Below are 288,358 nucleotides of genomic sequence, written 5' to 3'. Positions count from 1 at the left end.
AGTCTATGTATCTAAATCATGTGGTAAAAAAATAGATTAAGTCAGCTGAACTTAACGATAACCTTCTGTAATGTATTTTAGGTTTCACTATTGATCAGTTAGCATTTCTACTTGTATCTTGTATGATTATAATAATAACGTATTGTATACAGCAGTATACAGTTCTACTGTCTAATATTCCATGCGTATTCATGTATCCATCATGGAGCTGAGGAAGAGTAAAATGAACAATGGTGGTTTGCTTGGTAATTTGCAGCCTTTAAAACATTTTAAGGAAGGACAATTTAGACCACCTACTGCAGATGTTCTTCAGAAATACATATATCATCTTCAATTAAATCCTCGTAACCACCAGAGTGGGAAACTCACAGCTTGGGACACAGCAGTATGTCTAGCAAAAGTATGGCAGCCTGCTTGCATTCCACTGATGACAAAACAAAATATTCAAAACAAAACTATTCGTTTGGTTGATGAATACAAGAAATACAAACATGCCAAAAAGGAATCTGCTGCCTTAATTAAATTTCGAGAAACTCTGACTCATTTGGTAGCAACTAAAACGTTGCTACCAAAAGATAAGGCAGAAGGTATGCAGATTCTTAAATTACTTGAAACAAACCAACCAGAATCTCTTGGACCCCTTGATAAAAAGAGGTTGAAATGCTTCACGAATTATGCATTGAAGAATCGAATAAAGGTAATAAAGTGTGATGTATGTTTGTTCCCAGTATGCTTAACAGCCCAATGATTTTTAAAGTAACATATCTATTAATTTTTGATACGGATGCATAAACAAGACGTTTTTTACAGATAAATGCAGATTCTCAGCCATCTACCTCAGGACTTAATTTACTCTCCTCGTCATCTTCCCAATAAATTAAGTCAAATCTGCACTGAGGAACAAACATACATCATAATTTATTACCTTTATTCGATTCTTCAATGCATAATTCTTGAAGCATTTCAACCTCTTTTTACCAAGGGGTCCAAGAGATGCTGGTTGGTTTGTTTCAAGTAATTTAAGAAACTGTATACCTTCTGCCTTATCTTTTGGTAGCAACGATTTGTTTTTGTTAATAAGATTTTCGGCATTCTTAGCAGATATCATAAATAGTGTTGTCAGTGTTTCTCGAAATTTAATTAAGGCAGCAGATTCCTTTTTGGCATGTTTGTATTTCTTGTATTCATCAACCAAATGAATAATTTTGTTTTGGATATTTTGTTTTGTCATCAGTGGAATGCAAGCAGGCTGCCATACTTTTGCTAGACATACTGCTGTATCCCAAGCTGTGAGTTTCCCACTCTGGTGGTTGCGAGGATTTAATTGAAGATGATATATGTATTTCTGAAGAACATCTCCAGTAGGTGGTCTAAATTGTCCTTCCTTAAAATGTTTTAAAGGCTGCAAATTACCAAGCAAACCACCATTGTTCATTTTACTCTTCCTCAGCTCCATGATGGATAAATGAATACACATGGAATATTAGACAGAAGTGTATACAATACGTTATATAATCATACAAGATACAAGTAGTAAATGCTAACTGATCAATAGTGAAACCTAAAATTCATTACAGAAGGTTATCGTTAAGTTCAGCTGACTTAATCTATTTTTTGCCACATGATTTAGATACATAGACTACATTATGCTGGGTGAGAGATGCTATTGAAATTGTGGCGGACTGTGACCATCTTACACTTGATCAGAGCTCTTTTCGAGCAATGAAGCGTGTACTCTAACATCTAGTGCAATGGGTACCCAGATGTTAGCTACATTGAGATGATCGGTTCCACGTTATACTGTTTATGACTCAAGGCATTTAACGTTTGTGGTGCCTAAGGAATACATCTCGTTGTAGGAATGAAGCGACTGCGACAAAATCATTCATGCGTGACTGTTCGTATCAATTTATTAATAACTTTTTTTCTGTTGCTCTGAGACACTTTTTAATAAACTTTTTGAACTCCTTACCCCCAAAAACCCCTTGACAGCAACTTTCACCATTTTTCTAGTATCATTTGGCAATAAATTAACAAAAATCAGTCATGCGTGACTGCGTAATCTGGGTACTTAAACGATCATAACTCTGGTACCAATTGCTCAATTTTAATAATTTTTTTTTTTAATCCTTTAGCAGAAGAAATGCTTTCAGATAATCTAGATATCAGTATACTAGGTTAAAAGTAAAGGGGTTTTAAAGAGGATTTTTGTACTTTTTATGAAAAGTTGTTGCCAAGAAACAGCGAATAACTTCCCAGATGTTGATCGAAAAAAATTTTTATGCATATTTTTGAAATCAGCATTGAAAACCCATGCAAAAAAGTCACAATATAGATGAAAACAAAAGAAAGTCTGGGGATTGGGGAGGTCTACATTGAATAGTTTACCTGTCTACGGCTGTTCTGAGATGGACCAGGCTGGCTGCTTGTAGCACTGAAGAGTAACGCGTTTCTACGGTGGATACAGCGCTTGGTCTTACATTTAAATAAAAAAAGGTTCGTTGTGTCTTGGTTGAGTGTTTGCACCTTCGTTTAAACTTCTCTACCCACATTTTTTATGATTTAATACAGTGGGTTACGCAAGGGACGTTGCACCTACTTGTAAGCAGCCCTTAAATTTTAGACCTGAATTCACAAATTTATTTGACGTCCGAGATAGGTCAACAATTTCTATATGAATCAAAGAGCCATGGGCTGACTCGTAAAAAGATCTGCGACATATGAATTGAGATCGAATCTGGCTTGATTTCCGACTTCGAGGCTTAAGGTCATGTAGGCTCCCCTATTTCTTTCAGTTTGTCGTAAAATTGTTGAATATTTTTGGACAGCCACTATCCATAGATAAATTATATTTGTTGTTCAGAGCTTGATCATTTAAAGACAATTTTTAAAGGAGGTTTCATGACACACTCTCCTCTTCAGAAAACCACACCAATATTGACGGTTCCATTCAGGGCCGTGCAAATTGTTCCCCAACCGGGGTGCCTTCGGTTGTTTAGGGGGCGACTCGTTTCAGTCTGTTTAATGTTTTTGACTGTTGTAAAAACACATCTATTGCACGAGCTCGATGAATAATAGCTTAAATCATGCAAGGTGGTATTTACTGCATCCCAAACCACGGCTGGGGACCCACCTCTGTCTGCGAGTTCAAGCATCTATTTAGTCCGTGGAGCGTTTCCGGCTTGTCATTTTACATGTAGCCTAACACTTACTGTAGAATGTTAGTTTTTTTTTCCATTTTTGCAATATTTGGCATGTAGAATCTTAGAAGTATATTAAGAGAGTAAAAATTTGTTTGTGTCTCACAAAAAATTAACAAAATAGGCTAATGTGAGTTAATAGACCACTCCAAACTAAGCCCTGCTCACTCAAATAGTTATGAGCTAATTAACAATTAATTGATAAATTTCTGTGTTAATGGAGATAGGTTACAAAGTGAAATGTGCCGTGAAAATACTATAGCTGAAACTGAAACCAAGATCAGCACACAGATAGATTTTCAAAGTTCTAGCCTGCAGAAAGGCTACACCATGAGTACACAACACCAGGCTATACAAATTTTCAAGAAATAGCCTAAAATTATTGAAATCCCTCTGTGATCGTGAATGAATTTGTTTTTAAATGGTAAGCTAATTAAATTTTAAACCAAACCTTCAACACACATCCACTTTTAATTTGGTTACACAGGCCTACATAGTGTCATATAAGCTAGTTACCTACAAAGTGTGTAGGCCTGTCTTCATAAAAAATTGTATTGGGCCGAAAATGCTTAAAAAATGACCAAAACAAGATCATATTTGTCAAATTTTCTCCTACATTAAAAAAGTTTACGACTAACCTAACGCTTTATTTCCTATTTTTAAAAGCTAACTTATTACAAACATAGGGGCCCACTAGTGGGTTTCGAGGGGGGCAAGATGGTCCTCACACGCCATGGCTTCATTATCTTCTTGGAATATAGGCTGACTTGGCAGAGCCGTTGAGAAGATGATTTGGGACCAGTACCATTGAGATCCTCGGGCAACAAATCAAGGCACTTCTGACAGAAAAACGCACTAGTCTATATCCAAAGAATGTGCGGTGCTTTTTCAAGCTCCGGTGGCCAAAAGTAACTGCTGGACTCCCCCTGTCAACGTTATTGCCTACTTGCATTGCTGCAGTCAGGATCTTTGAAATAAGGAGGAATGTAACCGTTTGAATTTAAGAACTCCACATCTAAGCGAATGCTTTCGGAAAGCATTGTTTTAGTTAAAATCAAAGCTGTATGCTATGTAGCTTCAGGGCCTACGAGAGGGGGATACGGAGGGTACGGCGTACCCTTGAGGGCCCAGGCCTGTGATTGTTGGGGGGCCCGAAATTTTAATTTTATAGTTTACGCGCAAAAATGTTTGGTTAAAACCATCCTAAACGACTAAACAAGTCAAAAGCTTTCGATATCTTGGAACAACAATAAACTGGGACGCCAAAGATGATAAAGAGTTCAATATACGTATTGCTCAAGCAAAAGCCTCTTTCCAGCAAATGAAAACAATATTATGCAACAAGAACATATCTTTCGCAACCAGATTCAGAGTATTGAAGTGCTACATTTATCCAATTTTTAAATATAATTCAGAAACCTGGACAATTACCAAATCAATTAATAAAAGAATAAATGGGTTTGAAATGTGGGCATTCCGAAAAATGCAGAGGATTTCCTGGACTGACAGAAAAAGCAACCAAACTGTTTTAAATCAAGTCAAACAAACAAACAATCTTCTAAAAAATATCAAAGAAAAACAACTTCAATTTTTAGGACACGTACTGCGAAAAGGAAAGTTAGAACATCTCTCTCTCACAGGCAAAATTGAAGGGAAGCGTGCCCAAGGCAGACAAAGATTAACATACTTAAACCAACAAACCGACAAAACTAACACCAACATACACCTAATACACAAAGCAAACAACAGAGAATCCTGGAAACTTTTCATACACGAGGCAGTCAATGCTTGGAATCAAGTGCGACAATAAAAGAAGAAGAAACGACTAAATTCAAGCATAAATGTTGTTATTCGTTAGACCTTGGGGTCCGTAATGTAGCAAAATAGCCCGAAAAGAAATTAGGTGTCTAAAGTGGTGACTTAATGCCTTACGTGCAAACATGTTCTGTTAAAAGCACCCTAAATTAAATCACAAAAGTTGGTTATTCTCCTGTCCTGGGGGGAGGGGCATAGTGTAGCAAAACCAGGTTGAAAAAAAACCGGGATTTTTTTTTTAATCCCAAACCGCTCGTTTTTTTTAATGCTCGGGTGTTTTTGGGCTTTCTTGTGCTTTTTAAAACTGTTTGAAAAAGGGGGCAAACTTGGTTTTGAATCTTTATCCTCGGACTGACAAAGCCTTGATAGGCTATTCCTGGTTGTATTGCAACTTTATATGCAGGTTTTATTGCAGCTTGATACTATTATTGCGCACAAATGTCCAATTCTGCAGTAAAATGTTGTAGGCTATGATGACGGTTTGCAATACGTCTAAGCAAACATCACACGTTTTGCCCAAGACAAAGGGGGCCCGGAGTGAGGGGGGCCCGGAATGACTCTTCGTACCCCTAGTGAAAATTTATCTCAGCGGCCCTGTATAGCTTGCAAAGGGATTGTAATGGAAAAAATATCATAGGCTATGACAATTGACAAGGTGTGGTTCTTGATTTCATGTACTCCTGGTGAAATAATTTTGGTGAAGCTGAGAATGTGTCATTTAGGATGTTACATGTCAATTCAATGGTTTTCGATCAGTTTTATTTCAAACCAACAGTCCAGTTGCGCAGTTGTGATTGCGAAGATACAATGGAAAGCACATTTCAAGCAATGACATAAATAAGCAGGCGGTTCTTGCAAACAAAAGCCGCAATAAAAACGAAGTTAAAATATATTATTTTTATAGCGTCGCGATTTAAGAGCTATGCCATCGGGAACAAAAGTTCACAAAAATCAAAATTAAAATTGGCGTCTTTTATAGCCTATCTAGGCCAACGTCGTTTCCAATCACCAAATTGTTAACATCGGTTAACATTCGCATATTATTTGAATATATTTGCGGGAGGTTGACTGAATAGATGTAGAGAAAGCGGGACTGTAACGTGAAGTTGATGAAGGCGTCGCATTAGTATTTTCATTTACTTCACAACAAAACGGTGTTGCAACAGAACCGCGACCAATAACATAGTCTGTGCTTGTTTTCACAAGATTGGTTGTTCACTCAATAAGCAGTGACTGAGATATCCGCTTGATGGGGGTAAATAGCGATTTATGACGTCAAGTCGTTGAAAACGTCGTAAAACTGGTCGAGCGATTCGTCAAAAGAAGCGACTGCATTGCTTTCCGATTTAATATCTTCTACGGACCTTCTAATGTTTTTCATTTCCGTTTGATCCGATTGAACGGACGACCAGGTATCCTTGATAAGTTTTTCCGATTTTTTGTTTCTGGTTACCAAAGTTTCCCGTTCCGGTTCCTGCAAACAGAAATGTTTCATTTGAAAATATAACAATGCGATTGGATTACACGCATGTACAATGAAATTTAGGTCAGGTGGTTTTTAACACTGACCATCCATATCAGGAATATAATTTGGTTAGTAAAATAAAACAAACATGCGCTATTTTTCCAAGACGTTTTTATATGACGTATACTTGGTTTCAACATGGTCTTAACATTACGCTTAATAAGTTAACTGTTATTTTTAATAAAATATAAGCCTTGATTTATGCGTTATCTGATTCAGTTTGATAATATTCTGTAAAAACCACAGACAAATCATTGGAGTCTAGATTCTCGAACAGATGACAATGTATAAATAATAAAATGCTCAACTGCAGTTGAAACAGTGCGGCCTACACTTACGCTTCACAAATATGCGGAGTATTCTGATCATGGAATGACGTCAAAGAAAATACATTGAGTGGTTGAAATGCGTGGTTGCAAGTTTGAATGCGTTTACAACGCAACCGCGGTTGCTTTTCTTCATGCAACTTTCACTGCTTTCTTTTTAACGACATATTATTGCACACAGGGGCTGCTGTCAGAAAAACTACTTTTTGAAATTTCAGTTTAAAATACGAACAATTTCAAATTTGGAAGCACTTAGGCTACTGGTGGTCTACCGGAGCGATATACATATCCCCTACTATCGCTGGTGAATGTTTAAATTCTCTTACTTCTTGGCGCGTTCTTTCAATGATGGTGATCACTGGTCCATTCCGCTTGACTGGAGTTATTCTTTGCTGGTTTTGTGACATTTCAATTCTCCTTGTTTCTTCTTCAAACACAGTCAATTCGTTCTCCACATCAAGTGCTCCTTTGAACAAGTCCATAACTTGTCGGGCGACCTGGTTAGGTTGGTGAATCAAGTGATTAGAGTTAGACGCTACACTCGTCATTGCGCAAAGTACCAGCAGCTGATAAAAAACTTCTAAGTTACACAATAGCTAAGAATCTGTTAAAAAAACATGTTTCGTGATGCAATAATTTCGTTAAAATGATGCATTTACAGGTTATCTTTACAGTAATTTTAAGCAATAATCATATCTTTTGATTAATGTGCTTATTCTGTTCATTGATCTCTTTTAAATAACGACAAGCGAATCAAAACTTGGCAAAATTAGGCCAAGGAATAGCTCTTGTTCAATATCCCGTGAATGTTTTTGGTTTCAAGGTTTAGGCCGCACTACGCGTCAAAATCAATTTGTCCTGAAAAGCCGATTAAATTTCTTGCTTTATTTGACAAGAACGTTAACGTGGATATTTAAATAGTATTTTAGTCAGCCTCCTCTCACTGACATGCAAAAATACTGTAATGCCAACTGTCTCATCATCAAACAATCATGACCTGTGTGGCTCCATTCGAGCGCTCACTACCTCAATAGCAGCAATTAAAGAATGGTTGAGATATCTATGGACGATGCCTTTATATCTGCTCAACTCGAACGTTTTTCTTCAAAAAGGAAACAAAAAAGAAAGTTACTATCAATTAGGCTACTTTACAAATTAAATCAACTCCTTATGTTTGGGTACCACCGCAATTTCTTTCGAGATGTATTCAATATGAGCCTATTACAATTAAACGCACAGTTTTAGAAGTTTCCACGAAAAGTGAGATCTGTTGCTCTCATGTTTCCTACATAATTTAGCAACATTATCTCTGTGCAAACCAGGTTTAAACAAGCTTTAAAATCAATTGCAGCGCTTTTAACTGATGCGGAAGCGTTAGCAGGAGCATCTATTTTTATAAAACTAAAAGCGAGGCAGGGTTAACCACGGACAGCTCTAAACCCAGCAAACCGCAAGTCTAAGCACGGACAATATTTTGATGTGACAACAAATTGATTGGGTGCTACAAAAAAATTTTTTTTTCTACTGTTTATCAATCTTGGTTCTCACATAGTCATTGCATGTTCAGCCTTGTGAACCCAAAGTGACCAGCATTGTTTGACATTCGCTTGTTTATTGGCGTTTTTTATATCGAACTACTGCAAACAAGTTTCAGATAATGTAAAATTATTGCGTGCTATGACGCCATTAGCTTGAAATATCAAATTATACGCTTGGATTTTTATGCGGTAAAGCAGTACGCCTAATACCTGTTATTTTAGCTTTACATCATCACCTTGTTTTCTATTATCTTGAGAAAATGACATAAGTCGTATTTTTATCAAGTAAACAATGCGGCAACAAACAGGAAGGTAAACTTTTCAAGCAACTGGGTCTAATTGGAGCAAACCAGTGACTCCAAAACGATACGCTGGCAACTGTTTTTGAGATGAAGCTTACAGTATCTTGCACAACAAGTGATTAACATTTAAGAGCAAGCTTGAATTGAACACCCATCGTTCCATACCACTGAAGATGTTTATAAGATATCATAGAACGATTGGTGTCCGACAAATTGTTCGTAAGCAATTGTTCGTAAAACAATTGTTCGTAACATTAATTCTTCGTAAAACAATTCTTCCTAAAGCATTTTTTCGTGCATGCAGTTAAAATTTAATGTATACGAAGAAATGCTTTACGGATTTCATTTTACGAAAAACAGTTTAAGAACAATTGTTTTACGAACAATTTGTCTATAACCGAACGATTTGTTTTTTAAAGTGCTCACCATGCACATATTCCCAGTTTAATGATTTTACAATTTTTCTTGAATGGGTGTTAACTTCAAGAAAAACACTTTAGCTTTTATTTATAGAATTACATTTTATTAGCCTCAGTTTTGTGGCAAACCTAAATAACCACAAGCTTTTGTTGTAAGTGTTCCACCTCTCAAAATGGAAACAAACTTTCAAAACGATTCTAATGCAATTCTTGCACACCGACTGCTTTCGAAATCAGACATAATTGAGGCGAACTCTGTATCAATAGTGGAGTGGCCTACTCGTCAACTGGACATTCCTACGCTTGTGATCGCGTTTTGTTTTAGCCAGTTAGCAGTTTTGCGTTTTTCTAACCTTTTATAACGGGAAAAACATTCCAGCTGTCCCACCTCCCACGTTGGAAATTTTTTCTAACTTCTTCAGTTTCCACGCAAAAACGTTAAAGCCTCTCTCGCAAATTCTATTCAATAAATTTAAAAAATGCTAAAAGCTAGCAAATGTTAATAAGACTTGACGACCAAACACCTCTTCCAGGACAGGAAAGGGTTTCAGTGACCCTCAATGTGAGTTTGCTTGCTGCTTTTGTTACTTTATCTGACCTTGATCGTTTAAGCAGTTAAGTTTGTCATTTTAAACTTCTTGTGTTGTGTTAGATACTTCTCACATTCACTTGACTTTGTTTGAGGTTAAACAACTTTGACTGAAATCGATGCGTGCCTAATTGGCGCGATAACGGAGCTGGTAAAACAATAATTCAGAAATGGAATATTAACAGGAGAGAAATGATTAGCGTGGGTTCATTTTTTTCTTCGGTTTACTAAAAACAGTTTTTAAGTCACGTGACACTATCCTCTGTCGTATCACCTTCCCACGCAAAGCTTTTGCTTTTGTGAAGATTATCATCCTTTAAAATTTAAAGCTATTAAAAAGAAGCTACTTGTTGTCACAGCCCGGTTTGAAGTAAATCTTTTACGTTGATGCAAACAATGCATTCAGACAAAAAACAACAGAACGATAATTTCTTGAAAACGAATTTAGATAGGCCTAAGTTATAGATGAAGTTAAAGGATAAATTTCATACCTTTTCAGCCAATACTTTATCTTTACGCCAAAAACAAGACATAAAAAATATTTTTGAAGTTGACCTTTACCGCTGACTTTGCTTTTGTTCTACTTCTGCACGACCTTAAAAGATCTCATTTTTGAAAATATTGTGAGTTTATATCAGTGATCACTGTGCATTACAGTGAGTATTAAAACTGCACAGCTTCCTTGCTTACTGATATGTGAAAGCAATATTAGATACAATCCAATACAAAGTGCTTATACAAGGGTGACATTCAAACATAGGTCGTCATCATAAAGCGTCACTGATCTTACGTCATCTATTCCACTTCAATGACCAACAATCACGTATTTCCTACGTTTTTATTGAAGTCAACTTGCCATACAGTTAGAGAACAAGAGCACTAAACTGAAACGTTTTCTTAGATGACGCAAACTGCTTGAAATGAATAACTACAAATCTTAAGCCTTGCACCCAGACAACAAAATCAGTCCTTTTTTATATTGGTTCAACGTCCGCAGACGTTGAACCAATATAAAAACTGATTTGCTAGCTAGCCTGTTTTTTTTTTCAATTTTTGATTGGTAGGTTACATTTTCAATATGGTTGCATTAGTCTACGCACATTTTAGTGACATTCACATAGGTTTTAACTACAACCTCGAAATAAAACTGCATCCCTGGTACAGCCGATCCTTGAAACTTTCGTAAATTTACCTTATAAGTTCACTAAATGTAGGCTAGGCTAATTTTCTTTGAAACATGATTCTTCTGAAGGAATTGATCTCGGCTATTGGTATCTCTAGTTCAGTGTTTCTCAACCTTTTTGGTCCAACACCCCCTTTATAAACTGGCGAAATTTTACCGCCCCCCAACAAAAACGATTAATTACGAAAAGCTAATATATATTTGCGAGCATGAAAACAGTATACTGGTAGTAGTGGTTACGTCATAATGGAACTCACTAGATTTTGTGATATACTGAACAGTTACTGAAATTAAATTTTAAATTGATAGCGTTTGTAAACAAAACGGTTGATCAATCAAATACGACGATGGTGTAAGAGAAATTGTTGGCTATCGTGCGAGCATGTAGGCCTATAGATTATCCAGACAATGATGCGACAAAATCGTTACGCTGGTCGGTAAATTAGAATGCCCCCTAACATGGCCACCTGGAGATGCGCCTGATTTGTCACATTTTGCAGATTTTAAATACCGCTAATGCTAGTGTTTGACTGACATTTTTTGAAATGCAAATGAGAAAAAATAAATTGATAAACGCTCAATCAGACTGTTATTGAAAAATTAACAGTCTGACTAAAATCTTCTAAATCAAATTGTCTTTGTTTTTCAACATCTGGTGATGTTAAAACCTATTGTGTCATCTGGGGAAAACAGTAAAGAAGGAGAAAAAATACCATTTAAAAGAAACTTCATTTCAGCAGTCGTCCAAAGTTGACCAAATCTGGAAATTTCTTCAAAATGTGACAAATCTGGCCGTATCTTTAGGCAGCCATGCCCCTAATAATCAAAACGCCCCCCCTTAAGCCGAGGTAATCATACCGCCCCCCTGCAAAATCAAAACGCCCCCGTTGAGAACCACTGCTCTAATTGATAAAACAGCTACGTAAAAGCGTCTTTGTTGTCAATTCACTGACGCATCAATCCACTGACGCATTCATAACTGCATACTACGCTAACCTATTGGGTCGTTCTGTTATGCTGTTTGTTTGTATACTGTACTGTAACAAGTTTCCATAAACTGTCTTTGATTGACACAAGTGCCATTTTTTCAGTTTTTTTCTGGCTGTTTTGGAGATGTTGTGCAATTTTTCTCCACTTTCCACCTTTTTTGCATTCTGAACAACATTCTGAATGTATTCAAAGGTTAAATTACTTGGAATTTCGGGTCAAAGAAAGCGGATTTATTCAAGGAAGCAAAGATGTGAGAAAAGACTCTTGTGAAGTCATCACTGTCAAATTCTTTTTGACACACGTGGCATGCCACAACCCGCAAATTTGCAACCAAACAGCACAAAACAACTTAAAATGAATTTTTATCAAAGCACTAATTATAATAGAATTCTTTTTATCAGCTTTAAAACTTTTCAGCTGTGGCATATTAGAAATTTCACATTTCCAGTTAAATATACTCATTTAAATAGAAAATCATTCTATTGGAGTAAACCATCTTGTTGAATACAGTACAGTAAGGTCAACACACAATTCATTATGTCATATCTACATTAAAACAAGAAATCAAATCTTTCTTATATCTCTTGATAGTTTTTTTTATGATTGGATATCGGTCTATCACAAATATCACGATATTCCACGCCGTAGACTGAATGAATGTCGTTTCGATTGATGACGTATCCAACTATTTACCAGGATGTCACACACTATGATTTCACCTTTGTTTGTGACAAAAATGTAATACCGCTTTTCGAATATCGTGTTACAGAAGAAGCAGAAAACAAATGAATTCATGGGATGGCACTTTTTAGTTTTACTAATATGACGTCACAGTCGTAGCGTCACGCAACCATATGATTTGACTAGTTTTCTATAAAGAAAAGGAAATATTTGTCGTTATTGAGATATTTTTCATCACCAGGAGATAAAAGAACGCATAACAAATTCTAGCACACGGCACATCATGAACTCAGAGTGTTGTGGAGTTCAAGTGAGTCTCGTCGTATTTGAAAAACATGTTATTTGTGTTGTCATCCCTCATGTCTGCAAACTTTATATGGCGCCTTTGGTAACCCTGTTTATTTTTTTGCATTTTTTAACATTGAAGACTTGAATTTAAAATTATGGATGTCACAAATAAGAGTATTTGAGACAAAAGAGGTAAAAGTTTAGAAAAGTATCATGAACCATATATTAAAAAATATGGTTTGGATTAGTTTGACAAAATTAATTATTTTGCAAATTGACTTTTATATGAAATGATGCTTTTATCATCATACTGCACAATTTTAGCATTTACTCAAAGTCTCCAAAAATTGAGTTAAATAGGTTGACTAGTTATCAAACTTAGGCTTTCAATTCAACATGATATCTCATGTCACGACCATAATTGATCCATTTGATAGTCAAAGCCGCCCAAAGTAAAATGTAGTCTGCCATACGTCTACTATACACAAACGTTTCCGACTGCTCATAGGCTACAGTTGAAATTAATGTATTTCTTTACATGTATTTCGATTCTTCAAGCAAACCGTGTAAAACTTCAACGTGTTATTCAATGTCCCGCTTAGACACTAGACATGACCGCGGCTTTTGAACGTTGGTACGGCCGTGTGCGTCAGACTTTCAGCCCTGGGCTAGCAAGCAAATGTACATTAGAAGCAGAAGTAGTCGTAATTACCACGGTCTTTGATTCTTTGGTGTCTTCTATTGGCAGATCGTAGTCTGTGAAACTGCGTCTGGTCTGAAAAATAAATTATAGGTGTCAAAAAATGCTGTTCAGGTTAATGATGTGATCCAGTGCTTCTCTGATTCAAGTCTTTAGACAAATTATAGCATAGCTTAACTCATATTTTCATGCAACACAGATTCTTCCGCGTGACCAAAAAAGCTGTTTTTAGTAGTGTATGACGTCAGAAGTACTACATTTGACCACTTTCCATCTAATTGAGGAGTAAAATGAGACACAGTTCACAAGAAGCCATAGAATTCTTTGTGAAATATTGTTTAAACGTATAGTCTTAATATCACATCGTTAAATGTTAATGAGAACGAAACATCAGAATCCCAGGATTGAGATCCCAAGAAAAACCTTCATCTTGTCACGTGAAAGATGACGTCACAAAGTCTAATATCCTGGCCGTTTTCCAGGCGGCGGAGTGTTTTGTTTATTGTCTAATGTTTCACTATAGAAAGTTGTAAACAGATCTCTTTGATTTCTTAAACTGAGATAAACAATTAAATATAAGATATCACGATTTGAAAGGAGTGGAAATGAAGAAAATGCTTGATTACTTTCCAGCATGCACGTAGGTTGTGGGAACGACAAAACAAAAAGCAAACACATTTCTTATTGATTATTCCAAGATAAAACTTATGCTGATTAGTCTTAAATCAACGTAATATCTAAATCAAACTTGTAACAAGTCTGGCTAACTTATAAAACACCAATTATGCACTATATTCTATATGCATTGCATAAACCAATGTAAAGCAGTTCTTTCAATTGTCAAATCCTTTGCAAAATTTACCCAATTTATTACGACTACTTAGTACTTAGCACCCTATCGCATTTATTATATCGCACTACTTAGCACCCATTTATTAAAGGGTTGGTTGGTTTTGAATCTTTATCCTCGGACTGACAAAGCCTTGATAGGTTATTCCTGGTAGTTTCGCATACTTGTAAAGGCTTTTGACGCAGGGCCGGTTACCGAGATTGGCAGAGTGGAGTTTTCCGATTGTTGAAGTGTTGTTGCCGGGGAATTATTCCATCCATTAGATGCCGCTGAATGGAGAGCAATCCTGAAATACGTTGCTCAAGCGCACACCCCAAGAGTCGAACTTGCGCCGCGTGATATTGAGCCGGGGCGTAACCACTGAGCTAACGGGGCGGACAAGGGTAAATTATTTTTCATGACATTGTAGCTAGTACAATATTTTTGAATGTTTTATTATTTAATTTATGACAGAACAAATTGAAAAGAATGAATTGAGTGAAAATAAGACAGATGGGATGAAAATAAAGTTTTCAAAAGGTTTTCGTTAAACTGCTTTTTCAATAAAGGAAGCTGTTAGACAAATAGCACACCTACAAATATAAGGATTTCCTTCTATCAACCAAATAACCTTGGTCAACCGCAAATATCAAAAACAAAACATCTTTAGTAAGTAACAAAATTAAAGATATCAAGCATGCTTGGCATTCCACTTAGTGGTTTTGCTATCAAGCCAGCAATGTTAACTTTAGGAAGTAGGCCTACAAATTTGGCGAGACCTCAAAGAAATGGGAAATTGTGTCAAAGCGTTTCACGTAATGATAAAAATAACTTGCAATTTACACCGCTCAACACAAACACAACGATCACTTCAACAGAGTGTTAACGACTTTTCTCAAAATCTAAAATGATATTGTGAAAGTGATATTTTGGGATAATAAAATAACTATGTGCCTTATTGGCAAAGCAACATTTTATACAAGCTTTAAATCTCACAAGATTTTGCCACTTTTTCCATTCTGGGCTCAAGTATAAAATTGCTCCTGGACTTCCCTGTCAGCGCTACTGGGAAGATGATTCGATTGATAGTTCTGCAGCTTACAATAAAATTTCAACTGGTTACGTAACATCTTTGTGACGTCACTCACCCCATCCTCGCTTCCCTTCCTTGAAGTGTTGCCAGATGAGCTTATGCTTCTTGGCTTGGCGTAATTCTCGTAATCTCTTCCTTTGTATTTAGCTCGTATCTCTTTTACCTGAAAGTCATATTCTTGCAGTAAAAACTCAAAAAAATATAAAAGTGGAAAAACACCATCTCGGATTCGAGGTTTATTTTTAAGATACAGTGTAGGTCACACGGCGATTATTTAATCATAATTAATTTTGTGACTTAAAAATTATCTTGAAAATGAAAACTCGAATCTGAAATTATTTATGATAAAGGGATTGTTTGATCATAATTAATCGATTGATTAAAAAAGACATAAAAAGGAATGAAAACAGTTCTCGTTGACGAGTCAAGCTGTAGTCTAACCTCGTCTCGTCATCAAATGTCTCGTTTGACAACTCAACTCTAAACATTCATCAAAAACTAAAATAAATATCACGAATTATATACCAGAAGCTAAGCAGAAAATGGCAGGCTACGACGCGATATTGATGAGTCCAGCCTTGTGGGAAAAACCAGTCTCTATTTTGCTGTCAATTCTTGCTACACTCTGCTGCCGAGACACAGCCATAATAAAGTAAAGCAAAAATAGTTTTTGATGAACATATAAGTGACTAAAATAGATCTGATTAGTAAAATTAATGTGGTGTTGATGCTTGATTTTTAACTGGTATAGTAATTCTTTGATTTTATGAAACCAATCCACTGCATGCAAATACAGAATATTGCTTATCAAAGATCTCAACCGTCTGCGTGCTCGTTAGCGTAGCCTAGCGGATACAACTCGTTTCCATTCATAAACATCTTGATACCGAAGGAAACACGACAAAAGGTCTTAAAAATACTTGAAGTGATTTTCTCTCATTAAGCGTTGGCATGCTTACACTTAGATTGATTGAATACATCTGACATCATAACAAATCGTTGCGTTGCCACAATAGCTTACAGTAGGCCAGAAGGTGTTCAACTTGTTGCTCTGTTTGCAAACGCTTCTAGTTCCAAAAGAGAGCAAACTATTTTGTGCTTGGACACCGTGCTATAGTTATCAAAACTAGTGGATGATTTTTTGGAACAGTTTTGTTAATAACTATTTAAGCTGAAAATAGCAATTTTGTGACATCTTGTGATAAAGATTGTATCTATGGCAAAACTATTTTTTATCTTTTCTCTGTTTGTCTAACCTTTCGATTCATTGAAGATGCAAAAATGCTACACAAGACGAAAAAACTCGATATTCAAATAGACGTCGGAGGAAAAATGCTTAAAATTTTAAATTTTTACGACGTTATACCTTACTCAACAACAATGGCAGAAAATATGTTGGTCACAAATTTGCATTCGAGTTAGGTCTTTATTTTTAAATCTATGATCAAATTCTCACCTTCATCATCGGTTCATCCACAACTCCGCTGAAGTCCTCCTCATCTTTCAACGTATGTGGAGGAGCCTCTCTCAAACAATCTACATGGCTTGCCCTTCTATCATCTCGAACGTCTATCAACATAAGCGGCTTCATCATGCAAAACTAATCTTAAACGTTCAACTGTGCAAATCTAAATATTCAATCCAAGTTATAATCATTTTTTACATCTAGCAAACTTTCGAAGGCGAATAAACTTATGGAAAGCAAAAAACTAGATTAATACACCTCAAGCAAATATAAATTGATTAAAGTGTAGCATAAGTAAAGAATAAATCAAAATTATCATTTCCTACTTTCTGGGGTAATAAATTAAGAGCCATTACAATAGACCTCTTGGGTTTAAGCGATTGTTAAATACACAAGACCAGCATCGGTACGTGCCTGACCTAAATGCACACTGAGCATAGAGTATCGAAGAACTCTTTCAACTACAGTAGGCTATCGAGAAATGACTCCATGCTCATTGCAGTATTTTAGTTTTTACGAAAAAATTGTTTGTGGTACTGTACCAAAAAAACTCAGCATACAATATAGAACACCAGATTTTCGATTTAGAGCTTTACTGCTGTACTATACTGTGTACACTGCTCTCGCTTGTATTGTCATGGGCTCATGTCTCAACGACACGGCTCACTTTAACCTGACCAAAACAAAAACAGCACTGATACTGTAAGAAAAAAAGCAACTTTGTTGTCCAATTAGAATGCCCTGTTTCTCCACACATCAATTCCATTAATTATCGTGTTGGAAAAACATTTAAAACTAATGAAAACATTACCGCCAGTTTAATTTATACTTCTGTCGCTTTGTGAAATTAACTTTTATAGTTTTAGAAACCATGCAAATCTGAACTGAATTAGATTCTGAAGTTTTCCGAGAGACTTGTTTGCAAAAACAAGTACACTTTCTTACATCAACCTAAAGTCAGGCGAGATTGTGCTCTATAAGAGAAAACCCTTGCTGTTGTAGTCTTTTACGCTTTACACCATTTTTTTGATGAAAACGCTGTTGGTAGGGCGATTAATAGCTTGAAGTGATTCTGGCTAAGCAAAGCTGTTGACATCTGCATGCAACGGAAGTAAGCTTTTCCTGAAAATTACTCGCTTCTGCCACCGCAGCTACCAAAGTATGTCACCAACCGTTGTTTCAGCGTCTCATAACGTTAGCGACAACCGCGCGGATTATGAAATATTTGCTGAAAACGACATTGTTTAGTGACAGGTCTTCGGCTCAATGTTGCCAGACTAAAATATACGATACTTTGTCCAGATGAAATTTTTCTACTACGAAGTAGAGAGAAAGGAAAAGCAAACCTGTCAACAGAAATTAATTTACTTTGCATGACATCGTGCTTTACTTTAAAATATTGCCAGTTTTCAAACCGTGCCTGAAACCAATCAGTGTTTATCTGATCCTAATTCCACTTCAAATGAGACAAAGCTTGGCACTGCTGCATTATGTTTGAATACTACTTTTCATCAACACAGATTCATGGAAAGTAGCCAGCTTTCAAACAGGCAGAAAAACTACTTCCAGATGCTTTTAATACATATCGAACAAATGAAGGAGTCGCTACTGCCTGAATGGCAAAGCACGAACCCAGCTTATGGAAACACCAATAAAACATGACATAAACAAACACGTTCTCCAAGGTGAAGTTTTGAGAACGGCTTGGAAGGAGAAGCAAACTGGGTATGACTGCATGATAGCCATAAATGTAAAACATCAAGTTACAAAATTAATCTCTGCATTTGGCAACGATCACTTTTGGTATTATTTCTTCGTCGGACAGGAAATGTACTTTTCTAGTAATGCTGCAGTTAGCTAACGTGGAATAAAGTTTTATATTCTACTCAAGGCCATGGTGACAAAATTAATTTTAGCCTGTGCAAAGCCAGGCTAACTGCGCTTGGAATTCACGCGTCCTTCATGAGGTTAAATCACTTTGTAGGCCATAATAAAGTGATGGTTAACCCGTCGTCATGTTTAGAGATACTTTGCTACAAATATGCCACTTTTGCATCGTATCAATGTTATCTGTTGTCAAACCAATAAAAACAATTCATCAAAAGTATATCGAGTGTTGACGCAGCTGACGTTAACTTGCAGCAACTGACGTTAACTTGACGCAACTGACGTTAACTTGCAGCAACTGACGTTATTTCAACAGGCTCCTAATCATTTGCAACTACAGTTACAAGTTACCAAAGGAAATACCGAATTCTGTTCTTTTTTTCAGTTTTTTAGAAGTAAAAGAGATCATGTTCAACAATAAAGTAATTCTGCTCATAATACTTGAAATGTCATATCGGATTCACCATCAACGAACCTTTCCATTAAAAAGCTTGACATTCCGAACTCCGTGACAATCCCATGCAAATCTTGTGAAAACAGTTATTGCGAATACTAGATGCAATAATAAATACTTGTGGACAGATCAATGACTTAAAAATCTTGCAGTTACGATGCAAAAAGTCGTTGGTTATTTGCCCGGGAGTGCTTTTTACGTGAATTGAGAATAACCGAAAAGTTGGTAATGTTTCAACAGAGTTGGCAAAGGTAGAAGCGAGTTGACTGCAATGTTATAATATTGTATGATAAGAAACAGCTTTTTAACTTGGGAAAGTTAACATTCATCGCATTTCAAGAAACTTAAAAACATCAAAAGATGAACAAAAATTCCCCAAATATGTCAATATTATTCTGGACTATCTATGAAACAATCATACATACTGTAGACTACACTGTATGTCCATAGCTTAAAAAAACATTCCTGCAAACATCGACAAAATATTTTTATAAAGACAAAAGATATCAACCTCAAGTCTAAAAAGTTTTGAGTGACTTTCTGTAAAAAAGCAATTGTACCTTTATTGAGCCATTGTCAAAAACGTTACAACAAAAACGTGAAATTGGTCAACAAAACATTCCTGGATGTAACAATATATGAGAACAATCTGAACAAATTATAAATACCTCGATTAATGCAAAGTGAAAATAAATGCAATGCAATACAAATGATCAGACCGAATCTTATTTGAGCAAAACAAAATTATAAACAAAAACTTAGTAAGAAACAAAATCAATACAAAGATGTACGTCAGAACAAAATTTTGTTTCGAAGAATTTTCGAAAGGTTTTTTGTTTCATCAACATTTTCATAAATGATTTTCTGGGAAAGTTGAAGTCCGAGAAGACTGTCGACAGAAATGTTTATGTTATTTCTCGGTAGTATAGATGTATAGGAAATTGTGGTCCTTATAAGTCAAACTATATTGATACTAGCTACCCAATTGTCTGCTGCAAAACTTCCAGAAACAACAAAACGATTTTATAATTTAACATTTTGAAGTCACCGTCAGTTATTGGAATTTAAAAACATAAACTGGGACCAAAAATGATGCTTGGCACAAATCCTGTGTGAAAGGCACTGAAATTTACTTCATTACAATTTACTCGAGCTATTGTCTAACTGCCATTATTTTATGCAATACCGCTATCCTCTCGCCTTTCAAAACACACACTAAAATATTATTGACCAATACAAACTTTTTTTTTCTTTTAAAAGCAGTACTCTGTCAAATATTTATTAGAGTTAAAAGATATTTCACTGAACATCTCTTCTGCGTCTGGTCATAAATAACCATAAATATTCAAGTGGCACAAACATGCCACATCAGCACGCATTAGCGACTGCACAAACTGACAGCAGCTGCTCTCATCAGGCCTAAGCACCTTACCAGCTTTCAAACTTGCAAGTGCGAGTCAATGCATGAGCTTCAAGAGCATCACGTGTCCATATCACTTTGATGTCGATTTGACGTCGTTAGAGATCTATTTGATGTAAGTAAAATCAACCTGACTGCAACAGCAAGTTGATTTTGCAACAAATAGCTTAGAAATGGCTTCATACTCGTTGGCGTTTTTTAGTTTTTATAAAAATGTGGAAGCGTTTGCAGTGCAAACAAAGATGTTCACAAAATACAAAATTTATTATATAAGTTACAAAGATTCAAAGAAGCAATACAAAGGACTTCAAACATTAAAGTAAAGTTTATCAGGCAACATTAATAACATTGTTTGCGAAACGTTTGCTTCACCATGAGTTCAGTTTCTGCATTTTGTTCTCTACTTGTTTCACTCTATCGAACCGACGAAATGTCTAATTTAGTCGGTTTTTCATGAACAGATTTTTTCATGTAGGTTATCACTTATCACACGATAAAGTAGTGTAATGTTAGCTTGATCTTGTTATGCGGTCAGCCCTACATGAGAGCCATGCATTTTCTTGGAATCTCTCCCACTGCATTTCGCTTTAAACTGTTTCGAAACAATGTACGCTCTCTTGCGGTACGTGTATACCGATGTGTGGAAGTGTTCTGTTGAAAAATTTACATGTTATGATTTTAACTCGTCAAACTGAGTTAAGTCACTAACGGCAACCGTGACGAGAATATACAGAAGTCGTTTGTTTTTGCTACCGTTACTCAAAAACGGAGAGCTCTTAAGTCTTGTTAATGTTTTCAATGCAATTGCACTCTTATACATCAAATGTATTCAATTTAATGTATTTGCATCAGCGCTTCTTCCTTATTTCCAAATTAAATTTACCAAAGTTGTCACATTTACATCACTTCATGTTATAGTAACGTTGAAACGATATAAAAACGGCAACTATTGTTTGCTGACTGTAGATGCAATGACACAATAATGTAGAAATAGTCAGCATCTATTAATAAACCAATTTCCTTCGAAAACAAAGGTTCCATGAATTGTGTTTACACCTCAGATATTTGCTACGTGAATTCGTGGCAAAAGAGATCGTGATACCGGTATCTTACCGAGGAAAGCATCACCTTTTACGTTACGATAACGTATTTTGACGCCTAAACTTTGGCATTTTATAACTGTAAATTTCTAAAACTACATTCGCTTTCTACAACTGACAAGAAGCAAATATCATTGATTCAATGAATTCAATTTAACCAACTTATTATTTTACTGAGAATTTATTCTTTTTGCTGCTGATCTTTTACGCGGAGACAGATAAGAATACTATACCCCTGGGTTAAAAGTTAGAAATATAAATAATTATTCGCATTTTTGAAAGACAAAATGCTGTCTCGTTGGTTCCACATCCATCTCTCCTCAAACAAACACAAACTAATTATAGATAGATAACTATAGAGTGCAAATTTGGCGTAGTAGGTGGTAGGGCTCGGATGAACAATGTTACGCCGAGCTATTAAACTACTTTATTAAATGTTGTATTCTCAAACTCGCACGCTGTAGAATTTTTTTTTTTTTACGTATTATTTCTATATTCCGTCGCATAGCGCTTGAGCGGTTAGAACATAGATTTCAATCGGAAACGTGTAAAACTACTACACATTTTGTGACTGGAGTTTTTAATTAGGTCGAGACAGTCATCATAACTATCGCGTCACGAACTTTTGACCCAGCGACGGCTATTTAGCTTGATTCTTTCAGACTAAAAAAACTGTGAACCCTGAGGTTTGGCTTGACTAAAATACACCAGATCGGCAACTGACTAGACCTTCATTGCTCATGCATTTAAAATTCAAGCACTGAGCGAGACATTGCCATTTCCATAAAACTTAAAACGCGATAAGTTTTCTTCAAAAATACATAAAGGATGAAACTGGTCTTTGCTTTTCACTCCGTTAAAACATGTTTAAGTTTTATAACAGACAAATAACTAATTTACTATACGACTTTCAGAAGTCGCGTCAAATTATATTCATCCGCTCTGGAACTTACCAATGGTCCTCACAAAGTAGCAGCCACAACACACAGCGAGGATGTCATGATAAAGCAATTTATGCGCAAAACAAATCCGCTTAAACGACAAATTGTTATCAAAGAAGTTGCGAAAAGACGACTCTTTTGTTGATTGTGTTGCACACAATAGACCTAACCTTGCTTCCCCCAAAATGTTGATTTTGGCCTTGTAGAGGAAGTAGAAGCTTTTGATTTAAAATTAGAGGATAAGTTGAGAAATCCGATATTGCTAATAAACGAAATGTGCTATAAAATATTGTGTCAACCATCAAAAAAAATTTTGAAGGATTGATCAAGCGATTAAATCAATTAGGCCTATTAGGCCTACCAATAAGTTAAAAGTCGGGCGGGATGAAAGATTTACGAATTAAACGTGATGCGTTGGCTTGCCTTTGTAACACGGCGTATTCGAAAGAAAGTAAATGGATATGACGTTCTTTTGATGACATCTATTTTCAAGCGATTAACGACTTTAAAGCAATCGGCAAGCCAGCTAGGCTAAATTGGGAAGCAGTGAACAAATCTTAAAAAACATTAGAATAATAATGATGCTGCTAAATCTGTCAAAATTACAGTGCTCTGCAGTTAACTTCAGCCACCAACTTGAGCTCGTCGAAACGAAGTAGATATTTTATTATTAAAAATGCATGGAGAATCAGCAGAGCCCTATTTATGGCATATGCATTTCGCTCTACAATTATTTAAATAAGGCACTAATGATGCTTTACAGTTGTAAAGCGAAATGCATATGCCATAAATAGGGCTCTGCTGATTCTCCATGCATTTTTAATAATAAAATACTGAATTGATATTTGATGGAGAATCGCCTGCTGCTTCTTAGTCAGAAGATTCCCTATCCTTAATACTCAAGAACTCAATAAATACAAAAAGTGGATATTGTGCTTAAAACTATGGTCGCATCACTGCAAGGTGTACAATACTATCAATCCACATAACCTGTTATAAACTAATAGATTGATTGTTGAATGTTTTTGTTAACCCAGGGATACCGAGCCCTGCCCTCTTGGTTTTACCTTCAGTTGCGATTTGGGTGGAGCCTTATTTAGAACTAGAAGCAATTAGAAAACTATAGCAACGCAACACAAGAATCTAGCAGACACTTCCTTGCCCCTTGCGACATATAAACAACGCACCGAGGTACAGTGACGCCCCATTCAAAAGCTACTTGCTATATCAAAGTCATTTAGTCACCGCTAATAAAAAAATGCGTTCATTTTGAATTTCAACATAGCAACACAACACTACTTCTATTTAGCTGGTAGGAAGAACTAACGGAAAAGTTTTGTTTTCAAAATTCTTGTGTTTTAATAGTATGATAAAGTACTACATAAGACGTTGAAGTTCGAAAAGCAATAGAATGTAAAGGGTATACAAAAGCAAAAGCCTCACTTGTGCTAGTTGTATGGAAGCAAATAAGGATACTGCGTTTGTGAGCGCTTACCTTCTTTTCCGTATGTCGGGGAATAAACTATTCTCGTACCATCATCACATATTCCAATTTCATAATCTTCGTTAATTTGATTGTAAGTACTGCTCGGTGATCCTCGTCTTTGCATTACGATTCTGTTTGTTTGGCAAGTTGGTGAAGCCGCCAGTGGGCGTGCTGGTGTGCTGTTCGCTTTGTGTCCAGTTGGTGGCAAACGCAGTGTTGATGTTTCGACGCCGCAAGGATTCGGGCTTGTTGCTCTTGATGGGTCAACCGATAACGACCAGTTGTGAACGCGTTTGGGATATTCCCTCCGGTTTTTGTCGCCGACTACTCCACACACGTTTTGCGCTGGTCCGTGTTGAACATCCGATGACGTCACTATGACATCAGCTGCCGATCGCGGAAACTTGTCTTTCGAAATTTTTCGAACCGGTTGGAGAGACAGTGAAACATGTGATGAGTAGACAGTTTTGTTTGGTGGCTCTAAAAATAAATATGTGACATTGGGCTAACATATCGCTCACATAATGGAAGAATGATAAACTTTCAGATGTTTGTTACATTAGGAAACATTTGTGCCGCTTTATTCTCCCACATTTGTCTTTGAATAAGCTATGTGGAAGCCCACAACATTGGCTACAAGGCTAGTGGCTACACAATGGCTGTCATCTTCAAGTGGCTAGCTGGTAATTACACAACTTTATAAAATTAAACCGACGTCAACATGGCAATCTCAGAGCTTATAATGAACATACATCGAAGCGTTACAAATCCTGGCTACAATATAAGTCCAGTACTGCCAGTTAGATCACTTTTAAGGCATCTTGGTGGACTCAGGTTACAACAAGACAAAAGGTTTCACAAGAAAATAAGAATAATGAGAGAGCGGTTTCATGGAAGATTAACTGCCACAGCGCGGCCAAATTATGGTTATGGAGCAGTGGTTCTCAACCTTTTTGTGTTGGCGAACCCCTTTTGGTGCCTCGAAGCAGTCACAAACCTTAAAAAAATTGTATCTGAAATTTTGGTAAATCTCGTCTTCTAATGAAATCAAATATTGCATAAGTTTCGAAACGACACACTTAGAAGAATTTGCTGAACTCGCGACGCACTTATGTCAATTGATGACATTGACGAAATTGTTATGAGCTAGCCCAGTGGTTCCCAACTTTTTTTATCCGGTGGACCCTTTTAGTCAATATTTAAATCCAAATTCCCCCCCTATAAATTTAGTTTGTTAAAAACTCGTTTACATTAATATTTTAATCTAAGTCTTGTAAGATAAACTAAACTTTCGCTGGTAATAAGCTTTTAAGCCTGTAATATTCCTTTTTATACTAAAATAATTTAATTAATGAAGAACGTTGCTGAAAAGCATTTTATTAAAAAAAAAAAAGAGATACAAAGACCAGCTGAAAGTCTCCCTCAACCATGCAAACATTGATCTGGATTCATGGGAACAACTTGCTAGTGACAGATCACTCTGGAGAAAAAGAACTAGCGAAGGCACGAAAATTTTCGAAACAAAACAGGATGCAAAAAGCCCATGAAAAACGAAACAGAAAAGAAAATCTAAAACTACCACATCCCCCACCATCTGTACAATGTGATTTTTTTCCCACGTCCTTCCCATCATAAACTGGGCCTCCAAAGCCACATATGACATCACCATCCAAAGCCAAATTCGATCGGACACCAGGTGGAACCAACGACATTCAGTCTGTGTGAAGCTTGTGATTTTTCTGTTTCGACAACTCATGAATGTGGTGGAAGAGCATAACAAATATCATTCGCCACAAATATCATCTGCAAGAGTTGAAAAACCTGATTTTCATAGATAAGTGGAAGCAAACGGAAGGATAGGCTACTTTGAATAGCTTTCTCTGCCACTTTGGGATAGGAATAACACGTTCATGGCCAAAATCCAGTGATTGATTTTTTTCTCTGAATAAGTCTCTTGTGCAAGCATCCGTTTTGAGTTCTAAAAATTCATTCTGCAATTTATCGGGAAGTTTTTTCCTTCAACAATGTAAATGAATTTCGTATTAAATCAAACTTCGTCATAACTATCGAATGAATTCTAGTTCTAATGCTGTGAGATGTTGCAAAATCAATTCTTTTTCCAACTCTGGAAGAACTTGTTCTTTGCCGTCAACAACCAGCACCGATGATAATTCTTTAAATATGGTGACATGTTTAATTGTTCATTCTAACTTTTCTCTTTCAATCATCAAGCTTGCTAGTGAAAGCTTCCAAAGCATCTTTAAATGCTGGGCGGTACTGGCATCTGCTCCTGGAAGGGTCACCCAAGCCAGACTGTTCGAAAGGTAAAGGCCAGACAAAACGTAGTCCCACCGCGATCAGGAAAGCAGAGCCTTCTAGTAGGCTACCTTAAGACAATCTCCTAATGACAGTGACATAAATCAATCACTCTCTTCCAACCTGCCTTGAGCCAGCATAAAAGCAATACAGTTTGTAAATTCACATGGTATCAATATGTCAGTGGCGCATGGATACAGATAACTCTTGTTGGTGCGCAATCTGTTTCAAACGGAGATGGCGATTGAATATATACCGTAACGGCGTAGCCTATATTAGTGCTTTTCCCTTGCATTTTCAGATTCAGTTTATTCCATGGACCAAACATATCAACCAAATAAGCAAGGAATCTAATCCATCTGTAATCATTCAGCAACGAAACAAATTCCAATTTTAATTCAAAGTCAAAAAATAAATAAAGCTCCTCTCTGAGCTCAAACACTCGCTTGGTTACGTTTCCTCTTGAAAGCCATCAAGTATTTGCATGAAAAAAGAAGTAAGCCTACGTGATGGTTTGCATCCATGTCAGTGCACAGTTGCTTAAATAATCGGGAGTTAAAGGCTCCTCCTTAACACTTTAAAGCTCTGGTCTAGGCCAACTTAATAGACTTAAAAAGCTTTACAATCCTAAAACCAAATTCCCCCCTGAAAATTGCAAAATTCCCCCCTAGTGGGGAATTCCCCCCCGGTTGGGAACCACTGAGCTAGCCTATATGTTGGCACACATGATCAAAAATCAGTAATCTATAAAAAAAATCTATATGCTGATTTAATCTTTTTCTAAACATTTTATCAAAAATTAATAGAATTTTTGCGACCGTTACAAATAATTTTTCCCTTTTTTCATTTGTAATCTCTATTTTGTTGTCATCACTATCATGGCTAAACTGTGAGCGCTGATAGACTGCTGACTAACGTTTGCATTACTAAGTTAAGCATTGATTGACAATTCGCTGTCTCAAAAGAATAAAGTAGAACATAGCCAACATAACCTTGGTAAAAGATTTAAGTCATTTATTTGATTTCTTTGGTCAGGAAATCAAACCCTTGTGCGAGGTACTTTGAAATTTCAAACGACGCACCAGTGAGTTGCGACGCATAGTTTGAAAATCACAGTAATAGGCTATACAAATAATGCACAATCAATTTTTAAATATTTGCAACTTATCAATCATGCAGCAAACTCAAAAACTTTCACAGACCCCCTGAAATCGCTTCACGGACTCCTTGGAGTCTGCGGACCCCCGGTTGAGAACCACTTTATAATATAAAGGGTTGTGAGTGTTCAAAACATTCTTGTTTTAAAATTAAACCTTCAAAGAAGTTACATAGAACACAGATCAGGTGTGTTATGTAGCCTATACGCGCAGTAACCACTATTGTAAACCTACTTACGCAGTAACTACTGAAATAAAGTCTTGCATTTTCCACGGTGAATTGCTTTTATCAAGGTGCAATATCATCGCGTTATGTTGAAAATGCCACAAGTAGGCTGCACAAGTGCACAACGTGCCTTTTCAAGCACGTTTTTTATACGATCCATGTGCGGCTGTAAACCTAGGACACTAACATATAAAACTTGGTAAATCTTATCTCAAGACTAAAGCTGGAAAACTACAAGAGAATGACAAAAATAGTGACGAGTGCCATCGATCATCATTCTGGTTAAAAGAGCTTACCTTGCTTTTGTTGTGGAATTATAGCTTGATCATTCTGTGAGGGGTACTTCATTGCCTTGTTGGAGTGGTCAGAACTGTTTTGATTGGTGGTGTTTTGACAACCAATTCTGCTGCCGTTTTTGCTTTTTGTGGAAATAAAAACTTCAGAATTTTTGCAGGTCTGAGTTGTGCAGTTCATTTTCGTCATCTGCGGTTCTGTAACAACGCTTTCGTTGAGTAATGGTGAGCTATTTTGGCAAGTTTCTTTTCTGATTTGCTTTTCTTTACTGAGTTTTTGTGCACGCTTGTCTTTCACCCGATCTGATTCAATTGATTGTTGCCTCACAACGACTTGTGAGTGACCCTGCAGCGAAGGCCCTGACTTTATTAGCTTCACCAACGTTGAAGAGGGTGGTGAAGAGTTTTCGAGCTTCGCTAACGATCTGTTTTGGCTTAACAGGCCTTGAGATAGATAAGCCATGTTGCCTGTTCCAAACCTTTTATCAATTACTACTGAATCAGTACTGTGGTTCGCAGTTGGTGCTTTTGTTTGTTGGTTTGTTATCATAGAGTCTTTATGTAGCGGTACTGCCATACAAAGTTGGGCGTTATCTTTTCGAACAGCCTCTTCGAGTAGTGGTGCCTTATCATCGTTATTTCTGCTATTGAAGTGCGCACTGGAAGTGTTGCTATCCGTGCTTATCTGTTTGAGGGCAATGTGTGAGCCATTGAAGACGTTTACCCGAGGGTTAGGGTTAACAATTATTATTTTGCTTTTGAATTCCTGTTGGAAATTATCCTTACCAAACTCTCCATATTCACCAGTGATTGATTTTGCAATCACTGTTGCTTCCTCAACTGAGCTCACAGTTCTGTTACTCGATGGTTCTCTATTCAATTCATCGACTAACGAGTTCGCCATCGTACTTGAACTGAACAGCTTGTTATGAGGCAGCCTGTTGTTCACTGTTTTGTTTTCCGATGTGTTCGAGCAACTATAACTCGTGTTTCCATTGTTTGGTGGTTGTTTTAGTGATGGAAGTGTAATTCTACACTTTTCCTTAGAGCGGGTTGCAGTAGTTGTAACTTCAGGTTCTACAATTACTTTGACTTGGTTTTGAGAAGATTTAGGGAGGTTTTTATTTGGTGAAATGTGATTTTGTTTTGTTGCAAATTTATCACTAGTTAATGTAGCAGTTTTGTCCACTGATCTTGCAGCAGATGGAGGTGGTTTAGATTCTTGGGCGATCTGAGAAACTGCTTTGCCACTTTCTGTTAAATTGTTTAGATCGTCAACTTTTGACCTCGAGGACACTACAACATACTTGTCTATCCTTGAATAGTCACCCACATTACAAATCCTATCTTTACTTTCTCTGCGACAGCTTTTAGACGGGTTTCGGCGTTTTGACGAGCAACAACAAAGCATCATCTTATTTTTACACTTGGTACAAATCCGGTTTTTATTTTTCAAACGAAGTATTGGTGTAGCCACTGTACTATCTTTTTCGTCTTGAAACACTGCTTGAGAGATTATCAACCCTGATGGGGATTTCCTGTCGTCTTTTTTGTGTAAAATTGGACTGTGAGAAGTGTATTGACAAATGACTTTCCTCGATGGACTCACGGATCTTGGTCTTCGAAGTTCTAAAGAAGAATAGCAACGTCGCGTACACTCCCTTAACTTGTTCTGAGACTCCACGCTACCAAATGGCTTTCTGATGGAGTCTGGCTCCACCTCGCCTTTCGATCTAGCTGTAAGTTGCAGTACTTTGTGTTTATTAAGTTTAGTTGAGCAATTGCTATTAATATATCTTTGATGCTGATTGGTTACGTCTTCCGTGCTCGTGACAACAGAGAATGAGGTCGAGAACTTTGTTAAATCATTGTTTGAATGCCGTCTCTCTCTCCGTTCGATAAATGAAGAATTCTTAATTGGAAAACTCCCTTGACACTTTGAGTTATGCTCTTGCAAATCTGACGTCAGACTAAAACATGAAGCAGCGCTCGTTTTACCAGAAGCATACGACGACAGTTGGATGGATGCAGACGACATGGAATCCAAAGAAGACAACGATACTAGAGATGATGACGATAGAGACCGGGCGGCGGCCAAAGACAGATCATATCCTTCAAAACCACGTGTTTCTGAATGAACGACTTCAATTTCAGCAAAATTAGGCTCCTGTGATGCCTCAGTTGAACTCTGGTTTTTGCTGGTTGCTTCAATTTCCAAAACCTTTTTGTCTGCTTTTGTGCAATGAGACAAATCTTTCTTTGCAAAATCAAAATCTTTTATATTTTCTGTGGGACTACCTTCAACATTATCGCTGTTATCTGTTGTGTTATGATGCTGTTGGCTAAGAAATGAAACTTTTGAACTTGCGTCATCCGGTTTTAAACTGTTGCTGACACAGAAAATCTTTGGCTGTTCATCACCATCGTTCAATGCTGAATTATTATTAATTGCTACCTTTAATGTCTTCTTACGTTCAGTCAGTGGCTTATGTCCACTCCTACAGCTGATGGTGGTGGACAGCAATGGTTCATTATATTTGTTATCGATTTCTTTATAGGTGTTATCCGCGTTGTCACATACAGGTTGCATGGCTTTGATTTGTTGAGCGTTTAATGACACGTCGACCTCAGGTGACATTGAGATGCATGAAGGTTTCTGCGGATGATTTAAATTGTTCGGATCATCATAGTTTATATCAGATGGAGCGGTCAAGTTCGGTTCATGATATTCCACTGAAGGTAAGTCATGTGTGGCTTCGGTTTTGATAGCCTTCTCCATGAAACATTCTTTGTTTCTTTCAAAGTCTTTGCAACAAGCTAAGCAATCAATATGACCTGGCCTCAACTTATTGATTTTTTCAGTACTGCTTTTATCAGCACCAGTGCTCTGGGGCGTCGATTCTATTTCTAGATTTTCTTTTGCTTCCTTTGTAATTAATCTTTCAAATTTGCTTTCAAAATTTTGACCTTTGGGAGAACTTGATTGAGAAGTAATTTTGTTTAGAGCCTTATCAATTTTTGTAGACTTTTTCTTGTTTTCTGTGGTTACGTTCTCAGCTAACGCATCTAATGAAACGTCAAGATGAACGTCAAGATCGTCATATGATATCACGTGATCAGACGAGCCAACTAAATCCGCTGCTGTGAGGCTTTCTAAAAAAGCGACATCTTCTTTCTCGAGCTTGGTTTCCCATGAAGGAATTTTTGGCGATGGAGTGTTGGGAGCAGACGTCCGATGGATCACGAAATCTGCGTTTACTAAACTGGGTTTCAGATGAGATGCGGTACTGGGAGTATTTTTTCCTGATAAGAGGTCTGCTTCAGGAACAACCCACATATTAATCAAGTTAGACTCTTCTGTAGCGTCACTTCCAATGTCACTACAGTCGCTGTTCTGAGATTTTAATCTTCCTTCACGAAACAATCTAGACGCTTTCCCCCTGTTGGAAACGCAGAGTTCCATTGCTAAAGTCATCATAGTAGAAGGTGGTATAGTCATGTGTGAACATCTATCTTCATTTCTCGTGTCCATTTTTATCACTCCCTTTCGACCCCAAAAATCATTCGGTTGCACCTCATTAGAGTGCTCATCGTTATGCTGTGGAATCGGTAACGTTGTGCAATGATGTATGAATGGCGTAATAATAAACTCCTTCTTTTTAACACGACTATGTGAAGCATCAGCGACGCTATCATGTGCCAGTTCTTTTGAAAAGTTCTTCTTTCTTTGTACAAAAGCTGGAGGCCCCCTAGATGCAGATATAGTATACATGACAAAAGGCCAACTCTCTCTAATCACGTACTTAAGATCAATTCTCAAACCTTCAAAGTCGCTGTTAGCTGCAAAAAAATAATCTAAACAGCATTAATATGATAATTTTTTTGATTTTACGTTATTTTACCATTTGTATTCTTTGAAAAGGTCAGTTGGTGCTTAAAGGTATTGGGCGAGCCAGAATTCGAAACATAATCATGTTGATTGTAAGCCAGATAAATATAACTCTTTTCTCCTACCCAGGCCGAAACATCATGCGCTCCAAATAAAAACACATTTTGTAGCATAAACGTCATATAGCCAGAACCTACAACAAAACTGGTATAAAGAATTACGGTTAATAAATATGTATATGATAAACTCAGACGTTTCCTGAATTTAAATTTTGTTTTGGGTTATAGCATTGTGCGCTATACCTGTCACTATGCAATGAAGCAGAGGCCGACAATCGGGCAAGGTCTACAAGCAAGGTGTGCTCACAAGATGGAACAAGTTAATCGGTGCATCAATAACATTATGCTAATATTTCTGTTCCTTGGATGAATCAACTTTACAATTTTCTTACTGAAAGTTTTCAAATGGCCCATGTTTGCTGAAGTTTAATTTACTCTAATCTTGAACGAGGACTAAACCAAAGCAAACCGAAACTAATATATTGCCAGGTTAAAAATGTGTTGACAAAGAACAATTTGATTATGTGTTAGCAACGTCAAGAAAATCTAGCATATTAAGGAAGACTATTTGTATAGTGACAACAAACAACCTTTCGTAGCCTACTTTCATTATCTGCACATTTCCGCGCATCCACCTATCACTCATATGCAAACAAAATTGGACGACAAAAGAGAAAATAATATTCCTCCTGTCGCTGTACTGTCAGTTTACGAAGCTTGTATGCTTACTTATATCTTTCCAATACCCATTGGAACACTAGGTGACTGGGTCTACCGACTACAAAAATGATAGCAATTTATCCTAGTTCTATGACTACTCTATGTGGTTGCAAGGCGGGCATGATGCAATCAGCGCTTTGGTATCGGGTGAAGTGCAGAGATAAATGTTTTAAACCAACGTTTCATACTTCTGTTGCTTCACTGTATATGAACGTTATATCAACGAAACATTGTTGCACACAAAGCCTCTGCGTGTAGCCAGAGATCAACGAGACGCCATGTTAAGCTATGGACAATTTCAAAGGTAGGCTATCTCTGGCGGCAAAAACATGGAGTGGGCGGACCGCAATAGGGAATGGACAATATAAATGTTAGTTTCTAAACAGGTAACTAAAAATTGAGTTGCCAAAACAGGAAAACCTGCCTTCCATAAAATTTTGAATGTTTATCTTGTCATAGTCGCATTTTGCGTATCCGTTCTAATGTTGCTTCTTACTTAAAACGAATACTTTTTATTTTGTTTTTGTATCCCCGTATTAAATCAAAGCAAAATATTTTGCAGAATTTATAAATTTATAAAAAATTAACTGTTTAAAATTTGAATTCACGTTTACAACTGTGATTCTGGAAAGTTCAATTCCTGGACCGGTCATAATCTACGAAGAGCAATAAGCTACCAATTTTGTTCTTTCTGAACAACTTCTTCGTGATGTTTCTTCTATGTTCTTACATGCGATTAATCGGGAAGATAAGTCATTAGAGTTAGACCAAGGTTCACCAAACTGTTCTGGCAAAAGGTTAATTGACTATGGGAAAAGGTGTTCTCTAAATAGACCTGCACTCTGCAACCTGTGGTCATTTAAAAGAATGCTTATTAAATATTCAGTTGTAAAGAATGGTATTTAACACGTTGGAAAAAATAAAAATAAAGTGAGTTGGAAAAAGCATATTTTTGTCACGAACGTCTAAACTAAAGTCACATGCACTGAATGTTTCGAAGCAAAATAATTTTTCACGAATTAAAGAATAAGGACTTGCAATGAAGAAATAGCAAATCAAATATGAATTGAAAAGCATCAATTCAAGTTTTATATTTTTCAACTTTTCAACAGAGGGGTCAGTGGAACAAATAGTGGGGTTCCGTGAGTTTAAATGGGTCCGTGAAGGTTTCTCGTTCTGTAGGGAAATTGTTTTCTTGCTTCTGTATATTATACGTCATTTTAAATTGTTAAATTACCGTCCCGCATTTACACTCCAAATAGTCAATTAGTTAATCAAGAAGTTAAGGGTAGTCAATAGCCAAAGAAGAAACGTTGATAGTTGTTGCGCCACTTGTTCATAGTTGTGTTAATAACAAGAACATTAAAAACAGAGAGAGACTGTTCACCAGGCATTTTATAATAAAAGTAATTTGCGTTCTTCTGGTGACTATTTACTAGGTTACCTCCTGATGTTAAAGATGATAACTAGCTTTTGTATTTCCGACGTTTCGTCAGTCAGCACGACTGACTTTATCAAGGTGGCTAAAACAGGTTAACACAACCTGTTCAGCAACGATGGCACAACACAAAAACGTACTGATAAAATGAATAAAGTAAGCAGCAAGAATCAGAATTAATTCTGATTCTTGCTGCTTACTTTATTCATTTTATCAGTACGTTTTTGTGTTGTGCCATCGTTGCTGAACAGGTTGTGTTAACCTGTTTTAGCCACCTTGATAAAGTCAGTCGTGCTGACTGACGAAACGTCGGAAATACAAAAGCTAGTTATCATCTTTAACATCAGGAGGTAACCTAGTAAATAGTCACCAGAAGAACGCAAATTACTTTTATAACAAGAACATTATTGGTTTAATCTAATTTAGGTGGTGGGGGTTCTGTGCCAAACGCGAAAGTATATCAGGGTTTCCTCGAGAACAAACGGTTGAAGAGTGTTGGTTTAGGTCAGCTTATGATAAATTACTTTCTAAAAATTTCCACCAAAACAGAGAAAAAATTGTCAAAATTTAACTCTGTCGCATGAATGCAGAAACAAAAAGCTACTTTCCAGGCAGAAAATCAATCAGTCTGCTTACGTTGAATCATTGTAAAAAATGGCTCATTTTCTGCATGGGTAATTAAAAATTATCAAAACAATAAATACAACATCCATAAATATGGACCTATTCATCTGATGCAAGTAAATAATAATTAAAAATGGCAGATAGCTTCTCAAACTGACTGTTTTTCATCACTGTCACTTACTTTCGATTCTAAAAGTTCATATCTCTGTTTCACCATATCACTTTTGTTGATGCTTTAGTAGACTTTCATTCACACTCGTGGACAACAAATCAAGTCAAAACACTCATATCTTAATTACTTTCAAATGTTCGATGGATTGTCTAGTCTCATTTTTTCTAGTTGTTTTTATGTCTACTTACGTTGCATTGCATCATAGAGAGCGCAATGTTTACAACCGGAGACAGCTGCTGGCAAGACCAGGCGCCTGAAACAGTTGATTGTTTCAAGTTAATGCAGCAAACAATTAGATAGAATGACGTCACAATTTTGACTACATGTTCACCGTAGTTAAAAAAGAGCAATCTGTATATCATTATCATTGAAGAGAGGAATCTTTAATAATTTTGAAGATGAATAGAATTTCATTTAACCTTTAAGGTCACAAACTTAAAGGTTTTATTAGAAATATGTAGCCACCTTTCTTTTAAACAGAAAGTTTCAGATTTTTATTGAAGACATTTTTAAAATCCTTCAACAACACGGTGCGGTCGCTACTTTTGTCGGTGGCAACGGGTTTAAGTAAATATCCCCCTCTCTCCAACCCGAAAAATATAAAGGAAAAATTTACCCAGGTAAATTTACTTTCTTGGTACAATTTCTTCGAATGGAAATTACCAAAGTGGATTTTTGATTTGGACGCTTGCAGAGGCTTTGAACTAGTGTGCTAAGACAAGCCCGTTCATTAAGATCGAAAAAGTTAATTTTCCGATTGTTGGGTATAAATTATTGCATCCACTAGATGCAGTTGAATGGAAAGCAGTCCTTGAAATGGGTTGCTCAAGCGTACACCCCAAAAATTGAACCAGCGCCACTTGATGAAGTCGGTCGTTCAACAAACTGAACTATCGGGATGGACGAGAAAGTATGTTTACAAATGTCATTGCAAAATGAGTTGCTTATGGAATGGTTGATAATTTCAAATTTGAGCAAGTTTTAAACAGAACTGCTACTGACCACTATTAAAATAACAGGTCTGTTTGAAATTTAAAAAACATCTGGTAACACTTTTTATTCACTTGCCAAAAATTTATTTTCACACGAGTCAGTTTAATCATATATATATAGATAAAAATCGATTTTGATCAGCTAGAAGCTAGATCATCTTCAGCCAGTTTCGTTTTATTTCGCCAATTGTTAGTTTTTCCATCAATTTTTTGACGTAGCTGGAATAAAACGTTTTTTCATTCCTTCGCACTTTCATCATTTGATTTTGTGGTGTTTGCTTCCAGCTTAACTGAAGATGATCTAGCTTCTACCTGATCGAAATCGATTTTTAGCTATATATGATTGAACTGACTCGTGTGAAAATAAATTTCTTTGCATTACAAGACATGTAACCGAGTCGTTCATATCAAGCATTGTTTGGGTTTGACACCTGTCAGAAGATACTTCATTTTCTTGATTTTTATCCACTTACTTTCATCGGCAGGTGACGCAGCCGAGTTAAAAATCTCGTTCATTTAAATTTTTGTTTTGTTGTTCAGAATTTCACTTTTCAGCAATATGTACTGGCGTCAGGCAAATGCCAAAGAACTCCAAATAAAATTTCGTCTAGCTTTTCCCAAACCTAATTCCATCACTATCGATGTCTTGAACCTCTCAAAGTTTATTCGAACCTCTCCAGAGATAGTAGGACAACAAACCAAGTCAAAATACTCATATCTTAATTACTTTCAAATGCGCGATGCATTGTCAAGTCTGGACATGTTCTTAACCACTCGGCCACATGTCAAAACAAAAAATATTTTGGGGACTGCAGTCTTATTATATCGTATTCGTATCGATTCAAGCATTTTCGTTTAATCGGGGCCTTACTAACTTTAATATTCCCCACATCTACATAATTCAAAAGTAAAAATTGGGGCCCAGTAATAGATATTTGTACTGAGGCCCGAATTGACAAAGTTACGGCCCTGGCCTGAAAAGGCATGTTTCTGAAGAGATGAAATTCAAGACCAACTTTTTGCTGCAGTGTGAACATTGCAAAGTTTAATCTTTACTACATCCAAACGTGGCAAAACGCATAAAGTGGCTGATATTTTTAAACCTTCTTTAAATCAATAAAACATTATAAAGATAAGCGAACATAACTTATGTAATAGGCTACCTACCAAAAGTTGCAAAGAATATCCTAATGATATAGAGAAGATTAAGTTTGATTTTATCATATTGAATCTGATTTGTATATTTGCATTGTAACCTGCTTCATCATTCCAAACTTTTGCGTTCGTAATTTGAGAAAATTTTACCTTTCGTAAGTCAACATTTTGTGGAAACAACAAAGAAAATACAAAAGTCTGCAACGATTAATGTCCTCAGTTGAAATAACCAGAAATTGATCCGTAGGCTACTTTTAATTTTGAATCAAGGTGTTTAATCATTGGATTCTGCAATCCAATTTTTTTGCGTTTAAAACGCCTAAAATGTTGATTTTTTTCTTTCTGAGATTATAACTCATGAGACATGACTGTGAACAATGAGTATCCCCAAAATTTGCTACTGATCTTAAAATTCATCAATTTCGTTATTTTTCAAACTACATTTTTTTTGGTACAATTGATATACAGTAGATTTAAACAAGTTTGAACAAATGCAGCAGTATGCTGTACAAGATGCAAGCTTTATATTTTATGTTTTGTATCATGAAAAAAGTTTAAATGACATTTTGCAGTAGTTTTTTTAAATAGGCAACTTATAAATAGCTTTATCTTACAATTTTTATCCATGTTCATCATATCATTGATTAATTATTTATAATTTGCTTTTGTTAGTCAATAACAAATATTGAAAAGGGCTGAAAAAAAGCAAACCAAATCTAGTGCAATTGTCTCATTGAATACCTGAACCTCCCGCCAGATCTTATTGGAGTTCCTCTCTACTGAAATACATCGTTGGCACATTTTCTGCAAAGATTGTGCTGACATGGAAGAAGGAGTAGCCTACAGGTTTCGAAAAGATTTCCAAACAAATAGAACAATATAAAAGCCGATCTATTTCTTCGTAGTTTCTAGTCGGTGTTCCAGTCATCAAACGCAGAGCTTCCATATTGTTTGTATTTCTCAGCAAGTTTAGTTTCACTTCCTGCAAACTTGCAGACGACACTTATTAAAAATCAACCTAAATCTGAATGATTATTTTGCAAACCAGTTGTCTAAGAAAATAAATAAATTGTAGATCAGTGAGATCCACATTAATTTTGTGTATAGTTATTAATTAGTTTATTTGTGATTGATTCGTTTCCAAAGACGATGCTGGTTCAGATTACTGAAGCTTCATTTGTAATTGTTGAAAAAAATATCTTATAACACTAGTTAACAACGTGATATGAACGGTCGAAACGATGTATCAACAAGGGTGTAAGACTGTAAGATATTTTCAAAAGGTAATATCACCATTGAACTACTTTGTTCTACCGCAGAGCAAAAGTAAATCGACCACTCCAACAAGAGTTGTGATATAATTTTATTCTAATACCCAAGAAAATTCTTTTTGTATGCTACTCTGCAGGAAAACCAACCAAATAGGCTACCGAGAACAAAAAGTTTACAAATATCTTACACAAAAAACGTAACTTCGGATAGATTCACAGCACAATCTAACAGCTGTAATCATGAATACAATTACAAGTCTACCTTCTTAACCTTTCATAAGCCCAACTTTGTTTCTGCTGCGAAGTAACAGATGGTTACCAACCATGGTTTCTGCTCTGCGCATCATTGAAAATTCCTGTGTATTGTGCTGTGCGCTACTAATTTAAAATGTATTTTTTCCAAGCTCTATGGCAGGGGTAGGGAACCTGCCGCCCGCGAGCCGAATGCGGCCCGCGTGACTGTTCCATGTGGCCCGTGTCAAAATTTCTTTACCCAAAATATATTGAAACAGCTCAAAAAAGAGTAGGCTCTGCCTTCTCGGTATATTGTGAATGGCCTTCTATGACTAGTTAATCCATCATAGAAGGCCATTTGTAACAACAGTGTGTAGCTTTTGTCACAATGTGTACGTCACAATGTGTACGTCACAATGTGACTAGTTATTGTTAATCGTTAATATTATTTATTATTAATGTTATTGTTAATAATTAATAGTTAATATTAGTTAATGCATTTTTTATCTGTAAATAAAATTTCGAAATTTTTAGTGGCCCGCCTGTGTTATTTCTCATTTTATGTGGCCCGCAATACTAAAAAGGTTCCCCACCCCTGGTCTATGGCATAGCCTGCAGTGGTGCCACTCTTAGTGTTTTTCCACTAGATCTAGTGTTTTTGGATTGCATCTAGTGTTCTAGTGTTTTTTTGCTATCTAGTGTTTTTTTAGCGATTTGCCACTATGTTGGTGTGCATAAGTTTGGACAGTGTTCAAAGTAGCCCCACCAATTTTTTGTTTGGCTGCATCAATGTGTTTGTAGTGCTTTTCAAAGTGGACAGCGAGTTTTTTGTCTGGTTACACCCAATGATGACCAAATTTGAGATATATTTAGCATAATTACTTTGAAAAATACACACAAATGACTGTGAAATGTGTTCAAAGTAGACTAACGTAGGTAGCGTAGCCTACCAATACCATATGGTAGGCTAGGCTTACATTTCGTCGGCTTACAGTTGATGAGTGTGGAGTTCTTAGACTACACTACCTCAGAGATTGTGAGTACAGTAATATTGCGTTTTTGACAATATATTTGCAAAGGCCAAATTTGAGGAAAATTTTGTTCGCCCCCCCAAAATGTTTTACTCTCCTACGGCTATGACTTCAGGACTCTTTCAAGGATATTCAGTTCTATTTTGATTTAAGGACTTTTAACACTCACTAACGCCATTGGCTGTCATTTTTGTACATTGTGCACGTAAATGATCGTGTATTTATGATACTAGTGTTTTTTTTTGTGAATCTAGTGTTTTTTCAGTCAAATCTAGTAGCCTACTTTTCCATGACAAGAGAGTGGCAACATTGATAGCCTACATAAGCCTACTGGCGAGTAGAATGCTCAGTTAGTTACTCCAACTTCGTCACTATATTGTGCAGCAGGAACAGTAGCTTAATTTCAATTCACCTTTCAAACCGTTTGTCGAATTCACGAAAATCAAGAAACCCTGGCGGAACTTCGCATATGTCTTCATTTTTGTCTGTTTTGATTTTTTTCGTATTGTGCGTATCTTAATATTATTATTAAATGCTGCAGATTAAATTAGAAACAATAAAATGGCGAGGGTTTATTACAAAGGTGTTTACTGAACATTGGGTAAATTTGAAATGTTATAGAATATAGACCAAAAATTGCTTGTGGTTAAGTTTTCATGTCAAGTTGAATATTTATGCTTCTAGACAGTGGTGCCGAAGTTAGTTTAGGATTGGGGGGGATAATTCAACAATTTATCAAATTTTAGACGATTTTTGAACATTGGGGGGGATGCAAATTTTTGTACACAATTTTAGTGGTACAGGTATTAAATTTATTAAACAATCACCGGACCTGGGTAAATTAGCTGCTAACAGCATAATATACGGTACAGATAAGAAATCATGGAGATAAAAGTGCTACCAGTGCGCTTGTGAATGCTTGTTTCTTATTCTTGCAGCAGTTAAAGAAAAATTGGTAACTCCAGCAGGATTCGAACTTATGACCTTCCAATGAATACTTAGTTTTTCAAAAAAACACAGAAGTTATACTTTTCTTCTTGTCCTCTCCTTCACTAGAATCACTACACTTAGTGCACTATAAGACAAAGTCACTAGTCAGGACACTGAAAACAATCGAAACTACAGAAGAACATCTGCAAATTTATGACAAAAATAATAACTTTCAAACACTTAACAAGAACTTGTTACAACCGAACATGTTGTGTCTTACGGTAGTGCACATTGAAAACTCATTAGAAATGTCATTTATGCTGATGTCATTAAGAATATTTTGGTGAATGCTGCAAATAATATTAGCATTCAACCTCTCTTGTCCCAAAGTATTTCTCAGAAAGGTTTTCAATCTATGCAGATTGGAAAATGACCTCTTGCAGCAGCAGAGCTTACCAGGCAAACTAAGAGGATCTTAATCAGCTGAAGTATTTGAAAATGGAGAGGTTTTTCCAACTCGGACAATGCCTGCTAAGCTCTTTTAGATTAGAACAGCAGACACTATAGTTAGGAGCTACGATTAAACGCAGGAGATTAATCCATTGCATACCAACGACACAAGGATGCACAGGATATTAAAACAATGAGTCTCCTCATAAGCATTACTGCAGTGCCGTGGCCGGTGGCCTGGTCCAACTCGTCCTTAATACCTTCAATGAAGGTCCTTCATTAGCTAGCGTCAAATCTAAGACAATTTAGACCTGTGATCAAACATCAATAAAAGAAAAACAACAACAATGCAAGATGATTGCACACAACTAAATCGAAGTAGGCTACAACTTTATAGCAAATATTTTTTTCTTAATTATTGGGGGGGATGCTGCCAAAATATTGGGGGGGATATATCCCCCCCATCCCCCCCTACTTCGGCACCACTGCTTCTAGAGCCCCACCCAGGGCAGACCACCAAGAATTTGGACTAATGATATTGAAGACTGGTCAGGACTTAGTTACAAAACTGCAGACGAAAAATCTCACGACAGAGAACTTTGGCGCCTCATTGCCCCCAACCCTTGACGAGAGGAAGGAACCTAATGATGATGATGATGATGAGAACTCCCCCCCCCCCCAACAAAATGAGTGACGCTACGCCACTGAACTGCGCCTTCGCAGATCCTTAAAAACCACACAGTTGAGAACAGGACACTATGCCACAATGGTTTGTTTTTACAACGTCTCAAATATTTTCTTGCCCGTATTAGGCTACATGAATCTGTATTACCTAATTTCCTGCTTCTATCATAAAAGTCGAGCACGTTAGTTGGTAATTCTCTATCTACAGAGGGAAATCCAAAGAAATTACCTAAATATTAATCAATGTAAAATGCGTCATTACACCTGAACGTGACTGCGCACTTCAAAGCAGTGAAAAGTTCTTGAAGTTCTTTGGCTTTGAAAACTTTAGTTTAATAAAAACTTTGTATATTCTTTTTACTTTATCTTGTATGAAAACAGTTTGTCATCATTTTAACCGTTTAACATGTTGCATGAATGTTAAAAGTGCTTACGCGTTTCGTTGAATGCTTTATGGCTTTTAAGCATTGTGAGAATGAGAGGAAGTTACGGTGGAGATATCACATGTCATATCCTGTTCTATGAAAAGGTTCTCTTTCACATTGAGCTATTACTGAACAGTGTTAGAACAAGCCCGCATGCTCCATATGTCAAAAGCAGAGGCAGCAGCAGCAAGCAAGAGAAATTGTCATCTGTAATCATGGAAGAACTTGTGGAAAAGAAAATGTGTCCTAGGCTAATGTTTCAATCCAGGTAAAATCTTAGTCTTCAGCTCTTTAGTTTCCACTAACGCAAACTTGGTAAGTTACAAAAGTTTTATAAAGCTATACAGTGGTCACAACGCAAGTAGGTCACTTTCATAAATTTCGTTTCGAAGATAATTTTCTTGCTCTTTAAACTCTTTGAGTGTGGCTGACGCTCCATTCATGGGCACATGCACTTATCATACGACTTGTCAGCTCAACGATTGGGTTGCTTTCGCATGTCTGTGCACTACAATTTAAAGAACATTTTAATATTTCAAAAAGGTTTGTTTCGTTATTTTTTATTTTTTTTGTAATGAGTTTATTCCGGGTTTACTTTCAAACTTAGTTAAGTAACAATTTACTTTTTTGTTGTACCGTATTTTGCCACCTTCTTGCACATGTGGCAGTGACTAAGCTGGATCGAGTAGTTTTAATGATGTTAGGTTACTGTTTGGCTAGGCTCCTTCGATTGATGATCATAAGATCACGACGGGTCTGCAAAATATATGAATGTGTGGTCGTAGCCTATGCCCATTGGCCAGCAACGGATCGAGAAAAAAATGGAGGGTCTACCACAGTTTTAACAAGCATAGTTTGTAAGATAAACTAGATCATGAAATAGTCGAAGCCCGAAAAAGAAAATAATATAGTAGGGGTCAGGAGGGGTTGCTTTTCAGAACATTTTAACAGTTTTGACATTGTTGAAATTGAAATCTTTAAAGCAGCGATAGAAAGCCTAGTCGTGTAGCAGGTATCGAGCCTTGTTTTGAATTTGACAAATTGGAAAGATTTTGTTTTTCTCGTTGTTTTGTACGTTCCTGTTGTTGTTTGACTTTATGTGTAGAATGTTAACATACCTTAGTTTGTGGTGAAAATCATCATCATCACGTGCCGTCTCCGATCCGAAGGTTGGCTGTCATTTGCTTCCACATGTCACGTTCTTCCGCTACTCGTTTTGCTTCTCCGATGCTTGACAAGTCAGCCCACTGTGTTACATCAACTCCCCAAGTTTACCTTCTTCACTTTGGTGAAAATCATGTTTAGGTTAAAAACTTTATTGAGATTGGTTTCATGGATGGAATGAGTTCTCATCGCGACTTTAGTTTTTCAAGTTAATCACACCAGTAGCGGACCCAAGTGGGCACTTGGTCACGTATCTTCAAATGTACTGTTCATTTTTTAATACAATTGCTTGCTTTGTCGGAACTTTGGCGGCCCCAAAAATACTTTCCTATATCTGCTACTGGATCAAACAATGCAGAATCTGACTACAGTCCATTAAACCCAAAGCTTTTCTTTAATTAAAACTTAAAGAAAATTACGCATGCTTGGTCTTGCTCATACCCATCGCAGACCTAGACGTATATTTATTGATGTAGCCTATCGGAGCATAGTAGCCTATTTATGTAGCCTGCATTACAATTGAAAAGTTAGTTTAGTTTTGATGTTTGAAAGTCTTACCGGTGTTTTTTCCTTCAAACAGAGAAATTTTTATGCGCTAAGAGTTAAGAAATTTGTAGAAATTTTTGTTTTGCTAAATTAAAAAAATTTAGTCTTGCTTCTCCATTCTATACAACAAGCAAGGGAATAATGATCTGCAAAGCGAGTGCTGCACTCATTTTCATGGTAGGTTGGATGTCTTGTTTGTGGTTGATAGTCTAAAAAATAAACAAATATACTTCCGCTGTCTGGTATACAATACAGCAAACACAATATCATCAGGTCATGCTGCAGGAGGAGGTAAACTGCTACTGACCAGTCACATGAGTTGGTAAGTAGGCTGCTGTTAGGGCAGCGGGGTTCACGGAAACAATATCACGGCTAGCTAGGGTTACTGTGGATTTTCATGAAACTGAAAGTTTTACTAGATTTTACCGATTCCAAAAAGTTAAATTAGGTCTAGAGTTATTTTTGATGAATGGTGAAATAGTTTGCCATGTTGTAAATAAATAACAAAAGAGTGTGAGGATGGGCGAAGAGGAAATGATGTTTGAAGCAAACTTATGCGAAAAGAATTTCTTTACCCTTTAAACGTCCTTTGCCTTGATTTTACATCGTTTGCACTGAAAAAAATTCTTATTTTGCTACGCGTTTCGCATCACCAGTATTAAGTTACAACATATTTAAAATAAATCATTTACAACCTTGATGTATTTTAGCTGGTCATTGTATCGCCAGTTTGCACAAGCGAAAATTACGAAGGTGATTACAGCTCCAGCTCAGATTCGGATCATGAAAGTGGTTACAGCTATGAAACCAATACCCCCACTGATCCAGGTAATTGAAATTAACAAAAGGTTTCAAAATTTTGCGCCAAAGTTACTGAATGGATAGGACGTTTTGTTTGGAATCAAGCGTCTGTGGCTCGATACCGAGGCTTAGTAACTTAGTTATGCCGGGTCTTGTGTTACGCTAATCCAAGTTCCCGATCGATACCAAACTAAATCTGCAGTACATTTTTTGAAAAAGTGAAATCAGGCCATTACTCTATTCCATGATAGACAAACTGGTTGAGAAGAAAAAGATTTTACCAGACAACACATGGTTGATGCGAAATAACGTGGTTACGATGATGGGTGACTGGCAATTTAATAATTCTTCGTAAATAATAATACGTCATCACGGCTGATTGTTTTATGTAGAAATGCACACGAGTGATATGCTGCGCTCCAGACTGATAGAAACCATTGAGGGCAATCGTGAGGCGTTGGTGACTTTGTTCGGCTCTGAAGAAGAAGTAGATCAAGTGCTCATGCCTTTGTCTGAACTAGTTCAAAATTACTGGCGGATGGATGAAGCCCGTGTTACCATCAAAGAAAAATACGATATATACGGTAAGATAGCAATATCTAAAGCTGCAGCTGTCACTCACCCGATGCAGTAGTGTGATGAACATCATCAACTTGGAATTGACCTTTGACCTCTAAGCGCAAAAGAAGAAAAATCCAAAATATATTAGTGCTGTTGCAAACAACTAAATTTTGGATACAAATTAATAAAAGGTATTAGCGACAAAATTAAATAGTTAGGCCACGTATATCTATTTCAAAATGAATTCGAAATGTTATACAGTTTATACACCTAGGCCACGGCCTAACAGGACACGGCCGGATTTGTTGCTCTTTGGGAAAATTTTTAACAGTCTTAATCGTTACAATCATAACCATGACAAACTTGTCTTTTTCTCATTTCTAGAGGCCTACGTGAAGAAGCAGTATTTGCACCTGAACATATTTTTAGCGTGTTTAACCGGAGATGAGGTATAGGCTATGTAGCCTGTGTTGAGCACAATTTACACAATAATAATGAAGATGTAAGACTTTCCAACTGCACTCTGGAGGTATAGTCTCAACTGATGTGAAAATTTAGATTTTAGTTTGTTTTCTTTTTATCTAAATGTGAAGTTGCATGTAGGCTAAAATATGGCTATAGGCGAAAGATCCTGCAATGCAAAAACCTCACAACTACATGATGAGACTACCTCTAGAATGCATTTGAAAAGTTTTTCATACTTTGCATTACTATTGCGTAAATTGTGTTCAACGTACTTACCTAATCTCTGGCTTAGCAAGTCAAAACATGTCTAGGTGCAAATATTGCTTATTTTACATACCGTACGGCAGGCTACTGGAAATCGGAGAATCCCAGGCAGGGCCTTTGAGAAGGTGATTTGGGCCCGGTACCAATGAGATTTACGATTTCCTAATCTAATCAAACATATCTGAAACAATTTAACGATAATGACAGAAACAATCATCCATGCAACATATAATAGGAATAGTTGGTCTAATTATTCATCTGAGGCCGTCGATGCCTGGTTCAGGCAATTGAAGAAGAAGAATCAAGACATTTCTGAAAAAAAATTCACTATATCCAAAGAATACACAAGAGCTTCTTCAAGTTCCCGGGTCCCTTGGAAAGATTACCGGCCCTTAAAGTCATCCCAGGCCCGGCACCAAAAGTCTTCCCTGGGGACCCCCTTGTCAACGCGACTAGCTATGATTGTAACGATTAAGACTCTTAGAATTTTTCACAAATAGCAACATCTTTGGTCGTGTTTTAATCGGCGTGCCTAGGTTTTTATGCTTAATTCTTCAAAGGACAAAAGAAAATACCACATTCTAAACTCTTTATGTGCTTTCTACTTTCCAAATTTTTTGAGCGTTTTGTTTTTCTTTCCAATTAACAAAACAAAAGTATTTTGCTTCCAAATAAAACGAAATGAAGCCAAGACAAACACCAAAAAACTCATTTCAAGAGATCGGAACATTTTTGAAATGCTTTTGTTTCGAATATCTCCGTTGCAGGATATGATGATAATGTTTCCAAGGTAACCATGGCTCACAAAAGTCTTGTACTTTCTTGTAATATTTTTGAACTAATTTTGTTTGACTTATCCGCGCAAGGAAAAATGAAGATATGTTTCGAAATTTTTGCAATTTCATTGTATTAACGCAAGCTTGATTAACCGTTTTGAATTTTGACTCCTTTGCAGTTGAGAGTGATTACGATTATTTCGTTGTAACAAGCGTTGATACGGTCATTGGTGTACTTGAAAAGGAGATGATGCATTTTCCAGAACACGAATACATCCAGCGCACCCTGTTCGGCGTGTTGAATAATTCCAAGTAATGTGCAGTGTTTGATAATAATAAGTTATATTCTTCCATATTTTCAAAGTTGAGTTGATCAGAAATTTAGATAAATTTCAACAAAATAACCAGTCCATTTAAACAAAGCATATTTTGAGATAGCTACATGTGTGCTGCAAGCCTATAGTCTTGTTATGTCAGTTTTTTTTCTCACGTTTGATTGATTTAAGTCACTGGCGTGGAGTGACGCTCGTCTACTGCACTCTGTCTAAGGAATTATTCTCTCTCAATTTCATCTTCAAATCCCTCTTTTATGCAGTCTTCTCAACTTTGCTTAGGTCTTTCTCTTCCGATTTCTAACTGATATAACTTTTCCAACGCAATACTACTCTTTTTAGACGTACCGGTAATCTTACCTCTTCAACTTTTCTTTTTGCCTGGATAACTTGTGTTGGCTTTTGATAGTCTGGTATTTTTCTCTGCTTGGCCTTGTCAACTCCAAAGAACAAGATCATGGCAGATATTTATTTCTGTTTTGATGCAAAATTCCTTTGGCTTGACGTCGTTTTGATTTTTTTTTTGTTTTTGTTAAGAAGTTTGTTTCGTAGCATCTCAAGCCAAAAACATGCCTTAAGCACTGTTTGCTTTGCAAAGCACTCAGAGCAACGCATATTTGCAATGGGTAGAACACCATATTAAATCAAACGCATTATTACTATACAAACCTATACTTGTTAGGCTACATAACTGCTTTAAACGTTTCTCAACATTCTTTAAAAAAAAACTGAGGCATGGTAAAAAGGATATATAGCCGATACATAGCACTATAGCCGATATTGGTGCAAATTATATGCAAAATTTGTTTCCATTTAGGTTGGTTGATTAGTTGGTTTTGAACCTTTATCCTCGGACTGACAAAGCCTTGATAGGTTATTCCTGGTAGTTTCGCATACTTGTAGAGGCTCTTGACGCAGGGCCGGTTACCGAGATTGGCAGAGTGAAGTTTTCCGATTGTTGAAGTGTTGTTGCCGGGATTGTTTAATTTTAAGTCATGTTTTTCTATTTCATTACAGGTCTGTAATTGATTGTGCGTTAAATCGAACATTCCGAAACATGCACTTCGAAGAAATAGAAAAGTCCTATCCTATTTCTGATTGGGATTGTACATCGGAAATACCCAGCTTATGGTGGCACTTAGTTCAAGCCAATTACGAAGAAAAACAGTGCGACTTAAAGCAAGCTTTAAAAACCGTCATTAATATCATTCAGGTTTGCTTGGCTTGTTAATGTTTATTTTTGGTTTTACCTAAGTTCAGAAATGATGACTGTAACAATTAACATGCATAGTCCCTTGGCAGGCTACGTTATTGTCCTAGAATAGGCATATTTCATTGCTTAATTCTGTTGGGGTGTTTTGTCAATTACTGACCTATAGTAACCTTTAATTGCGCAATCTTTTATTGTAAAACCTACTACTATAGAAAATTCTGTATTATGTGCGATTCAGGAAGGTCTGTAACGTTTGAGGATGTCCACTGTTGCGACAATGGTCAGGTTGGTTGAAGAGATGAGGCTTCTGCTACAACGACGACTTTGACTTGTTGACCAGAAGAATGAATTCTTGTGATGTAATATTACCCTATTCTGTGGAAGCTTCTGGTCAAAGCAAACCTGCTATAAATAGCCGCGTGAATGTAAAGTTGTGGTTAGAGTTGTGGTTAGAGTTGTGTATTATGGGGATAGAAGTTGTAACGAAAAGTATACTGAAGAAGATTATAGAGTTCTAGCCGATACTGAATAGATTGTGAAAGTGTAAGGTATTGCCAATTGTAAAGTAGCTGTTGCATATCTATTTTGAAAGCGTTTGCTGTTCAGCATTTGATTTCGTTAGGTGTTGGAAGTGGTGAACCATTCGTCAGTTCAAGTATTTCATCTATCATCTAACAAGTAGAACAATTCGACAATTTATTTGACTGTTTAACGTTTGATATTCCAATAAACTACATCATCAAGCTTTCCAAAGTCTCTTAAAGGCATACTAAGTGAAATTTTCAAACGGGAATTAAGCATTAAAATGCGTAAACTGAACATTCAAGAATACATTTAAAAAAAATTACCGAAAAAAATTTGTTTTTAATGGCGCTGGCAAGGCCCAAAGTCCAATGTTTCATTTATTTTCTTTTTTTTTTTCAAAATGACCAAAAATTGCAAACACAGCTCGAGAATACGTCACAAAAGACAGCAACAACAAAAGCCACGTTACAACATCTGATGTTTTAACATCAGATCTGAGGTTTTGACCAAACTGTCTGATGTTTTGACGTTGAAATCTGATGTTTTGATGTACATAAGCCTACAATTAAATCGCCGGCAGTAACAACTGTTGCGTGATTAGCTGATTGCTCGTCTTTTATTACGTAGACTGTACAGTCGCACGCTTCGCTGCTCAGGCCCATTCTGGTTTTGAAAGCTCTGACAAAAGTACGCGCGCAATGGTGGTCATACCGCAATGGGGCAAAATTTTATTGAAAATCGTTTTATGGTAGCATGTTAAACACAAAGAACGTGGAAAATCGCCAAGTCGGGTTTTTCCTTTAGTACCCCTTTAACGCATAAGAGACATAAATAACAGTGACTGCCACATTCTTTAGAAACACATTGTTTGTCGATTGTTTATTTTAAAAAATGACGATGCATTTGAAAAGAATAAATTGCAGATTCCTTTCGGTTGCTTGAATGCACAGCTAACGTGTTATTTTATGCTAATGAAACGAGATTTCATAGCATTGAAATTTGTTTTGTTGGTATCTTATAGGAGACAGAGCCTATTGGTGACATTGAATTTATCCAATGCTTTGTTTTCTAATAGCAAAACATGAATATACCTACAATTAGAAAGAAATAAGCAGCCTCACACTTAGTGCTGTAACCAAGTATAATAAATTTCTATAAAAACTTTTACTTTTTTTATTAGGAATTTAAAGGAGAAAAAGCCGAACCCTCAATTGTAGAACTTAAGCTCGACTATGTTTGGGTCTTGTCTCAACCTAAACATGTTGACTTCTTGGAACCATTCTTTATGAATTGTGATCAAATCAGTCCCGAGCATTGCCAAGTTTATCAAGATATGCTTTGTAATTCTTTGGGGTAAGTTTTTAAGCTGTATTTAAGATTAAATTTCGTTCAAAGATGTAAAACGAAAACCGGTCATACAGACAAAGTTCTAATCAAAGCTATTTCTTTACGTTTTTTACTGGTGACAATTACAAAAGCTCTTTGCATATAATTGTGAAATGTACTTCTACTAACTGCAAAGCTAAATGATATGAGACCAATTTTGGCTTTATAAACAGGAGATAAGCAAGCTTATTTGCTCATAGGTATCCCAAAACTTCGTACATCGACAAAGGTTTTGCTTCATTTTTGAAGTTACATCGAAAATATGGAAAATTATATACATCTAGCAACCTATTTATTCAAAGCTTCCTACATTGAGCGAGTAGTTTCATATCCCTGGAGTCCAGAAATGCCTAGCTAACTAAAAAATAAGGTGTTAATTAAATTTAAAGATAACGAAACTTGGCCTTTACACCAGGGCCTCCTTTTTGTCGAAAAGCTGCAGTCTATGTCAACTTACTGACCAAACAATTTGATCATAATGAAGCATTTTCTGATATATTTTTTTGTGAAACTACCACAAAACTTTAAGGCAAGTCAAGAAACATTAAAATTTTAATTTATTGTTTAGATACAACCAGGTAGTGGAGGTAACGGATCAAATTAACACTGGATCAAGTAGAGATATACAAACAAATCCGGAAGACATGTTCATTCTTCTCAACGTGCAGCAAAGTTTGGGAGAAATAGCAAATAAGTTAACGACGATATCTAGTGTGCGCAACTCCATCCAGGCCCAAGAACCTCAAAAGCTCTTGGAATCCTATTTGGGAATAATCGATACAGCAATTGGGCACAAAAACATTGAAGCATGGAAAAAGGTAAAATACACCACTTACAGTATCTGCCTGTTTTCACCTCGGCGAAAAATCAGAAAGAACTTATATGTTAAAGTATCGCAAGCAGTGCCGTGTCAAGCGGGGGTGGTGGCAAGGGGGCCCACAGATAATTTGCAACTTTTAATAGACTGGTGAATTCTGAGCAAAGGTGTAACTATAACTTAATAGATCTGTATTTTCTATTACTTACGTTGTGCTGTATTCTAAACTGGTCTGCAAAAATCTGCTGAAACGACACTTTTCCATATTATCGCTGCAGAGAAAATACGATATTATCACAGGTTTACTTACCAATATGGACCCCTATTCTGGCCCCAGAGCCCAAAAACGGCTTAACACAGCCCTGACGCAAGTTGACTACAATGCTCATAGTCACATTTAAAACTAACGTATATGCAAAACATAAGCTAAGACAAACGCAGCGTAGTCTAACTGTTAGTGGTGAGTTACCAAATAAATACTGCATTTTGTTTTAAAAGTATTTACTAAGATATAAGTTACTGTAAAGTAGTCTATGTCCTTTTAGACGAAGGACAGCGATACACTTATTCAATTCAAGAAAGTCCTTCTCAACACGGAAGAGTTCATTGGCCATGCTGCAGATACGGTTCTAAAGTCAAGCACCAAGAATGTGACCGTTGTGAAAGACACTCTAAGCGTTTCAATGCAAAAAGTGGTCAAAGGTAAGTTATGAATGCGCATTGGAGGTGTCGACAATTAAAGTGCTCATTTACGGTTCTCAAAGCGCAAATGTATTTTTGTGCAGTGACGTAGCTAATGTCGTTGCTGCCATTGCTCATTGACACTTTATGCATCCTCTTATATTTTTTGAGCCATAATGCATAATGCTTTAACTGAAACTTGGCGCTTCTTACATTCTCATTTAAACACATACCGTTTATTTTTCAATTTTTATTTGGCTGTATTCTGCACAAAGACTTGATTCTATTTTTTTACGTCTTTATAAAGGCAACGGCAGCTAGTTAGAGTTTCAGTCAATGGTCGTTTTTCATGATTCTTTTTTGTTCATTAACGTCATTTTACATCTCACAAAATGTGTCGTATTCGCATTGAATTAGAACTTATTTTAATGTTAAAAGTGTAGGTTTTTTTGCGAGTAAATCTCTGTGCAGCTTACAGAAACTATTTGCTCACTTGTGAATGTACGACTGATATGGCCTATTGTAGTTGTACTGTAAAGGGTGCAGACTGAGCAGAAAACTGAGGTGGCCAAGTAAGAAAAGCAGTGGTATTTCAAAGCAATAAAATCAAAACCGGCAAAAAGAAAACATTCATGAATTGCGTAGGCCTTCCAGGTTCTGGTTCTGAAATCCATTTAAAAATCTAAGAAAAATAAGACTAATATTAAATTACCTGTAAGATGCCATTTAGTGCCGTTGCATTTGCCTTCTTCCGATTTATCAACCGTGTAGAAAGTTTTTAGGTGACCAATCTGCACATGTACGATTCTGCTCAGTCACAGCAAAATGCTATTAAATCAATTATGGAAATGTGTTTGATCTTCTTCTTGCGTTTGAGGCCACCACAGATCACGTTGTTACATCCAGGCGCAGCAGCCAATGGATTGTGTATTCATCGAGCGTTGTTAGGTCCACATGTCTATCTTGTGGTCGGTATACAGGACATTGATAGATAATGTGGTGTGCAGTTTGAAAATCTGAGCCACACGCACAAGATAGTGAATCGGCGAGGCCCCACTGGAACATGTTGCTTCTGTGTTTGATAAAAGCGAAAGAAGCATGCTTGTATTACCGTATCAGAGAAATCTGAGCCACACGCACAAGATGGTGAATCGGCGAGGCCCCACTGGAACATGTTGCTTCTGTGTTTGATAAACGCGAAAGAAGCATGCTTGTATTACCATATCAGAGAAATGACCGCGGCAGAGACAGGAAAAAATAAAATGATGTGCTTTTATTAAAATAAAGTGTTTAAACAGCGCATATTGCTTGATGGGCGGATATTGAAACTTATAAACCTTTAAATTTTCCTACATGTATTGTATAGGGCCTATAGGTTTTATATTTTGGCTTATAATCTTAATTACAGTATATTGTACTGCGGCCCTCGAATAAATTCAGATTCTAAATGCCCTCGAGATAAAAAGTTTCCCCACCCCTGGAATAGGCTAGGGACAACTTTTCGTGGTTTTGATTTTTTACTTTGGAAAATTTCCAACGACTTTTACAATTTTCCGAAATCTAAGTATAACTTATAGTCTTCTATTTAATTTAAAAGTGATTCCGGATATTTGCGATGGTCCTAAATGAAAACTTTTGTGTTTAGATTCCACTGTGGAATTTAGCTTTCCAAATGCTCAGATATGGACTAACATAACGGCTGGCAGCAAAACCGGATCCGATTCCAAAGGTATCTGACTTTATCAAAGACTACCTGAAATGATAACTAAATTAATCACTTAAGTCATTTACATATTGCAGGTTGTTTTGTATCCAGGCTCAGGCTTCGTGAATATGAAATTGCTAGTTTACGTGTCCACTTTTGAGAATGTTGTTATCGTAGCCATGCGAGATTGAAATATTTTGGGAAGAGCCAGAACAAAAATCTGTCCAAATCGGTGTGATTTTGTTGAAATTGCGTAAATGTACATATCGAAATATCTATCTGCATTGTTTGCCCAAATCTTTGTTCATTTTTGCCTGCAAAGCAAATGAAATGTCTTATACAAAAATGAAAACAGAAAAATACTCGCTTATTCGTAGAACCTGTAGTCAAACATCATTGTTTTGTTGCTTTTAGTTTATGCTCTCTTCTATAACTCTTGGCATGAAATTCTGACTCAAATCCTCGGCTCCGAAAGTTTGGAACCAAACCTCAATGGCAGCATAGCAAAGTCCCCAGGACACAACAACATGACAAACTTTATTGGCCGTGGTGGAATAGTATCTCTGAGCACACAAACGGACAAGCAAAAGAAATCCGTTCCTGTAACTTTCAAGTATGAGCTTTTACTAGATGTTAAATTGGAAACACTATAATATCCTGGAACTTAATATTTACTACTGTAGGCTATATATATTTTAATATTTACTACTAAATAAAAACTATAAGCTATGCTAAATTTACATATGGAAGAAGTTTACTTCACTAAATACTTGATTGTCACATTGTAGAATGTACTTCGAACAAGAAAAAAGTTTTTTTAATAAAACTGGACTCGGTTTTATCACCCATTGTCTCTCCTGTGGATTCCTCGATGTATCCTCGAAGATGTGGAGGACTGATGGTTGCGTTGCAAAAGAAGTGGATGAAGTCGGTGTGACGTGTCATTGCAATCACACAACTAACTTTGCAGCTTTCATGACGCCATTTGAAGTTGCTTTTGAAGCTTCTGAAAGCGAAAAACTGGTAAGTATCGAACAGTCGTTAAGAATAGTTACGAATACCAGTGACGTAGGAAGGATAATGTGAGTCTTGTACCAATAAGAGGTCGGGCCTTCTAAACAAGACACATTTTTTAAAAACCAACAATCAAACACTGTAGACATGTTTCTTGATACAAATCGAAAGAGTTTGATGCTGAGCGGAAATCAAGCTATTCAAAAACTATACGTCCGCTATGCTTTCTGGTTGAAAGCTACTTTACTTAGCTTGACTTTGAAATTGTTTCTTCAGACAACGCTACATTGGCCCCAATGATTTTAAAGTTTTTTTAAACTAAGATTTAACCTTTAGTATAGCTTGGCCAAGTGTTTTATGGAAAATAACTCTAGTGTTCTTGTACCTATAAGCTGTGCTATTGTAGTCTTTTGGTTAGACTTTGCTTATGTGGCTTAATCTTTTAAACTTAAAATTAAGACACAGCTTTATTATTTCAGTGGTTAAATCTATTGGAGTACATTGGATCTATAACTTCTGTGATTGGCCTCATCCTTTCTTGCGTATCCTTCTACACCGTGAGAAACACAGTCAGGAACGATCGCCTGAGAGCTCATATGAACTTGTCATTGGCTTTTTTGTTTGTCCATCTCATTCAGGTTTGTCTGGCTGCTTAAAGTACTCAGTTGCACTTACAGATTAAAGCACTCGTATCGGGGACATAGTGAGTAAGCTCACTATATCCCCGATTCGTATGAAGAACCACAAGATGTTTTATAGTCTACTTATTATACAGTATTGAGAACAAATTGCAAATGTTTATGATGTTCCATGGTAAGTAGGATAGAGACCTGTAAACTATAGCATATGATGCTCCATGGTTGGTAAGACGTGTTTCACTCCACCTCACCAGACGGTAGATCATTTGATTAGGAAGTTGATAAAATTACTTTTGTGCATTCCCTTCAAAATTTGTTTAGTTTATTAGACTTGTTGATTTTGCTTTATTCATCAAGCATAATTTTGAGCTCATTTGGCAAAGTTTTGCATGAGTCGTTTCAGCATAATTGTTTTGGTAAGTTATATTTCTCAAACTTTATCAATGAAAAACTCTACATTGTGGTTAAGAATCTAACTATCAGAAAATGAAATAGTGAAGCTGTTGAAATGTTATTTGCTGTTCACGAATTGCAGCTGGGCGCAGATTCTGCTGTAGAAAACAACACAGCCTGCGTGCTTGTTACCGTAGCAAGTCACTACTTTCTCCTCTCTGCATTCATGTGGATGTTTGTTGAAGGAATATTCCTTTATTTCTACGTTGTTCAGGTGAGGTTCGGGAAAGTTGTGCAAAGGATGCAGATTGTTTTTGTTGAAAAATGACTTTTAATAATAACTCTTTTTTTCTCTTTAAACTTTGCATTCGGAAATAAAAAGACAAGACTCTCCGCGAGGTAGCGTACTCATATTCACCTTTGACCCTGAGGGTAATGTAGCCTAGGTCGATTCACGATAAGGTAAACTTTCTTGTTAGGTAATTTCAGAAAACTGACGAATCCCAAATTTGCTAACAACGAGTAAACGAACGATTTGTGATCCATGCTACTGTAATAAAAATAAGTTACTTTCTTTAACTATGGCCAACCATTGAGAAGCCTTTTTCCCCAATAAAAGTCTTGTCTTTCCGGAACGGCCCGTTTCGGTGAGTCCGATTCGGTGAGTCCGATCCCTATTCGGTGATTTTTTCAAATTTTTTTTTTAAATTATTGGGTACCGTAGCCTAATTATCATTGCCGTTTTAGGGTTAGGGGTTAGAGGTTAGGAACTCACCGAATTGGACTCACCGAATCGGACTCACCGAATAGTAGCAGACCCTGTCTTTCAGCATACAGTTTCAAAAGAAAAACTTCTATGCTTTTCTTTCTGAAATTTTAAAACACTGTTGTTTTTGCTACCTATGTAGTTAAAAGAACATTTTTAGAAACTTGAGTAAAAAATCAACATACAATAGTTTCGATGTGCTCATGGTATGGTGACCAAAATGCTGTTTTAAGTGAAGCCAACAGCATTTTAGAAAAATCGCACTTGCTGTTAAATAGAATGCAGGAATACTAACGCAATTTGATTCATGCGCAATTCAATGACAACATACATTGCCATCACTCAATAGCCAGCTATGGTTTTGACGTCACGACAGCGGCTGAGAATGTCTTCCGGCAAGCTACCTTGTATTATAATATTAATGCATCAGCATTGCACTATTTTTCAAAGCATTTGCTATTCTATTTAGCCAGAAAATCATTTTTTTTGCATTCATTCATCGTTAACAAACGAGAATTCAATGCAAAAAATTAACTGAATTGCTAGCTGGGTCAGCAGATTTGAGTGCGGAAGATTGTTTTTTCGATCCTTCCACGAATTACGTCACGCATGTGGTCATATGAGTGCTACTGTTATGTATTATCTCAATCGTGCTATTCTTGAATGGCAAATTCCATTGTATATAGATCGAAAAACTATCCTTTCCGTGAACGCTATTTAATAACGTGCAACTTATAAGCGGGCCACAATGAAGTTTTGAAAATACTTTTTCAATGAGCTTACTTTTTGCTGACTTTGATAGTTCCTGTCGGCTAAGTTTAAATGTTTCAAAAGTTTGAGAAGAAGAATTTATGTTTAATTCTTAATAAATTGCATTCTTAGACGTTACTAGCACGATACATTCTTTTAATGGGCGGCAAGGAAAGCAATTATCTTTCCTAACATCCAAAATCTAATCGATTGGACATTTATGAAACCATAACTCTGAAAGCTTTTGTTTATGTGAAAGGATAATTTGCATTCACTGAGAATTCTTTAAATATTCAATGGATGCACGCTATTGTGATGCTTATGATTGTGAACTATCTTCAACTTTAGTTTACTATCAGCTTATAAAGTAAATGACATTGACAATGATGGATTTTAGGTATTTATGCTTTCACGCATTAAAAATAAGAGATGGATGTACGTCATTGGCTGGGGAATACCCGTGATTTTTGTGACGATTTCGGCCGGTTACGGCTTGCCCAATGACATCTACGTGCAAGCAGTAAAACAGTCGGCCTCTCCTTGTGAAGAGGGACAGATACAATTCCCACCTCAATCAGGTAGGAATGCAAACTACATTCTTTTAAAGAAAATTAAAGAAACAGCTTACCGACCGTTTGCTGTTTGAAGCCTTACTCCAATGAACTTAGCTTTCCTTTTTGAAGTTTATCTTTTAGTAAATTAAGTAATCAGTATCAGCAATTTGTTTTCCTATTTTCTTTCGCGTTTTTTGTGACCACTTACCAATGTAAATGTGACGTCGCTTTTTACCAATAACAGAGCGAGCTCAAGAGGAAGGATTAGTTCCAAAGACTAAAATCATTACATTTTTTAAAAATATATTTCAAAATTAAAAATATTACAGCCACTATCTTTCAATAAACTTTTGTTGTTTTATATTGGTTTTAGAATTAAAGTACGCTTACTGCTGGCTGAGCACATCGTCTTACATGATATGGTCTTTTGTTGGTCCTGCCATGTGCGTCATTGTATTCAACATTATCATCCTTCTCAAAGTGATTCTAGTAAGTGCATAAAAGGGTCAAATGATAAGCTAACGGCTGTTGAACAAAACTTGCAGTCAATGTTTTTTAACAAAGCATAATCATATCAATCGAAAGCGAACTTTTTAATTACCCTCATTCCTTCAAGTGACCTCACTGAACAACATCTGGTAATTTACTGAAAAAAAGCACAATGAATTCTAAGCGATTTTGCAAGCGCACAAAGCACTACAGCAGTTGAAGACAATGGCATGTAGCGTTTAAACATAGCGTACTACATGTTATTTGCTTTGAGGATGCAAACTAACTTTGTATTCGCGAAAAGCAAGCTACTGTATTTACACAAGACTTTCTGCGCTTGCAAAAAGTCTTGTCTACGTGCGAACTTATATTGATGACTAAAAGGCAATGTAATTTCGATTTTGAACGCAAGCTATCTAAATGTGCTTTATATGTATTTGAAACAATAGCTTTGAGAATTCAGATTGCCAAATTGGGATCACTAAATCTCAAACCACTGCAAAACTCCTAGTTTCACAATATAAAAATTGTATTTTTTTCCTGTTACCAATGTTGCCAGATGCTCTTCCAGGCTCCAGCACAAAGCCAGAAATCGACGAGGTTACCAAATAAATAAGCAAAAGTAGATTCGTTTTAGACAGACTGATACTTTAGTTTTTCTATTCAAATTAATGAATGTTAAGAGATTTCACAGAAATATCGGGTTTTGAGTTTTTAATGGAAACGATTTTGTGTTTTGTTATCATGTTAAGGGTTGGACAATCAGTTATAGGGTTTATACATTTTCGAGCTGTAACCAATGCCCTAAAAGGGTGAACTTTTTTCGAATACTCTGGACCTGGATAATTAATAATGATGATACGTGTATTACTGGATAATATAAAAAAAGAAATAATTGGCCCAACATTAACTCTTTTCGCACATTTACAAAGGTATATTCTTTTCGAAATCCAATTCAAAAACAAAAGAGACACGTTGTGTATTTAAGCCACACTTGCAGTAGCTTATGTGTGATATTACAGAGTAGACAGTAAAAACTTGCAATTCAAAAACTTCCGCTGCGACGATTCGTGCGCACGGGAAACTATGAGCTGCTGATGTCATCTTCCTCTTCTTTAATGGAGTCAATATGTTTTTGCTTCGATACAAGTGACAGTTTACACGAAAGCCTTGTTGTGGCTCTCTGTCGCTCACGGTTACTGTGAAAGCGAAATCTTTTGACGAAATAAAAATCTGTGTTATGGCTATGATAGAAAAAACATTTTATTGTTACTAAGTTTACTAGGTGGCATTCTAAATATTGAAAACAATTTCCCCGTCAAAAATCAGAGTCATTTACTCATTTATAAACCTGTCCACTTAAATTTGTCTTTCAAAACAATTATAAATGTAGGCTAACACTGTAATAAAAAATTTCATAATAATGTGATGTTTGTGTTTTATCTAACGCTGCAACAATTGCACATATGCGGCATGGTCACGGCGCTTTACAAAGCAGACAGTGTCAGCCCAGTCGCACAGAGGCGCAGCCTGGTACAAATAGATGCAAGTAAAAACAAAGTATTGATCAATACTTTGGTAAATACAATAGTTCTAAAAATACACTTTGTTTTGCAAAGGTGTTGGTGAAGTTGTCCGGCCGAAGCAATGGAATGCGAAACTACCAGGTATCAAATCATGCTAACTCCAACTATGGATATCAAGGAAAATCGCGACCCTCGGTCCAAGTAAGTTTGCAAATCAACGACAGCACTATTGTCGAAGTCATCTGCTCTGGTTGCTGATGTCATAAAACAATGTTGAGATAAACATTGTTTTCCACCGCGCAGCGACCTCAATAGTTAGGCTACGTCAAAGCTGTTGACGGTCTTCCTACGAAAATGACGCAACAGGTTTATTGATCAACAACAATTGGAGGATGAACACAAACTTAGTTGCCTCAGCTACGTGTTCTGATCGCGTTGAAGAGGATCATTTGTCATTTGCACTCCGTACAACCAACACAAAAAGGTTTACTGAAGCTGCTAAACTTGCTGAACAAACGAAATAATTAGTGCACAACTGCTGAAACTTGAAAAACTCCGACGAAAATTACGTAAAACACAAAAATGAGGTCTGTTTGAAGTCTTGACAAACTATCTGCACTAGTGGTAATGTGGTATTCTTTAAAGTTGGGGCTTTTGATGAAACTGAATAGCTTATGCTTAACGGTATTCAGTCTACTTGTCATGATGCAACATCAGCGTTAAACTTTGCTCTTTGGACAGCAATTGTGTTGTCTATTGTAATTTCAGTACAATGGAAGAAAGAACAGAGTGTAAAAACGCTAATTTCGCAAAATAACTAATACAAAGAGTTAAGTAATGGCACGCAACCATTTATAGATCTCTAGTAAATGCTTGTCTTCTATAAGGACTTAAACTTTTAAGTATAAGAAAGTATAAATTTAATTTTAAACGCAAGTTTACAAAATTATCTGAATTTCTGCCAATGTTTACCCTACCAAAAATTTTAAAAAAACGTTAAATAGTCCCATACTCAATTTTAAGATTAAGAAGATAAGGTTCTCATCACACTGGGCCTTCGCTACTTATGAGAGTGAGGTGGCCTCTTCAGCAACTGTTCCACCCAAGTTACTGCACTCCATGCGCTGATGTTAGCGGTGTTTTTCAACTACCAGTTTAGCCGGGTGTCCAACCAGGTTCGCATAATTGCAAAACCAACGCCTTATTCGTTGCGCCATCCCACCGCCACCTATACTTTGTTTGTTCACAATCCTTGTAGGCTACCTATGCTTGTTTAAAAAACCTCGTATTGTGCGTGTTGGTTGCTTCGAGGATGCAAATTGATGTTGTACTCAAAACATCACAAAAGGATCGATATATATTTTATATATTTGCTTTAACTTGAGCAATGCTAAGAACGTACATGTGGACCAAATTTATAGATCACACCCAGATTCAACTTTAACCCATTGTTTATTTTCAGGGATATGCTACAAGCACAAAGTCTGTGTCTCATGAGATGACTGTCAGCGAGCAGACTGAAAAATCTGTTTTCAACAACGAGCCTCTGCATGGAAACGTAGTCACTCATGCCGGAGGGTAAGTTGAAGCAATTTGTGCTGACGTCACATTTCGAAAATGCGAAAAGGAGATTTATTGTATTTACAATACCTGTTTGCTGCAAGTCATCAATTGTACTGATACTATCAACTCCGAAATCTGGAACATCTACAAGAAAATGGCTGGAAAGATTAGTGACTTTTAAATGTGGTGCTTCTGAAAAATGCAGCATATTTCATGGCTGGAAAGGAATACAAATAAAGAAGTTTTCCACCACACAAATCCAACCAGATCTCTATTGAAAAATATCTAAACTAGACAATACTGTATTAATATCTCGGCTATGACACAGAAAGCAAAAACTGGAATATCTCTCTTTGACTGGTAAAACTGTAGGAAAGTGGGCACCAGGCAAACAAACCTAAAGTAATTAATTGAAAAAGCAGAAACAATTATTCATCGATCATAAAAAATGACTTGAACTAAATATTCATCTGAAGCCGTCAATGCTTGCTTGAGGCCAGGCAATTAAAGAAGAAAATTAAAATATTTTACATGTTAATGTTGTTGAGAAAAACGATAAGCTTGTAGTTTCCGTGTGGAAACAGTCACAATGCACTAGGCTAAACCTTGTGGCAGACAAAACTTTGTTAAATTAGGCTTTACTTGGTGAATGCGTAGATGAAGTAAACAGTTACGAAAAAAAATAGAAAGAAGTTTGTTCTTTTTCAGGAACATCCCGCACTCTCGTTCCAACTCTCATTCTCATCAATATGCGCTGGTGCGCCCACGTCCGTCCGTTAATCCATCTACCAATGACAACAACTTTTTAAGTGACGTAAAAACTGCTGTGAAAGGTAATTCATTAACTGGTGGCCAAGTGTTGCCATGTAAAGCTGACACCTCATGAGCTTAGAGTTCAAATCTTTTAAACTGTGATTTCTTGATATTGTGTTAAGAAACACAAATGTCGTTGTTGATGAAAAATGTGCAATTGATATATTTATCATATAATCCAGTGCTTTACCTTTAAAACAACGGTAGGCTACTCACTTTTTTAGTTCGCAAAAATTTTTCCCGCACAAACTAAAAATAGTTGGTTTGCAACAATTTGTTTTCCCTGTTTGTGGAATAACAATACAAAGGTGTATTCAATAAAATCGTGCAACTAAGCTGATTCTTAAGTCGACAGCTTAAGTTGTAATGGATTGATCTGAAGTCAACTCTGATTTACTTCACTGCTTTCAGTAAGTAGACCTTACAATTTAAGAAACATGAAAGAAATTTTATTCTAGTAACCGGCACAATAGGCTAGGGATTCAAGTGTTCACGCAAATATTCGAGCACACATCTAAATTATTAAACCGCAACCAAAAAGCAAAACTGACCCAAAAACTTGCGGTTGCTGAATTTTTTGAGTTGTTTGAATGAAGCACATTAAAGAGTAAAAACTGAATAGGCATGAGGGAATCAGACACATGGCTGTTGCTATCATACGGCTTGTTTGAATTATTGCAAAAAAAGAAAAGTAAAAATCATGGAAGATTTTCGTCCGCCTCATCCGCAACTCGTTTGTCATCCGCATTACAATGTTTTTCATCCCCACAACTGTGCGTAGGCTACCAGCCCACGGGTTGAAAAGTACTGACTTAATCAATATTAAATGAAACAAAATCTATTAAATCCATTAAGGAAAATAAAATACATACAATATATTAGAAATCAGATAAAAAAAAAAGGACAAACATAGATAAGTTTTCTTAAAAAAAAAAAAAAAAATTAACAAAACTCAAGCTGCATAGCCGATGTGCCGAGTGATTGTCGGCTGCAGATTGATTGTCGGCTGCATAGCCGAGTGGTGAGAGCTCTGAAACGGCAATCGAAAGGGCTCCGGTTCGACACCGCTCAAGAGCATGACTCTGGCAAGACACTTAAAAGCATGCCTGAAGGTGGTCACGAAGATTGGCTTCCTTGCCTTCCCGGCCACTTAATCTAAATCTTCAACCACTGGGTGTAAGCCTGGATACGACGAACAACAACAAACAAACAACATTAAAAACATAAAAAACTAAACAACTCTCAGTTAAATCTAAAGACAAAAACCCCGACAGCGGAAGTGATTTCACCAATGTAGGTTTATTGTATGATTCCAAAACAAAACTTCGTTGCTAAACTATTCATCAAACATTCCTATGATTCAACTGATCTTCTTCTTCTCTCGTATTGTCGCTATATGTCAGGGCATCCGTTGGTTAGCCACTGCCTTGTGTCGTCATCGATGAAAATTAGGCCTTCCATACCATGGGGTGGTCTATATAGCCGGCAATCCTTGATAATGTGGGCTGCCGTCTGCATTTTGCCACACTCACAAGCAGCACTCTCTGCCAAGCCCCAGCGCAACATGTCTGCACCATAGCGTCCAACACCAGTGAGCAAACGGTTACGCCTTGATGAGGCAAGTCTAGAGAGGCCATGTCCCAGCTGGTTTTCGGACGGGGATCTGAATACTTGGCGAAGTGGGGACGTGCTGCTTAACCATTGTTCACACCACGCCGCGTGGCACCACTGTTTGCTAGGGCTTCCACCAGAGGCTGCCAGAAGGTCTTGTGCAGCGCGTACAAATGGCTTTCTTGATTTTAGCCGCTGCTTTGGTGGATATCTCAGCGTGGTTGTGTGTAGCGGATGGCCAGGGTTTAGGGCTTTACGGCTCAGGGAAAGAACAGCACGTTGGCGCCGTAGTGCAGCTGGCTCAATGTTTGCAAGGACAGGCAAACAGTCAGTTGGAGTTGGGCGGAGGCAACCTGTGACAGTTCGCAGGCAGCTGTTGATTGGTACATCGACAAGGTCAGTATGGGCACTTCTGCACCAAGTAGCAGCACAGTATTCAGCAGGGGCGTAGACTAAGGCTAAGCCACTTGTTCTCAGCACTGAGGGGCTAGCACCCCACCTTGTACCAGCAAGACGTTTCATGAGAGCAGTACGAGCTGTCACTTTTCCGCGTAAGTGTTCTAGGTGTTTGTGGTATGTAAGGGACCGATCAAGTCGAACTCCAAGGTATGTGGGTGTAGCTTCGAAAGGAAGTGTTCGGCCGTTATTTTGGATGTTAATTTTCCTGTTTGAGTCTATATTACATAGGTGGAAGACAGAAGTCACGGTCTTCGCTTCACTCAACTTGAGACGCCATTGGTGCAGATAGGAAGATAGAATGTCCATATCCTTAGTCAAGGTGTTCTGCACTGTTTCCCATTTGCAGTGAGAATAAAGAATAGCCAGGTCATCTGCGTATGCGTATTTATTCAACTGATGATCCAATAGGATGCGCAGTGTGACAAAACATTTGATACAAAGTAGACAGTATCACACCAAATCAGAAAAATCAATTTATTAATAGATAGAGCTTTCGTCACACAAGTGTGGCTTCTTATTGCATGATATTTGAAACAAAGATGTTTCAAATGTAAATTTTTGAATAGTTTCTCAGTCGAAAAATAAACAAGCAAATAGACTCATAGTGATCCCATGTTGATCGTTATCTTAGTTAAATCAAATCAACTGTTTCGTGATGGCTTCATCAAATTTTAATAACACGTTAATGCAAAATTGTACGTCCACTTTTGTTTTGCTTAGGAGCGGCAGTCCTGCTTCCATTGCTGGGAATATCTTGGGTGATCGGAATGTTCAGCCACATCAGCTATGCCTTGTCTGTCATGTTTGTACTTTTGAATTCTACTCAAGGCGTGGCAATCTTTTTTGTCTATGTTGTCTTTAATGGAGAGGTAAGAAGAATTTGACAGCACTACTTCACTTGATTCTTGCTTACCGTTTATAACACCAGAACATTACACCACCACCCGTTCAGTATTACTTTTAAACTTTAGCTAGTCCGAGTTGAAGGTTCGAAGATAAAGAAAATAACTTTTTAATTGATTGATTGATTGAATCTTTATCTTCGGATTGGGAAAGTTTTTTGCAGAGCTTAATCCTGGCAGTTTCGCATACTTGTAAAGACTTTGAATCCCTGACGCAGGCCCGGTCACCGAGATTGACAGAGTGAAGTTTCCGATTGTTGAAGTGTTGTTGCCGGGGAATTATTCCATCCATTGGATGCCGCTGAATGGAGAGCAGTCGTTGCTCAAGCGCACACCCCGAGAGTCGAACCAGCGCTGCTTGATCTTGAAGCTTCTTCGTTTCAGAAGTCACGCGCTAACCAATTGAGCTATCGGGGCGGATAAAATAATTATTTTCAAACGTAATAGTTTAAGTTTAAAAATATTAACATCAAACTGATGACATGAACTATAACGTGACAAAGTATAAACTGGTTACAAAACCGGAAAATTATAAAATTTGTTTCAGCAAAGACTACAAAGTACTTTTCTAAAAATTTTGTGACTTTTTCAGGTTAGGCGTGCTCTTCAGCGCCGTCTAGAGCTGTATAAACTGGATAGAAACAACAGGAATAGAGGGCGCACTAACAGCACGAGCAGTTTAAAATCTGCCTTCAACAAAGGTCTGTTAAGGAACTGGAAAAGACGCAGCACTGCTATATCTACCCTATCCTCCACTACACAAACGGCGTGATTAAGAAACTCATGTCGATTAATGAATAACGTACGCTTTCGATATCAAGAGAATCTTAGTTTGATAGTGAGGTGAGCCAGGCGAAAACTCCTTCACCATGTCTGATCCGAACTTTACATTTGTTTAAATTATTTGGTTGCGTTTATGAAACATAAAGGCTTTTTATTGCAGTAGCCTACAGTGTGACGTTTAAGTAAACCGTTTTCGTTAATGAGTTTAAATAGACACTACGCCATCTTTGATTAGGCTACTCCTTGTATTGTATCGGTTAGCCTTTAACTTGGTTTTCTGTCGGTTATCAGTGAAAAACAGAGTTTTCACCATAATACACATTACGTATAATTAAGGAGGTGGTAAAGTAGTCAACTTTGAACAAACCTGGCATAAATTTTCAAATGATGTCGCTAAAATTGTTGTAACCCACTGATGCTGTGTTGCAATTTTTTGTAAATTAGCCCATGATTGAGGTAAGCGTATTTTTGCAGACGATTATAGCTTTGTTCGTGGATATTCTGCATTTCTATTTGTTTGTGGTTAAGCAGAGTTGTGGAGTCGTTAAAAAAAAGATCAACTCCGGCTTTGCACAGAACGATAAACAATAAAATTTTTATTTGTAATCTGTTTTCAAAATGTTATTTTTTGTTTTCCGTATCGCGCTCTAAATCTTTGCCAAAAAATAAAGGTGGTTGTTCATGCCAGATTTTGTGAGTCGCAGTTTCAATTTCGATCACAACTAAAGTGGAAAAGAGCAAAAATTTAAAAAAAAATCTGGCAACACTGAAGTCGGAATCGGCCAGTTACAACTTACAAACCGAGGAATCAATTCAATTCAATTTATTTTTCTTTGTCGGAAAACAACAGCAATGATAAAGTTACAAATAGTGAACGGGAACAAAACCAACAAAAGGAAAAGGTGGCAAAACTACAAAACTTTAAAACGTGCATGCGATGCAAATTTAAAGGTTACGTACTCGAAAGTAAATTAAGCACGGCCACCAAACCTAACAGTTTAAAGTAGATGAATTAGTTGGAAGAACCAGTTGGCTCCACATACCTAAAGCAACTGGAGGTGTGCCGGCTGATGAAACCATGCGGGGACGACAGAACCTTACAACCAATATAAAAAATAAAAATCAACAACACGAGAATCGGAGTCGTAGCCTATATTTTTTTTCGTTTCCACAGTCCTGTAGTTAAGTCCTTTAGAAAGTAAGATCAAATCAAGATTTTAAAATAGCTAGCTTTACAGTAAGTTCTTCTTTATCGTGTGTCACACGGCCGTAGCCCCGAGCATCAAGTTAGCTTTAGTTTAGGTTATAAGCAATACACAGGTACCGTAACGATAAATGCATGTTAAAGATTTTTGTACTAAAGTGTGCCCCGCCGCCCCAGTTTCACTGTGTACTTAATAATTGCCAGTTGTTGCCAATCTGTTTTATTGCGCAAGCTGTATTGCTGTTATCCCACATATGGCCAGTCACATCGCAATAACATAAAATATTTTAATTGTACCAAAAAACATGAGATGGCTTTTAATAATAATAACAGCTACAGCGAGAAATGTATTTAATACTTGTAAACATTTGACTATGCTCTTAGACATGTGACTCAAAACTCTGCAGTAGGCTAAGCTACCCAACGCTAGCTCGCAATCTTTCGCGACGACACAAAAGCGTTGTGATACCCTAGGGTGGCTCGTTTTTGAACTTTTTTTTATATTCTCTCGGGGTAGTGGGGAATTCTCTCAGCTTCCTCACAGCTTCTGAAAATTTCCATTTTGCTGAAAATTTCGCATTTTTGTGGGTGGTTACATGATACATAATTGCGTTAGACATTTTGCCAGCTATAAAACGTCATTGTATTTCTCTTTATAGACCTGCCCTGAGCTGTTGCGTCATTTTTTAATGAAATTGGGTTAATTTGGTAGGAAAAAGTGACGTCTTTTATTTGAATTTATGTCACTGACGAAGTTTGTAGTTATTCAACTACAAACAAAACTGCGAAATTTTCAGCACAATGAAAATTTTCAGAAGCTATGAGGAGCTGAAGGAATAGTTCAAATGACTTCAATTTTTTTTTAGGTTATTCAGATATATGTAAACAATATTGTATCTACCCAAACTAAAAATATTTTTGAACAAAATTGCGTTTTTGACCCCATTTTTCGATTTTTAGACCCCATGAGGAGGCTGAAGACAATTTTTTACGAATCTCAAATTTTGTCATGATTGTTTTCTCACTCATTGGCACCATTTCCCCACTACCCCGAGAGAATTTTAAAAAAAAGTTCAAAAACGAGCCACTCCGGGACATGCAGGTTGTACACGTTGTGAGCAGCAAGCGATTTTGTTGAGATTTCGTATGGCCTTCTCAAAAATTTATTTTTGTTGCTCTCGATAAATCTTATTATTGCGGTTGATATATTAACGTGCAATGTAAGATGCTTCGAAAAGCTTTTTTTTGAGGAGAGAGGTAAGATAGATTTTTGTACATTAGCCTGCGTAAGCCATCATATTCTGTGGTTATGGGTAGATTATAGGCTACTCCGAAGGGCAGGCGCGGATCTAGGAGTTTTTTTTGGCGGGGGGGGCCAGAAAATTTGAAAATGAATTAAAAAGTAAAAAAAAGAAAAAACAGATATGAACAACCAGTGGCGTAGCCAGGAATTTGGGGGGTTTGATGGCCGGCGGGCGAAGCCCGACGGCGTGTTCGCCAAAGGCGACACCCAGCGGCGGGGGTCTGGGGGACCTCCCCCAGAAAAATTTGAAAAATTACTTTGAATTTGGTGCATTCTGAGAGCATTTTCAACAAAAATATGGGTATAAATATTCCTGTGAAATAGTGCTGTCCGGTGGCATAGCAAAAGGATAAGATCATGTTTTCTTCGGCAGTTTTTCGGTAATAAAGCTAAGTCTCTATGTTTTCTTGTTGCTAATTCCTGGCTGAGATGTTTGAATGTGGTTTGGTATTGGCAAAACTCGCTATTTTAATGCAGTTTCGCTTAAAATTAAGCAAGCTTTGTTTTAGAGACATGGAGACTGAAAGCATCATTCTCAATATCGTGACGTCACACGCGTGCCAAAGGGGGGTTGTAAGTCCGCTGTGGGACTAATATCAGCTGTTTAGAAGCATATCAAACCATTCAACAATTTCTCACAAAATTTCGGGGGGTCCCGGGCCCCTTGGGCCCCCCCATAAATCCGCGCCTGCCGAAGGGTAATCACTCAACTTGTTTTTTTTTACTGAAGACTTATGAATTATTTTATCTCGACTCTGATGCAAAATAAAGACGGGGGTCTAAATTGTGCAAAAACTTTGAACATTCCGGACTATTTTGTCATTTGAGATAAGCTTTTGTAAAATTCTTACACCAAAAAGGTTGCCGTGATTATTTTTCTTTAACTCAAGTCAAAAGGTAGTTAAAAATTAGAATACGAAACTTCAATCTGTATTTCCAGTTCACCTCTGTCGTTTCCTCAGATTTAGTTCTTTTTTGTTGGTTAGGAATTTGTGAATAAAAGGCTTGTGATTGCTTGAACTGTGATGCATTCCCAAAGATCACACACCGACAAACAATTTTGTGAACGACAAATCGGAATCGGAAATCTTGGTCATAGTAAGAGTGCCTTGTCAAACTGCAAAACTGCCATCGTGATTTTTGAAAGGTTAAATCAAACATTTTTTGTTAATTTTACGTCTTTAAAGCGTCATACAAACGTTAAAATCACCTATGGATCTTGTTCATTTAAAAAAAGAAGCTGTATCCCCTCAGGGAATAAATCAGCTGTTGAAGTAAAGTATGGAGTGACTTTGCAGTTGACAACTGAAGAGCCATCGCAAAGCAGCTTATATATTCTGTTGATATATATTTGGTGTTGATGAGATTAGCAAACATTGTGTCTCATCAAAGGTTGCTGGTTGTTTTTAGATCTGTTGGCGTGAGCTAAGACGATGCAAAAACAACTTCAAAGAGCTTAGTTTTGGTTCAGTATAAAGAGCAGTACAAGTTTCTGCTGTTATTCTATACATTTGTGTATTTTACAGTTGACGATATTATTGCCATAGAAAAGTCGATGCATTAAAAATATCATTGAAACATTAAGGCCAAGTCGTGAAAAATACCAGCATTTATATTTGACGAAAATTGTTGATTTTAAAACGGCAGGACCACCAGTCAGTCATTTGTTACTGAGATATTAGTTTAAGCAGTTAGCGTAGCCCACAGTTGCTAAATGAAAACCTATTTTTGCGCATGTGCGTAGTCATACGCATAAATTAAAACGATCACTTTCTCGTGCATTACGACAAAACTAAGACCAGAAAAACTGTTTGCGGCAGTCTCGCAACATTATTAACGTGTTTTAGTACAGTAGTAAATAATATTTGAACTTCAAATGTCATAAATAAATAATGACGTCAATGCAATACAAGGTAATTTTACGCAAAAAGCAATTTTCAAGATAAGGGGGGGGGGGGGGTTGGACAAAAATTTAAAAAAAAATTTCTAGACGTCTTATAGAATGTACTGTTGTATCCTAAAATAAAGACTAAAGTTGACATTGAAGTTAACCTCCCACTCTTCTATTGTAAGCTTACAAAGAGCCATGGATTGAATTTTTAGTCAATAGATGATGTAGCTTTGACAACCCGCATCGCCTACTCGAGTGACATTAAAAGAGTAAGTGAAAGTGAATTGGATAAAGAAGTAGCCTATACGTTGTTGTCAAAGATTTGGAAATACAATAAAATGGTTGTTTTTGACACAAAACTTAATGGGTACTCTAGCTTAGTGACCATATTTAGGCTACGTAATTTGCGTGTAGATATTGGTTTACTTTTGCAATGTTTGTCTAGCTTTTCACAAACTACCTTCTGTTAGGTTTCAACTAAGTCAATGTAAACTTTTCCTGGTTCAAACGTATGATCAGTGAGACAAGGTATTCATTTTTAATCTGCTTGTAGAGGATTGTTGTTGTTTGCACAGGAAAACTCTCTTCTGAGTTGTTGAAACTATGCGTTGAACTAACGTTCCAGAACGTTTAATCGTATTATAATAATAATGGCAAGCTAAATAAAATAACTGTAATTCTCTGTTGCCCCAGGGTAAAATATTTTCAAATCAGATTAAGGCCAACGGAAGGTTAAACAGCATTTAGAACTCGTGTAGGCCTACGGTATGCTGCAGATTTTTTTATCAGTTTCTGTTCTGTCTGTAAAATTGATGCTTGAACCAAATTGAAGCAAGTGCACACACATTTCATGCAAAATGTAAATAGTTTAGGTTCAGTGTTTTAGTGACTTGATTAAAGAAATTATGTAGCGGAGAAAATTATAACAAGATAGAGATGTGAAGATGTAGACAAAATATAGCGGGTGTTATTTTTTTGCCATATTTGATTGACTCAACGTAATTCATGCCATTGTTTGCTAACAGGGGAGTAACCTAGAGCTACGGAGAAGAAAGCTGGGAGGGCAATTACCTTCCAAAAACTTGATCTCCCTGAAAGAATATTGGTTTTAACATGAAACAAAAGTTGTTTTAACAAGTTTTAATTAATAGCCTACAAGTTTTTTGAAAATAATCAAGCACATTGCTTGAATCAACATGCATATCAATAAGTTTGAATTTGCCATCCAATGTGATAACTTTTGGTAGCCTAACCCAATGATTTTCAATCTTGATTTGGTGTTCCGTGAAAGGTCGTCGGGTGTTCTGCAAGAAACTGATTAGTTTTACTAGTGTTGACAAAAAAAAAACGAAATAGACGAGTCAATATAAGGTTGAACCCCAAAAAAATTGATACAAAAGGTTTTTCAACGGATTCTGTTACCTATGGGCCTACTAAATAACATACTAAAAGTCTACCAAAATCAGACCTCCAGAAAGGGGTCATTTTCAAGATGGCGTCCAAGATGGCCGCCGGGATGTTATATTGCCTATATCTCAATTGCTATTCAAGCTAGAAAGGCGGTTTAGGTGTCTATTCCTAGGTTTTCGGGGTCACTGAATCGAATTAGATAGGTTAAATTACGATAGGCTGATTATCTACTGAGATACGTATGATTTGTATATAATATACGACCTGGGGGAGCCCGGGGACATTTCGGACGCAGCGATAGGCCAACATCGGACAGAGCAGAGCACGATATTAGCAAATTCACTTTAGGCTTGAGATAAACCGCAAACAAAATCATCTTGACTTCCATTATGTAACACGAGCTCGAGAAAAGTGGTTTTCCAACATTTCAGTTTCTATACTTTTGGCAGCTTGATAAGCCGAATAGTGGTAAAATTTTCAGAGACAACTCCTCACTTTTCATCTGAATAAATTCCATATGTATTGGTGCAAAACGGTTTCCAGTACACTTTGAAATAAAACATTTTTTCGAAAACAAAACACTCGAAAATCCGTCCGTAGTATCCCCAATCTCCCCTAATAAGATGGAATTATCATAACAGCATATTACATGCGGCATAACAGGTACTATCAATACAGGCATCTAAGAAAAACTGCAACCAACAGGAGGCTCATACTTGGCCTCCTACAGTAGATGAATACAGGAGATTATTCTGTTCTAAAGAATGGCGTACCATTAAAGTCTGGACACAGACACATTCAGAAAATCATTGGAATTACAACAGTAGGCTACAAAGGTAAATCGTAAACCAGGGTGATCAGCCCGTTTGTTGTCTTATTGCTTCGGGCTGTCTCTATTCATCATCTTCCGACTCGTCTAGAAGAAACTTGTTATGTGGATTGTCACATTCTTGCAGTTGGCATGGTCCACATGCAGCGGTACATGGTAGTCCGTATCCTCTACAAGAGCAGCGGAGTGTCTTACAGGCAGTGGAGCAGTTGCAATGAATGACCTGAGACTGTCTGGAGTAGCCTTCATTTTTGACATAAGTGGGATGAGCCGATTCTTTTGCAGGTTCCACCCCCAATTCATGACATCCATACTCTCTGCTTTTCCCATCCAGACCATTATCTGGTAGTAAACTCGACGACAGTGAAATTGGGTAGCAGATTCAGTTGGTGGCAGACGCTCGGGCGTTACAAATGATGAAGCAGAGACAACTTTCTTGCTGAAGGTGTTGTATCGCATTGTCGCAAGAGAATCTGTGCTCTGGCCATCAAAGAAGACAGCCATTACTTGGCACCCAAGGTCATCGATTATCTCTGTGGTCTGGTTTGGGGCAGTGAATGCTTTAGCACAAGACCGAAGAACAGGATCTCTATGCACAAGTTTCCGAAAAGCAGTCTTCTTGCCAACACCGAATATCCGAGACCTAGTGTCACAACCAGTCATGGCATGGATAAATATCAACTCAGAACACATGTCATGTCCAAAGATTTTTTTCAAACGGTTGATGTTGTATACTTTGGTACTGCCATCAGCTTTGGACTTGTCTGACCTGAAATAAAGGCCTTTACTATTTTCTTGTGCATAGTAAACAATTAACACAAGGAGATCGGTATCTTTTCCAACCAGAGTTGTTATTGTCTGGAGAAGAGATGTCTCCACTGTGGCCTTCACAATTTCTACATCAGCATCCCCAGATGCATTTACCACGGTGCAATTTTGTTCCCGAAGTTTACCACTTATCATCCAAATCAAATTTTGTTTATTGGCATCTTGTGAAAGGAACTCCTCCTTCTTGCCTGTGAACATAGTCTCAGCTGTAAAGTTGACAACGGGATGAAGATTACGTCCTCTTCTTTGATGCATGTTGTCTTTAATGGTCGGCCCTTCTTCATAGCCGTCAAACACAATGGTCGTACCGGATTCTATCCACCCAGTTCTATCCTCCTTTTCTCCAGCTGTTCATTTATCTTACTGAGGGTCGTTGATATGAATACAGTTTCTAATGCCATCTCACCGTTTGATAGTGCAATATACATCCTTTCAGACTCTTGAACCATCGCTGCAAATTCGGAACTAACATCTTCCATCTCTGATACCATCATTCGGCTAAGACATTTGTTTACAAGAAGATGACCACGGAATGCTCTCTGAACTGCTTTGCCTGTTAGCATATGGGCTACAGAATTTTCACCGTAAACTACCCCTAGAATGTCCTGAAGTCCTGTGCCGTCCATCAGTGTTCCAATCGCTCCTAGCAAATTCATAAATGTGTGGAAACCACCAAGTAGCAGGACAATGGATTTAAGGTGGCTTTCCGGTGGAGAATCTAGGATTATCTCTGATGCCTTCCAATATAATGGTTGGTCGAATGTAACTACCGGTGTAAGGTTGTGCTTGGACGAAAGACCACAAAGGAAGTCCAATGTTGACAGAATGCACGTCTTGTCCCAGGAGTACACGTCTATCATTGGTAGATACCTTACTAAAGACTGGCCTGGGTGTTCCTTTCCCTGATAAATAGTGTGCATCATCCCCTGCCAGCCTGGCGTGGCCTGCTTGAAGTTGAATAACAACTCCCAAAGCAGATCAACCATGTTGGCACATGCAGTGAGAATGGGAAGTTCTCTGAATGTGATGTCTTGTCGAATATGTTTCGCAAAACGATGCTCAACTATCGCAACCTTGGACGTCTCTGCAATGTTCAGTTTTATCGTTTCGTGCCTTGGGATAATCTGGCCTGTTTCCTGTCCTGGTGTATTGTGATGCGACTATACACGCATTCATGTGATTATGATGTCACAAACACAAAAACAATAACAACTTGAATACCACCATCTACCCAATACGCAAAATTATTTAGAAATATGCCGTACATTTCCTTGAAAATGACCCCTTTCTGGAGATCCGATTTTGGTAGACTTTTAGTATGTTATTTAGTATGCCCATTGGTAACAGAATCCGTTGAAAAACCTTTTGTATCAATTTTTTTGGGGTTAGATGCCTTTTTCCGTATATTGACTCGTCTAAAAGGCGTTGAATATATTGCAACAATCAACAGAAAGTATTCTGCTATTTAAACATACAAAATCAGTAGGCTATCCCAGCTAGCAAAAGTGGTAGGCTACTTTTTACAATGGTTCTACAGACGTTAAATCAACGTAAAAACGACCGATTTTGCAAGCGAGATTATGATTAACTAATCTTACTGCTATCACATTGAAGTTTTTACATGAAATAGCTTAGCAGTAGAATGTTAATTTAGCAAAATAAAGCAATGTTTAGGGAATTTTTGTTACCCAGAAATTTAATTTCACCAATGCACAAAATAAATATTCTACTTATTTACTCATGTCACAGCTGCTTCAATCTGACAGCACATTTGTTTCCATACTTTTGATTTGCTGTTCCAATTTTCCCTATTATAAATTATTAAGCTAAAAATTACTATTTGTTGCATTGTCTGAAACGCTGATGGTGTTTTCAAACAAACTTGAGTGTGCATCTTAATGCGAAATATGGCCTACCACGCTCAAGATGTGTGGTGAAATTCTTTCATGAAGTTAATGGTATGTTACTTTTAGTTATCACCAATGTTCCTTGAAAGATATCGACCCTTAACAACGTGTGATTAAGAACTGATTTTAAATTTTCTGCTTAGAACACTGGAAGACTAGGACTGCTTACAACCAATAAGCTACAGTAGGTTACTTCACTTGTAAAAGTGTCTTGGTATAGAGTAAGGATTTTTAACATAAAAATTTAAATTCCTAAACGTTTAAATCATGATGCAGTAGGCTAACAGGCTGAAAGATATTGTCAAGCAGAATGGAAGACGGTACTGAAAAAGCTACTAAAACTGATGCATCAGAAAAGCAAACAAACGAAGCTGCATTCCAGCAAGTGAGAAACCACTCAACAGATGTTGAAACAAGTGAAATAACTGAATCACTAAATCAAGATCCTGTTGCACTAAATACTTCACACGAGATGGATTCTTCAGTTTATCAAAGCATTGACGAAAACCCAGCAACTTTACCAATAGACTCGTCTGGCAATGCGCTGGATAACACTGTTGCTGTGAAACGAACCGATTCACTCGATTCAAAGAACAACACTTCTTACATACAAAATAGACCTGTCGAACCGTTGTCGAAAGTAACACACAATGATACTGAAGTAGCCTACCTATCCACGTAATAGCGCCTTGTGAAACAACCAGTTGTGGATTCAACAAAGACATTAAAGTTCCTATTAGCAATTCGCCTCCAATAGTTCATTACATCAATCAAGCTTCAAGAACTCAAAATTCGAAAAAGAATAGAAAAGTGAATTTAGAATTAATGAAGACCTTTGAAGGAGTATTGTTTGTTGGTGAAATTCTTTCTTCATCTTTGAGTTGGATTTTATTAGTCGCATGGGCGAATGCAGGTTTGGAGTTTCGTATGCCATGCCCTCTTGGATACTCGTTATTTGCATTTATAACATCGTCCGTGACCACTGTGTAAGTACAAATTTCTACACCAGTAGTTTTCTAATTTGTCATAACTTGCCTAAGTTTCAATGTACAATAGGACAGCGACATTAAGTGAAAGAGAAAGAGGGACCCCTTTCATTTTGTTTGTTGCGAAAAATAGTATACAGTACAAATATAAACCGGTACAAATATATTTAAAAAGTGACGAAAGATATGCGGTCCTATGAATGCATGTAGGCTTAAGCAACTGTGATCAGTAAGAGTAATATAAATAAAAAGTCAGAGCCTAAGTCAGAGTTGCTGATCCGCAGGTATCAGCTACCAGGTTCTAATAATCTTTAGGTTGTTGTAGTTTACAACTGAGAGAGCTGAGTAAAAGCAAAAGTACTTCGCGCCGAAATATGAATGTCATGTCATACAGTATAAAATGTTGGTTCAGTGGGTCATGGGTTTAAAACCCCCACAAGTATGCGAAACTGCCAACAGAATTAAGTTCTCAACGAAGCTTTCTCACTCCGAGCATAAAAATTCTCACAATTAATCAATTAAATAAAGCAATGAACTAGACTAGAGCAAGTTTAAAGCTTTTTTGAATTTTCTCACAGGTCAATTTCATTGCAGTAGTTGCGTAGGCTATTAGGCTATATTGGAACAAAAGGCATTAATCAAGCAGTACAAAACACAATCAATAAATTATAATGTAAATATTAATCAATTGTGATTATAAGCTACTTTGCTATACTTGCCTGAGATGTCAACTTTTGTGAGAGAAAATTATTAAAAAAAAATAATAATAAAGACCATATTAACATCCATTTCACCAAGTAGCCTAAGTCTACGTTTAATATTCTTTACAAATTTTTAATAATTCTTCTATCTGTAAGAAATTCTGTGAACGAAATCTGATGTAGGCTACAGGTAGAAACAACTTTTTGAAGTCGGTTTTGTGTTAGTGGTACGTAACCTACGTATTTCTTTTAAATTTGTTTCAATTCTTAGTCGACCGAGCTTAACAACTTTTCAATTTACTTTAGAAATGTTGTTTCAGAATCTGGTTTATTATTCTTCTAACTGGAATGGATGAAAAGTTTTCTTTTATGGTTTTCTTCCGTGAACCTTTGTTTGGAATGTGTTACAACACAATTTGGGCATTGGGTTATCTTATAGCTGGAGGAATTGCTGCGTCGTATGCAGTGACTGATATGACACAGTAAGGCGTGTAATATTTATTAGCAGTCTAATCGGTAAATATAGACTTAACCAGTGACGATCGGTGAAGGAAAGCAAGGAAAGCAGTGCTTACCTTAGCAAAAACTATGCAAAATATAATGACTGAATCAGTGCCGGTCTTAGGGTATTGATGGCCCTGTGCGGAATATGTTTTGCGGGCCCCAAGGACAATGATCCAATTCAGTAACGTATTTAGAAACGGGAGGGGGGTGTTGACGGCCGGCAGGCGAAGCCTGAGGGCGTGCTCGCCGAAGGCGACACTCAGCGGCGGGGAGGTCTGGGGGGCCTCCCCCAGAAAATTTTAAAAAATTACTTTGAATTTGGTGCATTCTGAGAGCATGTACAACAAAAATTTTGATATGAATATTACTGTAAAGTGGTGCTGTCCGGTGGCATAGCAAAAGGATAAGATCATGTTTTCTTGGGCATTTTTCAGAAATGTTTTCTTGTTGCTAATTCCTGGCTGAGATATTTGAATGTTTGGTAACTAGCTCTTTTAATGTAGTTTCATTTAAAATTAGGCAAATTTTGTTTTAGAGACATAGGTTGATCGCTGTTTTGCCAGATTATTACAGTTTTAATATTGATTAATTTTGTCCTTGGTTGATCAAAAAACAATCTTATTCCGGTAAGCCACTAAGTTTTATGCTTTAAAGTTAACCCAAAGTTTAGAAAATGTAAACAGACGCCATACATCTCGATGAGTATCAGACAAAAGGTTTTAAGACAGTGAACTTACTTCATTTCTGATATATTCAACTTTTGTATAACGAACCACTGTAATCAGCTATATATAAAAGATCAGTGCAATTTTTCACAGCTGTGGATATTGCAGTGTTTCCATGGACTGTACGAGTTAGCTGCAGACTACTATGGATACTAAACAGCTGTAGAGCATTAAGATCCTATACCATACTAATTTAGTGTTGATTAGAAAGCACAAAAGACTGAAAGCATAATTTTCAATATCGTGACATCACACGCGTTCCAAGGAGGGGAGGGGAGGTGTAACTCCCAAACTCTCACTTGGCTACGCTACTGATCCAATTTGATGAAAATCGGTTTACTTTTACTTGGTTGCATAAATATGCATAGGCTACAAAGCATGAATGAAAATACATCAAAAACACAATGCTCAACTTTCATGAAATGTGTGCATATTGTTTTATGGGAATATTTAAGCATGAAATACAACAATGCAAAAGAAACAAACCCAACCAAATGTACCTGTGCAGCAACCAGCAAGGACTCCTTATTATGCTTAAATTGGTCGGAATCCATCTGAACTCAGAAGTAGGTACCTAGATTGAAGTTGTTTGAAATGCTTGCAAAATGTCCAGCAGGTTCACTTCAGAAAAAGTTTTTACTAAAACTGCTGGCTGCCAAACTCAAAGTAACCCTGCAACTGAAGATGGGCAATATTCTCTGTCAGAGTCAGTTTCTATACAGTGGCAGAACAGCATTTGATTAAATTGTTTGCCTCATTCCTGCAAATGCAAGTTAAAACATAATCAAGCAGGCTAGAAATGGATTCGTACATGAAACTAAGCCACAACAGGCAAGACAACAAGGGGAAATTTTGAAGACGAGTGAAGGTGTTATTATTGAAGACATCATGCATCAAGTACGTAAACCATGCAATCATGCATCTTAATACTTTGCGGTGAAATACCTCAGTCATGTTATACAAACATATTGAAAAATAAATACAGCTACTCAATCCAAGGAAAAAGGCACATTGAGATGTATATCTCAATAAGTTAAATATGAAGTATCATATATAACATAATAAAAAAATGAAAACCACTGCACTTGCTATTTGCATGCCACATCTAGTAGCTCAGAGTAAAGACATGTTGTAAAACAATTTTAAGGTTATGGTATAGCGCACACTAAGCATGCCATGTAGTTCATTAGGGCTATATAGTGAATGATGTAAAATACATGCAAAAATGCTATGGCCAGGGCCGTTTGAGAAAATATTTATCTGGGATTTCTTATCATCAACACCAAATTTAACTGAATAGACATTTTGTACGCACACTAGCTCTTCGAGCAAAGACTTGGCGTTTAGGTCATTTGGGTAAAAATTAGCCAGCACATCACATTTAGAGGACATCGAGCATTTCTGCTATTGATCTAACATCATTGCAAGCAGCTGGAGTTTGAATAAGGCAAAGCTGACCTCAGAATTTAGTGGAATTAATCTGTTACCACCAGTAGTGACATCATTTAAGATGTTGTCAAAGAAGTAGATTTACTGGTGTCATTACTGCATTTAGGGGAAGAGAAGGTAATTTGATACACTTTTAACATTTTTGCCTGTTAACTGAAAATTATCTGACACAAACTATTGATTTTAAGCTGAAATGAAAGTCTGATCCCTTACACACTTTTTAAAAACATTTTCACTTTTTTACTTTTGTTACTTTTTTTTTAATTGAAATTTTAAGAACGTCACTCAAATGTATCAAATTACCTTCCACGGAAGGTAAATTGATACACCCGGAAGGTAATTTGATACAGTAAAACTAATACAGAAATCCCCTTTGACAGCAAAGCAATAAATGAAAATGTAATATGTGGTTGGCGTGCTTGGGTGCAAAGATGACTGTTGAGGCCCATGTGCGCGGCGAAGCTTCTGCAGCGGGATGGTCATGGGAAGGATCATTGGCTGGAGTTCTTATTCAAGGGGGGTGCTTTGCACTTTTCTCATTTTTTGACAGCAGATAGCATGTAGGCCTACGAAAGCCTATATAATAGTTGTTTCACAAAGTAGCAGGTCTTGTTAATAAAGAATAACTTATTTAAATCAAGTAGATCAATGTCAACATTTATTACAGTCACAAAAAAGAATTTAATATACTGTAGGCCTATCAATTTACCTTCTCCACATGTATCAATTTACCTTTTCCAAAAAAAGTTATAAAATACTGATTTTTGTATGCTTGGATGCACATTGCAGAAAAAACGTGACATGCCCTTGAAGCCTTATCAATGAACTGTCAAATGAGTTTGGTTTCATCTTTCAGGAACTTATCTTTAATTTTCCAGACGAAAATAATCATGAGTTAAAATTTTTACGAAAATACTCAAAAAACACACTTTCACAATTTTATGCCATAAAAGCACAAGTTAGCTGCATGGTGCAATTTTTGTAGGCATTATTTTCACAGATCTTCCACCTAATGAAAATATTTTTGACCAATATTTTTTGTACATTTCTGTAGGGGGAGTGTATCAAATTACCTTCCGTATCAAATTACCTTCCCTTCCCCTACTGCAACTAGTATATTTTAAAAACTTAGAAATTGAAGAATGCTTTGTATAATTGCTCAACAACTCTTTTTTTAAATCCTTTTTTTCTTTGCTCCACTTTTACAATGATTAGGTATAGCTAATGGATAAATCACTAATGGTACTCTATTATTGAGTTAAACAACCTTTGCTGGTACAAAAATAACATTGGTATATCATCAATCTTCTTCTTGCTTATGAGGCAGCAATTCAGGTAACATCTCCCAATTGTTGCAACTAGAGCAGTGTCTTCATATATCATCAATCAATCACAGTCCTGATTATATTACTATTCAGTGAAAAAAATCCAAACAATGAATAAGTGTACATTGTAGCGTACTGCACATACTGTACATATCTAAATACAATAACAAGTAGTCTATATTAAGATTTAAAAATTGTTTAGGTTGGGTACTACAGAGTAATCAACTTGAAACAATTTGAAAAGATCCGGGCCCCTTAAATGTTATTTTTCAACCCATGGAATAACAATGACATTTTAGTACCGTACTGGAAGTAACATGTATCTAAACACAGTTGCCACAAGGTTGAAAATTTTGGTTTCTGTTGTCACTGAGCAATGTTAAACATTTGGTAGCCTACATGGCGTTTTGAAAAAACCTGGGCCCCTCAATATTAGATTTTAAAAATTACATGCATAGGGCATAATAATGATAGTTTAACACTGGAAGTAACATGCATTTAAATTTTCACAAGAGTGAAGTTTCCTGAATTCATAGAATATTAAGTGATTTGATACATGGCGTTTTAAAAATCCGGGCCCTTTAAATGATTAGTTTTAAAACTACACATCATATATATGGCATAATAACAATGGTTATTGTATAGAAACTAACATGTATTCTATTTAAATGCAATTGTCACAAAACGAAATTCTGTTGTCACACTGCCATGTTAACTATTTGGCACATGGTGAAATGTCATGGGGGGCCTAAAAGCATGTAAAGGTGGCCCGACGCGACAATTTCAGCACTTGCCTCACCCTAAAGCCGCAACTGACTTCAAGGATACCGGTACTTGCTTGGGAATCGAATTGAATTTTTTCCATTAGACATGACAAAAATTACTGCATTTTCTGAGTAAATTGCGGGCCCCCTAATTTGCGGGCCCCGTGCGATCGCACGGTTCGCACACCCCAAAGACCGGCACTGGACTGAATTCTAGGTTTAACTTCTTATTATTTTTATCACGTCTATTTTAACTTGAAAATTACTGTATTTGTGACTAGAATTACTCGTAACGCTTGTGAGTAGTCTAAGTCCTCACCAAACCGCATGTCTTGCCTATAAATGCCAATTGACGCAAACACTTCTGTCAGAAACAATCACTGAGGCTTCAAGTAAGCAACTATCAAACTTGCTTTCCCAGATTCAAAAATGTCAAAAAACGCCTTCGTTTTAACCAATCCTCACCCGTTTTGCAAAACTTCACCAGCTGCTTAGCCAATCAGATGTGTTATGGTTATGGTAGGTTAGTTGTGCTTTCCCAGTGACGTCAATGCGTACATTCGCTAGACTCTAGAGCAGTGGTTCTCAAACTTTTTCAGCTTGTGGCACATTAAAAAAAATATAAAACGCACGCGGCACACTTACAAAAGAAGAAAAGTTGCTTTAAAAAAAAATTCTTTTCAGGTGTCAATGCGATGGATGTGCTTGTTTATACCAATATAAGCTTCGACTGAAACCAGGTTGCATTGTTGACAAACATATAGCCTACGCGAATTTAATCTTCAATTTCAAGCAGTCTCTCTCGTTTACAGCTTTTAATTTCAGTCAAAACAGAAAAGCAATGTTCCCATAGCCATGAAAATGCAAATGGCAATATAATCTTGATTGCTTTTGCACGGATCGTGAAATAGAATTTGGAAGCAGACAGCCAAAACGCATCCAAGTTTTTTTGTGGAAACAGCGTTTGAAAAAATGGGTCGCTTTGTAAATCAATCTGTTCTTCTTCTGAAGAAGGATTGCTTGATTCATTGCTTCCAAATGGTGGGAAGTAATGTTAGCAATAGCTAACATAGCAGCCCAATAGTGACGTGGCAATTACCCTGCTGTATCGGCAATGCCATAATTGGTTTTATCGTCACATGTGCTTATTTATCATCTATTGAAGGAGTTAAAGCGCTTTTAAGTCGCATGCTTGTCTGAATGGCTTATTTTAAATATTTATACAGTTCTTTTCCAAAATTTCAAAAAGATTCGCGGCACACTTGAGAATCTGTGGCGGCACACTAGTGTGCCGCGGCACACAGTTTGAGAATCACTGCTCTAGAGCGACTAGACGGTTACGCCCTTCGTGCCTACTACCTTGCTGCAGCATATTTCCAAGTTGCTTTCCCAACGGTGTAAGCCACCGAACGTCACTGGACTTAACCCTCAGAGATATGAACAAAGAGAAGTGATTTAAAATTGAACGTTTGATATTTTGGAAACAACAGTAGACCTAAGCAAAAGCAACACAATCTTCTTTTATTGCTCGCAGCCTACCGTACTTAATTCCAAGCATTGTCTGCCTTTTGTGTAAAAAGTTTCCCAGATTCTCGGTCTGTTTGATTGTGTATGTATTAGATCTGTGCTGGTGTTGTTTTTGTTGGTTTAAGTAGGTTAATATTAGTCTGCATTAGCAGTGCTGTATTCGAGGGTATACGGCAGTATACGCACTACGCAGTATACCCTCTGGTTTTTCGAGCAATCATAGTATACCCTCTGGTTTTCCAAAGAGAGTGCCTGTAGAGTGCATATATTATATATGCTATCCTTACTGATTCTTGACAACTACGGCAACTTACTAATTAACTACTTAACCCTTTGAGGACTATTGATATAATGTGAGTTGTTTGATGTTTATTAATTGCAATGGACCACCTGTGGCTCAATTTACCGCTATAAAATACACTGGTCAACAAAAAAAAAAAAATTTTCTTGTTGCAAGAGATTTTTTGATCGATTCTGAATGAGTTTTAGCCACTGATTCCAAATCTGCAATCAGATTTTTTCTGCAAGCTCTAGTTTTTATGCAATACACCAGTGGATATTTTGAGGCTTGCAGCATTTGGTCTGAAATTTACAACAAAATTTCAACTATTTAGTTCTGGTTACCACGGCAGTCAAACTCGATTTACAGCGATACGATGATTGGATTTACAAATGCCAAATAAAAAGTTGATTCTTTTTGTTATATTTGTGGCATATAGGCCTACTCATTCCCTCGTCAGAGACGAAATATAACGCCATTCGTGAAGCGGGCCTACAAAGCTTATTTTCAAGTTCCTCTGGGAGATCAAGAGAAGAAATGGGCTCCACATATTGTCTGCCATAATTGCGAAGAAATGCTTAGTTAGAGATTGGACAAAGAAAAAACGTAACGGACTTCCTTTTGGTGTCCCCATGGTCTGGCGTGAACCGAAGGACCACTGCACTGATTGTTACTTATGTTTGTTTTTCCTGCCAATGCCCTTGGTGTTAATCAGACAAAATATTTCTTATCCAAATATTCCTTCCGCTATTCGACCTGCCCTTCACTCTGAAACGTTTCCGCCTCCAGTATTTAATGGTTTTGCATCCTGCGATGATGAAGAAACAGACTCTGAGATTTACCACGGTAGTATGGAATGCGAGTATCCTAAGGAAGCAGATGCAGACTCAGAAGGCTCTAATTTTGAAACCATTCAGAAATTTAACCAGTCAGAACTAAATGACTTGGTACGAGACTTATCCAAGCAAGCTGCTGAGCTTTTAGCATCAAGGCTCAGTGAAAAACACGTATTGGACCGTTCCACAAAGGTTTCGTTTTTCAGGAAACGAGATGAAATGTTTATGTTTTTTTTTTCAGAGGAAAAGCTGTTAATTTACTTCAATGATATTCCAGGCCTTCTCGTCCAACTAGGAGTTTCTTCATATGATTCAAGGGAATGGCGCTTATTTATAGACAGCTCCAGGCGAAGCTGTGACAGCTTTTGAAGTGTGTTCTTTTGCACAATGGTAATGCACATGGAGGAGTTCCAGTTGGTCATTCAACTGTCTTAAAAGAATCATATGATGATATTAAGCTAGTCATTGACTTGCTGAAATATCATCAGCACAACTGGATATTATGTGTTGACCTGAAAATGGTTGGTTTCTTACTTGGTCAGCAAAAAGGATACGGTACACAAAGTTTCCATGTTATCTTTGCATGTGGGACAGCAGAGCTAATGACAAGCATTGGACCCAAAAGGATTGGCCCATATGTGAAACACTTGAAGCCGGCATGCCAAACATGTTAAACAATCCGATTGTAAGTAGATACAAAATTGTTTTCCCCCCTCTTCACATCAAGTTGGGTTGATGAAATAGTTTGTGAAAGCTTGAAGCCCTGATAGCGACTGCTTCCAATATATTGCTCACACATTTCCCTCCATTTCATACGAAAAGATTAAAGCTGGTGTCTTCAATGGACCACAAATTCGTAGCCTTGTGCGAGACCAACAGTTCACCGATAAGATGAAAACCAAAGAAAGAGCAGCATGGTTATCCTTTGTGGATGTCACTAAAAACTTTCTTGGAAACAAAAAGGCTAACAATTACGAGGTTCTTGTGAGCAAAATGCTCTTTGCTTTCCGCGACTTAGGATGCAGAATGACCATCAAAGTTCATTTCTTATTCAGTCATCTGGACAAATTTCCAGAAAACCTCGGAGCTGTCAGTGACGAACAAGGAGAGCGGTTTCACCAGGATCTTATAAAAGTAGAAAAACGTTACCAAGGCCGATGGAATCGACACATGATGGCAGATTACTGCTGGAAGCATTAAACGAGACTGCCCCCAAAAAGCTTACAAACGCAAGAGCCTCAAACGCCAATTTTTGCCCAGCATGTAACGTGGATTTCGCTTTCTATTTTCAGACAGTGAACTTTTCTCACAACATCAAACTTTTAAAGAAGCTTATTTATGCTTGTGATTGCAATAGGTCTGCATGGAGTGCTACGGTTACTACTGTAGTTGTGAAAATGATTCGTTTGTTATGTATAGGCCTATAGTCTATATAGTTTTTGAAATTTTGTTTACGACGCTTTTCGAATGATTTTGTAATGGTTTTTTCAAATATTTTGGTGCATTTCTATCAGTAAGTATAGATCTAAGCTATAGATGAAACGGTTAAGCAGTATTTCAGTGGTAAAAGATGTTTTTTTTCCCATTCATCAAAATATAATTTTTTTGAAAAATATTCAGTTTTTACTCAAAAAAAGGAAAAAAATCAAAATTTGCAAAAAATCTAGAGCTTCTAGACCAAAAATAGCATCATATTCGGATTCAGCACCCCAAAATTACCCAAGACCAAGTGAATTTGGAAATGCAACAAATTTTTTGTTGACCAGTGATATGTAAGATCCTGGCTGCTAAACCACCGGTCAGCTAAGGATACTAGATCCCAAATTTGTAAAGAGGTTAAAGCTATAGATTCTTCTCGGCAGGCTTTTTGAAATGTATTCATAGAAAAATAAAAAAAATTTGCAAGTTGTGTATTATTTATCATTTTGGCAAATCTGACAGCATACCCTGTGCTATTTTTACGAATACAGCACTGTGTGCATTAGCCACACTTCCCTTCAATTTTGCCTGTGAAAGAGAGATGTCCCAATTTTCCCTTCCGAAACACGTGTTTTTGTTCATGTATACTTTTCATATATGGTGAAGTTATTTTTCACTTCAACTAAAAAATTTGAATAATCCCAAACTATAAATTGCTATCCTTGCACGCAAAACTCAATTTTATATTTTGTAGGTTATAGGCAGGGATACTATCGATTTGCACTTTAAAATAAGAATAAGATAAAAAAAAACAATTTTCGGTTTAAACGTTAGTACATGTGCTAAGTCATATTTTGCCTGAAGCAATATTTTCTAGCATTTTATGTTATTAGAGATTTCTCTGTTCATCCCAAATCGGCTGCAGTCTATGTTTACTTTTTTGCAACAGAACTGTCTTTGCCTAAAGGCTATTTCTTCCATAGCCTAGCCTACTATGAGTTGACAATAAATGACTTTAACAAATGAGACTGTGCTTCAAGTCAGTCACCGATGTAATAACATCAAAAAGGTATTTAGGCCTAAGCCTTATTCGAAAAGATATTACCTGCAATACTGACGTTACTGCTAAAATTAAGATAATATACGAACATCAGTTAAAAAAAAGATATTTCTTAGAAATTAGGACAGTAGCCTAACATTTTCCAAGATGTAGTTCTTCATATTAAGGACAAATCATAGAAATAATAATGTTATGGTAGCCCTGGATTATGTTGCTTTACGTAGATCGTTTAGACCTGGGCTGAGTGATCTTTCGCTGCTTCCAATTGCCTGTTGCATTTGTAATTTATTGCATTTGTTGCGCATGATTGTCACTATGGAGCCAAACACATTAAATTTTATTTTTATGTTTAATAAGCTTATCTTTTCTGGTGTTTTTTCAGGGTTCTTGGAGCTTGTACAGCATTCGCATTCATCGTGTTCCTCTTGGAGATATCGCATGCTCTTGTGTATTTCCATCGAAGATACGGGCTATGTCCATGGCAGTTTTTGAAAGGCTGCAACAAAGAATGCTCGACAGCAACAATATGATTTACAAAAAATATGGAAGATTTGAAGTGTTTTCTTTCAAACTTCAGAATACGGATTCTCCTGAGTGTGGTCTCAATTTACTCTCAGGGACTTAGCAACCATTGGCTACTGTAGCAACCATTCATTAGTGTCCAACTCGACAAAAAAGGAAAACTAATCAGGCGGTGACACAAAATATAATGAAATGACAAAGAGTTAAATTGTTACCGTTTCACGTTTGGCTGCAAGCAAATTGTGATGGAAACAGCTTGTTTAGATTGTATTAACCATTCATTTGAGATATATCGTAACCAGGGCCTCCGAGAGAAATCAGGACTGGTCGGGAAACAATCCGTAAAATGGGCCCCAATTTTTTTTTTTTTCAGCAAAAATAAAAGCAACGAATTTGTATCATGCGTTGCATTATAGCCTATGTTTTAAGCTGAACTTGATCTACTTTCCTCAGCGTGAAATTGAATTCCTTTTAAGTTCAGATTTTAACAACCTATCAATATGAAAAAAAACTTCTTTCAATATGAAAATCAACAAAAATCACTCTACACTTGCAGAAAAATTGCTGAGGTTGTTCACTATTTTATGTAGAAAAATTGTAGAGTTGCATGGTTTGCACATCTCACACGCGTGCCTTTGGCACTTCAACCAGTTCTTAAAAATGTAGTCACATAAATACATATATTACTGTGATCGAAAAATACTTGGAACTGCCTATTTCATTCAAAAATTTGTTTATTTTTTAAGTTGGTACACTATTATTTTAGTAGCAAAAATGGGCCTCCTCAAACGTGAAAAAACGAAAAACTACTCATTTTTCCTTCACAATGTTTTACTAGGGGGGAAAGTTGCCCGACTTCCTCCCCTCTCGGAGCCCCGGATCGTAACGACCTTGCAACAAACACTAATGCAATATAGAGAGTGAAAAATGGCTACTTCTATCTCTACATCTAAGCTCCAAACAAGACTGAATAATTCGACTTTTGATTGGTTTTACCAAATGTCCATCATCGTCACTGTTTTCAACTTGGTAGCCTATAACTGAATTTTCACTAGCGGATTATAAAATCTCTTTTACAGATGTTAAAGATTATTTGAGTCGTAATAACATTGGTCTCCACTGCTGTTGGCGTTCTGTTCTGTGGTTGTTGTATTCTGTGGTTCAACAGATGTTCTGTTGGTCTCCACTGCTTCAAATTTATGTGTAATGTTTGAAGTTTTTACGTAATTTAACGTGGAAAGTAACCGCTCACACGTCTTTGCCCAATCTTATAATATGTGTTTCGTTTTTTCTTGCCTTCAACCGCAATATATAACTGTGTAAATTTTATTTTGTATGTTATTCGCTCTGATGATGCACATTGTCATGGTGCGCGAAACGTCAGTGAAGCAATAAACCATCTTGTTTGTTGTTAATTTTACTTTCAATTTCATCAGATGAACGTTGCAACTAGTGCTAGAAACGATAATTGTCCTGATGATCACTCAAACTTTTCAGTATTCTGTTGAAGTGTTGTTGCCGGAGAATTATTCCATTCATTACGTGCCGCTGAATTGAGAGCAGCCCTAAACGTGCGTTACTCAAGCTCACACCCCGAAAGTCGAACCAGTGCCGCTTGATCTTGAAGCTTTTCGTTTCACAAGTAACGCGTTAACCAACTGAGCTATCGGGGCAAAAATTCTACTTTGAAGATATATTTCTTTGTTTTTATAAGTGAAATAGTTGTAGCCTATTCAAAAGCATCTTTAGTGTTGTCCCTTCGTAGGATGCCAAGCTCAAATGCAAAAAAGGTCAGCTAATTTGTCAAGACTGCTTCACTGACAACAACGTTTTGTCCTGAAAACTGCCAAACATGTAGATTATGCTACCATGCTTTTTCATCCTGTTTCATTAAGCATGTCAAAAAATAACTTCACTATAATCGCTCAACTTTTTTTACTTTGAGTACCAAAAAACACACTTTCCTTCACAAATCAGCCATGCGTGTAAATTACATAATCTAAAGTCCAGTCTTCATCGTGTGTCACAGTAGCCCAGAGCATCACGCAACCTCTTGTTCTATCGTTGAAATCGGCTAAATCCTGTGCAGAGCATCTTGCTCCCGCTATGGACTACATGGCGAACAAAATACGTCATCTGTGTTGTGCTCGCTTGATCAATCAAGCGTACAAGACCAAGTCTTCCATTGTAAGATCTTCACAATTATAGAAGTTCTACCACAACCTATTCGCACAAAAATAATAGGCTATAAGCCGACGGAAATATTCATGCACTATAGGAAACAGCAAAAAGCCTGCGAAAGTTTCGAAATGGATTTTCAGTGGATATGGTTATACTTATTGTATTTGTTAATTTGGCCAGTTCAATACAAAATTCGAAAATGAGACTTTTGAATGGAATTTTTCAATCTTCTTTTGAGTTTACCAGTGATCCAAATGGATGGATGCGCACTGCGATCAATACCAATCAAAGAAGTAGAAAGTATGCTACGGCAATGATAAGTGTAGGCTACTTAAGAAGGCATACTTGGGTGGCAAAAGCTGTATAATATCTTTGCATCAATTTAATGTGGTAGCCTATTCTCTATTTCTTTAATACAGAATATCTGTATTTTCGGTACGTTTTTGCGCATGCGCGTAGTCATGCACAAAAATCAAAACGATCACTTTCTCGTGTATTACGACGAACGAAGACCAGAAAAACTGTTTGCGGCAGTCTTGCAACATTATTAACGTCTTTCAGTACAGTAGTAAATGATATTGAACTTTAAATGTCATAAACAAAAAATGACGTCAATGCAATACAAGGTAATTTTATGCGAAAAGTAATTTTCAAGGTAGGGGGTTTGGACGGAAATTTCAAATTTTTTTCCAGAAGTCTTATAGAATATACTGTTGTATCCTAAAATCAGGGCTAAAGTTGACATTGAAGTTAACCCTCCACTTTCCTATTGTAAGCTTACAAAGAGCCATTGATTGAATTTTCAGTCAACAGGTGATGTAGCTTTGACAACCCACATCGCCGACTCGAGTGACATAAAAAAGGAAGTGAATTGGATAAAGAAATAGCCTATACGTTGTTGTCAGTGAATGGAATGGAAGACAGATTTTGGGATGGAAGATGGAAAATGTCAAGGATGGAAAGGAATGGAAGATCTTGATGATGGGATGGAAGACAATCTTTCATCATTCCATCCCAATTTCATCATTAACTTTCTAACGCTTTATCAAGACATGCAAAATATTACGTTGCTTGCTGAAATAATTCGATTTTCGATTCGTATTGAACCAACGGGACTGTTGCCTGATGCGCATTTGACAAACCTACTGTCGTTAGGCAGAATTGACCAATTAGAAAGCAATAAACGATTTAAACTTCTCCCAAGAGGAGGAAACTTCTTGACGTTTGACAGCATTCCATCCAGGCCCGGATTAAAGCGGAGCAGAGGGTGCAGGCGCCCCGGGCACCCCATTTGAAAGCCCCCCCACGTAGAAAAAAATGTGATTTTGTGTTATTATTATTTTTTCTTTCAGCCTTTGAAGTTTCTGCAAAATGCAGTGTTGGATTAATGCTACTGTAGACGTAGAGGTGGTTTTTTGCACGGGGCTCCCTCGATCTAAAAGTGCCCCGGGCCCTCCTTCAGCTAAATCTGGCCCTGATTCCATCATACGACACTTATGCTCTATGTGTGGAGATTCTCGTGGGGTTTGTTTCGAGAAGGCAGTTAAGCGAAATAGATTTTTGTACATTTCGTAACGAAAAACCTACAAAGGCAAAGTTGATACAAAACAGAAGGAAACAAAACAAAAATGTCTCAAAAGTAAACGTTTGAAAGTATTTGCAACCTGAACAAAAGTAATGTTGCTTCTAAAGTATTTTCATTACTTTTTTATCTTCTCCAACGTAGACTACTACTACAGTTTCTTTAACTTTGCTACGTGTTGTTTCTTTCTGTATTTATACAGTCAATCTACTCTTCTAGTTCTAACACCAAACGGTACGCCGTAATCCTTAGAAAAATACTGCTGTTAAATTTGTAGTTTAAATTTACCCTATGGTTTTTAGATTTATTTGTGGCATATTGAACGCGGAAATCACAAAATGTGAAGATGGAATGGAAGATAGAAGAGATTTCTGAGACGGAATGGAGATGGAATGGAAGATGGAAAAAACGTCTTCCATCCCATACCCTGGTTGTTGTCAAAGATTTGGAAATACAATAAAATGGTTGTTTTTGACACAAAACTTAATGAGTACTCTAGCTTAGTAACTATATTTACGTGCTTTGCGTTTAGATATTGGTTTACTTTTGTAATGTTTGTTTAGCTTTTTACAAACTACCTTCTGTTAGGTTTGAACTAAGCCATTTAAACTTTTCCTGGTCCAAACATATGATCAGTGAGACAAGGCATTCATTCTTATTCTGCTTGTAGAGGATTGTTGTTGTTTGCACAGGAAATCTCTCTTCTGAGTTGTTGAAACTATGCGTTGAACTAATGTTTCGGAATGTTTAATCTTACTATAATACATATATTAGTTTCCATTAGGGGATCTCCTGACTAAGAAGCAGCAGGCCAGCGATTCTCCATCAAGTATCAATTAATCATTCTTTATTACAAAAATACATGGAAAATCAGCAGAGCCCTATTGGCGTATGCATTTCGCTCTACTATTGTAGAGCATCATTAGTGCCTTATTCAAATAGAATCAATTCTATTTGAATAAGGCACTAATGATGCTCTTATTATAATAATAATGGCAAGCTAAATAAAATAACTGTAATTCTCTGTTGCCCCAGGGTTAAAATATTTTCAAATCAGATTAAGGCCAATGAAAGGTTAAACAGCATTTAGAACTCGTGTAGGCCTACGGTATGCTGCAGATTTTTTTATCAGTTCCTGTTCTGTCTGTAAAATTGATGCTTGAACCAAATTGAAGTAAGCGCAAACACATTTCATGCAATATTTAAATAGTTTAGGTTCAGTGTTTTAGTGACTTGATTAAGAAATTATGTAGCGGAGAAAATTATAACAAGATAGAGATGTGAAGATGTAGACAAAATATAGCGGGTGTTATTTTTTTGCCATATTTGATTGACTCAACGTAATTCATGCCATTGTTTGCTAACAGGGGTGTAACCTATAGCTACGGAGAAGAAAGCTGGGAGGGCAATTACCTTCCGAAAACTTGATCTTCTCCCTGAAAGAATATTGGTTTTAACATGAAACAAAAGTTGTTTTAACAAGTTTTAATACAAGTTTTTTGAAAATAATCAAGCACATTGCTTGAATCGACTGATCGACATGCACATCAATAAGTTTGAATTTTTTATCCAATGTGATCACTTCTGGTAGTCTACTGGTTAGAAACACCACTGATTTTCAACTGTGATTTGGTGTTCCGTGAAAGGTCGTCGGGTGTTCTGCAAGAAACTGATTAGTTTGACTAGTGTTGACAAAAAAAACAAAAGGCGTTGAATATATTGCAACAATCAACAGAGAGTAATTCTGCTATAGCATACAAAATCAGTAGGCTATCCCAGCTAGCAAAAGTGGTAGGCTACTTTTTACAATGGTTCTACAGACGTTAAATCAACGTAAAAACGACCGATTTTGCAAGCGAGATTATGATTAACTAATCTTACTGCGGTCACAGAATTCTTGGAGTTTTCACAATCATAAAATAGTTAAGCAGCAGAATGTTAATTTAGCAAAGTAAAGCAATCTTTAGGGAATTTTTGTCACCCAGAGATTTAATTTCACCAATGCACACAATAAATATCCTATACTTATTTATTCATGTCACTGCTGCTTCAATCTGACAGCACATTTGTTTCCATACTTTTGATTTCTGTTCCAATTTTCCCTATTATAAATTATAAGCTAAAAATTATTATTTGTTGCACTGTCTGAAACGCTGATGGTCTTCGTCGATGGTCGAACAGACTTGAATATGCATCTTAATGCAAAATATGGCCTACCACGCTAAAGAAATGTTGTGAAAAATTTTCATAAACACAAATGATCCTTGAAGGATATCGATCGTGAACAGCGCGTGATTAGGAACTAATTGTAAATTTTCTGCTTAGAACACTGGAAGACTAAGACCGCTTACAACTTTAAATAGGCTACAGTAGGTTACTAGTAACAGTGTTCCTGTGTAGAGTAAGGATTTTTAATATAAAAATTTAAATTCTTAAACGTTTAAATCAGCTGGCTAACAGGCTGAAAGATATTGTCAAGCATTGACGATATTGAAGACGATATGGAAGACGATATAGAATGCGATATTGAAGACGATGTGAAAGACGATATAGAATGGGATATTGAAGAAGCACTTAGCACTTCGCCTCCAATAGTTCATTACATCAATCAAGCTTCAAGAACTCAAAATTCGAAAAAGAATAGAAAAGTGAATTTAGAATTAATGAAGACCTTTGAAGGAGTATTGTTTGTTGGTGAAATTCTTTCTTCATCTTTGAGTTGGATTTTATTAGTCGCATGGGCCAATGCAGGTTTGGAGTTTCGTATGCCATGCCCTCTTGGATACTCGTTGTTTGCATTTATAGCATCGTCTGTGACCACTGCGTAAGTACAAATTTCTACACCAGTAGTTTTCTAATTTGTCTTATTAATTTTCTTTTAACTTAATCAAGTTTCAATGTACAATAGGACAGCGACATTGAGTGAAAGCGAAAGAGAGAGACATTTTATTTTGTCTGTTGCGAAAAATAGTATACGGTACAAATATATTCAACATGTGACGAAAGCGATGAGGTCCTTTGAATACGTATAAGCTTGAGCAACTGTGATCAGTATAGTAATATAAATAAGTTAGAGTTGCTGATATGCAGGTGTAAGCTACCAGCAGGTTCAAACAATCTTTAGGTATGTTGTAGTTTACAACTGAAAGAGCTGAATAAAAGCGAAAGTACTTCGCGCCGAAATATGAATGTCATGTCATGCAGTATAAAATATTGGTTCAGTAGGTCATAGGTTCAAAACCTTTACATACATGTGAAACTGTTTGAATTAAGCTCTCAAAAAAGTGTTCTCAGTCCGAGGATAAAAAAATACCACAATTAATCAATTTATGAAACAAAGCAATAAACTAGAGCAAGTTTAAAGCTTTCTTGAACTTTCTCACAAGTCAGTTTCATTGCAGTAGTTGCGTATTAGGCTATATTGGAACAAAAGGCATTAAGGCATAATCAAGCAGTACAGCAGTGGCCGAGTGGTTAGCGCGTTGGGCTCGCAGTCGAGAGCCTGCATGTTCGACTCTAGCCACCCGCACTTGCTGTTGTTTCTCTGGGCAAGAAACTTTACGATAATTGCCTCTACCCAGTGACCGATTTCGAGTAATGGGTAGTTTTAAGTCATAAGTAGAGTAGACAATCGGAAACAGACATTGCAGTCGGCTGCAGCGTGGGTCAGGTGTACGTCGGAAGGCGTACACCGATGCGTAGCGCTCAAGTCTGCTTTCCTGCAATGCAGGATAAAGATAATGAAACAAAACAAAACAAAATATAATCAATAAATTATAATGTCAACATTAATCAATTGTTATTATGAGCTACTTTGCTATACCTGTCTGAAATGGCAACTTTTGTGAGAGAAAATTATTTAAAAATAAATAAATCGTCCGCCCCGTTAGCTCAGTGGTTACGCGCCCGGCTCAAGATCATGCGGCGTAAGTTCGACTCTCGGGGTATGCGCTTGAGTAATGCATTTCAGAACTGCTCTCCATTCCGCAGTACCTAGTGAATGGAATAATTCCCCGGCAACTACACTTCAACAATCAAAAAACTTCTCTCTGTCAATATCGGTAACCGGCCCTGTGTCAAAAGCCTCTACAACTTGGGTTTTGTGGCCGTGCTAACTACTGCTATATAACCTACTACTTAATTTTTCATTCAGGCACGTTTTAAACCTTTCAAGGTTTTGCCACCTTTTCCCGTTCATTAACGTGCTGGCAGGTTTATATCGATTTTTGTAGTTAGTATCTTTTTCGTCCCGGACGCGTTAATGACGAAAAATAAAATGATTGAATGATTGATTGAACTATGCGAAACTACCAGGAATAACCAATCAAGGCTTTGTCAGTTCGAGGATAAAGATTCAAAAACCAACCAAATAAAGACCATATTACTATCCGTTTCACCAAGTAGCCTAACCTAGCCTATAGTAGGTCCAGGGTTGGGACTATCGATTACGAATCGATAGTCGATAGCGTTATTCTTTACTTTGTCACTATCGAATCCGTGTTTTCTTTTCTTTTTCAAATAAGTATCGATTAGCTGCTGTTCTTTACTTTTTTGTGCGTTGAATCCGATATTCGATATTCAGTACTTTTCTGTAAAGTTTACAAATAAACAACGTAAAATATTAACCGAATTCCACAATTTTATTAGGCAAACTTTGAAATTCTATTGAAAGGAGGAGCGAATTTGTGTTTGTGATTCTTCTCAGAAGGATTATTATTGCATGACTGCATTTAAAACTATGTTTTGTTACTCCTAGTCTTTTGAGTGGGAAGTATTTTTCACTTCTTTGAATTTCTTTCAATTCGTTACTGCCTTGAGCAATGAGCATTCAGAAAGAGTGGTGGAATAAATTTTTTTTTTCAATATCGATTACACTACTACATTCTTTACTTTTTTTTCCAGTATCGAAATCGGTTAATTCTTTACTTTTTTTGGCACTATCGAATATCGGAATATTCTTTACTTTTTCACTATCGACTTCCATGCCTGAGTAGGTCTACGTTTAATATTTTTTGCAAAATTTTAAAAATTCTTTGTTCTGTAAGTATTTCTGTAAACAAAAATTGATGTAAGCTACAGGCAGAAACAACCTATTGAAATCAGTTTTGTGTTAGTGGTAGGCTACGTATAGCCTACCACTAATTTCTTTTAAAAAGCTTTGTTTTAATTTTTAGTCGACCCAGCTTAATGACTTTTCAATTTACTTTTGAAATGTTGTTTCAGAATCTGGTTTATTATTCTTCTAACTGGAATAGATGAAAGGTGTTCTTTTACGGTTTTCTTCCGTGAACCCACGTTTGGAATGTGGTACAACACAGTTTGGGCGTTGGGTTATCTTATAGCTGGAGGAATTTCTGCATCGTATGCAGTGACTGATATGACACAGTAAGGCGTGAAATATTTATTAGTAGTCTAATCGGTAAATATAGATTTAACCCTCAGAGATATAAATAAAGAGAAGTGATAAAGAATTGAATGTTTTGTCGTCGTTGTTCGTATGAAGCAGAACGTTTGTGGTCAGCCGAAAGGAAGGACTTGGACCCAACTTTTCGTCAGATCGTCAAGTGTGCGGATGCCTGTTCTTCCGTTAGGAGGGGAATAGATGGGACACCCAAAGATGATGTGGTTGGCTGTTTGCTCCGTCGCACTGCACTGACACGCAGCAGAGTCCCTTATGCCCCAGCGTGTCAAGCAAGCATTGAAGCGGCCAACTCCCGTTCTTAATCGGTTCAGTGTCACCCACTCCCGTCTCTGAAGCTCAGAACTAAGTGGGAGTGAGGAGGCAGGAAGAGACATCGAATTGAACGTTTGATGTTTTGTAAACAATAGGCCCAAGCAAAAGCAACACAATCTTCTTTCATTCCTCGTAGTTAATTCCAAGCATTGTCTGCCTCTTGTGTAAAAAGTTTCCAAGATCCTCGGTCTTTTTCTGTGTGTATTAAATCTGTGCTGGTGTTGTTTTTGTTTGTTTAAGTAGGTTAATATTTGTCTGCATTAGGCACGCTTCCCTTCAATTTTGCCTGTGTGAGAGAGATGTCCCAATTTTCCCTTCCGAAGCACGTGGGTTTGTTCATGTATACTTTTCATATGTTGAAGTTATTTTTCACTTCAACTAAAAAAATTGAATAATTCCAAACTTTATAAATTGCTATCCTTGCCAGCAAAAGTCCATCTTGTATTTTGGAGGTCGTAGGCAGGGCTACTATCGATTTGCACTTTAAAATAAGAACAAGAAAAAAAAATTTTTTTTTGGTTTAAACGTTAATACATGTGCCAAGTCATATTTTTGCCTGAAGCAATATTTTCTGGCATTTTATGTTATTAGAGATTTTTCTGTTCATCCCAAATCGGCTGCAGACTAAGTTTACTTTTTTGCAACAGAGATTTAACTGTCTTTTCCTAAAGGCTATTTCTTCCATAGCCTACTATGAGTTGACAATAAAATGACATTAACAAATGAGATTACTGTACTTCAAGTCAGTCACCGATGTAATAATATCAAAAAGGCATTTAGGCCTAAGCATTATTGGAAAAGGTATTATTTGCAATACTGACGTCATTGCTGAAAATAAGATAATATACGAATATAAGTTGAAAATAAAGATATTTCTTAGAAATTAGGACAGTAGCCTAACATTTTATAAGATGTAGTTCTTCATATTAAGATCAAATCATAGAAATAAGCATGGTCTCTGGTATGGTATAGCCCTGGTTTATGTTGCATTACGTAGGCTAGATCGTTTAGACCTGGCTGGGGGATCTTTCGCTGCTTCCAATTGCCTGTTGCATCTGTAATTTGTTGCATTTCCAGCGTATGATTGTCATTGTGGAGCAAAATAAAATAAATTTTATGGTTATGTTCAATAAGCTTATCTTTTCTGGTGCTTTTGTTTCAGGGTTCTTGGAGCTTGTACTGCATTCGCGTTCATCGTGTTCCTCTTGGAGATATCGCATGCTCTTGTGTATTTCCATCGAAGATACGGGTTATGTCCATGGCAGTTTTTGAAAGGCTGCAACAAAGAATGTTCGACATCTACAATATGATTTACAAAAAATATGGAAGATTTAAAGTGTTTTCTTTCAAACTTCAGAATACGGATTCTCCTGAGTGTGGTCTCAATTCACTCTCAGGGACTTAGTAGCCATTAGCTACCGTAGCAACCATTCATTAGTGTCCAACTTTTGTAAAAACATTCTTTCCTGGTGGCACAAAAACACTTGACAAAAAAGGAAAACTTCTCAGGCGATGACACAAAACATAATGAAATGGCAAAGAGTTATAGCTACCGTTTCACGTTTAGCTGCAAGCAAATTTTGATGGAAACAGCCTGTTTAGATTGTATTAAGCATTTATTTGAGATATAACGTAACCACCTTGCAACAGACACTAATGTAATATAGAGAGTGAAAAATGGCCACATCCATCACTCCAGTGCAGCGGTTCTTAACCTTTTGCCTTGTCGGCACCACCTTGAAATTACCAACCAGTTCTGGTACCCCCTCCTAGGATTGGCTGAAAAGTAATAGTCGCCTACAGTTCGAAATCTTTATTGAAACCTCGTAAAACAACTTTGCTTCTTACGTCATATTATAACAAACCTTGATAATTCAGCATCCCCGTACCGCCTAGGCACAGGTCTCGCACCCCTTAGTGGTGCGTGCACCCCTGGTTAAGAACCCCTGCTCTAGCGGCATGTCTTTCCTCCTCGTCGTGGTTCGTATGAAGGACGACGACGACGACAACGAAGAGGAGGAAAGACATGCCACTATCCACTGACTAAAGCACAGAGAAGTAACTTTATTTATGACGTATTTGCAATGTTGATTAATGCAGACCTACAGATCGTTGTGCTTTGTTTAAATCGCCCCCCTCCCCTCAAGGTTACTTGCTTAATCAGCCAATGCTCCCAGTAGCGATCAAAACAACATTTGAAGCAAAAACTGCAAAACACGTCATAATTTGTTGCAATTTTAGTAAACTATAGAAAAAACATGAGCTAAAAAAAATTGACTGTGATAAATTTTAAATAGGGTCTTTACTGTAAGATTTTGAAACCTCTTATCATATCAGACTAAAATTTAGTTCATGGACGTTTTAGCTTGTAAAGCTCCAAACAAGGCTGAATAATTCGACTTTTGATTGGTCTTACCAAATGTCCATCATCGTCACTGTTTTCAACTTGGTAGCCTAGCTGAATTTTCACTAGCGGATTATAAAATCTCTAACAGATGTTAAAGATTATTTTGAGTCATAATAACTTTGGTCTCCAGTGATGTTGGCGTTCTGTTCTGTGGTTGTTGTATTCTGTGGTTCAATAGATGTTCTGTTGGTCTCCACTGCTTCGAATTTATGTGTAATGTTTGATGTTTTTATGTAATTTAACGTGGAAAGTAACCGCTAACCAGTGCCGGTCTTTGGGGTGTGCAAACCGTGCGATCGCACAGGGCCCGCAAATTAAGGGGCCCGCAATTTACTCCGAAAATGCAGTGAGTTTGTCATTTTCAATGGATAAATTCAACAAGTGAATTTAACAAAGGAATTAGCAACAAGAAAACATAGAGACTCAAAGGGTGCAACCTATTTCGTACCCTGAAAAGATCGAGAAAAAAAACAGAGCCGAAGTCGCTGATCGGAGTTGCCGCAAACATTCCGAAAGTTCTCTTGATCTTTTCAGGGGACGAAATAGGTCAAAATTTGATTTTGTTACTCCGATTTCAGGGTACGAAATCGGGGTACGAAATAGGTTGCATCCAGACTCAACATAGAGACAAATGTACGACTAGTCCAATTGATGTCAAGTTATCTTGTTGTGTATCGCGATTTCGAATAATAAATTCTCTTCAGCACAACTTTATAACAGGCATAGTAAAATCTTCAGCATCCTATGGATCCGTAATTGGGCCTCTCTCTTGCATCAGCTTGCTGGGCGTGCAGTTGTTCTCTTGCGTTATATTGCCTTTTTCATTATTTCAACATAGAGACATGGCTTTATTTCCGAAAAATGCCAAAGAAAGCATGATCTTATCCTTTTGCTATGCCACCGGACAGCACCATTTTACAATAATATTCATACCCAATTTTTTTTTGAGAACATGCTCTCAGAATGCCTCAAATTCAAAGTAATTTTTCAAAATGTTTTGGGGGAGGCCCCCGTGACCCCCGCCGTTATGTGTCGCCTTCGGCGATCACGCCGTCAGGCTTCACCCGCCGACCGTCAAACTACCCCCCTCCCCTTTCAAAATATCTAGCTACGCTACTGAATTGGATCATTGTCATTGGGGCCCGCAAAGCATATTTCGCACTGGGCCCGAAATACCCTAAGACCGGCACTGCGCTAACACATCTTTGGCCAATTTAATAAAGTGTTTCATTTTTTTTCTTGCCTTCAATCGCAATATATAACTTTGTAAATTTTATTTTGTATGTTATTCGCTGTGAAGATGCAGATTGTCATGGTGCGCGAAACATTAGTGGAGCAATAAACCAACTTGTTTTTTGTTGCCTCATGGCCACCTAAAGATATGGCCTGATTTGTCACATTTTGCAGAAATTTCGAGGTTTTTCTAACTTTGGGCGAACGTTTGAATAAATTTTTCTAATAATTAGATTTTTACGCTTTCTTTATTCTTTTCCCCACATGACACAATAGGTTTTAACATCCTCACATGTTGAAAAACAAAGAAAATTTGATTTCGAAGATTTTAGTCAGAGTGTTAATTTTCAATAACAGTTTGATTTTGCGTTTTTCAACTTTCTTTTTCTCATTTGCTACTGCTTCCCCAAGGCAACAAAAAAGTTTTATGTCATTAGGAAACCACAAAAAGTAAAAACATCTAAAAAATGTCAGTCAAGCACTAGCAGTAGCTGTAATCAAAATCTGCAAAATGTGACAAATCAGGCCGCATCTCCAGATGGCATGGTTGCCTTTACTTTCATTTTCATCAGATGAACGTTGCAACTAGTGCTAGAAACGATTATTGTCCTGATGAACACACAAACTTATCAGTATTCTGTTGAAGTGTTGTTGCCGGAAAATTATTCCATCCATTATAATGATGAAATAAATCTCCGGCAACATCACTTCAACTATAGGTGCCACTGAATGGAGAGCAGTTCTTAACGTGCGTTACTCAAGTGCATACCCCGAGAGTCGAACCAGCGCCGCTTGATGATGATGCTTCTTTGTTTCAGAAGTCACGCGCTAACTAACTGAGCTATCGGGGCGAAAATTCTACTTTGAAAATACATTTCTTTGTTTTTATAAGTGAAATACTGTAGTTGTAAGTTATTCAAGAGCATCTTTATTTTCCAATGGAAGTTGAACTTTTTTCACTGTGGTAAGCGTGCATACGATGTCATCAAATTCAACTATAACAGCAGTTTCTTCTATTTCAGGCAGGGAAAGAGCTAAAAGTAAAAGCGTTCAGTCAGTTTGACGATGTTACACTGCTCGAAAGTTAGTCACCTTAAACGGATAGGCTACAGCTTACGTTAGAAAGTATTTGACCAAGTCGTGAAAATGTAATTGCCAAGGAAAGAGGGTACGGTACCTTCAGAAAATGTGCCACAGACATTTTTCAAATTTCAAACAGAAACGCCTTTTAAAAATGGTCTGTGAATAAGAAAAGGTTGAGAGTCACTGAACTATAAATGCATAAAAAACCTTTGATAAAATAATAGCATGAGGTTATAGAGAAGCAAAATGCATCTCTTCACCAATGATTAACCTCCAAAGAGCATTACGGATCCTGCAGAAGATAAAGTAAACTTACTTTTTTTTTTAATTTTTATGTTTGAATTTATTACGTTGACGACATTTACTAACCTACTGAGAACACTTGCTTATCAGGTGGCAGCAATCAACCTTCAGAACGGCCATCTTAACTCAATGGCGGACCCAGAAAGAGGCGATCGTGAATTGTATCATCTACGGTACTGTAGATGTTCTCTTTTTCTTCTTGTTTCTGCCAGTCCAATTATTTTCCACTAGCCTATGATTGTAGAAACAAGTTTGTCAGTCGTTCACAACAACCAAAATAGTTTAAGACTTTTGCACCGTTGTCAATGAGTACTTCATAAATAGCTACCTTTTGCAAGCGTTGACCACCTAAAGGGCTATAGCCTAAGGTTTACCCAGCAATTGCAACCAGAAGGATGATTCATTGATTATTATTATCACTCTAAATTGGAAAATTCAACTTTATATCGAGCCTTCGCCACACAAGTGTAGAAGTGTAGCTTCGTCAGAATGCATTCTAATTCATATAAAATAATTGTAATTCAAGCATATAGGTCTTTGTAGCGGATAGTAGGCTATAGGCTATAATTTAGCTTATCCGCCCCTACCTAGCTGTGGAAGCTTAAGCTACAGCAACATTCCGAGCGCAGTGATCGCAGGGAATGATCGAGAACAACGTCTAGACTTCTTAGTTATAAGTATGCTTTTATTGTAGAAAGGAACTTCACGTCACCATGTAACTTAAGAGGTTGCAACCATCTTGGTTATAATCGAACACAATTCAAATCACCACAACCATACTGGGCCATGGCTTAGATCCCAGCAAAAAGAACTTGATTACAAATTGAACATACTAGAAATTATATCACTACTGTACTGGACCAAACCTGGTCTTCCAATCTCACCAGAATAACATCTCTACTGCACCAAAAATTATACTGTTACTCAACCAAGCTTGGTCTTCCAATCGCACCAAAAATTATGCTATTACTGTCTGTTGAATTGAAAGCCAGAACGCGATATAGGGCCTACATAGATTACATAGTCGCTGAGGAATCAAGCATCTGTAGGCTATAACGTTGAAGAGACGAAAAACTACGCATATGTGACTAAAACTGCCAGTTGCAAGAATGCTTTTAGCTTATTGGTAGGCCTATGCGATTTCTTGAGAGGCACGCAAATTCCTAATCACGCTTCAAAATCCCGAAGCACAACTGCAAAATTACTTGAATTACTGGGTAACGTTACATATATGCAAAAAACGACAATTTCTCAACGATAACAATCGGCCTAAGGTAAAACGCAAGGCGCTACAGAGTTCACAGGCCTTGACAACGTGCACACTGGACGCCTGATTGAAAGCTGATGTAATTTCAATTTTGAAATCTAAGCTAAATTTACTTTATATCTCTTTGACATGATAGTTTTAAGAATTAAAATTGCCAAAGTGTGATCACTGATCAGTGACGATCGGTGAGGGAAAGCAAGGAAAGCAGTGCTTACCTAAGCGAAGACTATGCAAAATATAATGACTGAATTCTAGGTTTAACTTCTTATTATTTTTATCACGTCTATTTTAACTTGAAAATTACTGTGTTCTTGACTAGAATTACTCGTAACGCTTGTGAGTAGTCTAAGTCCTCACCAAACCGCATGTCTTGTCTATAAATGCCAATTAACGCAAACGCTCCTGTCAGAAACAATCACTTAAGCTCCAGGGAAATCAACTATCAAAGTTGCTTTCCCCACGTTCAAAAGCGTCAAAAAACGCCTTCGTTTTATCGAATCCTCACTCGTTTTGCAAAACGTCACCAGCTGCTTAGCCAATCAGATGTGTTATGGTTAGAGTTGCTTTCCCAGTGACGTCAATGCGTACAAATGGTACAATCGCTAGACTATCTCGTCATACGCACAGAATGGTCTCTCGTCGACACAGTACACAGCACAGCATCATAATGCCGAAAATATTGTTGCTGTTTTTTGATGTCTCCTCGCCATGTACTTTAGCCTACTAGCTTTCATAGTCATGCCTTTGCCCTTTTTACAGCGTTGATATAACGTTACTTCGCCAATGAACGTTCAGGTGCGGATGCAATATTTAGTTCGTTAAGCTTTTATACGCAGGAGGCAAACTTGTCCAGCTTTTTGTACAAATTGCTTGCGGTTGTAATGTTTAGGCCTAAGTGTTAGTTTTTGTAGTGTAGGCCTAACTGAATATCTGAGAATGAACATTCATGACGAATTAAATATTTAGACAACTATTCTAAAACTGGATTTTGGTGCTGCAACGTTAAAATTAAGATTGTTCATGACTTCTAAACATTAAGTGGATGTATGATCACGACATAGGCGAAGCACAATTTGACAGACTTTTATTTTTAATTTGTTTTGGAAAGGCTCTCAGAGCGCACCAAATTGGAAGTGTTTTTCAAAAATTTCTGGGGGAGGCCCCCCAGACCCCCCGTTAGAAGTGTTGCCTTCGGCAACACGCCTTCGGGCTTCGCCAGACAGTTACGCCCTTCGTGCCTACTACCTTGCTGCAGCATATTTCCAAGTTGCTTTCCCAACGGTTTAAGCCACCGAACGTCACTGTCACTGATTCTCAATCACTGCAAAACTCCTAATTTTACGTTAAAAATGAATCCAATTCTCAGTGCTGCCAGACGCTTTTTGTATTTTCAGCACAAGTGCCAAAATCTAGTTCGTTATTTAAATGGTAACAGTAACGCAAAACTAACTCAAAATATACGTACACAAAGACCATATTTATTAATTGTGAAATCGCTTTTGCTAAAACGTCCATAATGTAATACGAAGGACACGTGTTCTTTGTATGTATGGTGACGTGATAAGAAACTATAGTAATTTATAATGATGATGATAATGATAGATCATGAATCAAAAAGAAGGAGAAGACGTCCGCCCGTTATCTCAGTCGTTACGCGCCCGGCTCACAATCAAGCAGAGCTGGTTCGACTCTAGAGGTGTGCGTTTGAGCAACGCATTTCAGGACTGCTCTCCATTCCGCGGCACCTAGTGAATGGAATGATTCCCCGCCAGGCGCCAGCAACACTTCAAACAACCGGAAAACTTCACTCTGTTAATCTCGGTAACCGGCCCTGCGTCAAGAACCTCTACAAATATGCGAAACTACCAGGAATTAACCTATCAAGGCTTTGTCAGTCTATCAAGGCTTTGTCAGTCCGAGGATAAAGATTCAAAACCAACCAACCAATCGATCATTATGGTCTTTATGGATGTCATAAAGATCAGTGGCGGATCGCGCCATGGGGCTGCAGGGCTGCAGCCCCCCTGAAAAACGGAAAAGAGAAAAAATATGTTTTCTTCTGTGTTTTTCTGACCCGATTATTTTTTTAACTTATAGATTGTGGATCGAGAATTAAAATATTTAAAGTTTCGTTTAGAAACATGGTTTTGGAACAAACTTCTCTGCATGCGCCATGCTGCAGCCATGACTGCAGCCCCAGATTTAGGATCTCAAGCGCTCTGATTGGCTAAATTTATCCTTGAAGCTCCACCTCTTGGTATTTTACAGAATACAGAGCAGGAATTTTTGAGGCTGCATGGAAAACAGTCCCCCCTAACCGAACAACTTTGCAGACTTTTTAAACTTAAAGTTAGGTTTTGTTTTGCAGAGTACCGGTAGCGATGAGCCATGAATGTAGAAGTAATAGCTGTATGGTTAGGGTATTCAACAGGTTATATATAGGATGTGCTAGGCATCTCAAAATCACTTTCAAGAGCGTTGTATGCAATGCAATGGCTAGGCTAGTCAAGACTAAGCTCAATACTAGTCAAGTTTGTTTCCTAAGCAATAGTTGTTTTTATATATAACTTACTTAAACTTAGGCTAACAACATTAGGTAGTGGCAGCAGGATTTGGCTACTAGCACCTTGCATGTGACTACATGTTGCCTTGGGCCAACGTTGGTACAGTATGACATTGATAGTTGGTACCGTATATATACAGTATTTCCTAGGGCAAGGAACGATAATTGTCTCCACTCAGTGATCCGGCAGGAGTGATGGATAGTTCAAAATTAGGTGCTTTTCTAGTGTCTGCCCTCTAGGTCTACAGTGGTAGGCTATACTGCAGAAGTACCGTAGCCTACATATAGCCTACTCTGAATCTACCTTCATTTAAGAAATGTGACTATGACTTCATTTGTCTTAACAAGTTTATGCTAAAATAATTCACACTTTAATTGGAACGTTTTGCAGTTTATATACAATGGATAATTCTGTAATGTCATTGAAAGAGATTAGGTTTTCCCAGTTGTCTCTGCGAAAAAACTTAGTATCAAAGCACAATGAAGACCCACTCCAAACCTTGACATTTCCCAATCATTCACTAGTAGAGGTAACCCTTATGCAAGGAAGTTTAACAGAAATGTGTATGATGGTCATGACTGGCTGTGTGCTGCAACAGTGAAAATACTTTCTTTTGCTTTCACTGTTTACTGTTTGGTGGAGATCAAGAATATTCCTGGACCAAAATAGCTGTGAAAGACCTTTCAGTGCTTGGCAGAGTTAATATTGCTACACTCATAGATTCTGAATACCTGCTCTCCATTACTAAACATAATGAAGAAGTAGTGAAGAACAACAGTAATTGTCAAAGATCATAGATTGTATAAAATTTTGCGGCAAATTGGAATAGCCATTAAAGGGACATGATGAAAGTCAAGGCTCAAAAATCCTGGTGTGTTAATTGGGTTGCTTTGGACCAAGTTGCTTGAAGGCGTATTCCTCGTCCATCAGCAACACAATGGAATTTTAAAAGCAGGACAGTGCATGCTGTATCTGAGGTAAAAGACGCACTTATAGAATGCTGCTCAACTTTGGAACAGCTGTGTAAGCTACTGAGAAGATACATGACAGACATCTTAGTCAATGACTATAGCCTTAGATGATGACTACTGACTAGATCTCTATGGCATGAATTAGTGGTTTTCACTAGTGGTTTAGTGGTTTTCAATTTTCACTATAGCCTAGTGAGATACTGCTGTACTTTCCGAGAAACATTTGTTAATTGGATAAGTCTCCATGGCTATTTTGGAAGTAACATTGGCATGGATAGCAATACACAATGGTCGCTGTTTTGACGTGAATATGAATGTATGATACTCAACCTTGTGTATTATGTCTGTCAGGTAGATTGCTCCCACTTGATATCTTAGCATAAAAAAGCTTCCAACAACATTTTCTAACTATGACATTTTTTTTTTATTGACTAGCTTCCAATAACATTTGACTGTTCTTTAAGGTGCATTTGGTATTTTTTGTAATTCCAGTCTGGCAGCTGACACAGTTGCCTTATTGTTGTTTTTATTGTCTGTATATATAAAAAATCAAGTTTCAGTCTTCGAAATTTGCATATTTTTACTTCGGCAAAAACGTTGCCGAGGCCAAACGGCAAAAGGTGAAATTGCCTCGGCAATTGCTGTGAACGTTTATTACAAAATAATTGTACCAAAATATGTAAAACGAGAATCGAAAAATATACTAGAGTAGTCTATCACGACCGCATTGTTTGATTTCTTGTGATGTAATAATACCAAAAGTAGCGAGCAACGCGATACTCACGCTGTTACGGTAATTCACGTTAAATAACTCACAAGGGGAAAAGTTAATTTTGGGTTGATTCAACGTTCAAGACAGTACAAATCGATTTAATTTTCCCGGCGGATTATATTGCCTACCGGTAACAACAATGCCCAATAGAAAATTTACGTTTGTTTTACATTAATTCGACATCTAGCGACGTTGAATTATATATCAAAAAATAACGTTAATTGCTCAACCATGTACCAGTAACAAATTAATAGCCCCTGCGAGAAGATTGCAATGATTTACGTTTACACTAACATAATTTCGGCACAATTGGGATACTGCGAGCAATACAAAGTCTGTTTGATAAAGAACTAGCTGTCAGAATCATCAGATGCTGTATCGGAGGATGAGGATGTCACGTCATCACTAGAATCAGACACATCAAGAGACTCATCGCTTGGCTGTAAATCTACACTGTCTTCCAGTGTCTTCGCCGTTCGCACTGAAGCGTCCACGTTTTGCGGCTTTCGTGCTTTGATACCTATCCACACGCCTCTTTCTCAGAGCTCCATCAGGGTGTTGATTAAGGAACAAATCTATGGCTGTGCCTGTGGCATAATGACTAGGAGGAATGTCTAACCTTAACCTTACAAGCGTTGGTGTGGCCTTGGCATTTTTATTGCCGACGCTAATGCGCCATTCATGCATCTGCGTCGGCAATCACCTCGGCGATTGCCGAGGCTAATTTCGAAGACTGAGTTTGAAATGGCGATCCTATCTTTCTCATCCTACAACATTTTAAGCTAATTTTTTTTAACATTTTATCATTTGCTGCTTGCCAAGCTGACTTTCTTCGTATGCCTGTGTGGGTTGTTAAGGCATGAAGCAAGGTATTTGACTGTGACTGATAACAGCAGCAGAGGTGGGCACCCGCTACTTTTAAAGTAGCGCGCTACCGCTACTTGCACCAAAATAGTGCGCGCTACCACTACTTCTTTTGCTACTTTTGTCTAAAATGACACTAGGAAACACTCTTCAAGTCCCTAGTGACATAAAATTGGCCTTGAAACTTGAAAGCGAATGTTATCATTCGTTTACTTTGTCATTTTAACGTCGTTATAGAAAACACATTCTAAGGGCTACGCATCTTTCAAAAACACTAGCATTTCAAAATGAGAGTCACTATAAGTCCTGTCCGCTTTGGCTTAAGCACATCTTTTCCAACAGAGAAAAGTCTCTCCACCGCAGCACCGGAAGGAATGGGGGTGTTGTATTTAATAAACAGATGTTTTAACTCGGTATTCGAAAAGCTCAAGGACTTGCTCCTGTCCGAAAAAAAGGCGTCCACAATTGCTGTTTCCTTCTGCACCGACGTTTCACGGGATGGCGCCAACACACCAGAAAATTCATTCTCGGAGTCGTGACTGGTGTTGGTGTCACTCTTCTCGGTATCAACCTGGCTTGATGTCTCACGCAACAGTCAAATTACATCTGTCTTGACTTTTTCTTGCAGTGCGTCAGCATCATCAGTGGAAACGTAGTGCACAAATTGTAGCCAAGACGTCTTGAAAGAGGGATGAAAACATGATGCCATAACGCATTTTATGTCGTTGAAGCACTTGTTGAATCGTTTCTTCACCCCTTCAAGGACTTTCACTCTCAACTCCTCACAGGTCACAAGATCACTGATCTCGGTTAACTTCTTCTCGCAAATTGTAATGGTTGGAAGCAAGACTCCGTAATAAGCCTTGGACTCGCCCTGGAGAATGTCTGAAGACTGGCAGATAGGCTTTAGACAGACTTAGAGAGATTCCCAAAAGACCGAAACTTTGCAACCAAACCGATTATATACCGTAGCTGCTTGACCACACCAGTGTTGCCAAAAAACGAGCATTTCGCACTTTAAATTAAAAAGTGCGACTGAAAAAAAGTAGCGGCGCTACTGCCCACCTCTGAACAGCAGAGATACATGTCAATTTAATTGTGATGGACAATATGTTGCAACATTTTAACTCAGACTTTTTGTATGCACTGTGCATTGTGAAAGTGGCTCAAGTGAAATGCTGATATAGCTTTTGTTAAGGTACCAAGTATGCAGTATGGTTACATTTTTGAGGATGACACCTACATTGTTGTTGGCTGCTTGACCGAGTGCGAAGAACGTCCCGATATACTTAGAAAAATGTTATTTCGACACCACTCCAGAGCAAGCAGCTGTGACAAAGAGAGTTTGGAATAAGGTACAGTAGTGACAGAAAAAAAATAAGAAAAGGTAGACCAAAGAAAACGTGGGATGACACCATAAAAGCAGACATGACAAAAGAAACCTGAGAAATGAAGATGTCAACAATAGGGAGAGATAGAGAAGTCGCTGCAGACAACTGGTCCACCCTGATGTTTCAAGATGAAGACCAGGCTTCGTTGAAGCAAAATGGATGATGATGAGAGGGACTGGGTTTGTTTTTGTTCAACTTCAGCTTGTGATTGAAATCGGCCTTGTTGCACTGGCAAGTGTTGATTGTAATTGTAGGCCTGTTTTTGTACTATTTTCACATAAAACATTGTCTTTTTGTACAGTAGAACTCGGTTAATCCGGATTCGGTTAATCCGGATCTTCACCTAATCCGGATAAAACTGGAAGTACAAATGATTTGTAATATTTTTCTTGAGAAACAGCTTTGGATTATCCGGATTATTTAATTATTTAATCCGGATCTTTGCCTATTCCGGACAAAAGTTGCGCTTTCTCTATCGCTTTATCCGGATTTGCCCGATTTTTTGTAAGTTTTCCATAGAAACTCGTCTTCGGTAACTGTTTTCAAAAGTTTTGAGTGACTACAGATTATTCCGACACGCATGTCTGAAGATGTAGGGTAACTTTTGCCAGTGTGTTCTTGCGTTAGACACAGAGTCTACAAATACTGTACATTCATTTTACATGCATACTGCATTTCAAAAGAACTCTATCACTGAGTCGCTAATGTGGTGATCGCGCGTCTCGGAATTGGCAGATGACCACACTAATGCATTCAATTTCGGTGATTTTTACCGATACCCTTCTATCTAGGTAATGTCAAGCTTGATAGACCGTCATCGGTTAATCCGGACCTTCGCCTAATCCGGATGGATTCGCCGGTCAAATCGAATCCGGATTAACCAAGTTCTACTGTATCTCTTTTCCAGGTTTGGTGACTGCAAATTAAAGATAGCAATATCCAAACAATGTTTTTGTTTATTTTAAACGTTTTGGTTTTGTCGTATTTCCCTTTTGTTGGTGCCAAATTTGTGTATTTACTTTGTCGTCCTCTGCATGTTGGCACCACCAGTAAAAGATGAATTTTATAGATTCATTGTGGTTTATGGTTTTCGCTCGGATCCGAATAGAGTTTGGAGTCAATTTCCCCAAAATATTTGGAGCAAGAGTGGAGTTTAGAGTCACAGACTCCTCTGAAAAGGATGTATTTCAGGATGTATTTTTGTTAGTTATATATGTGAATATTCGCCTACATTCTTATACTACTTGCAACTTCTAATATATTATAGGTTATTGCTTTCATTATAGCATTACTTGTCACACATACCATTACGTGTTTGAAAATAAAAATTATGAAGCAAAGTAGTTCATTTCGAAGAAAGGGAAAGTGGGATAAACATTCAAGTAAAAGGTCATCTCGCTTGAATTCAATAAAGAAAAAGCAAAAGAAGGCTTCACTTTTTGTGAAAAGAGAAGCAGAAGCGCTACTCCAAAAGCAAAAGAAGAAAAGACTCAACTTATTAAAAATACCTCCTGTGCATGAACCTACATCTCAAAATGCCTGTATTTCAACACCAGATGAAGAAGTAGTTGAGCTAGAAGTTGAAGCAATCTCAGAAAACAGTCCAACCCTGGTAAGTACCGTATCTAGGCTCATATTTTAAGTTACATTTTATGCCACTCCCAAGCAGTATGCAGCCAATGTTTGATGATATCGGTAAAAAGTACTGTAGATCTTTTTAGGGGGCAAAGGGAAGGGTACAATTGTTACTGTTTTTTGCAGCCTTCTCACAGTAAGAGAAATGTGTACCGTACCCTTTTCACATATATATGTAGAAGTTTGAACGAAAAAAAAGTTTATAGAAATAAGAATGAGAGTTTTGATTGGTAAAAGGCAATGATAGACAATTAGACATGGAATATATTTGATGTGAAACTTGCTTTGAATTTTTCATAATATAGCCATTAGCCAACTACCTTTCCGAAATATTATGTTTTGAATTCACGGAGCAAAAGTTTTATAGTTGGCAGGTGGTGGATGTATTGACTTTGGTATGTGGGGAGTTCATTCAAACAGTATAAAATTTTGAATTTTTTATACCGAATCATACAGTTCTGGTTCTTATTGAGCAAATATTGAACTTAAAAATGGTAAATTGCATTCACATCACCAATCATGTGCAACTATTGTTTTAGGTAAGTGATTCATTTGAATCAACTCCTTCCGACACAGTCTTGTCGAAAAAGCAAATTCATTTGAAAAATGACTGTGTTATATTTTCTGCTTCATGCTCTACTTCTACAGCAATTGTTGGATTAAAGCTTGATTCTGAAGTAAGTAGGCCCTTCAGTGTAAATGTAGCATGCGCACAATTAATTTTATGGTGTGTTGGCTTAAACTTTGTGCAATATGTGTGGTACTCTCAGAGCAACCATTAAACCGTTTGGTACGGTACCAGACTACCAGTACTGAAAAGTTGGAAAAAATATTGTTCATGTTTTGCCTAAGAATTTAATGTTTCCTGCAAGAATGTGCAGTTTTTTTTGACAAATTTAGTATGCTATATTTTCTGTCAATGTTTTTGGTGTTAACTTTGTCGTTTTCAAACACATAGTTTCTAGATGTATATATATATGTTTGCTTCTTTGGTTCTGTTTGTTTTACCATTGAGAAGCTTAACTGTGACATTTCTTATCAGGCTCAAGCTATTGTATCACTCTCATGAGTAATGAGTATGGAAAAATATATAATTTGTGGCAGTTAGGTAGTATATAATCGTTGATTTGTATTTGATCGTTGAAGAATGCTATTTAAGATTTCTACTAATTAGCTAATAATGCCACTAATCTGTTTTAGCTTATTCCATTTCACGGGCGGGCAACGGTGACGTTGATTAAAGGTATGTGTGCTATCAACGGCTTTAAATTGCGTATAGGATGTCCATACAAGGCTTGTGCTCCTCTAACGCATCCCGCCATGGTGTTACAACCCATTGAAGGATCTGCTGAAAATGATTTTGAAGTACCGGTATATCTAGCTTCACTTTCCATCAGCATTGATTCAGAAACAAAGCGTGAGTTTATCTACCTATTGAGTTGTTTTTTAAGTGCAACTTCTATACTAGGGTGGGCTGAAAACACTTTTTATGAATTTCAAAAAAGAGTCCAAAAAGCTGCCAAATGGACAATTGCAAATGGCAATTCATTTCCCAAAATGTTGGGAAGTGACCCAGCTCGAAAGGTCAAAGGCCATATTTTGAGAACTGCTTAAGCTGGAAGGGTCAAACAAAAGCTCAAAAAGGCAGAAACACAAAGTTTCTATCTGTCGTAAGAGATCTTTTTATCTTAATAACAATAAAAATTACGTTATTTCAAAAGAACGCTTTTAATGCTAAATCAAGGGGTCAAAACCACAGAAATTGTAAATTATAAAGTTATATTAGTTCTGCTGAACAGTGCATTGTATTAGTTTGTGCATCTCAGCCGTCTGTGTTACAGTTCAAGGGTTATTGATTTTGTAAGTAAAATAGCAAAACGAGAAGTCCAACATGTACCTGCAACTTAAGCTAGGCAACCTGATAGACTATCTCAGTGCAGATCGAAATTATGCTTAGGCCTACAAAGTTTGTTTGGCTGTAGTGGTTGGATCTGTTCACGTAGACTTGAAGCTGGTGGAAGTTGGTCCAAGTAAGTTGGCTAACCCTGGCTGGTCGCATCCTACGTTTTTATACGGCAACAGTGGCAAATCTCTTGACCAATTTGGTGTTGCTATCAAAAAGTGTTTTTCAGCCTACCCTATTCTATATATATACTGTACTAAATTTCAAAATGAAAAGGTTTGGGTTACTACTTCCATGTTTTTATGCCAGATTTTTTTTTAAATATTTATGAATAATTTTTGGTTGCACAATGCACATGCCTCTCTGACGCGTGATTTCGATCATTTGGAAGTGTTGCGATGCACTATTGGTGAAAGGTTTTTAATTTTTTTATAAATTCTTATTATTTCACACTTTTACTTTTTTGTGTGCTGGTGAAACAGCCATGCGCCATCTGCATTTCCAAGTTAAAAGAAACAGGTGTTCAATGTTCATTGTTCAGTCTGTTAAATGTTAGTAATAATTCCTCAACACTGGCACAGCAAAGTTTAACAGTATGTACATGTAAAGCATAACTTCAGCATTGTAAAGTACTATGTCTTGCGACTGATAAATTAACTGCATTGTAGGAAGCATGGAAGGTTATACTTGTCTTGTTGTATTTCAATCGGCTTCTGATGACTTTGGCCCGCTATCCTTTCCTGGCTATCCAGATATATACAAAGTTAAAGAACCTCAGTGCAATGATCCCAGGAATCTGTGCACTGGATGTTGGGCGGTTTCAAGAGACAAGTAAAACATTTTATTTCCCATACACATGGGCACAGATAAACTTTTATCAAGCATGTAGTTTACGGCCTGATAACTGTGTGTAGAACTGTTTCAGTGACCTGCAAAATGTACCAAGCATATTACGTATTTTATTAATGGAGTGAATAACTTACTTGGGACGAACCAAGCAGCGTTGAACTATGTGGTGTAGGTAGTATGCATGTCAGTAGTACTCGTGCTGATTTCTAGTCAATTAAACGAATGCAAAGTTCTGCCTTCCAATCAATGTGTACTGGCTGCGCATAAAGCCGTGATACGGTTATAAAGTTACAATGCACATTGCTTGAACGGTTTTTGGGCATACTACTAGTGTAGTACGTATCTAGGAAGTTTTATTTACATGCCCATGCATAAAGCCAGTTATCGCGCGTATTTTGAACCGCTTCAAGCGTTTAAAATTGCTTTTGTGATTCCACACCACTGTAACTTTGGGATGTAAGCTGTGTTAGTAATTTTGCTCTGGTATAATAACTGGAATGGCCTGTTTCGGACATTCCGATTCGGAGATATTCCAATTCAGAGTCAAAGACAGTCTTTGAACAAATGACCGAAAAGTCTCAGCTAAAAACAAAAACAGCTGTCAAACAGCGTTTATGACATCAACGATTATAGGTTAAGTTAGGCTACGTTTACATGATAGGCGAAATGAAAATGACCGAAATGAAATCTCAAAGCGGCGTAAAAAAAGTTTTGTTCACATGCCATCTCATTGCGGCGGCTTTTGGTTTCGGGCGAAAGAAATACAGCCTCTAACGCATGAGTGATTTTCGCGCCTGTAACTAGGCTACTTGGTACGCTGAAAATAAAGCTGGTTCTTCTACCAAAAAAACAACAACATAGATTCTACAATAAAACGTGCAATTCCAAAGGGAAAGGGTACATTAACCACTACTGAAATATCACAAGTATTTTCAAAATTCTTTTGGGTCAATAGACTGACATCCCAAGTTCAGAGCCAATAACTTACTTGTGTTCTTCAAGAATGGACTACGGTAGCTTAATTTATTGACTAATTATTTGCTCTTTACTAGTGCACCAGTCCAATGCATGTCTCAAATGATTACAGATGACATTGACAATAAGTCTTTGTGCTCAGTCTAAAAAACAGCCAACATTCTAGACTAGTCCTAGTTGAAAATGTAGGCTATATCATGCAGATGGCTGGTACCAAAGAGCAACCAACATTCTAAACCAGTGGAAAAATTCTATTATTATGACTTCTAAAACAAAACTATTTTATTTATGTTATATTCAAGTTCTTTTTACGTGTTACACTACAGATTATTACACTACCAGTTAACTGACTATAATCAAACTACTAGGGCTAATTTCATTGCTAGGATCTCATTGCGGCGTGTTTACATAGCCGCAACCACTTGATATCGGTTTCATTTCTGTCAAAACTACCGATGTGAAATCCAGACCGCCATGAATCTCACTTCGGTCGCCGCGTGTAAACAGATTACGCTTCCACCAAACCAACCGAAATGGAAATCTTTCATTTCGGGCGCAATGAAACGTCATGTAAACGTAGCCTTAATTGCCTAACTTATAAAATAATCGTTGCAAGATATACCCGCAAGATACCAGCTAATTTACATTTACCTAACAGACACAATTACAATAAAAACCGCCTACCTAATTTTCTAAAGAAACAGAAGCCGTCGGTGGATTTTCAAGGAATTACCGATTCACTCGCCTTCGAATGAGGCTGTTTCCGAATTGGTATATCGGAGTCTGCGAATAGTCCCAGATCGTATAATAACAGTAAACTTGTTTCTTCGATTGGAGAGTGCATGTGAAAAATAAACAATAAATACTATTAATACTACAAAAAGTGCTCAATGCCAAGCAGAGCAAGTTACCTCAAATATAATATTATGTTATCCTAAAAATTTTCGGGACTTTCTGATGGTGCAACAGGCTGTAGTGTAAAGGTTTTAGAAAGTAATAACTATATTTGATGAAAAATAAGCATATGTTTTTGGTGTAGATTTTTGTAGCACAAACTAAGTACATTTCCTCAACAACTCGAAAAATTATAAAAAATTTAATTTTTCAGACATTTTCAACTACATGATTGCTACCAGGTAGCACTGGACAAAGTACTTTCTTATGGAGATAACACTGACACATCTGGATCATGTTCTCACCGGTATCCTGTAACGCTTGCCGTAGGTGGAAAAAATACTGGAAAATCAACTTTCAACAGATACCTTGTTAATAAATTCTTGGAAAGGTGATTGCTTGTTAAAGCATCTAGTCATTCTAGTGTAAGCATTTTGGGACGTGTACACTACAGATACCGCAAATATATGGCACGTACGGCGGTGTATTACCTCATCCGTTGCCGAAAGTTATGGCTGACCTTGTTGGTCAATATTAGAGTGTAAAATGTTCATAAGATGTACTGTTTGTAAGACCATGTACCATCTACCAATTTTGCACAAACGTGTACTAGTCATCATTTTTTCATCCGATTTCAATGCTTTTTTGTTCCAGGTACGATAAAGTGTATTACTTAGATTGTGACATTGGCCAAACGGAGTTCACCCCTTCTGGGTTCATATCAATTCACACTATCACGAAAGATTTCCCAATTCTCGGGCCTCCGTTCACCCATCAAGTTATTCCCTGTTATGCTTGCTACTATGGCAACAACACCCCCGCAGGTAAATCAATGTTCGTCGATTGTGAGTCATTCGAACTGGTGTTGATAACTTCAAACGAATTATAGAACAACAGCGATGAAGTACTGGTACAAGTTTAAACCAAGAATGTGAAGTCCTAACCATTAACCAAGCGCACCAACTCATAGGTTTTGTTGGAAGAACAAGAGTAGTGTCCACGACATTATGATGCTAATACATTTTGAGAAAAAACGTCTGATATTACTGACTTATTGCGGCAGTTGGATCCATGCTAGTATAATGATTTTTTATTTCTCGTTATGGCCTTCATTTACTTTCACCGCCTTGGATGACATGATAAAAATAATGTTCAATAAAAATTGCAATTTTACAGCCATTGGCTAATGAAGTTTGGGGTCAAACTCAAATGGTTTTCGACAATCTGTGCAAGTGTGCATGTTTTAACTTATGTTTTTGTCCTGTTAACTGCACTCGCAGCATGACCTACAGCCATTCATCCATTTCCCTAACATTGCCAGGTGACCCAGACCGGTACTTGGAGTGCGTACGATTTGTGTTGGATTCATTTTTTTCCGACATCAACCGAAATCTAGATGGCCCTCTAGTCGTTAATACCATGGGTTGGGTTCGGGCGCTTGGGCTTCATCTTCTCGTGGACATCATTAGAATGGTAGGTTGGATGAGACTGCACTTCTAAACCCTACATTTTCAAGTTTAGTTTCCGTTTTGCATTGTTTTCTGACGCACATAATGGTTTATTCCCACATTCAGTCAAAAGGAAAAAAATATTTTGACAGTACAATAAGTTAAAATAAGCCTCGATGTTGTTAAAAAAATGTCGGCATTTTGTATACTTTGGTTTTTTGGCTATTCTAACTGAGTCAGGATTCGCGTTATTGATGCAAGAAAGCGTCTAAGAACATGGTATGCCAAAAAAGTGGCTTTTAACGTACGATGTCTTCCCTTCAGTTTACGAATTTCAGAATTAACCTCTAGTGAAGGAAAATGTAAATTGAACAGCAGCCAATAATATCGTGGTTTCTGAAAATACTTCGTCACTGTTGCATGTCAAACAGAATTGTGTTTTCAGGTTGTTCCTACTCATGTCATGCAGTTCAAGTCTAACAGTGAATCCCAGAAATGCGAACTCCTTGTGCCTTCCTATTTACCGACAGCTAGCGGATGGATGTCCTGCCCTAAGAAAGAATCACAGGAATATGAACACATTGAATTGGATGTGACCACAACACATTTAGAGCCGTAGGTGGCCTGAATTGAGTTCAACTAATCGAGGAAAATTGAATCCAAAAAGTGAAATTTTTTTGCATTTTTAGTAAAATTCTTGTGATCATCCCTGGTTGAATGTCTCTCACTCATATTTTCCTTTTTTTTTTTTTGCATGATTTTGTATGCAATAGAGCAAAGTTATCCACCGGTTTTAGTCTTAAAGAGTCTCAATCTCGCCAACGCGACCTAACACAGGTAGTGTTGGCGCGATTGAGACTCTTTTAAAGTGCTGAGTGCTGAAGAGTAAGTTCGTTTTCTGGACTTCCCAGACCACTACCTGAGAGGAAGTCAGCCATCTTGGTTTTGATATTAAATTTCTTGTTCAGATTCAACCATATAAAATCATTATTATGCGGCTGCTAATAAGTTTAATTATGCTAATTATTGCTGACGACTCACTTGATACTTCTCTGCAGGGATCAATATCGTCCATCTGACCACCGAGACCTCGCACTGCTCTCTTGTCTTACCTCGATAGCGCAACGTTGCCTGGAGCGGAAGAATACACCAAGAAAGTAAGTTGACAACTTCCTATAGTTGGATTTATTTGATATTCTTCTTTGCACTCTTGATTCTTGTGCTGAAGTTCACACCCAACGTAAAAAGTTTTTTTTTGGAGACATGGTTTTTATTGTTTGATCTTTCTCTCTGGCTGTGCCGAATTTGTAAAAAGTGAATCACTAGAATCTTTATAAAAAATAATCGTAAAATCCCGGAGTACCAAAAATTCACGCTCAATTGCAAAAACTCCAAAAGGCAGTAACGTGACCATAGCATCAGAGCGATGATAAAAAAGGTCTTATACTCAGTTACTGAGCATCGGGGAATGAAAAGATAAGGTTCTCATCACGCACGTATGAGAGTAAGAAAGTAAGATATAGTCTCGGCCACTTTTCCTTCAGCAACTACGCCCGCCCAATTTATCACACCCTGGGTAGAGGTGAGCGTTGTTTATCGATAACCAGCTACGGAGCGATGATACACAATTTAAACAAGAGTCATAAAAATATGTATCAAATCTTATTCCGTGCCCTGGTTTGTCAACGTATGGCTTGGTGGTTTTAAACCAATCTTAGATACTTTGAAACAATGCAAAACTTCTACAATCTTGTCGACAGCTGACGCTTCCGTGATACCATCATTCGCTTTGAATTATTTAACCCGAATACACACACTCAGTTTCAACAGAATAATAAAACAAGTTTAGATAATTCGGCTTTAGTGATACTGTGGAATTGCTACCACTAATTGCTGGGGTGCAGGTTCTAAACTAGCCTGCTCTTGTCTGGCTCTTTCATGGCCCGTAATGTGATTTTATAACATGCCATGAAATGATAAAACTTAATTATCATTTCAAACCAGCTGAAATCTAGATGGCATACTTGAATAGTGAATATTTTAAGTTTTCTGCAATATCCCACAACCAGATCAAAGGCAACTTTTTACGAATTTGGCTCGAACAGTGACTTTACCATGAGATTCAATTTAGTTTTGTATGAGCGTGACACGATTATCAGTTCCGCGGTTGTGCCGCGGAATCGGACTACTTTTGTTCCAGAGTCGCGGATAAATTTAAGCAGTCGCGGGTTTTGTGCTTGTTGGCTTCGTTCGGTTTCCTTTTATTTTAAACTAAATTCCACAAAATAACTCCATTTCTTGGTAAAAATTCCTTTTTTGACTTTAATTTGTGCAAACCTTTGTGCTTGATTGGTCTGGAAATATATAAAATATCTGGCAACCTTGGAGCGCAATGAAAATAGTTTAGTTAAGAAGGAGGGATCTTCCTGGCGTCAGCACTACCTGACTACTCACTATAGAAGAACGAGCATTGTGTTTCGCTAACCATACCGGTGTAGCCTCCACACTAGCCATCAAGACTTTTCCCTAAAAACATGTGTTTCTCTGCAGTCGAGTGTAGCAAGAACTCAGCGATAGACACGTGTTTCGCCCATGAGGCTGGGCTCATCAGTACCGCACAATGTACATAAGCACAGATAGCTTATGTACATTAGATAAACCTTATGTAAACCTTTTAATTTCAGAGGTCACATCGACATAAGATCTGCTCGACCCTATACAGTTAGAGTGTCGAATTTGGTTGTATGCAACGCGACCGATTCGCCCATCCGATACAAATACGTCATGGCCGCACTGAACGCTTCGATCGTCGCTCTGTGCGTTGTTCCAAAAGAGATGGAAGCTTCATTAAAAGTGAGTGGTTCAACATTGTTTAACGTCAAATAAGGCAAACCGGGGCGTGTTGTCACAAGGGGTGTGTTGTCACACCAATTTTTTTTGTACTTGCACTTACTGCTTCGAGTCTATATTTGTAGCACGTGCTTCGTTAAGAGTCATCTTCATTTTGAGGTTAGCAAAGTCAAGAAAAGACAGCAGGTTTAGCTTAAATTAAATTATTATCAAAAATTTGGTCATCGATGTAAATTTCACTAACTTTTCAAAATTGTGTGACGCTTTCGTAAGAGCAGTCTGACCGCAAGTATGAAATCAATTTTATAGCTTATTATGTTAGGTGTTTAGCTGACCTTTAGAAGTTAATAGCGTGCCTTTTCTAGCCGCCATTAAAACTTTTGTCTGACTGCGTATGTCGGGGCGAGTTGTCACAGCTGTGATGATGGTCACAGCTTACGAGAAGTAGAAGCAAAATTTGGCATAAACTACCAAACCCTTGGTCGATATGTAAAAGCAAGGAAACAAGACCCAAAGCAGTTGTTGAATTAATTTCAACTTGTTTACTGTATAAATGTGTAAATTCCACGTAATAAAATTTGATTTTGTAAGGCCAACCGGGGCGTGCTGTCACAGGTTTGGGGTTTTTCGATTTGTGCTTTTGCTATATACAATGTAAGTGATGTGGTTATATCATTCGTACACTGTCCACTTACACTTCCTTTTGCCACTAGTTATACTTTTTAATCGCAAAAGGATTTCAAGAAAATCAAATTTTTGTAAAAAAAAAAAATTGTGACAACACGCCTCATGCTTTGTGACAACACGCCCCGTGCTGGGGCGTGTTGTCACAAATTTTTTTTTTTACAAAATGTTGATTTTCTTGAAATCCTTTTGCGGTTAAAAAGTTTAACTAGTGGCAAAAGGAAGTGTAAGTGGACAGTGTACGAATGATATAACCAAATCACTTGCATTGTATATAGCAAAAGCACAAATCGAAAAACCCCAAACCTGTGACAACACGCCCCGGTTTGCCTTATCCAAAAATGTTTTTGTTGGTTGAATGGATTTTTGTTTTACTAGCCCAATTTCAATGCGTGTTTAATATTATACCACCAGTACACCAAAAGCAAGTAATATGACGAAAGTATTATTTTCCTATTTGTTTCAGTAAATATTAATGGCTGCGCTGTTTACTCAGATCATGCAAGTGCCTTGCATTTTTTCATCATCAATCGATATAACCTCTGAAATTCTTCCCTTTTTCAGAATCCTCTTTCGGAAACAGATCTTTATGCTCCTCCGGTGTGTCCTTGCCTTGGTCTGGGGTTGGTGAGAGGCGTGGACCCATCAACAAATACTGCCTATGTCGTCAGTGACTTAACTCCAGCCGAAATTGCAAAGGTCAATTGTCTTGTTTGTGGACACCTGGTCGTGCCAGATTCTATGCTTTTGGCCCAAGCAGAGGTAATTAAGTTCTTATTGGATTACGAGCACCATTGTGAACAGCAAGGAAAAGTCATGATGTCCAATAATTGGTTCTTACCTTTCGGTTTGCATCGTAGCCTATCAGGTTTCGTCAATGATTTCGGTGAAGTATGGTAAGTTAGTTCTTTTACAGAAATTGATTTACCTGTTGCCTGAGTTTATTTATTTTTCAGAAAAAGAAGCTGGGTCTGCCTTATGTGACGAATCGATATTCCTCCAACACTATCGGTGCTCACGCCTTTAAGGTGCACAGAAAGTTTCAGCAATTGAGTAATAAAGATCACAGCGTCGGATAAACTGGCGTATGAATCGGTGACTCGATGGTGCATGTTTCTGTAGCCGAAGGGTAGCTTCGGTAAGAATAGAAGACCGATATTATTGATTCCGCTCTTAGTATGGATGCACCAAGTGCAGATATTTCAAGTGATCGATTTAGCTAAAGGTCTGATTAGTAATTCGAGTATCACTTTGTAGAAAGTTTGTCAGTACCGGTAGATCAGTAATCGGGGATTGATTGATTGATTGAATCTTTATCCTCGGACTGGGAAAGTTTCTTGCAGAGCTTAATCCTGGCAGTTTCGCATACTTGTAGAGGCTTTGAATCACTGACGCAGGCCCGGTCATCGAGATTGACAGAGTGAAGTTTCCGATTGTTGAAGTCTTGTTGCCGGCGAATTATTCCATCCATTAGATGCCGCTAAATGGAGAGCAGTCTTTGACGTGCGTTGCTCAAGCGCACATCCCGAGAGTCAAACCAGTGCCTCTTAATCTTGAAGCTTCTTCGTTTCAGAAGTGATGCGCTAACCAACTGAGCTCGCGATTATATCATCAGCAAATTATTCTACAGTTGGTGCAAAATGAAAAAATAGTCCCTGTTTAGCTGCTTATTGGCTAACATTGACCAATTCTGCAGTTTCTGTTCTCTTCAGTAGCGAGTGTAACAAAATTGTGAGGACACCAGAGTTCGATCGAAGCAAAATGTTTAACATGCAATCTGGGATTGCCATATACATTACAATTTACAAGGGTTTCTCAAACTTGTTTGAGCCACGAACCACAATTTGTGAATTTTTTTTTGCTGACCCCAGTCATGTTTTGCGTCATTTTTTCTCCCAACTAACATGAAAGGATAATTCAGACAAAAAAATATATACTGTAACACTGAAAGGAGCATTAGAACATGAGTTTCACCTATGATTCACAAATTAAAAGAAATCATTAATTACAAAATCAAAGGCGCAAGATCAAACCACTGAACTAAATAGGCTACGCCAACGAATGAAGTTTGCTTTCACACGGTATTAATACAAACTCTATGCAAAGTATCAGAAAGTTCGTGGGAAAAAATTTCGTGCCCGGCTGGCACCAATTTTGTGTAGTTCTTAGTTCCAGTCAGATTGTACTCCTGTGGTTTGTGAAGGTGACGCAGGCTACAAAGTCCCTTTGCACCCAGTCTAATAAAATGTCTTGTCTCACACAAAAAGATAACTCTTTTCGAACGTACAAAAGTTCTTGCAAATCTAAAATCCTGCCTTGCCTCACTCCCACTATATTCAGTTGAGGCTGTAAGATGCTTAATTCAGTGCTAAAACTCAACCGTGGCCCCTATTTTTATTAATAGGCTACTCCAAACAGTTACATTATTTAGCCTAAATGTTGGGATCAAGTTTTTGTCTGATAAAGTCTCAAGCAGTGGCTCCGAGAGGAGGGGAAGTCGGGCCAGCTTCCCCCCTAGCAAAACATTGTAAAGGAAAACAAGCAGTTGTTTGTTTTTGCACTTTTGAGGGGGGCCATTTTTAGTACTAAAGTAAATATGTACCAACTAAACAATCAACAAATTCTTAAATGAAGTGCGTAGTTCCAAGTGTTTCTCAATCAATATAAATGTCACTCTCGATGCTTCTCATCATAAACAAATCATTTTCGTGTTAAGGTAGGCCATGTTGAACAGCTTCAAGACGTAAAATCTGAAGCTTAAATGATTTCTGTATCACTGAACGGTTTCGATTGTATTGACAGTGTCAACTTGAAAACTAGTGCTGTTTTAGCTAAGCGGGAACTATTTTTGCTTGACAACTGAACCTTAACTTCAAAATCTGCGTTGGCCAGGCATAGGATGTTGTATCCAACATAACCCGCACAGCAAACAATGTCGGCTGATCGTTGGCCAACGGTCGCGAACGTCGCGGTCGGCTTTTCGCCGCAAAACAACCATTTGCCAACTAACATTATTTCTTTAACTGGACAAAGAATCAGTAAAAAAGGGTACAACATGTTATAATTTGGTGATAACATAAAACATTTTTTTTACCAAACATATATTGTGTAAAACTTGGTTGTGGACACAATGCTAAGACAATGGTGGGCCAACGTCGCATTTGTCGTCGTGGGCATTAGGGTGTACCATTTTTCAAAAAGTTTTTAGAAATTAGTGCGGCTATGTATCACAGGTTTCCACTTTTGTTAAAAAGTATTTTGGTGGAGTTTCAGAATTTTCCCGCCAAAACTGTGGTTCTGCCGCCATTTCTTCAAAATGGCGGCCGGATGAGATATCATGAAGATCTACAGCCTTAAACTGGCGCAATGTGATCATGTAATATGTCGATTACAGGGTTTTTGGGGTCACAGAACACGAATCTGAAGTCAAAAACGCTCTACGGCAACAAGTTTGTAAAGTGAATTTTGACATATTGATGTGACCACACTGTTTTGGACTGCAGATTTACATGAAAAGAGCATCTTATTGTCATTTTAACCTTAACCAAAAGGTTCGAAAAACAGAAGTAAACTCTCCCAACTGGGTAAATGCCTTAATTCTACACGACGAAGATCATCATTAGCTACAGTGACTCGAAGAGTAGCTAGTGATCCTACCCAAGTTACAAGATTCAGATCAGTTATGCCACTGAATGAGACGGCCGGTGAAGCATACCCGTCATTGGCACAAACACTAAAAAGAAAGTACTTCCTCATTGGGAACACTAGCACAGACTAGGTGTTTCTAAGCTTCCTAAAAGCTCTGACGTTCTAGCTAGGCTGTTGTTCCTCAGAGACGAAAGTCACAGAATGATCAACCAATCCATCGCGGTAGCAAGGGAGGAAATTCGCCAGGTATGGAAACATCATTTTGGCGTGGGTTTGGTATTTAGTAAGAAGAACGAGAAACAATCTGGAACAGAGAAGGAGTGTAAGGTTATTGTTAAAATGCGGATATAGACCGGCATCTGAGGAGTTTGTATGAAACTTGGTATCAACTAGAACTTGATTCTAGGCGTGAGAGGAATAAAAGTGATTTATTTAAAAAACGTTAGCGTGATATAAGTTAGAAGAAAAGCTCAAGGATGCTCTGAATATATCTAAGACTACCTCGCAGTCAATTCTCATGCATTCTGGTATCATTGACTGGGAGACAGATCTGGAACATCTGAAAAATCAGCTCCAGCGAGATCAATTAGGTTGCGCATTGTGCACAGATGCTCTGCAGAAGAGATGGGACTTAGCTAGAGAAAAACTACACGTGCAGCTGGTGAAAGGAAATAGAAAGAGGATGTTGCTGACCTTAAAACAGTGAAGTTGGATTAGGCTACAGATGAAGAAACATAAAGTGACAACTGGAAAACTCCTGAAAGGAAGAGAAAGAAAATGAATATTATGTTGCCTACAGCTTTAACATCTGATCGACTTGGATTGAGCTATCGGCAAAGAACAATGTTCGTGGCTGCTGTGGCTCGAGCGTCCGGCATACAAGTCTGATATTAATATCTCAGCCACAATAGCTCATACTGGCTAATAAGACTAGGTCCTCTCACTCCCAAAATATCAGAGATGAGTTCCAGGCCCCTGATTTGGAAATATTTCACTGAGACGGTAAGATTCTGAAAATGAGAGGATATGTTTCATCAGAACGGTTAACTGTGTATATATATGTGTCTGGCGTTAGTTTTGATGATGAAGATAATGCAGAAATGAAGCAGCTGCTGGGAGTGAGATACCTGACGGCACCGGATTATCTCAGCAACAGGCCGTAATAAAGTTGGTAGAAGACTAGAGAGTGAAAAGTGCCATTGATGGTATGTTGTTTGATACGACTGCAGCCAATTCAGGGAGGTGGCAACTGGCAAGGTGCTTGCACATTGCTGGAGGCACAATTGGGAAAGCAATTTGGAACTTACTGATTAAGAGTGGCTACAAATGCCAGTATCAGAATGGAAAAACTTCGAAAATTTATAAGAAACTAAACAAATTCACTTTGAACGTAAGGGTGGTCAACGATATTGCGGAACGCGGGATTAAGCTATTCACTGATTCTATTGACAGGTGTTCGGACGAGAGCCACCGGCAAGCTCTCTTGCTTGTTGTGCAAAGGCACAGAGAACAGTTTTCAGATTACAAATTGTCAAAGAAATTCGTCAAGAATTTAGTGAATTGGGTGTTTGCTTAACTCTGGTATTGCGTTGATGATAAGGAATAGCATGCAGAAGAAACAGGGATGGATCATGTCTGAGAGTGATTTACTCAAATTATTTGTAAATGAATCGTGTTGTTATTTCAAAAGTTTGACAATAGTTCAGGATTATTCATTCTGGCGTGAGGTATTCTTGATCAGGTTGTGTCCATGTCTGTAAAATTTCACCATTAATTTCAAGGGGTAAAACTTCACTTTGCAAAATTGTTCTCGTAAAGCGTTTTTGATTTCAGATTCGTGTTCTGTGACCCCAAAAACCCTGTAATCGACATATTACATGATCACATTGCGCCAGTTTAAGGCTGTAGATCTTCATGATATCTCATCCGGCCGCCATTTTTTCAAAATGGCGGCAGAACCACAGTTTTGGCGGAAAAATTCTGAAACTCCACCAAAATACTTTTTAACAAAAGTGGAAACCCGTGATACATAGCCGCACTAATTTCTAAAAACTTTTTGAAAAATGGTACACCCTAGTGGGCATTCAGTTGAAAACCAACCTCCAGCCACCGATTGTTTATTTTGATATTCCGGGTGAAATAATCTTACATAATGAAAAGTACCCATTACAATTCTGTGAATTGAAGCTTTTATAAATTTTTATTTCAACAAACGTCAATATCATAAATAGGTTGTTAACACAACGTTGAACCAACGAAGAACCAACGTCACGTACGTCACCGTGGGCATTCGGTTGTCAGCCAACCTTTTGAGAATAAATCTCAATTTTGGTGTTTCTGGCAAACGAATTAAGAGATATGGCAAGTATGTATTATAATTCTGTGAAATGAAGAATTTTTAAAGTTCATTTCAACAAAAATTTAATATGACTAATATAGTTGTTGACGTGACGTTGTGCCAATGGTGTACCCCACAGCGCGTTCGTCGCCGTGGGCATTCGGTTGTGAACCAACCTTTCTACAACAAATATCATTTTTCGTATTCACAACAAAATAATTCGAAGCATTGGCCAGCAGTAGCGTAGCCAGGAATTTTGAAAGGGGGGGGTTTTGACCACCCAACGGCGGGGGGTCTGGGGGGCCTCCCCCAGAAAATTTTGAAAAATTACTTTGAATTTGGTGCATTCTGAGAGCATTTTCAACAAAAATGTGGGTATGAATATTCCTGTAAAATGGTGCTGTCCAGTAGCATAGCAAAAGGATAAGATCATGTTTTCTTCGGCATTTTTCGGAAATAAAGCTAAGTCTCTGTGTTTTTTTGTTGCTAATTCCTGGCTGAGATGTTTGAATGTTTGGTATTGGCAAAACTTGCTCTTTTAATGCAATTTTGTTTAAAATTAGGCAATTTTTTTTTTAGACTGAAAGCATCATTCTCAATATCGTGACGTCACACGCGTGCCAAAGGGGGGGTTGTAACCCCCAAAACCCCCCCCTTGGCTACGCCACTGTTGGCCAGTATATGTTACAATTTGACGAAATTAAAGTGAACAAAGGTTTATTCTAACAAAAACGCTATATAAAAAATATTTTGTTGACGCGACGTTGAGCCAATGGTGGGCCCCACAGCGCGTTCGTCGCCGTGGGCATTCGGTTGTGAATCAACCTTTCTACAACAAATATCATTTTTCGTATTCACAACAAAATAATTCGAAGTATTGGCCAGTATATGCTACAATTTGACGAAATTAAAGTGAACAAAGGTTTATTCTAACAAAAACGCTATGTAAAAAATAGTTTGTTGACGCGACGTTGAGCCAATGGTGGGCCCCACAGCGCGTTCGTCGCCGTGGGCATTCGATTGTGAATCAACCTTTCTACAACAAATATCATTTTTCGTATTCACAACAAAATAATTCGAAGTATTGGCCAGTATATGCTACAATTTGACAAAATTAAAGTGAACAAAGGTTTATTCTAACAAAAACGCTATGTAAAAAATAGTTTGTTGACGCGACGTTGAGCCAATGGTGGGCCCCACAGCGCGTTCGTCGCCGTGGGCATTCGGTTGTGAATCAACCTTTCTACAACAAATATCATTTTTCGTATTCACAACAAAATAATTCGAAGTATTGGCCAGTATATGCTACAATTTGACGAAATTAAAGTGAACAAAGGTTTATTCTAACAAAAACGCTATGTAAAAAATAGTTTGTTGACGCGACGTTGAGCCAATGGTGGCCCCACGGCGCGTTCGTCGCCGTGGGCATTCGGTTGTGAACCAACCTTTCTACAACAAATATCATTTTTCGTATTTACAACAAAATAATTCGAAGTATTGGCCAGTATATGTTACAATTTGACGAAATTAAAGTGAACAAAGGTTTATTCTAACAAAAACGCTATATAAAAAATATTTTGTTGAAGTGACGTTGAGCCAATGGTGGGCCCCACAGCGCGTTCGTCGCCGTGGGCATTCGGTTGTGAATCAACCTTTCTACGACAAATATCATTTTTCGTATTCACAACAAAATAATTCGAAGCATTGGCCAGTATATGCTACAATTTGACGAAATTAAAGTGAACAAAGGTTTATTCTAACAAAAACGCTATGTAAAAAATAGTTTGTTGACGCGACGTTGAGCCAATGGTGGGCCCCACAGCGCGTTCGTCGCCGTGGGCATTCGGTTGTGAGCAAACCTTTTGCCAAAAAATCTTAATTTTATTTTATTTATTTATTTGCAATCAGACTCAAAGTCCATAGAATTCAAAATGCTTAGCCTACGCAATTGAATCAAATAGTTTTCAATTAGAGAAAACACAAGTCTCACGAAACAAAGTGTTACAATCACTCATACAAATAGCCTATATTAAAATGTTGCATGACCAAATGCTGCATAAATTTGATTAAAGAAATTCATCTTTTGATAAACGTTTTTACAGCTTTTCAATAGTTTATAAGTCAGTAAATCGGTTGGATATCGGAAATTTTTGAAAATGAAATATAAGCCGTCGCCAAAAATTCATATAAAAATAATATTTTGTTGAAAATACAACCAAGAAAACTCAAAATGCAAAAATTTTGTCTTGTTTGAGGATAAGGATTTTCGTTAGCCTACATCTGTCGTATTTAACGTTTGACTAGAATTAACTACATCAAAATAAAATAATTTAATTTGGACCAAAAAAATGATTTCATCATGTTTTTACAGTAACCGCAAATATCTCCCATAAAGTAGCCTACAAATGATCATATGAATGTTTGTGGTGGGCAAAACTATTTCTCAACCATTCAGACTTTCGAGTGTTCAATACAAATTACTTCCTTTAGCCACAAAACTTGTTGTTCTCATCTCGTTTGCTTCGAATTTTCGAAGTATTTCGTTTCGACCTAAAAGTTTCTATTGAAAAGCAAAGTCCAATTTTTTCACATTCATCCAATGTTTGAAGATGTTGAATCAATGTAAAATGCCTGATTTTGTTCGCTAGTGATTTAACCCAAATAGAATTGTGGTTTAATTAAATCCAAAGTTTGATTAAATTGAATTAAGTTTCACTACTAGATTCACCCGGACAACAGAGCAGAAATTGATTTTCATTGATTCAACGTTCACAGATGTTGATACAAAAGCATGCTTTGCTGGCTGGCAATAAACAGCTCTTTGTTAATTAGGTCATGCATTGGTGTTAATTAGGTCATCCTCTTCTTTTTTCATTTTTTTCCCATGCTGCCCTGCTTTCAAATTTATTCACAGTGAGTTGTGACGGCTTGAGGGCTTGTACGAATTACAAAGATAATATTGCGGTGCTTTGGTATATCAGCAAGGTCCAACCAATGAAATTGCGAAAGATTTTAAGCCTACAAGCTCCAGCCTCGAATACTATCATTAGTCGCCTGGAAAAGCATTGGTGAGTGTATACTAGGTACTGCATATCGCTGTTTTTATTGTTGTTAGCATTTTTGATAAAGCATGAGATGGTTCAATTAGTTCAATGTAGTAGCCTACTATAATTAATTATAATGCAATACCGATACATAATTATTCATAAATTAGATTTTAGGACACCCTGGGTGTGTACTGTGCAGTGCATTGATTTTTGTGTTAGTTTCGATTAGGGACAGTAGAATACCGGGACGACTCACTTTAATGATTTTTCCTACGAAAAGGACAGCTGGAGGGTTACTAAGAAGTTCAAAAATTAACAGAACTGCACAACGTTTTCTTTGCTTTTAGCTAAATTTATTCTCATCAAATGAATTGTTATATTTGGTTAAAATTTTGGGTGCTAAAAAATTTGCAAAACCTCACTACAGCAGTTTGAGGCTACTTACCGTTACCGCTGTTGCGTGAAGTATACCGCTGCATTATCATGACTTGAATACTATTAAACGAACATGATATCACATATTTCTTACGTTTATTTTGGCGATACACACTTTGTACAAACGTGGGCAGGTCATATAAACTGCACCTGAGTATGCGACATATGGCAGTAGACCTCAAGCTGTAGTTGCATCAAATTTTGTCAAAACATTATGACCCTCCAGTTGTCCATCTTGCTTTTGAGTGAGCAATCCCCTACTTCTACCATCCCTAGTTTCGATAATACTAAATAGCTTATCTCCTGTTTTTTCGATGAAGTCAACTTTTTGTAGCAAGCTTGCGCGGTGCGTTTTTTGTAAGGATTCTGAAAGTAACGAAAAGGTTCCAGATGCTTGTTTAATAGATCAATGAAAAGTCAATTCAATACCATTACTTATTTTAAGTCAGTTTGTTTTAAATGGACACTGGTAAGCAAAATGTTTCCTCCTACATTGATAAAAACAGCTCACCCTCAATAATTTGTTTATTTTTATGTCGCCAGTTTTGTGGCTCAGACTACTGTCTTGTATCGCAATTTTGCAATTTTGGTACGATCTAATTGATTAAAAGCAATTAGTTTTAACATAAAATCTAAAAAAACACTAAATTATTGGGTCAAGTTTTTGTTAGGTCATTAAGGTCATTTTCACATTTTAAAGTAAATTGTTTTGAATATTCAGGTCGATGAAAACTTGCTCTATTTGTGAGGAATAGGCTGATGATGATGGATGATGGTGATGACGGATGATGATGAGGCTACATCAGATTTCGATAATCCTTTTTCACTACAAGCACAAGCATGGTCAGCTTAAGCATTTACCCCTTTACCTTATGTTTCTTTTTCAACAAACTCTCAGTTTTTAATGAATAATAACTACAGACAAAGCTTCTGTAGTTAATTTAATGCAAGGTTGCATGAAAAAGGTGTTTATTACAGTGACGAAAAATCATAATTTTGTATTTGTAATAGAAGTAATTCGCAAAATCTTTGAAGAAATGATTTCAAAGTTTATTTGTAGCAGGATAATTCTCATTTTCTTTTCCAGACTGTTGTAATCAATGTAATTCTGAGTTTATCCATGGGAGATACTTTCAGAACTTTTTCAGTGTGATTAGTTCATTGCTTTATGGGAAAAAGTTGCTTGTTAGAGTTAGTTACGTGGCTTCAGCAACCAACCTTTTCCACTAGACATATTGGTTTGGACCAGCTATTGGCAATTTATCCCAATGACATTATTATTTTTAGATGGAGTACGAAGAACCCATAACTTGTCCACAGCAACAAATTCAACTATCCATGCCGCTATTTCAGACTGGCTGAAATACGCAAGAGATGAGGACTGAGAAGTTTGAGAAGAGGAAGACAGGAAATTTGATTTAATTTGCCTCATGCCCTTTTCTAGACCGCTGTTATATTTAGCATGTTCTTTGTTTTTGCTGTGATGGTTAGAAATAAAAACAAACTTAACTGCCATCTGTCCTACTTTTTGCTTGTATGAGTGCCTTTTCTAGCAATGTTGTACCGAGTGGAATGCTAGTATGGTAAGTGATAAGGTTTACTGCGAATTGAGGCCTCGATCCCACGTCTTCGTGGTCATCATTTTCAGCACAGATTAACTCGAAAAAAGTGAGTTAACAACACGCCATCATGTGGTCAAAGTTAAGAAACGTTTTCGGTTTGGTGAGGTCGTAATGTCTAACCCTTGTCAGAGCAAAACGTGAGCGTTTGGTCGTAGATTAGCAAATGATGGCCAACGCTAGGCCCACGAGTAACCAAATCGTTTTCGCCAGAGGGGATGATAGTAAATTGCGTCTTCCACGTCGACCCAACGAAAGCGTTTGGTCGTAGGTTGGCCAACAGTGCACTAACGTTGGTTCTACGATTAAACAACTCTTTTTTGCCACAGTGAAGATAGTTGTAGGCTAAATTGCGTCGTGGATCTCACGTCGAACCGACGAAAGCGTTTGATCGTAGGTGGCAAAGGGTTGGCCAACAGTGCACCAAAGTTGGGTCTACGATTAGCCAAGCATTTTTTTTGCCACAGTGATGATAGTTGTAAATTGCGTCATGGATTCCACGTCGAACCGACGAAAGCGTTTGATCGTAGGTGGCAAAGGGTTGGCCAACAGTGCATCAACGTTGGGTCTACGATTAGCCAAGCCTTTTTTCGCCACAGTGAGGATAGTTGTAAATTGCGTCGTGGATTCCACGTCGAACCGACGAAAGCGTTTGGTCGTCAGGTTGGTCGCAGGTGGCAAATGGTCGGGAAAGGGTTGGCCAACAGTGCATCAACGTTGGGTCTACGATTAGCCAAGCCTTTTTTCGCCACAGTGAGGACAGTTGTAAATTGCGTCGTGGATCCCACGTCGAACCAACGAAAGCGTTTGGTCGCAGGTGGCAAATGGTCGGGAAAGGGTTGGCCAACAGTGTGCCACCGGGGGATCGACGTTTAACCAACCGATTTTTGTGACTGACGATTCGACCAAGGTGGCCCGCTGGCCAAATTTGTTACGCGCCAACGTCGGAAACCAACGGAGGGCCCACGGGACGTTTCCGATGGTCTAACGTTGGACCAACGACACGTTGTTGTGCGGGAAGTTATCTGGGAAAGTTAAAGGCATCAGTCCAAGCACGATTAAAGAAAGTAAATCCTGTATATTTTTTGTTTATGGATCATCATCAGTCATCATCTCCGCCTGAAGCAGATTGCGCATCAACATGAGTTATTTGCTTCCAAGAGTGGCGATTTTGAGCCAGTACGCCAAGTTGAGTCCGGTCCATGATTGGATGTTGTCTTGCCATCGTTTTGGTTGTCTACCACGTTTTCTTTTTCCTTCTAGTACTTTTCCTTCTGTGCAAACTTTGCTGATTCCGAATAGGGAACGTTCAAATATTACGTAACGCTTTTTTTCCGAATTTTTGACCCCCCCCCTCCCTCATGTAACGCCAACGTAATGCTTTTTTCAATCCCCCCCTCTCCCATGTAACGTTTTTTCACTACGAATTCAGCACAAAAAACTACCATTCCGTACTCGAAAGCGTTACGTAACGTTTTGCATGAACCCCCTCCCGCCGATGTGACGCTAACGTAACGCTTTGCATAAACCCCCCCCTCCCCCTCGAAGGCGTTACGTAATATTTGAACGTTCCCATAGTGATCTTTTGGTGTGGCCGAACAGTTTTAAAACTTTTGATTTTATTATTGCTGCAATTGGATGTCGTCGTCGTCTGAGCTTCTGGGGCCGAGGGTCTATCCTTTTACCACCCCAGATTCACGATGTTCCCGGACTACACTGGAAGGCTGCTAGAGAGCAGCCAGTCTTTAGTTTCATCATCCATGACGCGCAGACCTTCCACTCCGTTAGGTGGTTTGAAGATGGTACAGTCATTGATGATGTGGTCTGCGGTCTGTTCCTCGGCACCACATTCACAGGAGGAGGAAGAAGCCATTCCCCATTGGTGCATGGTTGATCGGAAAAGCCCGACGCCCGTACGGAGACGGTTGAGGCGCACCCATGCCTGTCTCTGTAGTGTCAGGCCGATGGGGCGTGTGTCGGCGTCGGGGATGAATGAATGGAGTCTGGTGGTGCTTGACTTCCATTCAGAATTCCATTTATGGTCCGCCCAAGTAGCCGCAGAGATGTCTTGTTCATCAGCTTCGTTGATCAGAAGCCGAGCGGCTGGCACGAATGGGTGTCTTGATTTCAGTCGGCGGGGGTGCCCGTTTGGGAAGGCAGAGATCTTGTGGTGGAGAAGATGGTTAGGCTCCAGTGCCCGTCGACTGAGGGACAGAGTGGCTTTTTGCGACGAAGCTCAGCAGGTTGGATGCCAGCGAGAATGGGGAGATTGTCCAATGGTGTGGGACGCAGGCATCCGGTCACTGTGCGCAGGGCGCTGTTTATGGCAGTGTCGATGTTGTGGCAGTGAGCACTGCGGCACCAGACAGGTGCACAGTACTCTGCTGAAGAGTAGACAAGGGCTAAGGCTGCTATTCGCAAAGTGTCAGCCCTCGCCCCCCAGCTAGAGCCTGCCAGGCGCTTCAGTAATGCAGCAGCACGGGATGTCAGTTTCTTGCGCAGTGACACCAAATGGTGGCGGTATGTGAGCGATCTGTCTAGTGTCACCCCAAGATACCTTGGCTCGGGGCAGAAGGACAGAGGTTTTCCGTTGTTGTGGACATGTAGCTCACGATCAGCTTCCCGATTGTGTAGGTGGAAAGCTGCCGCCACAGTTTTGGTTTCGCTGAGTTTCAGTCGCCAGTTCTGGAGATAAGCTGAGATGGTTTGCATGTCCTGGCTCAAGGTGTCTTCTAGATTTTCCCACGACTTTGTGGAGTGGAGAATTGCCAGATCGTCCGCATAAGCGTATTTTGCGGAGACCGTGGTTGGCAGGTCGTGGGTGTAGATGTTGAAAAGAAGGGGAGCCAGGACCGATCCCTGTGGGACGCCGTTTTTCAGGCGTCTCAGTCTGCTTCGCCGTGGGTTGCCGGTGGTGAGGGTGAAGCTTCGATTCCTGACAAGTTCCATAATCATATGGACCATATGTCGGTCAGGAAGCAGGCGAAGCAGCTTGTAAGTAAGGCCGCGATGCCATACAGTATCATAGGCAGCTGTGAGATCTAGAAAGACAGCGCCGGCCTTCTTTTTTGCCTCAAAGCAGTCCTCGATGTCTTGGGTCAACAGTGTGACCTGATCTACAGTGGATTTTCCGCGCCGAAACCCAGCTTGCTCTTTTGGAAGGAGCGGGTCGATGATTGGGTTGACGCGGGCATAGATCAGTCTTTCGAGGATCTTGAAAGGAACACAGAGGAGGGATATCGGACGATAACTCCTTGGGTCCTCTGGTGGCTTGTGAGGCTTAGGGATCGCAACTACTAAAGCTCTTCTCCAGATTTTTGGGATTGTGTGGTGGTGCAGGCAGGAAGAGAGGAATCTACGTAACCAGGACTTTAGGGCATGGCCAGCATGGAGCACAAGCTCAGGGCAGATCTTATCGGGCCCTGGAGACTTGTGTGGTTTCACTAGGCGGAGGGCGGTGGAGAATTCCTCTGGAGTGAAGTCTCCAGAGATTGTTTCTTTTGGTGGTGTTTCCACTTGCCATAGGGCAGATACTTCCTTGGCAACAAGGCGGGATGCCTTGCGGTCCTTTGTCTTGTACACCCCGTTCTGCACTAGCTGGGAAGCGATGGCATTAGCAGAAACGGGGCACTGACGAGGGGAGTTTGCTGAGCGCCCAGTGAGGTTGTTGATGATGCTCCATGCTTTGCGGCTTGAGTGTGAGAAGTCGATGGTTTGGACAGCTTCATTCCACCGCTCAAGCTTCTTTGTGTCCAGCCGCTCAAGTAGTCTGGTGGCGGCGGTGTTAGAAGCAGCACCACTTGTGGCGGCTAGGTATGAGCGGTAGAGAGATTCACACTCAGAGTCCCAGCATGGTTTATAGCTGGTTCGATGGCCACGTGGTATTGTGGCCTTTGCCGCAGTTATTATGGCATTGCAGAAGTCCTGGTATGCCTCGTCTGCGTTGCATGTTTCAGTCGGTGGTAACTTTGCAGCAGACTCATTGGTCAGGAGGCTGTATTGATTCCAATCGGCTTTTTTGAAGTTCCATCGCTTCACCGGTGAACTCGGGACAGGAGCCACAAGTTTTGGGGCGATGATGAGGGACGGCCGGTGTTGGGACCGCGGGAACTTCTCAAGCACACGTCTGTCTGGAAGAGAGCTGTCGACACTCGCGAAGGCCAAGTCAGGGTTTGTCCCTGTTCCCCAGCGGCCGGAGTGAAAACTGGCTGGTTTCTTTGGATTGAATAGGAGGGCAAGATGGTTTGTGGAGGCCCAGTCAGCCAGCAATTCTCCGTCGCTGCTTGTGTTGTTGTAGCCCCAGTCGATGTGCTGGCAGTTGAAGTCGCCAGCGTAGAGACTGGGGGAGGGGAACGTTGGAAGGGATGATGGCAACATTCGCGAGGGTGGGGGCTTGTAGATGTTGACGATGTTGTAGTCTGAGATACATATGCACACCCACTCAATCTCGGCATCAGTTGGAGGTTGGTCGACAAACGTCCACTTCAGGCTCTCATGCACAAACGTGGCAATGCCGTGCTTCCTGCTTAAGGTAGACCCAGCTAGCATGTAGTTGGGAATGGCTAGCCTATCTGCAGAAATGCAGTGGGTCTCCTGGAGGAGGATGACGAGTGCCCGGTTGGTATGGGCAAGCTGCTCCACAACTTTGGTCTTGCTTGTTGTGTAGCCTTTTATGTTGAGCTGCAGAATGGTGGGGCGTCTGAACTTGCTATCAATTGCCCCTTGCAGCTGTGCCGTCCGGGTGGAGGCTCTTTGTTGACAAATTTCGTTTCTCATCTGGTTGAAAGCAGATGGTACTCACAGGATGGGGCACGAGGAGCCATTTGTCGTCCATCCCAATTGGATGTAATTTTGTCATAGTTAAAAGATCTTCTGTTTTCGTATGGTCAAGTAGCCTTTTGTTGGTCATGCTTCTCATGATGTGATTTTGGAAGGTAGTGAGTTTTTTCTTTATTTGAGTTTTTTGTTTATGGATGTTGTTGCTTAGGCTAAATCTAGTTGGAATTCATGATGTTGCCTACAGACAGCGTTGTTCAAATGTCTTATCGTTTTGGAGTAATTGATTATCTGTAAGCAGGGCCGGATTTAGACCATGAGAGGCCTTAGGCTATTCCATTTGTGAGGCCCTCCCTATTTTTGAGCTCAGAATTTCTCTCTAAACAACATCACTTAATATTAGAAATATGAGTGCATTAAACTCTTCGTTCTTTTCATTTTCCACATTCATGGGTGCAAATTTTTAATTAATAGAATAAAAATCTAGTTTAGGCAGTTTTGCTTTTAATTTTAATTTCTTTGATCAAACAACCGTTACAATAATTGTAAAGTTTATTTACGAGGACATATGTAATAGTTACAGCCATCAAATAGAGTAAGACTAGGCTACCAAATTTTTTTCTAGCTTTGGTCAAAGCAAAACCATGCAAAACTTCATCAAAATTTATCTGTTCCGTTTAAGTTTGTCACTCTCAATGCACAGAATGCTCAGTGCGGACAACCTTTCTTGAGACATTGTCGATCTTAATTTATTTTTGATGCTTTTGAGCCTTGAGAAAGATCTCTCTCCTGAGCAGTTTGATTGATTGAATCTTTATCCTCGGACTGGGAAAGCTTCTTGCAGAGCTTAATCCTGGCAGTTTCGCATACTTGTAGAGACTTTGAATCACTGACGCAGGCCCGGTCACCGAGATTGACAGCTAGTGAAGTTTCCGATTGTTGAAGTCTTGTTGCCGGGGAATTATTCCTTTCACTAGGTGCCGCTGAATGGAGAGCAGTCTTTGACGTGCGTTGCTCAAGCGCACACCCCGAGAGTCGAACCAGCGCCGCTTGATCTTGAAGCTACTTCGTTCCAGAAGTGACGCGCTAACCAATTGAGCTATCGGTTAGTGACCTGACCATTAAGCTTAGAAACAGTCTTAATATTGCTTCAACGTTAGGAAAGGCAGTGTTAATTTTTTCCTTGCATATAATTTCATAAAGATCTCCATGAGACAAGGAAATATATTGCTCTTCTGTACCGGCAAGCCCTTGGTTTTGTGTTTGTCTCACGTACAAATGAAAATGTAAAAGTTCATCAGGAAGTTTCGGGTCAACATCTTCCGGATAGGCCTACGCTTCCTTTAAAAGTTCTACGCCTCGTACAATTTCTACCTTAGTTGCTTTCAGATTAGCAAGAAAGAGGAACATTTCTGCAATGTCACTGTACACATTAGCTCTTCTTCTTAAATTGGCTTCAAGCGCGTCGAGCATAGGGATAAAAGAATTTATTTCACACCTTTCCTTTGAAGAGAGTTCACTTAAAGCGTCAGGTGCATTTCTTTGTCTCCTAGTGACAGCTCTGTAGTTAATATTCGGCAAGGTTGCTTTTGCTTGCTGATCAAACTTATCTCTAATTTCGCTTAGAAAGTCTGTCAAATCAATTGTGTATAGAATTTTTACTCTGAAAAGCTTGATACATAGATACTTTAGGTAGGGTTTAAACTCATCAAGTTTTTAAAAGAACCACAACTTCGAAACCGAATTTCGAGGCCCCTGGACGTTGAGGCCCTAGGCTTCAGCCTGTCTAGCCTATTGGTAAATCCGGCCCTGTCTGTAAGCTTGTGGCATTTTTAAAGTTACAGCCCAGTCAGAGGAAAAATTCTGAAAAATCTAAAGTAAGCTGTCTTATCATCTTGCAAAGAAAATTGACTTCGAGAGGGTAATCAAGACGTGGTGCAGTCAAACCCAATGCTTTACATTACCCTTTTGCAATTGAAGCTCTAAAGACGTTTCTTAAATGCATCAACTTGAAACCAACAAGAGCTTGATCACAAGCTGAGTCAATGCTAAAGTAGCCTACAACTAGCAGTTTTAAATTTGTGACTGCTTTGCATTATGTGGATTACGGTCCTACACAAGATTCACTGATATTTAACGAAATTAAAGGAAAGTGTAATCTAAGTAAGAGAAAGCTGAGAAGAGTAGGCTACTGCTCGCAAGCTAAAGTTGCAATGGCAATTATAAATTTTAAAAAAAATGATTTTCTTTTTCTGAGGACAGAACGCTTTTATAACTCCACTTAGCTGGCTGAATCATTCGAAGGAAATGTATTTTACCGTACATTGCAAAGAATTCGATAGTTGTTGGAATTGACAAATGTATTAACAAACTCAAACATATCGTCGATGAGTTTGAAGTTTCATCGTATGTCTGTTGTGCAGTTGCGGGCATGTGGGACAAATTTAAACCATTTGTAGGCTACAATAACGACATTTTTCAAGACATTTTGGATGACTTGGTACTTTTGACAGAAAGCCACACAGCAAACTTCAGCTGCAAACCAGAAGGAACCACCTCATAATCTCTACACAAGGAATCATTGATTGCAACTTTCGAAAGGTTTTTCCAAATAGTTTTGTTATGATTTTTTTTTTTGTGTTCCGGTAGCTACCTCAGACGGTTGCGCTTTGAGAACGTGGTTTTAGCAATTACTGAAATTTGTAAAGAATAATTGTTTGCGCTCCAGTAGGCCTATGACTCAAAACCGATTGAAAAGCCTAACTATAGCCAACATGTTGTGCATCGATTCAGACGTCGCAAAATTTTATCATTTGATGCTGTGATCCGTAACTTTGCATTGCAAAAAGTCCAGAAAGGGTTGAATTTAATCAGGGATGTCCAAAGTCCGGACCACGGGCCAACTCCGGCCCACGAGACGTTTTTGTATAGCCCGCACCTGTTGTTGTACAATGTGTTATTTTTGGCCTGCAGACACACAAAAATCATATAAATTCAACTTGCAGTTTTCAGAAAAATTATTGTGGCTGTTGGCCCGCGAACATTTATTATCAAATCTGGCTCGCGTTGGAAAAAGTTTGAACACTCCTAAATTAAATGCTTGGTTGAACTATTTTCGTTGCCTGTATGCCTATTGTGTGTTTACAAAGCTTTCTAGACAAAATAGTTTGCCTCAATGGCATTTTTGCTGCAAGTGTAATCCAGTGATTAGCCTATTATTGATGATTTTTACGTTGAAGGAAGTTGTTTTCATGCTGAGGAAAGTGGGCTAATTTCAGCTTAACACGAACATGCAACGCAAGATACAAATTAGTTGTATATTTGCTAAAAAATATTATGGGGCCCATTTTTCGTATTGTTTCCCAACCAGTGCTGACTTCTATCGGAGGCCCTGGTCTCAAGACACTGTTTTTAGCATCTCGGTCTCGAACCGTCAAAGCCTCGGCTATCTGATGTCTCGATTTTTACGTCGAAACATTTTGGAAGCTGAGGCTGCTAAACACAAGGCGACAATCTTATTAAAATGTGACATTCTTCCGCTCGCTTTATTAAATTTAAACTGACCCAAGTGGATTAAGACTAGTGGAATAGGGCACGAAGAGAAAAATTGAATGCTTTGTTGAGTGGTTAGGTTATTATGACTTATGACTATAGCACAGTCACAATAACAGCATAACTGTATTTGTCTTGAGAAAAGTGCTGAGATTTAGGCAAGGTACGGTATCTTAAAGTGTAAGCTAGCTGGTAGAGTAAAATCTCGTCCACATTCTCGATGTGTCGGCAAGTTTAGGTCTCGTCTCAACAAAGTAATTTTAGCAAATTTTATGTCTTGGCTTTGCCTCGGTCTCCACAAGTCATGTCTCGCTACAAGACTGGTTTTTGTGCGTTAGCCGGCTAAATAGCCGAGTAGTGAAAGTCCTGATTCGACCCCGCTCAAGAGCATGTGGCTGTGTCTTTGCTTAGACGCAGTAAGACGTCCTTGATTTCTCCCATGATTATGAACAAGTACGCTGCTCTACTCTAGGGAGAAATGCCTGCGGGACTCTAAACTGAACGTTCGAACAAGTTGGATGCCAACAACAAATAGTATTCAAAACTAACAATGTTTATTAGCACCTTAAGTTAACTGGTTGATTATTTTAACTGCAATTGGCAGTTAATGTATTCCACATTTGGTCTAACTAAATCATATTAGTGGTTAAGTACGCAGTGGCACAGAAATCATCTTCTTAACATACGTACATCACGAATACTACAAAATGTATGTCACAGGCACATTTTGAATTGGAAAAATTTAAATTATTTTGTATTATGAAACGCCAAAAGTAATTTGCTTTTCTAGCATCCATCTGACACAATCATAACTTCGAATAAGGCCTGACGAGTCAAGCCTTGTTAAATGCTCGCACTTGAAATTTACAGATGTTGAACATTGGGACGGAATTTCAGTCAATCTTAAGGTAGGTTACGACTTGCAATGTTTTACCCGCTCGTTATGTAAGTGTATACGTGGATAAATACAAAAGTAGACAACTAACAAAAATATAAACACATCAAAAATACCCGTTTTAAAAGTCAAATAGGCCTACCCTATTTTGATTATTACGTTTTGCCTGAACGAAAGAGCGTGACTCGGCAATATTTCAACAAAATCCGCCACTTGAAGCTATGTTTCACTTACTGAATAGGGCTACAATGAATTACGGACACTGCATGGTATTCAACATAAAAATGTTTCGAAAGACTGTTTCGAATTACTGCAAAATGTAAAAATACCAGGATGTAATAAAAATATTCCTTCTAGGGATATTTTTATAACATCCTGTAATACCTAGAGATACCTGTAATAAAAAATAAACCATTTCTAGCTTACACGCTATATGTATGGCAAAGATTTACGAAATTTTAGGGTTTTTTGAAACATGAAATTATCTTTCATTTTATACCAGGCTGGAGCCGTGTCTCCTTCATCTCGTGCTCTACTGACACCCAGCGATGTAACACTTTTTGTGCGGTAAAAAAATGATCTCTCCATACCTGCTGAGATGAAACATAAATAACGTATTTTCAACATAAATACAACGCAAAACACTTATGCCTTTACGCTGAAAATATTTGTAATGGTCATTGCAAAACAACGTGTAAAATACGCATAGCAAATTATAACAGAAGTACGATATTTGTTGTCAAAAAAATCAACTTTTTATATTAATTTAAATAACAATGAAACAACATAAAAGCAGCTGTTTCTACTGCGGTAGTTTGAATAATTTTCAATTAATATTATAAAATAAACATTTACAGCAAATCACCTTAGTATGAACAGTTGAACACTACAGTCGCGCTGACGTCGGTGATCAAAAATCCCAAGTTCGGTTCCAGCTGCGGTCGCGCAAACCTTACCCAATTAGTCAATCTATTGTTTGCGTTAAGCACGTCTGTACAGACGTAAGATCAATGTAAAAAATGACGGATTTGCTGGCCGGGTAAGCAATGCATATTTCATAGGCAACTCTTAGGACAAAAATTGGATTGCTTAGTTGGTTAGATCAGAAACTTCTAACAACCAGCAATTATAAAATACGGTGGCATTTATTGATCGATCAGGGGATGTTCAGTTGCCTGAACTGTCATATTGTATTGAATACGCTGGCGACAAATCTGATACGTACGGGGATGAAAAATCATATCATATTTACTGTTAGAAACGCAACAACCAATCAGCAACGCCATATGTGCAGTAACAGAACCGAGCACCGGTACTCCGACGCTTCTGTTTAAATTATCATTTTAGATTCACCGGATTTCTTTAAACAAACTCAATGAACTGTATTCCAGACAGTCCAATATGCCAATAATGACATAACCTGACAACTCCGAATATGACACCGCATACACGCTGTCTTCTCAATGCTAATAAAAAGTGAATTATTATCTCGGGAGATAGGGCATGGGGGGTTAAGATAACCTGAAGCTAATTCGGGGAGATAATCAAATATTTTTCAAATGCACTTCCATAGATGGCGCATAGCTACAATATATTAGACTAAATCTCGCTCGGTTCCTTCACTTAGATAAGTCGTTGACAGCTATCAATCAATCTTCACATAGGCATATATCTTGCGCACGAAGACACTTGTACCCAGGAATCCAAGGGCTCCTAAAACATAGAGTTTATATCAATACCTGTACCGGTACTAGCCTACGTATTCACAAAAGTGGGTAGTATCTAAATACTTTGGCAAAATTGGAACTTTTTTTCGTTACTTTCATTATTTTTATACTGCATCAAGAATTGACAGCGCTATATTTTAATACTGCATATAAAAATATATCGCTGTCAATTCTTGAAGCACTCGACTGCCAAGCACAGTTCCATCTAGTTGAGAAGCATGTTTCCACGAACGTAAGAAACACAATCTGTTAATGATTATGGGTCATCAATAAACACGCTCACACTGCCCAAACCCCACATAGGCAGGGTACTTTCAGCCGGAATGGCCCGTTTCGGTGAGTCCGATTCAGTGAGTCCGATCCCTTAACGGGGGATTTTTTTAATTTTTTTTTAAATTATCGGGTACCGTAGCCTAATTATCATTGCCGTTTTAGGGTTAGGGGTTTGGGGTTAGGGGTTAGAGGTTAGGAACTCACCGAATCGGACTCACCGAATAGTAGCAGACCCACTTTCAGCAGTCCTGGATGCCCACACTGCAAATCCAGGATGTAGATCACCTCGCCAAGGATTGTCCAGCCACCAAAATCAATGGCGGATAAGGAGCAGTGCAAGCATGTGGTGACATTTTTAAACAATGGTTGAAACGCCTAAGACACTGTATAATTGTATATGGGATGTGCAATTGTGCATTGTGCACACCAAACGATTCCACTTTATTATCGAACTCACCACACATAACGCCAAGAGCAATGCTGAACACAGCCATGTGGCTGAAGTAATACAGGGTCTGAAACAGTCCGTACATTCTGCAACAGCAAAGTGGTAAGCTTTGAGATAACTGACAAACCGTTGTTGTTGTTGTTGTAAGGAAGCAATTTGTTAAAAGACTGAAACTGTTAAAACAAAATGAAGCGTTTTTGCTGTCAGGGATAAGCCATAGCCAGGAAAGTTTTGCAAAGAATAACTTTGCTGGTATTAAGTGATATAAGAATATACAGTTAATAAGATAAATAAGTATTAACCTGATCAGATGCTTACTTTGTTTTAAAGATGAAATAATAGAATGAGTACATATAGACGTAAATCGACGTAGAACCTGCAGCAAGAAAGCTCGTCCACTGCCTGTTGAAAAAAATACTCTCCGTTAAACTTGATTCTTGAATTTGAAGAGTTAATGAGAAAACGTTTCAATTTTTCTGTGCTTTTTATGAGACAAACCGAATTGCGAAAAGCGCCAGTGGCTCAGATAAAATTGGCAATTACTAAACTTCGTCAAACCAGCAACCGGTGATCAGTGCAAAGTCATTTGTCAAGTCTCAATGAACTCTGAAGACTTTTCAATCTTTTGCCACCAAACATCAGGCTACTTGGTCAGGGCAATTTAAGCAATAATCGTACAACAGTCTTCTTCGTTTCAACTTCCGAGGCCAAAGTTCTTTCCTTATATCACCCCAGACTGGCAATGTCAACGCCAAGCCTCATAGCCAGGGTGAATAATTTAGTGGAGCCAGGGCGGTAAAAGGACCGCAAACAGAGCTTACAACTTATATAAACAAATGGAACACCTCCAAAGCACTTACCACCTATAGTCCTCTGCGTTCAAAAGGAAGTAGGTGCAGACTATCGTGACGCATACGGTGACAATGGCCAGAATCACCAAGACCAGCAGCGTAAACCCGTACACGTAGTAAATCTTGTAGGCCCAGAACGATGTGAAAATAAAGTACCTATAACAATACTTGAAGAGTTACTATTTATTGCATCAGAGTTACTATTTATTGCATCGAATGAAACATGACCATTTCAACAGATTGATTAATTTTCTCTAGCAGTATTTACTTTGTCAACCAAAACGTACTGCGGGTATATTTTCACCTGCCCCATTGCCATTCCGGTATTTAACAAACCACCCAGCAGATGCTCATGAACAGTAAATTGTCAAAACCATGGTCTGACACTACGATGTTGGCAGCTGTCCGATCCCCTCAGGGCGGAACCGTACCACAGATTAGCGTGAAACGTCACACTTGGCGTCATGCAGGGTAAGAATAGCAAGAAAGACGTGTCAATTGATAGTTAAACAGCTCTTCTTTGCCACGCTCAGCTGTTGTTCCCGGAATCATTTTTATAACTTGTCACCTCTTTGATCATACTGCACGTGAGTGTTTATTAAAACCTCAGGGTACACCCTGTAGACGTTTGAAAATGTGGTGACCGAGGCAAATGCGAGTTATTTTGGGTATGCTGCTATTGCTCTTGAATTGCAACCTTCCATGGCGCACCGGTTCAGAAACACTGCTGTACATAGTAGCAATAGTAGCGAACCAATAAAGGTTAGGTGGACGGGTTTTCCTAATTATTTGTTTAAAATGCTAGCCAATCGACCACTGGATTATTGATACACACTCACATTTCTATGAAGATGGAACCAAATGGCAATACTCCCCCCAAGCACGCGATGACAGGGGGCTCCATGAACCAACGCTTTTTCGGGATGGATCGAGGCACAGGATTAACACGACACGGGGGAGAAATGCCTCCAGATATATTCCTCCCCATTATTGTTCCGATCAAGTTTAGAGGTAAGATCACAAACACAATTATACATAACATTGAAGCCTGCAACAAAAGAGTTGAGTGGCCAAAGCATTCAAACCATATTCATCTTGATATTCGTAGAGTGAAAGTTGAAACCAGATTTTATTTCATGACTTTCAAAGCAAATAGTTTTAAAACATAAAAATCCATAGTTAATTCGTATAGAGATGATATACAGAAATGTGCCCAGCCAGAGTAAAATATAAACCAGATCTCACCATTGTTCCGAGTGGAATGACGCGGGAGGCGTGATAATAGATCGCGAAAAGATTCATGAATAAAGCTGTTCCCGACACGAGGTTTGGCAGCATCAATGCGCCAATCAGCATTTGCTTGATCCACGATCGTCCTGGAAGAACCAAGAACATATTACTTTCATTACATAAAAACAATCATCATCATTCATCAAGTTGGCTTCGAGTGCAAACATTTGTAAAACAGTCTACTTTTAATAGCATGATATTATCTAGCAAACTGAAAGAACATTTTCCATCACGTCTTCCTTTAGCAATGATCACCTGCTTAAATATAAAGCATAAGTATTAAGGTTTTTGTAATAGTAAGAGTATTTATTGTTGAAAAATAGTAAGTGTGGCCATCGTAACAAATTTAACCTCAGATATGCCAAACAGCGCAGAGCCCGACCTGTCCTCAAAGCGCCCATAGGCCTACAGCCCTACATTCTAAAACGCAGCCGAAAATCGTGTCATAAAAGCTCTCATGACGTCAATGCCGAACAGCGGCTGGTCCAGATTTAGCCTGGGTGAGGCAGCTCAGAGCTTCGTATGATTCGCTAATGGTCACATTTTCGAGTGTTCTGTGAGTCTTGCCGAGGACAGAGCCATGTCAATTTCTACCTACGTCTGCTTATAGTGCTTAATGTTACCAATTTCTCTTTTGCATGTTTTTCAGCACCTTCTGAAGATCCCGCAAAGGGTTAAACACTTAAACAGGCTGTAAAGGTTACTTTGATAATAGTGGTTCAATTTACTTAAATTAGCTCTGCTTAGCATTGCGCCTGGCATTGAGCACTCTTTTGTGGTATTACATAATACCATTTATTGTGCTCTATAATATATACAGAAACAATAAATATTATTAATACTACATAAAAGCTCTCAACGCCAAACAGATCGAATTACATCAAATACAGTCACCATTCATAAAAACCTTAATAAGCTGTTAGTGTTTCACCCTTGTTGGAATCATCAGAAGGTTCTTATTCAAATAGAATTTTGACAGTACGTACGAACAGTGGCAGTACGCAGAATGTGGCAGTACGCAGAATGTGACAGTACGCAGAAACAGTTACTGAGCATAACATAACCTGGCTGTTAAAAAACTCTAAACTGCAGTCGATCAATAATGGTTGTTTTCAAAGTATGGCAATGAAATCTTGCCATGGAAAACAGTTTTACGTATGAATAGAATAAAAAATACAGTAGTTTTCAATGCTGCTTTCAGAACAGAAAAAAACGTCATAATCAACACTGCAGACTGCAGAGTAAATTGTTTGTTGAAAATAAATTCCCTATTGTGATTGAGCAAACCTCCCATTCTGGCATAAAGGGAACCACCGATGTAGCCGTTGATTGGTGACAGGCCAGCAAAGACAAAGACGGCCGTGCTTACAACGGTGCCACGTCTGAAATAAATAACGCATTGAGCATTAAACGTGAGTTTTTTATCTTTTTTACATTAATTCACAGTTTGACAATTGAAAAATTTTCACATCATAACATCAAAAGCTATTCCAAGTAAGTGGGTAACTTTTGAACAGTGTGGATCTTGTCAAATTTTCAATATGAAGATCTTACTCTGTATATAAATCTCCAACCATGACGAAGAGGACGACTGCAAGGGATGAGGCGAGGATGTGAGCTCCCGTGCCGACTAAGGATGAAAAGATGAGGCGATGAGACGCAGGTCGGAACACGTCTCCATGGATTTGCTTCCATCCATATTCATCTCCTAAATCTCTTTCCTGCGACAAACAGCTTTCTCAAGTACAATAATTGACCAGTGCAATACTTCAGGACACATAGGCTCCTCGCATTGGTTGCCAACTGCAATTTAAATGATGATTATCAAAAATGTCTTACCACAATTGCAGAGTGTCTAGTGCAGGGGTTTTTAAACTTTTTGAGCCGCGCCCCCTTTGATGTGCCATCCAAACTTGTGCCCCACCAAACTACAAAATTAGCAAACATTAAAGTGTAATGACTACAGGAATTTATATTTAGCTTTCATCAATGTGAGGGATGTAATTGTTTTTCGTAAACCTAAAGTTTAATTCGAGACTTTGTAGCTGATAATGCACACCTCAGATCGGCTTCACAATCAATAAGTTTGTTTCGATGTTTTGTTTTTATGTTCAAAAGTGTAGAAAAGCCACTTTCGCACAAATAAGTGGACGAAAACGTAAGAAGTGTGCGTATCGCCACGCTACCCACTCCCTTGTATATGTGCAATTAACCCAAAAATCAGTTAGTGGCATTGCTTCATAATCGTCTTTTGCAGTGGAGTTACATTTTATTTCCAAGAATTCCTCTGGCAAACCGTCGGGAAGAATGTCTTTGTTAACACGAAAGGGATTTCTTGTTATCTTCCATTCTGGAAGGTCGGTGTCACCCAAGTCTGGGAAATAGCGTTCGAATTCTTGTTTCAAAAGCTGAAGGTGAGCCTCCACGTCAGCCTTAAGCTCACCTTCCAGTTCAAGTTGGTTTTTGTCATGTGCAGTATCTAGGTTGGGAAATGAAGCTGCATTTTCTATTTGTATTCGGCGGTGCCACAACCCCAGCTTTGCCACAAATGCTCGAATGGAATCATAGCTATTAATCCGGTTAGTATTTCTGCCCTGCAAGAGCAGATTCAAGTTATTGAGGGCCTCGAAAATGTCGACGAGGTATGCCAACTCCAGCTGAAACTTCTCTGATGAAAATGGCAGAAGGAGATCTTGCTTCCCATGAGCTTCCAAAAATAGCATCAGTTCATCTCTCATTTCATACACGCGGGCTAACATATTACCTTTCGATAACCAACGAACAGATGTATGGAAGAGGAGAGTCTCATGGTTCGAATCCATATCCTTGCACAGCTTGGTAAACAGTCTCGTATTGACGGCACTGGTTTTGACGAAGTTGACGGCTCGTATGATTACTGTAAGCTTATCTTTCATTGCAGCTGGTAGAGTCCTGGAGGCCAGAGCCTCACGGTGAATCACGCAGTGAGATCCAATGGTATTGGGACTTTTTTGCTTTACCTTATACCGTTACCTTATACTAGGGCTTCTCAAACTTTTTTGTTCTGCGACCCCATGTTGAAAAATATATTTCTATGCGACCCCATTATGGGGACATCCACGTTAATATCCCTTTTTAATTTGAAGGCTTTCAGGTTTTCCGTAGATAAACTTTTATTACAAATTAATTAACATTGTTAAACATTGTTACCACATTGTTTACCACATTGTTAAACATTGTTATAAAACATTGTTACCACATGAATCTACGGAACCTAACCACTGATCCATACTCAATTAATCTTGTACAGTAAATACTTTAAACTTAGTCTAGGTTCCTTCAGAAACTAGTTGCTAGGCTACTTTGAAATCATACTGCGAGCGGTAACGTTACTTTTGGTCAGCACGTTACAGCAATGATAGCGTAACAATGCATCAATTGTTACGATTGGTTATATTTTATCGTTCGACATTTCATACCGACGGTTGCGGTCAATTGACATCATGGCAAGACTACAACCTACCGGCACTAGACTAAATTACATTATTTCATTACGACCCCAAAATTTCATTACGCGACGTTTAGTCACATAGTTTGACATCGCTCGCGCCCCCCTTGTGAACCTTTCGAGCCCCCCAGTTTAAGAACCGCTGGTCTAGTGTATATGCATTTTCCCAAATAAATTATGTTTTTTTTTCTTCAATTTTTTTAAAATTTTGATGAAAGAAAGCGAAAGTTATTTATACTTGAACTGCAAAAGCCTACCTGGTGACTCATATCCGGTAGTTGCATAGGCTGTTCAAACTTGTACAGTGTACAAACTTGTCAAGTTTGAACCAACCACTCCATTCAATTTACGTTACTACAGTGACTTATACATCGCTTGGGAAACTATTTTTTATAAAACGCTGCTGGCAATGATCCGAACCCGATGCACACAGAATACTGTATATCATACGTGTGCACGTCATACATGCTCCTGGTCAAGCTCAGAATAGTTTTTTAGGCGTGTTGTCAACACTTCAAGATGAAACTTTATAGATATTCAACAAGAGCCGCCAAAGATGGTTTGCGCTGTTCACGATAATAAAGCTGAGCATTTTAAAAAAGATTTATAGTTGCGAAACACTGCCATTTGTTAACTTTCACCATGTCATCAAGATCATCATCTCTGCTGTAACGAGCGTAATCCTTCTTTAACGTCCGCATCAGTATCATGGACACAAGACCCACCAAGAAGATCACCATCATGAAGGAGTTAAAGATTGAAAACCAGTGAATCTAAACATTAACATGAAACCGTAACACTCTTGTACTGACAATACAAAACATAAGTCATGATGCCGAATTAGATATTCTTGACATTGAATACACATTCTGCTTACGTTCCAACCTTTCATAATCTTGCAATGACACTACAATCAAGCAGATAGCTTATCAGTGTAACTCTTTATTCTATCAACCTTGCTTAACCTTGCTTAAAAATGTTTTTAACAAAGAACGTTTTTGAAGTTGAGTGAATTTGTATATATATAAATAATTCACAGAATTTACATCAGAATAAAAACATTTATGCAATACAATATTGTTTATAATTATAAAACAGAAAATCACGGCGCATAGCTCGTGATGCCACTTCGTAACAAACTCCGACTGAATGACTCCAACAGAATGTTCTATGTATTACTGATTTTTAAATTAAATTTCTATCTTGGATGATTGCCATTCAGGTATAATTTACAAGGTGTTAATTCGGTTAAACGTTGGATAAGAATTTTGTCCGCATGAAAACTAGAACTAATGCAACACGAACGGTGTCGATCAAAGAAGGGTATTCAAGCAAAATTATGAAAGCACTTTCAAAATCATTATATGGTCATGCGAAAACTTCCATATATAGATCTTTTTGTACGATTGCTGCTCAGTCTGTACACAGGTCTAAGTTGAAAGTTTGTTGATGACACAAAACGAGTGAACACGCTTTGACAGACACACTAACGTGTTGACGCGTTGATGACGTGTTAACGCGTTGATGACGTGATTGACGTGTTAACGCACACTAACCTTGTGTTGGAAGAAATTTGGGTCAAGATACTTTTCATAACGATCCCGAAAATTAACCTCCGACGACTTCCATATCACCTTGTTAAGAAATAAAACAAAGCATAAAGTTGTTAATTAGTGTATGTTACATTTTTTTACGTAAAACAAATGGTACGGTAGTCGTCTATTGGGTGACCTGACCAAGGTAGCAATAATAAGTGGGAATGATAGTGAAGACTAGTGTTTAAATCATGGTGGAGGTTCGGTTTCGTTTCAACTTTACATATTAGGATGGATGAATGGTTATTGGTATTTCAGCCAATAATATGACCTCAGCCGCTCCACGAACCCCACTCGTCTCGAGGTTTCGACCACAACCAGATTCTAGTCGATTAAATATTTACCTTTGTGGAAAAAAAAGGTAAGTAATCAGCTGTAGCCAACACAGCCAAGAAGAACAGTAGAAAGAGAGAGTTCTTTCTTGCAATGAGCTCAAACGATGACTCACCAGCACAGCGAACTCTGTGCGTTTCGTTTCAAATGCATGGATGAGCTTAGTTTTAAATTAGTCATAAAACTTCCAACAAATATCCAGCAAAAGTTAAAAAAAAGTGCTCTGCAATGCTGTATGGAAGTGAGACATGGTGCTTACGGGAAAATGAAGTGGCCATGTTAGGAAGAACTGAGAGAAAGATGATGAAGGCAATGTGTGGTGTGAAGCTGATGGACAAAGAAATACCGAGGTACTTGGGTTGAATGAAAATGTTGATGAAGGCGAATGGAGTGAGGTGGTATGGGCATGCTATGAAAAGGGATAAAGATGATGTTTTGAAAAAAGTGCTGGAGTTGCGAGTGGAGGGTCGTAGGAAACAAGGAAGACCCAAGAAAACAAGGAAAATGCAAATTGAGGAGGAAAGCAGCAAGGACGACTTGACAAGAGAGGACGCTTTAGACAGATGATGTCGAGGCAGAGCGTAAAGATGATTGCAGCACGTTGAGGTGGATCCAGTCGATTCGGTAACGGGGACATAACTGGACTACTTTTACAGTTGAGGAGATGCTACTCCTATCTTCAACATTAGCTATTTAACGACACGTAGTTTCATTTCCTCACTTCATACGTGCATTCTATGTTTTTGTCTGGCTCTAGCTTGACTTTATTGTCGCTAGTGAGATTAATGTCAACTATTTGATCTCCGTTATAACCGATCTCCAGCTTCTTGTGCGTCCATAACTTGTAAACGTCAGCACTTTCGTCAACTTCTCCGACTATACCTGCGTAAACATATGTTGGTCAATGATATGAAAACTTGATTGAAAATAAAGAAACAGTATCTTGACAATGACCTAAACCCACTACAATGTTCCAATAAAATGTCCTTGTCATATTGGTCTTTTGATATAAAAAAGAGTGGATTTTCTCAGTCAGTTCAATTATCTACTTTCAATAATACTGTTATGAAGTTAGTATTTTTATACAGCGTTCTATGTATTGCAGTTACGTGTTGCTCTCAACGCCTAACAATGCAGCGATTATTCTCTTATGTTCATTGTTCATTCGTTCCGTGCTAATAGGATCTTTGGCATGACCCCACAGAGTTTTGAGAATACGTCTACTGGAAGAGCGAGCACTACGGAAGACTCAGCCGAGATCCGTGAGCAGCTTGAGATCATCGGTGAAAGTAGAACAGGCATTTGAATCGTAGCTCATAAAATGATGAGCAACATTCTCAAAAGAAACTACAATGTTCATTTTAGTTTAACTTTTTTAGTGATGGAAATTCGTCTAGTTTGAATCTCATTCAGTACTTCATGTTTTGCAGTATTGCTTGGGCGGCCAATCACAAATGAAATCTATAAATTTCTGTTTTTTGTTGTGCGAAAAACAATGCCGAGCTGCGATAGGCGCCGTTTCTGCTTGTTCTAAATCTTCTAGGCTGATTTTGTAAGTGCAATGAGCGCGTCTGCAACTACCATTACAACAAAGTTAGCAAACAATATGGACAAAAAACAATTACTTGCAAAGGCCAGTGTGTTTGTCAAAACCTTGAAAGGTATTGCAACTAGTATCAACTAGACGTGATTTCTTTGAAAAATTGCATGAAATTGCATTTCTTTGAAAAATTGCATTTCTCTGAAAAATTGCATTGAAAAAAATAACTTGCATGTTTGGCCCAAGTAGTAGTGCTCAAGCTAAAAACTAGGTTCGTGGATAAAACAGTTAGATTGGTTCCATTTGGTGCATTTTTCAACGCTGAAATCCACAAAAAAAGTTATTTACAAAAGCTTGAATGAATATGAAGACTTGTTGCTAAATTCACTGGAACAGTTTGGTGTGCGCTTCGTACATTTTATGGTAATTCCACCCCGAGTGCAATTTGTTGCAACTTCGTTTGCTGTAGCAAGAGATGTTGTTGCAGAAGAACTATAAATTTGGCGCAATTTTAGTTTGATACTAGCTGGCCATGTGTGACATTATTTTAAAGTAAAAACATTCAAAAGTAGAGATTGCGAAATTCTACTCATCTCTTTTACTACAAAGGTTTCTAAGGTTACTCCTTGTCGTTGCAAGAACCTCTGCTAGAAAGCAGAGGTTAGAAAAGCTAATTAACCTCTGCTTTCTAGAAAAACAGAGGTTAGAAAAACTGTTAGAAAGCTAGTGTGTGAACATTTTTGTCATTCATAATTTAGGTTAACAAGACTACCGTACTGAGATTATGATGCGCTGATGAATATTTCCAAACAACATTGGGATTAGTGTCTTCTGATGACTTAATACAAAATATCGAGAATCGTGTACTTGTAAAATAACTCATGATCATATTCAGTTTTCTCATTGGGCGTTTTTGTTCATTGTTTTTTTTTCTTTATTGGCATTTTACAATGCCCTAATTGAAGGCTGCATCTGGCCCCCAAAGCAACATGAGTTGGTCTAGGAGATGTATTGCTAATTGCACATTTAAATTCCAGAAAACTCAACCAAATAAGAGGCATCGAAAACGAACTTGACTGGATTTTCCAGTGACCGTAAAAGTATGAACAGCACCTGCAACAGCGAGATCTGATGGGGTAATTTGTTGGATCGTTGACTTATGAGTTCAATTGTTCTTGCTTCAAAACCATAAATTGATTGGACATCCAAAGTGCACTAATTGTTTCCAAATAACATAGGCTACTGCAAAAAAGTTTCAATTTACCCCATATTGGAAGGTCATCCATGTACATTTGGTACCAGTAATGATTCTTTATTGCATAAATAAACTTGTCATATTTTTTCTTGTCCATCTCAATGTCACAGTATTTCCGAGGAGATATATTTTCTGAAAAACAAGCACCAGCATATATATATATTATATATGCACAAATTGGTGACATACATATGTTGTTGAAAAACACATAGTTAACAATTTACAAAAAAAAACTCTGCAGCTAAAAAAAAATTAGTTTCATAAAACAAGAAAAACATTAGTTTAGATAAATTTCCTTTAAACCAGAAAACATGTAAATGATATACCTTAACCCTATCTTAGCACGTGCTGTTTTCATACACGGTAAGTACGTCACGGACTATCTTAGCCCCGTGCTAATTAATCGCTAATAACGGAGCCAAAATATTTTACAAGATAATAGTCATGTGTATTGTGCAAAAGGAAATTAAATTTCTACCCAACAAATTTATTGAAATAAAGTGTTTGAGATGAAAACACGTCAGAAAGTCGGTTTTTATTCTAATTTCTCGAAAATAGCTTCAAAATTGAAATTTTTGAATTAAAACATAGAAGAGTAATGCTAAACTAAACAAAAAATTTTGCTCATAAATATAAGGCACTTTTGGGCGTTTTTACATTTCAAAGTAATTGTACTAACATTAACATAATATAGGTAAAGCGACAAATGCGCGTAACAGCTAAAAGGCCTCGAATGCGCGGAGGTGTAAATTATAATAAACAAACAAAAATATTTTAGGTTTCGACTGGTGAATTATGTAGCACTAGCATCATTCTTGCAGTGATACAAAATGTAACATCATACCTTTCTGCTTTCGTAGAAAATTTTCTCTTCAAATGTAACTAAATCTGACTAACTAATTTTACTCAATAACTACTTTGCTGGTAGTCGAATTAACTTTGCTTGTGCTGCCTCGTCAGAAACCGTACGAACGCCATTTCTTCTTGTTTTGCAGTGAAGAGTAGATACTATCGTCATATCAAAAGAAACAAACCAAATCTCATTCCATTGTTTCGTTTTTCACGAAAGCACGTGATCGAAGTCAAATCGCACCAAATCTTGCATGCGCCAGGCCAAAGACACGTGCGTTATGGCGACAAGGGTTGCCAGATTGGACTTTTTAAGGCCAGATTCCACAAATGTTTTTTTAGATTCTGTTGGCCTTAGAAATAATACATTTTGCCTTAAATTTAGCCTTTTTTTAAATTTTTATACTCTTTAAAATGCATAATAATCAATATTTCTCAATATTATATATATATAACTAGCATTGCACAAAAATGTCTAGCCACCTGAGACGAAATGCTTATTGTGAAGGGCAGGAAGGTAGAAAAATGACCAGTACCACTGTAGGTTTAGAAAATTCGGAAAGCATAAAAACTAAAAGTTAAGAAATTTCACATTTCTAGCATATTTCCTTCTGTGATATATTTCACTACTAGAGTGGGGCGTCATCATAAAACCTTAAGTCGCTACAGATAGGGTTAAGCAGTTGAATAGTTCTATGACATTTAATGGGACTGATCATTAATCATAATGAAAGTACAGTACATCAAATTTAATGAAGCAATGCTCATGCACTGCTGTAATGCTAATTAGTGAAAACAAGAAATCATAAAAAATCTCATGTCAAGAATAACAACAAAAAATCTACGTTTCACATTGCACGAACAAACAAGTGGCCAAGTAGCTGAATTACATTTTGTAAACAAATTAAAAAGAAAAAATATATTTTCTACAGTAGTTGAACCTTTTGCTTCCTCAAAGAAATCCAAATAACTTTTACAACAAAGACATCAAAAGTAAATATGGTAAAAAATTTGAACACTAAACAAACAAAAATTAAAAGGCGCAGTGAAAAAGTTAATCAAAAAGAGTAGCCTGCAATCTAATTCATTCTAAAACATAATTTGAAGGTTAGACGCTCTTGGCTTGCGCCGATTGAACACTTTACTGGAGGCATCTTGCTAGGCATTACGCAAAGCTCACTGCTGGCAGTTTGAGCACTTTGGCAAGGTTGGCAGTAGTATCATTTTTGATGTTTAGGTACCACAAATGGGAAAATGTCACATGGAGGTATATATCTCCATGGCCATTCCGGTGTACCTACTGCACTGAGGAGAGCAGAAGGTCGAAACGGTGTGCACTGTCTGCAGTTAATTCGAAGGTTATATATAATGATCTTGAACACCAATTTTTTTCACTAGTTTTTTCATTTGAACAAACAAAAACGTAACATAATTATTCAAGTGCAGTTGAGAAAGTGAAGAATTGTGGTCTATAACTTAAAAACTGGGGCAAAAAACGATGAAAGTGGATCATAAAAACTAGGTAGGAACTATGCACTGTATGGCTGTGATAGGCATTCCAAAGTAATGAGAACTGTGTTTGGAACATGGGTCTCAACTCAAGCCAGTCACACATGCTGCGGCAACGTTGCCAGGATAACTATTCGATATTCCAGCATTCCTGGAACCTTGCATGTTCCAGCTTACTCCATTTAAACCACAATGATGAACACATGGCACACGAATGTTCAACAGGCTAGCACAGGCTATTTCTCACACTTAAGTAATGATGATTTTTACACCACAGTGGTCAGTGATCAATCGAATGTGTTCTCACCTTTAAATTTTATTTCTAAGCCGCTGTGTTTGAGCTCCACACCTTGAAGAGCATCTCCCAAGTTTTCATGATGTCTGTCTAATGGGCTCACTTTATCTCCTTTGCAAAATGGCAACCTGAAACAAAAAATAAGAAGCAGGATAATCAAAACAGACAACATCAACTTACTGTAGTCCCGATCATCACCTCTACTCTGAGGTTGGTCTGCGACTTTATGCCGCCGTCCGAATGACATGATCCCTAGCTCGCAAGGCACGAGTGACACAAGGCCTGAATACTGCAATGCAAGAATGATGCGAGATTTGATTATTTTGTACTAAAATTAATTGAATTCGGCAGTTATTTCATTTCTCAGCGTAGCAATTTCAATTTTATTTTAGTACAAACAAAAATATAAAAATTATATTTGCACTTAACAAAATAAAGATGAGACTTGATTATTTCACACTAAAACTAATTGTTTTGCTGTTTTTTTAATATGGTACCGTAGTAATTTCATTTGTCACGGGAGCAATTTCAATTTTTTCCACTTAACAAAATAAAGATGAAGCTGCCACTAATTTATTTGTTGCTTTTTAACCTTAACGGACACGTCTGCAGGAAACACTTACTAATCAGGAACAACGCAGGAGGTCAGTTACACTATTTTGTTTTCGAAGACCGATTAGGTTCGGACTCGCTGTCAAACAACGTTTCGTGATTAAAACTATATATAGTTCGTATATCTTGATCAAGTACGAATGCAAGCTTGCTCAATATGCGCTTCACGACTTTTTTCTACGTTATATATATATGCTTAGACAGTAACATTTTAACACTCTGTATCTTTCTCAACCAGATACAAACTATTAAAGTGTTACATTCAGAGTCTAATTTTTAAATATAATTCAGAAACCTGGACAATTACCAAATCAATTAATAAAAGAATAAATGGGTTAGAAATGTGGGCATTACGAAAAATGCAGAAGATTTCCTGGACTGACAGAAAAAGCAACCAAAATGTTTTAAATCAAGTCAAACAAACAAACAATCTACTAAAAAATATCAAAGAAAAACAACTCTAATTTTTAGGACACGTGCTGCGAAAAGGAAAATTAGAACATTTCTCTCTCACAGGCAAAATCGAAGGAAAGCGTGCCCAAGGCAGACAAAGATTAACCTACCTAAACCAACACCAACATACACCTAATACACATAGAAAACAACAGAGAATCTCGGAAACTTTTCATGCAAGAGGCAGTCAATACTTGGAATCAAGTGCGACAATAAAAGAAGATACAGTAACATTCACATGCATTTTCAGGGTTCGACCTTAACTTTTTTTCGCACTGGCCAACCGGACCAGTGGCTAACCATTTGCACTGGTCCACACGAGATCGCGCTGGTCCGTCCCGTTTACTGATAAAAACAAGATTGTCGTGGGAAGCACGAGGCCAACCCAGGGAAAACCACCTTAAAACGACAATAACGAATGGTGGCAATAACATGGAAAATTGGAAATATACAATGGCAATAACAGTAACAACAGTTTATGTTGGCAAGACATTCAATCTACGTTGAGTCTTCAGTCTACTTGGGGCTCTTCTTCAATTTCTGAATCCGATGAAGGGTCATAATTGGAATCTGATGACGGGGTCATAATCGGAATCTGATGACAGGGTCATAATCGGAATCCGATGTGTGTTTGTCTGGCTTTGTATTAAGTTAATTTGATGCCTCATCACTCACATGCTCTCTAGCACAATCTTAACACTTTTATGCATCAAATCTCTTGACTGAGAGTACTGTGCTAGGCTACCAGACCTCACGTGTTGTTGCGATTACCCTTTTTCTTACGATTTAACACCGTCACGTGATGTTGCGATTGCTTTTTTCTTACGATTTCACACGTGATACTGCGATTGCTTTTTTCTTACGGTTTAACACACACGGATCACGTGTTTTGTTGTTTGAAGAGAAGCGCAAACGAGAACCACGCACTCTAAACGATCAAACGACATAATACGATGATATTTTCGCACTGGACAGTCGGACCAGTGCGAAACGATTCGTACTGGTCCGCGGGGAACTTGCACTAGACATTGGCCAGAGGACCAGTGCTAAGATCGAACCCTGATTTTCATATTTTTTTAAACGCATAACAAAAGAAAATTGCTTTGATTTGATTCAAAAACAGTCAAAACATCTTTAACGCAGCACAGTGTAAATAATATTGGCACTGATAAAGAAAAATAGCCAAATCAATGTGAGAAAGCCACAGTTTTACCGCTATTACTATTTACTACTTCTACCATGCAAATGAAACTACTACCGTATAAAAAATAAAAACATTTGGTTTTAGTCTGGAATAGCCAAGTCTCATCTTTATTCTGTAAAGTGCAAAAAAATATTTTTATATTTTTCTTTGTATCAAAAATAAAAATTGAAATTGCTACAGCGGCAAATGAAATTATTACCGTATTCAAAAGAGCAATTAACTTTAATACAAAATTACCAATTCTCGCGTCATTTATATATTGTGGCATTCGGGTTTTGCGTCATTCATGCATTGCGCCTTATGAATCGCGTCATTCAGAACGCGGCATAAAGTCGTGTATCCCTCCGAGGTGGTGATAAGCAAATTCCTTTGGCCCAAACACACAGTACAGACAGACTTGAACCTGAATATCAATCAAACACTTCTTGAAAGAAATAAAGAAGTTTCAGGAGTGCTTGCAAATAATCAGTTAACTATCAGCACCTTTAAACGTACAATTGGCAGAATACTCTGAAATCTTTTATTGTTTGTGTCAGGGGCGGACCTAACCACTTGTTTTAAAGGATGCAGACGCTTGATTACAGTCTAGCATATAGTCGTGTACAACTATGGAATCATCAGCTGAAGTACATCCACAAAAACTCTTCTCAATGAGCTGATTGTTGTTTACTCAACGTATGACACAACAATGTTGTTTATAGAAAGAAGAAAGTGGAAACTATGTTATTTTAAGAACCTATAAAAATCATCAAAATTGTTAAGAGGAAAACATGTTTAAATTTCAAGTTGTCAAATTCCTGCACCAACTTCCAAGTTACAACAACAATCTGTTTTGCATTTTTCGAGATAATTTGTTAAACTTCAATCAACACACCAGTTAAAGTGCAACTGCACGATGACTTTTACCGCACTTTATCTGAAAGAGCACATTTCAATCTATAAATACCAACCTCGCCATTACATTTTAAGGCTATATTTATCTCAACAAAAATTATCAAAACCATGGTTCTCCATGCGCTTGTATTTTTGGCCGTGTTGCTGCAATGACGGGTGTTGCGCTTGCGCAACACACCGGATCATGACGTCAGTTAGAGACAGACCTCGAAGCGACAATCGATTCCGATATATTGCAGACTTAACACTTGCAAACAATCAATACGGTACAAGTACATGGGACCAGCAGTTTGGAACAAGCTTCCACCTACGATAAAAAATGAATGAAAAACTGTAAAAGGCTTTAAATCAAAAATGAACAAGCTAAATCTTTCTTGAAAAAAATCCTATCTAAGTATTGCATACACCAAACATACTAATATAGGTCAATGTGTGTAGATTTATTAGCAAAATATCTGCAAGACATAACTTCCCTAGGTATAATTGGATTTCCGCAAGATGATGATGTTGTTTTTGCTTGTTTTTTTTTTATTTGTTTTTGTCATTGTTTCGTGTCGTCAAGTTGTAGCCTAACTATTTTGTGAGACGTGCAAGGCCTGGTGTGTTGCGCTTGAAATAGTTTTGCCCGTGGTAGGATTTCTTTGTGGGGTTTTTTTTGCTTGCCTTGCTCTTCTTTGCTATGAGCTAAACGCATCAAGATGTGTCCCCTCACGACCATCAGCACTCTTGATAACACACCATGGCAGATCTCCATAGCAAATGTTTATTTATACAATTCTTGAAAATATCAGTTAAAGCTATAATATTATGGGCTGTTGTTTTTTATTTTTGTTTGTAACATTTTCTTTTATATCCCTTTTTACCGGTATCTTAAATTTTGCTGAAGGTGTTGCGACCGTGCCAAATCCTCCAACTTAATAACTTACTTCGGTCACAAGCTGGGGTTTTTTTCGGTCATTTATCGGTCATTGACAATTTTTTTAGCAAAATGTCCGAAAAAAAAATGGTCAATTCGGTTAAAATGTCCGAAAAAAAAACAACGTTTCTCAGCGAAACTTAATGTTGTAGCTAGTCAGGAAGTGCAAATTTTGGTTTGTATCAGCTACTTGGAAGGAAATATTTTCATCAGAAAAAATGACCGAAATGAATAAAAATGACCGAAAATTTTCAAGTTATTTTGGACAAATTACCGAAAACTCAGCAAAAAAAAAGGTCACAAGCACATTTTAACGTTCGCGTTTTGTCGCTTCTACATTTTTTTTCGACCTTTGCTATGTTGACGTGTATTGTTTTTGCTGTGATGGTCAGAAATAAAAACAACTGAACTGAACAATCGCTTTTGCAAGTCGCACTAGCCACCAAGCCTATCTCAGCTAGTTTGGTCTCAACTAAGTTCGCCTTGAACTGACGTCATATCACCAGATGGTGCTGACGAGTTTGCAACTTCCAGGTAGCGTGACAGAAGCGCTTGAGAGCAGGGGAAAAAGATCGGTTTCTTGGCTAAGGACCTCAATTGTAAGAAGCCGGAAGTGAGTTTTTTCAACCGGTACCAGATGTCTTGGCAATGGATTCAAGCCAATGTTAATTCGATTGTGCAGTTGCACTAAGCTGTTTGTCTTCTTTTACTAGTAAATAAATTTCTAGCATGTAACATAAGATCTTACGAAGAGAACAAACTGCGAACTGAACTCAATCAAATAGGTACAGTAACATTACAAAAACTTAAAATTGAATGTAGTGTATTTTGTTAAGTTTTAATAAAAACAAAACTAGGCTCAGACAAACTACCTAAGCACCAAGTCATCTTCTAAAGTTATGTACATTCTTTTTAAAAGCACATCCACCAACCTGAAGTATTCATAGGTTTCTTGTCGATTATGATACGGACTAACTGTGTTCATCCAAAGCAATACATCTTCACCATCTTTGTACTGAAAAATTTTTTGTACTGAAATAATTTTTGCATAAGCAATTTGATGATAAAAATAGCAGCCCAACGAGCAGAAAGACGCCTGTATGTACAGCCCCTGTACGTATGAAAAAAAGGCATTTGCAATTTAATGAACTCAATTTTATTTAGAACTTTTTCCATGAAGACTGGTTTTTAACATACGCGCCAACTTCCAGGGGGGCCGGGGGGGCGGCGCCCCCCGTAAAGTTATGGTTGAGGGGCAACAAAAATGGTTATTACAAATGGTGTTTCAAAGATAAAACACTTTGCGAAAAAGATTTTGATCACGAAAACAAACTTAAAGATTGCCGAAAGCGAAAAATAGCCTACGTTGCTCTTGCCCACAAAACAGCAGCTGATCGCATGGCTTTCTCATACGGTATGGAAATTTCAAAGTAGATGGTAGAGAAACTTACGGCTTACGCTGCTGGAATAGTCACGTAACTATTCACGCTATTTTCAACGAGGTCTTCCCGCTGTGAGATCAATTATGAACAGAACGCATTGTTTAGTTCGCAATGTGTGAGAATTAAATCAAAAACCGATAAAAGAAAAGGTGTTAAATGGTCTGGGTCGCAGATATTGCCAGCATTAACGACGTCTTTTACCGCTATTATCACCTAGCTAACCTGGCATCATTGTTTAATGTGGCCGCTAAAGTTTGAGATCGACTTCAACGATCATGGAATGTTACGTAATAAGAACGATTATTATTCCTACACGCAAAAATAAAAAATTGATCTCTTAAAACAGCTCTTTCCGCTGTTTTGTCTCGTGAGCTTTGCATATTGCTCAACATGTGCATAAAATTTAGAATTGACAAGAAATCAATAAATTTGAAAATTACGTTTGAATCACTGCAAATACACATATTAAAAACTTTTATTTCAGCCTACGCCATTTCATACGTCGACAATGATTTTGCCGCAGCAAAAATACGTTCATTTTGAAAACTGCCGAGCTGGAGACAACAGCTTGTCCTGTGTTAAGTTAAACCTGTCTTTTTGAGGTGAAAATCACTTGCGAACATCTCGACCTATACTCGAGTATATATAGGGTAAATATACTATAGGGTATTCGATAAAAGACAATAAAGACTTTCGATAAAAAACAGAAAACACTTCGCCGTTGTTAGTGCTTTGAAAATAAGTAATTAGCAAAACGAGGTTAATAAAACCGATAGCGGGTTTTAACTCTGCTTGAGATCATGATTTTTTGCGTTTTATTTCGATAACATCACTGTCTTGATCGTTGTTATTCACTTGCACGAAAAGAAAATGAATTGGCTTGTTTTCCAACTGTTCCAATTATGAGCTAACAATATCAAAATTTTGCACTAGGCGTACTGCATGCCTAAAACTAATCCTTTCAAGCAGCGGTTCTAATAAATTCGGTTTGCGACCTAGGTGTCAATATAAACAAGACAGTAAGCTTGATCAAAGACTATTTTAATTGAGTAAAATAGCGTTATGATTATGACGTCATCACCTTTCTCGCACCCCAAGGTTTTTTGAAAAGTCGGCGCCTATGGTTTTATACAGCCATATATATACATAATAACTGGATGGTAGTGCCATATATATACATATATACCATACATATATAGCCATACATATATATACAGCTGTTTTTCTCTTTACTCGCATTTGCAATATTTTTTCACCAACAAGACGAAGCATGAGCAAAGTACGGTACTTGAGAAGCATTGCATTTAAATACAACTGCAAATATGTTTCAGGTCCTTGTTTGTGTTGTTCTTATCTGAGTTAACGCAAAAACACAATATCAATTAACGAATTTCGTAAACACAATTTTTAAGAGATTTTTTGTTTTGGCTGCCGGGTGCGAGAATTTGGCCATCAGGGAACAGTTCTGGTAGACCATGCTTGGTCTCTGAAAGAATAAAAAAGCTTAAAGGCCTGTTACAGTGGCCTATAGTTAATCCTACATCCAATCCGATATATTTCCACCACAGAAAATGAAGCAAACATAAAATAAAGTCAATGTTTTGTTGGCGACAACAGATTATAGCATCCCTATTAAAACCAGGCTTTGGAGCCAGAGCCCCGGAATCGTGCATTTTCAATGGACCCGGAGCTCTACGTGAAATTCAAATGGAGCTGAAGCAGGAGCCAGTTGTTTGAAAAATAGCTCCGGCTCCAACGTATTTCATAAGATGCTATGCTACTACTATTGGCGGAATTCACATAATTTAACACTAACAGCGGGTCCACGTAGTGTTGGGCGATATTGAAAAAAACAAAACGATACGATATTTGAAAAAATACTCGATATTTCGATACTTTTCGATATTTTTGTACTACTTAAGAAAAGAGTTTCTCAGTCTTCGAAATTAGTGTCGGTAATTGCCGACGCAGATGCATGAATGGCGCATTAGCGTCGGCAATAAAAATGACGAGGCCACAAGAGCGCTTGTAAGGTTAGGGTTAGACATTCCTCCCAGTCGTTATGCCACAGCCATAGATTTGCTCCTTAGTCAACACCCTGATGGAGCTCTGCGAAAGAGGCGAGTGGATGGGAATCAAAGCACGAAAGCGGCAAAACGTGGACGCTTCATTGAGAACGACGAAGACAATGTAGACTGTAGATTTACAGCCAAGCGACGAGCCTCTTGATGTGTCCGATTCCAGTGATGACACGACAACCTCATCTTCCGATACAGAATCTGATGATTCCGAAATGTGCCGAAATTATGTTAGTGCATACCTAAATCGAGGCAATCTTCTCGCAGGGAGCAATTAATTTGTTACCGGTACTTAGTTGAGCAACGTTATTTTATGATAATGCAACGTCGCTAGATGTCGAATTAATGTAAAACAAACGTAAATTTCTGATTGGGCAATGTTGTTACGCAATATAACCACTATAACTAGCCGGGAAAATTAAATCGATTTGTGCTGACTCGAACGTTGAATCAACCCAAAATTAACTTATTTTTCCTTCCCGTGAGTTATTCATCGTGAATTACCGCAACAGCGTGCGTATCGCGTTGTTCGCTTTAAGGTGCGTCTACACGAGAAAGTGTTCTTGCTTAGAAATTCTTGCTTAAGCTAGTGTTTAAGGTCGTTTCGTCTACACTGGCAACCTCGACGAAGATTTTGCTTGCTTGAATCGCGGTCACGTGAGTATCTAATCCCCAATGACGTCACGTTTTAAAAAGTTCCCGCCAAAGCATAGCAGTTCGCGCTAAAGTACAGCAGAGTAGACCAAGCAACTGACTGTTCTTTAACCATTTGAAGTTGTTCAAGTTGTTGCAGTCTTTCAGTCATGGCTTCCCAGAAGTTGTGTAAAAAATGCTGCAAAAAGCGAAGGATGCAAACCCGCAATTTACTGCTTATTGAAGCATTCAGACACCTCAGTGAGGTTGAAATGTTGGAAACAGAATTTTGTGTCAGCGTGGGTGACTGGCAACAACCAGCAAGATCATTCCTCCGCTATTTTTATTACCCAGTGTACAATGGCAATGGTTTTCTGCTGAGATCCTGTTTTGGATTTGAAATTGGAAAATATTGTGCTTTCTATGGGCTATTTCGAGTACGGTCACCGCCAGTTCAGCCCACAACATTAATAAGAACGGGTTGGGATCAAAACTTAACGAAATCCTTTAACGATACCGCGCTGCCCTGTCTGGATACTGAGCTGAGAGGAGACCTGAGATTTTGGCGGGAAAAAACATTTCTAAGCAAGAGAACTCACTTAAGCGCCCAGTTTTTCGCTCTGGAGCGTATTTTTTCTCGACGGCTCGCTTACTCGCCCATTTTCTTAAAAGTAAGCGGCACAAACTGGGATTAACTTAAAGAAACAAGAAGTTTGGCTAGCTTAAGCAAGAAAACAGTCGTCGTGTAGACGCACCTTTATCGCTACTTTTGGTATTATTACATCACAACAAATCAAACAGTGCGGTCGTGATAGACTACTCTAGTATATTTTTCGCTTCTCGTTTCACATGTTTTGGTACAATTTTTTTCCTAATAAACGTTCACAGCAATTGCCGAGGCAATTTCAACTTTTGCCGTTTGGTTTCGGCAACGTTTTTGTAGGGGTTTGCTGTTACGAGTTATCGAACGATATTGAAATAAATATCGATATTGAAAAGATATCGTATCGTATCGAAAATTCGATATATCGCCCAACACTAGGTCCACGTCTATTAGGCGCTGACAGTTAGGCGCTGGTCTAATAGGCGCGCACACTGTGGCGTCTGGATATTTAGGTGCGGAGCACTGTGGCGCCCGGTCATTTAGGTGCTATTCCTAGTAAAGTCTGCAGATTGTATCAGCTTGGCAGGTAGGGGCGTAGGGCAATGCTTTTCACACAAAATATTATATTGAACAGAAAAATATGTTGTTTTGTTAATGCGTGTGCGTTGTTGGTCATGGCTTCAGTGAGTGAAGTTGCTTAAACCGGCAATGCTTTTTCACACAAAATGTTAAATTGAACAGAAAAATATGTCATGGCTTCCGTGAGTGAAGCTGCTTAAACCGGCAATGCTTTTTCACACAAAATATTATATTAAACAGAAAAATATATGGGTGAAGCTGCTTGAACCGGCAATGATTTTCACACAAAATATTGTATTATTACCGTAGCCAAAAAAGGACAGGCAAAGACTATGGATCTGCCATGATTTACAACGTAGGAATACTTCTGTAGGATTACTTCCAATAATGTTCGGAAGCTTGAATAATTTATTGATAAAGCTTTCACCAACGCAAACCTGGACTAACAACAAATAAAACAATAATAAATCAATAAAACAACAATATATTTTTCTGTTCAATATAACATTTTATGTGAAAAGCATTGCCGGTTTAAGCAGCTTCACTCACGGAAGCCATGATATAATTTTCTGGCAAGCTGCCAAGCTGTTACAATCTACAGACTTTACTAGGAATAGCACCTAAATGACCGGGCGCCACAGTGCTCCGCACCTAAATATCCAGATGCCACAGTGTGCGCGCCTATTAGACCAGCGCCTAATTGTCAGAGCCTAAAAGACTTGCTCCCCTAACAGCAACCCTTCATAAAATTAAGAATTGTTGCCTCTTTGGCACCACCTTTTCTAACTAACCACGTTGGTGAGGATTTGACAGCAGAGCAAACACGTGTTCATAGCTGCAACCGATGGTACTGACTACTGACTGATGTTCATCCTCAAACCTCAGTTTTTGACGTAATGGAGCTGGAGCAATTTAACATTTACGCCTGCTCCAAAGCCATTAAAACGTACATTTTTTGCAATCGTACACTCTGTATATTTATTTTTCTTTGTCGGAATTCAGAAGGAACGATATTATGGAATCAAAATAGAGCGATACAACCAATAAAAGAAAAAGTGGGCACTGAGCACATGATTTAAGTGCGGCTGGGCACACCTTCTTAGATAAAACTTTCTCACAGGGCTTGAATTTTACATTCTTACTCATGCATCATACATTTCAACCCACACAAAGTATATATTTTTAGAAAGCTCATTAAATTTGCAAACTGTCTACAGTCTTTAATTTACACTAAGAACATTTATTCAAAGAAGCTGAATCAAAAATGTGCATGTATGACTGACCAGTGTTATGTATAGATTAAGTGAATTGCCTAACCTTTTGGATAGATATTGGATATGGAAAGGTAAACACAAAAACCGCTTACCTAAATAATTTCTACCGGTACAAATCTTTTGAAATGGTTTTCTCTGAAAACGGGGTTTCTCCAAATCAGCTTCTCTGAATTGGATTCTCCGAAACGAGCCATTCCGCACAAAATATGCCAGTAAAATTACGAAAGCAAACAAGCTATAAAAGTCCATAAAATTTTTCTTACTTAAATTTATTTATGCTAATCACTCACCTCATGAGAATCCTCATCACCAACAACACACTTGAAAATACTGCATAAACACAAAACTGCCAAACTAGATAAAAGTTTCATGTTGGTTTAAAAACTATGAAACTCGCACTATTTAAACCTGCAAAAAACACAATACTCAGCTACTGGTCTTAATTTAATGAATAAAATTATATAGCCTGTCAAAAGAGTTAGCCTAGACTTACTTGCAAAAAAAAATTTTATACAAAATTGACAATAATTTGAGCCTTATAACAGTGCAAGGAAGGTATGAATTGGTCCTGGAGCTTTTTTCGGTGGTGTATTTTTTCAAGGTACTAGTGATAACACGAGCAGAAAAAATCTGTCTGCTGCCCACACTGCATTGCAAATGTCTGCCCGCACACAACACCGTAAAAAATCTGAAAATGTCACACTGCGCCTACAGCGCTGCACTGGAAAAAAATTCAAAAGCAGAACTGCTACAGTGTACTTGCACTGTAAGTGCATGACAAAATTGATAAAAATCATATACGTAAAAGCAACTTTTGAACAACATTTAGGTTACCGGTGTACAGACATATGAATAACTTACAGCATTTACATAATACATTAATTATCCACTCTTGGTAACTCATCTGAATTGTTTTTTTACTGATTCTAGGTCCTGTACTTAATGTAGACTTACTAAAATGTTTCTCTGTATTTCCTTTTATTCTGATATATGCACACTTGTCCACCCAGATAACTCAGTTGGTTAACGTGTGACTTAAACTGGAACGAAGCAGCTTTAAGACCAAGCTGCGTTGGTTCGACTCTCGGGGTGTGCGCTTGAACAACGCACGTTAAGGACTGCTCTTCAATCTTCATTAGCGACATCTGATGGATGCAATAATTCCCCAGAAACAAGACTTCAAAAATCGGAAACTTTGCTCTGTCAATCTTGGTAACCGGGCCTGCATTGGTGATTTAAAGCCTCTACATCTACAAGTATGTGAAACTGCCAGGATTAAGCTCTGCAAGAACCTTTCCTAGTCCAAAGATAAGGATTCAATCAACAAAGTGGCTATTTTACCCACTTGTTGCCATGGTTACAATCAGGTGTTGCCAGAGTTAGGATAAAAGTTAGGAAGGGGTAAGGTAAGGGTTAGAGTTAGGAATAGGGTTAGGGTTAGAGTTTTGATCTTTGTTTGTCCAAGACTAAAAAATTTTTCCAAAATACAAGTTTTTGTTTTCAACAGCTTTGAACTTTTCTCAAATTAGGGCAGAAATCCTTATCTGGTAACGCTATTGAGCCTATATTTGCATTCAGAGGTGGGCACCCACTACTTTTAAAGTAGCGCGCTACCCGCTACCGCTACTTGGACCAAAATAGCGCGCGCTACCGCTACCAATTTACAAAAGTAGCGCACTACCCGCTACTGCTACTCGGACCCAAGTAGCGCGCGCTACCGCTACTTTTGTCTAAAATGGCACTAAGTTAGGAAACACTCTTCAAGTCCCCAGTGACGCAAAAATAACCTTGAAAACGAATGTTGTCATTTGTTCACACTGTCATTTTATAGAAAACACATTCTAAGAGAAATTTATTGTTACGCATCTTTCCAAAACAACAAGCATTTCAAAATGAGAGTCACTAAGTCCTGCCCGCTTTGGCTTTAAGCACATCTTTTCCAACAGAGAAAACTCTCTCCACCGCAGCACTGGAAGAAATTGGGGAGTTGTATTTAATGAACAAATGTTTTAACTCGGTATTCGAAAAACTCAAGGACTTGCTCCTGTCCGAAAAAAAGGCGTCTACAATTGCTGTTTCCTTCTTCACCGACGTTTCACGGGATGGCGCCAACACACCAAAAAATTTTTCCTCGGAGTCGTGACTGGTGTTGGTGTCACTCTTCTAAGTAGCAACCTGGCTTGATGTCTCTCGCAACAGTCGAATTACATCTGTCTTGACTTTTTATCGCAGTGCGTCAGCATCATCCGTGGAAACGTAGTGTAGAAATTGTAGCCACGACGTCTTGAAGGAGGGATGAAGACATGATGCCATAACGTATTTCATGTCGTTGAAGCACTTGTTGAATCGTATCTTCATCCCTTCAAGGACTTTCACTCTCAACTCCTCACAGCTCACAAGATCACTGATCTCGGTCAACTTCTTCGCGCAAATTGTAATGGTTGGAAGCAAGTCTCCGTAATACGACTTGGACTCGCCCTGGAGAATGTCTAAAGCCTGGCAGATAGGCTTCATCACACAGAGATATTCGCCGAAGTAGTTGACGTCAGCTAGAAATAAATGAGCTGTTTAGAAATAAGACAAACTACGTTGTAACTTCAAAGTTGTAAGCAAAACAAGCCACACAAAATTACCCTGTAATGATTTCTTTTAACAAAAACCATCGTGTAAGAAAATTTTATCAGCAACAAATATCTTAGCTAACCATTTGTCAACAGTTTTACTTAAATCAATGCGATAAAACCTTATTTTTGGACATCTTAGCATAAGTGATGACTGATGAGGCAATGCTCACTGTATGTAGTCTATATTCCATAAACTATATACAACTTTACAGCGGGTATTATTAAAATTAAAATGAACATTATCGGTTTCATACCTTGATTGCAGCATCGCAGCTCCACACCAGAAAACGAGATTCCCAAGTAACCGCAACTTTGCAACCAAACCGATCATATAGAATTTTGTTACTTATAGGCTATATGATATAACTGCTTGACCACGCCAGTGTTGCAAAAAAAACAAGAATTTTGTTACTTTAAAATAAAAAGAAGCGGGTAGAGGGAGTGCGACTGAAAAAAGTAGCGCCTCTCCCGCTACCGCTACTTTGGAAAAAAAATAGCGCCGCTACTGCAGCCGCTACTCCAACTAAAAAGTAGCGCCGCTACCACTACTTTTACCAAAATAGTAGCGGCGCTACAAAAGTAGCACGCTACTGCCCACCTCTGTTTGCATTACATCGTGTAAACATAGCCACTTCAATCAATCAATCATCCTCCATTATCTTTGAACACCTTATATTACATTTCATACTAAAATTGCAGTCATCCAAAACATCACTAGACTAAACAAAATGGGTGCAACCTAATTCGTACCCTGAACAGTTCGGGATGCAATCTAGTTCGTACCATGAACAGTTCGGACCGTCAGTTCGTACCTTGAAAAGATCGAGAAAAAAAATTAAAAAAAGCTGAAGTCGCTGATCGCAGTTTCCGCAATCATTTTAAAATTTTCCCCCTGAAAAGATCGAGAGAAAAAATAGCTCAAAACCGAAGTCCGCTGATCGCAGTTTCCGCAAACATTTTTCCGCAGTTTCCGCTAACTCTAACCATAGAGTAATCTATGCTCTAACCCTAACCCTCGCTGATTGCAGTTTCCGCAAACATTTTTCCGCAGTTTCGCAGTTTCCGCTAATCCTAACCCTCGAGTTTGTTTCAAATTGTTTGGGGAAACTCCGATCAGCGACTTCGGCTTTGTGCTATTAAACTGCAATCAGCGACTTCCGCTTTTTTTAATTTTTTTTCTCGATCTTTTCAGGGTACGAACTGACTGTACGAATGGTTCAAGGTACGAACTAGGTTGCACCCAACAGTTCGTACCCTCAGTTCGTACCCTGTAATGATCAAGAGAAAAAATTTAAAAAAGCCGAAGTCGCTGATTGAAGTTTCCGCAAACAGCTTGAAGGTTAGGGTTAGCGGAAACTGCGGAAAAATATTTGCGGAAACTGTGATCAGCGAGGCTTAGGGTTAGAGAGCATAGATTACAGTACTCGATGGTTAGAGTGAGGGTAAGCGGAAACTGCGGTTAGCGGAAAGTGCGAAAAAATATTTGCGGAAACTGCGATTAGCGAGGTTTAGGGTTAGAGCATAGATTACTCTAAGGTTAGGGTAAGGGATAGCGGAAACTGGGTTAGCGGAAACTACGGAAAAATGTTTGAGAAAACTGCGATTAGCGAGGGTTAGGGTTGAACATAGATTAGTCTATGGTTAGGGTTAGTGGAAAATGCAGAAAAATTTTTGCGGAAACCGCGATCAGCGAGGGTTAGCGTTAGGGTTACGGTTGGCGGAAACTGCGATCAGCGGCTTCGGCTTTGTGCTATATTTCTCTCGATCTTTTTAGGGGGAAAATTTTAAAATGTTTGCAGAAACTGCGATCAGCGACTTCCGCTTTTTTTGATTTTTTTCTCTTGATCTTTTCAGGGTACGAACTGAGGGTACAAATTGTTCAGGGTACGAACTAGGTTGCATCCAAACAAAATCACACTTTTATATTTTTGCCACTAACTTATAATTGCTTAGTTTAAAAACTTTAGTCAATTTGATTGTCTGTAAAAAATAATCAAACCTCTGCCTTTGATTGAAATAATGTTGAATAGTTGCTAAAAACTGAAATCTTCCCCACGCAGCAACCATAGATCATCATACAACACTTGCGAATTGCAATTTGCAAACTTCTTGACACAAATAATAGCGTTGCCAGATAAAAAATAAATAAAAAAATCATGATGTTGCCAAATAAACATATGTAGTTTCTCTATAGTTTGTGGTTTGAAAGAGGGTGGGAAAGCATTTGAATTTAGCTAATTTTATTAAAAAGAGTGCAATAAAAGATCATATTAGAAACTGCCAATCGTGTTCAAACCACAACCCTCATTGGAGTCCTTCGAAAATGTTTGTTGGTGTTTGTCCAAGTTCGGCACCATGATTCACGAGGCATTGTTCATCAAATCTTTCAACCCAAGCTTCAAAGGGCAATTATTTGCTGACGGAGCCTCCTATCTTCTGTTTTTGATTAAATTGTCACGTGTTGTGCTCAGGGGCAGATCTACCGGGTGGGCCTGATTGGTACAGACCCACCCAGATTGACAGTGGGCCCACCCAAAATCAGATTCATGAAAAAAAACATCTCAATGTTTAATACTAGAACAATCAAGTGGCACTGAATTGTCTGCGGCATCACTATTTCATAGCATTTGTAAGAGATATGCGGTAACACTAAGTTTTTGTGTGCTGGCCTGCCGTGGCATTATTGGTGAAGGCCCACCAAGATATTTCCTAGGCCCACCCATAAATTACGTTCTGAATCCGCCACTGGTTGTGCTTCTCGTATGTTTGCTTTGTTTGTGCCACTATCTCGCGTTGTGCTTCTGTCCATCTTGATTCTGGCCTTGCGTCATCTGTTCGAGTCCTTCTCTGAATAATTAATTTTACCTATCAAATACTTGACCCGTTATGCTGCATAATTTTTCATTATCATTTTTATGTCAGCAATTTGACCATATTTTGCCGTGATACTGTATGATTCTTTAGTATTTTTTTAAATATTTTCCTATAGGTTTGAAAGAGGTCATATAACTAGCCGAAAACGTTTGCTTATTGTTTTTTGTTTTGTGGCCTATGTTCACTGTTAAATGTAATGTTGTTGCTGAGCTGTGTCTGTTTATGGTTTAAAAAAGTTTCCTCTCTATCCAAATTGTAAACTCCAAACTGACTCCAAACACAAAACATAAACCACACCCTAGATTTTTTATAGTCTTTTACGTAGGCTATGACACTTAGCCTATATTCCAACCCCTGTCGTAGTTCGTATGAATGACCAAAATTTTGGCTGTTGTTAGGCCTTGTACATTTATCTGCTGCAGCGTGATGCCTTCCCTTACGGTGTTAGAATATACCTGTCCTAACAAGGGCACATGTTCTGGGGAGGTGTCACGCTTATCAGACTTCTTTGTCTGCGACCTGCAATTTTTGCAGTTTCCGCTTCTGGTTATCGTCATTAGCCCGAAAAAGTTTCCAGTTACCAGGATTCACCACGCAGAGGTAGACGACATGAAACCCAAATCCCGAATTCCATATCCCCTGTCATGAAAAGCTATTAGGTCTGAGCCCTTGGTTCGAAGATATAATAATTAGTGTCTCGTGAATCTTAGCGCCGAACTCGGACTCAAACTCGAAAAAAATATCAGTTTGTTAAAAGAATAGATTTTCCGATTCAACCTTAACCACCCTATTCTTCCCAAAAAAATTGAAACAAACAATTTGAATGCGAATATAGGCTACAGTGGAATAACGCGTAAATTCTCTGTAATGAAACGAAGACATTTCAATTAACTTGGAGAATAAAGACGAAATTTAAGTTAGCCTATTGTGAAACGTTTTATCGATAATTTAAACAATTCATCCGAATTCATCGAACACTAAACTCTTTGTATTCAAATCAGTCTATGAAAGTATGCAAACTTGATGAAGGAAAAGGAACGGCAATTTAAGACACGGGAAAGTATTTTTCAAAATTAAACAGAATTGTGAGCGATGAAACTCAATTTGCTATAGTCAATGAAAATATAAAAGTTTATCTAATTATTTCGAAAGAAAGATCTATTGAATATTATGCCAAAAAATACGATAGACCTACCTCAAACATTTTGGAAAAAAAGTATGCTGATTCATAGTTGATTCCCTCGTGCCACAGCCCAGATAATGGAAGGTCCGGGTTTGCAATTTTGCAATTTTTTTCACATGAGTTGTTTATATTGCATCATTCACTGTGCTTTACGTCTGTTTTAGACCAAACAACTTCTCTTGGAAGCACAAGCCTTATCGAACAACCGCAACCAGATTTACAGGCGTTTAAAAGCTAGCAGTCAAATGGCTCAACTAACATCACAGTGACGATTAGTTGTGTCACATACTAGGGTTACCCAGCCAGCAAGCCCATATGGGCCCCATATACTATTTTAATGGGCTTGTGGGCATGTGGGTTTTATGTGGGTTTTTTGTTTTTGCCATATGCGCCCAATATGGGCTTTCTTGCAGAATGTGTTGCTAAATGACAAGGTGGAATATAAAACTTCCAATCTTCAAATGCGTGATCATTATAAATGCATTTTAAGAAATTTAGCCACATAAAATTATTGATCATGGGCTAAGCATGAAATATTGATGGGCTTCCCACTTTGTTTATGGGCAGACCATGGGCTGTCCACTTTGTTTATGGGCAGACCATGGGCTGCCCACATTTTTTATGGGCAGAACATGGGCAGCCCACATTTTTTATGGGCAGATCATGGGCTACCCACATTTTTCATGGGCAGGCCATGGGCTGCCCACATTTTTTATGGGCAGACCATGGGCTGCCCACAGTTTTTATGGGCAGACCATGGGCTACCCACATTTTTCATGGGCAGGCCATGGGCTGCCCACATTTTTTATGCGCAGACCATGGACTGCCCACATTTTTTATGGGCAGACCATGGGCTACCCACACAGTGATTCAAAGGTTTGTGGGCAACCCATACTAATATGATATACACCTCGATCAGCATTTGTCTAGACTTTGAGATTTTTTAGTTGTCTCAAACGACTTTTGTTGATCTTTTAAACAAACACAAAATGAAATTGAACAAGCAAAATTACTGGAGGCACCTTGCTATGCATTGCGCAAAGCATCACTGCTTGCAGTTGGAGCGCTTTGGCAAGGTTAGCAGTAGTACTATTTTTTGTGCTTACGTACCACAAATAGGAAAATGTCACATGGAGCTATATACCTACTCGTGCGTTGTTGATCAAAATAAAACAGTTCATCATCGTGTGCACTGTCTGCAGTTGACGCTCTTGGCTTACGCCGATTGAGCACTTTACTGGGGGCACCTTGCTATGCATTGCGCAAAGTTCACTGCTTGCAGTTTGGCACTTTGGCATCTGTCTGCAGTTATATACCTGATATACATATGGGCACTGGGCAGCCTGTATTAGATTTATGGGTTACATATGGGCAGCCCATATTAGATTTGTGGTTTGAGTGTGAGCAACCCACATGAAACCCATAAATGAATATGGGCAGCCTATATGGGGGCAATGTGATGCCCGCGGACACAATGTGTATGGGCCCCATATGGGCATCTCACATGGGGCCCGTACATCAGCCCATATGGGTCCCCATGTGGGGCCCATATAGGCTTGCTGGCTGGGTTAGTTGATCCACATTTATTATTTTTTGAAAACACAAATTGGAGCACATTTCTTTGCGAAACTTTAGTTTACATTTGAAATTATGATATTAATATATCAAAACAGGTTAACAAAGGGCCTACTCACACAGCAAAAAATGTTAACAAAGGGGTTATCGTACACCTTGTAAGTTAATATTTTTTTCGATACAAACCCCAACTTCTTATCTGACTCATGATCTGCGCTTCAGCTTCGGGAGCCGTAGCCTACTCACACCCAAACACTCAGCAGGCACACCACGCTTACATGGAAGGTAACTTTCCCACGGGGATATAGTAGCTTCGGGATACGAAATCACGTGACCTCGCGAGAGAACTTCTGCGCACAGTAGTGTCACTGTTTGGCAAGTATTCAAAGGTTAAGCAGGGTTGTTGGTGGTTGGGCTGCACGTTGAAGACTAGTTAGTAATGAAGTTTAGTTGTGTAATAGGGACAGAAAGGCTAATGAACGTCTTTTGCATGCTGGTTTTCTGTAGGCTATCTGCAAATACACATTTAAATACTTTACAAGTGGATTTAGACTAGGTTTATAAGACATTACGGTATTTTGTATTGTCCATTGAAGCAAATTTGTGTGATCAGTGTTGTTTTCTGTGCAAAGTGGAATAATAAGAAACAAAACAGGCAGTTCTGAGATTATTAAGGTTTATTTTTTGTATTAAAAACATGACTGAGGTCTAAGGATACTTTTTATACAAATGATTAGTTTGTGGGCCTACGGTACATTGGATATGTATTATTGGTCACAGCGGTAAACCATAATCTCTTCGTGGGAAAATTTTAACATAAAGTTCCCGAATCCGTTCGTCTGTATATAATGACCGAAGAAACACACACTTGAACTTCTTTTCAAACAGTGTATTTCTGTAAAATTAGCCCGCGGCTATCGAAATGGGGTGCAACGCGATACACCTCTAAAACTGTCACTACGATACAGATTACTTGGATAAAAGACGGAGAATTTGTCCAGCTAGCAAGCACCAAATAAACCAGTTAAATGTGCGACCGACTTCCAACAAACAACTTCGAGAATGAATCAGAAAAATTTGTGATAACTCAAAGGCACGCCAGCAGTAGCGCGACGCAACATTTCATGTCCAAACAGGTTTCAACTGAAACAGGTTTAAACCGGTTTGACAGGTCTTACGAACGATGGTGCAATTTTGGCTCATGTTTTAGGAATTTCCATGACGTAATATTCAGTAGACTTGAACGGTTTTTATATGACGTTTGATCAGGCGAACAACCGTCTGGAACATAGCGGCCCCTAGTTATGACAGTCTGACATGGCATAACTAAAAAAGAATTGACGACAATTGTGAGCCAATGAATAAAAACACATGATACACAAATTGTTTGAATCACTCACGTTTAAGTTAATACGCAAATACAAAGGGCATGCAAAGAATGAACAGCAATAAGAATAAACACGACGATACATGAAATTGGTACCATAGGTATTAGGTACACGCAAAAAATGATGCTATATACAATGGTTGCGATAATAACCGACTGTTCTGGGCTCAGACAAGTGTCGGCCACCGCAGACAAAACCAGGCTCAAACCCTAACACTTAGGTGTTCTTTACGGGGGCGAGGCACGAAATATCCCTCAACACATAGTCTACTTTCACTTTCCCCGTACTCTCATCATAGTTGCAGACGGCAACTTTAGCTCTACGAACCACAGGCTTCCCTTTCCTAATTTGTGGAACTACCTCATGCACCCTCCCAAGTTGATACTTCCCACGTTTACCAATGTCCTGGAGAGAACCTACCACTACAAGTTGACCAGACTCCAAATTCTCGGCCATTTTTAGCCATTTTTTCCGGCCCTGAAGACCTGGCAAGTAAAAATCGATCCATTTACTCCAAAACTGCTGAGAAAGTGACAAATTGAACCGATAATCCCTTCTTAATTGGTCACGATCATGTGGTTGCCCAACAGCACAGTATGGGTCTAAGTATGGGGTCAAAGTGAGGCAGGGGTGATGACAGTAAAATCCCTAGGGTCGTCACTCAAAGGTACCAAAGGGCGTTCGTTCACGATCCGAACGGCACTGCCTGTGTACGTAAGCAGTAGGTCCACTCCACTGACCACTGACCAATGGAAGATCTTGATGATGGGATGGAAGACATTTTTCCATCATTCCATCCCAATTCCATCATTAACTTTTTAACGCTTTATCAAGACATGCAAAATATTACGTTGCTTGCTGAAATAATTCGATTTTCGGTTCGTATTAAATCAACGGGACTGTTGCCTGACGCGTATTTGTCAAACCTACTGTCGTTAGGCAGAATTGACCAATCAGAAAGCTATGGTTTTTAGGTTTATTTGTGGCATATTCAACGCGGAGGTCACAAAATGTGAAGATGGAATGGAAGATAGAAGAGATTTCTGAGATGGAATGGAAGATTTCTACGATGGAATGGAGATGGAATGGAAGAAAATCTCAGGATGGAAGATGGAAAAACAGTCTTCCATTCCATTCAATCCCATATGGCTATAACTCCAACACAACACTATTTTTTAAGTACTAGGCTACAATTACAAGTAGCTTATGCTCAGAGCCCGATTAACCATGAGGCACATGCGGCACAGGCCTCAGGCCCCCTGGTTTTGAGGGCCCGAAATGTTTTTTTACATTAGTACCGTAGGCAGGGCCCACAAGAGGGGGGACAACCGGTGCATTGCACCGGGCCGGTGAGTTCAAGGGGGCGTAACAAAATGTCTAAATTCAAGCGATAAAAAGATTGGTTTCAACAATTTTGCATAAAATATTGTTTTTATATTAGTTCCGTATGTCGAATGGGCCTCCTCATGGGTAGCCTAGGCTATGCCCTTTTTTAAAATTACAAAATTTTCAATTTTTGAGTTTAGTGGGGCCCGACAAAATGTTTAAATTTGCGTGCTCAGGTCAATTTTGCATAAAATATTGTTTTTTATATTAGTTTTGTATTTTGATTGGGGACCCTCATGGGCATGCCCTTTTTTAGTACAACAAAATTTTAAATTTTCTGCGTTCAGGGGGCCTGATAAAATGTTTAAATTTGCGTGTTAAGGTCAATTTTGCATAAAATGTTTTTATATTTTAAAATTGGTATTTCTTATATGAAGTTCAAGTTGGTATTTCTTAATGTCGTGAATAATAGCAATACATTCATCTTAATCCATTCATCCTAAATTAATATTTATGAAGTTATAGTTTTGCTTGAACTATTTGTTAAGCCATATTTCATCGGCTTAACAGCCATAGTTAAGCCACATTTGCAGAGAGTACATGGCATTGCATCGAAAGCGATTGCCAATAGGGGCCCCTAAACTTAGCTGTGCCTCGGGCCCCCGTAAGCCTTAATTAGGCCCTGCCTATGCTATAACTTATGCCAATGTATTGCGAAGTCTGCTAATAGAATAGGTCACTGTTTTTCAACCTTTTTCAAGCCACAAATCACTTTATGAATTAAAATGATCTTGCGAAATAACAAACTAAATTGGATAATGATGCAATGAAATCAACAACAATCATTATATTCACTTTCAGTTGTTTTCAGTGTAATATCTGAGCCTGTTTGGTTAAACATAAAGTTGATATTCAGGCAGAAATTGCAGAAAGACAAACGCGAAGCTCGTGGGATTTTTATGTTCGACTGGTGTTCCATGGAACTGGAACACCAGTCAAACAAATGAATTTCTTGCGGAACACCTGACAATCTTTCACAGAACACCAATGTTTTGCGGAATTACCGTTTGAAAGTCATTGGAATAGGTCATTTTAATGTTCTAAAAATTGTAGCTTGTAGAAGCGTGTAGGCTGACAATAATAACTGATTGGCCTTCCAGTGTAGTCCAGGAACATCGTGAATCTGGGATAGTAAAAGGATACATCCTCGACCCCAGAAGCTCACACGACGAAGAAGAATGGTTGAATAGCCATTGGTAGTTTAGGCTACACAAGATCGATCAACATGTTATGTTTGTATGTTTCACGATTAAGTTCACGTGTGAATCCAGTGATCCGGTAAGAGTGAGCAAAATGAGTCTGGTCATCACTGATGAGACACTAGACAGCGACCAACTGACGGGTGCCTAAATATTTCAAAAGAGAGAGAGAGAAATAACTTTATTTGCCAATCAGATTCTATAATAGTACGATACACAATAAGCTTACATCACAATAACAAACAGTTCATGAACATAAAAGAAAGCATAAGTACGCTCAGTGCAGTGCCGGTCTTTGAGGTGTGCAAACCGGGTACCCGGACATTTTGCCGAAAGGACATTTTGCCGAAAGACATTTTGCTGAATGGACATTTTGCCGAAACTCCTTTTTGTGTTATATGTATCGATATTCTCCACAGTGTGTTTTAGTTTATCATTTACAACCTTAGTCCTTTCGGCAATTTGTCCATCGGCAAAATGTCTTTCGGCAAAATGTCTTTCGGCAAAATGTCCTTTCGGCATAATGTCCGTGCACGGCAAACCGTGCGATCGCACAGGGCCCGCACATTAGGGGGCCCGGAATTTAATCAGAAAATGCAGTAATTTTGTCATTTCCAATGGAAAAATTCAACAAAGGAATGAGCAACAAGAAAGCATAGAGACTCAACGGGTGCAACCTATTTCGTCCCCTGAACATTTCGTACTCTGAAAAGATCGAGAAAAAACAACAGAGCCGAAGATGCTCATCCGAGTTGCCGCGAACACTTCAAATTTCTCTCGATCTTTTGAGGGGACGAAATAGGTTGAAGTTTGATTTTGTTACTCCAATTTCAGGGTACCAAGTCGGGGTACGAATTTTTCAGGGGACGAAACATAGAGACAAGCTTTATTTCCGAAAAATGCCAAAGAAAACATGATCTTATCATTTTGCCATGCCACCGGACAGGACCATTTTACAGTAATATTCATACCCAAATTTTTGTTGAACATGCTCTCAGAATACCCCAAATTCAAAGTAATTTTTCAAAATTTTCTGGGGGAGGACCCCCAGACCCCCCGCCGCTGGGTGTCGACTTCGGCGATCACGCCGTCAGACTTCTCCGCCGACGGTCAAACCACCTTCCTACCATTTCAAAAGACCTAGCTACGCTACTGAATTGGATCATTGTCATAGGGGCCCCGCAAAGCATATTCCGCACAGGGCCCGAAATACCCTAAGACCGGCACTGCTCAGTGTTAACAAATTCAATCTGATTAACCAGGAGCAGCGAAAGACCATTTGGTCGTCTAGTTAGCTGCTCCCAACGGAGAACAAGGAAAAAGAATGTGGTGATTTTAGTCGTCTTCTTCTGCAACAACCATTTCGCCTGCAGCGTTGACATTTGAAAGTTTTTACTTTTAGGCTAATGAAATTTAAAAAGCAGCAGTAGGCTATCGAGTGGGTTCCCGCTAAAGTAGGCTGGTTCGGTAGCCTACTTTTTAAAATAAGTCCGAAGTACGGGTACCAAATTACTTATAAATGCTACTATCGATTACCGCCTATTTAAATGCCTCCCAGTCTGGTGGTGCGACATTCAAGGTTTGTTGCAAGATCACAGTTAATCGGTCGATACCAGGAATGCGAAATTCCTTGTAAACAAATATAAAATAAACGATCGGACCGCAGCATAGGAATCCAGCAGCGTACAAGACAATTATGTCTGGATTCTCCACCAATGGAGCAATTACAAGGTAGGCAGCTATTATCACAACAATTCCAGGAATCACCAATGGAACCTGAAATATAAATTCATACAAGCAAAACTGTCTTTCTAAATTACAACTTTTTTCTATTTTTTAGAATTCAAATTATTGATTGATTTGCACAGGCTAATGCAATATACAGTAATTAAGCTAATATTGAGTAGAAAGGGAGTTTAGCAATTTAATGAAAAATTGTTAATTCGGATTCCAATGAAAGCGCCAGGATAATCGGATATGTCCATTAGCATACGGCACAGGATTGTCGAAACTATTTCGCACTATTTATCATTTTAACCGTGAAGGGTCGCGAAAAGTTTTAGGAGATTAAAAGGGGTCGCGAGCAAAAAAGTTTGGGAAGCCCTGGTCTAAACCCATTCTTAATCTGCCTTATTGATATATGTTCATTTCGGTAAGGCAACTATTTACATTTAGGCCTATGGAAATTATTTCTTTTTTAATTAGTTGCCCTTCTATGTGGGATAATTTCCATACGCCTAAATGTAAACAGATGCTTTACCGAAATGAGCATAATAAGGTAGATCAAGAATGGTTTAGACAACAAACATCACAATATTAAGAAAATTAAATTGTCCTCAACACGAAGAATAAACATAATGATAATGATCACAACAAATATAATCAAAATCCAACCATACTTGAAATCTTATTTTATTCTATGCCCACCGAAACTTCAAGAGCCTTGCAGTGAAGAGATTTGCAAGAGCTCAACCATGAAACATCAATCTTACTCACTTCTGGCTAAAAGAGAATACGTTAGGCTACTTAAAACAATCAACTTATAGTAACCTACACAGTAACACACTGATGAATCGTTTGAGTCCAAGGTAAAAATGGCTGCTACAGGAGCTAATAAAGTTCATGAATGACAATATGCTCATTCAGTGCTGCATCAACTCTTAAAATAGTTTATAGTAGTTTTAAGTAGCACGTACGTAGCTTACTCGGTCTGGTACGGCATTGTCTTGTACGAATCACTGATTTATTTTTAAGCTCCACTTTTGTGCAATAGCTTGGCGAGTTAATTTGAAGTGGCTTTGGAATAGTATCTCAAAGAAGTAGCTCATTTTAGATAAATCTTCAAGGAAACATCTATAACCTAGCTTGCCTTATAGCCTACTCCTACTTAGGCTATACCCGACTTTAACAAAAGTTGCGCATGCTGCGGTTGTCCAAAGCCCCTTCGCTACCAAGCGTTATGAGTTTTTTCATACATATATTTATGTTATACTACAACATAAGTATGCACAATTGCACAACGGCAATGCTGTACTTTGTAAAACACAAGTAGCCTAAGCTATAGTCTAACCTGTGAAAAGCTAGATCTACTTTTTATTAATTGTGGAAAAGCAGAATAACCCAAGTTATTTCCTTGATGGAAAAAGTGGCAAGTCTCCCATAATTTCACCATAACCATGTTTTTGCAAGGCAAAATGGTGTTTTTCCTTTGTCTTTACATAGCCTACCTTGAAAGGACGTGGTAAATTCGGGTGAGTATACCGCAACACAAATATTCCAGCGACCACTAAGCCATGGGCTATCCAAGTGATAAAGCTTGAGGCGTTGACGAGTGTGGTAAAGTTGTTCGGAATGAGAAATATGATCGGGAGAAAGCATCGAATGAACATGGCTGGTCCAGGAGTATAAAAGTCAACATTAACCATGCCGAAAATCTGCAGAAGCATCATATAGAGCTGTTGTAAACGTTTTGGCCAACTGAAAACTACAAAGGATGAAACATATTATTTGAAACATATTAATATAAAATTGAAACATATTAACATAAAATTGAAACATAATTATTAACATAAAAGGTGTGCTTCGTCTGGGCTAGCCTACTTGTCCGGATGGAAAACTGTAGCCTGCGTTGTACAATTCGTTGTAAACTTTATCTCGTTGTACGTTGTACCAGCTATAAAAAATCCTTGTGAACAGATATAGGTAGGAATATTCACTCAGTGTTTCAATTTTCATGTCATGAGCATGTGAAACAGGCTTTGTAGTGCAGCAACCAATAGGCTAGCACGTGGGCTACTTCAAAAGTCTACATTGTTTCGCTTCATACGCTTTATAGGCTTCATTGTTTTAATTTGAGTTTTTGTTTCAAATGTGATTTAAATTTTGCTAATTTGCAATTACTTGGACTCCTACTTTGCCATAGGCCTGTTTTACAGTTGACAAGCAAACTTTGCTTGATCTGGTTCTTTGGAGATGTCGATCTTGTGTCATTGACAAAATGTTGAGACAAATGCAATCACTTTCAACATTTTGTAATATCTTAGCTCATTTGCCCCAAAACAATGTAGACTAGCACCTAGAAAGCATTTAACCCAATCTCTTGTGAGCCGTTTTGGTTAGCAGACGTACGAAGGAGGAGTAAGTTTGACCTATCCAGACAGGAAAATCCGTCATTTTTACATTAATTGAACATCTGCAAACGTTAAATCAATGTAAAAACGACGAATTTTGATAGCTGGTTAACGACATTGAGAGCCTCTAACTTGAAAACTTCTCAAAGTAGATCAATCAAGTTTTCAATCATGCAGATAATTTATCTGCGAATGCAACGGTGATAATATTTTGCTTTGTTTTTCAAAAACATAATTCGAAAAAGATAATTATTTGAAAGTTGACCTTGGCCTGACTGTTCGTGCAATTTGGTGGCCTGACTGGAAGAAATGTTATTTCGAATTTGAACTCAAAGCTAAATTTACTTTATGTCCCTTTTAAACAGGGGTGGGCAAATTTTTTATCTCTCGGGAGCTGCATTCAGAATTTGAATTTATACGAGGGCCGCACTGTAGTATAATTAAGATTATATTTATAAGCCAAAACAATCTAAAATAGTCAAAACACAAGCTTTTATTTAAGACCAAAAAATAGGGATTTTATGTATGACCTAAAAGATATACGAACCGTTTGTCTCAATTATTTATTTGAATACAACCCACATCAAGATCACACGTTGCCAGACGCACTTTTCAATTTTAGGATTATTTCTTTATATAATTGCCTTAGGTTTTCGCGGGCTGCACAAAAAGTTGTGTTGGGCTGCATGCGGCCTGCGGGCCATAGTTTTCTCACGCTGCTTTAAAATAATTGTTTTGAGAATTTAAATTACTTCGTCTTCAATTTGGGAGTGGTCTGATAATCAAGCGATTTACGCAGTTAGTTGTCAGTGTATTGTAGGCTTTGTAGCCTATAGTTAAAGCAAATGCTTCCTTCTAAACAAATTAGGAAACTCCGCTTTATGCTATAGTATCAAAAATGTTATGACTTTTAAACCTGTGAAAATATTCTACCTGTGGAAATTGTCCTCTTCGTGCTGCAGCAAATGGCAACCTACTTCCAAATACAAAACTTCCATTCATTGAACCAGTTGTGGATAAACATACAACCACCGACAAAATCCAACCAGCGCTACCCAATGCTTTGTAAGCCCAAGTAACTGCAACAGCGCTTGATTCCACCATATCTTCTGGTGTAAGCACTGCACAAACAAAACATTGCGTGATACTTTTTAAGTTGAAAATTATTGCACTACAAATGGCATAGGCACTAGCGGATCTAGTGGGGCAATTGATCACTTGCCTACGCCAAAAAAAAAAAGAAGGACCAAACGAAGAAATGTTTTACAAAAAAGTTTTGCTTGTTGGATCACATGTCAGTGCCTTAATCAAGGTACCGGTACTAAGAAACGCATTAGATGTCTTGGATAGATACCTTGGATACTCCCTGAGAGTCCCTGGACTCTCTGTTAACGACACTAATTTTGATTGCTGGTAGGCTAGGGTAGTTCGGGGCAAAACAAGTCGTCTGGTAAAACCGGTCAGTTTGATTTTAATCAAGCATAACTTTTTTTTTGGAAATAATACACTCAAAAAAATGCTTTAGAGCACTTAGTGGTTCTTTTGTGATGCGACAACAGCAACTGCTGTGCAGTTTTTGCTTGCTGTCTCGGTCTAGGCTGCGAAACGTAAGTTGGTGTAAAATTTTACCTTCATATTTTGGACTAACTTTTTTTTTGTGGTTTCGACTAAACAGAGCATTACACTATGAAAATTGTTAATTAAACCAAGACTTTCTAGTTTAAACAAAATTACTATTATTGTACTTTGTCTCAAAACTACTCATTTTGTAGTTCTTCCTTGGAAATTAGTTTTATTGGATACTTATTTTTGTTCAGTCATGGGTATTTTGGTTGGGGCAATACAAGTCAGTCACGAAGTGCTGTGCCAAATTTTTGCCTCAATTGGTGAAAATGCTAAATTCTTTAACCAAAGAATTTAGCATTTGGTTCATAGGGTATTATTTGCCTATTAAATCAAAAATCAGCTTATCCTAGTGTGAGCGAAGCATTTAGTTTTGGGGGGGGGTATGCCAAGAGGGCACGATTTTTTTTGATTTTTGGCCATGTTTGAGGCCCTATCACTGCTAAACCAAATTAGGTAACAACCCAAATTTTTTACAGGTGATAGTACTTCTGCCAAATATTGAAAAAACAACATCGTTTACATTGTCACTCTAAAAGGTCAAAGGTCATAGACATCCAAAGTTGGCCGTTTCCAGCTTTCGGCTAAAATTTTCCAAAATTTAAAACCTTGCCAAGACCTCATTTTTGATTAGTTTTGACTGAAATTTGGTAGAAATGTTGTTTATGAGATTTTCGATGAACTGAGAAAATATCAGTACAAAATATTAAAGGGTTTGGGAGTTTATTTAACGTGAAACTTGGGTCGAAATGAAAAAAAAGCAAAAAGTGGGGTCCTTTTAATATCTTGGTTGCCCATGACCCCAGTGAAAATTTGCACTGAAATTAATTTTGTCCACTTATTCACTAAGATATGGTAAGTCTACCATGCAAAAGTTATCAATGGTTTTCAATGTTTTTTTATAGAAAGTGTGCGTCAAAACGCAAAAAATCCCAAATGAAAGATTTAAAATAAATGTAACAATATTGAACTATAGGCTACTAGAAAACATTTGAAGTGTATTTTTGATTGTGTTTCTATCAATTGTTCACAAAGCAATTGTTCTAACATTTGACAACTGTAATGTACCATGTGGACCTCATTGTCAGTGAACAAAATGGCAAATTTTGTCATAATCTTCCTTGCTCAGTTTGTTTTGTCGTCAAGAAAAACCATGGTTACTCGGCACAGCAATTGAACAAATAATGTCATAAAATAGAATCCAGCATGTTTGCTGATGTCTGTTCTGAACAAATGTGCTGCAGTAGTGCACTTTGTATGTGTAACTGCACTTTTTATGTGTAAATATACTCTTTCCTTCATCAAAAAAACACTGACCTGTTTTACCCTTACTTAGGGGCAAAACCAGTCATTTGACTCTGTCGTAAAAATGACGTTGTATTAACATAACTTAAAAATAAATCTCACTTTTTTTTTTGCTATCTTGTTTAAGGAAGCCTTAGTACAACTGTTTAACACTAAAAATTGAGACATTTTTAACTTTATGTGAAGATATACACAATAATACCAAAATGTGACTAGTCTTGCCCCGCACTACCCTACTTACCTGAAAAGTAGGAGATGTTTACCAGAAGGTAAAATAGCGTGACCAAAGGCATCGAAATCAGAACAGCTAAAGGCAATGTTCGTTTCACATCTTTTATTTCTTCAACGATATAATTCAATGACGTATATCCTGAGTAAGACCAAAGACCTTGATAACATGCTAAGCCAATCTGAGTAAATCCAAGACCAGCAAGATCTTCAGGTCGAAAGGCGTCACTAAGGTTATCAAGACCAACTTCATTTCCTATTCCCAGTTGGACTAATCCTCCGACTATGATGATAGCCATGCCAATGAATTTCGAGGCAGCAAGAATAACCTGGATTTTTGTTGTTGCTTTTTGATTGACATAGGCAATGCTATTCAAAAGAAGGATGATAGCAACTGCTGCGAGCTGAAATACAGTAAATAAACATTGAACAGGCATTGTACAACACTTTAATAACACTAATACGCGAAGGAATTACGAAAAAATTGATATGAATAACTTTAGCCGTTGCCTACAACTCTCACGAAAGTATCAGAAATGTGATTCTATGTAGAATTTTGAAGCTTCCTAACGCAGAATTTTGCAATTGAAAATGTGATATTTTGATTATTTTAAAATCTGTAATTAGCAGACTATGAATCAGTCTGTTTTTTTCACGAATTACTATTTTTACTATAGGCTAGCAGCTGCACCATAGCCCACATCAAGCACATCGACATACGCGTAGTCAATACAGGATTTTATCACAATAGATCACAGTCGATACCATTTGCCAAATCTTTAGTACGATTCGATGTGGAATTGAATCAAGACCCACCAGAACCCAAAGTAAAAATAGTAATTTGAACCTTGTTTTTCTTTTAAACCAAAGCTTTTACATCAAGCTTGTCCAACTGCTCCAAAAGTTTTACCTTGCCAAATTATGGTCAGGGATATCTAATGAAGGGGGTACGAAAGCTTTTAATACGTCTGTCAATACAGTAGAAGGACTATTTATATTAAATAATCTCTGTTTGTCGTAAAATGACAATTGGCATTGGTAGTAATTTAATAAATCTTTTTATGATAACCTGCATTACGCTATTAGTGTCAGGATGTTCATTGAATGCTCATAATTATTGTTTCTAGCACTAGTTGCAACGTTCATCTGATAAAGTTGAAAGTAAAAGCAACAACAAACAGGATGGTTTATTGCTTTACTGACGTTTCGCGCATCATGACAATGCGCATCCTCAGAACGAATAACATACAAAATAAAATTTCACAAGGTTATATACCGCAGTGCGATTGAAGGCAAGAAAAAATTAAACACATAATATTTTAGAAAATTGGCCAATGATGTGTGAGCGGTTACTTTCCACGTTAAATTACGTAAAAACTTTCAACAATAAACATAAAATTCGAAGCAATGGCGACCAAAAGAAAAATGCGATTAAAGGCAAAAAAAAATAGAACACAATATTTTAAAGATTGACTAATGATGTGTGGGCGGTTACTTTCCACGTTAAATTACGTAAAAACTTTCATCAGATGAACGTTGCAACTAGTGCTAGAAACGTTAATTTTCCTGTTGAACACCCAAGCTTTTCAGTATTCTGCTCATGCTCATAATTACTTGTTAATTCAACTACCCGTATACTTGCTTTACACCCAGCCAACTGCAAAAGCTTTGTTGAGAAAAACAGCTTTTTGATAACCTTTCAATGCTAACTGTCTGATGTAGCTGACTGAACCAGCAGCACTACAAAACTTTCCGCAATTTTAAAAAAAACCGCGTGTTTAACGCGGTATCAACTACGCAACCTTATAGTATCATGAGAATCAGCAATCGCTGTGAGCCTTCGTATCCTCTTCTTTAGATATCCCTGATTATGCTGCACACCCCAATTGTAGTTTCTAGATCCGCTATTTTGGTGTGAGAGTTTTACAGCATTAATTTCAATATTATGCATCCTGTGCATTGGGTACAAATTTTTATAATAAACTTTTCTAAAGTGTGGGTGCAACGTTTGTGAAAAAAGTGAAGATTTCTAAAAACACGGAATGTTGTAAGGTGGTCCCATGTTCAGTCATTGAGTAGTTTCGGGGAGTGAAAAAATAATAATGTCATCACACTAGGCAGGTAATGTCGGATCGTTAAATCTGTACCATAAGGGATTTTTTCCAAGCAGGATATTATTCAAGGAGAATATTGCCGTACAATTTTCTCCGGAAAAATATAATTACTCCGGAAAATAAATTATTTATCCCCTACACAACTGGTGAGAATGAAATACTTTTGTTGGCTGCATCACAACTTTAGTTAATCATAGCTTACAGCTGTAAACCTAACTCTTTATTCAGAACTACTTACTTTTACAACAACATCCGGAGGCTTACAATCTCCAACGTAAAATGGCGCCGTCAGATATGAACCAAAGGTCACCGCTGTTGCTGCTGTGTTGGTATTGTATGCCAATAGACTTACAGACCAAACGAATGTAAAAGACACGACTTCCGGATAGGTTATGTGCAGGTAAGTATATTCTGCTCCGGATTCATGAATAGCGGCGCCCAACTCAATGTAACAAAGCGCTACCAAGCAAGCAACAACACCACAAACTGCCCAGAGTACCAAACTCATTCCTACACTGCCATTGGTTCCAATAAGCACTCCTACTGGTGTCACAAATATCCCAGACCCAACAATACCTCCAGCAAGATAGGCAATGCATTCAAATAATCCTATTTCTTTTTTAAGTTGAAATTTCTCTTTGTTTGGTTCATTCTTAGTGTCATCATTCCTTCCAATAGAAAATGATGATTTTAGTTCGGAATCTGACCGATTTTCACAACTTGATCGCAAAGACATGCTGCAGAACAGTTTCCCTACCGTCATAAAAACTGAAATATATAAAACTTTTGAGTGACCTATTAACTTTCAAAGTGAATGATAACTTTTCTGTTAGATTTAAACAGCTCTGTTTTTCCCTGCTCAACAAATAAGAGTGGCATAAATAAAAGTTCGTCGTCGTCGTGTGAGCGTCTGGGGCCGAGGGTCTATCCTTTTACCACCCCAGATTCACAATGTTTCCAGACTACACTGGTCAATAAAAGTTTGAAAGGTAATAGACTAATAGTGATGGTGCTTATCCGCAAAAATGCTTTGTTATTAAAAAACTCTGTTCTTTGTCAAACATTGAACATCAGCTGCAACAATGAAACGCATCGGCTGCAAAAGTAGAAGTAATTTGATTGAATTTTTTTATTAGCAGTGTTTCGTAGACTTGGTAAATAGGCAAAGGCATAAAATATTGTTTGAAACTCCCCGTGTAAACATTTGCAGTGAAATCTATGCCAAATCTTTTAACGGTGATGCTTTGATGACCATGCTTACCAACTTTGTAACCTCGCCGAATAACGTTTGCAAACGTTGAATCAATGTAAAAAAATGTTAAGACAAAGCAGACGTAACCATTCTACAAGATAAATGCAAAAGCAGCATTCCTTTTTCCCGCGCTTTTACAAAGTATGCAGCAAAGATTTTGCTCTTCAGGTCTAAATATATAAATTGTATTAAAGAAAAACTTAGGCCTGGAGAATAGCTCATTTTAGAAAAATTAAGAAAGGAATTTAATTGTGGTCATTTCAGTCCAAAAATTTTCGAAATTGATAAAGAATTTGCAAAGACAGAACAATTCAACGAAACCCTTATCAAGAATCCAAGTCTGCGGTTGCCGCATGTAGCAAACAAGCAATTGACTCGCCAGCCTCAGCTTTGAAAGAATAGGGATGAGGATAGTAAATTATTATCCAGTGAAGCAATTGAAGTACAGTATGGTAGAAAATTTATCAAACAAAGATCAATAAACCATGTGGATTAATTGTTTTACATTCTATTGTGTAACATCTTGTTTGCTGCCCATTATCAAATCGGTTCAAAGTTTGTCCTAAAATTTTTTGTTTTAAATTCAGTTGTTTTTTAAACTTTTCTGGATTAGTGTGTGTTGTATCGGTATAAGTCAATTTAATTAAACCAGCGCAAGAGTTTATAATGATAAAGTACTTAGTTTTTGACAAATCGAACGTTGGCCAGCAATCAAGCCTAGTCAGTTTTTAAGCAGGGCTGCCAGACAAGTTTGGATCAATCGCACTTAAATCGACAAAAATGTTATTTTTCTTGCTTTTATTTCAATGCGAAGTGTTTGATTTTTTTTAATTGAATTTAAATTTTGTTGCTTTATGTCAGTGGAAAAGTGACAAAAATTGTCATAAATTGTTATTTTGGGCTCAAACTTTGTAATGAATCGTTGCCTGGATTTGATTTGTTAAATTTCGTCTGAAGAAAACATTATTGACCTATAATTGTGTTATTAGGTTACACTCAATTATTTCTCATTTACATTCTATTCCATTTCTTTGTCAAATTATATGGTCACATTGCGCTAGTTTCATGCAGCCTAACAGGTCACACTGAGAGTCACTCAGCCATTTCTTTTATGACAAAACAATAGGCCTATATCTTTTTTTAAATTGTGATTATTTTTGTTTTGTAATACTGTTACTGAAAATGTTTTTACTCGTAGCCTTGTACTATTTTTTGGTTTGAACTTTTCTTGGTTGCATTGAAGTTTAAACGCCCTTGCTACAAGAGTTTATTGATTTCAAAAGTTTTTCCTATTTTTAATCACCCGGAATAAAGTTTATATTTGAATAAAACCACAGGACTTCACAGTCTTCACTTGAGGATCGCAGCAGCACATGATTTCTTTTCTTTCATTAATACATATTGGTCACAGCGGTAAACCATAATTCTTCGTGGGAAAATTGTAACATAAAGTTCCCGGATCCGTTTGTCTGTACGTAATGACCGAAAAATAAACACACCTTCGAAACGTCTATTCAAAGTGTATTCCAGTAAAATTAGCCCGAGGCTATCGAAATGGGGTTGCAACTCCTTGCACCTCTAAAACTGTCACTACGATACAGATTACTTGGATAAAAGACGGAGAATTTGTCCAGCTAGCAAGCACCAAATAAACCAGTTAAATGTGCGACCGACTTCCAACAAACAACTTCGAGAATGAATCAGAAAAATTTGTGATAACTCAAAGGCACGAGAGCAGTTCGTGACGCAATATTTCATGTCCAAACAGGTCTCAAACTGAAACAGGATTAAACCGGTCTGACACGAGTCTTACGGACGATGGTGCAATTTTGGCTCATGTTTTAGGAATTTCCATGACGTAATATTCAGTAGACCCGAACGGTTTCTACATGACGTTTGACCAGGCGAACAACCGTCTGTAACATAGCGGCCCCTAGTTATGACAGTCTGACATGGCATAACTAAAAAAGAATTGACGACAATTGTGAGCCAATGAATAAAAACACATGATACACAAATTGTTTGAATCACTCACGTTTAAGTTAATACGCAAATACAAAGGGCATGCAAAGAATGAACAGCAATAAGAATAAACACGACGATACATGAAATTGGTACCATAGGTAGTAGGTACACGCAAAAATGACGCTATATACCATGGTTGCGATAATAACCGACTGTTCTGGGCTCAGACAAGTGTCGGCCACCGCAGACAAAACCAGGCTCAAACCCTAACACTTAGGTGTTCTTTACGGGGGCGAGGCACGAAATATCCCTCAACACATAGTCTACTTTCACTTTCCCCGTACTCTCATCATAGTTGCAGACGGCAACTTTAGCTCTACGAACCACAGGCTTCCCTTTCCTAATTTGTGGAACTACCTCATGCACCCTCCCAAGTTGGTACTTCCCACGTTTACCAATGTCCTGGAGAGAACCTACCACTACAAGTTGACCAGGCTCCAAATTCTCGGCCATTTTTAGCCATTTTTTCCGGCCCTGAAGACCTGGCAAGTAAAAATCGATCCATTTACTCCAAAACTGATGAGAAAGTGACAAATTGAACCGATAATCCCTTAGTTGGTCACGATCATGTGGTTGCCCAACAGCACAGTATGGGTCTAAGTATGGGGTCAAAAGTGAGGCAGGGGTGATGACAGTAAAATCCCTAGGGTCGTCACTCAAAGGTACCAAAGGGCGTTCGTTCACGATCCGAACGGCACTGCCTGTGTACGTAAGCAGTTCAATAAATTTGGGCTTACGAATTGAAGAGTCCAAAATGTGAAAAAATGCGATTTTAAATTGTTTAACCATTGCCTCCCAGGCGCCACCTTGCGCCGGAGCATACGGAGGTATAAATTCCCAGTTTATCTCTCTCTGTCTCAGGGCGTTGTGAAATTCAGCTGATCCTATCAACTCGGGTAACTTCTTAGATGCTGCCTGAAAGGTACTTCCATTGTCGGAATAGATAGCATTAACCTGCCCACGTAAATCTGTAAACCTTGTAAAGGCAAGTAAAAAATCACTCAGCGACAATGACGTAACCAGCTCAACATGAATAGCGCGAGATGCCATACATGTGAACAAGAGTCCCCAAGCTTTTTTGTGACTTCTACCTTCAACGAAAGTTAAAGGTCCAAGATAGTCTAAGCCGCAATCAAAAAAGGGTTTCCTATGCGCAGTTGTGCGAGACAAAGGTAAATCAGACATGAGCTGCCTTATAGGTCGAGCTTTCTCAATCGCGCATACACCACAGTCATTAAGATACCTCTTCACGGAGGCATTACCATTAGCGATCCAAAACTTCTGTCGCGTAGACAACAAAGTGTGCTGTACTCCACAGTGCGCATTTCCATTATGATGCGACAGTACAACAAGCCTAGTGAAGGGGTGCTTCGAAGGCAAAACAATCGGATGCTTTGCTTCAAGAGAGATCTCGGGAGAATTACTTAAGCGCCCTTCAATGCGGATTACACCAGCGTCATCTACACAAGGTCTGTACTTTTTAAGTGAACGTAATTCTTTCAACCGTTCCTTCTCACGTTGCGAAGCGCCAACACTACCCCGCTTTATCACTTCCTCAAGGGCATCCGGCGATCGTTTGGTCATTAAATGTACCACATCGCCATACACGCTCTTCTGAACAAACTTCACAGCCAACTCTGAAGCACTGTTAAGATAAGATGCATCCAGTTTTGGCTTCACAAAGCTACGCTTTCTCGTTTTACAGCACAAAAATTCAACAAAAGCAACCAAATAAGCGATTCTCTTTTTCATAACATACAAAGAAGGTGCGGCCTCGATCAATCTGTGAAGACCACCCTGTCCAACGTCAAGCGACTCCTCTTCGTCACGAAGATATAGGCTATGGACAGGTACTGGAGTGGCATTTTCTACAGATGGAATTTCCTCACACTGGTAGAGAAGACTAGAACCATTTAACCACAACTCTCGAAATTCTTTCTTTGTAATAAGATTTGGCCTTGTGCCAACATCAGCTGGGTTCATATCGGTAGGGCAAAAACGCCAATCCTGGGCTCCAGACAACAATAAAATATGCTCAACTCGACGCGTAATAAACTTATTCAAACGTAAATCAGGGTTTTTAACCCACTGCAACACAGTACGAGAATCACACCAAAAATACTTAAGGCAGTCTGGCATCTTCAATGCCTCGTAGGCCTGCTTCACGAGTCTGGCTGTATTCAAAGCGGCAACAAGCTCTTTCCTAGCTATCGGCCAAGAAAACTGATTTTTTACAACAATGGTAGATTTACCCAGAACGAAAGACACACTCGGAACTCCGTTAACCAGTCTACGTAAGTAAACAACAGAAGAGAAAGCTTGATTCGAAGCATCACTAAACCCATGCAATTGATATGAAACAATATCATCCGGACTGCACACACCAGAGTTTGCAAAATACCATCTCGGTAACGAAAAATCCTTAAGCAGGTCCAAAGAGCGAAGCCACGACTCCCACTCTTTAACAAAGCTATCAGGGACCTCGGTGTCCCAATCAAACTTGTCTATCGCCAATTGCTGAAGTATAAGGCGTGCTTTTAGAAAAAATGGCGCTCCAAAGCCTAGCGGATCAAAATTTTGTCCAAGCTGACTGAGCATACTTCGGCGCGTGTGTTTAGCTAAGGGCTTTAAGGAACATGCGATACGCATCTCGTCAGACTCGGTTTGCCACACACAACCCAATGTCTTCGCTGATGGCAAAGTCATATTTTCAGTCTGAAAGTCAATGTCACGAATCAAAGGTGAAAGCATCTCATTATCCAAATTTGACAAGACAATCATAGCCTCCTTGTTAGCACTCCACTTACCAAGTTTAAACCCACGGCTATCAAACAAAGCAATTGATTCATGAGTGATTTGCTGAGCTTCCTCTAAGCTATCAGCCGAAAATATAAAATCATCCATGTACATATTATTTGCAATATTGCAGAGAGTCAATTCACCAGCACTGCTGGGATTCTGCTCGATCATTTTCTTTATAGCCAAGCAAGCGATATACGGGCTACTCTTTATTCCCCAAGGGTGTACACAAAAACGAAATGGTACCATCCTACCATTTTCAAGGTCATCATCTTCAAACCACAATATACGAAACAAATCCCTTTGCGACTCAGGTAATTTTATTTGAAAGAAGCATTTAGTCACATCAGCCATGAGACCAAATCTACCAAGCCGAAATCTAGCCAAGACATCTACCAGAGGGTTTAACAAGTCAGGACCCGAAAACATTACATCATTAACACAAGTTCCTCGAAATTCAGACTTGCCATCGTAAACAATGCGCTTTTTTAATTGTGACGTAACAAAGTATGGTAAATACCATTCAAATCCCTTGACATTTCCTGCTTCACCAGTACGCTCAATATAGCCATTTGATTTAAGATCTTTCATGGTGTCAGTAAGGAAATCACGAAGTTCAGGTTGTTTTAAAGCTTTCTTTCTTAAAGCAGCAGCTCTATCTGACGCCAACACAAAATTGTTAGGTAGATCAATATCTTTCTTCAACGGAACAGGTATCTCAAATCGACCATCTTTCAACTCAATATTCGGTTCAACAAGTTCTCTAGCCAACTTATCATTGCGAGACAATTCACAGGTTTCATTTTGCAACGTCAAATCCTGAATGACTTTATTCAGGTCTGCTATTTCCATATCACGAGACTCAATTTTACGCTGAAAGCCAGAGATGACATCCGACTCTGAAGACGTCTGCACTCTGCACACTTTAGCAACGCTTTCATCTAAGGGTGACTTACCACCACAAGCCAACCAACCGAGAGGAGTGAGCAAAGCATGTGGTTCACTACGATTTTCACCAACACGCTCTTTTTTTGCACACATCAAATAAGCGTTGTCGTTGCCAATCAGTACATCTACAGTACTACAATCATTCAAATGAAACATATTCACGTCATGAAAATGACGGAAACCATTTAAATCTTGTTTATGCGGTAAAGTTTTAACATCGTCAGCCCAAGCTGGGTTAACCACCGAAGTTATATCACAAAACAGTTCATCTGTCTCTAACGACTGGATGTTGAGTTTGACAAGGTCAGCACAAGTAGCTTTCTGACCAGCCAGGGTATCCATTTTAAACGACGCTTTATCGTACGGTTTAAGATCAAGTTCACACACCAAATCACTCGAAACAAACGTCAACTGCGAACCAGGATCATGCTGACAATACACCAACTTCGATTTGCCAGTCATTGGATTCAAAACACGAGCAGCAGTAACGCGGTTAAAGGCTGCTTTAACATTTCCAATCTTAACATTACGCACAGGAACTCTGGCACGAGCATCATCTTTCCCAACCGAATCCAGAGAATCACGTGACGTCACATAAAAATCATGCAGAAGAAAATAGTGTTTCCTATCGTTGTTAGGCCCACACTTACGACAGTTATTTGCATGAACGCAATCCCTAACCATATGCTGGCGCAAACAATTCAAGCATTTGCCAGCTCTCACAATGACATCTCTCCGATCTTTAGGTGTCAAGCGCAAAAATTCTTTACAATTAGACAAAAAATGATATTCAACTTGACCACGTGACGAACAACAAATGCATGCCGGTAGGTTTTTACATCTGGCTTCACCACCGCGCGGTGCGCCAACAACAGTCGAGTACTGCGAACTCCCTGACATCACATCATCATGGGGTTTTACGGACGTCTGCCTAACCGGACATGAAGGCAATTTTCCTTTGCCAAACTTTTTAAAATGCTGCGACTCACCAGAATCGCCCATTAGCATAATGCTAAAATCAGTCGACTTACGCGTTTCCTCCCGTACTACAAATTCAAACAAACTCTGAAAAGTAGGCTCATCAGTGCCACCATACTGATCACCTAAAAAGTCAAGATAACGCTGCTTAGCGTCAAACGGGAGTCGCTTAGCCAAATCCAAAACAAAACGTCCTTCTAATTTATCACGCTGACCATAAGCTTGCGCATAAAGCAAACACTGCGACAATTCATCTTTAAACTCTTTCAGATCACTGGAAGAGGTCGAAGTCAATTTGCTACCATAGCGATACTTTCTAATTTCCGGTTCTGCAAAAAGACCTCCACGAACCCCAAAACGCTGGGACAAGCGAGCTAACGACATTTCTATCCTGTCTTCCTCTGACAAGCCAGGGGTGTCAGAAACCAAATTAGCAATCGTTTGCGCAGCTGTCCTAACACAAGCTGCTTGTAACAAAGTCAAACGAGTCCCCTTAAAGGGCGAAGCTGCCATTAAGGCCGTAACACGATTTTTAAAGAAGATAAATGGCATATTATTACCATCGTAACCAATCAAGGCCGCCTTATCGAAAAACGTCCTACTATTTTGGTATTCAAAAAAGCAATCCTGCTGTTGAGAACTCGATTTAGCGGGAGAAGACAAGCTATATCCCTTAAGGGGCTGAGTGGGCTCAGTCACATGCACAGCCCGATCACGATCCTCACACACGTTAAAATCAGGAGACGCGATACGCCTCTCACAACCACCCAAATTACGTGTAGCTGGGCGATCCACAACTAGCGGCGCAGAAAACTTTGAAGGGGGCAAAGCATTACTGCTAATGGCGGCCCCGTGACCTGTACGCTCTGGGGGAGGAGTTCGGTTGTAATTCGCAGACCTTGGCTCTACAGCATTCGGAAGACCCTTAGCCGCGGCCCCGAGACCTCCTGAAACAGCTGGAAAACGTGTGGATTGCCCTGGTCCACTCACAGGTTGAACGGGCGTTTGGAAAAGGTTATGTAAATTAAACTGCGATTGATGTTCATTTCTGGAATGCCTAGAAGAGCTCTTCTTAGAGCTACGCCAGGAGCCCGCCCCTGATCGATATTCAGCTAAAACTACCTCTTTACGTTGTTCAGCCCTCAACTGAGCGTCTTTGAGTGCGAACTCAGCAGCTCTAGATTCGGCTCTCGCGGCGGCCTCAGCTGCTCTCGCTTCGGCCTCAGCTCTCCCGGCAGCCTCAGCTCGAATGGCCTCAGCTCTCGCGATGGCCTCAGCTCGTATGGCCTCAGCTCTCGCGATGGCCTCAGCAGCTCTTGCTTCGGCCTCAGCTTGGATCTGGAGCTCCTCTCGTCTTAGCTGTAGGTTAATTTGTGTAACTATCCGAGACGAACTCTTAGACATCCTAGTGCTTACATTTGAGGCGCTATCCTCAGGATGTATGTCAGCATCCAACATATCTGAGAACTCACTTTCTTTTTGTTCAAAGTTATTTTTTAACGAGTTAAATTCGGGATCTACCCTATCACGAAGTTCTGCCAAGATTGCAGAGTTAAAGATTGTAGTCAAAAGAGCATGGAAATGCCGTAATTCCTCTTCTAAAGTAGATAAGTTAGATCGAAAAATTAACAGTTCCTGCTTATCACTCAAAGAACCTAGGGCTACAGAAAGTTCCCCAATTTGAGTCAAAATATCCCGTCTAAGATGCCGGGCCTCTCGAACTGACTTAGCCTCATCGTTATTGGGCCCCTCCCCAGAATGGCCTGCCCGACCGCAAAGAACATCATCAGGCTTAAACTCAGTCGAGTCCACGGCGGTCGAGTCCTTGTCGCCACCGAGTGTAGACATATTAAATGTTGGGGCTAAATTAACAATTAAAAAAATTAAGTTACACAAACACACAAAATTATTAGGCTACAGTAGTTATAAAAAACTTAACTGCAAAGACCGTAAAAATACAAAAAAGAATTTAAATGCACGATACCGTAGCTGTACGGGTATGAAGTTCTAAAGTCCACAAAACTTGCTTGGATTCTTCCACTTAAATCTACAAGCACAGATGGATTGTCTTTTAATCTTCTTTCTTGCCAATGAATGTCAAAGTTATTTTTCTTCTGTACCAAACTGAGAAGAAATGTTTTTACTTTTCTTTGCTTCTGTAAGAGTGTAGACTACCAACCAACAAATCTTCTTTTATTATTTCTTGTACTTCTAAGTAGTTCTTCTGCACTAGCTGACAACAAACACGTCGTTTATTTTTATGCCTTCAAGTGCTTCTTGGCCTACCAGCTAACAAATCGTTTTTTATTTTTCTTGCTTTAATTTCTTCTTGACCTACCAACTGACAAGAACTCGTCTTTTATTTTTTATGGTCACAGCGGTAAACCATAATTCTTCGTGGGAAAATTGTAACATAAAGTTCCCGGATCCGTTTGTCTGTACGTAATGACCGAAAAATAAACACACCTTCGAAACGTCTATTCAAAGTGTATTCCAGTAAAATTAGCCCGAGGCTATCGAAATGGGGTTGCAACTCCTTGCACCTCTAAAACTGTCACTACGATACAGATTACTTGGATAAAAGACGGAGAATTTGTCCAGCTAGCAAGCACCAAATAAACCAGTTAAATGTGCGACCGACTTCCAACAAACAACTTCGAGAATGAATCAGAAAAATTTGTGATAACTCAAAGGCACGAGAGCAGTTCGTGACGCAATATTTCATGTCCAAACAGGTCTCAAACTGAAACAGGATTAAACCGGTCTGACACGAGTCTTACGGACGATGGTGCAATTTTGGCTCATGTTTTAGGAATTTCCATGACGTAATATTCAGTAGACCCGAACGGTTTCTACATGACGTTTGACCAGGCGAACAACCGTCTGTAACACATATTACTGAACATCATCCTATCTTGTTTCAACGTGATTTGCCGATGCTTGACATTTGTCACATGCATTGATAACATTGATAACGCATAAGCTAGGGTTTTTAAAGTCAACTTCCATCAATTGATCCCTCGCAAAAACTCCTTTAAAAACTGTCCTTGCATATGGGTCGGTCTGTGAAACCCTTGCCAGTTTCTGAGTATCCATGTTTAATGTATGGTAGCCTACTTATTCAAAAAACACAGCATTTCTCTTTATTAGAAAAAAAGGGAAAGCCTTTTTTTTCCTTTTCACAGTATAAAAAGGGTGAAATGAATGTTTTTTTTTATGTGATAGTTTGGAAAAAATGGAGAAACTAATCTCACCAATCTATGTGCCACAACCATATGTCAGGGAACCATTCTATGAGGCTGAACAAGACTTAGCTAACGAATCAAAACTTAAACGTGCTACAGTAAAAGTGTTGACATCGCCGAGACTTTCAATGTGAAGCATGAAATCGGATTTAATCCTCACATAAGACGAGCTTCATTATCTGATCGGTGTTCGCGTCGGAAGAAAAGCGTTTCATCCTGAACAACTATGCAAAGCCGCGAAAAAGCTAATTGTGAAACAACCGTTTTTTGCTTTCCCTTCTACGAAAAATATCTTACAAATTTTATACTGGAGCAAAGAAGAAGATTCAAATTATTGTCCTCATAGCTAGCATATCCAGCGTGTGAAAGAGGAGCTCCCACCTCAACAAATTGATTTGAATTTTACCAGTGGGAAAGTTTACGCGCCAGCTGCCTATCTCTCATATATTATCGATGGTAAAGTGAATGTGAAGGTTTATCATGAAGCGTATCCCTTGCCAACTTCAGAAGACCAACACCAATCGCAAAAAATCCTCAAATATTTAAAAGTCCTAAAGGATCAATCACCAAGTGCTTTTCGACCTCAAAAACGTATTAAATTAGATTCTATTCTGTGATTGTTTTGTACGATTTGTCAACAAAATATGATTGAAACTGAACTGTCTTGTTTCTTTTGTCAGTCAGCACATAAGTTTTATTAAACAACAAGATTTCCAGTAAAAAACACAGCAAAAATTGTAAAGCACATAGACACATACACAAATTATATTGATAACGGCAAAGTAGTGACGTCATCAGAACAGACGATCCGTTTCGCATAAAAATACGCCAATCCTTTTTTAGTTTGATGATACGTGTAAATTTTGTTGTCTCTGACACGAAAGGAAACATTAACTCCTTGGCCCACTTTCATGTGTACTCAATACATTTAGATAGGAATTTTTGTCAAATTTGTTTTTTGTAGTACTTAAACCTTTAGAAACTTGCTTATCCACAGCACCAAAGCAATAGTATGTTTTCGAACACAAACCCACAAAACCTGTGCCAGCCCATTCTTCCTTAAACAAACCAGGAGTACGCTTATCAAATTTTTGTTGGGCAATACAACACTCTTAGGGAACAAATTCACTGCCATTACACTTCGTTGAAACGAAATCTGCGCGATGTACAGGACAGGCAATAGATGGAAACCAAAGATGATAACAACTAAAAAACGCAAAACGCTTTTCGGGCTTCACGACTTGTTCCAACGATGAAGCAGATAAAGCGAAATACAACGAGTCAGTGTCCATTTCGAGACACTGAAAATCACTCCGATCAACAAATTGATCTAAAAAATCATAATAAAACTCTAGCATTCTGAGTTTGGCATAACCGTAGACAAAAAATCCAATTTGGAGGGAGAGGTCAAACTTGATGGATTTTTTAAAACTTTCTACTTCAAACAGATTTTCATGGACGGGGTTCAAATGGTGAAAAAAGGGTTTATTAATTTCTTTTGCCACTGTGTCACTATCGCAAAACTTAATTTTCTTATGTTTTTGTTTGTTGGTGATTGTTTTACCATAAGCCGAGTTTCCCCACAATTTAAATGTATCAGCCAAGATTTTCTTGTCAGGATCAGAATCCCCTTTTCGCCGTGCATCGGATACCTGGTCTGCAAATTATTGAAAGCATTTGTTTGGTTCAAATTGAATGACTTTGTAGATTTTTGTAACAACAAGGCCATGTTCTAAATACCATTTTACCAAGGGTGTGATCAACAAAATTTTCGAACCAAAATAACTTGAAATGAGCATGCGTCTTGGCTTGGATAAAATTTGATTTTTTTCTGCAAACTTCTGCATGTATTCTCCTATGTCTTCCCTGGACACTTCAACGTTTTTAAAAATGGGGAAAAATTCAGAAAAATGTTTTTTTAGATTGTCAGGAGTCTCAATATCACATAAAACAAGACCGAATAATTTCCCATCTAAAATGGAAGAAAGAAATGTGTCCTGAATCATATTGTGCTTGGGTTTAAGCACATTCAGGGTTTTCAAAAATTGTTTCACACCATACACTTTTTTTGCTCAAGCCACTCACATTCATACATTTGAACCACTTTGTAGCCCAAATCATGCAAATATTTACAATTTTTTCTGTATTTTCTCTCAATTGCTCCATCGAAAGTCCATTACAAGAATTTGTGTCTTTCATTAACCCAGTAGAACGATCGATGTTAAGCCGGCACGAGTGTCCATGCCAAAAGCATCCATGGAATTGGTACACGGTTTGAGATTCTTTACAGAATCCATCTACAAAGAGTTTTCCAACTTTGATTTCTCCACCATTAAAATTATGCTGAATATGACTACCCTCTTGAAAAGAAACAAATTCCAACCATTCCATGGCTAGGTAGCCGTACTTGTGAGAACAAGTGGGTTTAAAATTCTCAGCCTCCTTATAGCGGATGAATCGACCTGTGGGAGCTGGTTGAGCTATTGATCCCAAGTAAAGCGCGTTCGCATCCAGACCAAGCACACTTTGACATAATTTAGCATTGTCACTGAATTCATGCTCTCGAAGTCGCGTGACACCTTTCTCGTGATAGCGATGAAAAATAATAGAAGGACCACCAACAATATTACTCTAACAGTTCATGGAGATCTTTGTTCTTATGCAAAGCGTTACGTTAGCGTCACATCGGGGGGGAGGGGGTTCATGCAAAACGTTACGTAACGCTTTCGAGTACGGAATGGTAGTTTTTTGTGCTGAATTCGTAGTGAAAAAACGTTACATGGGGGAGGGGGGGATTGAAAAAAGCATTACGTTGGCGTTACATGGGGGAGGGGGGGATTGAAAAAAGCGTTACGTTGGCGTTACATGGGGGAGGGGGGGGTCAAACATTCGGAAAAAAAGCGTTACGTAATATTTGAACGTTCCCTAACACACTAAAAAATCTTTCATTGTTTCCATCCCTTTTTCTTTCCAAGCTTTTTGACACAGTGAATAGTCTTCATCTGATATATTACAACCTTTCAGGTGACTGTAAAGACATTCTTGCTCTGAAAGAAACGTCTGATTTAACTGTGACAAGTCTGTTAACCACTCATAGGGGAAAAAAACTTGGTTTGCTCCACTCCACAAGCTTTAATAAATTTGTCATAAGAAAATTTAGGCGCAATATAATTCATTATGTCAAGAAATTTAAAATTTTCGATTTTAATGCACATGTAATTGTTGTTTCTCTTTACGACAAACTCAATGTCTTTCTGGATATGGCTAAAAAATTCTCTCTTTACCAAATTCAAATCGTAGCGGCCACTATTGAACCCAATAACTGGAAGTTCTTTAAGTACGAGTGAAAACGTGATGTTAATTCTTTAAAAGGTTTGTTTTTTGGGTCTTTTTCATCTGTTGAGCATCGATTTTCGAATTCTTTAAACACATAACTAAACTTATCGACAAGAATCTGATATGCAGCAGCTGAAATTTCACCTAAATAGTCTAACTTTTTTCTCACAAGATCCTTCACATCACCTTCATCCACAAAACACACAGGATTTTCAAACCCACGCACATTACTGCACAGACTCACAGAACAAGCTTTATGTTCCCCATCCCAATGAATCGTGTCAGAATTGTTTGGTAATTGATCTTTTGAAAGAAGACACTCGAAATCATACTTAGCCTTATAGGGAAAATAACGTTGATTTTTAGGAACAACAATATTAACATCCTCCAAACGTTCAAAAATGGTTTTAGGAATGTTGTACACTAGGGTGTTCCACTTTTAGGCGACTTTTCAGGAAAATTAGGTTCGGGTCAAATTCTGACTGGATTTTCGTCACTGATTTCAAAAATGACGTTATTTTTTCATTATGACGTCATCTTGATGCGTCAGCTAGCGGATTTTTGCTATTTTGGCCTTATCACGAATATGGTAAGAGCTAGAGAGTTGGAACTTGCGCCAAAATGACCGGAAGGGACGATTTCCTATTTATTGTCAATACAATATAAAACGCTAACTGCAACAGAAAAGGAGTTATTTTGAAAAAACATGTTTTTGGTCATTTTTGGACAAAAAAATGAGAAACATGGCAATTTTGCTACAGTGACGCTTTTATGTCGATTAAGTTGCTGTGCTGCGCGACATTGTTTAACAATTAAGTACAGTGGTACTTGGTAGTAATCTACTAGCATATTGTATTTACAATTAATTACCTCAGCATTGATTTTTGCATGCATGTTGCAATTACTAATACTAGCAAACGTTAAACCCTTGGTCATTTAGTTCAAAGATCTATCAAAAAAAACCACCATTCAACAACACAACACAGTTCAATGGGATTATTTATCACACCATACTGTGCAAAGCAGCACAAATGCGCAAGTCTGTTTTGGCCAAATCATCTTGGTCATCTCGAATCAAGTCGTTCACAACGCCTTTCAGTCTTCCAATGAAGCGCTCTGTCGTTGTTGTCGATCATACGCCAAAACACTGATGGAGACGAAAAACATGCTATGCATGGAGCCATCTGACTTTCTTTGGAGTAAAAATCACGTAAGTTGCCACACTTCAAAAGCGTCTGATCGATATCAACGTTCTTGGAAATTTTTTTTGTCTTACCGCATCAGCAGCAAAAGGCGGAGCTTCAGTGTGGGAACTTAAAGCAACGTTTTTAGTGCTCAACCATTAGGATGCATGCTTAACGATGTATCAGAACAGCGTTGAATACTGGTTCATCAACATATTTATCTGCAAGTTATAAACCTCTTGCGAACAGTACAATTGAGGGACCTTCAGCAGCGGAAGGTTTAAGATGGATGACCAAAGATGCTGGCAAATGAACACAAACAATGAAAGAAACCATACGTTGAAGTTTAGGGATATCCTGAGGCTCAACACAATATCCAAAAATCAGCATTCTTAAGTAACAACTCGCTGTTGTTATCCAACGCGCATGGGCCACGCCTTCTTGACGATAAAAAAGTGGGAGTTTCAAATTTCCTGGAACATCCATCAATAAATCAGTTGCCAGAGCAAGAAGACACATATGGTCGCTTCGAAAAGATGAATCTTTAGCTTCTTTCTTGTGCTCAGAAAGCCATAAGATCTTGGCTTTTAAATGATTTGCGGCTATATCTGTGATGGAAACTTTACAATCTTGTCGGATTTTCAGATGTTGGGGCTTAGGTGTTGGTATTTTCTTAATTCTGTTCATCAAACCACCATCTGCCAGACAAAATTTATGAATCTTGTTTGCAAAATATCCCAAACAAAAATGATGCAACATTGCATCATTTTCATTTTAGGATGTACTGTTTATGACATAACAATCGAAATAAAAGCGTCACTATATTCTATTGTTAAGCTACTACCACTGTACTTAATTTTTCAACAAGGTGGCGCTGCTAAACAATCGAAATAAAAGCATCACTGTAGCAAAACTCAGGCAAAATTGCCATGTTTCACTTTTTTGTCAAAAAATGACCAAAAACATGTTTTTTCAAAATATCTCATTTTCTGTTGCAGTTAGCGTTTCATACTGTATTGACAACAAATAGGAAATCGTCCCTTCCGGTCATTTTGGCGCAAGTTCCAACTCTCTAGCTCTTACCATATTCGTGATAAGGCCAAAATAGCAAAAGTCCGCTAGCTGGCGCATCAAGATGACGTCATAATGAAAAAATAACGTCATTTTTGAAATCCAGTGACGAAAATCCAATCAGAATTTGACCCGAACCTAATTTTCCTGAAAAGTCGCCTAAAAGTGGAACACCCTATTGTACACCCCACCTACAAATTTGTTTTTGACATTCATGTCGCATGTTTTCGCATGTTTCTCACATGAGGACCCACGGGCCCAAATTTTTTGACACTTTGGACACACAAATGTTTTGGAATACAGCGATAAATTGCAAATGTAACTAAAATGGTTATGGTACAAGTTTAAATACATAGTTTCAGAAAAGCGATTGGCACTTCGTTGAACTAAAGAAGCAACAATTTGTTCTTTGTTTTCTAACTTGTATACAGAAATATTGATTTCAAACAATTTTTCGATTTTATCTAAATCAAATAATGAAACACCTGAAAATTGAATCGGATCAACATTAAATTTCGAACAGTAAACATGAAACTTTTCCTTTGCTACTTTTTCTAAGTTATAAGGTAAACAACCAGCTTGCAAGGCCAAGCAACGAAACAGACACAAGTGATCAGTATAATCCCGGCCAGACTGTTGACTTTTTACAAGTGCATTTAAACCATAATTTTTTAAAATAAAATCAGGTAATGTTAGCGAATGACCAATGGGATGATTTGGTAACTTGTTAACATAAAAGCAGACATTAGTGACATTAAGAACAACCCAGCTTGAATCAGGGCGTTGAAGTTGTGCAAAGTCCAAAATATCTTGATGTAATACGTTTTCTAGAAAATCATCGAAATCATGCGAGTTTGAAATTAAAGGAGAAATTTGTAGAACACGGTCCGCTCCGTTGGATGGGTGAAAAAACACCAGACCGCCATGAACACGGTAACGTAAAATAAACCCGAAACTATAATTAATTTTAAAAGCAGAGTTTTGTGATTGAAGTATTACACGTCGGAATTCGTCTCTTCGAAAGAGCAAATCATTATTTTTTAATGCAAAATTAAACCGATCTTGCACTCTTTGGTGGGTGATGTGTTTGGCGTGGATGCTTCCTGAATGTTGCCTCAAAAATTGTCTGTAATACAAACCCTCTTGTAAATGTTTGACAAAATAAAATTCAACAGCTAGGCCAAGTTAAGCATAGTGTTGGACAGATTAAAATTTAACAACAACTCACTGAATATCCTGTTCTGCAGGAGGTTGTTCAGCACCATTTCGATTTTCCAAATTCTGCGACCATTGCATATCTCTAAAAAATAAATTTTGACTATAGTTCTGACCAACGTATTGCTATTTTGTTAAAAAAATCATCACACAAATCGATAAAAGGAAATTTTTTTCAACATAATCAGACTATAAACGTGTAAAACAGAAAATGTTTGAAAGTCTCTCTTAACAAACGTTTGAAATGCTCTTCAACCAATATGCTTTTTTTTTCGTTCAAGGAAGACCATAACTATGTAAAAGATAACATGTTTCCATTCAACTTACCCCCATAAATCAGGGTTAGTCTTGTTCGACTTTGCGCTGTGCTTCCCAATCAATGTCTCTACAAAGGAAAGTAAAGTTTCAAAAAAAAAAAAATCCCTATTTTGCAATCATTTTAACTAACTTCAAACTAAATAGTGAAGAAATAATGTTGCTTTGAATTTGTTCATTTTGTAACACTTTTAATTTACATTTTCAATTTCAAATGAGATTTTATTGCAAAATTCTTACCCCCACAAGTATGGGTTCATTAATTCCTCGATTTCATTCTTTCTGGAGACCTTTTCCCTTTCACTCCCTTCAGCCACTTTGAAATTGCAATCAGTCAGACAACTAAAATTAAACAATTTCACAATTACGTGAACAATCAAACTCACTTGTGAAACCTCTGCTCATGCCGATTTCTTGACACCACTTGCGAAAACGTCCTTGCACAAAACCTACAAGCAAAATGAACGTTTCTGTGTTTTTTCATATGCTGATCTTTTCCATTTCTAGACTTGAATTGGGCATTACAGATTTCAAAGTTATACATTTTAAAAAATAATATAGCCTATCAGCCCCTAATAACCTGAAACAAATAAACACAATTGGAAATGACATTACAAACAAGCAAACACCACTGTACAAAAAAGAAATCACACAAAACAACAACAACGACGAAAACCACAGTTGAGTATAGACACAATTAATAAAAAAAATTGATGAGCCCCTCATTCGTTAATGCTTCCCTTAGAAGTTGTCCATAGCCCAGTGGCATGACACTGGCTAGTTGGACAAAGTCCCCCGTGACCCACCTATCACACATATATAATAACAAAGTTTCTAAATGACCCCCAAGATAGGCGGCCAGCAGAGGTGTCATTTCGCCTCGTCGTCTTGTTCGGGCCTTGAAGCGACGGCTGGATGAGATGAAGTTTCCTAGACATGAAAATAAAAATATATATATATAAAATTCCGGTTTAAGCTTGAATGTGGTGTGAAATATCCCCAGTTTACAAGTGGTTTCAAAACATGGTTTACTTTTACAACATAGCCTACTAAGCAAAAAATTTAACAAGTGATTTGAACAAAACAACTTTAAAGTGGTTGGAAAGAAAACTAACCAAAGTATGCCGCCATAAAAATTGGGGATACATCTATCTCATTGAGCCTGTCCGCGGCCGCCGATAAACCCCACTCAACGTCGATGTGGTAACTGTGAATATACAATACCTTTCATAAAAAAAAACGAAAAGAAATGATAAATTTACAGTACGTTCTAAATAAATTTATATAGTATGATAATATAAACTTGAAAATAAAATCAAAATAATACTTACGTTGGAGCTTGACGTCTTGGTTGTCGTAAAGACATTTTTTTAATAAGTTAATAAATAAGATTTAACTTGATTACAATGAGCTAAAAATTAAACAGATAATAATAAACACAAGGAAAATCACATGACATTTTCAATCTTCTATTTCAATCTTCTCATAGGTTACAAATCAAACAGGTAACACATAAACATCACAAAACTCATGCAGAATAAGAAAAATTTTTGTCAAAAAACTTGAAAATTGCTTGAAAGCCAACACATGATAGATCTGGTCTTTGGATTCCATAATTTCGCTTCAACTTCATATAATTTCACATCAACTTCTTTCAAGGCATCTATACAGCTGGAATCAAATCTACTCGCTTTTTATAGAACTCTTCATACAATCAAAGCTTCCTTTTGTAACTTCCTGGTTCAAATTAACCGTTACTCTCACCCGCTCAAATCGGCCGAAAATTGCGCTCACTTTGATATAGCGTTAACCCTCAATGCTTAGCAAATCGACAGAAAAATGAGTTATCATTGATATAGCGTCATCGGTCGAAAAATGTGCTCACAATCTAACCGCACTATATTTTGCCACTACATTCAAGACTTGGATTTGACTTTTCCTTACTACTTAAATGACCGTGCCTTGTATGTACCATGTGGACCTCACACTTGGAATCTTGTGATCTCAGACGCGGCAAAGTCTTCTAAATATATCGTTTGCTTTTTCGGTTTGATTAACAAAATATACGTTATCTTTACTGCGTCATCTTCACGTTGGGACATACTTCAAGAACATATGCCAATATCTGTTAAAGGGTTATCGGACACTCGTTGGGAGTCGAGAATTGATGCTGTGAAGCCATTGCGTTATTACCTTCAAGACTTGTGCAATACTTTGTCATCTTTACGAGATTGGGCTCGAAAAGATGGCGATATAGCAACAGAAGCCGGTGCGCTTTTACATCATGTTACTACGTGGCCTTTTGTTCTGACTGTGCACACTTTTGGTATGCTATAGCCTACTATTTCACGTCAATAAAACCAGAAAATTAATTCAGTCACCAGATGTGTCAATTGACGTACTGCAGGCAGAAGTCTGTGCTACAATAAAGTTTTTAGAAGACTATCGAAATACAGGATATAACTACGTAGTCACAAATGCACGCAAAATAGCAGAACTTATTGGTATTGAGCAGGTGTTTTCAAAAAACACGGTGCGACCAGTGGCGGATTTAGGGCAAAATTTTAGGGGGGGGGGCCAAAGACGTAGGCCTATGGAACAACCTCGCCGCAAATGGCTTGGAAAAATTTTTTGCGTTTTTATCAATAAAATTGCCTATCTAAGTCAGGCAGGCTACCAGTTATTCCCACATCACAAATCAACACTACAAGTGACAATCAGTTATAAAGTTGAGGCAATGCCACAATGCCGCTCGTGGCAATTAAAAGCAATAACGAACGTGAAATGATAATTTAGTATTTTCCACTAAAACTTTAGGCTATACAACACTAACAGTGATTGCTCCAAGTGAATGAAAAGGGGTAACTACCAAAATCCATTTTAATAAATCATAAACCTAGACTTAGAGTGCCTGAAGCTCACTGGTGCATAGCTCAAAAAAATGCATTATAAAAAACATTCAAACGGTGAGGCCTAGGTGTACTTAGTACAAGTGAGTGGTACTCAGTTAAGATATTGCGAATAAAAAAAACAATTCAAATATGAACAAAGCGCTTGAGCAGCAATAAGAGTCTACTACGTATTTCTATTTTGTAGCATAAGCGAAATCGGGCCTATGCCCTATCAGAAGTAGTAGTAGTAGTAGGACTTCCAGTTTTAATCCGGTGATGTCCCCGTTACCGAGGGTAGCCGGATTCACCTCCAAATGCCGCAATCGCCTTCACACCCTGCCTCCACATCGATCGGTCTAATGCGTCCTCTCTTGTTAAGCCCACCTTGCTGCTTTCTTTCTCAACTTGCCTTTTCCACGTTTTCTTGGGTCTTCCTTGTTTTCTACGACCCTCCACTCGCAATTCCAGCGCTCTTCTCAAAACATCATCTTCATCCCTTCTCAGAACATGCCCATACCACCTCACTCCATTCGCTTTCGCCAACTTATCAACATTTTCATTCAACCCAAGCAAGTTCATAAGTTCTTCAGTATTCCTTTTGTCTATCAGCTTCACACTACACATTGCTCTCACCATCGCTCTCTCAGTTCTTCTTAAAATCGCCAATTCGTTTTCCCGTAAGCACCATGTCTCACTTCCGTACAGCATTGCAGATCTCACACAACTAGTATAAATTCTTCCTCTCATTTTCAACGGAAATCTTCTACCACATAACAACTCTCGACACTCTCTGAATTTCACCCAACCAAACCTTACTCTTGCAGTCACTGCCGCTTCACAACCACCACTTGCATTCAATCTATCTCCTAGATAGCAAAAGGCATTCATGGATTCAACTTCGTCACTCAGCTTTTCAACAGGACCAACCATTCCTTCCTCAATCTTCCTGCATCTTTCACATTCAAAACCATCTTCGGATCTGCATGTCACTCTCTTCATCTTTGCACATCTCCCATGCACCCACTTCCTGCATTTTGTACACTTAACAGAATTTGCCATCACTCTTTTTCCACATACATCACATGGGTCAATTTTGCTCATTGTGATTTCCCCTTCCGTTCCACTTATTACAACCTTCGTCTTTTTGATATTCACACGCATACCTTTAGATTGAAGCGACTCCTTCCACATCTCAAATTTCTCTCTCAGGTATTCCATTGCGTCACTCAACAAAACCAAATCATCCGCGTATAGTATCTCCATTCAATGAATCTTCTCGTACACATTCGGTAATCACATCAAAATAAATCATCACATCATCAGAAAAACAAAATATTGTGAACTGACAATAATGCAATTGAGCAAAAGAACAATAAGATTAAACCACTCATGCTGAAAATGTTGCAAAAACGTCTCAATACGTAATTGTAATTTGTAACAATGCATAAAAAATGACATTAGATTTCCTCAAACAAGTAATTTGATCACAAACATGTTTTGAATAAAATACGTAATAAATTTAGCAGAGATGTGTTCAAGACCAGATCCAGCTTTACTGTCCAAAAGGTTGATGTATGGCATTCCATCCTATCTCTCCGCCTAAACTGCCATAAAATCTGGATTGCTACCATGCATTATATTATTTAAACTTGAGTTAAAAAAATTTTCTTTTTATGTATACACAAGTTTCTCGAAAACAAAATGGGATTAGCCGATCTATCAATGTTAAATAACAAAACACAGTTTTGTTCATAACAACAGTTTTCTGTCACCTTTTGCGAACTCGTCTAAGATTTCGTCTGACGTAACCGATACATCTTTGTTGCAGTATGTGATCAATAAACTGGACATCTTTTCTTCACGCATGCAGCTACGTATTTTTTGTTACGCACACAATAAAAGGTTATAATATTAGCGGTTAGTAGGTCTACTTGCCGAGACTAAACATCGCGCATTGTTTTACGTTAGGAAAATGGAAATTTACAAGTTAAAGTATAGCATAAAAAGAAAACTTGCATGCAGACATAAAAAAATAAACTGGAATTTTAGGGGCACCGCGCCGCCATAGGTAAATCCGCCCCTGGGTGCGAGGTAGGAAGAGAATGTTTGATTACAAATGTGCTGATGAATCGAGTCGCCTTTCTGCTGAAGAAAAATTAAAATCGCAATTTTTTCTTGTTTTCGCTAATCAGGTCATATCTTCTGTTTCTTCGCGCTTTGACCAACGCGTGGTGTGGTATAAGTTGTTTGGATTTCTGTACAACACTAACAGCCTGAAGAAGTGTCTCAGAGAAAATGAACTGGAGAATCACTGCAAAAATTTAAAATGAAAAATGGGAGACATTGATGCCAACGAACTAATAATGGAATTGAATCGTTTTATTTATGTCATCGAAAAAGAGAGAAGACTTGTCAGGGCAAGCAACTTTTTAAAGTACATACGAAGAACAGCCTTCAGAAATCAGAAGATAGCCTATATCCGAATCTTTGCATTCGCATCAGAATTCTTCTGACCACACCAGTTACTGTCTCCAGTGCTGAAAGGACCATCAGCAGAATGAAACTGATCAAGAATATCCTGAGCTCAACCGTGACAGATAATAGGCTTTCTGCTCTTGAAATTATCTCCATCGAAAACAAGACTGCCAGATCCATGGACTATGACGCATTAATTAAACAATTTGCGCAGAATAACGCTCCATAGAAGCGCTTCTAAAGCGTAATTATGGAATACATGTATGTATACACTGTTACTGTAGACCTTTGCATACACTGTGGTGGGCGCAGCAAACGTAAAAATTAGCTTTCAACAAAGAAATCAGGAAATTTCAAGTAAATTTATTCTCGCTAACGAGTCCGCTAAAATTTCTAAATATTAGCGAAAATGTTAATCCGCCAACCAAAGCGTTAGCTTCGCTAATTAGCGGAACTGTGCCCTCTACTGTGTATACAGCTGGAGGCTGGAGGGCGGAAGCCTATCTGGTTCTGCCCAGAGTTAAAAATATATGTAGCCTTAGTGGGCTATAGAGGCAATATGTAAGCAAATAGATGTCACTTATAAATGAGAACGATCATAAAAACTAAAAAAATGCAAACAAAATCGAAATCAGCATATAGGTCCGACCTTTTCCATAAGTGCACTACAAGTACTTCTAACACAGTCAATAACATGATGCTGATAATGTGAAAATGGCAACATTAATACTTTAGAAAATTGCACTGTTGTACGTTCCAGCATGATGACTTAAAGATAATACGACCACAAATACAAAAAAAAAATCATTCACATCTGTAACACTGTATTCGTATTATCGTGTTCGTTTGCACTGAAACCATCTGGCTTGAAATGAGCTGACAGAAACGTATTTGAAAGCACACAGTTGAAGTGAAATTGTCTGCATGTGATGGCACTATATTCAACAATATTGAAAGGTCATAATCAATATAGGCTAAGCGGCTAAGCCTGCGAATCGTGTGCCACATAAGATAATATTTGAAAGATTCATAAACTAGTCATTTACAAATAGTTGCTTGATGTATTTTCATCAAGTATTTTGAATGAGTAATTTTGAATGACATTTTTACGCCAGGTGTGCCATCAAATTGTGTGCCGTGAGTGAAAAAAGATTGCGAAGCACTGCAATAAGTTACATCAAATTAGCTTTAATATATCCTGTAAACACTTCTGTAATCGGCCCACTCAGAAAGACACTTTCTTTCCATTCAACTATTAGTTCTCCACCAGGAAGCAAAATTGTAGCAACTGGTTTTGAAATAAGGTTCAATTTAACTGCTGCGACTAATGTCGCGCATGCTCCACTGCCGCAAGCAAGTGTTTCTCCAGCTCCCCGTTCCCAAACTTTGAGGTTTATTTTTCCATTTTGAATTTGGGCAATGTTTACATTCACTTTTTCCGGAAAAAGGGGATTATTTTCAACTTTTGGTCCGATATCTTTGAGATCCACTGAAGACAGATCATCTACAAAAAATACAGCATGAGGATTGTGCATACTTACTGCAACAGGCTGTTTCAGTTCTCCACAAGTAATTGGCAAACAATCTGTGTCGCATGCCCAGGAAAGGGGGATATCTTTCCAATTCAACAACGGCTGGCCCATATCTACCTTAACAAGATTCTTCCCTACCATCCAACATCTCAGCAGCACGTCTTGTACTGTTATAGTCATTTCTTCAAGACCCTTTTCAGTCATAACCAGGTAGGCGACACATCTTGTTGCGTTGCCACAAGCACCAACTTCACTTCCGTCTGCATTGTATATTTGCATAGAACAGTCAGCCTTCAATGAGTTTTGTAATACAATCAATTGATCACAACCAACACCACATCTCCTATCACTTATTCGCCGCACATCAAACTTGTAAGTTTCTTTTCGCTGATCTATAATTACAAAATCATTTCCTAAACCATGCATTTTGACAAATGGAATCATTAGGCAGCTTTTAGCATCTATTTGGCTGATTGAGAAAACATTTCTTTTTCAATATTATTCTTAATTTTCTCTAAATGAATATATGAGTAAAGTGTTAAAAACGATTTTTATTTGGTTGAAATGAAACTGTAAAAATAATTATTCTATAAACGAACATGCAACTGATGATCAATAAGGTTTGTTTTTACTCACGCTAACCAAGAGTGGAAATAAAAATTTTCAAAACCTGACAATTTGAATCTATGCCACAATAGACAAAACCAAATTTAGCATACTAAACTTAACTTTCAAATTTTTCACCTTTTTTAGTATGTGTATGTATGTTTACTAGCGCCGACTTACGGGGTTACGGGATGACCACGCCACCCCATAACCGCTGTGGCGGGGTGGCAGCCACCCTGTTTAGGTTACATTACTTACTGCAAATAAATGCAATTTAAACGGAGGTTTAAATCTTTTTTTGAACCTTGGTTTTCGCTTCAAGTCAACGTAAAGCAAGCGGTGAACCAATACAGTATTGCGAAGAAAATGATTGTTTTTGTCACAAGCATGATACTCGCGTAACATCAAGCAAGCTACGTGAAGATTACGCAACACGTGGCTACGAGTTTCTTCCTTGTTGGTTTGCGATCGTTTTATTTGTTACTTGGCATAAGTCATTGTTACATTTGTTAGGTTTACAATGGGATTTATTAATCAATAAAATACGATCTTTCCATTGCCTCCCTCAAAAATCCTTTTTCACAAATTTTAAACTGCTCATAATATCGCTATAAATTATGACAGCTATAAAATACTTGGAATCAAAATTATCTCGATGATTGATGGCTCCCCCCCCCCCTAAATGAATATTATATCTATTTTCAAATTTCATTAAAAAAAATGCAATTTTTGAAACTTTTTGAGTTTTATTTGAAAAGTGCACTTAGTAAAGTAGCAGTTTTAACATTCTGCAAATTTACACGTTTACCGTATTTTACGGAGTACGGACCATAAGGCGCACCGGACTATAAGGCGCACTGTCAATAAATTGCTTTGATTAGTTTTTTGTCCATACATAAGGCGCACTGGACCATAAGGCGCACCGGACCATATATAATAGTATATCGGTACTGGTTTTGAGTGTAGGCAATAAAGCACTACCGCACTTGATCCATACATAAGGCGCACGATCAATTTATGAGGAAAAAAAGAATTTAAAGTGCGCCTTATGGTCCGTAAAATACGGTACATGTAACAATATTAAAAACAGATTTTTGTTTCAACTACGTCGCAACTGCTTGATCTATTTGCAAGCAATGAAACAATTTCATTAATGCTTTCAAACGTGGTCTGCATTGTGAAAATATACTTACTGTTGCCTTCCACCACCTGCGAGGCGGAGCGATCGTTTAGTGCACTCAGGCGCATAAAAACCTACTTGTGATCTACCATAACGCAACAGCGATTGAACCACGTCCTAATTTTAAATGTTTGTCAAGCCGAAGCTTCACGATTACAACTTGACCAGTTGATTAACAGTTGGATTGACATAGCTGCTGTTCGCAAAAATACTTTTGCCAGGGCTTTTGTTAAGTGTCAGGGCAGCAACGTAACAATAAAATTCACGACATACTTCCTATGCTTTGTTTTAAAGTTGCTTTGTAAATTATCGAGCTACAAATCAGGTGTGAAAAGAGAATTGCATCTACGAAACACGCTTAGTAAAAATCAAACAATGCATGCAGTTTGAAAGTTTTTACGTTGCCATATTGTACTATCCGCCACCCCGTGCAAAAATAAAAGTCGGCGCCTATGTGTATGTTAGTATGTGTCATGTATTATTGTATACCATACAGTAAGTATTATAATTTATGGTATATATACATGATTTTCTGTTGACTTGATGCAAAATTAGGACATAAGTAACCAAAGTATGATTACAATTAAGTGGCTAAGTGCTTTTCTTAATTACTTGTAAAAATGTAGTGATGTACAAATTGAAATCTTAGCTTTGTTGTTCTTACTGAAATTCTTTATCAAACAAACAACATCAGCACCAAGTTTGTGTTAGCATTAAAGTCTTGTCAAACATAAGCTAAGTCGAATCATTAGGCTAAGTCATATATGGACTAAATTTCACTTTGCTGAAGTTTGTATCAAGGGTTTAAACTAAAAAACTTCATGAGCATCCTCAATTTTGTATTGAAAAAACAAAGTTGTTATTTTTGGACACAAAATATCATCATGATGCATTTTTGATTATACACTATACAGGCTATGAAATAATCTTCATGTCAATGGTATAACCTGTCTGCTTGTCGAGAGCAAAGTCTTCCTCTCCATGACTGTGATTGGTCAACTGCAGGTGCAGTGCTGCAAGATATAGTGCAGTGGTTCTCAACCGGGGGTTCACGGACCCAAGGGGTCTGTCAAGCGATTTCAGGGGGTCCATGAAAGTTTTCAGCATGATTGATAAATTATAAAATTCAAAAATTGTTTGTGCTTTGTTTATGTATTTGCCTACATTGATTCTCAAACTGTAAGTCGCAACGCACTGGTGCGCCATTTGAAATTGCAAAAGACATTGCACAAAGGTTTGGTTTCTTAACTAAAAAATATCATATAAATGACTTAAACCTTTTAATAAGACTATTTTGGCTGTGTTCAACTTAATTCTTTTGAGACAGTAGATTGTTGATCAATGATTAACATGGAAATGCAAACGTTAGTCAGCTATCTATTACCACTCACAGTTTTGCAATGACTGATTATAACGAATTAATATTGATTAGTATAGCTTTGGTAGAGAGGTACTTTTTAAAAACCATAGACAGACAATCGATAACAACTTAATAACATTGAATTGCATAATTCAAAATTAATACAGAAATGAAATAGATACATAATTTCGAACGTTTTCGGCAAAACTTTCTGCCCTCTTCAGGAAAATATCTTAATTCATCTAAACAAAACAATTATTCGTGAAATGTTAATAATAAATGACTGAAATTCAATAAAACTGCACTGACCTGCGTACAAGCAACAACTGACGAACAAACACAAAAGGTGGTAGCAATCTGTCATAATTATGCGGGAGTGTGGTCATGAGACGAGATAGTGAGCGGACAACATAACATAAAATAAACGTAAGCTAATACAAATTCAACAAAAAAGATGCCCCTCCAGCGAATAATTGTTTGTTGAGCCTGGGGTTGTGCTGCTTTATTTGGAGTGCCTCATGAATTTTAGTTTCAAACTCCGATTGACAGTTGCGAATTATTTTGAATGAATCTAATGTAAATTTGATGTTGGAACAAATACTGCAGTCATAAATGTGGTCTTTGATTGCACTGTGCTTATTGATGTCTGTTAAATTTAGGTGTTCCGTTGCTCTTGTTACCAAGTGTCTTGTGGACATACCTATGTATGTCATGTTCGTGTCGCACGAACAAGTGAATTTGTAGACAATGTTGGAACGAAGAGACTGCGGAACGGGAGATTTCAGCGAAAAATATCTACTGATTTTAAAGGTTTTGTACAGAGGAACAATGTCGATATCAAATTTACACTTAAAGAGTTTAGATAGTATTTTAGCATATACGAGAGATTCCTTTCCTAGGAAAGGTATGGATATAGAGTTTTGGAAATTTATGACGTCAGTATTCGGTGAAGATACTGAATTGAAACGTTGTAGATTGAAACGTTATTGAAACGTTGTTGTAAATTGTTTTGTTTAGATGAATTAAGATATTTTCCTGAAGAGGGCAGAAAGTTTTGCCGAAAACGTTCGAAATTATGTATCTATTTCATTTCTGTATTAATTTTGAATTATGCAATTCAATGTTATTAAGTTGTTATCGATTGTCTGTCTATAATATTGATTACAAACGAAAAAAGGGAGAAATTCTTTGTAACGGTTGCAAGTATTCTATTAACTTTTACTAAAATTTATAGAAAAGCATCAAATGAGCATATTATAGATTACTGATGTTTGATCCTGTGTGCCAACCTATAGCTCATAACATAATTTAGTTAATGTCATCAATCGTCATAAGTGCGTTGCAAATTCAGCAAATTCTTCTAAGTGTGTTTCAAAACTTATGTACCGTAACATATAGTTCCATAAGGAGACCCAATATACCAAAATTTCAAATAGAAATTTTTAGAGGTCCATGATCGCTTTGAAGGCACCAAAAGGGGTCCAAGACAAAAAAGTTGAGTACCACTGATTCAGTGTTTTACAAGTTCGTTCCAATAAAGCTTTGGTCTGCCTCTCTGCTGTGCTTCTATTATCATGCATCTGACCTGCAAAATCCAGCTTGTGTTGTGCTCAACATGTCAAATCCATCTCAGTCTACCTAACTGGAGTATGTCGGCAATGTCTATTATGTCTTAAAGTTACTCGATATGATGTCACTGTAATCACCACCTGTGCTGTTTTTTTTTTCGCTGAAACTTTTCGGTCATTTGTCCGAAATAACTTGAAAAAATTCGGTCATTTTTTCTGATGAAAATATTTCCATTCAAGTAGCAGATACAAACCAAAAATTTTTCGGACATTTTGACCGAATTGACTGAATAGTTTTTCGGACATTTTGACCGAATTGACTATATTTTTTTCTGACATTTGGCTAAAAAATTATTAATGTATTGTATTAATGTATTTGCATTAATTCAGTATTTAGCAATTACCCTACCATGCATTCTTACGATGTACGGTAACATGTTTATATCAAACTATAGGCTTCTTTTCATGGAGAGGCCGTTTTTAACCACCTTCAAATTGGTATTGCGGGCAATACCAGTGATCTTGAAGTATCGTACAAACTTCACTGTAGTCAAATTTTGCTGGAATTTATTTAGTCAGCTTACTCAAAGTGATCACTGGTGTTAGTCTGCCTCCAAGTTTGTTTCTTTTTTTTGTTCAGTATGTTTTTCTCTCTGCAGTTATAATGGTCTTTTATGGGAGTGAAGATTCCTGTTCTCTGCCTTTTAACTCCTAATAAGTAGGTTTGGTGGCTGTGCAAATTAAAAACATTATTTCCACTTGGGCATAGCCTACTGAAAGGATGCTTGCTTGATCTTCTTAGGGACTTCAAGCTTGCATCATTAACCCCCCGGTGGTGATCATGTCAGTTGATGAATTCATTACAGGTAATATTTAGCCTACTGATCTTTAAAAGAATCGCTATCATGTGACCGTTGACACAGAACACTGCTTGACCCCATACTATATAAAATTATCAACAGCCATACCTCACTCACAACCATGGCGATCTCTGTAACTTGCTCACAACCCTCCAGCCTGAGCCCTGAATAAACCTGACTGCTGACTGAGTCCGAAAGTTGAAACTGAGAATCAGCCGGACTCTCGGTTTCAACTTTCAGTTTCAATTCATTTCAAGCGGTTTTATCTTATCAATTATGGTTTTGTGCTTTTCTCTCGCTCAGCTGATTACTGCAGAGCTGCCAGGTATGCTAAGTCCAAATCAAGAAAGTTTCTTTGATTAATGACTGGGTGCAGCAACAATGTGCCTTTTTGGCGTTTAAAAGTTATATTTACAAGACAAAAACACCACAGAGAATTTTTGGTCAATCAAATCAATCACTCAGCCATTACTTCTATAGCTTCAATCCCACGATATTAGGTCAGCGGTGCGGATATTTAATTTCCACAGTAGGTTTGGTTATGAATTTTTATCTTCGAACTGACAAAGCCTTGATAGGTGACTTTTGGTGGTTTTGCATACTTGTAGAGGCTTGTGACGTAAAGCCGGTTAGCGAGATTGGCAGAGTGAAATTTCTGATTATTGTTTCCGGAGAATTATTCCATTCATTAGGTGCCGCTAAATGAACAGTCCTGAAATGCGTTGCTCAAGCGCACACCCCGATAGTCGAACCAACGCCGCTTGAACTTGAAGCTTCTTCGTTTATGAAGTCAAATGCTAACCAACTGAGCTATCGGATCGAGTAGGCCTAACCTATTTCGCGGATCGTCTGTTTTTCTGTCACGGTATCTATATCTTCTCGAATGCAATCTCTCCTTTTTGTTTCAGTTTTCTTATATTTTCCCTCCGATTTTTATCAATGGGTAAAAGTAAATAGTTCTACCCATAGCTTTTTTAGACCAGAGATTATTTTAGGGGCCCAAAACCTTTCCAAAGAGCCCAGGAAATTGAAGATAACGTGGTAGGCTACATATTTTTGCTATTGGACATTTTTAGCGATGTCTTTCAAAACCCCGGGAATTTCGTTGGCAGAAAATCGAGTAAAACTACAGGCGCAAACGTGTTTTGAAAGTGGGAACATGCTAGATATTAACCCAACTTTCTAACTAATTTGTATGAAGTAGCCAGTGTTGTACGTTGACGCTGAGGCTAGCGCCGTCAATTTATTTTTCAGTTGACGGAAGTGATAGCGCCGTCAACTATTTTGCCGATTTTAAGCGTCAAGCGCTATGCGTCATTTTTTATTTTCATGGAAAAAAAATGAAAAATCTCGTTTCACAATTAGAGTTTCACCTATGGTTTCACAATGTATTCTGGCCAGCGCGACTCATCCGAATTACCTGCTTTTGCGTTGGTTGGAATGGCTCCCTGGAATACACGCGGAAGAAGTTCGCCAAATGGTGATCAGTCTAGGGCCATTTTTATTTTGACCTAAAAAAAATTTTTTTGACTTTATTTTTATCAAATTTTAACTTTATTTTGACCTAACGAAATTGCTTATTTGTAAAGGTCACATTTCTTCCTTGAAAACAAATCAATAGCTTTTTTTCCCTAAAGTCTGAACCTTAAGTCTGAACTTTTTCTAAGTCCCTAAAGTCTGAACTTTTTCTTCCTTGAATTGATACCAGTTACTCAAACATAATATTTTGTCGATTTCAGACCCAAACGTAATATTTTGTCGAAAAGTCAAGGTTTTTATGGATTATAAAAAGTGCGTCGTGTTTTTCGGCGATAGGAAAATCTCCACAAATCTGTCTAACTTTTGCTGAAGACGATTTAGCTTGGCTATTCCTAAAATCCAAACTGTTGATTTTCGAAAAGACTACGTTTGTGAAGATGGAGCTTTTTATAAAAAATATTTAAATACTTAACAACGAATAAACAATGGGCAATTTGCGATAAAAGGTACTGCTGATCCGTCAGCATTGTGACATATTTCCTGCTTTCATGGGTTAATATGGTTTAATTGTGTCGCAGTTCCTGATTTGCAATGCTTCCACGAGGATTTTGACAACAATTACTATCAAGAAACACAAAAAGTTTGTCAAAAGCCATAATTTGACAAATTTTGACTTTATTGAAAATTTTGACTTTATTGTCAATTTTGACTTTATTGTCAATTTTGACTTTATTTTGACCTATAAACTTCTTAGAAACAGTCCCCTAGGTGCTAAAAATAACTTTATTCTTGGATTCGTGGATAGACGAGGTCCTTAAAAATTTTTGACTTTTGCGGGCCCTAGTGATCACCCATGTATTGAGAACGAGAGATCAGAGGCAGAAAGCGAAAAATCCATGATCGGCTTCGCGGAACGTTGAAGATACTTTATTTCAAGAGCTTTATGCCTCTGAAAAGAGCGATGTTGGTGCAGTGAACCTGGTTAAAAGATTTATACATGCTAAACTATCACAGCACGTTAGGAACAGTGATACCTTTCCGAGGAAACGTTTTCAATTTATTTTTGAAATACAACACACCAATACCAACCAGCGCTGCTGTGGAACGCATGTTTTCACTTGGAAAGGACAATAGCCTAGGCTATGCGTCCCAAACGCAGCAAATTGTCAGACAAACGTTTTGAAATGCTTGCTTTTTCTGTAAGGAAATAAGTAATAGGCTAAGCAGCTAATTACATTACAGTCTCAAAACATAATATCTGCTCTTTATTTTTAGCTATTGTTAGCCTAAACTTGGTTGAAATATTTCCGTTTTATGAGACGCTGGCAATAAATAGCGCTAGAAATTAGCGCTGACGCCGTCAATTTCTTTAAGAGCTTACGCAGTACTTTACGCCGTAAAGTTTTTAGGCAATTCGCGCTGACGCTGACAATTTATTTCAATGACGCGTACAACACTGGAAGTAGCTAACTGCTCTAGGCTGCTGCTGAGCTGAGTCGAAGTCTGCCTCGCTTTCTGACCTAGTCTTGTTCTGAAACGATCCCTGTTCCATATCTAGAAAGCTAAAACCTCAATTGCTAAGGTAACAGGGATCAGTAGTCAGATCAGTTACGGTACCTTAGCAATTGAGGTTTTAGCTTTTTTAATTTGTATGAACTTAGTAATCAATCAAAATTGTGATAAGGTGTCAACTTAATAGAAAGAGCAATGACATAATCCTAGATCTTAATTTCCTTAAACAGGCTCTACAACGTCAAAACAAAACCAACTCAAGGTAGCCTGCAGTAGACCAACCATTTGTTCTCATGCAACCACCCGTTTGCATTATCTTTGATAACTATTTGAAAACTCAGTCTGAGAAACCAGCTGAATCCCGCCACTGTTCCCTAGCCTACTCTATTGGCAGGGTAAGGTGTGGGCAGGGTTGGAAGTCGTTAGTCAAAAAGCAATGACTATTTCACTATTCGATAGTGCCCAAAAAAGCAATGACTTTCCGCTGTCGATACTTAAAAAAAGCAACGAATAGCAATTACAAAACATTGACTGGCCAAAAAATGCCCAAAAACAAGCAACCCGCAAACTCAAAAAAGGTACCAAAACTCGAAAAAAAAAACAATCCCAAGCTTGCGGGAAAACCGCAAGGTTTGCAACACTGCGGCTCTCACTGGCATGGTTTTTCTGAACTGTGTTGCCGAAAAATTTTTCTTAATCCTTTAAAGTTCGAAAACCGGAAGGGGACTAGGTCGGATAGTAATCCGAAAACCAAATCTCGTAAATTCGTTTTGACGACAAAGTAAGGGAACAACAAAAAATGATTCAGCAGTTCTCCTAAATATCGATTAGTGAAAAACGAATAATGATTTCGTTGCTTGCACAAAAAAGCAGTGAATAACGCGCATTCGATATTTATTTCTAAAAGGAATGGGTATAAGCATTCGATATTCAGAAAGCAACGAATAACGCTATCGAATAGTGACAACTAGTCGTTACTTCCAACCCTGGGTGTGGGTCCTAAAGGTTTTGTAGGTTAAATGTGAGCCATGGACCTTCTAGACATCACTTCGGCTTGCCAGGTTGTGAATCTTTTTTGGAGCAGTAGAAGCAAGATTCATTACAAGTCTTCATCCACACTTGGCGTAAAAAATAAATAAAATAAAGAATTCCCACACCTGTCAATAAGTTATTTATTTAACCTCCCATTTTACAAGTTACATTGGATCAACAATAAAAATCTACATATTGCAAAAACAAAGAGTTACGTTGACTAAACGTCTTTAGATGTCCAACTAAAGCATTGAAATAACCAGGACGTGCATTCCGAACTCGAAAATAAGTTCTTTTTTGCACTGACTCAACGTCTGCGGACGTTCAACCAATGTTAAAAAGGACAAATTTGTTGGATGGGAAATAATCAAACGGGCGTTAAGGCACGTATATAGCGCAACGTATTGCACTGAAAGATGGTTTTAAACAAAACCATCGTTGTCTCAACGTCATTATATGTTCAATTTACGTCAAAATAACGAGTTGTTAGCAGAATAAAGCAACAACACAAAATAAAAAATATGGGAACAATAAAAATTTGGGATAGGTTAAATTTAATGCATAAAGGCTCATTAAACTTTGATATGTCTAGTTCTGCGGGAGTAAACTTATCTTTCAGATAATCTGTTGTGGATTTAAGAAACCACAGACATATACAACCAAGCAACCACACGGCATTTAACATAATCGATTAAAAATTGAACAAACTTGTTAAAAATTGATTAAAAATTGAACAAACTTGTTCAATTTTTAATCGATTATGTTAAATGCCGTGTGGTTGCTTGGTTGTATATGTCTGTGGTTGAAGAAAGTGACCTCTTTACCAAAATTGTATTTAAGAAACCGGTTTATGATTCTCCAAGTCCTGTTTGCTGCATTTTCATTTTGAAACTGTTTACTGAAACATTACGAGAATTGGCAAACTTGATAAAGCGTAACAACATACGTGTGATGTGAACAACAATGTCTTGGATGATGATTGGATCACTTTTCATTTGCACCGTTTGCAACAAACCTTAACTGCGTCACAACCAAAATAAGATATTTCAAGTATAAAAAGCAGTCAAATCCAGATTAATGTTCGTGGGCCATTCCCAGCTGAATAGGCGTCAGTGTGAAAAGGTGGGAGTGGGCGTTCAATGCAATGGCGATAAAAACTATTGAACTGGATAAATAAAAATAAAAATCTAAATTTTCACAGCTCCCGGACCCGTTTTGTTGTTTTCTTCAATCCAATCCTAAAACATAAATCATCATTACAAGAATTAACAAATAACAACTCGATGTCAAGACTGCTGCTTCAGTACTTAACTACTTAGTGTATCAGGTAGGCCTACTTGCTCCGGCGAAAGTACTTTAAATGACCTCATTTACCGGAAATCATATGTTGCCTGTTTTTTATGAACTGAAACAAATAAAATGAATAGTTCCAAATATAACCAACAACGATTGATTAGTTTTTAACCTCACTAACTAACCCCTGGGAGTTTGTGTTTCTCGAGAATTTTTTGAGCTTCATCAGGAGGATATTGCAGAAGAACGACCAGAACCTTTGCCATTGTCTGTGGAGTAATAGTCAACTTAATAACTTTATTTCAATCGGACTGGTTGGTTTTATAGCATGGTTTTAACGCATGGCAATACTTTTTTAAGTTATTCAAGCTTATGCCTACTAGTGTAAGTGAAATGGACCGAAAGTTAAGAAATCCATCAGACATAGTGTTAAGTATCCCGCCAAAGACACAGTCGCATCGCCTGCTCTTGGGCGGTGTCGAATCGACGTCTTTTGAGCGTCGTACTAGCTCGCCAATCGACTATGCAGCCGATTGGCAACCCTGAAGCGACATTAATACGATGTGAAAAAACAACAATGTTAAACGGGGCTTAATAAGATTGTTGTCGCGTGATCGCTCACAGTCCTCTTATGCTGGAAAGAGGAAAGCATTTATCAATACTATTTACTGATTTTGTTTACCAAAGCATTAAGAACGATCCGACGATAAACATCACGCAAAGGTTAAATTTATGTTTCACCTGTGTTTTTTGATGCAATTAATCTCTTACGTTCAAGCTTGCCCAGCAACAGGTTTGATGTCACTTACTTTTCCCTCGGAGCCCATCATGTACTGGTATAGAACTTGACGAAGATATTTCAGTTTCCCAGGATCGGCCAGGGGGGAATTGAAAGACAGCTTGAGGTTGGCCTCATCTAATCTGAGGCTGGTTTGTCGCTGCAGCTGCTGAGATTGCGACAGTTCTTTGGATAACTCGTTGACATGGGACTGTGGCATAAAAATATTTTTACAGATATTAGATTGCTTTCACGTTTCTTCAACATCAGTAAAGACAGTATATTGCTTCAGAATACTACAACGTTAGTATACTGCTTTTAATAAGCCTGGGTTGGAATGCTGATCGACTTGAGCTAAATGCTTGTTCATAGCCGGCAAATTCCGTCTTTTTTACCATGATTCAACGTCAGTAGATGTTAAAACAATGTGAAAAGACGAATTTTACGACGTGGGTGGATGATATTGCGTGTGTAATTTCTTACGCTAAGTCGCAACTTTTGAAAGATAAAAACACAAATGCAAGTTCCCCCCACAGGTACATAGATACAAAATGACAACACTACATCAAGAAATAGCTACAATTTCAACCGAGCTTCAAACTGGTAAAAAAAAAACACAAAAACACAGTCAGGTTTTCGTTGGTACAGTAGTTTAAAAACACATTTCCAATTCAATAAGCACTCACACATCGATTTAAAAAGATACAAAACACAAACAACAACCTTCTTTGCGTCAACCATGAAGTTGAGAAAAATACTGTACCACATAGTGCTGTGGTTTCTAACCTAAGGGTCGCGACCTAAAATTGGGTCGCTAGAAAAAATTCTGGAAAGCTTGTTTTTGTTTAGTATAAAATAGCTGTTTGTATAATATATTGCAATAAAGCAAAGCAAATGCAAGTGAAGCTGCGTTTATCGATCGTTCATATTTTGCAAGTACTTCCTTTCATTCTTCATGTTGTTTTTGGGCGGTCTAAAACGCTATCAACGCGTAATTTTGCCATAATATTTTTTCTGGATGCCTTCAAAGCAAGATCAGGTTATGCTTGGGTGGCAAAATTTTCTAACTTTTAAATTTTTTTTTAAATAGGGGTCGCTCCGAAAAAAGGTTGAGAACCAATGGATATACCAGAACTAAACATAAATAAGTCACGTAAAAATAACTTTAACATCATCCAAACGACATCATTACTTGTAGTTTGGCTACAGCATCTCCAAATCCAGCTTCTTGGAGTCTTTTTTCAGCTGTTAAAGCTCGAAAAGTAGCTTTGTCTACTTGCTCGGACATTTCTTCCTCGCGTCTATTCAGCTCCACCTCGTGTCTAAACAAGGTTTAAATTATGAAGAGGGAGTGGAATTGTCAGATCAATATTTGGTGATTTACGGCCGGTGGTTGAAACTATAGATTCAGTGGATGAAAAGACAAGCAAACCAATCTAGGTGTGCACCTTCAGGAATGCCAGTCTCTACCAAGGACAAAGCCGCGGGCTCGCAAGCGGTGAATCGGTGCTTTTTAGGGCACTCACCACTCAGCCATGCAGCCGACGCAAAAGAAATCGATTCATTGAGCAATGACGTAACAAAGTGATTGTTTACAATGCTACAAATATAGTGAATGTTGATTCCTGCAGTGATAAAGTTTTCTTCTTCGAATGGAGACAACAGGTTCCAATGTAAGTTCATATTAAAATTGTTACTTTCTGAAAAAGCAATGTCAGAACGCTCTCATACCAATAGGAGGGGGTTTAATTTTAATTTCAACTTTAGCCCTGATTTTAGGATACAACAGAACATTCTAAGAGCTCTGGGATTTTTTCTTTTTGAAATTTCCGTCCAAAATCAGGTTTAATGTTGTATCGTAAAATTACTTTTAGACACGGTGAAAAGTTTAATGATTAGATCCGTTGTAGGTCATGACCAAGAGTAGGCCTAATGTATGTAAATTAGTGATGGTTGCTACTATTGCTGGAACAAATAGTGATGGCAATCGTCTACTTGTTATTATGAAACAAGTCTAATGTGCATTTATGGATATAGGGTCAAGGCAGTCAATATACAATTATACATACATGGCTGGCTAAACTATAGTTATAGGGTCAAGTTGCCTGGGCTTCCGCCGGTGTACGGGTTAACCGTGTTGGTACTAAAGCTCTCCGTATTTGGATTGTGGGTCAAAAAACGATCGGGGGAACACGGGATGTTTCATGAAAAAACAGTTCAGTCCTTAATGTTGCCTTTTCTTGCCTGGAGTGCATTGTAAGGGATTTAAGGAAAGACCTTCTGAAAGTTCACTTCAGGATTAGTGTTTTGTCTGGTGTCCTTTTGAAAGAGCTTTCTCGACAACTACCTCGAGTCGACACTCGACAACCATGCATTACAACAACTTGCTATTGAGAAATATCTTGAGCAGCAGTTGTCAGCTTGAAGTTTTCAATTGATTGTTGCAGCAGAAGCATACCAAAGCCAAGTCAGGCTGCATGACTAAACTGAAACCAGCAGTTAAAATAGACAGGAGGTAGATGGAAAGGTATTGAGCGGAGAATCTCAGAATGAGGCTTGAATCAAAAATGTAGAGTAAATTTTTGCAGACAAAGGACGAAGACGTTTTATCAGTTACATCAGTTATAATAAAACAACCTTATAGCGACTTTGTTTTTTGAAACATAGGTTTTAAACAATTTACGGCCGCTCAAATACAACCAGCTTCAATGCTTCATACAAACTGTTTGCATTAATTTCACGCTTTTGCGCACGCAACAGAAATTTAAAAAAAATTCCAGAGGTCTTAGAATGTCCTGTTGTATTCTCAAATCAGGGCTAAAGTTGGATTTAAAAAAAAAGCCGATTACAGCCCGAAGCCCCGTCTACTGTTTGACTTACTTTTCGACAAGAGCTTCCATGTCTTGCTCCTGTTTCGCAATCTCCTTTTGTAGAGCGACGACTTCTTCATGATGTTGTCCACGGATCAAACGATCAGAGGATTGGGTCTTGCTGTTTGCTGAGTCTATACGATCCTAAGTGAAACATTTGAAAAAACAACGTTGGAAAACGTTGGATACATATAAAAATACATTTTTTAAATCGCCAATTCACAAACCTGATGTTTCTCTTCCATTTTCATTCGCTCCGTCTCGTATTCCTTTATCAGTCTTTTCACTTTCTCTTCATGTTCCTGTTCCTTTTCTTCTATCCTCCGCTGAAAATCTTGCTTCATCTCATCCAACATGATCTCGGTTTCCACGCTGGCATCCTCGGTCGAGGATTGAGCCAAAACATCCAACTCTCTTCTCATGGAGTCAACCTCATCTGCCGAAAAGCTCGTAGTTCATAAACTGCTTCAAAACATTATGAGGTAAAGGTGATTTCATACCTGATACCGAGCCTCAACGAAAACTTGTTTCAACGAAAACTGCCACTCACTCTTTAAAGCTTGCTTTTCTTCTTCAGCTACGATCTTCTGTTGCTTCAATTGAGCCTTCAGAGTTTCCCGATTTTTTTCCATTTTTTCGACGCGTTTTTTACTAATTTCCACCTGAATAAACAAACTGAGCGGTGTCTTTCCACGTTTTCTTTGGTCTTTTTTTTCTGATTTTTTCTGTAACTACCATATTCCAAACTCGCTTTGTCATTAAAATTAAAGACAAATTGAATAAAAACTAAAAAAAAAATATACAATTTAATTTCGTCACCTCTTTCGAAACTTGCTCTTTTTCTTTTAAGAACTTTTCTCTTTCATTTTCTAATTCAGTTTTATAACCAGTACATGCCACTTGGAGATCGGAAAACTTAGCGTCGAGCTCTGTGAGAAAACACGACGATAAAAGACGATAAAAATGTTCATTAAAATATTTGTCGATGCAACTTAACTTTGTAATATCTTCTATCAGTTTGATAAAAAATAGTTCAATTATTTTTAATATAAATTTACAAACAAAATAGCCAAGGTAACAATCAATAGGTTACACTCGGTCTCGGCACGGTTTGGACAGGAGTGGATAAGGGATGGAAATGGAACAAATAATTAATAACAACATTTACAAAGCGCCACATCCACAGAGCAAACCACTGTGTTGACGCTGTACATGGCGATGGTGATAAAATAATACGGTAATTTCAGTCATAATGTTCAGTGAAATATAATGTTTTTAATCGAGTTTTGAATTTTCAATTTCTTTTACACACATAGGTACACAATTACACACAATTCCAGCAACAATTAGAATAGACACAAACCTCGTTCAGTTATCTCCCAAGCCTTTTCTTTTTCGGAAGCTTCGTTCAGCTTTATCATCAGCTTTGCCAGATTTGATTCCGCCAACATCTTTCTCTCCTTTTCCTCTCGAAGAGCGATTTCAAAATGATCTTTTTCCTCCTGCATTCTGACTTCCGCCTCTTTCAACTTTGTGTGTGCTTCTTCTAGGACAGCCTAAGAATCAAAGATCGCAAAACAAAAATCAATTTTACTTTATATGCTACAAGTTTTTCATTTTGTTTGCAACGAATTTCCTAGTTCAACTTTCTGTTTGGTCGTTTTTATTCCTGTTGTCAGCTAATGCACTGACCACTGGCACAAGCGACACATTAAGGATCACTATGATGCCACAGTCAGGTAACAACCGTCAACCAAGGGCTCCTGTGATTATGGTTGAGTGTGAATAAACTAAAATAGCTTGTGGATTCGGGTAATAATGTACTCAGTTGCGCCTCTATACGGCTGCATTGACACTGTCTGCTTTGTAAAGCGCTGAGGAGCAACGCATTCTGCGCTGGATACAGCGCTACATAAAAACTAACGTTATCATTATTGTGTCGGAAGGTGCGTCACTTTCCTCCTCAGCGCATGCTCTGTCAACGCATATATCGTACAAGGACACTGAGGACTCCTTGCTTATTTAGATGCAAGTGGGCCAGTTCTTTACTAAGAAGCTGATCAGACAAGTTATTCAAGAGAGATAGAACAAAGGATGATGCTGTTTTCACGGCTCTGGTGCAACGAGCGGTATTCCTACGATGCAATCACATCCCGCGTCGCTATGTGAAAGCTCACTAACTTCTAAGTGATCTTTGACTTCAGCAAGCTGGATCTTCTCTTGATCATATTTTCCTCTGGCATTTACCAAGTCTTCTTCAAGACGTTGTTTTTCTTGCTCGTGCTGTTCCGACGCAGTTGCAACGCTTGCTTTGGCCTTAAAACAAGTTTCAAAGTTTCACTAAACGAAAACACTGCTAAAGATGTTAAATGATTAATAAATGATGGCAAAGTGATGGCTATATTTTTACTGTACTATACAAAGTGATGGCTTATGGCTATACGTTCCGGCTGTACTTTTTGCGTGTTGAGCAAAACAACCCGATATCAGTGCAAACATAATTAAATACCTACGTCTTTCCAACAAAGATATGTCGATGAGTGAAGGTCTCATTCTGTTTTTCATACATAACCCGCCCAATCAGCCACTGAGGGGTACTATGCATCCACCTACGCTGAGTAAATACGCAACGGCTGGCACACACGAGTGTCTTGATTATATTCATCGTGGACGTGACAGTGGGCACTAAGATACCAGTCAGGTGTGTAATGTGTATTAAACACAATACAGTAGACGCCGTACTTTACAGAAAATTCTCTATCTCCAACTGCCAGCGCTGCTATTTGGGGTAGTTCGCGTTACAAGCACTGACATCATGTAAAGTTTGAATATGACACAATTCGCATCACAGAAAAACATCGCAAGAGGACAGATCCACCAGCTGCAGTGAGAAACACAATGCGAGACTTTCCAGGTTAATATCGCAAACATGGGTGATGGCTCTGTATATCCGACCAGCCGCCAAAGGGATCAACAATCAGCTTTTACCAAACAGCACACCACCAACCTTTTCTACGTTTTCTTTTACAGATGCCTCCAACAGTTCAATCGTTTTTTCCAGTTTTTCTTTTTCTAAAGTTTGTTGCTCATCAAGCTCTTGCTGAATAGTTTCGTTACTTCGTCTCAACTCTTCCTTTAAATCAGCTAGTTCTTGTTCCAGAGCATTGTTTTGATCAGTTAGCTGCAAAATTGCAGCAAGCTTTTCATCAAGTTGTCCACTGAAGGTTTTCTTTATCTGGGATAGCTTTTGCTCAGCCTTTTTCTTGAGTTCTCCAAACTGAAAAGAAAAAGTACACTCAGTTATGGAGCGATGCCACGTCGACTTTTGTTTCCAAGACAACACTGGTTGGCTTTGTATCGTCAGACAAATGTTGCAACCAACGCAACGTTCATTGGTTTAATCAGCAAAAAAAGAACCAAACTCTGCAATATAAATGAAGCCTTGCACCAGCGTTTACCTCACTGAGTTGACAACATCGAGATATTTACATTTACAGTAGAGCGACTTTTAACTGCAGGGAAGTGAGACTGGTAGATGCACCTAACACACACAGCAGCAATTGTACAAACCTTCGCCTGACTTTCAACGTTGACTTTCTCGACGGCTTCTTCCAATTGCTTCTTAGCATTGGATTCGCTTGATATTGCCTCAGCTGTGGAATCGGGAAACATTTGTTACATGCATTGCAGTGAATAGAAAGGGTAGCGCACAGCCGCACAAGCAATGTAAAATATATGATAGGAAATTATACAGTTGTTTAACTCTTTCTGTCATTAATACTTTGCTCAGTTTGAAATAAAAAATATTGCTTGGATTGAGAAAAACCGACTACCTTTGAGTCTTTCAATTTCACTATTTGACTTTGATATTTCTTCGTTCATCAGTTGACCAAACGCAACCGCTTTCTCAAGTTCGTTTTTAGCTTCGTCACTTGCATGAATAGCAGCATCCAGTTCTTCTTTGAGTCGTTTTGACGAGACCTGCAGAAGCAAATATAATTTTTCAAATAAGTTAGTGAGACAAGTGAACGAAAGTTGTAAAATCAAACTACTTCAGCTTGTTGTGCCACTGCAATTGGCCGCAAACTTACAAAGAACTGAACATGGTTAGGCCGTGTATGAGATCAAAAATGGTTAGGACGAGCAGTCGTCCAACACTGAACCAGGGTTCCAATCCCTTAGGTGGTAAATGTTCGCTGTATGTTTACTTCAGGGTTTTCATCATCCTAGGTAAGAAATTTTTGAGATAGAAAACCCGAGGAAATTGAAAACCGAGCACCAACTAACTAAAAAGTTATTGCATTGAAATTTTTTCTTCTTGATTCTGACGGCAAACGTTTTGTATGAATCAACTTTAAATACCACGTAAAAATTAGATGCAATACCATATTTAGAAACATGGTAAAAGAGCATGAAAATTTTCTTTAAAAATATATTAACTTTTGGTTTCTGTTGATGTGTGATTACCTGGTATTCTTTTGCATTTGCATTGGTCGATTCAAGAGCGGATTTTAGTTCCACAATTTCATTGGATTTTTCTTTCATTTTAGCATCGCTCCTTTCCATATGCTGCAGCGCTGTACTTAAGTCATTTTCAGTTGCTGAAAGCTTTTTTTGATTGTTCTGTTAAATAAAAGAACGATCTAGTTCCACTACAAAACATACCCAAAAAGGCCTCGGTTGCATTAACATTAAGCTAATGTAAATTCAATATAAACAAACGGAAAAGTTAAGTACACTGGTTAACATTGTACAATTATATAGAGACTGTTTCTCTCCGATAATCTTTGGTAGCTTTGCTCTGAGACGGAAAGGACAAACATTCATCCCATCAACGACTATCAACATTACGACGCACCTCCAAAAGGTTTTGCAGTTCTTTGATTTTATTCTTCGTGTCTTCAGAGCTTTTTATCAACTTTTCCAGTTCATTTGACTTTTCTAAAAAGTTTTTCTCGAAATCTGCAACCCGCGCTTCAGCCTCCGACAGACTCTTGGTTGATGCTTCTAGTTTTTCCTGAAGCTTTTTCACATCTTCCACTTGGTTCTGATGAAGAGCGACTGCCTCATCTCTCTGGGAGGATATTTCTTGAAGAGATTCTTTGGCAGCTTGGAGTTGATGGTTCAGCTTCTCCACGTGGCTAGACTTGCCTTGGAGTTGTTCGTTAGTCTAAAATGAAACACACATCAATTGGAAATGTACAACAGACAACATTTTATCTGTTGGTATAACGAAAATGCATTAAAACAGGTAACTAACGGTCTAATATTAAAACTACCTTTTCAACGTTCACTTTCTCGGTTTCCATCTTCTGAATGGTTTCTTGGGATTCTTGTTCCAACGAGGCGAGTTGTGATTTCGTTGCTTCCAGTTCTGCATGTTGTTCCTTGACCTTCTGCTGCAGCTGCATGATGCGTTGCTCAGCCTGGTACATAAAAAACACGTGTGAGAATATGTGATATTGAAAATGACTATGGTTGCTTACTCCACGTTGAGAAAAAGGTAAGAGAAATATTTGAAAATTTGCAAAACAGAAATATCATCAGAACGATAATGTTGTATGACATAAGCAAAATGAAAAATTTGCGTAGACCTCCTTTGAGCAGAGATGCGGTGACAGGGCTAAACAAGATTCAATGATGAATAAAATTCAATGAACAACCAAACAAACAATTCAATAGACAATCGTAGCTGACCTGCTTCAATGTCAACCAGTGCAAACCAAATGCAAAAAATTAAAATTGTACTACAGTAGAATTCGCCTATAGTAACACCTGAAGGGACTGCGGAAAAAGTGTCACCACAACCGAAGTGCCACTATAGCCGAATTCTACTCAACTGTTGCGTGGACTTTGCAAACGGGACTTTGCAACAGGTGTCACTATAGGTGAAGTGTCACTATAGCCAAAGTCACTATAGGCGAATTCTACTGTATTTGATTTGAAACAGACACAAAAACCAACAAAAAATACTTCCACGAACCTTTTGCTTCAGCTCCCCGTACTTGTTCTTCCATTCTTCTTTCACGGAGTTCACTTCACTGACTTGCTCTTCCTTCAACTTGGATGTTAGTTCGGACTCAAGATCATTCTTCTCTTTGGTGGATTGAGCAAGAAGCTGTTCTTTCATGTTACTCAAAACTTCTTCATGATCTGTTTTCAATTTTAATTTTTCAACTTCATGTTCTTCGACTTGTTGCAGTGCTGCCCTCAGTTGTTCTTCACTTGATGAGAGCTCATTTGATTTAGTCTGAAATTGCAAAGGATTATGAACTGAAAAAGTTATCAAGTCCGTCAGAAACAACCTATGTATGCTAATGCTGGTATAATGTCCAAAAATGTAGATTCAATTCTACACGCAAATTATAAGTGAAATCATCTGAAATTCTGCGACTTTTAAGTGTGGGTTAAAAAATACACCAGGAATGTTGAGAATAAGTAATAACTTGCTGCATTGATTTGAAGAGCAGCACATATGCATTTTACACTTTTTTAAATGTTTTTCTTAGAAAATAGATTTAAAATCAACAATTAAATATATTTTATTCTGTAGCAGCCAAAACAACTTAAAAACACTGAAAGCCAAATATCTAAGAAACAACAAAGGTAAATGGTAACATTTGGCAAGAGTTTGGAGACATTACCTCCAAGAGGTTTTGAAAATCATTAATTTTATGCGCTGTGTCGACAGAGCAGTTTTTCAACTCTTCCAGTTCATTTGATTTTTCTGAAAAGTTTTTTTCCACTTCTGCAAAATGCGCTTCAGTCTCGATTAGTTTTTCCTGAAGCTTTTTCAGATCTTCCACTTGGTTCTGATGAAGAGCGATTGCCTCATCTCGCTGGGAGGATATTTCTTGAAGAGATTCTTTGGCAACTTGGAGTTGATGATTCAGCTTCTCCACGTGACTAGACTTGCCTTGGAGTTGTTCGTTTGCCTGAAATAAAACACAGACCAAGGAAAAGTTGAAATAAACGTAAATAAGAAGCAATTCAGATACTAAATGTGTGAAAAACTGGATAAAAACTATTCGTTTTATCCCTATTTGACAAACTACCTTTTCTACGTTCACTTTCTCGGTTTCCATCTTCTGAATGGTTTCTTGGGATTCTTGTTCCAACGAGGCGAGTTGTGATTTCGTTGCTTCAAGTTCTGCATGTTGTTCCTTGGCCTTCTGCTGCAGCTGCATGATGCGTTGCTCAGCCTGGTACATCAAAGAAAGAAGATTACTGTGCGAATGAACTACTCCAAAGACTTGCTGATGTTGTTTAAACCTCACAAAAGCGAGACTGGCATCTTATGACTAAGCCCTTGATCGGAAATGTCTAGCGAGGTTGTTTTTGAGCAGAGCATCAAGATTCAGTTGCAGGATCCTGCAGCATATGGAGGTAACATGAAGCAAAACCTCTTCGTGGTTAAGTAACTTGTATCAAAGGTTACGCCTGACGAATCACATGAATTGTGTATTGTCTAATGAACACACAGAAAATGCAGAAGACACACTTTATTAGCCCTAAAACTGGTGGTGTAGCGATGTGCATTTGATGCAAGAAAGTCTTGAAAACAGAAAAAAGCAGTCGGTCGAACTTTTGTAACTTTTCAACATTTCATGATAGACTTTCACGAACCTTTTGCTTCAGCTCCCCGTACTTGTTCTTCCATTCTTCTTTCACGGAGTTCACTTCACTGACTTGCTCTTCCTTCAACTTGGATGTTAGTTCGGACTCAAGATCATTCTTCTCTTTGGTGGATTGAGCAAGAAGCTGTTCTTTCATGTTACTCAAAACTTCTTCATGATCTGTTTTCCATTTTGATCTCTCTTCTTCCCACTCTTCCTTTAGTTTACCCGCCATGGTTTCTCTCTGTGCAGATCAATGTGTACATTTGAACAGAATGTATTTTTTCGTACACTTCAATATTTACAATTGACAATCAAAGTGACAGAAAACATTGCGCAATTTTTTAGAATATTTTAAAATCAGTAGAACCGCTGTAATTGCCACAACAGCTCGTGAAAGGCTCTGTAAAGATAAATTCCATCCATTGCCACCAATATGCACAGGCCCAGCCAACGTACAAGCCCATAATAATGACTGGAGGCTGATGTAATTTTGATTATATACAAACTCTAGGTTAAATGTACTTTTCCGTATTTGAAATATATTTGCAAGGAACCAAATTGCCAAATTATGATTACCGAGTCTCAATTACTGGAAAACCCTTAGGTTCACTTTTTTAAACAATTAAGCGAAACCTTTCACCACTAAGAAATTCTCTTTGGATTTCCAGCAAACGTACCATAAGGTAGTTCAACATTCGCACGATAACAATAGCATAAAAGCAGCACACAAACCACATTTGTTCTCTACTACTCAGAATTAGCATCTTAGCCTTGCGAAAATAACTTCTATTAAGAGTAGCAGGTCAGCCTCCACTCAAAGTTGAAAGTTCGCCTGTTGGCGAGGCCGTTGTATAGGTGGCCACAACTCTGGGTCAGAGGTCGTCAAACTTCCGCTCCAGAGCGGCATGCGGCTCTTTAGCTCTTCTGAAGCGGCCCTAGATTTTACAAAACTTAGAATTTAAATTTGCATTGCATTAATTGTTATTATAATGGCCCAATAAGGGTCAAAGGCTCTATGATCATGCGTGAAAATTGAAACGGTTTCACAGCAGTGTTTATTGGTTCTAAAAAATGATGCAATAATGACCACTTATTGAATGATACTGCCTGTAGCAAAATATTTTTTTTACAATTTTTGCCGTTCAAGTTTTGTCAATTTACAGCTTTTAGCACTAACAGCATACCTTTTCTATCAGAGTAGCCACGCACAAATCAAAAAAGAGGGAGGTTTCAGATCAGAGGTGACGAACCTGCGGCCCGTCAAAGAATTTTGTGCGGCCGGCAAAACAACTTGACAATCGCTAATGCATTAAAGACAAATGACATCTCAAAGCTGTTTTATGCCTTCACTGGTAAACCTTTCCTTTGCTATTTTCTTGCCCTAAACACTAACTTTCAGGTTTTAAAGTTAGAAAATATGAAAGCTATACTTATTACTTAAGCTAAAGTTGTGAAAACACTATTCACCAACTTCACCTTGTATTTTTGGTCGATTCCAATCTATGATGTTATGGAATTTTGACAAGCGCTTAGTCTAGACTTGTATACCAGCTTCTACAGTATATCTGTTTAGTTGGTTTTGAATCTTTATCCTCGGACTGACAACGCCTTGATAGGTTATTCCTGGTAGTTTCGCATCAAACTTTGTTTAGAAGTCATGTTTTTTGCTTGACTTCCAAGCAAACAAAGTTTGATGTTCAACAAACTGTTGCCTGTTTCGATTCTGCGTAAGATAATTTCAACTGTGTGGATTTTATTACTTTCATCTGCCGTTTGTTACTTTTCATAAATAATATCTTGAGTCCCTTCTAAAAGATTTCATAGTAGATTACGATTAAAAAGTTGTGTGGCCCGATAACTCATGTGTAATTGACAAAGTGGCCCGCGACCGCAAAAAGGTTCGTCACCCCTGTTTTAGATGAAAACAAAGTATTTTAACTTAGCATGGAAAGATAACTTTGCATTCAGTGCAAACGAGATTGGCATATATGCGGGAGACTGTAGTCTGTGCTTAGTAAGTGGGAAATAAATCGAATACAACACAAAGTGTGACACACAGAAATTTTCAGAACAGACATAGTGCATTTGCTGCAAAGTATTCCAATAGAGATGAAAGGAAGAAAGCAGTTTTGGAATTAATGCAAAAGCAGAGTAAGGAAGCTTTCAACAAATAGAAAAAAACCCATACTACACGTTAGTGTTGATAGTTTTGTAGCACCTCAAAAGACTGTTAAGCGTGGAAAACCGTTCACAGATAGAGATGGATAAAAATGGATAGAAAGTTAGCAAAGGAATTGTTTTCTCTTCTACATTCACAGAAACATCACGAAATACGTAAATTACGTTTTGTGGTTCTTTGCTAATCGTATCTGCTAGAAAATAAAGCAGAATGGCGCTTCTGTTAAAAAAAGTTGCCAACCCCTGTTCTAGGTGGGTGCATGCATGACAATTGAGTTACATGCCGCATTCAAGGACAAGTGCAAAGAAAACGTAAAGATGATATTGCTAAACAAATATCCTTGACAAAACAAGCAATAAATACTGTAAAAACTAGCTTGCTATAAAAATTAACTTTCATACAGATCTTCTACGTCAACTCACAGAATTTTTTGCTCAATTTTACCTTCGCTTTCAATTCTATAACTTTCTTATTCCATGCTTCTTTGAAACGGGTGATCTCAGTTTGATGGTTGGCGACGTTTTCATCGTTTTCTTCTGTTTTCGCTGACAAGCTTTTTTTCAATTCATCAACTTCCAGATCTTTCTTTTCAATACTTTCTTTGAGTTCAGATAATTCGTCATCTTTCTGTTGGATTACCTGATGAACGCGTTCTTTATCGGAGTAAGCGATTTCTAATTTTTTCGATAAATTGTTGTTGGTACACGTGGCGACCTTTAAAAGCTCGGCTTTGTCAGCCAGGTTTGCCACCTGGGCTTCAAGATCGCCACGTTTTGACTGAAACTCTTTACGAATATCACTAAGTTCTTCAATGTGACGCTCAAGTTCAGAACGAGTTTGATCCAGTTCTGTGCGGATTTTGTTTGAATCTTCATGAGCTACGTCTAGATCTCTTATTTTGACTTCCAACTCAGCAAAAAGTCTTTCGTTTTCGCTTTGCATTTCAGAAGCTATTGAATCTTTCTCCATCAAGGATGCTTTTTGAAGGTTAATTTCTTCTGTGTTTGATGTAATAACCTTTTGCAGTTCTTGCAACCGTTCCATGAGTTTCGTTTCTCTTTCCGACGTTTTCGTGCTTTCTGCACGCAATGTCGCTTCCAGACTGATACGTTCCTCATCAAAACCAGCTCTTAACCGAGCTTCATGGCCACTAATCTCTTGTTGTAATTTAGACTCATATTCAGACAGAAGCTGCGCTTTTTCTGCACCAAATTGCTCCAGCAGTTGTGAAGTTAAGGTCTCTTTTTCGTTAGCAAAGTCAGTTTGTAAATTATCCTTTTCAGCAGAAAATTCTGCCAACAATGAATCCCTGGTTTCGTTCAGCTGTGTACTGTGATTCACCTTGCTTTCATCAAGCAAAAGATTCATTTCATTAACTTTGTGACGTTCAGCATCTAAAAGTTCTTGCAAATGACTTGATGATAATTCCACTTGTTTCAATTTGTTTGTGTATTCAAGTTCCATTTCTTGATGCTCTTCATTAAAAACAGCCAGTTGTTTTAGTGAATCTTCTTGCGCTGATCTAACTTCTTGAAGTTCAATCTGAAAAACAGTTAAAATATTGTTCCTGCGAATGACGAAATGTAAAAAAGATGATACGAATGCTTAAATATCTTTATTGTAAACAAAGAACCAAAATTTCCATTCCGGGTAATCTGAAGTTAATTTGAAATTGAAAAACTCGCACAAAATTAATGCACATCAAAGGTAATCAGGTTGTCATCATACAACATTAAAATTAAAAGTGAAGTGACCCACTGTCGCTGGCAACATTATCTTGCAAGTGCCAACCAATGTATCAGTTCGTAGTTTACCTGTAGCTTAAATCTTTCCTTTTCAAATTCTTCTGCATTAAAAGATATTTTACGTTGGAAATCACTAATTTCGCCAGTTAGGCTTTCAAGTCTTTCTTGCATTTGCTTTGTCTCGTCTGAATGTTCTTTTGTCATCTAAAAACGTCAAGATAATCGCTCAATTCATTTAAAAGTGTAAACATCCGCAGAAGATACAAATCATTGTAAAACTCAACTACCGCTCAAACTATCAAAACACGAGCGTGTATGGCTGCTATCAAGCGCACCAGATCGGCCTCCAGTCAAATTTAAAGCTTGTATGTTGATATGATACTAACATAATGTTACAAAGTTAATGCAATTGCATAGAACGTTATAGACAATAACGTATTATTGCTGAGCCCAAATTCAAAACAAAAAGGTGATTGAAAGTCCTCAATAAACTCCTTACCGTTGCAATTTGTTCTTCTCTCTGGGAAACGAGTTCTTTCAACCTCTCGGTAGAGGTTTGCAATTGTGATGTAACAATTTCGTGCTCAGCAGTAAGTCTTTCTTTTTCATGTTGTACATTTTCAATGGTTTTTGCATCAATGTCCTGAAAAAATATTTACCAATTAAAACATGATGGAAATGTGCCTCCACAAGTACGCAACGAAAAAATCGACTTGAGTAAACTTTCAGAGGTTTCTCAATAACATCATGTTCGACAAACCCGATGTTGCTGAGTTGTGACCTTATACTAATGCATCGAGTCCATGACACCTCGACAGATCAAGGAAAAACTCGAAGCTAAACCTGAAACAAGCTAGTCGCCTCGAAACAAATATACGAAGTCGAATGGATTGGACAACTTAGTTTGGCTTCATAAAACAGTCATTTACACAACATCATGTGGGAAAAATGGAATCACATGAAACTGTATCTCAGAAAGGTGTATTGACATTGTATTAAGCGAAAATCAGTAGCAGTTTGCATTGGAAGATAACATTTGATTTAAAAATCTTTTGTTACAACGAAAAATGATTGAACACCTATCAAAACCACGCGGCAAGACTTGGCAAAATACTTAACCAGTTAGCATATCAGTTGTTTTCTGAATTTCTACAGTAAAAAAACAAACTGATTTGCTAGCTCAGTAAAAACTCGTTTGAAGGTGGATACGCTGACCCCATGCCTTTCCAATCAACTTTATCTATCAACCTATCAACTTTCCTTCAAACACCAGGCCTGCGACAAAAATAACGAAGAAGCAGTGAGCCAAAGGAAAAACACATAAAAGTGAACACAAGACTAACGTGTTGTAGTGTCGCTTCAGTGATGGATGCTTCCAGTGAAAGGATTTGCTCCTTTGTGCTGTTTTTCAAAAGTAGTACTTTGTCTCTGTGCTTCTTTAACTCAACATCAAGAAGTTTGGCCTCTTCTTTTGCTTTCCCAAGTTCTTCCGTACCTAGGGGAAAAAGAGAAATAATTGAAAAAAAGCACCATCAAAAATATAATATAAACGTTCAGATAGCTGTTAGGATAAGGGTAATTGAATCAATGTCATAAAATGCCTTCAGCTTTCAAAATAGCTGTGCATAAAACAAATCAAGATATTCAGAACTCTATACAGTCATTGCATATTGTATTACTACAGCACTTTTAGCTGTGCATTGGCTCTGTACGAGTCACAGCTGATTTTTGTCGTATCCAGGCTCTCGCCCGGTGGTTAAAAATTTAGATTAAGTGGACGGAAAGACAAGGAAGTCAATTTTCGTGTCCATTAACTTGCAAGCAGGGTGTCATACCGAAGACACAGCCGCACGCCGTGTAGCGGTGTCGAACTGGAGCCCTTGCGAGCGTCGTACCAGAGCTTTCTCCACTAGACTATAAAACTGGCTGCTGGCAACGAATCAAAATGATGCACGTTGAAGTAAAGTCAAGCTCTCATACCAACCTGATCGTTTCTGCATTTCCAACTGGCTGCTGATCTGCTCCAGGTCTCTTGACGCTTTTTCATAACTTTGGGTGACTTCTTCTAACTTTCCTTGAGTCATTTTAAGCTTTTCTCCGGTCACAAGTAGCATTTCTTCGATATTCGTCTTGTCAGCCGTCAGGTTGGACAACTGAAGGAAAAATTATTTTGTTTGAACCACATTAAACGACAGTAAACAACGCTGACCCGAGTGATTGGGAAAGGTAGTACTCCAAAGCTGCGAGTTATAATGTTAAATAACATCAGAGACACGAGACACAACTACCCTGTGCAACCGTGCACAGATGAAGAGGCTCTGATTCCTATCACCATAGAAAGGCTCCTTAATCGTTTTATCGTGTTCAGGAATAGCACTTGGTAAACAAATAAATTCGCAAATTTTGATGAAAAACAACATTAGAAGAATGTATTATTCTTGTAAACATAAAACTTTGTCACGAATATACACAACGCAATTTGTAGTTGGAAGCAAGAAGATAAAAAATTTGCAATGGCACAATGAATGACAAACATATTGAAGTTGCCAGAATAGCTTGTGGGTTGTGGTCTGTGAATATCACCTGCGATTCAAGCTGTCCAATTTTAGTGGCTTGCTGTTGAAACAAATCTGTGTATTCGCTTTTGTCCGCATCTTGTTGGGATCGGATGCTTTCTAGTTCCTTCGCATGAAGTTCTTCTATTTCCTGGATATAGCGGAAATCGTGGTAAGCTCATGCTGAAGGAATGACCAAATACAACCAAAACTGTAACCGAGGAGAGGTGCCCAACCTTTTTTGACCTAAGATCTACTTTTTAAGTAACCAACCTGCTGAGATTTACCAGATCAGCATCAAGATCCCAAAGCCATGTCTGGCAGTTGAAAATTTAGATTAAGTGGACAGAAAGGCAAGGAAGCCAATCTTCGTGTCTACTTCCAGATATGTGTTTCAGTGTCTTACCCAAGACACAACCGCATGCTCTTGAGCAGTGTCGAATCAGCACCCTTTGATGGTCGTAGCCTACCAGGGCTCACACCACTCGGCTATGCAGGTGTCTCCTGCGCATGGCAGAAGAAAAAAATAGGCCTTAGATCTCTGAGTTTAAAAAAAATGAAATCACTTCCTGCCTTAGTGAGACCTGAGAAGAAGCTAGGTTCTCGGAGTCAGGAATGTAAGAGCTGGTTGCAAGGCGTAGGTAGGCTGCAAAGTGGTCATTGTTGATCTTTACTTAGACTTGACGATATTGTCTTTCTCAACCCGACGATTAATAATGATTCCCTCAATCAACCAATGATAAAAACCAACCTTTCTCTTCTCGTCAAACTTTGCTTCTATTTCGGCGATTTGTGCGGATTTCTGGCGATCAGCTTCACACAACGAATCTTCCACTTCCTTTAGTTTAGCATTCCATCGTGATTTCCAATCGTTGTTCACCTTCTCCACCATCTTCTTATGAGCAACATCCAAGTCCTGTACACATGTTACCGGGTTGATTAAGGACTGGAGGCAATGCATCATGAATGTTTACTGTTTAGTCTGAAAAAGCATATTTCATGCTCAATTCAGAAGACTAAAGATAAGCTTAAACAGACATGTTTAGGTGAGCTGTTGCAGTTTTGATTGATAAATTAGCAGTAAAGTTTCCTTGTACCAACATTGATCCACTAAAAATTTATGCTATATTAGGAATCATCGCATTGATTTTTTGGAAAGCAATTTTGGCAAAAACTTGAGAAAATTTCAATTTGAACCAGCGTAAATACAACCTGTTTCAGACAAAATGTTTGCCATTACTTTACGCTTTTACGTTTGCGCTAAGCCATGCGCACAAATCGCAACAATTTTGCGGTATTTTACTATAAAGTCTAGAAGAGAAAAACTGTTTTCCGCTGTCTTTCAACATATCGACGAGTTTTAGAAACTAGAAAAAAATAATTAAACTTAAAATGCCGTAAACACAAAGTGACTTAATACAAAATTCGGCGATTTTTACGCGCCGCAAATACAGTCCTATCAGAAAGCAATTTTCTAGATAGGGCGGATTGGATGAAAATTTCTTTAAAATCATACAAAAGAACTTAGAATTTCCTGTTGTGTTCAAAAATCAGGGCTAAAGTTGAATTTGAAAAGTTTGACCAATAAGTCCCTTCACATAGTAGGCTAATAAGGATAAAATTAACATAGCGCCACATCCTTACCAAAACCATGCACCTAGTCGTTATGCTTCAAAAAAAAAATCAAAAACACCTAAATCTAACGATGAACATCAAAAACATGAAAAAACTAACCAACAGTCTAGCAAAACTTACTTTTAATTTACTTTTCATCAATTCTGTCTCAGCTTGAATAGTTCTTTCCGCTTGTGTGATCTTCTCTTTTTCAATTTTGAGCTCCTCTTGACATGCGAGAAGCTCCTCTTCCGTCTGAGAGAGGAGAGTCTGCATCTTGTCATCTTGCTTGGACACAGCAGCCATCTTGCTCAGTTCTCGTTCTTCGATGGCGAGCCGCATTTGCGCTTCATTCTCAGCCATCATCTTCAAACAAGAGACATCGCTGACGACCACAACAATAGCAACTTCATAAAAATAGAAAAACTGTCAATTTTCGCATGAAACTTCAAGAGAGACTTCACTTCTTTTACTTCACTGTCAAGTTAAAGTAAAAAAAATACTGAGCAATTTTCTTATGTTTCTCCATAACCACAATCCAGACCAGGAACATTGAGAGTCAAAACTTTTTGCAACAACCAACCATACAACGGGGAGGGGGAGTTAAAGTTCCAGAACAAAAATTTTTCAGACTCATTAAAAAGGAAGAAACTGAGTGATTGACCATGCCAATATGCGACTCAAGATACTGACGTTCTGACAATGTAAACTTGCGACAAATCGCAAAGTAACATCATAAGAAATCAGTGCAGATTATATCATAAAACAAAAGGGGTGGAGATATCAGTGAATTTGTTTTAAAGTTATATTATTAAAATACACGAGAATAAAAACTCTTTTTGGCAATGTCAAACCCATTTAAAACAATCGACTTCAAACCCACTTAGAAGTTATGCTAAAACATATCCATAGCTGAAAAAACAGAATTGCAGCAAAGCAAACAAGTTTAATGGTGAAAACGCGTTTACTTCATGAAACAACAGCATTGTAAAGCTTTACAATGCAAAAATGAAGGTTTTTCTTGACGCCGTTAAACAGTTAATTACTTGTTTCATTTTGTTGTCCATTTCCCGAGTTAGTTCTGCTAACGCTGCTTCACGTTCATTGGATTTCTCCAGAATCTTCGCTGCGTGACCAGCCTTCAGTTTGTCGATTTCCTTGGAAGAAAAACCCGAATAGAATTTGTGAGAAAAAATTGAAGACAATGCCGTACGAAGATATATGTTTATAATTCACTTTTTTCAAGAACATATTTCAAGTCATATACATTTCAAAGCGCCAGCGCAATTAACCTAGTCATACTGTCCACGCTTGCAAACAAAATGTATTTGAGTTCCACATCAGATGGTTTAAACAGAAAAAAAGAATTGAAAAAGCTTTTAGACACAGTTAGCGCCACCAACAGCGTGGTGCGAAGATGACGCACACACAGTGCCACCAATAGCCCAGTACCTCACAGTGATGCATTGACAATGAAGCGGTTGTGTGGGGAAAAGTCAGACAAAACTGTGATTGGCGCAATCCTGTGTTTAACCAGGCAAAAAGCCATCTTGCAGGTTTACTTTATCACATTGCTAACATTTGAAAAAAGAATAAATGGCAGTTAAACCTAGTGGAAGCATGAAAATAATTGAATCAATTCACTTTATTTCTTTACAATTCCTGTATTGTTGCATTGTTGCAATACAATCTCAGCGCATCAAGCTTTGCTCAATGCATGAAATATTTACCGTGTGTTGTGCGCGCGTGGCATAAACTCATCCAGACAGTTAATTTTTGGTTACATTGATTCAACGTCTGCGGTGGTTGGAAAAAGCTATATTTGCTGGTTGAAAACAATAGTGAGCAACAGGACAATCGGTTAAAAAAAACAACAATAAGATTGCATATCAAAGTGTGACAAACTCTAAATGCCAAACTGTAATGATTATAACAACACTGGTGCCAGAATTAAAATTCGCTTTACAATTACATAGCAATGTGCTAAACCACACAAGGGTTGACACAACATCACGGGGTATGAAAATCTCCTGAAAAATTTGTATGTTTTGTCTCGGCCTAAAACAGACATGGCTTAACCCAGACAGCAAATCAGTTTGTTTTTCGTTATGTTTCAACGTCTCAAATCAGTTATGTTTCAACGTCTACAAACGTTAAATCAACGAAAAAACAGTTTGAATGCATAAAGAGAATGATTAGCTGTCTGGCTTAAACAAGAGAGAAATATTAGACAGACTATTACCATGGCATGTTGCGATTCAATCTTTTGCAAATCAGCTTTGTGTGCTTCTTCAACTCTTCTGAGAGCCTCTTCTCTGTCCTCTTGGACCACTTTGATCTGTTCCTGTGATTGTCTCTAAGAGGAAAAATAATTGGAACATCTTTCATTCTATAGTCCACAACTCAAAGAAATACATCAACTCAACAAGAACCGTTATAATATAGAATATATCGCAATATAACCATAACTAACAAGAACCGCAATAAAAATTCATATAAAAACCGCTTAAGAACCATTTGCTATCAACAGGTCAATCCGGCTATTTTGTTGTTTGGAAAACTGATAATTATGAAGTTCTTCAGAGATCCCAGATTAAGGAATTGATTTTGAATTCTCTTAAACCATCTACCAAGCGTGCAGTTTCAATTGGGAGATACAATCATATTCAGCTGAAGGTATATGCTGGCAATGGCAGCGTATTTGCACTGAGGATAGTTACACTCAGTCAATATACAACCGCACGTTAGCAACTATGTCAATACTAAAGGTTTACAACTACTTTGTAGCATCGTGATCCGAAAACTGAAATGGACCAACAAATGTGGAATATACACGGTAGTTTTATAAAGCTACCTTGTTTCTAAGATACAGCGCGCTTAAAGTATGTCCAGGGTCCGCAAACATGTTTCAATGGTTACGAGTTGCCCAAATGTAACTCAAACGAGTCAAACCATGCTTTTTTTCAAATGTAGTGTAAACCTATTGAATTAAATAACCTAACCCAAGTGAGGTCTTTCTCTTGTTTTATTGGGTCTGCTACTATTCGGTGAGTTCGATTCGGTGAGTCCGATTCGGTGAGAGCCCTATTCGGTGATTTTTTTGAATTTTTTTTTGAAAATTATCGGGTACCGTAGCCTAATTATCATTGCCGCTTTTACATAGTTTTAACGTCGCTAAACGTTGAAATAATACCCTAACCCTTAACCCCTAACCCTATAACGGCAATGATAATTAGGCTACGGTACCCAATAATTTAAAAAAAAAATCACCGAATAGGGAACTCATCGAATCGGACTCACCGAATCAGACTCACCGAATCAGACTCACCCAAACGGGCCATTCCATGTTTTATTAGAGGACAATACAAAATTAAACATGCTTAATCGGAACCAACAAAAACAATGCACTGACAGCTGAATTTTAAACAGCAATCAACGTTAAAATGCATTACCAATTACAGAGCATTTTTGATTACTGTGCAAATTAAAAACAAAAACGACCAAACCTCGAGCTTTTGCGTCCTGGCCTCATACAGCAGCAGCAGCACAAGCATGCAATTGTGTGTGGAGCTAAAAATAGACAACATGCAAGATCAACATGGCATTCCATGACAAGATACCAGTTGAAGAAGTAAAATTAAGTGATATTTATGCTTAACCCTCATGAGACTAAGTCCAGTCGAATTATGCTTTTTGTGCAAAATTTCACCTCTGCTTCACAAAACTGTTTACTGAAGCATTTTAGTTAAGAACAACTTGACCTTTTTCTTCATTTTTTACTGTATTCAGTCGCTATAACAGTATGTCAGCAGAAACCGTGGTAAAAACAAACCATTTCGGGAAAAATTGTAAACTTTACTCGTTGCCAACGAGTTGTTGGGTTACTTGTTTATCATAATCAATTTGATTGAAACCAGTCAACTAAAAGACTGCAAACAGCAATAAGAAAAAAAACACGTAAATACATCAGCAAATCTGTAAACTCTAAATTTCGAGCTGTAAGCTACCGTTTGATTATTCTGTGAGGTTCTGAAATAAACACATTTCATAGCACAAGCAATAAAACCATACTTTTTGCCAACATTCAAAATTAAGAAGCAAATTATAAGAAAAACAAACCAAAACATAAAAGTTACACCCGCACACGTATTGCATCTTGAGACAGACAAAAATACTGATCAAGTGAAAGTAGGTTTCAACTTTTACGCATTATTGTTTTGGAAAAATATTTAGTGTGATCCATAGAAGCTTTTATACACAGGACTTGCCAACGTGCGAACGTGTAATCATGACTGGATGCCGATGTAATTTTAATTTTGAACCCTAGGCTAAATGTATTCTTCACAATGATAGAATAGTAGGAGACTCCAAACTGCCAAAGTGTGATCACTGAATCTCAAATCACTGCAAAACTCCGAATTAAAAGTTAAAAATTACAAATCTTTACTGGTTACCAGAGTTGCCAGATGTTCTTTGGATTTCATGCACAAGTGCAAAAGTCCAGTTTATTGTTTGTATGGTAACAAAAGCACACAAACAGCTTATATTTATCAACTACTATTCAAAATATCAACTTGCTGCAACGGTTCTGGCTGTTATGAAACGTAAGCAGATATCGGCCTCAAGTCAAAATTGAAGTTTGCACGTTGGCATAGTCTGTGTATATAGGTCGCTATGGTTTAATCACACCAAACTTCAACAGAATATCACTGCGTAAACGTAAACGATGCCATGCTGCGTAAACAACGCTACGCAACGTTACGCTACAACTTAGCAAAACAAACCTGCATGAGTTTTAGGACTTCTGCTTTGCCTCGAGATACGTCAGCAACGAGAGTTTTCCTTTCCTCGTCTAAGGTTTGCTCTACCTGTTCTATTTGTTTCTGTAAATTCTTCTTAGTGTCCGTAAATTCTTGTAAAATCGATTCTTTCTCTTTCTTAAGCATCTCAAAATTTCCCAGAGCAGTTTCAAGATCCCCAGAGAATGCTTTTTCCTAAGACAACTCTGCTTGAATCAAGTATTCCTACAACCTTACACAAAAAAGTCTTCCAAAAAGCCCATGCCATTAGGCGTGGGTGAAATTATACAGAGAGGTCTAGTTTAGACATTGAACTACCATTATCTCAAGGAATGTGTAATATTCAACGGATCTTGTAAAAACATTGCAACAACTGATGTAACAATCAAAGTATCAGACATACTTCCTTTTCTTTGGCATCTTTAACCTGCTTCAACTCTTCAGAGATTACACTAACTTGTTGGCGTAATTGCAGCAGCTGAATTTCAAAACAATTGGCTAAGTGATAAACAAGAGTAAACATTGATAATAATTAGTTACGGTAATGTCTTTCTTAAAATTGCAAATAAACTACAGTACATCATGAAATGCCAGAATTGGTAGGTACTAGGATAAAAATTAAAGCAAAATTTGAAATCGTGGTTTTTTTAGTAGCAGTGGGCTATACTGGGGTGATTTTGACTTTTTTCAAGTAACACAACAGAACTAGAGTTTAAAAGGTGCCTATGGACATACCTAGGAACATGCAAAATTTTTTTTCGATTTTGTGCAAATTCCGGATGGAGCCCGGACTTTATGTGAAAAATAGTGAAATAATTGTTCGAGGTATTGTGAAATTACAAAGAGAAAATTAGTAAACGTCACAAGTGAAATCATAACCGTGACAGCAGTTTAACAAAATCACGCGCTCACAAACAAAGTTTACCTCCGCGTCCTTCAACTCCATGGCTTCGTGCGTTATTCTTTTAGCTTCAGCGAGAGCCATGCCTTTGTCTTGCTCCAACTGTTCCACCAGGGTCTTAGCTTGCTTCAACTGACGAACCAACTTCGATTTCTCTTCAACGTGAGTTTTCTTTAAACGGAAATTAATAATTGTTACTTATGATAATGATGCCGTCAACCGGGATGTTAAAAAACGCTATTTTTGTTTGTAGGCATCATTCTTCTAATTGTTTTTTTATGTTTTTCACTATTTGCAATCATTTTATAAACTTTTCACGTTTTCAGGCTACAAAGGTTTACAATAATCGTTACCAAGAACAGTAAAAGTGAAAATAAAAACAGAATTGCAAATTATGGCTTGTGACTAGAATGTGAGGATGTGCCTTGCCAGACCCCGTCCTACCCTGATTCTAGGAAATGAGGCGTAAAACAGGAAGACTAGTCTATTAAAAATTAGATTAGTTTCAAATTAGCTTAATGTATCAAATGTGAGTGAATGCCTTGCTTTCTGAAACTAATCAGAGACCTTGCAATTAATTCCACTGGAACAAAATAACTTATATAACTGTCTCGTTTATTTCAGAACTGCAAAGTACAAAAAATTGTTTCAGCATTTTAATTTTTCAAAGATTGTTTAGAAGAAAACATTTTATATAATTTTTATCACAAAAAAACGCTTCTTTCAAAAAAAAGTGCTCGTAAAATATGACTCAAATCACTACCATCAACAAACACCGCAAAATGAATCCAGTAACGTTGTTGATGCAGTTTGGGACTACAGACTGTACTGGACATAGTAAAAAAAACTGCGATGTGTATGGCTTACCAATCACAACGAAGATGCGATATGCAGAATGATTTAAACTCAACCTGCTATTATCTTTCATCTTCTACAAAAACTAGTGTCACGCAAAATATCACTACGCTTAGCAACAATACATGGTCTATTACAAGACAAGGGATTCCAATGTTAATATGTTAATCCTTGAAATGGCACCTTGGGCATTCTGGAATGATTAGAGGTGACCTTCAAAATTAGTTATTGCAAAAGCATTGAAATAAAGAATTAAAAAAGCTGCTTACGACAAACATGGCAAGTTAAATACAAACCTCCAGCATGGTAGAACACAGCATTTGCAAAAACTGATTACGCCTGGCGGCCTGTAACTTCTGCTAATATATTGAGCACTTTAAAGCAAATAGAAAAAAATGTGAGAAGTTTCCATTAAGTAGCACGGCTAAGCAATGCAAACCTTTATGTTGTCAATATCTTCCAGTTTCACATTAAGTTGTTGCTGCAGAACTAATGTTTGCTCCTTCTGTTCCTCCAGCTTCCGCTTCAAGAGAGTGATGCTCTCGCCATCCACTGACTTCCCATCACTGGGATAACTCTTGTGCGAGGAATCTTCACCACTTTTCAATAGTTTGACCTGAGTGATCAATCATAAACGAACTGTGAAAAATTTGGTTCTTTATCTGGATCATTTAGAAACTATTCTAACAAAAGTCTTCTGGTGACGTGGAAACTACAAGCAGATAAATAGAGTGTGAGCTTTCAGTTTCATTGTCATTTTGGCGCAAGGCAATGCGCTTGTTTAGAGCGAAATTAATGTGCAATAAAATAAAAATCGCCCTGGTAATCTGGCGTTTATCCATGTTTAAATCATTTGCCTTGTAGTTGAAAAACTCGAATACAGTATATAATTAGGCATTCAAGCATGGTTGGAAACTGTGCACTCAATCAACACCTCAATAGAGTTAAACTAACAAAACTGGGCTTGCATAGCTAATAGAAAAACAGTGGAGAGACGAAAGTACAGGTGCATAAGCATCGACAATCCGTTGCAACAACAAGCTATTAAATTGAAGTGTACGCCTATCCATGGCTATCTAACTACTAGCAACTACCATACTTTTTTAATCGAGTCTAAGTTTAAGTCGGGTGGCAGAGATTTAAAATTAATGAATGCGGGAAGCTTCGACACCACGAACGCGATTGTTTATTTAATCATTAGGCTACAAAAAGTAAAATGTGGAGTCTTGAAAGTACTGACGTGATATTACGTTTAAAATCATATCTCCTCAGTAATAGTAATTTACTACGGAATCCAAACGATGTTAAGCCAATGGCTGCCCCATGTTGTCACGAGAATGGCAAGTTTAACTTAAAATGTACCGTTTTGTAATTTAATGCTCTAAAACTTCATTGGGGCTCAACGAGTCATACTCAAATACTCTTGCGACAAGCAAAACATGACGCGTTAAAATTAGTTATATAATAAACACTAATCTGAAAGTCTATATTATTATATTTATACCGTGGTGCTACCAGCATGTAGCCAACAAAAAGTAACTAACCTGTGTTTGTAAAACTTCGATCATTTGTACTTTTTCTTCGATGGAAATGTTTAGTTCCTCTTCAAGATGCATCTTTGCTTGCTTATCTAACTCAAGCACCTAATCATCAAGCAAAAATAGCACCAGTTACAAGATGCGAAATTCATCGTCGTTAGTACAAGAAGCGCATGTAACAGGTGATCATGCACCGGCAAATGAGGCTATATCAGCGGTTCTCAACCGGGAGTCCGCGGACCCCCAAGGGTCAGCAAAGCGTTTTCAAGGAATCCGTGAAAGTTTTCTAGTTTCCAGCATTATTACGACATTTAGAAATTGGTTGTGTTTTATTAGGCCTAGTGTCTAGTGACGTGTATTACAGTGATTCTCAAACTGTGCTTCCTTTGAAACTTCAAAGGACGTCCTACATAGGCTCGGTTTCCAAACTAGACTAAACTTCATATAAAAGAGTTACATCTTTTATGAGTCAACGTATGTTCAACTTAAATTTATTTTAGACAGAAGATGTTTGTTAAATGCTTTACATAGAAATGCAAACGTTAATCAGCAGTTTATCAGCACTCACAGTTTTGCCATCTGTGATTACAATGAAATATTGATTACGAATGAAAAAAGGGGGAAATTCTCTGTAAAGGTGGCAAACATTCTATGAATTTTCGATAAAATTTACAGAAAAAATTGTTCGATTACATTAATTCAGGACAAAAATTAGGCTAATTACTGATGTTTGATCTTCATCATCATCATCATCATAATCCATCGTCGGTTTGTTCCCCACTAGTGGGGGTGGCCGATTGTTTTCGCGCAGCAATTGTTCTAATCCCTTCTCTCCATTTCACCCTGTCCCTTGCATCTTCCTCCTTCAGTCCGACTTTTTTAAATTCATCCTTCACTTGTTGTTTCCACGTTCTTCTTGGACGACCGCGTTTCCTCTTCCCATCCACCTTTAGATCTAGTGCCTTTCTAAGAAAACTTCCTTCCTCCCTCCTTATCACATGTCCATACCATCTTACTCCATTTGCCCTTGCCAGTTGGTCTATGGTCTCTCTCATCTCTAGCATATCCAACAATTCTTCAGTCCTTTTTTCCCTTCTCGTTTTCACCCCACACATTGCTCTCACCATTGACCTTTCCGTTCTTCTCAGGATTGCCAGTTCACTCTCTCTCAATACCCATGTCTCGCTACCATATAGCATTGCAGGCCGCACACAGCTCCGATATACTTTTCCTTTCATCCTTAGTGAAAATTGTGTGACAAAATATAGTACAGCTCATAAAATAACTTCGTCAATGTCATCAATCGTCATGTGCGTCGCGAGTGCAGCAAATTCTTATTGGCGTGTAGCTTCGAAAATTATGAAACATTTGTTTTTATTAGAAGACACAATAACTAAAAATTCAGATAAAATTTTTTAGGGGTCCGCGACCGTCTTGAAGGCACCAAAAGGTGAACTGTATGCCAGTGGTCGCAGTAAGTAAAACCACTGCAGTTGCCCAAACATCTTTAATTTATTACATCACCTCATTCATTTCTTGTATGCGGCGTGCGTGCTTGTCCTGCATCTGTTGGGAGGTGACTTTCAATTTTTCGTTGTCTTTCATTGTGGTTTTAAACTTTTCCATCAACTCCGAATACTTCTCCCGATACTTATGCAGCGTCTTCTCAAGTCTGAAGAAAGTATACATCATACGGTAAATCAATTGTTGTAAATGCTTTCATCAAACTGTTGATAAAATTCTTCACTGAAGGCAATTTGAAGCATATCGAAATGTGCATAATACAATTTATTTTAAAAAAAAGATCAGTATTTTCACATTCCATATTATCGTTACATAGTCTAAGGGTTGATGTTACACATTGTTATTTTAAAAAGTATTTTTGGCTGTTGTCGCTTGATACGAATACACAGCAGTAATTAGCGAACTGATTAGCAGTTAGATATGGTAACATATGATATGCAATACTTCAAATTTTTCGTTTGTCTTTATAACCACCTTATAATCTTGCTGAGAAGTTGTTCTTTAGATATGTCATCAGTGTTGATGCCAGGATGGTCTCCTCCAGCAGCCGAAATGTGTTGAGCTTCCGATCCCGGAGTCACTTGCTGAGTCTGGATAATAATTTATGATGTGAATTTTTACATATTTTGCTTCGTTGTTGAACCGTTCTTATGCAAATTGACCATGAAGCTGCAAAGTCATAAGCACATTCTCTAGAGATGCAATTGTTTTATTTTTCTTTGTTTTTTTTCCAGATGAGACAAATATTGTTAAATTGCTTGTAGTATATTAACTTTTCCTCGTTGTTGATTTCTGTCAGGTGCGTGGCCATGTGGTATGATAGGTGTGCGCAAAATCATCGATACAACGTCGGTTGGATACCTACCTATGAGACAAGACAATCATTGGCTAGGTAGAGGCGTAACTCCTTACCTTCTTGCTCACTTAATCTCAATCTTCTACCATCAAGCGCATGTTTGAACATTGAACAGTACGGTAGTAATAAAATAGCTTACTCGACTGTGCCTCTACAGCGTGGTTGAGACTGTTACCACTGTCGTCTCTGTACAGCATTTGAGAGAAATGTGTAGTTGCTGTGGTGAGCAACGTATTTGATAACAGCGCATACACCAATGCACAAGATCAAAATAAATAACATTCAAACAAGATAATTTGTACTAACGGTGTGGTTGTCATTGGCACGAGGTTTAACGGGTGTTTTTTGGCTTTCCACTTTCGCCGCACCATTTGCTTCATCTGTATGTCTTATTTCTTCCACCATAGAATTAATAGACTCGCGGCTCTCATTCAACTTGGCGGCAACCTTAACGTTTTAAAATGGATTTAAGATGTTTAATAACAAGTTTTAGATAAGAATAAGTTATCTTATAATCAAATTAATAAAAAAAATTAGATAAAACAAAAATGTTTCATCACCTATAACATGACAAAAGTTCAAAAACTAGTTAATAATATATCATAAGTAAAATAATGCTTTTTCTGTGTATCATGGGATAAATTTTTAAAAAACGTCTCAAATCTCAGGTTTACAACCGTAACCTTTGGTTTTGGATAAAAAGTTTTCACTCTCAGTGTGGCAGAGCATAAAAAACAATTGTTCCTAGGTAGAGATACCGATACCGATATCACCTTTTTAGGCCGATACCGATACTGATACCGATATTTTGGCCGATACTTTGGTGTTACAAAAAGAAGCAATTTTGGTATTTGCAAGGAATTGTATCAAATGCTAAGTTTTACCTTATTTGCATAAAACTATTAAAAAAAGCTTTCAATATGGCATAGTTTATTAAAGATTCAAGAATCCAATCTCAACCGCATTGTTGAGTCATAATTAATAGGTTTTAGTAATGAAAGGCCACCATAATTGAGGACTGGGGTGTAAGGGAAGAAACATTGCATCATAATTGGGGTTTCTGAAAAATTAAATAAAGTGTTTGCGCAAACTCTCCAAATAGGCTATCATAATTGATAATAAGATGTAAAATGTAAACCAAGTAATTTGTGTAGTCGTACAAAAACTATTCGACAAGTAATGTGCGTGCAACCTAAGTGCGCTTGTTGTTTGGTTGAAAAGCTTTTGCCAGGCCAAGACCATCCAGGCAGCAAAAATGCACAATCGCGTATCGCCCCCACACTGCTAAAGATCCAAAAAAACCTTGCAACCCGGCTGACCCCAGCAAGCCGGCTCCACCAGTCCGCGACCCAACTTCCACCCCTCGCTGCAACAAACCAACCAAGCTCAAACAATGCCACGGCAGAACAAGCAGGCCCAAAACGAAAGCAATCCAGGGTTGTTGGTATTTTACCCGACCCAAAAAAACCCGGGTGGGTTTTTTTAATAAAACCCACTTAAAAAAACCAAAAAAAACCATAAAAAAACCCAGAGCATCATATTTGTCCAGTTTTTATTGGAAAATTAAAAAAATTTACAAAAACACTACAAGGCACTTACAACAAACTTTAAATTAGGACTTAAGGATGTGATTGTGAAGTAATTTCCAAGAATAAACTGAAAACGCAGTGGATATTGCACAGTACACAAAAATCAAGTAATGTCACTTTGTGTATACTAAACTAAAACTCATTTATGCAAGAAGGCCTTATAGTTAAATTGGTGAAAGTACTACTCTACTGTAGTCTGTATATATGATGTGAAATGCAATTTAGGAGGCTATTTACCAATTACAGATTCTGGATTCTAACGCATGGCTGTTTCAGAGCATTTGCCTAATTGGCCACGCAATCGCTCAATTGCTCATCCATTACTATATATAATATATATATAAATGATAAAAAATATTTAAACATGATGGCATAAATGCTCCTTGCCTTCAAATCTAAACAAATGATGCAATAATGTGATTTCTACCACAGTAGCATCAACTTGGTATAGAAATCAGTGGATGATGCAACATCCAACTTGATCTTGAAACTAATGGATGATGCAACATTCAAGCAACAACAGCCCTAGTGCATTATTTTATTGAGTTATGCAAGCATGTACTGTGAGTGAAAGGCACTTCACTCGTAAAAAGTAGTTTTGAGGTGAAATAAGCATGAATCTACCTTTTTTTGCATCTTTTTTAAAAAAACCCAATAAAACCCAAAAAAACCCAGGAGTCATTCCATTATAATTCAACAAATTTTGAAGAAATTTTACACCACCACCTCTTAGATTTTCTTCATTTTTACATATTTGGTACATATTTTAGAATAATATTCATAACTGTTGGAATTTTTTTGATACCTTGTGTCGTTTTCAAGTTATCGCAATTTAAAATTTGACATTTTTGCCACTAGTGGCGCCATTGTGCGTGGGAATATTTTGGGAAAATGCTCTAAACTCACCATTTCTTGTCCAATTATGATGAACAAAGTGTCTATTCCCATGTTCTCATAGGTGAGGAATTCAATTATGCTATTAAAATATCAAAAAAACAATTGCTTGATATGAAAATCTTCATGTTATTTTTTAAAAGTTCCTCAAACTTTAAGGCCCCCCCACTCCCCCATGATTGCATAAATTTTTTTATGATTGGCTCCATTTTGTAAAGTAATTGTTTAGTTACCAAGAAATGGAAAATCTTTCACTGCATATTTCTCTAAGTGCGTTTATCACATTAACTGTTAGCATACCCATTGCAAGCTAATAATTATATTTAAGCTATTGTGAAGTTAGGGATAACAATTATGACTTCAGAGCCATTATGACTTCACAAAGACATAAAAATGATGTGGTTAACCTCAATTTAAATAGGTAATATCACACCACATCAGAAAAATAAATTTATTGAAATATAGAGCTTCCGCCACACAAGTGTTGGTTCTTCAGTATAATCTTATTCAAATAGAATTATATTTGAATATTTTCAATAGTTTCAATCTTATTCAAATAGAATTGTACTTGAATATTTTCAATAGTTTCTATTCGAATAAGATTATACTGAAGAAGCCACACTTGTGTGGCGAAAGCTCTATATTTCAATAAATTTATTTTTCTGATGTGGTGTGATATTACTTATTTTAATTGAGGTTAACCACATCATTTTTATGTCTTTGTGAAGTCATAATGGCTCTGAAGTCATAATTGTTATCCCTAACTTCACAATAGCTTAAATATAATTATTAGCTTGCAATGGGTATGCTAACAGTTAATGTGATAAAAGCACTTAGAGAAATATGCAGTGAAAGATTTTCCATTTCTTGGTAACTAAACAATCACTTTACAAAATGGAGCCAATCAGAAAAAAATTTATGCAATCATGGGGAAGTGGGGGGGCCTTAAAGTTTAAGGAACTTTTAAAAAATAACATGAGGATTTTCATATCAAGCAATTGTTTTTTTGATAATTTAATAGCATAATTGAATTCCTCACCTATGAGAACATGGGAATAGACACTTTGTTCATCATAATTGGACAAGAAATGGTGAGTTTAGAGCATTTTCCCAAAATCTTCCCACGCACAATGGCGCCACTAGTGGCAAAAATGTCAAATTTTAAATTGCGATAACTTAAAAACGACACAAGGTATCAAAAAAATTCCAACAGTTATGAAAATCATTCTAAAATATGTACCAAATATGTAAAAATGAAGAAAATCTAAGAGATGGTGGTGTTCACCATTTGTTGAATTATAATGGAATGACTCCCAGGTTTTTCTCAACCCTGAAGCAATCGGACCACGAATCCTCACCAAGCCGATCAAAACGGTCCTGCCGTGCCCAATACGACAACCCCACCACGAAGAAAGGAGCGCCCCTCCCGGTCACCCACCAGCACAGCGAGCAGCCGCGACCCGCCAACCACAACGGTGCAGCTTCCACACTAGCCATTTTAATTCTTGTCGATGTCAATTCTTGCTACAAAACGGCTGCCGAAAAACATATAGTTGATTGGATGGTCTAAATGGCTAGCGTGGAAGCCACACCGCTATGACCAGCAAACCGCAACAGCCCGCCGCACCAGTGAGCGCCCCACTATGACAGCCGGAAAGAACGCTCCCCCCACAAGGCCGCCATCCCAGGCGCAACAAGACCACTTATTGACCAGCCCAGCGAGGACTCGCAGTCCCACTGCTCCCACCCTGAGCCCACCCACTCCGCCACGACATTGCCCAAGCTTGGCGAGTCCACCACAACGAAAGGTGGAAACCAAATCACAAACCGACAGAACCAGACCACCAAAAACAACCAAGTTACACGGGTCCCCCAAACGTCCAGCAACGCAAAAACGATGCAAAATTACACATTTCCGCCACCTGGGCAGTCCTGGCCTGGTTTTATCCTCTGTTAAGAGTAAAAGAGAAACACAAATGATAAATATTGGAGAAATTGAGTCTCCTTTACAACTTAAGAATCGAACAACGCAAAACTGCTGAAACAAAACGTTTTGTTTGAGTGAAAGAATCACTGTAAGCAAACAATGCCAAAAGGTGCGCGGCTGCGCGCATGAAGTCATGGGAGTGTGAGGTATCAAAAATTTGAACAGGTTTTTATTTTTCTACATCAGTGTTTATCTTTGCTTCTGCAGAAAATCCCCAGCAAACGCCTTTTTTTACATGTTTAGTATCGGCCACAGTATCGGCCAAATTTTGCCGATACCGATGCCGATACTCAAAAAATGGCCGATATCACCGATATCGATGCCGATATATCGGTACATCTCTAGTTCCTACACATTTCACCTGGTCCTTCAATGGTGTTAAAAACTCCAAACGTTTAAAAAATCCTCCAGTAGGTGCAACCTGTTGACCAGTAGGTGTCGCTGGCTCGCTGTCAGGTGGCAACAAACTTTTCTCATTATCTGAGGAGGAGAAAGAAGGAAGCCATTACATGGAAATTATGTGTTGGTAGAATAAGCACTCAACCAATCATATGGTGCGATACTAACAATAATATATACTTCCAATTTCCATGTGACAATTGTGACAGTGTACAATGTACATCACTTCAAATTTAGTATTAAAAGGTTTTAAAACAAGCATAAAATTATTCCCACTCCAAGACAAGCACCAGTTGCACAAAACCTGTGGAAGAACTTTTAGCTGGTGTGGAAGTGGTAGGAGTTGTTTCAGTGCTATTTCGTGCAGTTGAATTTTCAGCGGTAGCAGATGTCTAAATGAATAAGACAATTTTTTATAAAAATGCAGATTACAAGAAGACTGAAAAACCGTCACACCAATTCAAATAAAAAAAAGCATTAATGAAAACAATCTCATTAATATAAAGATTGAAAATGCGATTTACTGATGGTGATTTTTATGGAAGTCATAACCAATCCAACATCTCCACAGTCTAGCATAATACATTCCATAAGTTAAAACTATTGAGAAAAGTCATCACTAGTATATTGTTAGAAGATGTCTGTTGAACAGTTTTACTGCATATGTATATTCAATGGATTATATAAAAGCTATACAAATACACACACCTTTAAATTGATCTATTAGAGCAGGGGTGAAGAACCTTTTTGCGGTCACGGGCCACTTTGTCAATTACACATGAGTTATCGGGCCTCACAATTTAGCGCTTGTTAAAATTCCATGACGTCATAGACTGGAATCGACCAAAAATACAAGGTGAAGTTGGTGAATAGTGTTTTCACTACTTTACCTTATAGCTTTCCTATCTTCTAACTTTAAACCCTGAAAGTTAGTGTTTAGGGCAATAAAATAGCAAGGAAAGGCGCGGTCAGTGAAGACATAAAACAGCTTTGAGATGTCTTTTGTCTTTAATGCATGAGCAATTGTCAAATTGTTTTGCGGGCCGCACAAAATTATTTGATGGGCCGCATGCGGCCTGCGGTCCGCAGGTTCGTCACCTCTGTATTAGAGTAACATTTAGAATACCATAACATAAATTATATATAAATGTACAGCCCTCGAAATTAGCTTCCATCTACGACGGCAAAAACATTGCCGTCGCCAAATTAACAAACCTTGGATTACGGCGGCAATTGCCGTATGCTTTAATCAAACAAAATTTTATGCGCTTCATCGTGTGTCACACGGCGGTAGCCCAGAGCATCACAAAAGCTATTTTATGCGCTGACAATGCTCTTGTGAACTGTAAAAAGTTTGCAACCTTATAAATAGGCTACTGGCTTAATTGTTACGCAAAGTTATTCTTTCATCGAATGCTTATTTTTTACCGGTGTCGTTGCGAATATAAAAAGTGGTACAAAATTAGATAAATGGTTTTTCGGCAGTAAAGTAATGCTTCCGATCATATGACATCGCGCGTTCATGAACAGGCAGTTTTGCGTCTTCAAGTATATATTCCAGTCATCCAGTGACGACGCGACAACCTCTTCCTCCGGTACAGCATCCGATTTCGACTACCGTAGTTCTTTATCCAACAGACTTTGTGTTGCTCGCAGTATCCTAATTGTGCCGAAATTATGTTAGTGTATTGTATACGTAAATCGAGGCAATCTTCTATTGATTTGTTACCGGTACCTGATTGAGCAATTAACGTTATTTCATGATAATTCAACGTCGCTAGATGTCGAATTAATGTAAAACAAACGTAAATTTCTTAATGGCATTGTTGTTATGCGATATAACCCGCCGGAAAAATTAAATCGATTTGTGCTGGCTCAAACGTTGAATCAACCCAAAATTAACTTACTGTTTTCCTCCCAATGAGTTATTTCACGTGAATCACCGTAACAGCGTGCGTATCGCGTTTCTCGCTACTTTTGGTAGCCTATTATTACATCATAACAAATCAAACAGTGCGGCCGTGATAGACTATTCGATTATATTTTTCTCTTCTCGTTTTACATGTTTTGGTACAATTTTTTCGTAATAAACGTTCACAGCAATTGCCGAGGCAATTTCAACTTTTGCCGTTTGGCCTTGTCAACGTTTTTGCAAAGTAAAAATATGCTAATTTCGAAGCCTGCGTGAGTGTTCACAGCAAGTAAAATAGTCCGAGGTTAGGTCTTGGTGCGATGTTTCTGCTGATTAAACTCCCGCTGCGAGTAAACAAAACAGGAAGAAATTTTGAACAATTTTTGTCCTAATTAAGTGCTCATTTTGCGACGGCATTTTTATTGCCGTAGCAGAATGGCCATGATGATGTTTGCGGCGGCATTTACCACGGCAATTGCCGTGTGCCGCCGCTAATTTCGAGGACTGAATGTATAACTACTTTGTAAAAAATGGTTGACAAATGACACACATTTAATAGACTTCAAAGCTTGAAAAATTTAATAAGGAATGTCCTGTGTTGAAGCAAAAATAACATTTTCTAGAGCCTTCTTCCATTTTAATACCTGTCGAGTTGCTACTGGGGTCCCAGCATTACTTGCAGGTGAATTTCGTCGTGAATCATTTGCTATTCGATCCTTCAGTCCTCTAAACATGGTTCTCCACCTATACAGCTACACTACGCAAAGTATCCCAAGCCTAAGAATCTGCTTTTGTTATCATGAATCTGTGAAACAAATCAAATTTAAATGATTGCACACATGAAACATAATGAGTAGTATTGCATCAATTAGAAGATTAACAACATGCTGATCTCGACAATGAACACTTGAACAGTGCAAAAGTAGATACAAAAAATTTTTGAGTGCACTACTCACCAAACCTTAAATTTCACTGATGAATGTCAACAGGAGTATAACATAAAACCTTTGAATTTGTTTAAAAAAATAGATTTACCATCAAAACAGTACGCATGCTCATCATTATTTTAGTACCGTACAGTACCGTACAAACAGAACAAGAGTTTGTTAAAAAACCATATTCTTTTATTTCACTAAAAAGGGTCTGCTACTATTCGGTGAGTCCGATTCGGTGAGTGTGATTCGGTGAGTTCCTAACCTCTAACCCCTAACCCTAAAACAGCAATGATAATTAGGCTACGGTACCCGATAATTTAAAAAAAAAATTGAAAAAATTCCCCATTAAGGGATCAGACTCACCGAATTGGACTCACCGAAACGGGCCATTCCGCACTAAAAATAATGCTCTGCAAGTGAAAAAATTTGACACATTGCAATATCACTACAGTGCGTCCTCGATAGTTATATATTAGTTATTAGTATATAACTCATGTGGGCAGCATTTCATGATATGAAAATTTAAATATATATATATACTCTATAACTTCCCTTCTTACTTGGTAGGCAAAAAGTAACTTATTAAACGCAGGGAATAACATAATCAAATGCCAAACATGCTGTGAAAGACTAAAATGTGCAATTTGTGCATTGTGCATAGCATTTGGGCACCACAGTGTGTCAAATGTATCACATAATACCAAAATTGTACTACATGACATTATCATATTGTTGGCAGGATAATAATAAACTAACATTGTTCAGCAGAACTCTTATTTCGGATTAAAAATTGAACTATTTGCAGTGTTAATTTTCTTCTCTTAGTACATAAAACAGTCCATTGCAAATGAACAAAATTGTTTGATCACCTACTATTGAGTGAAGATGGGAACAAAGTCACTGAACACTAAACAGCTTATAATTTAAACCAGCATGTTGAACACAGTCCTAGACATAAAAGGGTGTGCCTAGAAAAAGTTATTCCACTTATTTATTGTAGACAAAGATAAACTAAGACTAGGCCTTCTTTTCAAAAAAACATGCATGTTACCAATTGATGAAAACAGCATTTGAGAATTTACAATTTAAATAAACGTTTCAACTGAATAACTTCAGCCATAACCATATAAACTTCAGGATATATCAATCCTTAACAGCAGATATCTATGTTACAATGTTTGTCTTTATTATCAAAGCTCACACTTCTCTTATCACAATGAATTAAAATAAAACTAACAAAATTACCAAAATGACATCAAAAGCAAATAATAAGCAAAGAGGTGACATATTAAAGAATATCACGCAGACATGATTAGTGATTACAGCAAAAAGAGTAATTTTACAAATAAAAGTTGTTTACTTCTTTTCTCAAAGCCATGAAGGAAATAATTTTACTTTGATATGTCAAGAGATTTGTGATATAGACTATATGACTGCATTTACTGTTTTATTATTTCACTTAAAAGCTTTATAACAAACACTCTCTAAACCACACTATACATAATACAGCTACCGCAAAATGACTTCAAACCTTTTTACCAAAATTTACGCCAGGTTTGTAGCTGTGCGTTTTACATCAGATCATACCACTAACAATAAGCATTGTGACTAACAATGCAAAGATTGTGAAAAATGTGAAAAGGTTATAATAATGCAATATGACAAATTATTAAGAAAGGTCGATAGTTTTTATTAAAAAATTTCATTGTATACAAAATGCTTGTTTTTCTTGAAAATTTAGAAAGGTCCGAAGTCATTTTGCGGTAGCTGTACATATACAATAAAACTTAGGCAGTGTTTACAAATGTTCCGTACTTCTTAAAATTGTCTGCTAGGTCATTCAAAGTTTGATCATTCTTGGCGAAGCAGAATCTTATATGTTTTTTTGATATATCCTTGTGGTGATTGCTATAAAACAGAAAAGTTGGCATTACAGCGATCTTTTTGTTGATAATAAGCCACTTGGTAAACTTATAATCCCATGAGTCATCAGGGTCGCCAACATCACTCAAGGCAACATCTACAGCAGAAATATCAACAATCATAAAATAACCACCATCTGGAACAATAGGATTTAATCCAACTTCTCTCAGAATTAAAGCAGTTCTGTCCCTTTTCTTTTTCAATTCATTGGATAAAATATTAAAGTAACTATCATTTTGGCCAAGAAGGGGTGTTTCATTTTCAATGATGATAGCAAGTGCTTCTTGGACTGCAGTCGGACAAATTGATGTACTGTTTTGTAAAACAGTTCGTACATGCTTCAACAAAGAGTTTGGCCCAATAGACCAACCAGTCCTCCACCCAGTAATGCTAAATGACTTGCCAGCGCTACCAATGGTAATTGTCTTATTCCACATTCCAGGCAAAGTAGCCATACGTATATGTGGATGGTCAAATACAATCCACTCATACACTTCATCAGATATGCACAAACAGTTGTGTTTTATGCACAAGTCAGCTATGTTTTGTAGTTCTTGCTGTGTGAAAACCTTACCAAGAGGATTGTTAGGGTTGTTCAAAATCAGAGCTTTTGTTTTCTTATTGAACATGCCTTCTAGTTCAATAGGATCTATACACCAATCACTACTACTTAAAGCCTTAGCATCAGCCGACTTTTGACAACGAAGTGGGATAAATTTGGGTTTACCCCCTGCAAATTGAACCATAGTAGCATAGCAAGAAAAAAATGGCTCAATGATGATGACTTCATCTTTTGGTTCAACAAATGCTTGAATTGCACAGAATATGGAAGTATATGCTCCAAGAGTTACAACCACTTCCTTGTTGCCATCAATATCCCTACCAAACAAGGGGCTATAAAGACATGACAAGTGGTGAACTAATTTGGGATGGCCATAACTTCTTGTATATTGATGAACTGTGTCAGGTCCAGAAACAGTGAGTTTAAGAGCTTCTTTTACATGTTCTGGAGGGCTAAAATTAGGAAAACCGTGTCCAACATTAACAGGTTTATGTTCAGATATCAGTTCAGCCAATGCTTCCAAAATATTTCTTTCTAACCCAGCCAGCCTTTGTGCAGGCAAAATTTCATTTATTGACATTACTGTTATTAGTGATGAACTAGAAAATAAACCATCACACTGGTATCTTACATACGATAATGTATTCTATACTGTACAAACTTGGCTAGCTAGGCATTTAGGCTTAAGCGCAGTCATTTAGGCTTAAGCACAGTCATTATACGCTAGCCTACTGTATTTAAAAACCAACTCTCACACATCAGAAATATCAATGTACTGTTGTATATATAGTTTTTGAACTATAAAAAATCATGTGATTTTTTTAGTTGAAACTACGAGGCCAAAGTTAGCTATTTTATAAATTTGATTGGTTTTCTTTGGTGCAGAAATAATATCAAATTGAACAGTTTATTGATAGAGTAGTGGTTGGCCTGTTACCTGTTAGAGCCAATTACACTGGTTAGGTTCAGCAAGTTTTAATCAGAGACCCAGCAATTTTTAAAGGGTTTTTAATGCTGATTCCAAAAATATCCTCATTTTCTCTCCAGCTCACCATGTTTTTGAGTTTAAACTTTTGTTATTAAAAATTGACCTGTAGTGAAGCAATTTGACATAATAATGACAATTTTGACCTCAAGCTTATAGAAGCAGGTTGTACAATGCATTGTGATTACCAGTTGCATTTCATAAACAGATTTTTATGGAAGTGGTTACATTTACGGCGCCGTAAATACAGCCGTTTCATGCCTTTTTTTTAATCTTTACGTTGCTTTTACTGCGCTATAACGTCCGCGTTTTGTCGCTTCTACCTTACTTTGCTATGTTTGTCATATATTGTTTTTTTGTTGTGATGGTCAGAACTAAAAACAAACTAAACGGCCACAAAAATGCGTAGCCTAACGATTGAGTCACTACGGGTTTGAATTTAGTTTAAAAAAAGAAACACCTCTTGTTGGTATCAAACTCATATCCTTGGGAGTATGAGCCAGACAAAGATCGCACGCGCCACAGATTCACTTGACAAAAGCGGTTGAATTTACAAGTTATATATGCACTTTTTTTGGATGCAACCTAATTCGTACCATGAACAATTCATACCGTCAGTTCGTACCTTGAAAACATCAAGAGAAAAAAATAAAAAGGCCGAAGTCAGGAATCGCAGTTTCCGCAAACATTTTAAAATTTTCCGCAAACAAACAAAAACTCTTAGGATCATTACCAGAAATTTTAAAATGTTTGCGGAAACTGCGATCAGCGATGTTCTATTCTTTTCTCTCGATCTTTTCAGTTTGTTTGTTTGCGGATACCGATACCTAACCGATACTCCGATACCCTAACCCTAACTACCCATACCTAACCAATAATCCAAGACTCTAACCTCGCGGAAACTGCGATCAGCGACTTCGGCTATTTTTATTTTTTTTCTCGATCTTTTCAAGGTACGAACTGACGGTACGAATTGTTCATGGTACGAATTAGGTTGTAACCCATTATATATAAGTCATACCATAGGCGCCGACTTTTATTTTTGCACGGGGTGGCGGATAGCACAATATGGCAACCTAAAAACTTTCAAACTGCATGTTTTTGTTTGATTTTTACTAACCGTGTTTCGTAGATGCAATTGTCTTTTCACACCTGATTTGTAGCTCGATAATTTACAAAGCAACTTTAAAACAAAGCACAGGAGGTATGTCGTGAATTTTATTGTTACGTTGCTGCTCTGACACTTAACATTTGGCAAAAGTATTTTTGCGAACAACAGCTCTGTCAATCCAACTGTTAATCAACTGGTCAAGTTGTAACCGTGAAGCTTCAGCTTGATAAACATTTAAAATTAGGACGTGGTTCAATCGCTGTTGCGTCATGGTAGATCGCAAGTAGGTTTTTATGCGCCTGAGTGCACTAAACGATCGCTCCGCCTCGCAGGTGGTGGAAGGCAACGATAAGTATATTATCACAATGCAGACCACGTTTGGAAGCATTAATGAAATTGATTCATTGCTTGCAAATAGATCAAATCAAGCAGTTGCGACATAGTTGCAAATCGGTTAGCATCTATCGTATTCTAGTCACGGGAATTCGCTCTCCACGATATTTGATAGCTTCTCCGTTCAACAGCGATTATCCTGCTCGTGCTCGGTTTTTCCACCTCCCTGATCGTGCTAACGCCTTTTGGCAGTGGCACACCTTCGTTTCGTTCAGGCATTTGGTCACTTTCATGCCGACTGAAATCCTGACTAGACGCAACAAAAAATGACTCAATGGAGAGCTGCAATTTTGAATGCTTTTTTGGTGGCATCTTTAAGCTGAATAAAGCTGGAATGTCGGCGAAAACTTTTACTGGACGACGTTTCGTAATTTTTTCTATGATGTAACAAGCAACTCCTATGTCAGACCAATAAATTCCCGCCTCACAGTTTGTCACGCATCGACACGCAATATTACTGCATGAAGTAGATAACAAAATAGAAATTAAAGCATGAAGTAGATGACAGTACACTCCAATTGAAATCGGAAAATAATTCAAAATGCAAAATCGTGAGTAATTGAAAAAGGTTGCTTTTATTATTGGGAATTGGCAGGGGCCCAGGGGGTGTAGCTTTCCTCGAATAGAATCATGTAAACGTGTAAATTTGCAGAACGTTAAAACTGCTAGCCTACTTTACTAAGTGCACTTTTTAAATAAAACTCAAAAAGTTTCGAAAATTGCATTTTTTTTAATGAAATTTGAAAATGAATATTCATTTATTTAGAGGGTGGAGCTATCAATCATCGAGATAATTTTATTTCCAAGTATTTTATAGCTGGCATAATTTATAGCGATATTATGAGCAGTTTATATTTTTCAAAAAAGATTTTTGAGGGAGACAATGGAAAGATCGTATTTTATTGAATAATAAATCCCATTGTAAACCTAACAAATGTAACAATGACTTATGACAAGTAACAAATAAAACGATCGCAACAACAAGGAAAAAAACTCGTAGCCCCGTGTTGCGTAATCTTCACGTAGCTTGCTTGATGTTACGCGAGTATCATGCTTGTGACAAAAACAATCATTTTCTTTGCAATACTGTATTGGTTCACCTCTTGCTTTACGTTGACTTGAAGCGAAAACCAATGATCAAAAAAAGATTTAAACGTCCGTTCAAATTACATTTATTTGCAGTAAGTAATGTAACCTAAACGGGGTGGCTGCCACCCCGCCACAGCGGTTACGGGGTGGCGTGGCCACCCCGTAACCCCGTAAGTCAGCGCCAGTGAGTCATACGCTACACCAGTAAGCTATCATTATATAGTGATCGATTTAAATGTTCCAACTATTTTAGTCATGTCGTTCAGTAAAGTATCTTCTCAGAACACAGCTGCTTGCTCTAAAGCAGTGTCAATTCAAAACAATGTCATTTTGAGCATCTCAAGACGTTTTCATCACTCGACTAAACAAAACAACCAACAAAAATGTAGATGCAATCTTTAAAAAAGGAACCATATTTCATGCTTGGTACCTTACAAACTTAACAAAAGCGTTACCAAAATCTTCACCTGAGCTTTTACTATAGTACGGTAAATATAATGCAATAACAGTTGCTTTTTGTTTTTGTGGCTTTTTGTGGCCGTTCAGTTTAGTTTGTTTTTAGTTCTGACCATCACAACGAAAAAACAATATATGACAAACATAGCAAAGTAAGGTAGAAGCGACAAAACGCGGATGCAACCTAGTTTGTACCATGAACAGTTCGGACCGTCAGTTCGTACCTTGAAAAGATTGAAAGAAAAAATTAAAAAAGCCGAAGTCGCTGATTGCAGTTTCCGCAATCATTTTAAAATTTCCCCCCTGAAAAGATCGAGAGAAAAAATAGCTCAAAACCGAAGTCCGCTGATTGCAGTTTCCGCAAACATTTTTCCGCAGTTTCCGCTAACTCTAACCATAGAGTAATCTACACTATAAACCCTCGCTGATCGCAGTTTCCGCAAAATTTTTTTTTCAGTTTCCGTTAACCCTTACCCTAATTCTAACCATAGAGTAATCTATGCTCTAACCCTAACCCTCGCTGATCGCAGTTTCCGCAAACATTTTTCCGCAGTTTCCGCTAACCTTTACCTTAACCATAGAGTAATCTATGCTCTAACCCTCGCTGATCGCAGTTTCTGCAAACATTTTTCCGCAGTTTCCACTAACCGCAGTTTCCGCTTACCCTAACTCTAACCATAGAGTAATCTACGGTATGCTCTAATTAACCCTAACCCTCGCTGATCGCAGTTTCCGCTAACCCTAACCCTCGAGTTTGTTTCAAATTGTTTGGGGAAACTCCAATCAGCGACTTCGGCTTTGTGCTATTAAACTGTGATCAGCGAATTCGGCTTTTTTAAATTTATTCTCTCAATCTTCTCAGGGTACAAACTGACTGTACAAATGGTTCAAGGTACGAACTAGGTTGCACCCACAAAACACAGACGTTATAGGCTAGCGTGCATGATACCAAAGCAGGACAATCAGTTCAAAATGTGGCATCGACCCAATAAATTGAATACTGTTTTGAAACTCTTTGCGGGTGTAAGCAAACATTTATATGTTTGGCATGTATCTTTGCTGTTATCAGTTACAGTCAGTTATCTTGCTTCAATCAACACAGACTAATGAAGAAACTCAACTAAGCAATCAGCAAAATTTAATGATGGTGTTGAAAAAATCAGCCCAAAATGTAATAGAATTTGGGAACAGAGAGTTGCCATTTCAAACTTCATTTTTTATAAATACCGTACTGCAAAGAAATACTAAACAGGGTGTTTTGAGCTTCAATTTAAAATGTTCCAGCCAAAAGTTGGTATCAAGCCAGACCAAAAGCAAGCCAAATTTTTTGCTTAATAATTACTTTAGCCTGCAAAAATTAAGTTTTATTAGTTGTCTAAGTTTTATTAGTTGTCTGTTGTCTGTGTAACGTCACGCGTTTCGCTCCACTGGCGTCGCGTCATAACCCTGGAACCCCCCACTTGATTTGTACAAATACCGATGTAAAGGGGGTGGTAAAAGGGTAGACCCTCGGCCCCAGAAGCTCACACGACGACAATCCAAAAGTTCTGCCTGCAAAATCCCGGCTACTTTTGCTTTCCAGTTGTGGAAAATTTTTAGCTTGTTGCAGAGCGTTGTATTGTTGAATCCTTCGATTTCTTATTTATTCAAATTTGCTTCAATAAAATAAACAATATTTTAGCTAGCTAGATAATCTTTGTCAACGGTTCTGGATCCCTGAAAGATATTTTCTAAGAAAGCGAGAAGGTACAGTAAAATCATTTATTCTGTAAACTCCAACAAAATAACATCGCTTAGGCTAGACTTAATTAGGCTACTGGTTTTGCTCAATTAAAAGTCCGCCCCGTTAGCTCAGTGGTTACGCGCCCGGCTCATTAAGATCACGCTGTGCAAGTTCGACTCTCGGGGTATGCGCTTGAGCAACGCATTTCAGGACTGCTCTCCATTCAGCGCTACCTAGTCCTTATTCCATTCACTAGGTCCTAGTGAATGGAATAATTTCCTGGCAACAACACTTCAACAATCGGAAAACTTTACTCGGCCGATCTCGGTAACCGGCCCTGCGTCAAGAGCCTCTACAACAGTGGTTCTCAACAGTGGCGCCGGCAGAGGGGGGGCAGACGGGGCAGCTGCCCCCAATGTTTTCAATGTTTTGGGCATCATCTTTTTAAATTTTTTATATTATTACATATTATTATTTTTTTTTAATATTTGGATCCCAACCTGAAGTCAACTCAAGTTGCAAGGGGGGGAGGGGGGATAAAAGCTTTCTCTGTTATTTTAAACTTGCTCTTTTTGCTACTGTTATTATTGCAATTTTGTGATTTTATTCACGTACTTCGCCTGCTGCCTGTCACGTAACAATTGTTACCGGCTGTTCAGCAGATTGGCTCTTGCTTGGTTCTTGAGTGGTGGCAGTGCATACAGCAGTGGATCATTCAATGTTTCAAGGATATAATCTCTGTGGATATAATGTAGACTTAACTCAACGAAGTCTACAAAAGTAATACAGTAAGTAACCAGTGGTTTGATGACTATCTCTGGCTGGAGTATTCAGAAGCTAAGGATGCCACATTTTGCTTTCCTTGTCGAGTTTTCAACAGCTTGGTATGTTATAGCCTAGTCCAGTTAATATTAGTGAAAGTTTATTCTATTAAACTACAATTATGCTCCATCGATGTTAAATGATTTTTTATTCTTAATGTTCCTATCCACGAAGATTTCATGCGCAATATAATGACGATAAAGTTTAAAACACAAAATGAACGAACAGTTATATTATCAAGAAAGTGAAGTATCTTCTGACAGGTGTCAAACCCACAACAATGCTTGATATGAACGACTCGGTTACATGTCTTGTAATGCAAAAAATTTCTTTGCATAACAGTTATATTATATATACGCAGGCCTATTAAGATGCAAAAAATGCAGTATGACGAAATAATGCGACTAAAGTCAACATGTTCCTACGTTTATTAGACGTTAAAATACGTTTCAGTTGTAGTAAAATTCTTTTCTTATTCTTTTATTTCTGAGGATATTGCGTTGCTTATTCTCCGCGAGCAAGATTGTGCATCTTTTACATCGATTCAACGCCCTACAACGTTGAATCGATGTAAAATCAGCAGATTTAACTGGCTGAGGTTGACTTGTTTTTACGCTTGTTTTTACGTCTTATAAATGTAGAAACATGTTGACTTTAACTGTAGCCTATTGTTCCGTCATGCCGCGTTTTTGGCATCTTAATAAGAAATATAAAAATTGTTCTTTAATGTTGTGTTTTAAACTTATCATTTGATATTGTGCATTCTCCTGATGAAATCGTCGTGGATAGGAAGAAGAAATATTAAGAATATAAAATCATTTAACACCGGCTGAGTATGTATTGCAGTTGAATTATGCCCGATGGCCGTCACCCGTCACAGTATATTTTTTATACCAAAGGCAGGCAAGACACAACAATAACACAGGGTTGAGCATTATTCCATTAACTTTTATTAACCTCAATTCTCACAATGTCATAGGCTACGCAGTACGCATGTGACCGCCTCTGCGTTTGATATATCTACTATGTTTTGACATCTGTATTTTCCAAGCACGGAAAAACGTTTTCACAGCGTTTCAGTAGGCTACAGTATTTGATAATTTCTATGTCAACTATAACAGACTGATCAAAATCATGAGGCATATTGAACTAGGGACGGTACATTACGGGACGCGCAACTCCGTTGTTCCTTCAACATTAGAAGGGTCAATTGCCAATTTGACATTGTTTTACGCTTTACTGCTGGCTTGCTTTCAACTAAAAACCTTAAATTACTTTAAAACCAACTTCACTCTTCTTATATAATCCATAAAAAGTAAAATATTTTGTAAATTACAAAAAAACGTAACCCTTCTAGTGTTGCGGATAAGCCAAAAGCGGATGAAGTTTCGCATCCCTATGATCTACAATCCCTAATATTGAACTAACAGACTGTTGGATAATCAGAAAGAGCATTTGTAAAAAATGGTTTTTCAATCTGGTAAAAAGCTACGCAGAATTTCGCTAGCCATGGCAGTTGCAAGTCCCATACGGAATCAAACTGTGATTTATTTTGAATTTTATTTTTTTCAACAGATCAGACATGTCAAAAATGTGGGACTTTTGGTAGGCTACAATAGCAGAAAACAAGAGAAATTAAATAATATATCACAGTCTTGCACCAGTGGCGTAGCCAAGGGAGGGGGGTTGGGGGTTTCAACCTTTCAAATTGAATTTACGGATGTCAATACATTGTTTGCAAGAAAAGCTTTAGCCTATGATGTAATTTCACGTCAAACTGTGCAAAGATGCAAGCCATCTGTAACTGTTGAGATCGCTTGTTCGATCTATAGATTAACGTCTAAACAGCTATTCGTTATACAAAACTTGAATATATCAAAAATAAAGTAACTTCATTGTTTCAAAGCTTTTTGTTTGACACTCATCAAGATGTAGGCCTATGACGTTACATTTTCTAAACTTTGCGTTGACTTTGAAGCATATTAGTTAGTGACTTACCGGAATAAGATCGCTTTTTGGATGAACCAAGGAGAAAATCGATAAATAATAAAACTGTAATAATCTCGCAAAAAAAGCGATCAACCTATGTCTCTAAAACAAAGTTTGCCTAATTTTAAACGAAACTGCATTAAAAGAGCTAGTTTTGCCAATACCAAACATTCAAATATCTCAGCCTGGAATTAGCAACAAGAAAACATAGCCTAGAGACTTAGCTTCATTTCCGAAAAAAACATGATCTTATCCTTTTGCTATGCCACAAGACAGCACCATTTTTCAGGAATATTCATAGCCTACCCACAATTTTGTTGAAAATGCTCTCAGAATGCACCAAACAGAAAGCAATTTTTCAAAATTTTCTGGGGGTGGCCTCAGGCCGCTAGTTATCACCTTCGGCAAACACGCCATCGGGCCGTCAACACCCCCTTTAAAAATTCGTGACTACGCTACTGTCTTGCACTGTCAACATTTTGTCCTCTCATTGTTGAAGGTCTGGCGGCGCCACTGGTTCCTAACCGCAGCACTCTGGGGTGCCGCGAACTTAGGAATAGGCCTACACGAACTATTTTTCAAATTTATTTTCTACCTTCAATTTTTCCGAAGCGAAAAACAAACCATTATATGCATTGATTTGCAAATTTCACACTAACTTCGAAATAGCCTAATAAACTTTATATTGATTTCTGAAGGTTTTAGGCCAATTATTTGTTGGCTTTCCTGTAGGCACAACCCTGGGCACAACAAGCAAACTTTTCTTCACACTACATGAGCTGAAAGTCAAGCAAAGAAACTATGAATACCATTGTTTAAATCTTTGAAAAAAAATAACTAAGGTTTGTTCCAACAGTCTGCTATACTCGCGGTGAAAGATCGCTGGCCTGCCATGGGGTGCCACAAAATAATTTTCTTTTTTGTAGGGGCCGTAAGCCTAAAAAGGTTGAAAACCACTGCTCTACAAGTATGCGAAACTACCAGGAATAACCAATCAAGACTTTGTCAGTCGGAAGATAAAGATTCAAAACTATCCAACCAAAATAGTCATTCCAAATGATGATCAATAGGCTACAAACCCGATGAATGCGATTTGTGCCCAATAATTTGAAGCCTCTCTTAACAGCAATTTCAACTTTACCTTGTTCGACAGCAGAATATGAACGTGGGTTCAGTTTAGTAAACAATATTATCACAGGTTTAAGAGCATCTTTGCTCATTGATTTAAGCTGTTTGATGTTTATTAATTGCAATGGACCACCTGTGGCTCAATTTACCGCTAAAAATGTGTAAGATCCTGGCTGCTAAACCACCGATCAGCGAAGGATACCTACCAGGTCCCAAATTTGTACAGAGGATAATTTTGTACCTCTCGTCCAATTTTGATGTTGATAATAATTCGTCTTATGGTAGAATAAAGATTAGTATTTTGCAAGTTGTGTATTATTTATCATTTTGGCAAATCTGACAGTATACCCTGTGCTTTTTTTACGAATAGGCCTACAGCTCTGAATATAAATATGGGTGGGGGCCCCTAAATAAAGATGTGGGCCTACTAACCGGGGTTTTGGAAACGGTAAATAAATGACGCCTTGCGTGATTTAAGACATTGAATATCGAGCTTCTGTAGCAATATTTACAACATTTTTTATTTTAAATAGACAAAAAAAAGTTTAAAAAAATAAAATGAGTAGGCTCCTAAACAAATATTAACACAATACATTAAACAAACATGGGTAGACAATCCAAGCCAAGCACAACAATCTAATCATAGAAATCTTTTCGGATATGCTCGAAAGTTAGACGCAATGAATGCAATCATACGTGAGTAGGCTACTTACTAGGGCACTAGGCGAAGAACAAATGAACCATGACATCATAAAGACGGTGTTTGACTATGTTATTAAAGCACATGACGAATATCTTAAGTATTAAATCAATGGATCACGGAAGCGGATAAACAAGAAAAAGAAAACAGAACTCCCATATTAATAAATTACTTAGGGTTAGAAAACTACGTGCTCAATATGATACATCAATTCAGACAAAATTAGAAACATGTTATAAACAAGCAATTGGAGTGGAGTCGACACCAGAGATTGGAGAGATTGTGATATTAATGATAGCTATATGGGAGAGACCTCAGGTCATGCTCAAGTGGAGATTCAGTCAAGTGGTGCGAGAACATGCAATGATGTTGGAGGACCAATGCTTCAAGCTAATACTCCAGCATTTACACCTGCAAGGGAGCCCGCCTGAAGAAGAACACCCAACTACTCAGTGGAACAATTTGGCGGACCAATATGGAGAAGGCTGCCACACTTGGCTTATGGTAGAGAGAGTAATCGCCGGTTTTCTGGAAAGGCCTCGGCCTATCCAATGTTCAGGCCACAGCTTTTGAGCAACTACTCTATGTTTTGAAAGGCAGATCCTTATCTGCTTCAAAAGATTGCAGGTTCGGTTACTGACACAGTGTATGATCACATCAAGAGCGCCTGGATAATGTAAGACCCTAGACATGCACTAGATCGTATATGGGAAATATTTGAAGATCTATATGGCGACCCTCGACACCTGCTGGACGCCATACGAGAAATCAAGTGGGAAAAAGGGGTCAATGTTGAACAATGTGACACCTATGCAACTATACAGGACTAATCTCAGAAATTCACGGCCAAAACGTCTATTTAGAATTGTTGATTGCTTCAATGCAAGCTTATATGCTCAATGTTCCCAACAAAGTCGGGATTCAACGATGGTCCTTTGACATTATACTAATGTAGAGTGGCACAACATTGTTAACATCTATAAACCCACTCCCTCGCAAATGTCTGCTACATCACCACCTGTGTTCTCCGCCCCTCGCATCTATGCTGGAGATTTCAACTGTCAGCATACTGACTGGGGGTATAATAATATCAGTGCGGATGGAGAATACTTGGCAACATGGGCTGCTGACAACGACCTGATCCTCCTTCTAGATCCCAAAGGCTCGCCAACTTTCCTATCAGGGCGATGGAACACTGGAACCAATTCAGATTTAGCATTTGCAAGAACCAATAATAACTGCCAAGTCCCTGACAAAAAAGTAAGAGGAAAGTTCCCCCCCCCCCTAATACATAAATTTATCAATGAGCATGTTTCCAACGTAGAATTTAGGAAAAGGCATACTTATGACATACCGTATCAGCTGTGATTGACGAAGAGAGACATAACACTCCTCGGAGACCTCAAGATGAAGAAGAAGTGGCAGTCATTGGAGACCTCAACAATAAAGCCTTCCTCAAGCCAGAACCGATCATTTGCAAAGGTTTACCCCTGACATGGCAGACAAGAAGTCACCTATTCCAGATACTTCAAGACAAGTTCATTATTATCACCAACAACCAACAAGAGCTTATGTTACAAAAGGCTCGGGTTCCAAATAGCGACTGTCAGAACAGCGACTGTCAATAGAGCGACCACACGACAGCGATTCATTTAAAACAGCGACTGTCAATAGAGCGACTACACGACAGCGATTCATCAAAAACAGCGACTGCCACAACAGCGACCTCACTTCTTTTATTAAATCCAAGGCTTACGCGCACATGCACTCTTTCACCCCCTCCACACATACCTTCCATCCCCCACACCTCTCTACACACGTATGCACGCACAAATAGGCAAACACTGCGTAGTGAAAGATTGAAACCAAAAGGGACTTTAAAACAACATTTTATTTGGACTATCCATAAAAGTCACATGATTTAAAAAGAAATAGGCTAGTCAAGCCAAACAACAGAAAGTCGTCAAGCCTTGCAATAAAATTCAGGGTCTAGAAAAAGATTGAAACCAAAAGGGACTTTAAACCAACCAAAAGTCTTGCAATAAAAATCAAGCCACGTTTATTTCTAAATTGTGAGCAAGGGCTCGAAGGAACTGCCGCAGATCATACTGGCCTCGATTTTGCTGTACAACAGTGATTCGTGTGTTCATTGTCACGTATCTTTTCATTTGCTGAGTCAGGTCTCTGCCTTGTAGTAGCTGGGTTCGGTTTGCCCGTTGAAGGGCTTCCTCCCGTAAATAAAATTCAAAAATATGCCACATAGGTGCCAGATGGGGCATTTTTATGGCAATTAAAGTGTTAAGTCGCTATCATAACAGTCGCTGTTTTAATGCAGTCGGCATTTATACAATCGCTGTTTGGAATGTCGCTCACTTCATTACGTCGCTATTATGAAGTCGCCATTATGACAGTCGCTGTTTTGACAGTCGCTATCTGGCCTGGATGCCGTTACAAAATGCTCTATCTATCCTTTGGCCAAACATAGCACAAAAAAATGTTCAAAGACAGTTTTTAAAAATAATAAGCGCTGGCTATGTGTTTTTGTGTGCATGGTCACAACTGTAGTGCGTGTTGACTGTTGAGGTAGCAGCAGATTTAACTACGTCATCCTTCATGAACGTCTTCAGCAGGTTTCTTTGCTCCACTACAGGTTACAGGACCAAATTCATGCAAATTGACAACGGGACAAATTTCGTTGGTGCCAATACCCTACTTGAGAAGGAAATTGGTACAGCTCTTCAATCGGTTGGTTAGTCACCAGAATTGCGTGGAAGAATGGAAGAGAGGGAGAGTGGGAAATAGAGTGGCAATTTTGGCCACCAGAGGATTTTCATTATGGAGAGCTATATAAACGGAAAATCCGTACCATTCGTAAGGCAATGGCTGCTCTTCCTGAGCTGTCTGTAAAGAACCCGACGGAAGATGGGCTTGAAACCTGCTGTAAGATAGCAGAATACATCATCATTTGTAGAACACTTAGGTCACCATCAGATGACGGCCTCCCATCATTGCGACCCATCGACTTAACCCTTAGGCGGTTGGGCTCCTGGAGTCTTGCTCAGTTTGGAGGGGGGCTGTCGATTCTTCTTATGCTTTAGGAGTGATATCTCTGTTATTTTTTAAGGCACGGTTTCAAAATTTGGGATTCACTTTGTAAAACTATTCACGCAGAGCATATCCGAAAATTAAAACTATGTAAATTTTAGAACTGCTTATATACGTTGAAATGTTGATGTGACTTATGACGTTTGAATTATTTGGTATTTTTTGATAGAGTAATGAAAAACATGCATTGCAATGTTGTGATTAAATTTTTTTTACATAATCTTAATTTAAATCATTTGATTAACGAGATATGGGCCAAATTAATTGCTTTCATCCAGCTGGTGGAAAAAATTTTGAACAATAGAATATGAAATATTTCAGAGGATGTGCTGAGAAATGCCTTATATCTCTCAATTTATAACCTTTATTCGCTCAAAATTTCAGCTCAATAGAGGTGAATAAAAGTTAGGAAAAGTCAAGAAATCTCGTAGTCGCAGCCTCAGTTGTTTTAGAGATACAACTGTTGATACAAAAAAGTTGAATTGACAGCCCCCCCCCAACCTTCAAAGGGTTAATGGTCGGCACACTACAACCAAAAGAGAATTGCACGCCTCCCAACATTACCTCATCCCGGGACGAGCTTCGACACGGCTATAGGTTTTCAAAGAGAATAGCAGAACTGTGGTGGAATAGATGGTACAAAGTCTACTTCACAGGCTTGCAGGAATGCCAGAAATGACGCAACAAAGAAAGAGACTGGGTTATTTCATTATAATTTTAAGACAGTTCATGATTTTTTCCACAAGGTTCTTTAATATTCATCATTTTTTTATATGTTAATCAGTGTGAAAAATGATGAATAGTAAAAAAAACAATTTTTGAAATTTGTTGAGCGGTTCTTGAGATATAGCCGTTGGAAATTTTCACCACTGGGTGGCGATTTTATGCCCGAGAGAGATAGTCCAGCAAGTCTTTTTGTTAATATATGTTATGTTAGTGACATTTTCAAGTGTAGATATATGTATCCCCCTATTTTGAAGGTCAAGGAATCCAATTCTGGGGTATGAAATGCATTTAAATCAACCCAAGCGGGTCTATATAGCATTTCAATCATTTTCCAGACTTTGCACATGCCGAACTTCTGGAGCCCTTTTTGGCATGTTTGGAATTTTTTTTTTTTAATTATGATCTATTAATCTTATACTACTGGGAAATATATGATTTATAATTTAGTATTGACCATAGATAAAGTTAAAAGTCTTACAAGTAATCTTGTAAATTTCCTGCAAAATATATAGAAGTGTAATCAACAATTGGATTACTTTTTAACATTGTCAAGAAATAATTTTTTGTTGTTGTTAAATCATCAAATTTAAATTACATGAATGATGTACCTGATGCCTTATTCACTATTTTGATCATTAGTTATAATTATTGTGACAGTATTGTATATTTCTAGAGTTTGTATATTTCTATTGTATATTTGCACTGTCAACATTTTGTCCTCTCATTGTTGAAGGTCTGGCGGCGCCACTGGTTCCTAACCGCAGCACTCTGGGGTGCCGCGAACTTAGGAATAGGCCTACACGAACTATTTTTCAAATTTATTTTCTACCTTCAATTTTTCCGAAGCGAAAAACAAACCATTATATGCATTGATTTGCAAATTTTACACTAACTTCGAAATAGCCTAATAAACTTTATATTGATTTCTGAAGGTTTTAGGCCAATTATTTGTTGGCTTTCCTGTAGGCACAACCCTGGGCACAACAAGCAAACTTTTCTTCACACTACATGAGAGCTGAAAGTCAAGCAAAGAAACTATGAATACCATTGTTTAAATCTTTGAAAAAAAATAACTAAGGTTTGTTCCAACAATCTGCTATACTCGCGGTGAAAGATCGCTGGCCTGCCATGGGGTGCCACAAAATAATTTTCTTTTTTGTAGGGGCCGTAAGCCTAAAAAGGTTGAAAACCACTGCTCTACAAGTATGCGAAACTACCAGGAATAACCAATCAAGACTTTGTCAGTCGGAAGATAAAGATTCAAAACTATCCAACCAAAATAGTCATTCCAAATGATGATCAATAGGCTACAAACCCGATGAATGCGATTTGTGCCCAATAATTTGAAGCCTCTCTTAACAGCAATTTCAACTTTACCTTGTTCGACAGCAGAATATGAACGTGGGTTCAGTTTAGTAAACAATATTATCACAGGTTTAAGAGCATCTTTGCTCATTGATTTAAGCTGTTTGATGTTTATTAATTGCAATGGACCACCTGTGGCTCAATTTACCGCTAAAAATGTGTAAGATCCTGGCTGCTAAACCACCGATCAGCGAAGGATACCTACCAGGTCCCAAATTTGTACAGAGGATAATTTTGTACCTCTCGTCCAATTTTGATGTTGATAATAATTCGTCTTATGGTAGAATAAAGATTAGTATTTTGCAAGTTGTGTATTATTTATCATTTTGGCAAATCTGACAGTATACCCTGTGCTTTTTTTACGAATAGGCCTACAGCTCTGAATATAAATATGGGTGGGGGCCCCTAAATAAAGATGTGGGCCTACTAACCGGGGTTTTGGAAACGGTAAATAAATGACGCCTTGCGTGATTTAAGACATTGAATATCGAGCTTCTGTAGCAATATTTACAACATTTTTTATTTTAAATAGACAAAAAAAAGTTTAAAAAAATAAAATGAGTAGGCTCCTAAACAAATATTAACACAATACATTAAACAAACATGGGTAGACAATCCAAGCCAAGCACAACAATCTAATCATAGAAATCTTTTCGGATATGCTCGAAAGTTAGACGCAATGAATGCAATCATACGTGAGTAGGCTACTTACTAGGGCACTAGGCGAAGAACAAATGAACCATGACATCATAAAGACGGTGTTTGACTATGTTATTAAAGCACATGACGAATATCTTAAGTATTAAATCAATGGATCACGGAAGCGGATAAACAAGAAAAAGAAAACAGAACTCCCATATTAATAAATTACTTAGGGTTAGAAAACTACGTGCTCAATATGATACATCAATTCAGACAAAATTAGAAACATGTTATAAACAAGCAATTGGAGTGGAGTCGACACCAGAGATTGGAGAGATTGTGATATTAATGATAGCTATATGGGAGAGACCTCAGGTCATGCTCAAGTGGAGATTCAGTCAAGTGGTGCGAGAACATGCAATGATGTTGGAGGACCAATGCTTCAAGCTAATACTCCAGCATTTACACCTGCAAGGGAGCCCGCCTGAAGAAGAACACCCAACTACTCAGTGGAACAATTTGGCGGACCAATATGGAGAAGGCTGCCACACTTGGCTTATGGTAGAGAGAGTAATCGCCGGTTTTCTGGAAAGGCCTCGGCCTATCCAATGTTCAGGCCACAGCTTTTGAGCAACTACTCTATGTTTTGAAAGGCAGATCCTTATCTGCTTCAAAAGATCGCAGGTTCGGTTACTGACACAGTGTATGATCACATCAAGAGCGCCTGGATAATGTAAGACCCTAGACATGCACTAGATCGTATATGGGAAATATTTGAAGATCTATATGGCGACCCTCGACACCTGCTGGACGCCATACGAGAAATCAAGTGGGAAAAAGGGGTCAATGTTGAACAATGTGACACCTATGCAACTATACAGGACTAATCTCAGAAATTCACGGCCAAAACGTCTATTTAGAATTGTTGATTGCTTCAATGCAAGCTTATATGCTCAATGTTCCCAACAAAGTCGGGATTCAACGATGGTCCTTTGACATTATACTAATGTAGAGTGGCACAACATTGTTAACATCTATAAACCCACTCCCTCGCAAATGTCTGCTACATCACCACCTGTGTTCTCCGCCCCTCGCATCTATGCTGGAGATTTCAACTGTCAGCATACTGACTGGGGGTATAATAATATCAGTGCGGATGGAGAATACTTGGCAACATGGGCTGCTGACAACGACCTGATCCTCCTTCTAGATCCCAAAGGCTCGCCAACTTTCCTATCAGGGCGATGGAACACTGGAACCAATTCAGATTTAGCATTTGCAAGAACCAATAATAACTGCCAAGTCCCTGACAAAAAAGTAAGAGGAAAGTTCCCCCCCCCCCTAATACATAAATTTATCAATGAGCATGTTTCCAACGTAGAATTTAGGAAAAGGCATACTTATGACATACCGTATCAGCTGTGATTGACGAAGAGAGACATAACACTCCTCGGAGACCTCAAGATGAAGAAGAAGTGGCAGTCATTGGAGACCTCAACAATAAAGCCTTCCTCAAGCCAGAACCGATCATTTGCAAAGGTTTACCCCTGACATGGCAGACAAGAAGTCACCTATTCCAGATACTTCAAGACAAGTTCATTATTATCACCAACAACCAACAAGAGCTTATGTTACAAAATGCTCTATCTATCCTTTGGCCAAACATAGCACAAAAAAATGTTCAAAGACAGTTTTTAAAAATAATAAGCGCTGGCTATGTGTTTTTGTGTGCATGGTCACAACTGTAGTGCGTGTTGACTGTTGAGGTAGCAGCAGATTTAACTACGTCATCCTTCATGAACGTCTTCAGCAGGTTTCTTTGCTCCACTACAGGTTACAGGACCAAATTCATGCAAATTGACAACGGGACAAATTTCGTTGGTGCCAATACCCTACTTGAGAAGGAAATTGGTACAGCTCTTCAATCGGTTGGTTAGTCACCAGAATTGCGTGGAAGAATGGAAGAGAGGGAGAGTGGGAAATAGAGTGGCAATTTTGGCCACCAGAGGATTTTCATTATGGAGGGCTATATAAACGGAAAATCCGTACCATTCGTAAGGCAATGGCTGCTCTTCCTGAGCTGTCTGTAAAGAACCCGACGGAAGATGGGCTTGAAACCTGCTGTAAGATAGCAGAATACATCATCATTTGTAGAACACTTAGGTCACCATCAGATGACGGCCTCCCATCATTGCGACCCATCGACTTAATGGTCGGCACACTACAACCAAAAGAGAATTGCACGCCTCCCAACATTACCTCATCCCGGGACGAGCTTCGACACGGCTATAGGTTTTCAAAGCGAATAGCAGAACTGTGGTGGAATAGATGGTACAAAGTCTACTTCACAGGCTTGCAGGAATGCCAGAAATGACGCAACAAAGAAAGAGACTGGGTTATTTCATTATAATTTTAAGACAGTTCATGATTTTTTCCACAAGGTTCTTTAATATTCATCATTTTTTTATATGTTAATCAGTGTGAAAAATGATGAATAGTAAAAAAAACAATTTTTGAAATTTGTTGAGCGGTTCTTGAGATATAGCCGTTGGAAATTTTCACCACTGGGTGGCGATTTTATGCCCGAGAGAGATAGTCCAGCAAGTCTTTTTGTTAATATATGTTATGTTAGTGACATTTTCAAGTGTAGATATATGTATCCCCCTATTTTGAAGGTCAAGGAATCCAATTCTGGGGTATGAAATGCATTTAAATCAACCCAAGCGGGTCTATATAGCATTTCAATCATTTTCCAGACTTTGCACATGCCGAACTTCTGGAGCCCTTTTTGGCATGTTTGGAATTTTTTTTTTTTTAATTATGATCTATTAATCTTATACTACTGGGAAATATATGATTTATAATTTAGTATTGACCATAGATAAAGTTAAAAGTCTTACAAGTAATCTTGTAAATTTCCTGCAAAATATATAGAAGTGTAATCAACAATTGGATTACTTTTTAACATTGTCAAGAAATAATTTTTTGTTGTTGTTAAATCATCAAATTTAAATTACATGAATGATGTACCTGATGCCTTATTCACTATTTTGATCATTAGTTATAATTATTGTGACAGTATTGTATATTTCTAGAGTTTAAGTCTTACATGATACGTGAATTAATTTATATTATTCTGTATTAAATTGTGTTGCAAACGTCAGTTTAAAGAAGATGAAATCCTGCAGTCTTGAAGTTATATTGGACGATGAAAAGTGTCAGAAAATGAGCTATGTAAGGAAAATGAAATTAAAAGCATTTGCCGAGTATGGGGATAGTGACAAAAAATTAATTTTGTGGAGATCTGAACTCAGATACACTCACAAAGAGTCAGATCGATCAACAATTTGTCTCCACCATGAAAAATTATTTCTTGGAACTGTCTCCGAAAAAAAGTTTTCTAACTGTTGTAATATACTTAATGCACACAAAAGCAAAGCAAAAGGAACCCATAAAATATCAATAAAACTTTCTGAAAAAATGGAACATAATAACCCATTTGTCATGCCAGGATGGAGAATGTACCGTATGTGTCTTGTTACAAGAACATTTCAGCACTGGAAATACCACGTGTGGCTTCATCAGATGATCACAAGAGCACAACCTCAGACGATTTAGTGGATGCTGAATACTGTAGTGAATTGAAAAAGATAGTCAGTAAGGCTAAGGTTAACAATACGTTGCATGCACTTGACTTGTGACCAATGCATAGCTCACATGGCCTCTCAAAACGCCGTAGAACTGATCAAGGGACAGAAAAAATAAACACAGTGAAGAAGAAGCATGGGGATTTGCACAGTTGATTACTTGAGGTAAAAAATATTTCAATGGAAAAAGATAGTGTCATCAACATGAAAGAACTTGCCCCGCTGCACATGATAGATTAAATGAACTGATAAGAGATAAATTACTGGCCACCAAATCTTACGATGAGCAAAAACATATTCTCACGTTAATACCGGAAAACTGAACAGTTTCTGAAGTTGCAGTTTATTTTAAAGTTTCTTAATATCCAATCAGAGAAGCAACTTTATTACGAAAAGAACATGGCGTGCTGGGACATGCAACACGCAAAACAAGGTTTGGAATTGATGATGAAACGGTGAAAGCTGTATTGAACTTTTACCAAGATGACGAAAATAGCAGAATAATGCCTGGAAAAAAGATTGTGTTAGCATTGGTAAAAATATCTATGAACAAAAACGTTTGCTTCCTTGCAATGTAAAGGAACTGCATGCCAAATTTTTGGAAAAGTATCCCTTCAAACAAATAGGAATTACCAAGTTTTTTTCTCTGAGACCAAAGTGGTGCATTAATGTTTTGTCCAGTGGAACGCATTCTATATATGTATGTGTACAACTGTACATTATCAGAATACTTTGCCATTAGCTAATGGTGCACACACATCAGGTAACGATGATAGTGTAATCTTGAAAATAGAGTTTGCATGATGCATCGGTGTGACAACTGCCCTGGAAAGGAAGGTCTTCGGGAATATTTGAAACAGGTCACACCACTTGCCAAAGATTCTGATGAAGAGCAAAAGATTAACCCCTTCGAACCGATAGGACATTTTTGTCCCATAGCACATTTTGTCATATATAACATATTTTAAAAAGTGAGACCTTTTCAATTTGTTAGAAAATTGTTTGTTAATAATTTGGCAACTCTACTAAATCACAAAAGCGTGCTCTTGCGGTTTTTTGTCTAGACAGGAAGGTTTCAAAGTTTGGAAAGTTTAAAAGAATTTTCACCCTCACTAAACAGCTGTAATTTTGCTTTGTAAAGTTGATTTGTTTTAAAAAATCGACAATTTTGTTGTACTAGTATTATTTGAAACAAAAGTATTTTTCAATCACGAAAATTTCTAATTATACAAATGGGACATTTTTGTCGCATTCGGTTTCACGAGTACTTTTTACTTGACATTTTTGTTTGGCAGATGGCTAACAAACAAGTTAGATTGCGAAAGTTTCTTGTTACTTCCAGTGAAGTTATTCAGCTATTAGCTGCTAGTGACTCTGATGCATCTGAAGATGACCTTGTTGATGAGGAAGATTTGATGATCTTGGAAGAGGAGACCGTAAATGATGATGAGCATGTAGTCACTATAGATGATGCTCGAGCAAGCACTTCAACAGAAATTCCAGCTTTCTTGAATCGTATATTCAACTGGAAAAAAATATCACTTCCTGTTTCGATTCCAAACTGTAACTTAGAGGGAAAAGTAAATTTCAAATACGAGCTTGAGCCAACACCTCTAGACGTATTTCTAGACGCTACAAATCTTGAAGTTCTTTTGAAAAAAGTAATTTTTCAAAATCAATTGTATATGCAGCAAAACGATGTGTCTTTTGGTATTGATTGATGAGTTGAAAGCATTTATTGGCATTACATCATTCTTGGGAAATCACATTGTTCCATCTCTGCGAGATTACTGGAGCCAAGATCCTGGACTAGGAATAAAAGTTGTTTCTGACGTTATGCCCCGTGACAGATTCTTTGAAATCCGAACTGCCCTGCACTTTGGTGACAATGATAAAGATCATGACATAGCAGATAGAGCTTGGAAAGTTAGACCACTTATATTTCATTTTAACGAGGCATTTCAATGTGCTATGGATCCAACAACTAAGCAAGCAATAGACGAGCACATGATAAAATTCAAAGGCCAGCATTCTATGAAGCAATACATGCCCATGAAGCCAAACAAAAGGAGATTTAAAATGTGGTGCCGAAATGATTCTGATACAGGATACCTGTTTCATCATATTTTCACCAATCAAACTTCAAAGTCAAGGCAACTTGGAGCTTTTTTCCCACAAGTCACGGCAAATCGCCTTGTGATGGGATAGGAGGTACTGTTAAGCGTATGGCTACCAGAGCAAGTTTACAATGTCCATGTCATAACCAAATTTTAACTGCAGAGTCATTGTTTAAATATTGCAAATCACATATGACAGGAACAACTTTCTTTTTCTTTGTGCATTTTACTTTGAAAAAACAACGTGTTGTAATGGCTAAGCGTTTTGAACTTGGATCAACAATTCCTGGTACCCGTTCCTTTCATCATTGTCAACCCCTTTCTTGTAATTCTATTGGATGCAAGAGAACAAGTGAGGATGAACATTTTGTTGGGGTGCACACATTTAATGCTGTACCGAATGTTATTAATTTATTAGATACAAATGTAAATAATTATGTTGGTTGTAAGTTTGATGGTCAGTGGTGGACTGGATAGGTCTTGTTGATGAAATTAATCAAGAAGAAATGGATGCACACGTCATGTTCATGCATCCACCTGGACCAAGTTGAGATTTCAAATGGCCGACTGATAAACACCAACGTTGGGTTCCATTTACAGAAATTATTTGCATAATTTCAATGTCATTTGCTGCAACTTCAACAGGACGTAGCTTTCGAATCAGCGACCGGAGTAATATTGTTGCTAATTTTAATTAATTTGCACTTGTCAAAATAATAACCGTTTCTACATTTCTCTGCTTGAACCGGTACCCTGTATTAGTTGTTTGTTTCAAGATCATTGATTTACAGTGGTCTACAGGTACAGTGGCCTACAGGTTCACATGAAAAAGTACTCTTAGGCATTACATGGAAAGACAGGAAACCAGCCAAATGGATACGACAACAAACACAAATCAAAGATATCATTCAAACAATAAAAAGTTTAAAGTGGAATTGGGCAGGACATAGCATGCGAACAACTGACAACAGATGGACAAGAAGAGCTACTGACTGGATACCGCTTGAACAAGATGGCCAGACGAACTCTGCCAATTCGACAAACTCTGGACACAAACGTGCAAAGACAGACAAAATTATAAAGATATGGGGAAGGCCTTCATCCTGCAGTGGAACAACAATGTCTGACAATTATGATGATGACATTTACACGTATGAAACTCATCTCGACAATAGTAAAATGTTTTGAACATGTTTTCATATTCAGCTGTGTGGTTTTTATGATAGTAGAAATAAA

The 288,358-nt window shown here is 37.8% G+C and overlaps 10 protein-coding genes, 1 long non-coding RNA gene and 1 pseudogene across 12 annotated transcripts; 3 read left to right on the top strand and 9 right to left on the bottom strand.

The window, feature by feature from the left end:
- Nucleotides 1-5,752: 5,752 nt before the first annotated feature.
- LOC145782966 (uncharacterized) lies at nucleotides 5,753-31,995 on the bottom strand. The gene is made up of 7 exons (XM_082594724.1): nucleotides 28,227-31,995; nucleotides 24,241-24,711; nucleotides 16,935-17,047; nucleotides 15,534-15,641; nucleotides 13,569-13,631; nucleotides 7,193-7,363; nucleotides 5,753-6,489 (listed from the first exon to the last, which is right to left on the bottom strand). Exons 1-7 carry the CDS (start codon nucleotides 31,993-31,995, stop codon nucleotides 6,283-6,285), a joined length of 4,902 nt encoding a protein of 1,633 aa, XP_082450850.1. The 3' UTR covers nucleotides 5,753-6,282.
- A 12,047-nt stretch (nucleotides 31,996-44,042) lies between these two features.
- LOC145783403 (uncharacterized) lies at nucleotides 44,043-66,475 on the top strand. The gene is made up of 20 exons (XM_082595266.1): nucleotides 44,043-44,184; nucleotides 44,718-44,835; nucleotides 45,201-45,392; nucleotides 47,054-47,186; nucleotides 48,224-48,419; nucleotides 50,125-50,297; nucleotides 50,899-51,148; nucleotides 51,693-51,849; nucleotides 53,474-53,557; nucleotides 53,948-54,146; nucleotides 54,322-54,556; nucleotides 55,027-55,185; nucleotides 55,721-55,852; nucleotides 57,492-57,672; nucleotides 58,022-58,137; nucleotides 59,757-59,864; nucleotides 61,126-61,241; nucleotides 61,935-62,059; nucleotides 64,830-64,978; nucleotides 65,604-66,475. The coding sequence occupies exons 1-20, from the start codon at nucleotides 44,149-44,151 to the stop codon at nucleotides 65,781-65,783; spliced, it is 3,039 nt and encodes a 1,012-aa protein (XP_082451392.1). The 5' UTR covers nucleotides 44,043-44,148; the 3' UTR covers nucleotides 65,784-66,475.
- A 27,053-nt stretch (nucleotides 66,476-93,528) lies between these two features.
- LOC145782965 (uncharacterized) lies at nucleotides 93,529-98,071 on the top strand. The gene is made up of 3 exons (XM_082594722.1): nucleotides 93,529-93,851; nucleotides 96,251-96,412; nucleotides 97,924-98,071. The coding sequence occupies exons 1-3, from the start codon at nucleotides 93,529-93,531 to the stop codon at nucleotides 98,069-98,071; spliced, it is 633 nt and encodes a 210-aa protein (XP_082450848.1).
- A 12,817-nt stretch (nucleotides 98,072-110,888) lies between these two features.
- Nucleotides 110,889-122,196, top strand: LOC145783370 (polynucleotide 5'-hydroxyl-kinase NOL9-like). Its single transcript, XM_082595223.1, has 12 exons — nucleotides 110,889-111,228; nucleotides 111,791-111,928; nucleotides 112,452-112,668; nucleotides 113,823-113,985; nucleotides 116,087-116,263; nucleotides 116,527-116,696; nucleotides 117,194-117,345; nucleotides 117,766-117,935; nucleotides 118,379-118,477; nucleotides 120,005-120,173; nucleotides 121,419-121,616; nucleotides 121,811-122,196. Exons 1-12 carry the CDS (start codon nucleotides 110,947-110,949, stop codon nucleotides 121,931-121,933), a joined length of 2,058 nt encoding a protein of 685 aa, XP_082451349.1. The 5' UTR covers nucleotides 110,889-110,946; the 3' UTR covers nucleotides 121,934-122,196.
- An 18,617-nt stretch (nucleotides 122,197-140,813) lies between these two features.
- Nucleotides 140,814-167,713, bottom strand: LOC145782790 (transmembrane 9 superfamily member 3-like). Its single transcript, XM_082594555.1, has 15 exons — nucleotides 167,596-167,713; nucleotides 161,628-161,710; nucleotides 156,629-156,744; nucleotides 153,973-154,095; nucleotides 151,890-152,050; nucleotides 150,797-150,874; nucleotides 149,882-150,013; nucleotides 147,308-147,474; nucleotides 147,041-147,135; nucleotides 145,709-145,839; nucleotides 145,303-145,511; nucleotides 144,473-144,619; nucleotides 143,931-144,014; nucleotides 143,622-143,698; nucleotides 140,814-142,877 (listed from the first exon to the last, which is right to left on the bottom strand). Exons 1-15 carry the CDS (start codon nucleotides 167,674-167,676, stop codon nucleotides 142,810-142,812), a joined length of 1,752 nt encoding a protein of 583 aa, XP_082450681.1. The 5' UTR covers nucleotides 167,677-167,713; the 3' UTR covers nucleotides 140,814-142,809.
- A 13,360-nt stretch (nucleotides 167,714-181,073) lies between these two features.
- Nucleotides 181,074-189,670, bottom strand: LOC145782964 (b(0,+)-type amino acid transporter 1-like). Its single transcript, XM_082594721.1, has 5 exons — nucleotides 189,173-189,670; nucleotides 186,834-187,224; nucleotides 184,598-184,785; nucleotides 182,762-182,968; nucleotides 181,074-181,310 (listed from the first exon to the last, which is right to left on the bottom strand). The coding sequence occupies exons 1-5, from the start codon at nucleotides 189,668-189,670 to the stop codon at nucleotides 181,074-181,076; spliced, it is 1,521 nt and encodes a 506-aa protein (XP_082450847.1).
- Nucleotides 189,671-200,860: 11,190 nt separating this feature from the next.
- LOC145782963 (uncharacterized) lies at nucleotides 200,861-204,411 on the bottom strand. Its single transcript, XM_082594720.1, is given in 5 exon segments — nucleotides 200,861-202,196; nucleotides 202,198-202,812; nucleotides 203,304-203,544; nucleotides 203,676-203,854; nucleotides 204,388-204,411. Coding segments are annotated over 5 exon segments (1,410 nt in total). The 3' UTR covers nucleotides 200,861-201,845.
- A 2,415-nt stretch (nucleotides 204,412-206,826) lies between these two features.
- LOC145783184 (uncharacterized) lies at nucleotides 206,827-207,372 on the bottom strand. Its single transcript, XR_014290908.1, has 3 exons — nucleotides 207,315-207,372; nucleotides 207,001-207,072; nucleotides 206,827-206,898 (listed from the first exon to the last, which is right to left on the bottom strand). It is a non-coding gene; the product is annotated as an uncharacterized LOC145783184 (long non-coding RNA).
- A 510-nt stretch (nucleotides 207,373-207,882) lies between these two features.
- LOC145783389 (uncharacterized) lies at nucleotides 207,883-208,714 on the bottom strand. The gene is made up of 3 exons (XM_082595244.1): nucleotides 208,634-208,714; nucleotides 208,418-208,509; nucleotides 207,883-208,232 (listed from the first exon to the last, which is right to left on the bottom strand). The coding sequence occupies exons 1-3, from the start codon at nucleotides 208,666-208,668 to the stop codon at nucleotides 208,000-208,002; spliced, it is 360 nt and encodes a 119-aa protein (XP_082451370.1). The 5' UTR covers nucleotides 208,669-208,714; the 3' UTR covers nucleotides 207,883-207,999.
- A 5,126-nt stretch (nucleotides 208,715-213,840) lies between these two features.
- Nucleotides 213,841-214,626, bottom strand: LOC145782961 (diaminopimelate epimerase-like). Its single transcript, XM_082594719.1, has one exon. It carries the CDS (start codon nucleotides 214,624-214,626, stop codon nucleotides 213,841-213,843), a length of 786 nt encoding a protein of 261 aa, XP_082450845.1.
- A 9,295-nt stretch (nucleotides 214,627-223,921) lies between these two features.
- On the bottom strand, nucleotides 223,922-262,471 carry LOC145783164 (uncharacterized). Of its 2 annotated transcripts, XM_082594955.1 has the most exons (41): nucleotides 262,349-262,471; nucleotides 260,097-260,184; nucleotides 259,755-259,873; nucleotides 255,230-255,370; nucleotides 254,542-254,657; nucleotides 254,068-254,215; nucleotides 252,550-252,648; nucleotides 251,445-251,621; nucleotides 250,175-250,321; nucleotides 249,653-249,727; nucleotides 249,235-249,444; nucleotides 246,693-246,806; nucleotides 245,497-245,607; nucleotides 244,592-244,816; nucleotides 243,588-243,752; nucleotides 242,865-242,987; nucleotides 242,266-242,434; nucleotides 241,625-241,776; nucleotides 240,781-240,924; nucleotides 240,351-240,485; nucleotides 238,981-240,078; nucleotides 236,365-236,598; nucleotides 235,794-235,940; nucleotides 235,383-235,673; nucleotides 234,722-234,988; nucleotides 234,018-234,164; nucleotides 233,597-233,908; nucleotides 233,206-233,361; nucleotides 232,572-232,719; nucleotides 232,309-232,391; nucleotides 231,746-232,015; nucleotides 230,920-231,054; nucleotides 230,102-230,294; nucleotides 229,558-229,667; nucleotides 229,289-229,400; nucleotides 228,966-229,174; nucleotides 228,749-228,882; nucleotides 227,061-227,190; nucleotides 225,900-226,079; nucleotides 225,276-225,359; nucleotides 223,922-225,035 (listed from the first exon to the last, which is right to left on the bottom strand). In XM_082594955.1, exons 1-41 carry the CDS (start codon nucleotides 262,436-262,438, stop codon nucleotides 224,985-224,987), a joined length of 7,239 nt encoding a protein of 2,412 aa, XP_082451081.1. In that variant the 5' UTR covers nucleotides 262,439-262,471; the 3' UTR covers nucleotides 223,922-224,984. The 2 variants fall into 2 exon arrangements, with proteins under 2 accessions (XP_082451081.1, XP_082451082.1); XM_082594956.1 differs by lacking the exons at nucleotides 249,653-249,727; nucleotides 250,175-250,321; nucleotides 251,445-251,621; ... (5 more) ...; nucleotides 260,097-260,184; nucleotides 262,349-262,471 and having other exon boundaries at nucleotides 249,319-249,397.
- A 1,955-nt stretch (nucleotides 262,472-264,426) lies between these two features.
- LOC145782960 (kynurenine--oxoglutarate transaminase 3 pseudogene) lies at nucleotides 264,427-265,704 on the bottom strand (annotated as a pseudogene).
- Between the last annotated feature and the right edge of the window lie 22,654 nt (nucleotides 265,705-288,358).

The sequence above is a fragment of the Aplidium turbinatum genome, chromosome 14 (genome assembly GCF_918807975.1).
Source record: "Aplidium turbinatum chromosome 14, kaAplTurb1.1, whole genome shotgun sequence".
NCBI lineage: Eukaryota > Metazoa > Chordata > Ascidiacea > Aplousobranchia > Polyclinidae > Aplidium > Aplidium turbinatum.
Note: the sequence above shows the minus strand (reverse complement) of the source record. Positions and strands in the feature narration are given on the sequence as shown.

Bases quoted from the DNA above. Each gene is read 5' to 3' on its own strand.
- LOC145783164 (XM_082594955.1), bottom strand. From the start codon at position 262,438: ATGTTTAGAGGACTGAAGGATCGAATAGCAAATGATTCACGACGAAAT. The intron at 246,807-249,234 runs GTTTGTTTTGCT...TTTTCCTCTTAG, and splicing joins AAGTCCTAAAACTCATGCAG to AGACAATCACAGGAACAGAT. The intron at 240,925-241,624 runs GTTAGTCTTGTG...ATATTTTTTCAG, and splicing joins CTGAAGCGACACTACAACAC to GACATTGATGCAAAAACCAT.
- LOC145782966 (XM_082594724.1), bottom strand. From the start codon at position 31,995: ATGTATACTATATCTGCATCTAGGGGGCCTCCAGCTTTTGTACAAAGA. The intron at 17,048-24,240 runs GTAAGCGCTCAC...TTATGTTGATAG, and splicing joins CCCGACATACGGAAAAGAAG to ACGTTCGAGATGATAGAAGG. The intron at 15,642-16,934 runs GTGAGAATTTGA...TATGACTTTCAG, and splicing joins TGGATGAACCGATGATGAAG to GTAAAAGAGATACGAGCTAA.
- LOC145782965 (XM_082594722.1), top strand. From the start codon at position 93,529: ATGGAAGACGATATAGAATGCGATATTGAAGACGATGTGAAAGACGAT. The intron at 93,852-96,250 runs GTAAGTACAAAT...ATGTTGTTTCAG, and splicing joins GCATCGTCTGTGACCACTGC to AATCTGGTTTATTATTCTTC. The intron at 96,413-97,923 runs GTAAGGCGTGAA...CTTTTGTTTCAG, and splicing joins GCAGTGACTGATATGACACA to GGTTCTTGGAGCTTGTACTG.
- LOC145782790 (XM_082594555.1), bottom strand. From the start codon at position 167,676: ATGAAACTTTTATCTAGTTTGGCAGTTTTGTGTTTATGCAGTATTTTC. The intron at 147,136-147,307 runs GTAAGATCTTCA...TATTTATTTCAG, and splicing joins GTTGGAGATTTATATACAGA to ACGTGGCACCGTTGTAAGCA. The intron at 144,620-145,302 runs GTGAGTGTGTAT...GTATTGTTATAG, and splicing joins GGTTCCATCTTCATAGAAAT to GTACTTTATTTTCACATCGT.
- LOC145782961 (XM_082594719.1), bottom strand. From the start codon at position 214,626: ATGCATGGTTTAGGAAATGATTTTGTAATTATAGATCAGCGAAAAGAA.
- LOC145782964 (XM_082594721.1), bottom strand. From the start codon at position 189,670: ATGTCTTTGCGATCAAGTTGTGAAAATCGGTCAGATTCCGAACTAAAA. The intron at 184,786-186,833 runs GTAAGTAGGGTA...TTGTTTGTGCAG, and splicing joins AAACATCTCCTACTTTTCAG to TGCTTACACCAGAAGATATG. The intron at 181,311-182,761 runs GTAGGCTATGTA...TTTATATTTCAG, and splicing joins ATTTACCACGTCCTTTCAAG to GTTCCATTGGTGATTCCTGG.
- LOC145783403 (XM_082595266.1), top strand. From the start codon at position 44,149: ATGATCTGCAAAGCGAGTGCTGCACTCATTTTCATG. The intron at 44,185-44,717 runs GTAGGTTGGATG...GATGTATTTTAG, and splicing joins GTGCTGCACTCATTTTCATG to CTGGTCATTGTATCGCCAGT. The intron at 54,557-55,026 runs GTAAGTATCGAA...TTATTATTTCAG, and splicing joins CTTCTGAAAGCGAAAAACTG to TGGTTAAATCTATTGGAGTA.
- LOC145783389 (XM_082595244.1), bottom strand. From the start codon at position 208,668: ATGTCTTTACGACAACCAAGACGTCAAGCTCCAAC. The intron at 208,510-208,633 runs GTAAGTATTATT...GTATATTCACAG, and splicing joins CCAAGACGTCAAGCTCCAAC to TTACCACATCGACGTTGAGT. The intron at 208,233-208,417 runs GTTAGTTTTCTT...TTTCATGTCTAG, and splicing joins TTTTATGGCGGCATACTTTG to GAAACTTCATCTCATCCAGC.
- LOC145783370 (XM_082595223.1), top strand. From the start codon at position 110,947: ATGAAGCAAAGTAGTTCATTTCGAAGAAAGGGAAAGTGGGATAAACAT. The intron at 111,929-112,451 runs GTAAGTAGGCCC...AATCTGTTTTAG, and splicing joins GATTAAAGCTTGATTCTGAA to CTTATTCCATTTCACGGGCG. The intron at 113,986-116,086 runs GTAAAACATTTT...TTAATTTTTCAG, and splicing joins TGGGCGGTTTCAAGAGACAA to ACATTTTCAACTACATGATT.